At 49.0% G+C, this 249182-nt stretch overlaps 6 protein-coding genes and 1 long non-coding RNA gene across 28 annotated transcripts; 3 read left to right on the forward strand and 4 right to left on the reverse strand.

Moving 5' to 3' along the window:
- Positions 1–6210: 6210 nt before the first annotated feature.
- Positions 6211–54968, forward strand: Pik3cd (phosphatidylinositol-4,5-bisphosphate 3-kinase catalytic subunit delta). Of its 16 annotated transcripts, XM_087906852.1 has the most exons (25): positions 10152–10275; positions 12269–12465; positions 30594–30712; positions 40928–41100; positions 43955–44183; positions 44265–44494; positions 45070–45249; positions 45539–45688; positions 45954–46043; positions 46991–47212; positions 47730–47826; positions 47918–48048; positions 48634–48684; positions 48760–48927; positions 49006–49136; positions 49278–49421; positions 49595–49694; positions 49812–49990; positions 50076–50191; positions 50327–50405; positions 50714–50881; positions 51465–51588; positions 51760–51905; positions 52160–52292; positions 53219–54968. In XM_087906852.1, the coding sequence occupies exons 4-25, from the start codon at positions 40960–40962 to the stop codon at positions 53354–53356; spliced, it is 3147 nt and encodes a 1048-aa protein (XP_087762978.1). In that variant the 5' UTR covers positions 10152–10275; positions 12269–12465; positions 30594–30712; positions 40928–40959; the 3' UTR covers positions 53357–54968. The 16 variants fall into 16 exon arrangements, with proteins under 16 accessions (XP_087762982.1, XP_087762980.1, XP_087762977.1 ...); XM_087906856.1 differs by lacking the exons at positions 10152–10275; positions 12269–12465 and adding an exon at positions 6211–6393; XM_087906854.1 differs by lacking the exons at positions 10152–10275; positions 12269–12465 and adding an exon at positions 7264–7415.
- Positions 54969–55283: 315 nt separating this feature from the next.
- On the reverse strand, positions 55284–120402 carry Clstn1 (calsyntenin 1). Of its 4 annotated transcripts, XM_085690259.2 has the most exons (19): positions 120130–120402; positions 89639–89761; positions 75576–75605; positions 74333–74528; positions 71994–72202; positions 69413–69562; positions 69116–69301; positions 66680–66928; positions 66254–66375; positions 65007–65169; positions 62383–62439; positions 60902–61059; positions 60391–60539; positions 59878–60104; positions 59260–59430; positions 58776–58921; positions 57813–57948; positions 57308–57492; positions 55284–56874 (listed from the first exon to the last, which is right to left on the reverse strand). In XM_085690259.2, exons 1-19 carry the CDS (start codon positions 120218–120220, stop codon positions 56677–56679), a joined length of 2946 nt encoding a protein of 981 aa, XP_085546385.2. In that variant the 5' UTR covers positions 120221–120402; the 3' UTR covers positions 55284–56676. The 4 variants fall into 4 exon arrangements, with proteins under 4 accessions (XP_085546385.2, XP_087762993.1, XP_085546386.2 ...); XM_087906867.1 differs by lacking the exon at positions 62383–62439; XM_085690260.2 differs by lacking the exon at positions 75576–75605 and having other exon boundaries at positions 120130–120401.
- Positions 120403–120597: 195 nt separating this feature from the next.
- Positions 120598–123749, forward strand: LOC146894076 (uncharacterized). Its single transcript, XR_015002147.2, has 2 exons — positions 120598–120897; positions 121800–123749. It is a non-coding gene; the product is annotated as an uncharacterized LOC146894076 (long non-coding RNA).
- A 21952-nt stretch (positions 123750–145701) lies between these two features.
- Ctnnbip1 (catenin beta interacting protein 1) lies at positions 145702–193254 on the reverse strand. Of its 3 annotated transcripts, none has more exons than XM_085690261.2 (5): positions 193115–193254; positions 170942–171026; positions 165350–165470; positions 164687–164777; positions 145702–146318 (listed from the first exon to the last, which is right to left on the reverse strand). In XM_085690261.2, exons 3-5 carry the CDS (start codon positions 165443–165445, stop codon positions 146260–146262), a joined length of 246 nt encoding a protein of 81 aa, XP_085546387.1. In that variant the 5' UTR covers positions 165446–165470; positions 170942–171026; positions 193115–193254; the 3' UTR covers positions 145702–146259. The 3 variants fall into 3 exon arrangements, with proteins under 3 accessions (XP_085546387.1, XP_085546388.1, XP_085546389.1); XM_085690262.2 differs by lacking the exon at positions 193115–193254 and adding an exon at positions 184996–185017; XM_085690263.2 differs by lacking the exon at positions 170942–171026 and having other exon boundaries at positions 193115–193253.
- Positions 193255–213425: 20171 nt separating this feature from the next.
- On the reverse strand, positions 213426–223376 carry Lzic (leucine zipper and CTNNBIP1 domain containing). Its single transcript, XM_048415140.3, has 7 exons — positions 223246–223376; positions 222049–222157; positions 220783–220918; positions 220108–220206; positions 216116–216211; positions 215617–215698; positions 213426–213698 (listed from the first exon to the last, which is right to left on the reverse strand). Exons 2-7 carry the CDS (start codon positions 222147–222149, stop codon positions 213640–213642), a joined length of 573 nt encoding a protein of 190 aa, XP_048271097.1. The 5' UTR covers positions 222150–222157; positions 223246–223376; the 3' UTR covers positions 213426–213639.
- A 190-nt stretch (positions 223377–223566) lies between these two features.
- On the forward strand, positions 223567–247344 carry Nmnat1 (nicotinamide nucleotide adenylyltransferase 1). Of its 2 annotated transcripts, none has more exons than XM_048415126.3 (5): positions 223567–223714; positions 239428–239596; positions 241563–241746; positions 245135–245277; positions 245708–247344. In XM_048415126.3, exons 1-5 carry the CDS (start codon positions 223619–223621, stop codon positions 246121–246123), a joined length of 1008 nt encoding a protein of 335 aa, XP_048271083.2. In that variant the 5' UTR covers positions 223567–223618; the 3' UTR covers positions 246124–247344. The 2 variants fall into 2 exon arrangements, with proteins under 2 accessions (XP_048271083.2, XP_048271076.2); XM_048415119.3 differs by lacking the exon at positions 223567–223714 and adding an exon at positions 233108–233257.
- On the reverse strand, positions 227911–236449 carry LOC146894077 (uncharacterized). Its single transcript, XM_085690264.2, has 6 exons — positions 236248–236449; positions 234524–234586; positions 233160–233239; positions 232030–232160; positions 229895–229961; positions 227911–228477 (listed from the first exon to the last, which is right to left on the reverse strand). Exons 1-6 carry the CDS (start codon positions 236316–236318, stop codon positions 228401–228403), a joined length of 489 nt encoding a protein of 162 aa, XP_085546390.2. The 5' UTR covers positions 236319–236449; the 3' UTR covers positions 227911–228400.
- Positions 247345–249182: the final 1838 nt, after the last annotated feature.

Raw genomic sequence — 249182 nt, forward strand, 5'->3', positions numbered from 1 at the left:
AGCAATCTGCAGCCTGGCACTGGGGCTTTGGCAGAGAAATGTCCCTGAGGGTGGGATGTCACAGCTTCCATTGCCAGATGTGGCTTCTCAGATCTTCACCCATCAGAAAACTCTAGTGGATTTTCTCAAATTTCTTTGGTACTTTTTTTCTTTTTGTTATGTATATAGGGCGATAGCCAAGTATGGTGAAGCCCTTTAATTCCAGCATTCAGGAGACAGAGGAAGATGGATCTCTGAGTTCGAGGCCAGCCTGGCCTACAGAGTGAGTTCTGTGCTGTACAGTGAGTACCGTCCTGGCTACTGAGGTCAGAACCATCTCTCCAGCCCTGTTTCTGCAGTTTTTATTTGGAGCCCTGCCAGTTGTCTGTACCAATGCCTTGAAATCCTGTCCAGTTTAACCTTTAGCCTTACCGTGGGCTGGGCCCTGGGGTGTGGGCTTCCTAGCAGGGGAGTACGCGTTAAGGCCTCTTGCAGCTCAAGGGTAGGATGAGGAAATCATGTTCTGGATGGGGGTGGAAGGGTTTTTTTCTTTCATTTCTTGGAAAACGCCTTCCCCACCCATTGCCTGCCTGCCTGCAGTTGCCAGAAGGCGTCAGGCCCAGTTACAGGGACCAGTGGTCAATCATTCAGCCCTATGGCTCTCACTATTCTCCTAAGGAAAATAAATCTGCTCCCTTGCCAGGTGCAGTGTACCGACTTACACACAGGGTGTGGCTTCTGCCATGGAGCAAACATGTAGGTATTTGACACCCTTGGTAGTCTCTGACTGTAGAGAAAAAATAACTCTCCTTTACAAGATTAAAAATATGGCGCTGGGGATATAGCCCAGGCTAGCTTAAAACTCTTCCCTAAAATTTATTTTTATTACATCCATTTGTATGTTTTGTATGCTAGAACACCTGTTTGCTATGAGACATGTATACCGTCTGCTGAGCCATCTGACTGGCCCTAGTCTGGAACTCTTTATCCTCCTGCCTCAGTGTCTCTCCCAAGTATTGGGTAGGGTGGCACCACACTTGCTTGACTTTTTAAAATTTGTTTAATCATTGGGGTACAAGAGATGAGAGCCAGGGCAATCACTGAACCACAGAGCTGCATCCCAGGGTCTTGGGCACGCTGGGTAATCTCTGGACCACAGAGCTGCGTCCCAGTCCTCTTTTTGCTTTTCCTGAACAGACAGTATGAAACTGAAGCTTGTCTTACAGCACCTGGGAAGGCTAGTGGATGTTAAATCAGAGCCTGCATATCTTGCTATGAAGTTGTTTAATGGTTGTCCCAACCTGTAAGTCCCAAGAGGCCAGTGAACCTAGCCGAGCTGATCTATTACCATGTAGCATGAATAGCCAGCCTCCAAGCCAAGAACAGAATTCTCCACTGCCCCTTGCCTGGTCTCAAGTCAACTAATTTCATATTTTTCTCTGACAAACTGTTCCTGTTAACACCCCACTTCTGACACTAATATTCATAGCAATTGAGATCGTTGGTTCCGGACAGTAGTAATCAAGGCAGAGCTGCTTCTGGGCTGAACTATATGCCGTTCAGATGGACGCTCTACTCCAGCCCCTGGCATCCATATGCCCACAGCAGGGAATGTTCGGGTGGCCCCTCCCACCTGCAGCTCCACCCCAGAGGGTATTAAAAGGCCCCACCCCATGGATTCCCCTGCTGGTTCTCTCATTTTTTCCTGGGGCCACCCAGGGATGCTTTGCTTGGGATAAACCTGAATTTATTGATTCAGTTAATCAATTTAATTTATTAATTAAATTATAAGTTATAAAGGAAAACATTTAATTGGGGCTGACTTACAGTTCAGAGACTTAGTCCTTTATGTCATGGTGGGAAGCACAGTGGCAATGCAGGCAGACATGATGCTGAAGAAGGAGCTGAGAATTCTACATCTGGGGCGCCAGGCAGCAGGAAGTGAATGCCACACTGGGAGTGGCTTGAGCACCTGAGACCTTAAAGCCTGACCCTAGTGGTGCACTTCCCCTGCAAAGCCACACCTACTCTAACCAAGTGGCACCTCCTACAAATTTCACTCCCTAAGGGCCTCTGGGAGCCATTTTTATTCAAACCAGTACAGTAGGTGATCTGATTGGTTGTGATGGATTAGGGGGAGGGGTTTTATAAAGTTCTGGCAAGGACTTTGGAAGAATGCAGTAGGTCTTCAAACACAGTGAGCTTGTGCTGAAAGCTGACTTGGAGCCTTCTGTCTTCCCTGCCCCAATCCTCTCTGATCCCTGTTCCGTTCCTCTCTGAGCGCCTGCTTTTTTATCTCCTGCAGTCTCTCTGCATATCAGCTTCTCTGACTTTTTTAGCCCTCTCTTTCATGGTCAAATGAAGCCCTGTGGCTCCCAGCTCCTCACTGCTGCACCTCAGCTCTGCATCCTTGAAGAGCTTCATTCTACTTACTCCCTTGGATATAAGAGCGTTCCCAGGGAAATGACTGGTTGACCACCATGGGCTGGGTGACTATCCAGCCTGTGTCAACTTAGGCAGGCGATCATGGGTAAGGTGAGTGAACGCGTTGGAGCTGGGACTGTGACACAGCCATGCCAGTGCAGCGGAGGGGTGCCATGGCCATGCCCACACACTGGCATCCTGTGTGCATGGTTTTCCTGTGACAGATAAGGAGGCACACGAATGAGCACCTGGTGGCAGCCCGATGCCACTGGAGCCCAGATTGTTATAGTCATGGCTTTTCCTGGTGGAACAGTGTCAAGACAATTTGCTGATCTGGGGAGAAGAAGGCTTAACCGTTCTTCCTCCCTCCTTCTCTTCCCCCTTCTGTCTTTAAAACGTTTTTATTTGTTTGTTTGCTCACTTATTTATTTTTCAAGACAAGGTTTCTCTGTGTAGCCCTGGCTGTCCTGGAAATCACTCTGTAGACCAGGCCTCAAACTCACAGTGATCCGCCTGCTTCTGCCTCCTGAGTGCTGGGATTAAAGGCACTTGCTGCCGCCACCACCCGGCTTCCTTTTAACTACTACTAATAATTATTTATTTTTGCTTTATGTGTATGAGTGTTTTGCTTGCATGTAAGTGCAATGTGTGTGTACACCTGGTACCCACAGAGGGCAGAAAAGGGTGCCCGATCCCTTTACAGAAGGATGCGGGCCTCCATGTGGGTGCTGGGAACTTAACCCAGGCCTTCTGTAAGAGCACAAATGCTCTTAACCCTGAGCCATCTCTCCACTGCCTCCCACCTTCTTTCTTTTAAAAACAAGGACTCACATAGTCCAGGCTGGTCTCTGATGCAATGTGTAGCTAGTCCAGGCTGGCCTCTGATGTGGTACTTAGCCGAGGATGGCCTTGAACTCCTGGCCTCTGGAGTGTTGCTGGGATTAGGAGGCATGCACCATCATGCCTGGCCAAGGTTTCCATTTCTGTGTTCTTTCCTTTATTTTCCTTCCTTCCTTCCTCCCTGTTGTCTCTGTCTCTGTCTCTCTCTCTCTCTCTCTCTCTCTCCAAGACAGAGTTTCTCTGTGTAGCTCTGGCTGTCCTGGAACTCGCACTCGCTCTGTACATCAGGCTGGCCTCGAACTCACAGAGATCCACCTGCCTCGGCCTCCTGAGTGCTGTGATGAAAGGCCTGTGCCACCACCGCCCAGCTTAGATGTTCTTTTTCTGCTCTGACTTACAAATAACGTACTTTATTTATTGTACGACTCAAGTTGTTCTAGCTTTGGCCACTGGAAGGTTCTCTATTCTGTCTCCTCTCCATCCTTGATGCTGTTTCCAGCCTACTCACAGCCCCCCTGCAGCCTCCACACTCCAGCTTGGTGCCCTGGGGGCCCTCTCAGAGCCTGGGCTGCTGTAGACTTAAACACCCTCATGACCCCCTCCTTACTGAGGCTGTGGTTTTGCTCAAAGGTTTCTGACCTCTGAGCTGGCCTGAGGGTTCAGCAGGTAAAGACCCCTCCCACCAGGCTTGATGACCGCAGTTTGATCTTCAGGCCCCACGTGGTGGAGGGAGAGAATTGGCTCTGGTAAAGTTGTCCTTTAGCCTTCACACACACACCATGGTGCCGTGGCGCTGATAAGCATATAAATCCAATAAAATAGATAGCCACACATCTTTAAGTCCAGCTCTTGTTCTGTGTGTGGTGGTGGTGGGGGAAGATACAGGCAAATATGTTAGTTCAAAGCCAGCCTGAGCTACACAGAGAGAATTTTTTTTTTAAGTTTTAAAGGTGTTTTTGCTGCTGTTGTTTCTTTTGTTTTTTAAAGCCCTGACCTCAGAGGACCCTCCTGGTCTCCTTGGCTTGCAGTCAGACACTGTATCTTTTTAGTCTGCACCCCAGTGCTGGACACATTTTGGTGCAAAGAGTTGGTGTTACACATCCAGAGTCAACCCTAGGGTATGAGGGTAGGAGCCTCCTGATTCTGGAACCCCGCATCAGCCTCTTACCCCACCCCACAGATCCCCCAACTCCTGAACTAGGAAAACTGTTTTCATCTTTTGAAACTAACTATTGTTGCCTGGCTTCAGTACCAGGAGCTGGGCCATGGACTTAGCCTGCACTTGCCGATCCTAGTACGGCTCACGTTGTTCTAGCTTTGGCCACTGGAAGGTTCTCTATTCTGTCTCCTCTCCATCCTTGATGCTCCGCCAGCGAGAGACGGGGAAACTAAGGCTGACGTGCCTTCCCCAAGGTCTCAGAGTGGTGGCTGGGATTTGAACCTGGTGACCTGGGATGTCGGAGCGTGTGTAGGTGTTTTGTTTTGTTTGTGTTGTGTTTTTTTTGTTTATTATGTATACAGTATTCTGTCTGCAGGCCAGAAGAGGACACCAGGCTTCATTACAGATGGTTGTGAGCCACAATGTGGTTGCTGGGAATTGAACTCAGGACCTTTGGAAGAGTAGGCAATGCTCTTAACCTCTGAGCCATCTCTCCAGCCCCCGTGTTGTGTTGTTTTCACCATAGTGAGGACTGATCTGGTGTGGGGATGGGCTGAGCATGTCAGGGCGAACGCTTTGCCACTAGGCTGTGTCCCCAGTGCTCACCCTTTCTTAGTTTATATTTCAAGACATTGTCTGCCAAAATCGCCCAAACTGGCCCTGAGCTCATTCTGTAGCCCAAACTGGCTTTGAACTTGTAATCCTTCTGCAAGGAGCCAGTATGGTAGACCCGCACCATGGGGCTTGTTTGGAACTTGCTGACCAGATCTGCAGATGTATCAACCACCTGATGTTGCCACCATTAAAAAGAACCGAATTCTAGAGTGGAACTACCCAATCCTGCAAGGTCCAAAGATAGTTCTAGAATGGCTAAGATGATGATAATTACTCAAAAACACATTCTGGGGATGTTACCACATCTTTTGAAACTGTTTCAAATGCTTCACAAATAGAAGCATGTTTGTACATGCTTGTGTATGTTGGGGGCACACGCATGCCATGGCACACGTGTGTGGAGGTCAGACAGCAACCTCTGATGTCTGTCACCATCTTTCATCTCATTTTGAGACAGTCTCTTGTTCACTGCTGCGTACTCCATCCAAGCCAGCCCATCAGCTTCTGGGATTCTCCTCTCTTTGCCGCCTGTCTCACCTCGTGAGCATGGAGATTCTAGATGTGCCCTTTGCTGTCTGGCTTGTGTGTGGATTGTGGGGATTTGAACTCAGAGTCTCATACCTGCACAGCAAGTTCTTTATCACTGAGCCCTCTCCCGAGCCTGCATTATAAATAGTCTATATGTCTTGAAATTTAATTCTACGGAGCGTTCCAAAAGCGGAACCCTGTTACTAGCATTGCCAAATAACAGGAAGAAAAAGGAAGGCACAGGGAGGTCGAGTCATTTGCCTGAAGTTACACAGAGCCTCAGCTGCAGCCCAGGCCGGTCGGCTGCAAGAAGAGTCTTGCTCTTAACTGAAACTCAGCTTTGCTTGCTGTGCTTTTCTTGCTCAGAGGGCCAGTCATGATCTGGGTAGTTTCTGCCCTGCCTGGCAGGATGGGATCTGCAGCAAGGTGGGCATCCTGACAGGCTGTGCAGGGAAGGGCTTCTTATTCTTGCCCCACCTCTGTGCCCAGGGCTCAAACGAGCTGCCCTGAGATAACCCTGCCTGCGGCTATGTGTGGGTGTCCATGATGAAGCCACTGGAGGTTGAGCAGAGCAAAGCTGCTTGCTTTCTGCTACATCCGGGAGAGCTGCGGAAGCTGGTTGGCTTCAGAGGGGAAATTCTGCAGGAGAAGGTTCTGGGAACCCAAGGGTACAGTTTGAAGACCTGTGCTAGCCGGCTCTCCACAGAGCAGCCCCACTCTTCAGGCTGGAACTTCCTTTTCCTCCCATCAAGTGGGGCCAGAGTGCTTCCAGAGAAAAGGATCCACGTGAGACGCCAGCAGTGGCTTTCCCGTGGCAAGAGTACCGCCTTCTTTTGGATTGCTGTAAGGTATCCACCATAACCAATTCATTGTATTTACAGTTGAGATAGCTTCCTCTAACACACACGACAGCAGTTAAAAATAGAGCAAGAGAGAGATCAGAAACCAGAGAGGGGAAGAAGGCAGGAGGCCACGCTATCAGGAACTTGAGGAATGAGGATGAGTCTACTCAAATGTCAAGTTTAGTTTGAATTTTCTGGCACCCCGAGAAAAAAGGAGGGACACCCTCAGTTTCCTGTGGTTAGGCTTTCAATAAAGAAGGGCGTTGTTGGGCTTTGAGGAAGGTGGCATTTTCTTAGGCAGAGAGACTCACAATGACAACAAAACAAGTTAGGGGCGTGAGGGTCTGGGCCACGCTGGACGGTTACTGACTGTGGCCTCCTATAGAGACAGAGTGGCCTTGTTAGTGGTGAGACTAATTGTCCTGGGCTGCCGTGGAGACCAAAGAGAAGAATGGAAACACACTTATTGGTCCATGGCAGCATCTTGCATAAGAAAGGCATAATCTGAACTCTTGTCCCCCATACGGACCCGTTTGAGACTTTTTCTATGTTTGTTTGCGCATGTGCGTGTGGGAGAGAGATGGTGATGAGGGCGTAAGCGTGACGTTCGGAGGAAGCTTTTGGGAGTCCTCTCTTCGCACCACGGGAAGGTGTTCTGATTTTAAGTCAGCTCGACACAGGCTAAAGTCATCAAACAGTCTCAGTTGAGAAAATGCCTCCATAAGATCTGTCTGTAAGCAAGCCTCGGGGCAGGGCATTTTCTTAATTAGTGATTGATGGAGGAGGACCCAGCCCATTGTGGGTGGCGCCATTCCTGGACCCGTGGTCCTGGCTTCTATAAGAAAGCAGGCTGAGCAAGCCATGTGAGCAGCAACCCTCCACAGCCTCTGCGTCAATTCCTCCAGGTTCCTGTCCTGACTTCCTACGGTGCTGAACAGTACCATGGAAGGGTAAAACCAAACAAACCCTTTCGTCCCCAAATTGTTCCAGTCATGGAATCTCGTCACAGCAATTGTAACCTAAGAAAGGTTGGTACCAGTCGTAGGGTGTTGCTGTGACAGACCTGACTCTGTTTTGGGGAGGATCGTGGAAGAACTTCGTAACTCAGGGCTGGAAGAGCCATGGAGTGTGGAGGGCCCAGCGGGCTGCGCTGTAGGAGACGGGAAGCTAAGAGCGTGGAGAGCGGTGCAGAAGGTGCAGGCCTGGCTTGTGAGGCGTCAGAGGGAAGTTTAAAGAGCATCAGGGCTGTTTGCTATTTTGAGTTAGGATTCTGTTGTTCCGGTCAGCTGGTCAGCCATGATTAACGAGAGACCGGCACCACTGGAGTGAAGCCTTGGCATTACTGGGACAGTTGATGCTGGTCAGCTGGAACTAAGAAATTAGCAGTGATTAAAGAGACCAACATCGCTGAGAAATCTGGGAAGTGTTTCCTGAGAGTTGGCCCACAGACCTGTGGTTCAGAGGCAGCCAGGGTTATATCTTGCACTTGGTAGTGTAAGAGCTACCCAGTTGACATGGATTTTGAAGGCATGAAGGGTCATGGAGAGCTGCTGAGTTGGTGCTGTGAGAGGCCAGGTGTCTTTGGTGAAGGTGCAGCCTCAGTAGCCGTTGAAGGCCAGGACTGAAAGGGTCGTGCAGAAACACTAAGGCTTGGCACCGTGAGGAGGGCCCAGGAGAGGCTACTGGTGTAGTGCAGCCCAGTTACAGCTGGAGACTGCAGCGTGTTTGTGAATTTGTCAGGCCGCGGGCCTTTTTTTAGGGTTTTAAAATATTTTACATTGCGATGTCTTCATTAAAGTTCAATCTTGGGGATAAACAAGAAAGGAAAGGTTGTGGATTAACAGTGATACATTTGTGTGCCAGACTGAGAAAGGGTCCACTGTCTTGGCCAGTTTTATGTCAACTTGACACAAGCTGGAGTCATCAGACAGGAGGGAGCCTCAACTGAGAAGGCTCCATAAGATCTGGCTGTAGGCAAACCTCGGGGCCATTTTCTTAATTAGTGATTGATGGGGGAGGGCCCAGTCCATTGTGGGTGTGGCTTACCCTGGTCTGCCGGTCCTGGCTTCTATAAAAAAGCAAATTGAGCAAGCCAGTAAGCAGCAGCCTTCCATGGTCTCTGCATCAGCTCCTGCCTCCAGGTTCCTATCCTGTTTGAGTTCCTGGTCCTGACTTCCTTTGGTGATGACCAGTGATATGGAGATGTAAGCCAATTAAAAACCCTTTCCTCTCCGACTTGCTTTGGTCATGGTGTCTCGTCACAGCAATAGTAACCCTAAGATACAAGGTGTCATGCAGCCCAGGCTGGCCTTGAACTTGCTATAGAGCTGATGATGACTTTTTACTGATCCTCCTGCATGCCGGGATATACCACCATGTTTGGTTTATCTGGTGCAAGGGATTGCATCCAGGACTTCGTGTATTGGAGGCGAGCACTTCACCATACGGGTAACTCGCACCAAATCCTCTTTCCTCTAGACAGAAATTAGACAGTGTCTAATGATCCAGACTGGTGCTGGTCCTGACTCTTCAGTCTCAAGAGAGGCTAGGAGCAAGGACAATCCATCCTCCAACCCCACCGTCCTGGATCGGAGGAGCTTCTGCATCAGCACGTGACCAGCCCAGTCCCAAATACCTTTCTGAGACTTGGGGCATCTGTCTTATTTGTTCATAGGAACAATACTAGCTACTTCATGGGAGCAGGGCTTGCTTCATGGTAGAACTGGGTCTTAGCACATTGAAGGCCCCAGGTTCCACCCTCAGCACCAACATGATTAATGATAAGAATAAGAGCTTCCTCTGGGCATGGTGGCACGGGCCTTCAGACCCATCATTCAAAAGCCAGACACAGGTGGATCTCTGAGTTTGAGGCTAGCCTGTTCTACATAGTGAGTTCCAGACCAACCAGACTCTGTCTTCTTTCATAATTACCATGACTTCCTACCTCTCTGGGATCCTGTGCAGGAGGGTGAGCCTGCCTAATGCAACTAATGCACTTGATCCTTTTCAACTCAGATTGGGAAGTAAAGTGCCTTTTTTTTTTTTTTTTTTTTTTTTTTTTTTTTTACATTTTTGAGACAAGGTTTCTCTGTGTAGAGAAACTGCGTGGAGAGATCTGCTTGCCTCTCCGTCTCCCTAGTGCTGGGATTAAAGACATGCTCAACCATGCCCAGCTACCTAATGTTCTGTTCTTTTTTTGTTTTTATTTTTTGTTGTTGTTGTTGTTGTTTGTTTGTTTTTAGAAACAGGGCTTCTTTGTGTGACCCCTACCATCCTGGAACTTTCTTTGTAGATCGGACTGGCCTAGAACTCAGAGATCTGCCTGCCTCTGCCTCCCAAGTGCTGGGATTAAAGGTATGTGCCACCAACCGCCTGGCTACCTAATGCTCTTAAAGGACCTTTGAGATTTCCAGGCTGTCTCTCTCATTCTTCTGGTTCCTTCTTGCGTGATTGTCTGCACTAACTTCTTGGGTGCCTAGGACAGCAGTCATTCATCCTCTAGAGATCCGGGTCTGTCAGGATTTTCTTTTTTTGTTTTGTTGTTTTCTGAGTGACCGTGGTGGTGGTTCTGGCGGTGTGCCTCTGCATCAAGAGAAGCCTTCAGTTTTAAACAGCACAAGCTGCTGCCTGATTTAGAGGCACCTGCTACGCAGCCCCTGCAGGGCCCGCTGGACTGTGGGCGGGGCTGGAGAGACAGCGCGGGAGGGGGTTAGGGGTAGGGGACCCGTTGTTTTTCCTGTTATCTGTAGAAAGGAAACAAAGTGGGAAGTGGGGTGTGCGGGTGTTCAGTGGGCGGGCTGTTCAGCCACGCGCCCCGCCTCCGGCTCACTCGCTCCCAACCTCTGGGCTGCCAGCTCCGAGGGGCTCAGCTGCTCCGCTGCGGGACCGGTAAGTGTTCTCCATGGGACACGTTACAGAAGAGGGAGAAAGACCAGGTGTGTGTGTGTGGGGGGGGGGGGGGTCAGGCAGTGCGGGCCGGCTCTCCCACGTGTCCCAGCACGCACAGCCTGTGCGCCCTGACTTTGGGCGCCTCCTGGCGCCTGGCAAGCGGACGGTGGATCCCTTCCGAGCTTGTCTACTGGGACCTGGGCCCGAGCTGTCCTCGAGGCTCCGGACGTCCCCTGGGACAGCATCTTCCCTGGGACAGCATCTCCCCTTCGCCTGTTCCTGAGCGCCCCAATCAAGGGACCAAGGGTTTCCCGGCCCGGTGGTGGTGTGCATGTTGCATTCTAAGTGTCGGGATAGTCCAGGCTCCCTGGTCTTGGTAGCAGAGAGGCTGAGCCCGAGCAGGGTCACTCGGGTATGGCCAGCCCAAGTGCGAGGACTGGGCACGTCAAGATCATCTGCACCCAGGCCTTGCGATCCTCCCAGCCTCTTCACGGCGGGTCAGGGCTGCCTAGGGGCAGACACTGAAGTTTCAGGACCCTCCTTCCCTTCTTCTTCCCTCTGCTGGTGCCACCCTGCTGAGTTTTGGACCCAGCCGAGGGCGAGATCACTCTCCAGATCTGCGGCTGAGCAGGGGTTACGGCAGCAAAACCGCCTCCAGTTTTGCATTTCCGGACTTTTTTTTTGAAATACTCTTGCCGGTAAATCAGCCTGAATGGGGCTCTTTTTTTTTTTTTTAATTCAGTTTCCTGTTCTTATTTAGGCTTTCTCCTCGGCACCCCATCCTTAAGAGATAGTGGGGAATGGGATGGCCTTTCTTGGTTCCCGGCTAGAGGCGCTCGCTGCTCAGATAGCTATGTACTTCCCTAGCAGAGAGATGGAGACCCTAGGCAAGGAGAGACCCTGCAAGGGACTAATGGCTGGCAAGGACATGCACGCTCTAGGGTGGAAGCCGAGGCTGGGGATGGAGTTTCCAATGTCAGTGTGTGAAGTGCCCACACACTGGGGCCTCACCTAGCTCCCTTAAAACTTAATCAGTTTGCATATAGAATCCGAGGTTCTCTGAACCGTTTCCATTGGGTTCAGACTCTGCCCGGAGCAGGGACCTGTCAGTTTGCAACCCTGCCAAGCTGTCCGTGGAGCTTCTGAACCAGGACTCAAAAAAGCTCATGCCTAAATGATCCCTGAGACTTGGGGCACAGTCTTGCATGTATGTGGGATGAGTGTGTCTTTGCACAGTGCGTGGGGGCAGAGGGGAGGGAGGGGGGAGTGGAGGAGTGGGCAGGAATGTTTCCTGGTCAGGGAGTGGCTCACTACTTGCTCCAAAGGGACTTCAAAGTAAGGATCTAATCCCCGGGTTCTCATCCCTGACACCACGGGTTCCTGTCAGTGCCCCTGGGTTCTTGGCAGTTTAATTCAACTATCGGGGCTTTCCCCTACAAACTCAGCCGTTTTACATACAAGAGCATGCCTGAGCAATCTACTGTGGGCTTCATCCGTTCCCTGGCTGAGCTGTATTGTATGGATGCTCACGGAGATCAGTCAGGACTGGGGACTGTGCCAAGGCAGGTAGGGAAAGCACTGGCTTCTGGGGATGGGTCTGGGAGGGACCCCTGGTCCACAAGGAGAGAAGCCAAAGTGGTTGTGGATGGTGTGGGGTTGCTTCCTGCTCGTTCTTTTCTTCATCTGCACAGTAGGAGAGGGAAGTGAATGTACAATGTATGAAGCAATTCCCCTTTGGCTGCTTTTTTTTTTTTTTAAATTTGTTTAGAGGGCAGTTCCCCAGCTCGTCTCTGTGGGTCCAGAGCCCCAGCAAAAGTTTCATTAAGATGAGACCTTAGGAAACCTTCCGCCACTCCCCAGGGAACCCGCGTGCTTCTCAAGAGGTCTGATGTTAGGGCAGGTCCCAAAGACAAGTGCCCCTGGAGAATGGGCAAGGAGAGCCCTGTAGCAGGGCACGTGTTGCAGTGATGAATGACTAGCCGCCCTCCTGCAGGACACCAGGAGCCAGGCTTGTTTTGGCACTGAGGAAAGCACCAGCTTTGTTCTGGAAACAGTGCCTCTGAAGCAACGAAACGGCACGCAGATTGCAGATCTCTGCGTGGTCCTGCATTCAGCCCTCAAACTGAACGGTCATTGAAGTGGCCGGTGGAAATCCCCAGCCATCGTATCAGAAATGCTGCCAGTTTCAAGGTGAAAAAAAAAAATCAACCCTGGGAACCTCCCTGCTCTTTCTTTGCAGCCAAACACTGTGTGTGACTTTCTGTATGGGGTACATCAAAATATGGCTCACTCTGTGCCCCCCCCCTTCCAGCGCTCAGCGATGTCCTTGGAGCCTAAGAAAGTTCCCCTTCCGGTTGAGTGTGCAAGCAAGCCTTCAAAACTTTGGGGATGGGTGAGGGTCAGGCTGCTGCTGGAGAGGGGTGCCTGAGAGGGGCTCCGGCTTCCTGTGCTGGGTGTGATCTGTGGTTGGTTGATAGATGTGGCAGCTCCCACCAGGAGCTCCAAGCGGTACTCCAGGTGGGGAAATTGCTTCCATTACAGAAAACGTGAGGGGGTAGGTAGAGAGCAATAGGAGTAGAGAAGAGAGGAGAGGTCCAGAAGCGAGGAGGGAGGGAGGGAGGAGGGAGCTGGGTGGGGGGAACCTGCTTGGGAATTTAAGTCCTGTAGGAATGTTGTATTGTTTCAAGGGGCTGCTGTAATCAAGGAACAAAAGTGTTGTGCTTTCTACTGAACTGATTTCTGTCTGGAACCAGAAGTTTGGAGTCAAGGTGCCAGCAGGTCCTGTCACTCTGTCCATATGTGTCCATCTGTGTTGTCCCCCAAACCCCAGGGGAGACCTTGCTGCATCTGGCAGCCAATGGTTCCAAGTGGCCCTCAGCTATGACTCCCGATTATTTCTGTCTCTGCCTCTGTCCTTCCTATGGCCATCTCCTCCTGTCTATGTGGCTATTTCTGTCTCTTGTAAGACTTGTCCCTGCCTAGGGCCACTCAGGTAATTCAGGAAGAAGTCATTTTTAGTCCTTAACTTATATATGCAAAGATCCTTTCTCAGTGGCTGGGGAGACAGTTCAGCAGGGCGCACTTTACGCGAATTGGAGCCAAATAACCAGACCCATGCTTAGAACAAACTAGGCTGTGGTGGCACATGCTTTTAATTCCAACACTGAGGAGGCAGAGACAGGTGGATCTCTGTGAGTTTGAGGTCAGCCTGGTCTATAGAGTGAGTTCCAGGACAGCCAGGGTTGCACAGAGAAACCCTGTCTCAAAAACCAAACCAAACAAACAAACAAAAAATAAACTTAGTGTGTATGGCAGTCCAAACATTGGGAAGCCAAAGATAGGCGGCAGATCCTAGGGGTTTACTTATGAGCAAGCCGAACCAAGCTGGTGAGTCCTACCAAGGAAAAAGGCTCTCCTGAGCTGGCGAGCTGACTCAGCAGGTAAAGGTCTTGCTGCCCAAAAATGCCAGTGTGATGATGTGGAGCCACATATGGGTAGAAGGAGAAAGCTGTGTCTGCGAAGTTGTATGCTGATCTCCATGTGTGTGCTGTAGCTCCCCACCATACACATATAAAATAATCAAAATTAATTGGGTGCTGGAGAGGTGAACCAGTGATGAAGCACACTTGCTAATTTCCAGAGGGCCGGGGTTTGGTTCCCAGCACCCACCATGGACAGCGCACGCACGCACAGTAGCCTGTAAGTCCAGCTCCAGAGGATCCACGGTTCCTTCTACCTCCACCGCACCTGTACACATAGCATATACTCACATACACATACATTTTTAAAAATAAATAAATTTTGTTTTGTTTTTCAAGGGGGGAATCTCTCTGGGTAGCCCTGACTGTCCTAGAACTCACTCTGTAGACCAGCCTGGCCTTGAACTCGGAGATCTGCTGTCTCTGCCTCCCAGGTGCTGAGATTAAAGGTGTGCGCCACCACCACCTGGCAAAAAATTAAAAATCTTAATAATTTTCTGTCTTAAAACAGGGAGGCCAGTGCTGCTGAGGGACGGCACGAGGTCATGAGCTGGCTTCCCCCACACGCATGCCCATACTTGTGTGCTTCCAAACAATCAGTAGCGAGGTTCTAGGGTAAAGGCGCCCATGGTGTCTTCTTCCTACTCCGCCTTGCCTCTTACAAGGGTGACCTTCGACCGTATTTCAGTTTCCAGTGATCTCTGCTGAACGCCACAGCAAGCCTCCCTCCTGCTCCCCTTCCTCTGGCTCTGTGACCCACAGCAGCCTTCTTGTCAGTTCTGCCGAGAGGGGACGTCTAGGACCCCGGGAGGAGTGGGTGCCCTTGTACACACTTCCCTCCTCTCTCTCCTGCATCACCTTCTCCATACCCGCTGGCTGGAACCTTCTTTACAGTCTGAGGTGATGACAGGCAGGGTTTGGTTTTTTGTTTTTGTTTTTTTCATTTTGTTTTGCTTTTGTTTGTTGCTTTTTTTCCCTGTCACTTGAGTCCCCATGTCCTTCTTGGGGACTGTAATTTGCCTGAAGGGACTTGGGAGCCCCCATTACTGAAGCCTGCAGGAAGCAAGAGGGAGCATGATGGGTCATGGGCTCCTAAGGGACCTTGACAGTGCTGGACCACTCTGCTGCCTCAGGTCTAGATGGGACATTGCTTTTCCTTGTTGTGGAAGCTGGGGCGGTGTTCTCCCTGGGAAGGGAGAGCAGAAACATGTTGAAACATTGGGAAGGGAAGGGGGTGAAGATGGGTCCAGTGGGCAGGGCAGGATTACCACACAATGACAAAAGTGTTGTCTTCAGGGTCACAGCTGGCTTTTTTGTTTCAGTGTAGAACCCAGGGTCTTCTGTGAGACAAGCTTCCTCAGGGAGCAGCCCTACCCAGAAATGGGTTTTAGCCTCAGCTACTTAAAAAAAAAAAATCCAGAAACGATTTATTTTGTACGCACCTTGGTTTCAGCCCTCTGAGGTCAAGGCCAGCCTAGTCTACATAGCATTTTCAGGACAGCCAGGGCTACAGAGACCATGTGTCAAAAATTATTTTTATTTTTAAATGATTTGCATGTGGATTCATGGGTAGTGCTGTCATTGTATCTCCTCAGAGCTGGAGTTAAGGTAGTGTGAGCCACCCTGCGTGGGTGCTGAACCCAAGGGGTTCCCTCCAAGAGCAGTATGTGCTCTTAGCCCCTGAGCCATCTTTCCAGTCCCCTTTTCCCCCTGCTGAGTGACCTTGAGTTAACTGCTCAACCCCTCTGAGCCTCAGAGGCAGTTGCTGTGACTGTGGTATAGCAATACTTATCAGATCTTAGAATGCCATGGATGGGTGGAGGGGGTAGACACTGAGACAGAATGAGATCTGAAAAGTAGCTGAGAGAGGTCTCTTATCCCAAGTACGAAACACCCCCAATTCTAGCCACTAGCAACTGCTCTCTTGTTTTTATAAACGTAACACAACTCTAGGTACCATATGTAACACAAGAATATAGAATCATACAGCCCCACCTTTTAGACATGGTCTCAGGTCGCCCAGGTTGGCCTCTCACTCACTGTATAGCTGAGGAAGATCTTGAACTCCTGGTCTCCTTGCCTGTGTCTCCCTGGGGGATGACAGGCTGTTCCCACCATGCCTTGCTAGGCATGTGCTTTTGTGTTTGGCTGTGTGTGTGTGTGTGTGTGTGTACACCCATGTGAACACATCTAGAGGCCAGAAGAGGACACAGGCTGTCTTCTATCACTTTCTCTTCCTTATTCTCTTAAAACAGGGTCTCCAAAGCCAGACCATGGTGGACCTTTAATTCCTATTCTCGAATCCTAGCATTCGAGAGTAGAGGCTGGCAGATCTCTGAGTTCAAGGCTGGCCTAAGGGAGACTGATTTATGCAGAGGCATCAGCTGCCAAAGGGTCGATGATCTTGGAGGGAGAGCCAGCAAAGCCTTTCTGTCCAAATGGACCATCCTTTTGATTGGCTGTCTGGCTGGTTCTAGATGGTGGTTGCTCTGAGGCACGTGAGTTACCTGCGCTGTGGCAAGGTGTGCCTCACAGAGCAGGCAGAGGGTTTCGATGGACTTTGTTTCTCTGGGAACCTGGGTCTCCTGCGGTCTTGCTGCTCTGTGGTATGGAAAGTAGAAGTAAAGATTATGAATGGCTCTCGTCAAGAGCAGATTTCATCTTGGGAGCTGTTCCGCTGTTTGCATGCACATGCTCCATTGTGCTGTTTGAGAAGCTCAGGTCAGAAACCTCAGACAGCAGAACCTGGGGCTCGGGCACCAGCCTGGCTTTTTGCCCATGGTGCTAATTACTGAAGCCTTCCCCAACACCTATTTTTTTCATTGCTAGGGACAGATCTCAGGGCTTTGTATATTCTAGGCAACAGAACCACACCCCCACTTTTTAATTGTGTTGGGGAGGGGTAATATACCCTCAAAGGCCAGAGGCATCAGATCGGGGCTGGAGGTCCAGGACAGCTGTGAGCTGCCTGGCAGGGTTTCTGGGCACTGAACTCTGGTCCTCTGCAAAAGCAGTCTGTGCTCCTAACTGCTGAAACATCTCTCCAGCCCCAGAAGTCCCCTAGAATCAAGTGTCTCCTGTTTTCAACTCCAGTGGCCCAGGGCAGCCTCAAGTGGGGAGACAAAACCAGGTGAGCGGGGTGTGTGAGCAAGCTTGCCTGGGTGTTCCTCTTCCAGGCAGACCGGCTGCTGGTAAGGAAGTCCACACAACCAGAATGTTGGTCTCAGATAATCTGCTTCATGAAACATTTCTTCTTGGTGGGGGGGAACCTCCAAAGTCCCCCACTTTCTCCCTTATTTGTTCGTCTAAAAACAATTCCAAAAATCAATCAATCAATATCCTTCACTTTCAGCGTCAACAAAAGAATAGTCCAGGCCTCCTGCTTCTGAGAGCTCTTAAGTCAGGGGTGGGTGACTCACCGGCCCCTCTGGGCTTTTCTCCTATTGTGTGCTGAGACAAATATTTGAACAAGGTACCCTACCTGTCCTTTGGAAAGCGGTGAGGTGTAGGCTGTTTTTCTAGCAGGTGGCCATTGCCTGAGCCATTTCAGGGGTTGAGTGGGCTGGAGCTTGGAGAAAATGTACGTAAAACAGCTTCATGCTAGTGTTGCAAGCAGGAGCCTTGGGGTCACACAGATGAAAGCCAGTGGTTAAGCTCAGGGGTAGAGCACCGGCCTCACAGGGCTAAGGCGCGGGGCTTGATCCCCAGCACTGAAGAAGGAAGGGAGGGAGGGAAGAAGTCAGTGGGTAAGGATGTTGCCTGAGCTTGTTCCCTGGAAATCCACAGAGGAAAGTTCCCCAAAGTCCTCTGACCTCTGTCCTGTTCTGTGGCATTCTCGTGCCCATACACACGCACATATAAGTAAAAGTGATTTATGAATTTAAAAATGACAGGCTGGAGAGATGGTTCAGCAGTTAAGAGCACTGGCTACTCTTCCAGAGGACCTTAGTTTAATTCCCAGCAACCACATGGTGGCTCACAACCATCTATGATGAGATCTGGCCTGCAGACACACACGCAGGCAGAACACTATATACATGATAAATAAATAAATCTAAATACAAAGAATTGGACCAATGGGCTGGGCATAGTGGCATACACCTGCAACTCGAGATACTGGGGCAAGAGGATTGGGGGTTCGATGCTGCACTAGGCTACTTAGCAAGGAACTGTGGTTCGTGTATTGTGGGACTTCACATGTATGTGATGAGTGCTTCAGCCAACAAGCTTTTGTCTGAAAGCCTGGGGTCGACAGTGTCTCACTAATTTGTGCTGATAATCAGAAGTAATTGAATCCTGTGGCAGGTTATAGCTCCATGAGAAGCTTCAAGTTTCTGCCATTTGAAGTCTGAATCTTAGAGGCCCACACCCTGGGAAGGGATGACTTTTGAGTGACAGGTGTCTATGCTACCAGTTATGGCTGAAGCTTGCACGGTGTGGTGTGAATATCAAGTTTTTACACCTGTGATAAAGTTTCTGGGATGATCAACTGAACCCTGTCTCTGTAGCTGTGACATAAGTCAGTGCCTCTGGGTGGGCAGATGGCTCCAAACCGGCCACCCAGAATCCCTGTGCACTAGGTTCGTGGGGAATTGACTGGGGAATGGCCGGGCAGCGGCAGCAGTAACCTTGACCCACATGGACCATTCTCCTCCAACATTCCCACCCACTGCTCTGGCCAGAGAAGATGTGATGTATAACCCAGCCCGCAGCATCCCACCCCGACTGTGACCTTGCTTTGAAGCTTCAAGCCCTATTTTTAACACTGACATCAATTTTAAATTCTCTTCCATGATCCGTGCATGTTTATTTTACTATAAAGAATATTTCTCCCTCCTTTTTGGTCAAATTGCTGCTCTAGAAAGATGTTTATGTTTTCTTCAGTGACTTCCTCTACTCCCGGCCGTGACTCCAGCCTTAATTTGAAAACATGAGGATTATGGAAAAAAATTGTATGAATGATACAGAATTTTGACAAGAAATCTATAGTTTTTTCCCCTCTCGTGCATGTGTGTGGTGTGTGTGCGTGCATAGATACACAAGTTCTCATGTACGGGGATGGGGAGGCGTGTGCCTGTAGAGACCCGAGGTTCACGTTAGCTGTCTTCCGTCTCCACCTTACTCCGTGAAGCAGGTTCTCTCAGTGGACCCCAGAGCTCGTCCACCAGGCAGTCTAGTCAGCCAGCTTGCTCTGGGGAGCCCCAGAATTCACCTTTTGGCCGCTAGAACTACACGGTAGCCTGCCATGCCAACCCACTGTTTACAGGGGTTCTAGGAACCCCAGCTCTGCTCTTCACACGCAGCACTTTACCTGTTGAGCCATCTCCTCAGCGCGAGAAAGGTGCATCTTTTAAAAATTATTATGATGATGATGATGATGATGTTTGTTTTCGAGACCAGGTTTCTCTGCATAGTCCTGACTGTACTAGAACTCAATCTATAAACCAGGCTGGCCTCGAACTCATAGCGAGCTGCCTGCCTCTGCCTCCCAAGTGCTGAGATTAAAGGTGTGTACCTTATTTATTTTTATTTATGTGTGTCCACGTGAGTTTGTCTGCATGATGCATATGCTGGGCACCTGAGGAGGACAGAGGGCGCTGTAGCCCCTGGAACCACACGTGGCTGAGAGCAGCTTGATGTATCAGGCCCTGGGATGAGGTGGCCACGGCCCAAGGCCACGCCTAGTACTTGGGAAGGAGCAAGAGACCGAACTGACTTTTACAAGTTCTAGGGCAGAAATGGCTTCAAGACATGTTCAGGGGAAGGACGAACACACGTAATTCTTGACAGGGAGACACAGGCATACATGATAAATGATGGAATGGAGTGTGCAGAGTTGTGTCCCCAAGACTTTTCTTCCTTTGTCTCAGTGGGTGCAGAGTTGTGTGAGACATGGGGCCTCAGGAGACTAAGGAAGGGGGGTTGGAGTGTGGAGAGCGAGCCTCAAGGTTCACTCTAAGTGTGAAAGGAACCATTGAGTAACCAAGTCCCCTGAGAGCGGGACCTATGTCCAACACACACACACACAAACATGTACACACAATACCCCCCCAAACACACACACCACCTCATACATACACACATACAATCCCCCCACACCCCATACATGTCCCATATGTACCCCTAACACATACATACACAAACACATACACACCATATCCCCACACACAAACACACAAACACATACATACCATATGCCCCACCACATCGTATACACCTCCCACAATCCCCCCACACTCCATACATGCCCCATACACACCTCTAACACATATCATACACTCATACACACCATATCCCCACACGCAAACACACACACACAAACACATACACACCATATGCCCCCCACACCACACCGTATACACCTTCCCACAATCCCCCCACACTCCATACACACCCCATACACGCCTCTAACACATATCATACATACATACACATACACACCATATCTCCACACACAAACACACACTACACCCCCCCACACACACCTCACTGTGTACACCCCCCACAATCCCCTCATACCCCATACACACCCCATACACACCCCTAACACATATCATACACACACACACCACACAAACACACACACCATACCCACACACACAAACATGTACACACCATACCCCCCACACCACACTGCATACACCTACACCACACACACATAATTCCCCCCACACCCCATACAGACACACCACACCACATACATGCCCCATATACACCCCTAACACATATCATACACACATACACACACACAGATACAGAGAGAGAGAGAAATTGAGAATTTAGGGGGTGTTGGGGGGAGATTGAGAAAAGGTTTCATTATGTAGCCTCAGCTGGAGTGGAACTTTCCCTGTGGATCAGTTTAATCTCAAACTCACAACACCAAGCCTGCCTTGAGAATTTGCCATTTTAAAAAATACTAAATACTGCAGGGATGTAGAAGTTGAAGTAGCCACATTGTTTAAGAGTTACAGACTAAAATCTTCTATATTGGACATTTAGATCCTATGTATGTAATATTTATACATTTATAATTATGAAGTCATCGGTGACATTGGTACATTGTGGTATATATTTTTATTATACAGATTTTAATGCAAGTTACTTCTAAAAACGTGGAAAAGTACAAATGTAGATGGAAGTTTACAAAATAAAAATAAATGTAGGCTAGGCGGTAGTGGTGCAAGCCTTTAATCCCCGCACTTGGGAGGCAGAGTCAGGCAGATCTCTGAGTTCGAGTCCAGCCTGGTCTACAGAGCGAGTTCCAGTACAGTTTCCAAAACTACAGAGAAACCCTGTCTCACCCTCTGCCCCCCAAAAACATAGGCTTGATTCCCAGGTGGGAACTATATAAAGTGTGATTCTCACACAGAGAATGGCCCATGAGATGCCCCTGGCAATACCCGACTTGCTCTGGAAGGGGCTACCATGCTACCTGTGCACCCACTGGGGACCAGCTTGGCGCTCTGTCTCCCCTTCTGTCTTGAAACCTGGGTGACAGGTCCCTGTCAGGGAGGTGAGGATGTGGGCACCTCCTCCTGCCAGCATTGTCTTTACAGGAGTCGCATATGTCTCCAGATGTCTGTGGATTTTATTTGCACTTCTAAGCAAAAGAGCCAATTTGGGCATTGCTTTTCATTTTGATTATCAGTGATAATGTTGTTTAGAACAGGCATGGAAGTTGGTAGTTCCTCCTGCAGCCCTGGGTTGCTATGATATTGTGAAGTGTGTATTTGATCTCCCCCCCTCCTTATATATTGTCACACAACTTCTAAAAAAAAATCCTGGGAAACCTGCTAATTAATAATGTCTTTTTACATCTAATGAGTTGATGGATAGCTACTCCCTCAGTAGGTTCAGGAGTGAGGCTAGTCACTGGAAAATCTAAGTGGAACCAGAGTTTTTGCAAAGCCTGGGCTGTGGCTGCCTCAGCAAACTAGGAGAAGCCACTCAGTCCCATTACACAGATTAAAGAGGAATGAGGAGATGAGTTCAATGTGGCTACCCTGGGGACAGGAATAGACAGGGGTTCCAGGACCCCAAGTTTCTCTTTAAGGCACTGACGTACACTGTTTAAATGGGAAGGGTTGCCTGAAGAGACAGGTGTGCATCGTAAGAAGTTGTGGCCTGTGTGTGGCTCCGTTGCCTCAGCTCCTGTCCTGCAAGACGGTCCGAAAAGTCTTTATTGCTTGAGGGGACAGGATAGCTCTCAGATGATGACTGCCCTCATTAGGGGGAGTAGGGAAGGTATGAGGGGATCTGTCTGTGCGCTTTTGCTCCTCTTGGAATCTGAGGTGGCTACAGCTTTAGATTTAGCTCTGTCTTCAGCCAGAGTAAAAGAGGCACACAGGTAGGAAATGAGGCAGGCTTGCCAGGCTTGTCCTCCTGTCCTCTTTTAAACAAAAGCAGTTTCAAAATGCAAGTTCCAGGCTAACTGATGGTAGATAGTAAGACCCTATGTTGAAAACCCAAAAGAATATAAACAAAAAAGTAAAATCCTAGAATTCAGTGTTTGCTTCAAACAGCTGCAGATGGACAGAGTCCTGGAGGGTGGCACCCAGTCAGGTATGACGTTCCATGTCCCTCTCACCTCTGTCCTTGCTGCAGCAAGCACTCCTTGGAGACCTCACCAGTGTCGCCAGCCATACACTGAGGAGCACAGGCTGTCATTTCCCCGAGCGCTGAAGCTACTCTAGGAGGGCTTCAAGTGAGGAAGGGTCGTGGAAACCCCTCTTTACGGCATGAGTAAAGCAAGCCGGGGCATTGCAATTGTTCCTGGAAGTGGAGCAGCAGTCTCGTGTGTCCTCTCCAGCTAGGCGCTGGCGTAGTTGAACTAGACAGTGATCATCAGCTGCTTGGTGTGGGGGTGAACTCGTCACACCTCCCAAGTCGGCGTGGTGTAGAGTGGGTGAGACGGTCTGTTCGCCCCTTCAGACTCAGTCCACCTTGAAGTGGGTCGCTCCATCCAACAGAGGTTGAGAGCCATCGGCTTCTCTTGCGTGATCCGTAAGACTGTCTGGAGGGGAGGCTAACATCTCGATAAAGTGGACATATATCATGCTTTCAGACTAGCACCTTGGACCTTGCTGAAACTTTGGCAGTTGAGTTTTATGTTATTTGATTATTTAGTATAGTTTTGATTTATTTATTTTATGTGCATGTGTGTATACCTGAGTATATGTCTGTGCACCACATGTCTGCAGATGCCTGAAGAGGCCAGAAGAGGGCATTAGATCTCCTGAAACTAGAGTTACAGGCAGTTATGAGCCACTATGTGCGAGGGGGAGGAGGGAGGAAAGAGAAGGTATTTAGATTATACCACCAGGCTAGTGACCCAGCTTTTTACCCCAGGGCCAGATTCATGCCTCTGTGTCTGTTATCTCGCTTTTAACACAGGCCACTTACTGCCATTACTTTGTGGCTTGGGAAAATTGCCTGCTCTCTAAGGAAATTTTTGTGACTGTGTTTAGCAAATGCTGCCAGGTTCGTTGTCTTAAAATTGTCTTCTCGCTTGGCTCCCAGCAATTGCCACAACACATCTATAAGGTAATTCTAGAAAATCAGGGCCAGAAACCTACCCCGACCCCTATATCTTTCATGAGAAACTCAGCATCCTATCTGGACCATTATTCTAACTTCTCCCTCAGGAAGTATTCACAGTGGGTCTTTTCCACAAACAGAGCACTTCTTCCCATTCATGGACAACACAAAGGACTCGGGTTTATAGGCCCACGCTGGGAACCCGAGACTCCCAGGAACTGTGACAGATACACCTCTGTGAGGACTTCTAGATGCTGCCAGTGTGTGCTATCTGTCTGACTGATCCTTGTCCTAGACCAGGCGGTAGGTTGTTAGCAGGCCTCTCCAAAGCCAAGAATGTTCCAGAACTTTGTTCTTGGAAACACTCATGCATTTTTGGTAGACACATGAGTGAACACCACCAAATCAAGCATCGTTTTCTTCGGCCTACCCACCCCTTCCCATGCCCTAAGTCACAAACTCTGGGAGCTTCTGCTAAGCTAGACACGTAGTCGGAGCTTAGGGAATTGACCACAGAGGAGATGGAAGCTTCAGGTCCTAATTAACTTGGCTTTTTAACTACAGTTGAGTGACTTTTTTCATTAACTGGAGGGTGAGAATTGAAAGATTAATGAAAACATGTAAAGACGGCAGGAGAGAGAGGGCTCTTGTAATTAGGCTCCCCAGAAAAGTATCAAAAGAACAGACCAGCACAGGGGTGGGCATGTATCTCTCTGGTCCCAGCTAATTAGGGAGCTGCTGCCGCAGGATCGCGGGCACTCGGAAGTTAGAAGCCAGCCTGGACAGTGCAGCAAAGGCCCCGTTTCTAAACAAAACAGAACAGTACCTCAAGGGAACAAAGCAATAGTGGATTATGTAAATAAATATGGAATCGTATCCCTTTCGGGGGATAATCCTGCATTGCCCACCTATTTTCCAATTAGAATTTACCATCCACATTTATCGTGTTTTATTGTTAGTTGTATCTGACTCCCCCACCCCCAACAACTTTAGTCTCCATTTTACTTCTCATTCTGTGGCTGTGAGAAACACCATGACCCATGTGGTGGTTTGAATAAGAATGGCCCCATAGGCTCATGGATGTGGATGCTTGCTCACCAGGGAGGAGGTATGTTAGTCATGGTTCTTTAGATTAACAGAATTTATAGAATAAATCTCTCTATACATAAAGGGAAATTATGAAAATGACTTACAGGTAGTAGCCCAGGTAACCCAGCAATGGCTGGCTGTGAACGGAAAGTCCAAGCATCCGGTAGTTGCTCCATCCACAGGGCTTCAGTACAAGCCAGAATCCCGACTCTAATGCCAGTGAAGGCATGGATGCGCTAGCAAGGTGAGGGCAACAGGCAAAGAGCAACCGCTTCCTTCTTCTGTGTCCTTATATAGGCTGCCAGCAGCCCGTGTGGCCCAGGTTATAGTTGTCTCTTCCCACCTCGAGAGCTGGATTAAAGGCGTGTCTTCCTAACTCAGGGATCCAGATTGGAAGTGACTCTTCCTACTTCAAATAAGAGAAATAAATCCCTCACAGGTTTGCATTCCATCTTGGGGCTTTGGGTCCATGTGTAGTCAAGTTGACAACCAAGGATATCCATCGTGTAGCTTATCAATGGGAGAAGTCAAGGCAGAAACTTAAGGGAACCATGGGAAATGCTGCTTGCTGGTTTTTCCTCTCCAGTCTGCTTATGGACAGGCTTGTGCTTAGCTGGTGTTCTTATGTAGCCCAGGGCCACATGCCCAGGGAATGGTGCCACCCATAGTGGGCTGGGGATCTAGACAATCCACCATACACATACCTATTCCCCTCTCGGATGACCCTGGGCTGTACCAGGCTGGCAAAGCTAGGAATGCTGGTGCCACTTGGAGAAGGAAACCACGGGCAGGGTTCCCAAAGGGAAGGCAGCAGGGTAGGCAGGCAGCTGAAAGAGGTGGGATTGCATCACAGTGGGGTGACCTGGAAGTGCCAGGACAGGAGGGACGAGTAATGGCAGCAAATAAACGTCTCGAGTGGAACAAGGGCTGCCCTGAGTGGGAGCCTTTGGTCTCCTGTTCTTAGGCTAGAGTACTTACAGAGACTGGGCTCCTTTTGGCAGCTGCAAACGGGGACGGAAATCTAATTCCTCTATTTACTCTTGAGTTTTGACAGTAGTGAAACTCCTAAGTGTGTATCTGTGTGTGTGTGTGGGGGGGGGGTGCGTGTGGAGGTCAGAGGTCAACAATGGGTGTCTTTTCTCGTCTTTCAAGTTTTACAGGCATGCACCTCCAAGCCTGGTTTCTCTCCAAATACTCTTTAAAACTTTCTAGTGTTATTACTGTTGTGGGTGGGACACATGCCATTATGCATGTGTGGAGGACGGGGAACCACTTTGTGGAGTTCACTTTTTCTCCTGCTTTTACAAGGGTCCTGGGGCAAGCCAGGATGTCAGGCCTGCATGGCTAAAATCTCTACCCATTGGGCCATTTCTCTGGACTTTCCAATGTTTCAATGATTTTTATCTTTCCCATATTTGCCAGTACAGTTCTGGCATATTTTTATGATACAGACATGTCACCATTTTGTGGATTTTGCCATTTCAAAGAAATCCTGTTTCTTCTCCCCTGGACTCCAAGAGAAACTAGTACCTGACTGTTCACTTTGCACCCCAAGCTGGGCACTGGGGTTCATTGTTAATGGGGATCTTGTCTTTGAGTCTGGAATTCACTCAAGCCTATGTTGTCAGAAAAAAGTGAAATTGGGGAGAAGGGTAGCACCATGTATGGCTCCTCTGGGGTGAGGGGAGCCCCCACACATGGAGAAGTGGGTAGAGGACCTTGGAGTTTTTCTGCTTTGGAAAATCTCGTTGGTGACTGACACTCATTAACTGTGGGACTCATTAACCCGTGAGAGTTCTCTCTCCTCTGCACCCAGGCGGCTGTCTGAATTCCTCCCCTCTCCGTCTCCTCCTTCAAGATAGAGCCGTGGCTTTTTTTGGACTCTGGGGTCTGCGTAGCCTAGGAGACCCAGGCTTCACTGAGCCTTGGAACACTTAGGTGGAATCAGGATCTCTAGGTTGCTCACCGAGGATGGCTCTACTCCCAGACTCACAGACATAGAGGGCTCCAAGGGGCAGGACCCTGGGGCGGTCCCCATACTATCATCAGGCTAACCACCCAGCGGCCCCAGTTCCAGCCGCTGCAGAGATCAGCCTGTGAGCAACGCAGGCAGAGGTTTGAGTCTGTGGGGCAAACACAGCCTGTGTGTTTACAGTAATAGTACCCGGGGAGATATCTTGCTTTTATCTTGTTGCTTTGAGACAGGGTCTCATTCTGTAGCCCTGACTGACCTGGAACTCCCTTTATAGACCAGGCTGGTCTTGAACTCTCAGAGATCTGCCTGCCTCTGCCTCCTGAGTGCTGCTGGGATTAAAGCACAGCCATGCCCAGCTTGTAGTGTTGTCTTTAAGACGTGGAAGCGAAGATGTATGGGACATCCAGGCATGGTACAGGGAATGAATTATATCCTGCTGTCTCTAGCTCTCCTCCTAGGGTGCTCCTGCACCAAGGCCTAGGCAGGGATGCTGGGGCCGTGGGAAGCTCCTGGCCTGGGCTTTTTAAGTCTTGCCTGGGGACCTCCCACATCCTGGCCATCTCAGCAGCCTAGTCCTCCCATGCTGGGCTTAGCAGTCCCTGGGAACTTCTGGCCCAGCTTTTGACTTTTCATTCTTCACTAACTCAGGGACCTTTCTAGGACTCTGTTTGTTTGTTTGTTTGAAACAGGGTTTTCCTAGGTAGCCTTGGCTGTCTTGGAACTCACTCTGTAGACCAGGTTGGCCTTGAACTCACAGAGATCCGCCTTCCTCCACCTCCAGAGCGTTGGGACTAAAGGTGTGCGCCACCACTGCCCAGCCATTCCTAGCACTCACAGCAGTGAGAACCAGTGATGAGACTGGCTTCATCTGGGGCTGCTGTAGGCCTGGAACCCCTTTCTCCTCTGAGCTCCACTTTCCACAAAGGATGAATTCCCAGAACGTAAGAGGACAGGGTAAAACAAGGGTCCAGTGCAAAACCAAGCAGGGTCCATGCTAGTTCTGCTGTGTGAATTGGGCCTGTAGCTGCTGAGGAAACTGAGGCTGGAGAGTTCAAGCCAGCCTGGGCAACTTAGCGAGTCTGTCTCAAGACTTGGGAGGCAGTGGCAAGCAGATTTCTGTGAGTTCGCGGTTAGCCTAATCTACCTAAGAGCAGCCAGGGCTACACAGTGAGACCTCGTGGGGCTATAAGGCAATAAGAGTGCTGACTCAGCACACTCAAGGCTCTAAGTGCAAATGCCCTGCACTAAAATGAAGCACAACATAAAGGCTGTGAGGATTGCGTGTGCACGGGAGGGTACCCTGGGTTTCCTCCTTTACTGTCCCAGGGAGAACAGTAGACCTACCATATAGGTTCCCAAATGGAACCCTGGCCCTAGGACGGGGTAGCTGTTGTAGGGAACTCAGATGTGGAGTGAAAGTCTTGAATAAGTCACTTTTTTTCTAATTCCATGTGGTGTAAGGATTTCCCACCGACAGACACAACCAGAGTCCAGACTCACAGAATCCTGGGGGGCCAGCAACTCCAGGGCTGATATAGGTCTGAATGTTCTATCCTTCCCAAGGATGCCCTGGGGACCAAGGGGGGCAGACTCCTGGTAGTTGGGGGTTTTTGTGGTGGTTGTTTTATTTTGTTCTGTCAACTTGACACAACCCAAAGTTATCAGGGCAGAGGGACATCAATTGAGAAAACACCTCCCACAAACTGCCTGTAGGTAAGTGGGGGAGGGGTATTTTCTTGACTAATAGTTGATGGGGCCCAGCTCACTAGGGGCAGTGCCACACTTGGGTAAGTGGTTCCCAGCGGTCCTCAGAAATCTGGTTGAGCAAGATGTGGGGGAGTAAGCCTGTAAGTAGCATTCCCCCATGGCTTCTGCTTCAGTTCCTGCCTCGGTTTCCCTCAATAGACTGTGACCAGGGATATGTAAGCCAAATAAACCCTTTCCTCCCCAAGTTGCTTTTCGTCATGATGTTTTATCACAGCAATAGAAAACAAACTAAGACAGACAGAGGCTGGGTGGATCTCACTTTATAAACAGCGCCGTCTATCCGCTAATTGTAAAAGACTCTAGCTGGGATTGCCTATGCTTGCCATCCCGGATAATTCTGCTGTTCTGGGACTCTGTGATGGGGAGATGGGGAAAATCCTGAAGACCCCTGCTTTAGCCCCTCCTGCAAGAGCAGCTAAGGAGTCTCCACTTCAAAGCGCCCCGTGACTATTCCTCCTCCCCAGACCTGGGGTATTAATGCTTGCTGACTGCTCAGTGGTACAACGGGCTCTGGTCCCGCCCCATCTCCGGGATGTTCCGCCTCCGACCGCGCCCCGCCCCGCCCGGTCGCCCTCTCCAGCTCGTTGTTCAGCCCCGCCCCGGGCCGCGCCCCTCCGCTGATGCCCAGCTCGCTTGCTCACCGCCACCCCTGCGGGCTGCACACGGGCCAGGAGGCTGGCGCCCTCCGGTCACTCCGGGACCGACCCTCCCGCCGTATCCCCTGGGCAACTGTCTCCAGGGAGACGGAGCCCGCCCCTGCCACCGACACCGGGTACGAAACCCACCTAAGCGGGCGTCTATGGGGTCCCTGTACCTCCCCCAACCACCACTGGCCAGATGCTCTGCCCCGCCCAGCACTGGGCTTTGTTGGCCTGGGTTTGGGTGGGCAGGGTAAGAGGTCATCAGAAGTCCAGGGTGGAGGGGCTTAGGAGAGGTAGGCGCATGGAAGCAACAGCACCCCACTGGAGAGGCCGACCCATACACAGGGTCGCGCCTGCCTAGGATTCCCTGGTCTGTGTGTGTGTGATGGTGGGGAGAGTGCTGAGTTGCGTCTTTTTGTGACTCTCTGAGGATGGAATCCTGGGTGTGTCTTCAGCCGCCCTTGACGGGATGAGCTGGACCCTCAGCAGCTCCGGGCTCCCAGGACAAGGACGCGCTTGCTTAGGGCGAACTGAGCTGTTTACTTCTCAGGAACCAAAGCAGTTCAGTGCACGCTCCCCCGTCCCCCCTCCCCCTGTCCCCGATTCCCAGCCCAGCAGTCGGCAAGCTCGGTCCCTCCCTAGCTTTGCCCTTGAAACAAGAGGGGCTGACGGAAGTCGTACCCAGACCTGGAGGTTCTGTCCTCCTTCCACCGCGGGACTTAACTCATTCCTGTAAACCCCCAGTGCATTTTTTTCCTGGCTCCTTATCTCTCGTCCTGAATTCCTGAGGATGCAATCCTCTGAGCTCCATCATGTTTTCTGCTTTGTCTTTCCCGTTTTTCAAAGCGCCTTCTTTCCGCATTTACTTCAGGTTTCCTTGGTCTATCTTACAACTGTTTGCTATTTTCGCTGGTCAGCATGTAAGCTCTTTCTTCTTTTAGTCTTTGGCTAAAGCCTTGGGTGGCTCTGCTCAGAGTTTCTTGGAAAGCCCAAGTGGTCCTCCCTGGATGCTGAACTGGGGTATTCACACCCACCTGCCCAGGCTCCTGCAGCAGCATTGCTGAGCACGGGTCTGTGTTGGCACGCTAGAGGACTTCGGCTTGGACCCTGGAAAATATGTGTCTATAGAACACACTGTTTCTAGTGGACTCCTGAGGGCTTTGCTTTTGTCTTATGGAGAAGCAAGTAGTTTCTGAGTTTGTTTTGTGCCCTTCCCACTATACCTAATGGGATGGAGGCTTAAGTAGTCGCTCAGGACCAGGGTGTCAGTTATCCCCCTCTTAGGAACCAGGTTCTTAGTAGGAGTGCACCCCTCTTCTCACAGCCCCCCTTTTTAGCCTCTAGCCCAACAGGGATGACTTTTCCTTTAGGCCTGACTTTGAAAACAGATCCTTATGGGAAGTCAAGGTCCAAAGTTCAGAAACCTACTTTTTTTTTCCAGCCGTGAGATGAAATTCAAACTCAAATATGGCTCAGATCTATTAACCTTGCTTTCAAAAACCGAAAACAAACCAACAAACAGCTCTAAAAGAACATCTGAGTCACCTGTATGCCCTCCTGCTTCAGGTCTGGAAACGCTTCTGTGCCACCAAAGGGAGCTGGGGTGGCATTGACCCAGGTAGCAAGAAAGAAAGACCCAGCCAAGAGAGATTTGCTTACAAGAAGGGAAACTGAGATGGAATGGCTCCCTGCAGTGCTGGGGACTTTTGCATGTTAGGCAAACACTCCGGCTGAGCCGTGTCCACTGCCCTGAGATATATCCCGTACCAGAACGTACTGGTTTCGGAAATTCTGTGTTTTAAATGTTCCTCCTCCTCTCATTCTTTTCAGACATATGAGAAGCTGAGCAGCCAGCAGAAGTGGGATGAAGTTCACTGATGGCAAAGCATCTTTAATCTCCCAGGCAGAAAGGCCTTGGCTGGTCGTCTTTACTGGCCTGTCCTGGAAAGGTGGGTTGGGGGAAGGAGGTGGTTTATAGAGTACAGAAGAGATACTGTTACAGATAAGAATGTTGAAGAAAACTTGACCCTCTCTGACTTGTCCCTGAGACAAGCATTCTCAAAGGAGGTGGGGATGAACGAACAGACTGGGAGTGTGGCTGGGTAACACGATCAAGTAGGGGCCTCTGTGTCTACAGAGTCTTGGATGGTCACAAGATCAAGGTAGGATTCTCTTTCGAGTTGACTTGGAAGAAGAATGTTGCATGTTTGAATGCTTGGTCCCCAGTTTGTGGAACGGTTGGGGAAGGATTAGGAGATGTGGCCTCGCTGGAGGAATGTGTCACTGGGAGCAGGGGTTGAAGTTTCAGACCATTCCCAGTGTCTCTACCTCATAGTTGTGCTCGAAGATGTGTGCCCCCCACTTCTCCAGCAGTGTGCCTGCTGACCTGCTGCCGTGCTCCCCACCATCATGGCCATGGACCCTCTGAAACCGTCAGCTCCAAATAAGCTCTCCTGTAACTCGCCTTGGTTATGGTCTTGCCACATCACCAGAAGAGTAACTAAGACACCCCCATCCGGTCACTAGGCAGCTGGGTATGGGTACTGAGCTCTGTGATGGGGAAGTCTGGGGATTCCTTGTCTCTTTGGGTATGTGATTAGTCTTTGTGCACAGAGAACATTCTGGCTGATTCACTGCTGTCCTTTAGATCAGGCGTGGCTGGTGTCAGTGAAGCTTCCCCCAGCCTCTACCTCCTCATCTCTAGGTCTTTTCGTGTTGTTTGTGAAACCTCTTTGTTGGTTGTGAAGCTCTTTCAAAATTAAAATATTAAGCAAAATTTTAAAGTTGGAAGTAAGCAGAAACAAAACTTAGTTTCCAAAATGCCTTGGTGGTGTGTCTACAGAGGTCAGAGGGCAATTTTTGCAGTTTTTCATTTTATTATGTATAGAGTATTCTACCGGCATGTGTGCCTGCAAGCCAGAAGAGGGCACCAGATCTCATTCTAGATGGTTGTGAGCCACACCATGTGGTTGCTGGGAATTGAACTCAGGACCTCTGGAAGACCAGCCAGTGCTCTTAACCACTGAGCCATCTCTCCTGTCCCCTTTATTTTATCTTTTTGTGGGTTGAGAGGAGTGAACTCAGGTGACTACCCTTGTACAGCAAACACCTTTACCCTTCATCTCCATCTTAGGAAATACCTTTGGTAATATTAGTGGTGTACGCCTTTAGCCTTTAATAGCAGTACTTGGGAGGCAGAGGCAGGTGGATCTCTGTGAGTTTGAGGCCAGCCTGGTCTACAGAGTGAGTTCCAGGACAGCGATGGCTACACAGAGAAACCCTGTCTCAAAAAACAAACAAAAACAAAAAATATTTATTTTTACTTTATGTGTATGACTGTTTGCCTGCGTGTATATATGTGCGCCGTGTGCTTGCAGTGGACATGGGGTCCAGAAGAGGGCACTGGATTTCCTGAACCTGGAGTTATTCATCTTCTGGGAACCATACGGCCATTATAGTATGAACTCTCACAGTGGTTGTGGTTACCCACAGGAGTGAGGCTGTCTAGTCAGGCGTGGCTGGAGGAGAGGCTTAGGGGCTCTACCTGTCACCGTGAACTATTTGCTGGTAGATCCAGGGGAAGGGGGAGTCATTGCCTCCAGTTGTGTGTTCACTAGAGACTACCAGGTTCCAATGAGTAGTATTGTCCTGGTTAAATTAAATGGAGCAAAAAAAAACAAAAAACAAAAAACAAAAAACTAAAGGTCATGAGTCAGGGAAAAGGGCTGGCAGGGGAAGGGAGTTGGTAGAAATTTTGGAGGGAGGTTAGGAAAAAAAAGTTGGGGCTGGATAAATGATTCAGTGGTTAAGAGCACTGACTGTTCTTCCAGAGGTCCTGAGTTCAATTCCCAGCAACCACATGGTGGCTCACAATCATCTATAATGAGATCTGATTCCCTCCGCTGGTGTGCATGAAGACAGGTCACTCAAATACATAAATAAATATATTTTAAAAAGTTGAAAGACCCAGACACTTGACACAGGATGGTGGAAACATAGCGGTGTGGCTTTTACCGAGTCACCAGGCAGGGTCTCGCAAATCCTCTCTCTGGTCTCGCAAGGCTGTGACCATCACATCCTGACACTGATCACTGGCTCGTGAAGCCCTTTGCACAGGGAACCCTACCAGTGTTCAAGTGGGTTAGTGGCTTGCGGTGGTGTGGCTCTGAGAAGTCACACTCAGCATCATGTTTCAGTTGTGTGTCCCTCACTGGTGGCCCCCTTCCGGGATACTGTGGATGCTTTCAGAAGTAAGGCATGGCTAGCAGAAACAGGTCACTAGGAGTGAGAGTAGGACCTGCCCCCAGGTTTTGCTGTGCTGTTTGTTTCTTGGTCTGCCATGATGTAGACAACCTCTGCCACAGGCTCCTGCAGTCATGAACTAGTGACTCCACCATACCTACCGAGCAGTGATGGAATGAGGCCCCCTGGAACTGTGAGCCAACATAAGTCTTCCTTCCTAAGTTGTGTCTGCAAGGTATTAGTAGCTGGCACAGAGCTCTTACATGTAACCTGGCAGCCCTGGATGGTCCTACGCAGCTAAGTCCTTAGCAGGGACCGCCCAGACAGACAGAAAAAGGAAACCAGATGGTACCACACAGTTGTTTTAAAAGGAGAGGCAAAAGGAGATTGAGGATTAAACTAAGGTAGCTGGGCTGCTGTGATGTAGCTCAGTTGACAGAGTATCTGACCAGGATGGGATGCAAGAAAACCTCCTTTAGTCCACAGACAGCATAAACGAGATGTGGTGGGCATGTTTGTCAGCCCAGCACTTGGGAGGCAGGGGGGCCAGAAGTTCAAGGTCATTCTTGGCTACAGAGTGAGTTCCAGGCTACCTTGTGAGTCTGTCTCAAACAAACTGACAAACAAACCCTTATGACATCAGAAATGTTTTTTTTTAAAAAGATTATTACTTTTATCTTATTTTGAGATGAGGCTCTCTATGTAGTCTAAACTGGCCTCAAACGTAAGAGATTCACCTGCCATTGTCTCCCAAGTGATGGGATTAAAGGTGTGAGCCACTGCACCCAGCTTTATTATTACTGTTAGACTCTGTGTGTGTGTGTGTGTGTGTGTGTGTGTGTGTGTGTGTGTGGTGTGTGCATATGAGTGTAATGCCCTTGGATCCAGGTCAGAGACTTCAGGTCACCCGTAGTTGGAGTTACAGGTGGTTGTGAGCCCCCCAATGTGAGTTCTGGGAACCAAACTCTGGTCCTCTGGAAGAGCAGCAAGTACACTTATCCACTGAGACATGAGTTGGGTTTTTTTTTTTTCTTCAAAGAGTTTCTCACTGTACAGCTTTGGCTGGTTTATGTATACCAACTGGCCACAAACTTAGGACAGTCCTCCTGCCTCTGTTTTTTGAGCGCTATAATTACAGTCATGCATCTCTGTGCCTAGGTTTTGTTCATTTTAGAGATAGGGGCTCACTAAATAGCCCAGACTGGCCTTGAACTCATGACCCTCCTACTTCTGCCTCTTTGGTGCTAGGACTAAAGGTGTATGCCATTGTGTCTGGTTCACTTAAGACAGTTTTTAAATGTAACTTTTCAAAAAAGGTCTTTTTTTATGTCTTTTTGAGGAATTGATGGAAGAAAGTCTGCCACTAATGTAAGAAAAAACCAAAGACTGTGAGTCAGGTAGCTTATCTGTATTTCAGTACTTGGGAGGCTGAGACTAGAGGTCAGCCTGGGCTACAAAGCAAGACAAAACTCTGAAAGCACATGGCAACATTGTGCAACTGTGTCTATTTCTCATTTGGCTTGGCTGCCCAGTGGCTGCCAGTGTTTCCAATGCTGTCTTTGAGTCTTGGGAATGCCTGGAAAAGCAGTTCTTCTGTTGAGTTTTGTTTTCAGTTACTATAACTAAATACCCGTGGCGGATACTTACAAAGAAAATATGTTTGTTCAGTCTATAGTCCTGGGGGCTGACGGGGCAAGGTCCAGTCCCTCAGTTGTTGGTTCAGCCTCCAAACCTCGTGCTGAAGACTTTGCAGCAGGAACAAGATGGGAAGGGAGAGATCCGAGCACCACTCTGGATGCCAGAGCGAGGGGCAGGACTAAGCTCTCCTCTCCTGGCCATTTCCCTGAGGATCCAGGACTGTCCCCTGCTTGTTCCTACCATGCCCCTAACGCCTCGCCCCTGTTTTACCCATCATACTGGCTCCCTCACACACTGGAGCCCTCCCTTTAATGTGGCCTCCCGCAAGGATAATTCCACCCCACCCCACCCCTCCACCTCCCTCCAAGTCCCTTTTTGTTCCAGTCCAGCTCTTTGGCTCTGGGAAATCATTTTGTTCATCCCATTTCCTTTTGATTTACTGTCTCCTCCTTCCATTAGGCTAAAATTTCCCTAAGAGCCTCGGTGATGCCTGTCAGCTGCCTGCTGGACACGTGAAAGTGAACTCAGTGTAAATGAGCCAAAGAGGGCGATTCTTCACAGTGCCTTCCTGAGGGTCTCCAAGGAAGCATGTTTTGGGGAATCTTTGGGCTTTCCTTGGCATCTACGGCAGGATAACTGTCTCAGGAATGTTCCTTCTTAGAGAGTGTCCTTGAAGACTTGCTGTGAAGCGACCCTTTTGGTGAAAGAGTCCACACTTTTGGGCTCTGCCCTGATATGCCCACCTGTGCTGGTTTTCCTATAGGTTGATTGTGGCTGAGAAATGGGCACCGTGATTGAAGGGCTCCCTGAGGTTGAGGGGCTCCTGCAAATGGGCCCCTTGCCAGCGCTGCTGGGTCCAGCATCCACCACAGGTCCCCTACCACACAAGTGTCTTTGCTTGGTGCCTTCTCTATGCATGGTTGAGGTGGATGCCAGTGTTGATACTTAGCTTATGCATAGTCACATTCTAGAAGATTCTGTGGCTCAGATTCTTAGACTAATTAAATTGTCGTTTTGACTCTGAAATCCAGGCTTTGGACAGATGGCTTATCTGTGGGCTCAGAAGATGAGTGTTCTGTCTCTCCCCAGACATGTAAGGACGGCTCCCAGGGGAGCCTTTACACTCTTGTTCTGGGGTGACTCTGAATTCCCTTTGCAACAGCCCTGAAAGAGCATGACACTGCTTTCCCAGGGTCCCTGCCTCCGGGAGAAAGATGGTTATCACACAGAGAAGCAGGAGCAAGTTCCCTTCTTTGCCTTGTTGCTGTCCCCAGTGTGGCCTGCCATAATGACTCATGTGTTCCTGTAGGAAGCCATTCCCCAGGACTCATGACTACAGGACCCCAAAGATTGTCTTTATGTTCGACAAAACTGGGGAAAATCAGCCATATTTGCCATGAGCCTTGGTAAGATGTGGAGTTTACTAGTCTAGAGATTCTGACTACTGAGAGTCCCGGGAGAGGTTCAGAAAAACTGCAGACAGCTGAGTTCCAGAACAGTCAAGGCTGTTATGCAGAAAAACCCTATCTTGACTCTCCCCCCCCCAAAAAGCAAAGAACTCCCCAAGAGCCCAAAGTTTGGACCAAGACTCCAGCAGGCAGGGCTCCCAGCCCAGGGCATTCCCTGCTCACAGGCCTCCCTGATGTGTCCTAGGGCCCCTGAAGCATTACTGGGTGCTGATAGTAGCCCAGGTATATTTGTTAAAGTCATTCCCCCCTACATCTATACATGTGTCCACACGCATGTACATATATACACATGTACACAGATGTGTGTGGAAGTCAGAGAACAATTTTGGGTGTTGTTCCCTAGGAAGGCCTCCACCAACAGCTTCACCACGTAGACTTCACCAACTGACCAGTGAGTTCCAGATTCACTGTCTCCTCCTCCCGTCCCATGTAGCCAGGTCTGGTATGACAAGTTTTTGCTGGGTCCAGCTTTTTTTGTAGGGTCCTGAGGAGGCCTCAGCTTCTCAGGTTCGCAAGGCAAGTGCATTACTGACTGAGCCTCTCTGCAGACCCCATCTCTGTTGGACCATGAGGACTCAGAGGCCAGCCTATATGTCCATCTCTCGGGCTAGAGAAAACGGATTGGGGACACCAAGAAAAGTTGGTGGGAGACTCGAACATTTACCACAGTGTTGTCCCACAACTGGTTCTGTGGCTCATGTGGTACGAGTTGGAGAGGTTGAAGGAACTGAGCCAGGCCCTGTGAAGCTTTCCCGGACACTTCTTGAATGACTTAGGTGTGGCCTGGACGAATGCCTGGGTTTGGGTGTTGCTTGTGCGCAATGGCACTCCCCCCGTGACTGGTGATGATCCTGACCCCCACTGACCCTTTGCCTAAGCTGTTTCGCCTGCCCTCATGGCTCATCACCGGATGGTAGCACAGGGGCCAGAAATTCTCTGTCAGAGACAGCCGGCGTGCAAGGCAGGAGCTTTCTAAACAGGAAGGAGTGAAAGGGGAAGGTATCACTGCACTCGTGGGAAAAGACACTTTCTGGGGGAGGCACCAGAGAAACCGCCTCGGGGTGGTCCAGTGAGTAAGAATGAGAGCGCTGTGTGAGCCGACAGCTTGAGTCCGACAACTTGAGTCGGGGTCTCTGGAAGCCACGTGAAAAACTGCATGCAGCCGGGCGGTGGTGGAGCACACTTAATCCCAGCACTCCGGAGGCAGAGGCAAAGGGATCTCGGTGAGTTTGAGACCAGCCTGGTCTACAGAGCGAGTTCCAAGACAGCCAGGACTATTACACAGAGAAACCTTGTCTCGAAACAAAACAAAACAAGTCACATGCAGGGGAAACTGGATAGATGAGAAAGAAAAACAGAACGGGCTGCGAGCTCCGTGGCCCGATAAGCGTGGAGTAACGCAGCGCAACAGAAACAAGAGGCCAAATAAATAAAGAAGCAAATGCCATTCACTGTTTTAAAGACAGACTTTCCCTGTGTCTACCTGGCTGGCCTAGAACTCGCTATGTAGACCAGGCTGGCTTTGACTGCTCCTTAGAGATGCCTTCTGGATAATTAAAAATTTAAAAAAAAAATCAAATCCAATTCAAATGCTGTAAATTAAAATAAAGCCCATAAAAGATATAGAACTGGCTGCTTGTGTGGCTGAATCCAGGGGCTCAAAGGTATCCTGGGATGAGGTGGGACTTGGTGCTTGGGGGGTGGGGGCAGAGAGCTGACTCAGCGGTTAAGAATAAGTACTGTATCACAGCAGGCCAGGTTCAGTTTCCAGCACCCATGTCAGATGGTTCACAGCCGCCTGTAGCTCCTGGTCTAGGGAATCTGGTAACTCTGCCCTCCAAGGGCATTGGCATTTATATGTTCATACCCACCACAGCCATGCACACATACTTTAATATTGAGAGAGAGAGAGAGAGAGAGAGAGTCAGTTTCCTCCCCGTCGTTCCAGAAACAGGGAATGATGGTGCATGCCTCCAGACCCTGGACTCCGGAGATGGAGATGGAGGACAGAACTCCATGGGAGGACAAGCCTGGGTCATGAGAATGTCTCTTCTTTTGAGACCGTGTCACATGTGTCCTAGACTGGCCTTGAACACATGTGTATTTGTTTTCATTCCCAGCATCTATTGCTCAGCTTTCTGTCCTTGAGATTCACGCGTTGCATCTGGAGGTTCTTCATTCATCCTCATTGTCACCTTGTCAACTGGGAGGCGACAGCTTGCATATCTATATCTGATATGTGTCCTGAGACTGTGCAATGATGCTTTAGACTCTCTTATGTGTGCCTTTGGTAATGTCTGTACTCGAGCTCTGTTGGGTGTGTGCCTGGACATAGGCTGTGATCGGCTTGGTCCCCAGGCACAGGCGCATCCCGCTTGAGTAGGGCCTGATAGTTTGCCTCAATGACTGTACTAGTGTGCATTCTTGGGGTAGCTCTAAAGTCCCTGTTACTGCTTCTCTTTTCTGTCACATCCTACTGGAAAGGGAAGGTTCCAGACTCCCAACGAATCTCATGGGCAAAAAGCTGAGCAATCTCTATCTACCGAGTCCTGGGTGTAGAGGCATGCCCCATCCTTCCCCTTTCTCCTATCTCAGTGATGAGCCACGCACAGCATGGGGTTTTCCCCATGGTCAAATGAGGTTGTTTATAGCTTAATTCTCTGCCACCGGCTGGGTCAATGCATCTGACAAGAAAACAAAGTTGTTTGCTTTCCTCAGACCCAGACCTTTAGATAGGGTCCTCAGAAATGCAGTCCGCTGTGTTCATGTACACACACCAAAAGCACCCTGATTTCCCAAGCTTGGAAAGAATGCTTAGCATTATAGATGGAACCCGCCCTCCAGATTCCTAACTTCATCCCCTCCCCCGTTTTAAATAAAAAAGGAAGACTTTGGCCTCAGAAAGAGGAACCCCAAGTAGGACATGGTGGTTTCACACTCAGAGGAAGTGGCTACCAGCGGCAGCGGGGGTGGCACAGGAGGCAGTCTGAGGCTGGAAGTTGCTATCTGCTGTCCAGTGAGTTAGGCCCAGCCTAGTTGGTGCCAACATCTAAAGGAGAGCTCTCATAAGCCAAACATAGCATTAACCCCAGAAGAATGTGATCTTCTAGTAGGCACAGAAATGTTCAGGTTTTTTTGTTTTGTTTTGTTTTGTTTTGGCTGCGTTCATGGCCTCAAGCATGCTAAGCATGTATTCTTTCCTTGAGCCACATGTGACCCCCAACTCAGAAGTCTTTGTTTGTTTTGAGGTAGAGTCTCCTGTAGTCCAGGCTGGCCTTGAACTTGCAATGTATTGAACTCCTGCTCTTCCTGCCTCTGTCTGCCAAGCACTAGGATTATAGCAATGCACAACCAAACCCAGGTTGCCCATGTGCTGCTGGGAATTGAATGCAGGGCTTTGTGGATGCTAGGCAGGTACTCTACCAGCTGAACCTGAACTACACCCTCAGCCTAGAATCTTTTTTTTTAAAAAAAGAATAAAAATTGGAGCCAGGTGGTGGTGGCACACACCTTTAATCCCAGCACTTGGGAGGCAGAGGCAGGCAGATCTCTGTGAGTTTGAGGCCAGCCCAGTCTATACAATGAGACCCCGTCTCAAAAACAAAACAAAACAATAAATATAAAGAACATAAAATATTGAGCAAAATTGATTGTATAAACACGAGTCCTTCTGCTTACCGCTCAGCCGGAAACTGGAGATCGATCACATCCTCCACCCCAACCCAGGCTGTGTGGTGGGGGGAGCAGAAAGAGCGTGAAAACCCGAGGGTGGCGAGGAGTTGCTGTGAGACACTGTTTTCTTGATCTGACGTGGCTGTTGCATCCATGAACTCACAGAGGCAGCAGGTTACTTGAGTAAGACCTACACAAGACTGGGCTGCCGGCATCCCATGGTGCTGGGCGGCCAGAGGCCAGGCCGTGAGTCTCACTAGCCTGGAAGTTTAAAGCCCACAGTTTAAACTCCTAGGAAGTGTTTGTGGATACGCTTTTGGAACAAGTGTATAGGTTGTGGTGACCTAGAACCGGGGAAAGCTGGTGGCGGTGGGGTGGGATTTGGTGACTTGGAGTGTGGGTGGCACGCACATACCCTTTGTCCTGTGATCTGTAACGTTTTGTTATTACTGTGGTACTGTGGCGGGGGGCAGGGGATGATGGAGGGAGGGGTTGACGTGACAGATATTGTAAGTTCTTAGATAAAGTCATTTATTCCCTCCCTCCCTGCCTCCCTCCCTTCCTCCCTCCTTCTCTCTCTCTCTCTCTCTCTCTCTCTCTCTCTCTCTCTCTCGTGTGTGTGTGTGTGTGTGTGTGTGTGTGTGTGTGTGTGCACGTGCATGCATACACATGCACGGGAGATCTCATGGACCCCAGGCTGGCCTTGACCTCCTCCTGATCAGCTGCCTTTCAGCCCAAGTGTTGGAACTGTGAGCGAGTGCCTCTGTGCCTGGCGAGTCAAAGCTGTTTTCAAGCTGACTGGTTTCTGGCTGGATGATTCTAAGAACCGCAGGCTTTAGCCTTCATTTCTTAGCTGTCAGTCCATTCTTCCTGTCTCCCTCTGGGTCATCTCTTGGTCATAGTGTGGGCTTTTGGCCTGTGGTGAGTTCACCTGCAACAAGAGGTACCAGGGCCCAGAGGGTGACCTAAGGTGGTGGTACAAAACCACCTAGGCAGGATCGGACCTCGTGTGTGTGTGTGTGTGTGTGTGTGTGTGTGGCGGGGGGCAGGCTTTGTGTATCCCCCTGTGGCCCAGATCTGGCCAATCCTATTTTTCCTTGTCCACCGCAAGGCCAGCTCATTGTGTTTCTGCCTTTCCCTCAGGAGAACGGGCCTCAGAGCAGTAAAGCATCAGAATGCCCCCTGGGGTGGACTGCCCCATGGAGTTCTGGACCAAAGAGGAGAGTCAGAACGTGGCTGTTGACTTCCTGCTGCCCACAGGTGTCTACCTGAACTTTGCGGTGCCCCGAAATGCCAACCTCAGCTCCATCAAGCAGGTACAGGCCAGTTCTCACAGCCTGATACTCAGACATAGAATCCCTGGGTATGAACTGTGCACATGTGTGTCAGCCAGAGGATATAGCCTGGGCTCTCATTTCTCAGGGCCTATACACCTTATTTTTGTTTCCTTTTGGTTTTTTCTTATTGGAGTAGGCTAGGCCAGCAGGCCAGCAAGTCAAAAGGATCCACTTTTCTCAGTCTCTTGAGCGTTGGGATTATAGAAGATGCAGTCATACCCAGCTGTCTGTTTTATTCTGCTTTAAGATTTACTTATTCTGCTGGGTTGGTAGTGTTGCATGTCTTTAATCCCAGCCCTCAGGAGGCAGAGTCAGGTGGATCTCTGTGATTTCGAGGCCAGTCTGGTCTACAGAACAAGTTTCAGGACAGCCAGGGCTGTTACACATAGAAACCCTGTCTTAAAAAAACAAAACAAAGCAAGATTTAATTATTCTTATTTCATGTGTATGGGTATCCATCGTGTGTGTGCCTGGTGCCCATGAGGAGCCAGAATAAGACTTTGGATCCCCTGAAACTGGAGTTACAGATGTTTGTGAGCCACCATGTGGATACTGGGACTTGAACTCTGGGAGAGCAGCCAGTGCTCCTAACTGCTGAGTCATCTCTCTAGCAAGCCCCGCCCCCTTTGCTTGTGGGTTCTGAGGGATTGGCTCAGGTAAAGGGCTAGGCCAGCACATTGCCAACAAGCTCTCGCCCTCAGCCCTTAGATGTGAGTCTTACCAGATAGAATTTCTAAGAATTGTTTAAAAACCTGTGGTTAAACTCCACTTATCATTCCAAAGTCAGCTTCCCCTTTGAGAGCATGCGTTTCCTTTCTCTAGATTACTAGATGGCGAGCTGATTTCGAGGCCGGCTCTGGCTGGGCCTGCATGCCACACATGACTGTGTGGTCATTTTTGGAACGACTCTCTCTACCATGCTTAGAGCTGTCGGCACGACAGTAAACACTGTTGTTAGAAAGGGGCTTGGGTTTTGCTGGATCCTTTTCAGGCTGATTTACTTACATCTAGATGGCATTTGGTAGTTGCTGTCTGTGACTTTGAAACGGCTCCTGTGACCCACCCACTAAGTGTGGCATTTACTGGGCTAGGTTTTGAGCTACCAGAGGTTGCTAACCCACCTGTTTTGGTTTTTAGATAGAGTTTCTCCGTGTAACAGCCCTGGATGTCCTTGAGCTTGCTCTATAGATCAGCCTGGTCTCGAACTCACAGAGATCCGACTGCCTCTGCCTCCTGATTGCTGGGATTAAAGAAGTGTGCCACCACCGCCCAGACCTTACCTGAGAATTTTAAGTCATGAATGGAAAGTAGGAAAGCCAGCTGTAGAAGTAGGAATCGTCCCTGTGGTCCCATTTTCCTGAGAGATTTGCTTTAATGTTGACTTTTTTCATCCCACTATGAAAACACTAGAGACATATTAAAATTTAGGAAAATAAGACAAAGGATATCAGGGATGTAGCTCAGTCAGTTACAGGGCTTGCCTAAAATGCACGTTGCCCTGGGTTCAATTCCCATCACACCATAAACCAGGTGCATTCATACACGCCTGTAATCCCAGCACTGGGAGGCTGGCAGTTCAGAAGTCGTGGGTTATCCTCAGCCACACAGTGAGTTCAAGGACACTCTGGCCTCCTGTCTCAAAACAGAAAAGGCAGGCAGGCAGGCAGGCAGGCTGGTGAGATAGGGCTCAGCAGGTAAGGGTGCTGGCTTCTCAACCTGACTACCGCAGTTAGATCCCCAGAACCCACATGGTGGAAGGAGAGAAACAGCTCCTCTGACCTCCACGTTGGCACCCGTAGACGTGTCCTCCCTCTAGCACAATAAATAACAAAGATATTTAAAAATAGAGAAAGAAGCAAAAAATAGAGGAAAAAACTACCTGTGATTGAGCCAATGAGACAATTACCATCCACTGGACTAGTTCCTGGTTTTGTTTTTTAACTAAAATTTTTACACTTTTATTTGTTTGTGTCTCTATCTTGCATGCATGTGTGTGGATGTATGTCTGCCGTGCATGGGAGGATCAGAGAACAGCTTGCAGGACTCTGCCATGTCCTTCGTTTATTGCGTGTGTTCTGGGGACCAAGCTTGTGTTGTCAGGCTTGGTGACAAAGTGCATCTACCTGCTTTGCTGTCTTGCCAGCCCCCAACTCATTTTGTCTAAGTCTTGGAACAATTCTGATGATAAACTTTTGTATCTTTCTCTTTTTTAAAAAGGGTTTTGAATATATATGATATTTTTTTTTGCATGCAAATACATATCTGTACCATGTGTGTGCTTGGTGCCCGCACAGGCCAGCACAGGGTTGTTGGGTTTCCCGGAACTGGAGTTACAGGGGGTTGTGGGCCGCCATGTGAGTGCTGGGAACTGAACCCAGGTCCTCTACAGGAGCAGCAAGTGCTCTTAACCTTGGCGCCATCCCTCCAGCCCCTCATAGCTTTTTTTTTTTTTCCCTGAATGGACATTGTGACACCTTGGTGTTGACTACAGACTTTATATAAATGCACTCCAGTTGGGCAGTTCATGCCTGTGGCCCCAGCACTTGGGAAGCAGAGGCAGAGGAATGAGTTTGATGAGTAGCCAGGTCTACAAAGTGAGTGATCATAGTGATGTCTGTAGCAATAATTCAAAAGTCACACCTGGTTGTCCCTCTGGGCGGTCAGAGGTCATCCCTGAGCCCCAGCCCCCAGCCTCAGCAAACCCCGACAGAGACAGGAAGCTTATTAGCATGGGGCCAGTCCGCAGGGGTGTGAACTTTTGTCGTCTTGAGGTCTCCCTCTGCCCTCTGTGGGTGTCTTGTAGGGGCTGACTATGACCCCCCCTCTCTCCCAGGTGCTGTGGCGAAATGCGCAGTATGAGCCGTTCTTCCACATGCTCAGTGACCCCGAGGCTTACGTGTTCACCTGCGTGAACCAGACAGCCGAGCAGCAGGAGCTGGAAGATGAGCAGCGCAGGCTGTGTGACATCCAGCCCTTCCTGCCGGTGCTGCGCCTCGTGGCGCGAGAGGGCGACCGTGTAAAGAAGCTCATTAACTCCCAGATCAGCCTCCTCATCGGCAAAGGTATACTTGCTGGGGGTAGGAGCTGCCTAGGCTGAGCCCACGTGACCTGGCGTTGTGCTGACCTCCTCCCGCACCGCAAAGGTCTCCATGAGTTTGATTCCCTGCGGGACCCGGAAGTGAACGACTTCCGCACTAAGATGCGCCAATTCTGCGAAGAGGTCGCTGCTCGCCGCCAACAGCTGGGCTGGGAGGACTGGCTGCAGTATAGCTTTCCCCTGCAACTGGAGCCCTCCGCAAGGAGCTGGCGGGCTGGCATACTCCGCGTCACCAGCAGAGCCCTGCTGGTCAATGTGAAGTTTGAGGGCAGTGAGGTGAGCTGTGGCTTCAAAACCCCAGGGATGCAGGCCTGAGCTCTTCATCCAGCCTGCGTGCCCATGAGGGACTTCTCTGCTGTGAAATTCCCCAGCATTTCTTCCCGTTCCTTTTCCCAGTAGCGTGAGATGGCATTCGCCAGATTCCCCATGCCTGCCAAAGGGCTTAGCTGGTTGTCTCACCAGGCAAATGTGGGGTTATTTTATTTTACTTTATTTTATGGGTATGAATGTTTGTCTCATGTTTGTAAGAGCATGCATGTCTAGTGACTGCAGAGGTCAGAAGACAACGTCGGAGTCCCTGGAGCTGGAGTTAGAGATGGTTGTGAGCCGCCATTCCCAGCTGGGAATGCTGGGAACCAAACCCAGGTCCTCTGCAAGAGCAACAGATACTCATCAAGAACTGTCCCATACCAAGCAGATGTGACAATGCCAAGTGACCCACCCCACCCCCGCCGGTGTTTCCTGGGATGCCTTGATCAGTGAACGCCTAGGCTTTCTGACAGGCAGCCCCGCCTCTGCCCCAGAAGCCCCCGGGCCTGCAGAGCAGAAGGCTGACATCCTTCTCCCCACAGGAGAGCTTCACCTTCCAGGTGTCCACCAAGGACATGCCCCTGGCACTGATGGCCTGTGCCCTGCGGAAGAAGGCCACGGTGTTCCGGCAGCTTCTGGTGGAGCAGCCTGAAGACTATACCCTTCAGGTGAACGGGAGGCATGAGTACCTCTATGGCAGCTACCCACTCTGCCAGTTTCAGGTGAGCCCTCCCTGCCACCCGCGTGTGGCCCTGGGAGCATCAAGGGACCCGGATTTAGCCTCTCTTGAGCCTGATGAGGCAGGCCTTTTTGGTTACCATGAGAGCATCCCCTTGCTGAACTGGTCCTCTGTAAGCACGAGGAGGGGCCCCATCTTTAGGGGAACCAACACAAGGCCCCTCCTGAAGTTTGGGATAGGCAGTATCAGCTTGGCGAGTTCCTGGTAGCCAGTTGTCCAGGAAATGAGTGGGGGACCACCCATCATCACCTCACCCTGCACCTCCATCCCAGTACATCTGCAGCTGCCTGCACAGCGGACTGACTCCCCACCTGACCATGGTCCACAAATCCTCCATCCTCGCCATGCGGGATGAGCAGAGCAACCCTGCCCCCCAAGTCCAGAAACCACGCACCAAACCTCCCCCAATCCCTGCTAAGAAGGTGAGACAATGTACTTCCTTTCCAGTGTCCCCAGTCAGCTGGGAGGCACACCAGGAGGGCCTGGGTTCAGGGGCCCTTGGTGGGTGATCCATGTCCGGTTGGAATCTGTGTGAACCACAGGGCCACCCTCCATTACCCTCTTGTGGATCTTCGGGGTATTGGGGGCCCTGGTGCATTTGCACAACAGGCTTTCTGGTAAAAGACAGACAGCATTGGGGACAGGTATCTGGGCCTTGCCACCAACCCTGCCTCCCTACTTCCCCAGCCCTCCTCTGTGTCCTTGTGGTCCCTGGAGCAGCCTTTCTGCATTGAGTTGATCGAGGGAAGCAAAGTGAATGCGGATGAGCGGATGAAGGTAGGGGCTCCTGGGCCAGGTGAGGGAGCCACTGTTTGCTCTACAAACAAGGTGGCTGTGGCCGGGACGGGTGGCAGCGGAAGAGGAGTGGGAAGATGTCACACGAAAGCCACCTGACCACATTACCCAGCGTCCCTGACTGGAGTGGTTGTGAGCCGCTTCAAAACAGGAAGAGGGGAGTGGGGTGAGCCAGCCAGCCAGAGACTGATTCGTGGAAACCGGGCAGGGCCCATTTCTGTGTATTTGACTTCGGTGGAGGTTGTGGGGATGAAAGCGGTGTCTGGGGAGGTGTGAGGGGCAAGGAAGAGTGGCTGCATGTGGTCAGGGTACGCCAGCAGCATGGACGGGTAGCTGCCTCATCCCCTGGGGTCTGAGCTCCCTTTGGGCTGTGAAGATAGCATAGAGGCTCTGTGCTCTTTGGTTTTTAAAAAGCATGTCCACAACCCTTACATCCTCTTTCCTTGCCACTGCCTTCCAGGTGGAGGGATTATTGTTCCATCTGTGGAATGGGAAGGTTTCCTTCCCAGGACCGTAGTTTTACAAGCTTGGAGGGCTGGGTGCCTGTGTCTGGGATGATCAGCTGGTGGCACTCCTGGATAGGAGCCCATATGGTTCAAAAAGGCAGCAGCCTGAGGTTGTTAGAGCCAGCGAGTCCTGGAATTACCATCTCCTGTTGAAGAAGCTGAGGCCTGAAGTGAAGGGACATGCCTTGAGTATCAGTGCATAGTCTATGTGGCCTCACATGCCCCATGGCTTCTTGTCCTACTTGGCCAGTGGCTTTCTCTCAGAGGGACAACCCCCCCCCACCGTGAGGAAGTAAATTCAGACCTACTTAGGAGTGAGGAGGACATTTGAGGAGGACATTGGTGGGAGAAGCTGGCGAGGGAAGGGATGGCCCAGGGTCTCCCATTCACTTACTCTGTTTCTGGTACCCACCCTACCCCCAGCTGGTTGTCCAGGCCGGGCTCTTCCATGGCAATGAGATGCTCTGCAAGACAGTGTCCAGCTCAGAGGTGAACGTGTGCTCAGAGCCCGTGTGGAAGCAGCGGTTGGAGTTCGACATCAACATCTGTGACCTGCCGCGCATGGCTCGGCTCTGCTTCGCGCTCTATGCCGTCGTGGAGAAGGCAAAAAAGGCGCGCTCCACAAAGAAGAAGTCCAAGAAGGCGGTGGGTAGTGCAGGCTGGGAGGAACCTAAACCTCCCTGCAGTGGGCCTCAGGCAGGCAGGTTAAGGACAGGGGTCCTGGGGGGCCCGGAACCCTAAGCCTCTACACCATCATAGTCTGGATTCCTATCACAAGGGATAGCTTGTGGACGGCCTCCTTGGGATTATCTACTATGAACCTGTAGTCCAGGGGGTTTTTGTAGGCAGCTTCCTGGGTAAAAAGTGTCCTTGGTGGATCTAAAAGGCCTGGGGTAGCCGTTGCCTTGAGTGGCTGGGCCCCTGTCACACTTCTAGCATGTTAGCCCTTGTCCTGCTGGGGTGCCCTGGGGCTGAGCCAAGTGCTGGGACAGGCTCAGGGATACAGGCCTTGCTGGTTTGTCACTAGGACAAAGCAGTTGGTCCTCCCTTGAGTCTTCCTGGAGTCCTTCCTTCTCCCACTGGGCTTTCAGGGTTGTCCTGATCAGCAAAGGGGGCTGGGGGGCTTTGTGACTGGCCCTAACCTACTGGCGTCCCTCCCTAGGACTGCCCCATTGCCTGGGCCAACCTTATGCTGTTCGACTACAAAGACCAGCTCAAGACTGGGGAACGCCGTCTCTACATGTGGCCTTCTGTCCCAGGTGGGCCCAGCCCCAGGGGAGCAGCTAGCAGGGGTGGAAATCCCAAAGCAAGTGACTTTACAAATATAACTCCATCTGTCCCCGTGTTCAGATGAGAAAGGAGAGCTGTTGAACCCGGCGGGTACAGTGCGTAGTAACCCCAACACGGAGAGCGCCGCGGCCCTGGTCATCTGCCTGCCTGAGGTGGCCCCCTATCCTGTGTACTTCCCTGCTCTGGAGAAGGTCAGTGAGGACCCTGTCCTGCTAGACCAGTACTTCTCAGCCTTCCTAACACTGCAGTGTTTTCATAGAATTCCTCTGTTGTGGTGGCCCACCCACAACCATACATTATTTTCTTTGCTTCTTCATAACTGTAATTTTACTACTGTTATGAATTGTAGCACAAATATCTGTGTTTTCTGATGGTCTTAGATGACCCCTGTGAAAGGGTCATTCGACTCCCAAAGAGGTTGCAACCCATGGGTAGAAAACGATTGTTCTAGACCTTCCTTACTCCGGTTCTACAGTTTTTCAAAGAGAAGACCCTGGCCACCCTGGGATTTGCCCATTGCTAGGCAGTATGTCATTAGGCCAATTCAGGGGTTTCCAAGAGCCATCTGGGCCGCCACTGGGTCACATCCGTGTGGGAAAGATGCTCCTGGATGTCAGAGGTACGAGCTCGAATGCTAGCAAAAGCTGTGCAGGGCATAGGATGGTTTCCACAAGTGGGAAGGACACATGCTAGGTCTGAGGTGTAGATGTCCTGCTTTGGGGCTCAGCAGGGGCTGCCCCAAGCCCAGGGTGTTGAGAGCTGGACGCTTGTTGCAGATCCTGGAGCTGGGGCGTCACGGCGAGCGTGGGCGCATCACAGAGGAGGAGGTGAGCTCAGATCCTGGAAGCGGGGAGCTGGGATCAGGTATGGAGCTGAGGCCTCACCCTGTCTGTGTCCTTCAGCAGCTGCAGTTGCGGGAGATCCTGGAGCGGCGGGGGTCTGGGGAGCTGTACGAACATGAGAAGGACCTGGTGTGGAAGATGCGGCATGAAGTCCAGGAGCACTTCCCAGAGGCCCTGGCCCGCCTGCTGCTGGTCACCAAGTGGAATAAACACGAGGATGTGGCCCAGGTGAGTGGAGAGGGGATTCTGGGGAAGGAGCCCAGGGCAGATGGACAGCTGCCGCCCACCCCTCACCTGACCACCAAGCTGTCCCAGATGGTCTATTTGCTGTGCTCCTGGCCGGAGCTTCCTGTGCTGAGCGCCCTGGAACTGCTAGACTTCAGCTTCCCTGACTGCTACGTGGGCTCCTTTGCCATCAAGTCCCTGAGGAAGCTGACGTGAGTTCCTGCTGGGTGCTACCTCTGGGGGCACAGACTCCCTTCTTTTCCAGAAGGGTCCTGGGTTGGGATGAATGTGGCCTCTGCCTCCTACTCTGCCACTGACCAGCTGTATAGACCGTCAGCCCTGTTTCTCCGCAGGGATGATGAGCTTTTCCAGTACCTTCTGCAGCTTGTGCAGGTGCTCAAATACGAGTCCTACCTGGACTGCGAGTTGACCAAATTCTTGCTGGACCGAGCCCTGGCGAACCGCAAGATCGGCCACTTCCTCTTCTGGCACCTCCGGTAGCTGAATGCACCCCAGCCTGAGGGCCACAGGGAAGGGAGACCTCAGACTTGCTGACCTTAGGTTTCTAGCAGGCCCCGATGTTCTGGGTGCCCTGGGCTCTACCCAGGCTGAAGGGGAGATGTGTGGTAAAGGTCCTAGGCAAGACTCAGTACCATTTTTTTTTTTCCAGCTCGGAGATGCATGTACCATCAGTGGCATTGCGTTTTGGCCTCATCATGGAGGCCTACTGCAGAGGCAGCACCCACCACATGAAGGTGCTGATGAAGCAGGTAAGTCTTGGCCGGACTTTCCTTCCGGCTATGTGCCTTTTCCCCCAATCCCCACAACCACACCGTCCTCCCTCCTGAGGCTGGCACCCACTGCTGCCTTTCCGCCGTCACCACCAGGGGGAAGCACTGAGCAAGCTAAAGGCGCTGAATGATTTCGTGAAGGCGAGCTCGCAGAAGACCACCAAGCCCCAAACCAAGGAGATGATGCACATGTGCATGCGTCAGGAGACCTACATGGAGGCCCTGTCCCACCTGCAGTCTCCGCTCGATCCCAGCACCCTGCTGGAGGAAGTCTGGTGAGCCCCACGTCCGGCCCCACAGGGGCTCCTCCCACCCCTCGGGTCTGTGGAGGAGCACCTGTGGACCCCACTCTCTGGCCAGCAGTGTGGAGCAGTGCACCTTCATGGACTCCAAGATGAAGCCACTGTGGATCATGTACAGCAGCGAGGAGGCGGGCAGTGCTGGCACCGTGGGCATCATCTTTAAGAACGGGGATGGTGAGCAGGCGCTGGGGAACCCGTCTCTGGGCTATCCCGACGGGTGGTCCTGGAGACATGAATTGGAAGCCTTATCCTGGGACCTGAGGGAATGCAGAGCTTAGTGGACACTGTGGTCTCCTTCCCACGCTGCAGACCTCCGCCAGGACATGCTGACTTTGCAGATGATCCAGCTCATGGATGTCCTGTGGAAGCAGGAAGGCCTGGACCTGAGGTAGGGGCCCATCCCAAAGGGCATCAAAACCATCGTTACCGTGACAGCTGGGAAAGGGATGCTCTCAGTACAGGGAAGACAATAGAAAGCTAGCAGAGGCCAGGGAAAGCCGTCCACACATCCACCTTGCTCCCTCTGCACTTCCTGGTCTTCTGCCCGCCTTAGAAAGCAACAACCTTTTCCCAAGCTCTCATCATATTGCTGAAGCCTCCCGAGTCCTCCCCGTCCTCAGCAACCTGAGTGTTGCCTCCCCTGTGGTTACCCGGGGGACAGCCTTTGGTCTTGACAGTCTTCTCCCCTTCACACAGGATGACCCCCTATGGCTGCCTCCCCACTGGAGACCGCACAGGCCTCATTGAAGTGGTCCTCCACTCGGACACGATCGCCAACATCCAACTGAACAAGAGCAACATGGCAGCCACAGCTGCCTTCAACAAGGACGCCCTGCTTAACTGGCTCAAGTCCAAGAACCCCGGGTAGGTTTCAGGCCTTCTTCCTGGGAGGCGTGATGTGGGAAGGGTCGGCCTATCAGAGACAAGGTGAGAGGAAGGGCTGTGACCTTCTCTGACTGTGGCGCAGCTGTGGGGCCAGCCTGAGTCAGCAGGGCTGTTCTCACGTGCCGACTGCCGATGGCTGTGTGATGCCACTCAAGGCTCACGGCTTCGGGACATCCGCCATTCTGAGTGGGCTCGAGTGGTCTCACCTGGGATATTCTACAAATATTGCTTGGGGCAACTCAAACCATCTGGGGCTTTTGCCAAGCCTGGAGGGTCTAAGCAGGATTCCACTGGATGCCTGGAGCCTTGGTACCACCTGTGAGCTCTAGCCCTCCTCCTGGCCTCTGCTCAGCCCCTGCTTCTCCCCATGGTGTTCACAGGCAGTGGGGGACAGGTTCAGGATCAGGGAGGCAGCCTAGGCTGTGGAACAGTGCATTCCACATTCTGTTGAGTAAAGCAAGCTGAAAGGCTAGACTCTAGAGGGAGAGAAGCACCCAGTAGAAACTCCAGTAGAAGTTGCTGCCGTACAGTGTGGCCATGACTTTCGATCTTCCCCACTCAGGGAGGCCCTGGATCGAGCTATTGAGGAATTCACCCTCTCCTGTGCTGGCTACTGTGTGGCCACGTATGTGCTGGGCATTGGTGACCGACACAGCGACAACATCATGATCCGAGAGAGTGGACAGGTAGGGAGAGGTGGTGGGCGGCCCAACCTCCAGTCTCGGTCTATTGCCCCCCTCTCCCCCCGGGGTCCCTGAGGTTCAAATCCAGCTCACACCAGCCCAGGGCTACTCCTGAGCCACACACCCTGTCTCTCTTTTCTGATTTCTCATTCTGTACCTTTCCCTCCCTGTCAGCTGTTCCACATCGATTTTGGCCACTTTCTGGGGAACTTCAAGACCAAGTTTGGAATCAACCGTGAGCGAGTTCCCTTCATTCTCACCTATGACTTTGTCCACGTGATCCAACAGGGGAAAACTAATAACAGTGAGAAATTTGAAAGGTGAGGGCATTGCCACTGATCCTGGACCACAGGGACCCCGGGTGAAGGGCCACGGATGGAGACACTGTCTCCAGGTCCCTCCTGTTGGGGGTAGTCTGTAGGAAACAGGGTGAGGAGGTCAGCCTGAGGAACCTAGGGGCTTTGGTACAGTCATCACCGGAGCAGCGGCTCAGGGAAAAGTGCAGACACTGGCCTTGACCCCGGAGTGATGGTGAGAACCCAGGACTCAGCTGCTGTGCCTTCCTCACCCGCAGGTTCCGCAGCTACTGTGAACGCGCCTACACCATCCTGCGGCGCCATGGGGTACTCTTCCTCCATCTCTTCGCCCTGATGCGTGCTGCAGGCCTGCCCGAGCTGAGCTGCTCCAAAGATATCCAGTATCTCAAGGTAAGTACCCACATGGGATTCCCGTGGCTGTGATAAAGACCGTGACCGCAAGCAACGTGGGGAGGAAAGGGGTTCACTTCGGCTTCCAGCTGTCGTTCATGCCGAGTGGGCCCTGGAGCAGAAGCCGTGAGTCTCTCCCCACGGCTTGCTCAGCCTGCCTTACACAACCCAGGACTGCATGCCCAGAGGCGGTGCCCTTCACAGTGGCCTGGGCCCTCCACAGCAGTCACTCCCAGGGCGACCTACAGGCAGTTCCTCAGTTGAAGTCTCTTGTCCCAGATGTCTCTAGTTTGTCAGGTGGACAAAAAACTAAGCAGCCACTCAAGCCAAGGCTGAGTCAGGACCTGCTCCAGGGCTGCTTCCCAAGGCTGGCCTGGGCAGGCTGAGTCCTAGAAGAGCCCCATTGGTAGACTTCTTGAGAGCAGTGATGCCCGTGGCGGGGGAGGGTTTATACCATCCCTGACCTAGCAGTGGGGTCTGCTGGGAAGTGGCCAGAGTGCTCTAGTGTACTGGGCTTCGTCATGCTGGGATGAGATGTGGTGACCTTCCTTAATCAATCCCCGTCTCTCACCGGTGTCTCACACAGCACACACACACACTCGCGTGTGAGCTGTGTGAGCTAAGATCTCTTCTACATCTTATAAACTGCTCCCGTCCCACACGCTCAGTTTGTGGTCAGTGGAGCAGAGTGAGGTGGTGACAGGTCACAGGGCTGGCCAGGGCATTCCCTGAAGGCCACCTAGCACTCCAAGGCTTCTGTCTCAGGACACTTGAGCAGTGGGTGGGCTGAGTGGGCCATCGGGGCTTGCAGGTCTGAGTAAAGAGCTTTCCCTTTCAGAAGGAATTTAACATTCCTTAGGCTTCAGTACAGATAGTATAACAGAGAACAGGACCCCTCAGTGTCTCCCTGCTTCGTGTTTGTCTAGGACTCTTTGGCACTAGGGAAGACAGAGGAAGAGGCACTCAAGCACTTCCGGGTGAAGTTCAACGAAGCCCTACGGGAGAGCTGGAAAACCAAAGTCAACTGGCTGGCGCACAATGTGTCCAAGGATAACAGGCAATAAGGGGCTCTCCCCTGGTTGCCACACAGTGGCTCCCTCCTGGCTGTCAGCCCTAGGGTAAACTGTCGGACCTGGGGACTAGGCATGCTCAGTGGTCATCAAAGAGGCCACGACACCTGAACTGTTCCTCAGGGGGAGGAACCACACAATTGCCTCTTGTTTACACTGTTTATTTATTTATGACTCAAAATGTTTAGGGAACAAAACAGCCATAAATGGAACTGTTTTTGTGGAGGGGGGTGTGATGTCCTCGTGGGACACCCCTCATCCCACCCCCGTCAGCACTGTAAGCAACGCCTTGAGGATCGCACCACAAGTCTTCCAACCTGTGGATCTTGGCCCAGCAAAGAGTTCTTCTTGGGGTCTTCTTCCCAGGCTCCCCGCTAGGCTGCCTGGGACAAGCCTGGCAGTGACCTGGTGCCTCCCATCCAGACAGACACCTCAATCCTCAGCTCACCTCCACCACCTTTGTGTGGCCCACCTTTGGCGACCTCCACCAACCAAGCCTCTGGCAGCTTCCGAGGAAGCCAAGGCACCCTCTAGACTCAGGCACATTTGCTCGGCCCTGCTGAATGACCTCTTGGATATGGGGACACCCTCACCTTTTATTTTCGGGTAAGAAAATGATAGCCAAACTATGTACAGAACTCTACGGCTGGGAGAAGGACCTGGCCCCCCACTATGAATAGTATGTGCCAGTCTCAAAACACTCAAAACTGGCGATTGGTTCAGGACAGTGTGGTCACAAATCAAGACAAACAAGTAAGAACAGAGTCCACTGTGCAATGGGTGTGAGCCACACCCAAAGGCAGCTTTAGGGACAGGCAGGATCCCTCCCAGAGCTATCCCCTGATAGGCAGCTGGAGAGCCAGGTTCTGAATGGAGAGCAAGAGTGAGGGCAAAATTCAAAGCAGCCTGAGCTTTCATCCTTGGAAAGGAAAAGATCAGAACGACTAGAAATGCAGGTCTGAGCCTCCTCCCGGGCTTCCCAAAGCCACTCTAGCGATGGAGCTAGGTACCTGGGCTTTTAGAAGCTCAGTGATCTGGGGACACAACTCAATGGTACAGTATGCGTCACGAGCACATTGCTACGTATTGGCTGCCACCTCAGGACCTGGATCTCTCAGGATCATTCTGAGACCTGCAGACCCTTCATGGCTGTGTCGCCAGCAGCCCAGGACAAGGAGGCCAGGTGCCAGTGGCCCCCTGTTGATGAGTTTAGGGTCCAGCAGCAGTTTGTACCTCCATGAAGAACCTGCTTAGTCCACAGTAGCTGCTGAAACTGTCTGCCCGCCACCAATGCTGAGATAGGAAATGCGCTCGTGTGTGTGTGTGTGTGAGCGTGAGTGTGCATGTGTGCGTGCCTGCCACATTATTTATTGAAACGAGTCTGGGTGCTCCCTGGTATATGGTGCAGACTGCACATGCTCAGCCTTTGAGTTTATGTATGGTCTGTGCACCTGGCTGTAAGAATATTTTCTATTTTTTTTAAGTCATTTCATGTTTGTGTGGGGAAAGTGGACTTCCTTCCACTGATGGAAGAGACATCTGTGCCACCTTAACATGACAGGTAAAGACAGGTGGAAAGAAATAAAAGGCTTTCTATGTTCTTACATTCTCGGCTCCAAAAGAAGCAGGGGGCGGGCTGGGGACCCGGTGCAGGGGTGGAATGTGTGCCTGGAACGTGTGAGGCCCCGATGCCTTCCTCCATACCCTTAACAACCGAAACAAATCCTGGCATGGGTGTGGTGGGCACCTGCAATCCCAGCACTGCACAGGCAGAGGCAGGAGGACCGCTGTAAGTTTGCGAGTAGCCCTGGTCTAGAGACAGAAGTTCCAGGTCAGCCTGCTAGGGCTCCATAGCAGATCTTGTCTCAACTACCCCACCCCCCAAAAAAAGGAAGTGACAGAACAGACCCCACACTCAGGCTAGAGTTAGAACCAGAACTTTATTATAATGCATACACTTCCTGACCTAGCATCAATATACACATATTAAAAGGGACAGATGCTGCAGCTACCGACACATGAATGTCCCTCTCCCCATCAGCATCTGTCCATCGTCTAATAAGACAGCTACAGGGACTGGACATGGGAGGGTGGCCACAGACATCACAGCCATCAGCATCCTTAAAACTAGCAGTGAGGGCCAGAGACCCCCAGCTGGAGAAGTCTGTGATTGTACATGGCGAGCTGAGTGCTGTGTGGGCTTAGATGCTGTCTCCTACCTCGCCACCAAGCAATGAGACTCCTAGCTATGGGGGCTTGGGCCTTATCCCACACCCTGACAGCAAGGGGGCATCCCATGGGGCCTCTAGGGAGCAGAGAAAACAGACTGTTTTGGAACATTCTAGCACTTTGTCTTTGGGCCTCAGGATCTCCTTTTGGATGTTGCAGTGTAGACTTACTCAGGCCTGTTGTCTTCAGATCAAGGAGCCCGAGTGTCTTGCAGAATTTGCTGTCAGTTCTCATGAGCTACACATTTTCACCAACAGGGAGACATATTTAATAAGCAGAAACCACAAGGCTGCACAGCGAGGTGGCTGCCGGTCACAGGAGTGTACGAGAGGCCAGGGGCCTTGGTAACTACCTGGCTGTTGCAGCATCTAATGTGATTGGGGTGCTAGGGTCTGGTCTTCCAAGCAGCATTGGAAGCCTGTGACCCCTGCCACGTGACTGTAGAGACCCCAGCAAGGGCCACAGTGACCTGGACCTCTCTAACCTGGTCTCTTGTGAGGAAGAGGGGAGGAGAGTTCCTCCTGGGCCTGTGTCTGACCTCATTTTACACGCCTGTGCTGGGTACACTAGCACAGGAGAACACAAAGAATCCCAGTTTATTTACAAAATATTAAAAAGTCAGTTGGTCATCTACATATTAACCCCCATTCTCCCACTTTATACATGCACTAGTTTGAAAAAAAATAAAAATTTTTAAAAATAAAGAAAAATGATGACTGGGTGGGAGCAGTGTTTTTACCCTTTTTCAGCGAGTCCAATCACTGCAGTGTCTCTGGAGGTGTGAGGTGCTGAGGCCCTCTCCCGGACCAATGGGACTTCAGCCACATTTGGGGTCCGAGGAGCTGTGGGGCCACTGCACCCAGACGTGGCCGGGGAAGTGCCAGCTCCTAGCAAAACTGCAAGTGTGATGGGCAGGGAGGGTGGAGGGCGGGGCCTAGGGCCCCACACACTGTGCACAGGCGGATGTTTAGCGATGGGGGAGGGGTCTGCAGACCTGCTGGCCGAAATGATTTTGTACATCGTGGACCCGTGGGGCTGGGAGATGGCAGGAGAGAGTTCTGGAGATCAGGTGTCGAGGCATGTGTTTAGTAGCTGAGCGTGGAGTCATCCCATTCCAGCTGCTGCTGTCGTGTGGCGTTCTGGCCATCCCCGGGGCCACCCTCCTCCTCCTCACTGCTCTCTGACTCGGCACTGGTGATCTCCTCCTCCTCCTCCCCATCTTCGCTCTCCTCTTCTTCCTCCTCCTCCTCTTCCTCCTCACTGCTGTGCTGGTCCTCATACGTCTGGGAAAGAGAGGATGGTGTAAGGCTAGCTGGTGGCTCCACCACCCAATGTCCACCTGCTAGAAGCCACAGAGGACGAAACCAACCCTACAGGGGCTGAGCAGCACTGGTGCAAAGTGCATGGGGCAGCGAAGCATGCATCAGCAACTCGGCATCCATGCCCTAGGGAGGGGTGCTCGATGCTGAGGGATGGAGATTCGTCCTGTTACACCAGAAACATCTTGGGGTAAAGAAGCAGAGAGCACCGACTGCCTGCCTATGCTAATTAGTGTGACCTTCAGCAAGGTCTCTGAGCCCGGATTTCCTCAACTGAAGACCCCCTTCTAATCTCACAGACCTGATGTGCTGAGTACATGACACATACAAGGACACAAGGGGCCATGGTTGCACGGGTCTCTGGTGCTCGGCAGTCTGGGGGCACCTCTGCGCCTACCTCCATGGGGTTCACAGTGATAGTCAAGGCCGAGTCGTCCCAGTCCATCTCGTTCTCCTTCCCGGTGTCCTGGTCCCTCATGGTTCGCTGATGGGCAGCTCGGATCCGAAACACCCCCAGGATAATCATGAAAACCAGGAAGCTGACACATACCACAATTACAACAGTCGCCGTGCTGGGGACAACTGCCAGGAGATTTGAAGACCGGATTCAGCTTCTGTGATACTGCTTACCCGGACAGCGTCCCACCCTTGGCTTCCTAAACTAGCTGAGGTCAGAACGAATGTGTCACAGCGTTTCACCTGATCCTCCAAGACCAGGGGGAAATACTAAGGCAGCCGGGTCCCGCTCACCTTCCACTCTGCAGCTGTGGTAAGCTGCCTTCTGCATGTGACAGTATGTGGGTGTATGTGACAGTATGTGGGGAGCTGTGCTTATAGCCAGTCTTAGTGGGGGGACCTATCTGAACCCTACTGGGATGCCATGGACTTCCCAGGACTCCTACCTGCAAATGGGTGAGGATTGGCCAGATTGTGACCAGACAGGTCAACAAAGGAGCGATGTTCAGGGTGGACGAACTGTGGCTGGGCAGCCATGTGATTGGCGTGTTCCACAGGGTTAGCTGTGTGGATCACATTCACCTGCAGAGGACAAAGATCACTGAGGCTGGTGTCCCACGTGTACCTGACCGGCGACTGTGGAGTCAATCAGGCGACAAGGCCTCCAGGCTGCAAACAAACAGGGCTGCTCCAGTGACCAGAAAAGTGATCAAAAGGAGACCCTGTCAACCACAGACAGTGCTTGTCTAACAATTATTTATAGTGTAGCTTAGAAAAGAAAACATTTGCATCAGCGAAGAAAACAAGCCCAGATCACCTGGGACCTGCTCGGCACAGACCACTTTCCCGCTAACCCGGCTGAAGGAGAGGCAGACCAATCGCTATTTGTCGCTTTTCAAACCAGCTACCCTTTGGCTCAGAACGCGTGCCAGCATTCTAAATTGAGCCTTGGCACACCACTTAGGTCGTGACGGAGACAGCGGACTGCTCAGAACAACTGAGTCCATTTCTCCAGACCACAGAGGCCCTGCTCGATAAAGTCGGCTGCAGCAGAGAGAAAATGTCTGCCAGCTGCTGTGACCTCAGAGTAATCACGGCCTAGTGTCGGCACACCCAGCCAGTGGTGATCCAGCAGATCCAACACAGCTGCCAAGACCATTTGCTTCTCCAGGGTTTTTCCCATGTGGACCCCAAGGAGCAACCTTGCCCCTCCTAAAGACAAGCACTCACTCTTTATCTCTAGCCAAGGTCTCCAAGCCACTGCAAGCCTGCGTGTCTACCCTGCTGGCAGACCACAGTGTGAACAAAGCCACCGTGAGCGTCTGAAACCTTGGGACCAAGAGTTAGGATACTTGAGTACCTTCTACTGCTGGCCCTTGGGGGCGGGGATGGGGTGGGCCTGGACTCACCTCCACCTTGAATTCATTGCTGAGGTAGCGACCATTTAGTTCTGAGCAAATGAGCTTGAACTTCCGATCAAGCAGGGACCTGGTGTGCCAATTCCGGTAGCGCAGGAGGTGCAAGACCTCCTCATAGCTTGCCATGGTGTCCACACCTGGGGGATGTCAAAGGCCAGTGGCTTTTAAGTCTGGAGCTTGGGTGGGCCCAGGTACCTGAAGTCACGCACTTGGGTCAGTTGAGCCAATGGCCACACCCTTGTGGCTTTCTGAGGCCACAAGGAGCCTTTCTCCATCCAGGGGCTGTGCCATTATGTGCCCAGCTCACCCTGCCTACAGCACTGCCTATGTCTCACTCTCTACCCTCCAAGTCCCCCCATCCCCCCCCACCGTGTGCAGAAGGGCAGAGGTGTGAAGTGAATGTGTCAGTCCACCTCTGCAGGCAGCAAGAGCCTCCCCTTCCCATGTCACCCTCTGCTCAGCTCCAGCCCCTCACCTGTAAAGACCACGCCCAGGTCGGAGTGGCTCACTTCGATGCCCTTCTGCTGGAGACGGGCTGCATCCACCTCCAGACTTTCCTGCTCTGGGTTCAGCTCCTCCCCTTCTACTGTGACCTCGCAGGTGTCCAGGTCATGCACAATTTCCTCTGACACCAGGGACTCTTGAACTGCAGAAATGGCCAACCAGAAATTGCAGAGGCTATGGGGTGGGCAATGCCAGTCAACCCCAATTCCCGGCCACATCTCAGGCTCACAGCCAGAGTCTAGGGACTGAGAATGAAGCAAGGAGTCATTGTCAAGACGTGGAGCACTGGGGTTGTAGGCAGTGGTGGAGCATATGGCTAGCATGTTGAAGGCCCGGGTCCCAGGCCCAGAAACAGCTCAGGTGATAAATAGAACTTAGTGAGTCCCCAGTAAGAATGGTGGGGACATTGTCTTCCTGTGGGCTGACCCTCAAGCTACATCTTAAAATCTGATGTCTGACCAGAAAGCGATGTAAAGACTCTACCCGCAGCCAGGTTTCAGAAGCAGACTCAAGTACAAAGACATTAAGCCCCAGAACCGCACAGAAAAAGGGCCCATGAGGGGCTGGCAGGCCCAGGTACAGCTGTTACCTGTGGGGTCCTCAGCCCCGTCCCCCTCAGGCTCCACTTCTCTGGTGATGGTGCTGATGATTCGGAGCTCGGGGAAGAGGGAAACGCCCTCTGGGCTCTCAAACTCAGAAGCTGCCCGGGCAAAGTGGTGGACCCCACTCAGGCTGATCTTGGGCTCCTCTGGCTGCAAAACCATCACGTAGCCTTCAACTGGGGGCACCTCGATGCACGCCGCCTCATTAAAACACCTGTCAGGGAAGTGGGGAGCGGGAGAAGGAAGACTGAAGGCTTTGAGAGCTGTGAGGCTGGCACCCATCAAAGGTTTGTGTGAGGCTCGGGGGGGACAGGGTGGCCGTTCCAGGAACGCACTTCCCATTGTGGTCGGGAAAAATTTAATTCCTCTCTCAGGCTTTGCAAAGATGAAGTAATGACTCACCCTCCCTTAGAGGGGAAGGCAAGTCTAAGGGCACACACACACTCTGCCCACAGGTCAGTGAAGTGGAAACACACTCCCTGCTTCCGGTCAGGACTTACTTGACCGTGCTGGTGATTCTGAGTCTGCGGATGCCGGGCGTGGGGAACTGCCTTGAGTTCAGATAGGAAACGTGCTGCAAGGCCTTATCCAGCTCAGCAACATCATCTCCCTCCAAGGTCAACACCGCCTGACTGGAGCTTGCGTGGATCTGAAATCATTACACTAGCGTTGGGAACAAGGTTGCAGCAGAGAGGAGCCGAAGCCGTGAGAGACGGTGGAGCGATCAGCCCGACTGAATCGCTGAGCTCTCTAGTCCCCAGGAATAAGACTCTACATAGAGTAAAATCCCTCCACCCCCAGCCAGATGAAGGCACCCAGGAGGCAGAGGCAGGTGATCTCTGAGGCCAGTCTGGTCTACAGTATGAGTTCCAGGCAGCCAGGGATACACAGAGAAACCCTGCCTCGAATAACAAAACCAAAACCAAAAAAGTCCCTTCACCCACCTCTGCCTTACCCTGGCGGCCCCACTCCTAGCGGGCTAGGCTAAGGGTGAGTTGGGGTGACGCTTACCTGCATGCCTCTGCTGCCATCCTCAGGGACCTGCAAGTCCAGCCCTTCCTTGCAGGTATACAGACAGTCAATCACTTTCTTATCCGCCAGCTTCCCAGAACGGATTGTGAGGCCGGCCAGGTTACCTCGGAAAAACTGTGTCATGTGCAGGTCACCACCTGGGGGACAGGAGGAGGCGGGACGTTAGGCTTGAAGCTAGCAGCTCTTGGTTATGGCTCAGGCTGTTACCAGTGCTGGCAGCTTGATGGATGGACATGCAAGTTAGTTCAGACCAAACCCTGTTAGCCTTGCAATCTACATGGAAGCGCAATGAAAAAATTAAATTGTTTATGATCATGCACATGGCCTGGAGAAGAGAGAAGCTTGGGGTGGGGGTTCCCTCATCCAGAGCCTAGATGCCCAGGGGCCCCTTCTTCTCTATCTGGCTACTCTCTAATGATGGTGACCAACCCAGTACTATGACCAACTAGCTGTTCATCTACTAACACCTACTTGGCTGAGCACCCTGCGGGATGCTTTCCCTGACTCTGAAGACACGAGACTTGGGTGGGGGGGTGAAGGCAGGAACTCTGGGATGCTCAGAGTCCATACGGAAAAGCATTTAAGGCCTTCTAGGGAGATTTGTGTGTACATGCGCAAGTATACAGCATTCACATGCATATGCATACTGTGTGTACATGCATACATGTACAGCATGCATGCTCATATGTATTTGGGTACATGTGTGTGCATGTGTGGGGAGAGAGCTGAGGCTGACGCTGGCAATCTTCCTTCGCTGCTCTCTACCTTCTCCTTGAGGCAGGCCTCTTGGTGAGCCCAGAGCTCGCCTACAGAGCTAGTCTAACTAGCTGGCTTGCTCAGGCAATCCCTTCTAATCAACAGAATTACAAGCTGGTGCCAGGCTCACATGGCATCTACACAGGTGCTAGGGCTCTGAACTCTCGTCTCCACGCTTGCATAGCAAGGGCTTCGCACACGGAGCCATCTTTGCCCTCAGGAAGCTCTCTTGTTGAGCTCTGTCTCTGAGGATGACAGGGAAGACTAAAGAAGAAAACCAAACCCCAGAGGAGAGACCTTGGCAGCCCACAACAAAGCGCCACAAACTACCGCTGGCATTTACCCTAACGAAGAACAGGGCCCTGGCCTGGCAAGTCATCCCTAGGGACTGCTATTTCTGTTTAGAATTCAGTATCAATCGTGACAGACAACGGAAAAACTCTTTTCCTGTTCTGTGGCAGTGGGGAACTGGAGGCACTAACATCCCCCGAAGTGCAGCCATGGGGGGTGCAGGGTCGACAGGGGCAGATAAGGAAGTCCCAGGAGCAATGAGGAAGCTCGATGTGGGCAAGCAGCTGAAATGGTGTCCAGGATCAAAATGCAATTTGCTCGTCTCATGCGACAGGTGAAATGAATCAATGTCCCATCTTTAAAGGAAACACTATAGTGAAAGGGGGTGGGGTGGGGTAGGGGTGTCCAGCAACCTGCGGAGGCCATAGTCACAGGCTCAGTCTCATTGCCGCTCTCAACTCCTGCATACTCTGCAAAGGCAAGACAGAGACAGCAGACAAGACCGAGAGGTTAGGCCTTCACCTCAAGCGCCAGCAGCCAAACATGAGTCCCAGAAAACAAAGTCCCTCTTGACATCAGGGACGAGTTTCACCTGGATGACATTTCCCCAGAAGTGACCCCTCCAACGCTTCATGTGAGGGCTTTTCTTTTATGCACCATCACCTCTTCTCCTTGCCAGAACACAAACCAGATTCAAGTTAAGGCAAAAAAAGCAGGCACACCAAATTCATTATCTGCTTAGCAGAACAAACAACACGTTCCCAGGAGGTCTGGCCGGCAGTGGCGCTGGCTCCTGGACCATTAGCTTCTTCCCTCCAAACAGGGAAGCAGAACACACGGACAAAACGGGAGGGCCCGCACCAGGGTCCAGAGCGTAGCACATACAAACACGTGTGTCTTACTTTCTGGACTTTAGATGACAGAGAAAGAGGACACTCAGAGAGGCTAAGGGTCTCACTCAGATAAACGACCTGCAGCAGGCCTGGGCACTCAGCAGCCACAGCCTCTACAGCTGCAGATCAGGGCACAAAATCTGAAGCTCTGCTGGTGGACACACACCCATGGCTGGGCACAGAACCCACACACTCTTTAAAGATTTGGTTTTTTATTATGAATACAGTGATCTGCCTGCACGCCAGAAGAGGGTGCCAGATCTCATTACAGATGGTTGTGAACAACCATGTGGTTGCTGGGAACTGAACTTGGGACCTCTGGAAGAACAGCCAGTGCTCTTAACCACTGAACCATCTCTCCAGCCTCCACAATGGCCACTACAGTCTGCCTAGGTATCCCCCTAGGCACCAAGTGTGGAGATGCGTCTTGGGGTGATGCCAGACCTGTGAAGCCATTTTGCACCTCCATGGCCACCCACTGTGATCTGTCTATGACAGTTAGAGCTGCTGCTGCCTAGGGCCCACCCTTCCCACTGTGCATTGGCAGTGAGTGGCCTTCTGTCACTAAAAGACAGAAGGCACCTTCCTGTGTGTGCACTGAATTTTAAACAACTCGTGTTGGTAGGGGCTAGAGTACAGTTCAGTGGTTAAGGGCACTAGCTGCTCTTCCAGAGGTCCTAAGTTCAATTCCCAGAACCCCTGGGGTGGCCTACAACCATCTACTGCACTGATTCCAGGGGACCTGGACCTCTTCTGGCTTCCATAGGCACTAGGTACGTGCCTGGTGCACAGGCATACGTACAGGTCAAAACATCTACAACACATAAAATGTTAAAAAGTAGAAGAAAGAAAAAAGAATGTGTGTTGGTCTGGTATAGAAATGGCTGTCAGGTTGAAAAGGCTACAACAGTTGAAGTCAAAAGAGAGAAAAGATGAAATCACTTGCTACTTCACAGCAGCACCACCGTGACCAGAGAAGGCCCGACAATGCAGGGCGGCCCATTTAACCAAAACAATGAAACGCCAGAATAGAAAGTTCAGTTCCGGCTGGGCTTGTGTTTTGATTCTTACACCACATTTGAACTTAAACTGTCTGTGTGCCTTTGGCTTCACATCCCATTTTCTCACAGGCACGTGTGTAAAGCAGCAGTAACCCTGGGAGCTACTGAAGAGGGTCACCTCAACATGCTAGAATATTCCTCTGTGTCTGAAAGAATTCAGAGAGAAACTATGAAATTCAAGTTCTCCTAAAATAAATTTGGGAATTAGATTCATTTATACTTTTCTAACCAAAGTCAAGGTTCTATCTTCCCACGGAGAGAAAAATCTATCTTAGGTCTGGTCATCTAGCACCCAGTGATGGTGCAGCACCCTGAAATGATGCGGGGTCCAAGGGTCACAGGAGGGCACACTGACGCTCCATGAACTTGGACAGCTAATGTTCATTCCCACTAACTTATTCCCTTTGGCTATAAATATAGGCTACAACCACAGCAGTGGGCGGTGACTGTGACCTGTCACCAGCAGAATCATGGGTCTTTTCTCATCTCTGCACACAGAGCAGGGAGCCGCACACTGTCCCCAACGCCCTTTCAAATTCTGGTCTTTTCTGGCTCTGCCGTTAAAGCTTTGTCTCGCCCATTAACAGGGCATCATGGGTATCACTGCACAAGTTCCAAGTCTTCAGTGTGCTGGCCACTGTTTCAACTTACCTGGCTGCCTGAGATTCTGCAAATATATATTGTTCAAGGCAGTGGTTTGCAACCTGGTCTCTCCAAATTCTCCCCCACTCAACCAGGTTCCTGCTGAGCTACCAAGGGCTAAGTACTATAGAGGCCTACAGCCCAGACTCTTCTGTATCCTCCAAATTTCTGTCGCTTCACAGACATCAATAATTAATAATCAGATTGATTGATATGCTAGTTTCCTAATCATGCTTTCCCTGTATGTCACTGTTCTCGGGTTCAAGAAAGGTGACATCAACCACCGATGACATTAGTCGTGTCCTCTAAAAGGCTGCACACAGACACAAGGACACGTGGGTAAAGAAAAGAGCTACTAAGAATCTGACCCCGACATAGTCAAAACGCAGCAAGGAGGTGTTAGTTCCCAGGGCCGGGGGATGGGAGGCCAGCAACTGTTACCTTGCCAGCAAGCTCCGACCACGAGCTGAGTCTCTATCCCGGTTGGATGAAGTGGGTAATCCTCTGTCACAGAGAAAGGCTCATGAGACACACCATCCACATAGAGAGTCACACTTGGGAATTCCACGTTAAGGACAAAGTGGTGCCAGTCCTCGTCGCAGACCTAGTCAAGGCAAAGAAAGCGTGACGTGTCAACCAGCTGTGCAGCCGAAGACGCAACCCTGAGCAACAGCAGGATGTGGGAAATGAGTCATGTGTCAGGAATGACTTCCTGAAAAGAAAAGGATTTTAAAAAATCTAGCAAGAAAGTATTTAGCAAACACATCCCACCAGAAAGGGGCAGGTCAATTTCATCATCGCTGGGGCATTTCAAATCGCCACAAACCAGGGATGCTACAAGGGCTGAGCAATTCTCTACCCTTAGTGGCATCCACAAGTCTCCCTAGCAGCAAGCTGGACATTTACCTCCTAAAAACTGGGTCAGGCTATCAATTAGCTATTCCCTCCCCTAACCCCCTTTTTGTGGCAGGGTTTCACTATGTAGCCCAGACTGTTCTCAAACTAGACTGGGGCTCAATGGCATCTGCCTCTGCTCCCGAGTGCCAGCCATTCGCTTCTGAGACAGGATAATAATCATCGGTCTCAGAAAAGGGCGCACGACAGTGAGTGCATGTTCTTTGTCAACTGCTCATCCACACAGACAGGCAGGCTGAGGGAAGGGCCACACACAGGGCCCTGGCAGCAATCCCCAAAACCACATACAACCACACGGTGGTGCCTGCTCAGTGACCAGGAAGTTAAACAGGAGGGTTTCAGTGCCATTTCCACACTCAATACAACACAACTGTATTTTCAGCTTAAATCACATATTCTTTTTCACATTTAACTTTGGAAATGAGTATGTGCATGTACACATGTGCCATGACGTGTGCACATCAGAAGGTAACTTGTGGGAGGCAGTCCTCCCCCTCCATCATGTGCATGTGTTCTGGGGACCAAAATCAGGTTGTCAGGCCTGGTGGCAAGTCCCTTTACCTGGTGAGTCATCTTTCTGGTCCACAAAGAAGATAATATTTACACTATTATTTTGCCATAAAATGAACACACGGGAAAAGGTGGGCTTTGGCAGGAAGGAGTTAAGTGGGTCTGATTTGCTGTCTTGTGACCCACAGATACACAAACCATGATGTCCTGCAGACAGTCACATCCCGAGAGGTTGACACCTGGCAAGGTTTCTATTTACTCACCTGGTTCAACTTCCAGTGGAACTCTGCAGGCCTGTATTTCTTCTCCTCTGACGGGTCCTGACGGAGGAGGAAAATCAGTCTGCACCCATGGACATACAGCGAGTAATGGTGTCGGTTCATGTCTGCAAAGACAGTGTCTATGGGTGAACTGCCGCCTCCAGGCCCCAGCGGGGGGAAAGGGCAGTTTCTTGAGTAGATTTAAAGACATGTTTTATCTGCATAAATGAACCTCTAGCTGAGCCAAGACAGGGGCTAGGAACAAACACACATGGGTTTTACTGAGAACTCAGGATAAATCCCCCAGGCTGGTGCTGTCTCTCTAAGGACAAAGTGTCCCCAGTATAAAATAGAGAGCATTATCTATGGAGGAACTGTCCCTGTGAGAGGACACGGAAGAATAGCAGCCGGCGCAGGGATGCGACCAACCTGTTTTGTCTGAACTGCAGAGAATTGTCTCCTTCTTCCGGCCAAAAGGCCCATGCCGCATCCACACAGAAATCGTAAAGGGCTCTTTGGGGTCGAGGGACACAACGCCATCCGGGATTCTCACTGCCTGAGTGCCATTGAACTCAAAGACCTGGTCGCTGTCATGGCCGTTGTCGGTGGGGAGGCCAGCAGTCCAGTTCAGGGAGCTGCTCGGGGAAGGGAGCAGCTCTGAGGTGCCAGCTGCAGCCCCTGAAACCACAGAGACATGAGAGTCAGTTCCATGGAGAATGGAATGCTTGCAAGTGGCTCGGGGCCACGCTAAGGGTGTCTCTCAGCTTAAACTTAGAATGCTTCCTGGTTTGATTTCGCTTTTCCTAAAAAACAAGGAATTTTTTTTTAGATTTATTTATTTATTTATTTATTATGTATACAGTGTTCTGCCTGCACACCAGAAGAGGGGACCAGATCTCGCTACAGATGGCTGTGAGCCACCATGTGGTTGCTGGGAATTGAACTCAGGACCTCTGGAAGAGCAGGTAATGCTCTTAACCACTGAGCCATCTCTCCAGTCCAAGAAATTTTTTTTCTTAAAAAAAAATGTAATATACACATCGGTAATCCCAGCACTGGGGAGGCAGAGGCAGGAAGATTGCCAAATCAAAGCTTGCCTGGGCTACAGAATAAGACAAAACAAAAGCAACACAGATACAAATACAGACTGTGGTTTTTTGTTTGAAGGATGAAGGATGAAGGATGAAGAAGATAAAACACAGTTAGGCATGGTGCACACGCCTTTAATCCCAGCACCAGCAAAGGCAAACCTTTGTGAGTTCAAAGTTAGTCTATTCCGTTACTGAGTTCCAGGCTAGCCAGAGCTATGCAGTAGGCCCTGCCTCAAAACAAACACAATAACAACGTAACTTTTATGTTCCCACCCAAATAGACACCATTTTTGTGTATAAACACTTCTAGTCCTTTTTAAACGAACATATAAAGTTTCTTCTTCATTTACATATGTTAGTGGTATGTTATATATATATATGTTATATATATGTTATATATGTTATATATATGTTATGTGTACATGCATGTTTGCATGTGTTTGGGCAAACATGTGTACGGGTGTGGACACATGTGAAGGAATCCTCCTCAGTTACCTTTACCTTATTCAGTGAGGCAGGTCACTCAATCAAACCCAGAGCTACCAATATGACTAGGTGGGCCACTCCACCCATTTGGCACTGAGTGGGTTCTGGGGATCTAAACCCTGATCCTCACACTGTACAGCAAGTGCCTTACCCACTGAGCTATCTCTCTAGCCCAGAGGGTTGTTTATTTATTTTGATTTTATGTGCACAAGTGTTTTTTCTGCATGTATGTCTGTGCACCTCTTGGACATTGCATGGCTTATGTCCAAGGAGGTCAAAAGAGGGCGCCAAAGCTCCTGTAACTGGAGTTACAAACCTAGTGAGCTACCACACCCGGAACAGCCAGTGTTCTCAACCACTGAGTCCTCACCCGCTCACAGAGCGTTTTTTACTTAGCTGGAGGCCTGCTGAGTCTGCACTCGGAGTGGCTGTGTGGCTGTGTGGCGTTTCACTGCGCAGATACACTGGGATTTACTTAGTCCTCCCACTGGTGGACCCTGACTGTTATCCCAAACTCCTTCATTACACACCTGTCCTCAAGGAGCATGTATGTGTGTGATGATTCTGTTCTTAGGATAAACATCTAGAACTGGAATTACTGAGCCAAAGAGCAGGGAGAGGGAGGCAGTAAGACAGCTCAGTACAGGCAAAGGCAACACCAAACCTGGCAACCACGTGGGGAGGAGAAAAGCGACTACCTCACTACCTACCCTCTGACTTTCACAGACCACCGTGGCAACATGCACCCACACGTATAAAATAAATAAAAGTAATTTTTTAAAAAGAGTAGAGAAAAGATTTTGCAGCTGTCAGGGTAAGTTTTTTTGCTCTTTCTTCCTGGCGCTGGGGATCAAACTCAGAGCCTCATGCATTAGGAAAAGCATGGGCCTCTGAAATGGTGTGCCCTCTATTTCCCAGGCTGTACCAGAACTCCTAGGTTCAAATGATGCTCTGCCTCAACCTTCTGAGTAGCTGAACTCCAGAGCATATTCCGAAGCCCGCCTCCTTATTCTTACATCATCTGCACTTGGATGATTCTCAATGGGTTAAATTCTTCAAATTATGAGCTCTTCAGTGCACACACACGCAGCACTCTGGAGAGAGTCTCCAGGGTTTGTGTTTGCCTGGGAGCCTGTCCGGAATGAAAAGCAGCCAGCAAGGCAGCAAAGGCCACCTCAGAACACCGTGTCTGTTCTGCTTATCCTTTGACAGCCCAGACACAGGCAAGGGTCTGACGGGTTCCTGTCTTCCCTGAAGCCTGAGGGCTCCAGACACCAGACCTCCTTACCACAGAGCCGGTGAAGGGACTTCTCAGAGTAGGTGTCTCGGTCGCAGCCTTTCCCGATGTGGCTGGTCTCCAGCTCCACCGTGACCTGTACTGAGGCCACGGGCTCATCACAGGTCTCCAAGTGGATGCTTGGGAAGACAGCCAAAGCCCCCGTGCCAGGCTCATATTCAATCCTGTTGCTCCAGCCTGTGTTGGCCCACGGATGGGTGTGGGGGAGAAAAAAGAAAGCTCACATTTATGCTTTAACGGCACGTACATTTTGAGAATGGGGGCGGAAGCAGAGAGACTGGAGCTCACCCTGCCACCCGGGGCTGCAGGTGGGCTTCACGCTGATCTTCACCAGGACATCTTCCGTGGCTCTTTTCTTCCCACAGTCGTAGGCCGTGACCGTGAGCTTATACTGGTGCTCTTTGCCATAGTTCAGCTTCTCTGTGTTTTTAATGTAGCCTGGCAGAGAGGGAAAGTGGCGATGAGAACCATCTTTACTTGTGTGGTACAAGACTGACACGACCTGAAATAAACTCAGTCCTGCGGTCACACACTCCTCCATCCTCCCTTGGCCGCAGAACTCGCCGAGGCCATGCTCCAGCGTTCGAGCGCAGTGTGAGCGCACACAGCCAGTCCTCCTGTGTAGTGAGTACTCTGACCCCTATCCCTGCAGCTTCTATACTGGTTTTAAAAATTCTTTTTAATTTTTTTTTTTTTGAGACATGGTCTCATGCAATCTTGGTTGTCCTGGGACTCACATGTAGGCCAGGCTAGCCTAGAACTCAGAGAGCTCTGTCTACCTCTGCCTCCCCAATACTGGGATTAAGGGCATGCGCCACCACAGCCAGCTTTTTAGAAACACTTTTATTTGAGTGCATGTGTGGGTACACCACGCCTCCTCACATGTGTGGAGGTCCAAGGACATCTTCCAGGAGCGAGTTCTCTCCTCCCACCATGGCTCTGGGGACAGAAGTCGGGTCATCAGGTTTATGTGACAAGTTTATGCCACCTCACCTGCCCTGATTTTATATCAACATTTACTGCTTTGCATGTAAGAATAAAAAAAGACAAACAGTTTAAATACCTTAAATGCTAACAATGAGGTCAAGCTTCATTAAATATTTATGCTGAAAGATTAATTTTGCCAAAGAAAAAAAAGTTGAGGGCTGGGGACACAATTCTGCTGGCAGAATGAAGTACTAGCTCTGATGCCCAGCACTCCTTACCAAGCTGGGGTACACGCCTATAGCCCGGCACGTGGGAGGTGGAGGCAGGAGGATTAAAAGTTTAGGGTCGTCCTGAGCTACACGCCAAGTGCAAAGCTAGCCTGGGCTGCGAGAAATTCTATCTTCCCTCAACAAACAAATAAACCAATGGGACCCAAGGTTACCACCTGTGAGGTGCGACCTCAGATGCTGCCCTAGGACCAAAAAGGAGGGAGGAAGGGAGGGAGGAAGGGAGGGAGGGAGGAAGGGAGGGAGGAAGGGAGGGAGGGAGGAAGGGAGGGAGGGAAAAGGAGGAAAAGGGGGAGAGGGAAAGAAATTCTCCCCCACTTTGTCCTCTTGCTTAGGAAGAGGCATCCTTTTGTTCAAAAGTGAGTGAAAATGTCTTTTTTTTGTTTTAAAGTTTTTTTATTTTGTGTATATGTGTGAGTACCTGCATGTATGTATGTAAACAAACCACTTGCATGCTTGGTTCCCTTAGATGCCCGAAGAGGGTGTTGGAGTCCTTGGACCTAGAGTTGCAGGCAGTCGTAAGCAGCCTGATGTGAGCGCTGAAACTGAATACAGGTCCTCTGCAGGAGCAGCCAGTGCTGTAACCACACGGCCATCTCTCCAGACCCTACAAAGTTTCACACAACCACAATTCCATCAAAGTGCACACTAATTTATAATGTTATTACCATGGCTGGACAGTGGTGGTGCAAGCCTTTAATCCTAGCACTAGGAAGCCAGGGATAGGGGGAATCTCTGAGTTCGAAGCCAGCCTGGTCTATAGAGTTAGTTCCAGGACAACCAGGGCTACACAGAGAAACCCTGTCTTGCAACACAACAACAAAGCAGCAGCCCCGGTAGAAAGAGGTCGAGCTCTTGCATTGCTCCTGTCGGCTCCTAGGAGAAAGGTTCTGGCGGAAGCAGTGTGATCCTCATCTTAGCTATAATCCCCGCAGTCAGAAGGCCAAGGCAGGAGGACAAGAGGCGTGAGGCCAGCCGAGGCTGCACGGGAAGAGCCTATCTCAGAAGTAAACTAAGGAGGGTGAGAGATGGCTCAGCAGTTAGGAGCACACACCGCTCTTCCAGGGGATCAGAGTTCCACTCCCAGAACCCACAGCAAGGGGCTCACAAGCGCCTGTGACTCCAGCTCCAGGGGATCCAAAACCTCTGGCTCCCGTGTGCACCTGCTCTCACGTGCACACACCCGCACAGAGACACATAACCAAAAATGATTCCTTAAAAGAATTAATCAATCAACGCTCACCTTTAAGATGGGGCAGAAGGGGCAGGAAGTGTAGCCCAGTGGGAGAATATTTGCTTAACATGTACGAAGCCCTGGACTGGATTCCCAGCATTACCAAAATTGAGGAGTGATGGGGAGGGGTAGTAAAAGATTCCAATCAAATGGAGAACATAAAATGAATACCTAAAGGGACCACACACTCAGGTGCACAAGGGTGAAAGCAAGAAGGTTCATGTCAAACGAGGCCGTCACTTGATTTGGAAAGGAGAAAGAGAGTCCCAAAGAGCCCAAACTTCCAGAGTTAAGTCAAGCATGAGTCACAGGCCCTAGGCAGGGCTCCGGGCAGCCTGCAGGCTCACAGATGCTCTGCCAGCACTGGGAAGCCCAGGTCACCATCTGCCGTCACTGACTCACCAGGCTCCCCCGTTCTTACCGTCTTTGTCCACAGTGAACGGCACATCTGGGGTGAGGATCTCATAGCTGCAGATCTGGCTGAACTGTGGGGAGCAGTCTGCGTCCACAGCCTCCACCCTGAGGATGCTGCCCTGCTGCTTTCCCTCCACCACGGCTGCCTTGTAGGACTTCTCCTTGAACACAGGCGCATACTCATTCACGTCGTTCACCTGGATGTGGACGGTTGCTCTAGACAAGGAGGAGAAATCTGGTGTGGGGTTCTGTTCTGTCTTTTACCCAAAAGGCAACAACTCTGCCAATTTCTACATTCCCCTTTCCTGATGCTGCTTCATGAACTTCCTACAGGGAAGCCAAAATGTAACCAAATTCAATTTCTTTTAGTTTGGCATGAAGTAACAGGATGTTAAAATTAGGACTTGGGCTGATTTTTCTGTCCCCTAAAATTGAGGCAATAGAATTAGAAAATCCATGATGCAGCAGAGGAGACTGTACTTTCCTCCAAAGTGGGGGCAGGACATGAGGAAGGGAGAGGAATCCAGATACTACTTAGTCTCTGGTCATAACGTCAAGACGTGTTATCACAGAATTTTAAAGTTTTACAGCCAAAGGGAAGAAGGGTTAGAAATAGAGAAAAGGTCTCACTGTATGAGTTAAAACAAAGTCTGAGGTAGAGAGATGGCTCAGTGGATGAAGCACTTGCCACACGAGTCTAAGTTCTGAGCCGGCACCCACGGAAATGTGAGGCCGGTGTGGTGGTTCCCTGGGAGACTGGACAGGAACGCAGGGCAAGCTGGCTAGCCAGACTCCCTGAGATGGGAGAGACCTGCCTCTGCACATCAAGAGGACTCCAGGCATCCACACGCAGGCATACATGTGTTCCCATACATCTGTGAACACACACGCATGCACATGTCTGTCTGTCTGTCTGTCTGTCTCTCTTTCTCATACACACACACACACACACACACACACACACACACACACAGGTAGAAACAAATTCGTCCAATTGTTACAGAGCAGGATGAGGTCACCGCAAGGACACCATCCAGCCCTGGTTCCACAAATGAAGACACAGAGGAGAGACACTCCTAGCTGCCACTTTCCAAGTGAACCCGTCGGACCCTCGCCCGTGTCTGGACTGTCAAAGGATAAGCAGAACAGACACGGTGTTCTGAGGTGGCCTTTGCTGCCTTGCTGGCTGCTTTTCATTCCGGACAGGTGAACCAGTCTCCAAATAATGACACTTATATAGACTTCAAGGGCTACCTACTGATCAGGATCAGTTTTTGGTCAAAATAAAAACTTTTGGAAATACAGGCCCGTTGCAAAGTTGTGTGTGTGTCATCTGACACACACAAGGCTCAGGCTTTGCCCTCAGCACACACACAATCTTCTCAGATGAATAAAGGGATGTCACATTGTGTAAAAATGAGAAGTAATCCACTAGTTCATCATACCCCGTTTTCAGAGCATCCCGATCCAGGCCCATCCATGTGGTGCCCTCCCTGCGACAGCATGCTGCCCACACATCCCTTTCCTTAGCAATGTACCGAGGAACTAAGGCTGAGCAGCATTCAATTGGCCTGGTGTTGAAGGAGAGCCTAGAATTCTACACCCGTTCTTCTAGAGCCCTCTCTGTTACAGTGACCTCCGGTCATGTGGACTCCACACAATCCCGGAGGCCTCTCAGCTTCCTCCACGAGTTAGCTAGCTTATGCGGTTAGAGTTTACAAGAAAAGATAAGAATAACAAACTCAGCCAGCAGTGACGGTGGCGTACACCTTTAATCCCAGGACTCAGGAGACAGAGGCAGGTGGATCTCTGTGAGTTCCGGGACAGTCAGGGATAGATACACAGAGAACCCTGACTCGAAAAAACCCAAAAAGAATAACAAAATCATTTTCCTCAGGAAAAAGTTCAATATAGGGCTGTGTGAGAGTGTTAGCATGTGTCTGTCCCCGCTCCCAGCCCCCTCCTCCAGAGACAGGGTCTTGCCGTGTTACCCAGGCAGTCCTTGACTTTGTGATCCTAAGACCTCAGCCTTCCGAGTGCCTCAGTAACAGCACATGTCACTGTCCCTGTGGGGCTTTAGTTTCTTTACCAAGAATCCTCGGTGGGGTAAAACCACTCATTCCTTTGTGAAAACCTGTTACCTAGCAGGCCCTTCCTAGAAGCTAGACAAGAAGAGGACACACAAGCTGGAGTCCCGCCCTTAAAGACCCTCCCAACCCCTCTGCAGCCCTATAGAACTCTTCCTGCTCTATCTCACACCACGGACGGAGCACCGGGGACCTCCAGGTCCCCGTGGCCACTCCCCATGCTCGCTCACTACTGGGTGGCCCTCTTTGCTCGACTTACTTGTGAGATTTTTTCACGCCCGTGCCATCAGGTCCCTTTCCGCAGTCGAAGGCCTGGATGGTGAACGTGTAGTCTTTTTGCAGCTCACAGTCCAATTTCTCCTTAGAGCGGATTAGTCCCTCCCCCGTGGACTTATCCACCACCACGGCATCAAAGGGGACATTCTGCCCGTGAATTTTAAAGTCACAAATCTCACCTGGGGAGTAAAGCAGAGCAGGTTAGTGTGCCCTGCCCCATGAACCTTCTGCGCGGTGCCCCCGCCCCCAAAGAAAATAAACAACAACGACTTAGCAGCCAGGGGGGTTGGTAGGGTCCGTGGACAAAGCGGGGGGGCACTGTGCTTTAACACGGGTGAGTTCTGGGACTTTAGTAGAAGCGGATTCTGGCTTTCCAAGCAACTGGTTTACTTTGCATCCATTCATGCAGGGATACAAGAGAGAGAGCATAGACAGGCATTCCACAGGAGCACTTCCGGGGCTCAAGGGTCAAGGACGTCATAAGCAACAGCCAAGGCCTGAGCACACCAGGCTCCCAGGTCTGAGCACTGGGCGGTTCTTTGGGTTTGGACCAGAGAGAGAATAAAATGGACAGCTAAGCGTTGAGAGAAGAAGTGTGATATGTGGGACCAGCATCGGAATTACAGAAATTCTGTCAAGGAAAAAAAATGATCAAGTCTTCCTGTGCAATGAGCCTGGCTAAATCAGGGAATCAAAACAAACTGCTAAAGAAGAGGGGTAGAAATACCAAGGTTTCAGGCATCCATTTCAACGGCTGACATCCACTGTCAGCCACAGGGAGGAATCGCTAGGATTCCCCAGTTCCGGCTTCACCTAAGAGGGACACCAGCCGGCAACGTCACTACGGCTAAACTGTCCGGGTTGGAAAGCTCCGTGTTCCATGCTCGCCCGTGGGAGGACAAGGTTAACGCTCTGACGCAATGTGAAGCTGCAAAGCCATTTCACGTGAAAAGAAGCCTGCACACTTCCACAAGTTCAGTGACTAGAAAACTGTCCCAAGCAAGTCCTGTTCATGTAGTTCAAATGGATGTCTGAGTTCTAGATATTTCTAACCAAGGGTCTGGTTACATACAATTTCCATAAATACACTTAAAAAAATGAAACAAAACTAGGAGAATAAATAAGGGAACGGCATGGCAGTTGCTCTGTTTAATGACTGATTCCCAATTTTATAACAAGTTAGTGGGTTAATATTCATGAGAGGGAGACAAAGAACCCTTCATCACCTTCTTTGGTGACTGTCACCTCAAAACTCTCTAAAGGGAGAAAAGATAAACCCATGTCAGTAATTCAGGAAAGGCTGAAGACGGAACAACAAGGATATTGTCAAAAGTGCAACACATTTCTTACAAGAGCTGGAAACACACTCAGTAGACAGGTGCACACCTGTTACGTCACTAACACATTTGGTAGACAGCTGCACAACTGTTACATCACTAACACACTCAGTAGATAGCTGCACAACTGTTACGTCACTAACACACTCAGTAGATAGCTGCATAACTGTTACGTCACTAACACATTTGGTAGACAGCTGCACAACTGTTACGTCACTAACACATCTGGTAGACAGCTGCACAACTGTTACGTCACTAACACACTCAGTAGATAGATGCACAACTGTTACGTCACTAACACTCAGTAGACAGCTGCACAACTGTTACGTCACTAACACACTCAGTAGACAGCTGCACAACTGTTACGTCATTAACACACTCAGTAGACAGCTACACAACTGTTACGTCACTAACACACTCAGTAGACAGCTGCCAGAGCTGTTAAGGAGGAAACTCCCGGTCCTTGCACCCACGCCACTTTGAACCCTAAGCTATTAGGTAACTGCACCTGAGCTCACTTGAGGTGGAGTGCTGCTAGGGCTTCTCAGCACCCCATGTGTCTTAGGACTTTTCTTCTGATGACAATAAGTAAACCTATGCATTTTCATTTGTTTGGAGACATTGTCTCACTATGTAGCCCAGGCTGGCCTCGAACTCACAGATCCGCCTGCCTTTGCCTCCCGAGTGCTGGGATTAAAGGCATGCGCCACATCTGTCCTGTATTCTTATTTTAAAACCAAGTTCTCCAAATAAGATTCTAGAAACATTCAACTCAACATGAGAATTACAGAACAAAAGTCTGGAGCTGAAGGGTTTAGCCTTTCGCCCCACTGACAAACTGTGTCTAAAGTGCATGACCTAAGCGACAGACGGAAGCGCCTGTTAAGGGAACAGACACTAGGTCACAACCATGCAGGGATGACCACTGTAGTGACTGGCTGTCACCCCGTGCCCACCACAGAAAAGATGCTACTTCTGGGACTGTAGCATTACAGAGAGTCACCTTCTTTTCGTTTTTCGAGACATGGTTTCTCTTTAGCTTTGGAGCCTGTCCTGGAACTAACTCTTGTAGACCAGGCTGGCCTCAAACACAGAGATCCACCTGCCTCTGCCTCCCGAGTGCTGGGATTAAAATGTGCACCACCACCACTGCCTGTCAGACTATGTTTTTTTCGTGCCTTGAATTTCACACAACCTCATGACCTAATGCTCACTTGTCTCCACTGGCGTATGAGACTGTGGCTTATCCATTTTCTTGACTGACAGTGAGAATCCAGCGAGCGGGAACGTGTAAGGAACTTAAAACCCTGCTAGACACAGCAAGCACTCAGCATGCATCTGTGGTTACTAAAGCCACATGGCAACTCCAGGCCATTTCCTTCCAGTGAACGTGCAGCAAGAAGCTGCCCATCCATGTCTCCTCCTCCATCATGAGGGCTGCCCAACATGGTAGAGGCTGGCCACAGAGGAATGTTAAATTTAAATTAAAATCCATTTAAATGAATTAACACTAAATCTTCAGTTTCTTAGTCACATGGGACACCCAGGGCTCACAACACTGCATGGAGAATGCTTCCCAGACCACCACCATAGCAGGGTCTCCTGCATGGCCACTACAAAGCCGGGGTGCTGCGGGGCCGGGGTGCCGTGGGGCTGGGGTACTGTGAGACCAGGGTACTGTGAGGCCAGACTCGGCAGACCATGGAATCAGGGCCAGATTCAGGTTGCCCCTTTTTGAAAGGCCTGTGTACTAAAAGAATGATTTTACCTTTTTGAAAGTACTTCATCAAGCTGAGACAGGAACTTACTATGAGCCCCAGGCTAGCCTGAAACTTACTCTGTAGCCCAGGCCAGCCCATGATCCTCCTGCTTTAGGCTCCTGGGTACCTGGATTACAGCAGCACCCCACCACACCTAGCTGACTGTTACCATTTTATTTTTTTTTTGAAGATTGATTGATTGATTGATTGATTGATTATGTATATTCTGTCTGTGTGTATGTCTACAGGCCAGAAGAGGGCACCAGACCTCATTACAGATGGTTGTGAGCCACCATGTGGTTGCTGGGAATTGAACTCAGGACCTTAGGAAGAGCAGGCAATGCTCTTAACCACTGAGCCATCTCTCCAGCCCTACCATTTTAAATAGTATTTCAGAGCATGAGAAAATTACATTAAAATTCAAACATCCATCTTCATCAGTGATGTTTGCTTGGACCACAGACATGCTCATTCGCGTAGGTCTCGGGTCATTTTTTCACTGTGATGGCTAAGTTCTCTGTCAGTTTACACCATTGCCATGGGCCCTATGGACTACAGAACTTAAAACACTCCCTGTGGAGGTCTTCAAGGAAAACTTTATTGATCCCTATTATAGAGACACACCCTGAGTTAGAACTTAGGTGGCAGTGATGCCAACCAGCATCCTAGGATGGGCTAATAAACTGTAGTATGAATATACTTTGGTTATTAGTATTATTTTATAAAGCTTTATCTTCACTACTTTTACTTATGTGTATAGGCAGACAAGTAATGGGGAGCCAGAGCCATCAGATCCCAGGGGAGCTGGTGTTACCAGTGACTGTGAGTCACCCAAAATAGGTCCTGGTAATTGTGTGTACTCTTAGCCGATGAGCCCTCTCTCCAGCACTAAAAAATATGTTGTGAAATGATCCCAACTGCCGATCTTTGATTCAATGTAAATGCTCCCATTTCTGACTGGAGTTCACTTTTCTACAGAGCACAGGGCAAACGCAGCAGGCAGCTCTGTATCCCGTGAATGCAGACGGGACCCTGGCATGAAATGGTGATTGCTGCCACTGCCGCTGCACATTCAAATAACAGGCTGAAGACCCCTATACTCAAGCAATGGGGAAATTTAAAGCAGGGCTTGGCTCTGCTGCTCAAGCTGGTCTTGAACACCTGGGCTCAAGCTATCTTCTTGCCTCAGCCTCCACAGAAGGCTCGGAAGCACTGCTATGCCAGCCTCTCAGAGTGACGCAAGACTTTCTATCAAGAGAGAAGGAAATGAGCAGCTGCTGGGATGAACTGGTGTTGTCTGAAGTTTCTGTCCTGCCCGGTTTCCGCAGTCTTCATCTGGGTGACGACTACAGACTGAAACTTCCCTCTTCCCAGAATTCTCGTTGTCCTGCCTATACTTCCTGCCTGGCTATTGGCCAATCAGCATTTATTTAAAATACAAGTGACACCACTGTCCCTCAGCAAATGGGACTTCAGGATTGTGAAGGTCTGAAAGGGACCTCCCTCAGCTCTGCTAAAATAAGATTGCCTGGGCAAACATAGTCACCTGGATAGTCCAGCAAGAGAGACTGGGGACCAGACCCAGTGGCAAGAAATGGTCAAGTTCATGTTTGAGAGGCCACTTTTGTTTTGTTGCTTGATCTTTTTATGTACATGCATATTTGCCGCATGAGTTTATGTGCACCACGTATGTGCAGTCCTGTGGAGGCCAGAGTGGGTGCTGGAACCCCAGAACTGGAGTTACAGGAGGTTGTGAGCCATATGGGTGCTAGGAACTTAACCCAGGTCCTCTTCAAGAACAGCCAAGTGTTCTTAACCTGAATCATCTTCTCCAGCCCCTCTGGGGGTATTTTAGATGAGATAAGATATATTCAAGGTGCTACAGTCCTAGATATGGGAGGAACTTTAAAGACAGGGCCAATGGGATCAGAGTATAACTGAGAAACTAAACCTGATGTTGCCTCTTCCTGCCCAGGGAAAGAATACGGAAGGGAGGTCTGTCTGGAAGACTGGGAATTAGTATGTCAGCTTTAAACACGACCATGTTCTGTAGTGTTATGGGCGGTGGGGCTGACAAACACAGAAACATGTATGACTTGTAAGCACATTGTGCTGCCCTCCAAAACGCTGATGTGATGGTTTATAATGAGACCAGCAGATGTGTGTAACTGTCTTTCTCATAGAGCCCCATCGATCGAGTATTGCAGCTGGCTACTGTCGCGGGCTCCACCAAGGGGTTTCAGAAACCCTCTGGGGCTTATTCAAAGCCCCTCTGCTGGGTCCTTTGCCTACAGTGACCTGAAGCCTTAGCAGCTGGCTGGCTGCTACAGCAGGGAAGGGGTTTACCCTTGCACAAGCTGGGTTCCCAGGGGGCTTCAGCAGAGGCAGCCAGCAAACGGCCTCATGTGTTATCTGTTCATCTAGCCCATAGCTGTGATTTTAATGAGGCAGCTGGGTCCAGCTGATGGACACAAGGTGGGACAAGTGGCCAGTAAGAGCTTCTGCAGTACCAGAGTGGGGAGGAAAGATGGCCTAATGAAGGCAGAGTCAGCAGGAAGTGCAGAGGGACATTCAGGGAAAACCAACAGAGAAAAGAAGTGGAGTTAAGTCTGGGGTGAGGACCTTGGCTTTGGCTAATGGGGCTTTCTATGGAACTGTGGCGTGTGTGTGTGTGTGTGTGTGTGTGTGTGTGTGTGTGTGTGTGTCTCTCTCTCTCTCTCGGTGTTATGTATGTGTGTGTGTTGTGTGTGTGTGCTGTGCATGTGTCATTTTTTGTTATATATATGTGGGTGTATGGTATGTCTGTGTGTTTGTTGTATATATGTGTCTCTCTGTGTGATGTGTGCGTGTCTCTTGTGTTTGTATCTGTGGCTGTGTACTGTGTGTGTGTCTCTCTCTGTTCTGTGTATGTGTGTGTGTGTTGTGTATATGTGTCTCTCTCTGTTGTATATATGTGGGTGTATGGTGTGTTTGTGTATATGTTGTGTCTATTTGTGTATTGTGTATATGTGTGTGTCTCTCTGTTGTGTACATGTGTGTATCTGTTGTGTGTGTGTGCCTCTGTGTTTCTGTGGTGTATATGTGTGTGTGCGTGGTTTGGCTAACATCATTTATCCTTACCATCTTTGGGCTTACATAGAGAAGTTTTCAGCAAATCCCAGGCATGACTCAGCTTCTCCCACAACACTTCATATCTGTCCCTGTTTAGCACAGCACGGAGTCCCTCACTGCCAACTGAGTGATGGGGAACCTTCCCACAGAGCTTCCTGATCGTCCCTCCTTAACTTGGGTTATGTCCCTCGCGTCCCACTCTCACGGGAGGTTGCTTGTTTGTCTCAGGGGTTCTCAGACTTCCTAAGGCTGTGATCTCTCATACAGCTCCTCATGTTGTGCTGACCCCAACCATAAAAGCTTTTGGGGTTTTGTTTTGTCTTGTTTTTGATTTTTCAAGACAGGGTTTCTCTGTAAAGCTTTGGTGCCTGTCCTGGAACTCACTCTGTAGACCAGGCTGACCTCAAACTCACAGAGATCCACCTGCCTCTGCCTCCCAAGTGCTGGGATTAAAGGCATATGCCACCACCACCCAGTTTTATAAAATTATTTTGTTGCTACTTTATACTTATAAATATTTGTGTTTTTCAATGGTCCTTTGATCCCTCAAGGGGTGGCGACCCACAGGTTGAGAACCACTGGTTTATTTGCTTATTTATTTATTTGTTTGTCTGGTTGGCACTAACTTCCCTCCCATTCTTCGTCCATTTTATGCACAATTCACAGATGTCACCAGCATCGTACGGAGTCACACTGGCATCTCGACCCTTGGCTGTCCCTGGACCTCACATGCTACAGCGAAGAATCTCTCAGAATTGCCTCCCGTGCCACTTCCTCTCTGACCTGGCCCCTGCTGTTCCGTGCAGACTCCACATCACTGCGCTGCAGCAGGAGGCCTCCTAAAACCCTGTCTTCCTGTGGAGACTCGGAGTCCCAGCCATGCCAGCCAGAACCCAGCCAGGCCTGTGCCCCACCATCACTCACCACCAATCTCTCTCTCTCTCTCTCCTTTTATTCTACCCTCAGATTTTCTAATATTGCCAAGGGAAATTTTCTTCCCTAAAGAATTCTTGAAAGACAAAATATAAAATGAGGGTCACCCCAACAGAGTCTAAAGTTGACTTCCGGTGATCCAAAGTTATGTGGAAATCCAGCTGCAGGCTGGCCTTGCTGTCTTTCTGTGACGCCTCCCTATCCGAAGGGAACACTAGCCCCCTTCTCTCACTGGGCAGCCCCTAAGCCCTGGGGATTCCTGCTCTCACACTCCCCTGTCCCTCAACTCTCCCTGGAGGTTCCTGATCCCAGCTTTGGGCTTCAGGAACTGCAAGCAACAGAAGTCATTCTAGCTTATTCAAGAGGGTCTGTTGAAATGCCACGGGGAACACAGTGATTTGACTGTAGGCTAGAGAAGGAGGCTTGAGAACAGCCGGAGAACCACGGCAACTCAGAGACAGGACAAGGGCCACCCAGTCAGGTGGGAAAGGAACACAAATTCTATCTTCTTTGTCACTCTGTTCATCTCTCCGCCTAGCTCACACTAGATGGGGGTGGTGGGTGACTGGCTGGGGAAATCACTGCTTTGTGGGAGGCCGGGGGACATGAAGTAAAAAGACTTTAAAATGGACCTGGGGTAAGGTGTCTGGACACGTTTGTCTTCTCCCTCAGCAAGGCCTTCTGGTCCACACAGCTTGCCTCTCACCTGGCTATGAGGCCTGCATTGGCAGCCTGACAGCCCACCGTCAGTCACATGTCACCCGCTCAACTTTGAAGCACCCTGACTACCCACAGGAGATCTAAATTGCCCGAGGTCTGGTTGTACCAGCCCTAGGATCAACTGACTCTCCTCACAGCTCCACGGGACTCTGGCTCCGTTCTGTCCTTTTCCTACAATTGTCTCCATCACCGCAGACTAGGAATTCTTCTGCATGGGGTCTTATAAGCAGCAATCTGGAACCCACCCCCACCTCCCTTTATTTGGGATTGAACTCGGGGTCTGGTGTTTTGCCACTGAGTTAAATCCCCAGCTGTAGCTCAGGCAACTGAGAGTGACCTAGGGTGCTGAACCCCCAACAGGGCCTTCCTCTCCCTGCTTGGTCACCAGCACTCAGATCCATTCAGCTCCAGCAAAGGAGGAGGTGTTCCCCATTTTCATTCTTCTCTCATCAATCACGACTTCTGAATTCCTGAAACTTGACCATAAGCTACTGTGAAGCAAAACATGTTTAATCAAACAGATTCAAGATGGCTGGAGATGACTCAGTGGTTAAGAGCACTGGCTGCTCCTGCAGAGGACCCAGGTTTGGTGGCTCACAAGTGTCTGTGAGTTCCAGGGGATCTGATGCCCGCTTCTGACATCTGCAGGCACCAGGCATTAAGCGGTGCAGATACACACACATAGGCAAAACACTCACACTTGACTGTAGACCAGAGAAAGAGACTTGAGAATAGCCAGAAGCAAACATAAAAACAATAAGCCTTTAAAGAATAAGACTGGCAAAGAGAGGGAGCCATCACTGTCGTCATCTAAGAAGACAGGCGCCCATAGCAGGGGTCCTCAGCAAACTGGTGCATTTCCTTCCTTCGAACCAATTTAGTTCAACCCAAGGAAACAACCTGGACCTGGCCGTGTGTGCTCACGTGTCTGATACTGACAACATATACCAGAGGTGTCAGGAATAAAATGCTCCGTATCATACATGTGTCTGCTTGAGAGCGCTGTCAAGTGAGCTCAGTGCTTACCTACACACCCCCTAAGGGGCTGGGAACGCAAACCAGAACGTTCTCAGCTTTGAGCTATAACATCTCGGAGAGCCAGCAGAGCAAATCCAGGCTGTCTGGTAACTCTAATATGAGTGGTGTGTGGCTTAAACTCATTTGTCCCTTCCCTACACGCATGGGGTGCCGATGTGTCCCAAGCATTGATCTAGCTAGGGTGCTAAGGACAGAAGTGGACAAGGTCATCATCTCTGCTGTCGTGAGTGACAGACACACCTTGAGTCAGTTTCCCCACCTGGACTTCCCCACTGACTTCCGGAAGCAGTAAGGACAAGTGGCCCACGAAGAGCCCCATGGCAAGCTGGGAACTGTCAGTTCACTGACAATGAGCTCACAGCCATCTTCAGTCACGTTAAGACAGCAAAGTCATTGCCAAAAACGATCCCAGAATAAGCCTCATGTCTGGCCTTGCTCCAACACAAAAATAATCTGAAGGAACTGTGAGGGAATCGGACACCGAAGACTTATATAAAAAGACAGAAACCTATTTCCCACATAATATTAAATTGAAGAATATACATTAACATCTTTAAAAATTGCATTTACTGCTAGGTGTGGTGGCACACGGTTTTAATTCCAGCACTCAGGAGGCAGAGGCAGGCAGATCTCTGCAACTTTGAGGCCAGTCTGCTCTACAGAGTGAGTTCAGAACAGTCAAGGTTAAGAAGTAAGACCAAAACAAGACAAAACAAAATTATATTTATCTACTTCGGTGTGTGTGAGAGTGTGTGCACGCGTGCGTGTGCATGTGTGTGTGCACGTCAGAGGACAGCATAGGAGTCCATTTCTTCCTTCCACCACAGACAAGGGACCCAGACTGGTGGTAAGTGCCTTTACTTACTAAACCATTTTGCTGGCTCATGAAAACGTATTTTTTTGAATGTTAAATATAATTCCACTGTTAACACTGAAGCAGCAGACGTCCCGTCTCACACTCTGGACCAAGCAAGGCTTCACTGCTTTAGATGGGTTTTGTTCTATTGTTATCTCTGGTGTGGGGGGAGGGGTCAGGGCTGACCTACACCACGCTACACAAGTGCTCTATCCTGAGCTACTGCCCTGTTTATAGCTGCAAATTTAAGCTCTCTGACACATGTACACAAACTAATATTCCCCAAGCTGAAGGGTGTTAAAATTTTGGGGGTTTTCCCTGTTATTTTGAGACAAGGTTAGCCCCTCCCTAGGTGTTAAACTGCCATACGTTCACAGAGGATGAAACTGTGGGGTAAGTAAGTGGCTTGAAGGCCACGTGGCCAGGGTTCAAGCGCTACCCGCTGGCTCTAAAGCCTGTTCCTCATGAGCCTGTCTGCTCAGCCTCACCAGGGCGACAGTCTGGGATATGATGGCCAGGCATCACAGGTGCTCCCTTCCACACCCCATATACCTGTTCAGGCCCCAGGCAAAAGGTCAAGACCCCTGCTGCCGTCAAGAGTACACATCCACATAACAGCCGAAGTGGAAAAATACAAACATCTACCTATGGATGAGGGAAAACCACACAAGGGACTGTTACCCAGAAATTAAAAGGGACAAGGTCTGGCGGATGTGCCCATATGAATGAACCCTGAAATCAACACAGTTACTAAACACCAGAGGTAACCTTATGGGAAAGCAGCCAGAACAGGCAAACCAACGGCAGTTGCCACGGGCTCAGAGAACTCTGTAGAAGGCCGTGAACCGGGACTGTGGAGGGCTGTGAACCAGGACACTGTGGAGGGCTCTGAACCAGGACACTGTGGAGGGCTGTGAACCGGGACACTGTGGAGGGCTGTGAACTGGGGCAGGGGTTGCTTCCTGGAGTGCTGAAATGCTTTAAAGGAGAGGGCTCAGTGGGTAAACAGTCTTGTGAACATGGCATTTTAAAATTCAGTGGATTACAAAGGCTGACTTTTCTGGTTCATGAATTGCATATTTTTAAAAAGAAAAAGAAATAAGATCAGGTGTAGAATACACACCTTCAATTCCAGCACTCAAGAGGCAGAAGCAGGCAGATCTCTGTGAGTTGGAGGCCAGCCTGGTCTACATAAAGTGAGTTCCAGGACCAATGTGTGATTCCCCTCTGTATGTTGTGAATGTTTTATTACCATTGGTTAATAAAGAAACTGCTTTGGCCTATGGCAGGGCAGAATAAAGCCAGGTGGGAAATCTGAACAGGATTTATAGAGAGAGTAGGCGGAGTCAGAGAGATGCCATGTAGCTGCCGAAGGAGGACACTGGAACTTTACTGGTAAGCCACAGTCTCATGGCGATACATGGATTAATAGAAATGGATTAATTTAATTTAAGATGTAAAAGCTAGCTAGAAATATGCATGAGCCACTGGCGAACAGTGTTGTAATTAATATAGGGGCTGGGAAATGAACATTCAGTCTCCATTTACACAGGACAACCAGAGCTGCACAGTGAGACCCTCTCACCTTCTCAAAACAAAAATGAATATATGAGTAGTTGTGTGTCCCAAAGATCTTCAGGAGAGACAGGGTGATTCTTGTGTCCACTGCAGAAGGTCAGCCCAATTACACCATGGTTTGGCTCTACACTGCGTATCTGAATAGTTTATCTCAATTTATATGTCAACACGAAAAGAACTGAGGACTCCTAAAACTATAAAATATTATAGGTATTGTTTCATTCCAAATACATTTGATAAATGAAAATAAAATTAAATTTTTTTTTCAGGACAGGGTTTTTTTGTACAGCTCTGGCTGTCCTAGAACTCACTCTGTAGACCTGCCTCTGCACCACCACCACCACTTGGCAGCAAAATTAAATCTTGCTAGGCATGATGGCACACACTTAGAATCCCAGCTGAGGCAGGAAGATCTCTGTGAGTTCACAGCCAGCCTCGTCTACATTGAGAGTTCCAGGACATCCAGGGCTATGCAGAGAAAAACAAATAAAAATCAAACAAACAAAACCTCACCCAAATAATAATAATAATAAATGAAAGAAGACTTCTTACATCATTGGGGACAGAAAAGTAAACTCAATCTCATGAGAAAGAGGGAAAGTGCTCCCTCCATGGCTGTTAGTATGTGAGGTCCAGTCTGTCCCCTTCCCTTCCTGACTTCCTACAGCTATAAACAGCACCGTGACAGAGTGTCCCCTGTCCAGCCTGAGCTGGAATCTCACTTCTAAGGCCAAGTGGACAACTCAACAGCTCTGGGTCTCAACTCCCCTCTTCTCTCTTTAAAAACACTTCTATATTTTTATCTTTTGTGTGTGAGTGTTGTCTTGCATAGATGTCTATGCACCACGCGTGTACCTGGTACCCACAGAGAGCACCAGATCTCCGGGAACTGGAGTTACAGACAGTGGTCATGAGCTACCACGTGGGTGCTGGGAACAAACCTGGGTCCTCTGGAAGAGCGGCCTGTGCTCTTAGCTACTGGGTCAGCTCTCCAGCCCCTGAGCTTTTTCTCTCTTTAAAATGAGGCTGGCAGAAAACATTCTTACTTCAAGTGGCAGAGAATTAAATACAAATTTTTATTTATAAAGCACTTGGAGTAGTGCCTGGAATCTATTCTTGATGCTTAGGCGCAAATGTATTCTTAGCTGTGTAGTAGGACTGAGCCCCACAAACAGGCCACACACAGCTGGCTTGGTAAATCAAGGCCAGAGGCAACAAACGCAGACCCAGCCAGGGCTTCGGTCATTTCTTTGCTATGTTTTGAGAAAGGGTCTCATGTAGCTTAGGCTGGCCTTCCTCAAACTTACTATGTATAGAGGATGACCCTGACAGTGTAATCCTCCTGCCTCCACCTCATGAATGATGAGGGGATTCAAAGCATGCACCACCACAACATGTCACATGGTTCTGGGCTCTGAATTCGAGGTCTGTGTTGCTAAGCAAGTTCATTCCCAGCCCGAGTTACTACCCTCTTTCTCTCTTTTTTAAATTTATTTTTATTTTTTTAAAACGTTTTTTGTTTTACATATATTATGTTTGCCTCATGTGTCAGTGCACCTGGTGCCCTCAGAGGCCAGAAGAGGGGTTGTACTCCCTGGACCTGCAGTTCCAGCTGGGAGCCCCTATGTGGGTGCTGGGAATTGAACCACTCAGTCACCTCCCTGGGTTTCTAAATCACTTAAAATGCAGGAACGTATATAAATCCACTCAAAACACATTCCAGGTAACCACACTAGGACTGTGATATAGCTCTAAATGTCACACACAGAAGGAGCAACTGTGATTACTTAAAAAACACAGTGGAGTTGGGTACCTAGAACTCTAGCTTCAAAATCCAACACTTTCTCCTGGCCTCTGCAGGAACCTGCACTTATGAGCGAAAGGTTGTTTGGGGCTGGGGGGTGGCTCAGAGGGTGAAGAGTCTGACGAAGCCTGACAACACGAAAGGTTGGACACAGGGCTAGAGAAGATGGCTCCGTGGTTAAGAGCTCTTGCAGAGGACTCAGTTCTGATTCCTAGAATCCACATGGTGGGTTCTAACTACAGTACCAGGGGATCTGACATCCTCTTCCGGCCTAACATACCTGCACACACATGCAGACAAAACACTCATATATATATTTTTATATGTGTGTGTGTGTGTGTGTGTGTGTATGTGTGTGTGGTTTAAAAAAACTGAAAAGAGGGCTGGAGAGATGACTCTGTGGTTATGAGCACTTGCTGTTCTTCCAGAGGTCCTGAGTTCAATTCCCAGCAATGAAAAGGTGGCTCACAAGCATCTATAACAAAATCTGATGCTCTCTTCTGGCTGCAGGCATACATACAGACAGAATACTACATACATAACAAACACATAAGCAAACACCCTCTTCTCCTTGCTAATGTATCAAAAAGAAAGAAAGAAAGAAAGAAAGAAAGAAAAAAACTTTAAAACCTGACACAGCCACACACGCATGTGTAATCCCAGCATTTATCTGACTCTGAGACTGAGAAAGGACAGGCCTCCACCAGTCAAGGCTGACACGATGCAAGAATAGACCTGACTGGAAAACACCAGTAAAGGTCAGCAATGTAGGAAAATTACCACACGACCAAAACCTCTGATGTTATCATACAGATTTTTCTCTGTGAAGACACAGGATACAGTCTTATACCTCAAATTAAACATTTAGTAACTTTAGTAAGTGGGGTGTTATGCCTGCCACCTCAGCCCTCAGAAAGTTGAGGCAGGAGGACAAGTTTGATGCCAGCTTGCATTAATATATAGCAAAACCTGTCTCAAAATGAAACAAAAACAAACAAGCCAGAAAGTGGGGCTGGAGAGATGGCTCTTCCAGAGGACCTGGGTTTGGGTCCCAGCACCCACATGGCAGCTTACAGCCATCTCTAACTCCAGTTCCAGGGGCTCTGATGCCCTCTTTTGGTCTCCTTGGGTACTGCATGCAGGCAAAACATCCACACACACAAAAGTAAAGTAAAAAAGAAAAAAAACTCATTAAGCTGGGCATGGCAGTACATGCCTGTAAAAAATAAATACTGGGGCATGGTGGCACACACCTTTAATCCCAGAGGCAGGAGGATCTCTGTGAGTTTGAAGCCAGCCTGGTCTACAGAGCGAGTTCCAGGATAGCGACGTCTATTATAAGAAACCCTGTCTTGAAAACAACAAGAGCAAAAAGAAGCAAATGGAGAATGTGTTCAGAATGCAATGTATGTTCCTTAAATAACACAACACCACCCGCGACTTTAAAGCACAGAGAGGGGCTGGCCTCGGTGGCTAAGGAAACTGCTGCATCTGTAGAAGACCTGGGTTTGATTCCCAGCATGCACAGCTCCAGTCCCAGTGGCTGTGATGCCCTCTTCTGATCACTGTGAGCACCAGGCATTCACACAGTACACACACACACATGCAGGCAAAACATTCAAACACATAAATAAATCTATAGGAAAACCTTTAAATAAAACTTAAAGATTGAAAAAAGAAAGTAATCTAGGCTAAAAGAATTTCCCCACAAAGACGGTTCAAAGTTCCTTAAGTCTATGTAGACAAATGGAACAAGACTGCGTGCCATGAAGCGGCACTGGCATTTGAGCACCTAGATGCAGGCGAAAGCCAGAGTCGCATCCAGGTTCCTGGGCCCCCACATCGACGCTCTACCGAGCAGTGCTCACGTGGTCTGTGTGTGCTCCGTCTGACTGCGCTTGTCTAGACAGTATCTGCCTATCTGCACAAAGCAGAGCACGTAATGATGCAATTAAGCTAAGTATTTCCCCCTTCAACCGGCAGAACAGCTTTGCTCAGCTACCCGACTATTAGAAAGAGAACATGTGGTGCCTGGAGCCACAAGCAGCTCTCAGCTACCGAAACACTTCCTGAAAGGTCCAGTCATCCAGGCAGATGGAAGCTGCTTCCTACCCAGGCCAAGCTTGCCACAGAGAACAGCTGGCCACCGTACCTGCAAAACGCAGCGGTGAATCTTTATCCAGGGCGATGAGGGGAGGGTCCAGCAGCACCGTGTTGTCGTTCTCGGTGACTATTCCATGGTAGGTGGGCTCGAGCCACGGCTTGTGCTTATTAACTGCATCGGGAGAAAAGGAGAAATGCGATAAGATTAGGGCCGCAGCTCTAACACTCAGCCCAGCCACCTTTGAGGACAAACGCCGGCTGGCTACACACGTGTGGGTGCACACACGAGGAAAGGCCACCAGCACACAAATCAACGAGGTCAAAAGAGATGGATCCTCTGGAAAAAAGAGGATGTCATTATGGAAGAGGCCACATGAAATCTAGCCCAGATCACAGAGATAAAAATGGACTCCTTCACGCCACAGGCCACTCCTGGGGCAGGAGCTCTGAGGACGAGGATGATTCAGACAGGTCAGCAGAGCCACCCTCCTCCCCCGTGGCAGCAGCATGATGGGATGGCTGCTGGCGTTGACAGAATCAGGAAAAGCTCAAAAGCAGCACGGGTCAACCTTCTATCACAGGGTTCATCAAACAGAGGGCAACTCTGCTGCGCAATGAGCTGGGCAGTTCACCCACTGGTGAGACCTGAGTCTCTTCCCAGAAGCTTCTCATATAAACCGCACTGGGAAGGAAGCTGGGACACACCGGGGGAAGGTAAACGGCACCGAAAACCACTCACAAACTTCGACACTCCGTTGCGTCTCAACACCCTCTAATGTGTCCCCCACTCCCCCAGGGCCATGGTATGTAGCCCAGGCTGGCCTCAAATTCAGTCCTCCTACTTCTGCCTCCCAAATTGTTGGGCTCACAGTGGGGTTTCACCACCACTGAATCACACGCCAATCTTTCATTCTACAATGCAGTTAGCTTGGCTTACAGTCAATAGTGACATTTGATACAAACATGTATTAATACTCTGTTTTACTAATAAAATTACAGGCATAATAAAATAAAATTGAATTTTATTTCAGTATGAGTCCATAAGACTCTTAGCTTAAAGTGAGGATATCACCTTGGTTTTTTCCAACACAACAGGAACGTAAAATTATTAAGCAAAGCACAAGGTGCCTGTCACGTCCCAGCGGAGTGGATGGGCTTCCACCTTAATGGACAGGCTGCAGCTGAAAATGGTTAACAAGTTTCAGAGCAGAAAATAACTTCGTGGAGATTAATCCACCACCACCCCAGCATTCTAGCTCGATAATTCAAACTTCCCAATTGCTCCTTTAAGCTGGCAGAATAATGAGGGACGGCCATTTCTAGAGACTGAACTTTTCAATAATTAATGAATGATATTTTTAATATTTCATCACATTCAATTTGCATTATGAAACATTTATAGAAACAAGTGACTGATGTTTCTGTAATCATCCTCTCTCCAAAACCACCAGAAGATTATGGGCTGTAAGTCCAGGAACATGTCAGCCATGACAGTCCTACACCTCACTCCACTGCACTCCAGAACAAACCCAGCACCATCTCAAACAGCAAAACTGGCAATCAAAGCTGTAGGTGAGTGGAGGGGTTTTCTGGAGTTACTCTCAGATGAAAATGATTTGTGACTTCTGATTTTAACCATTAGGAACTTAATTTAAGTCACTATGAGGGGGCTGGAGAGATGGTTGAGCAGTTAAGAGCACTGGCTGCTCTTCCAGAGGATCTGGGTTCAATTCTCAGCACCCACATGGCAGCTAGCAACTGTCTATAACTCCAAGATTTGAAACTCTCACACAGACAGACATGCAGGCAAAACACCAATCCACATAAAATAAAAATAAATCAATAAACAATGAACCTCTGGGTCAACTTCAAATATGAAAGTTTTGTCCCAGGCACATCCCAACTCTGCAGGCTAAAGAAGGCTGTTCTCCTGCCTCAGTCACAGAAGCAAGAGACGCTGGCGGGTTGGTTTCAGATTCACAGTGCGCTCACTACAGGGCTCCTGCCGTCAACCACACACTGCACGGCTTTCTCTTCTACTTTCTATCCTTTATAGGTAGAAACCGTTGTTTGCAGCTAAGACTCTGATGTATGCTTCCTACTTCCAAATACCTAGGCTGGTCACACTGTACACTTGAAGACTCTGTAATGAAGCACCAACTACAAACTGAACCTTTAAAATCCAAGATAAACTGAATTCCGTTCCATCAAAAGACGCCGCAACCCTGGGATACTGCCACCAGGTGGCAGCAGGTGCTTGGGTGTCTACGCTTCAAATTATGCTCAATTTAAAAAATAACCTTTACATGATGTGAAAGCCACGAAGAATAGCTAAAAAATGAAAAATAAATGCCCTCTAGCCCATCCCCTGGTCACTAAAGGAGAATCAGCAGCCCCCATGAAGATGACAGGGCTGGCAAGTGCAGCAAGTCCCTAATAGCTAGTGGCACAGGCCCACTTCTGCAAACTCAGGAGGCACAGGCAGAGGACCACAAGTTCAAGGTCAGTCAGCCTTGACTACATCGTGAGTTCCAGGCTAGCAAGGGCTACATAGTGAGATTTGTCAAAAATAAATAAGTAAATATTCATAATAAACAATGAAGTAAATTCTCTGATTCTCCTTCTCTCAAAAACACTGGGATGGGAGAGGCTGGAGAAACCACTCAGTGGTTAGAAGAATTTCTCACTCTTGCAGAGGACCTGGGTTTGGTTCTCAGCACCACATGGTGGCTCACAGCCATCCATAACTCCAGTTCCAGGGGACCGGACACCCTTTTCTGTCCTCCGCGTGGGCACCAGGCACACACATGTGCAGAATACATGCAAGCAACCCTCATGCACAGAGAGTAAAATATAATTCAGAACAGTGAACAGGTTGGTACAGTTTAGATGGTGAGTGTTCCCAAAGGCCCAGATGCTCTAACTTGCTCGCCAGCCTGAGGTGCTATTGGGAGGTGGTGGAACCTTTAGGAGATGGGACCAGATGGAAGTTAGGTCATTTGGGGGTGTGGCCAGGATAGTAGGAGACTCCTTTTCTCTCTCCTGCTCACTATTTTATCCCATCCACTAAGTGAGCAGACTCCACTACACACTCCATGCAGTGGTATACAGGTCTCCACAGGCCCAGAATGAAGAGCCAACTGACCACAGGCTGCAGGCTGACCACAGGCTGCAACCAACACACCCTTCTTCATATAAGGTGATTTTTCTCACGCATTTTTCACAGCAACAGAAAGCTGACAGGAGGGTATTTGCACAGCTGCAAACTGGAAATGCGGAAGACGCATTCTCGGGGCTGGAGACTCACAATAACTCACCATTAAGAGCAGGAACTGCTCTTGCAGACCTGAGCTTGGCTCCCAACACTTTGTCAGGCAGCTTACAACAGACGGAATTCCAGGTCCAGGGTGATCCTCTGCCAGGGGTACCTGTGCTCATATGTGCATAGACACACACAAATACACACACACACACAATTTAAAATAATAAAAATAAGCTGGTGGTGGTGGTACACACATTTTCCCAGCACTCAGGAGACAGAGGCAGGTGGATCTCTGAGTTCGAGGCCAGCTTGGTCTACAAATTGAGTTCCAAGACAGCCAGAGCTACACAGAAAAACCCTGTCTCAAGAAAAAAAAAAAAAAAAAGAAAGGAAGGAAGAAAAGAAAGAATGAATTTGGCAGTAAGTTATTCTCCGGTTGGCAGGCACACTGTGGTGCACACATGCACAAACACATATACGCCAATAATATTAATAATAAAATATAAAAACAAGACACTCTCAGACTGAGTCTTGTCTCCAACCATAAATTCTGCTCAGCTCAGACCATCTGTGGTCCTTCTAACCAGCTAAATGTCACGGGTCTTTAGCTTCTCAGAGCTATGTGTTCCCAGTAATCTCTTGCCTCTGTGCAGAAGGCAGGCTGCAGGGTACTGGGCTCTCGGGACATTTGGGCAGGGCACAAACATGGAAATGCATCTGCCTTCCAAAACTCTTCAGCCCTGCTGACAGTGCCCTTGCAGAGCGCTGGTGAGCCAGCGCTGAGTGAGGGCAGCTTCACAATGAGGACCACATGCCAAAGCAGATGCTGACGCCCACTCCTTCGCCAAAGGTCAAGTGAGAGCAAGCAAGATCTTCCCCTCCCGAGATACACAAGCCATTGCTTCTCAGACTATGGGCCAGAACCAGTCAAGAGTCCATCAAAAGCCTGAGGAACTATAATTCCATCATGTAAGCTAGACATGCAGACATGGAGATGCACGCCTTTAATCCCAGCACTTGGGAGGCAGAGGCAGATGGATCTCTGTGGGTTTGAGGCCAGCCTGGTCTACAGAGGGAGTTCCTGGCCAGCCAGAACTGCACAGTGAACACTGGGATTAAAGGCACATGCCCCATGCCTGGCCTGTAGTTTAGAAAGAAAAGGAGGGCAGAAAAGTCGGGAGGCCTGCAACAGGAATCAATGAGGTTACTGTGCAAATTCTGCTCTGCCTGGCAGAACTGCATGGGGTGGGGCGAGGGGGCAAAGGGGACTTTCTTTCTTTTTGCAGAGGTGGTTTGGTATCCAGGGCCTCACACATTCTAGGCAAGTGCTGGCAGGGGATGAATGGACCACCTCACTTAGGGAACCGCCACAAACCTCTGAAGGCTGTAAGCATGATCAACGTCTCAGAAGTAGCTGTGAAGGCAGAACCAAACTTCTTAGGCCTCCTCCCAGGCTGGGGGACAAGCCCAGGACCGTCCCCCCTCAACTAGCAATTCCTTAAATTCCCATTAGCACAACTCATGCTAAAGAGAATCCCTAGATGCAAACCTTTACCACAGCGGTTCTCAACCTGTGGGTCGCGACCCCACAGCAGTCTGGGATTAGGTGTTTATATTATGATTTGTAACAGTAGCAAAGCTACATACGGTTACCAGGTGGAAAGGAAATAACTTTATGGGGGGGGTCCCCACAACACGAAGAGCTGCATTAAGGAAGGTTGGGAGCCACGGCTCTAGATTTATTCTTTCTACTCAACAAAGGAAGAGTCCGTCCCATAGTGCCGGTGCTAAGGGTAAAGCTGACAAACCTGCTCCTCCTCAGTCTACCCCCAGCTACGGGCTCAGTGGATGCAGCTGCTCTCTCCGATTTTGTGAAATGCTTTCAAGTGATTCAATAACTCCCCTGACTAAAACTAAACACTGGGGCCGGGGGAGCAGCTCGGTGCTTCCCACTTTTGGCCTCTGTGGACGCCGCACACACCTGGTGCACTTACACACACACAGGCAAAACATCCATAAAGTGAAAATAAACAAATATGAAAGAGAAACAAGCTAGCTAATTAAATGCGCAGAGCTGGCCCTCCAGAATCTTCCCTGGTTAAGTCAGCCAGGGTTTGTCTCCAGTCAAAAGTCCTCTAGGGCAAATCCCAGTCCTCTTCCCTAGAGAGGCGACTTGGATCCACCTCATTAAGAAGAGCAACATTTTCCACATTAAAACCACTTGCATACTCTAAAACATCCAACTGTGTCATTTATGTGTGTGGAGCCGGTGTGAATTATAAAAACACACAGTACACCATGAATTCTGAAATCACACACATCGACACTTGGTTTTCTTAGCAAATAAATAGCACAGAGGAGGGGCTGGGAGGCGACTCCGTGGACAAAGCACTTGTCACACAAGCATGAGGGATGGAGTTCAGGTCCCCAGCACCCAGATAAAAAGCAGGACAACCCACCTGCAACCCCAGCCCTAGGAGGTCCAAGGGATCCCTGAGACGGCCGATCAGCGAGCTCCAGGTTTAGTGAGAGAGGCTCGCTGCCTCGATATACAGAGAGAAGTGATTAGAGTGGGCAGCTGCGTCAACCTCCGGTGCATGTGTGCTTGTGCATACACACTCACATGCGCGCACGCGCACACACACACAGACGCTCCTACCACAGAAGTACCTGGAGTTGGAGGTGGAAGGATCAAGAATTCAAGGTCATTTCCAGCCCCTTGAAGCGTTCAAGGGGAGGAGCGAGAAACACAGTTGTAATTTCTCAGTCTGTCGGTGAAAAGCACTAGCTTGTGACCGGGGTCGGAAGAGGCTGGATTCTCTACAAGGTGATAGCGGGTTTAAACACAGCACGGTCAGATCCGGCCCTGCAGGGGCTCACGGGCTTGCAAGCTGTTAACAGAGGTAGGATGACTCTATGACAGACTGGCTCATGGGAAAGGACACGGCAAGGGAGAGTGGGGAGCCTGGAGAGCAAGTTAGGCTAGCGGGAGAGGAGGCCCCAGGGCTTCTCCCACACAAACTGCAAAGGAGGGTGACAAGGGGAGAAGCAGGAAGCTCCCTGCCTGGCCCTGCAGGCGAGGGAAGGCAATCCGCCAGGGCTAAGGGACAGGAGACCAGAAACAGAGACACCGAAGATGAGACACAGGAACTGACTTAAGCTGTGATGTCAACACCTCAGCTTCGGCAACAAACAGCAGTGAGGGGCTGGGGAGATGGCCTTACAAGAGTGCAGACCCAAGTCCACTATGTAGACTAGGCTAGCCTAGAACACACAGAGTTTTGCCTGTCTCTACCTTCCAAATGCTGGGGTTAAAATCTTGTGCTACCACATTCGGCTTAACAAGTTTTCTTTTAATGCTTACAGTGTGGTGAGGACGTGGCTTTGGGCAAAGCATGAATCTATCCCAGGCAGCAGCAGCAGCAGCAGCAGCAGCCCATTAGCTCAATTTTCTATCACTGGGCCCTCCATAAAAGGTTATGTTTCATTTTCTAGTGCCTTCCTATGACATTTACACTGTTCTAGAACAAAAGCCATTGCAGTGACATTAACTGAAGATGTTATGTTTCCAATCTAACTATTTTTCTCAATACTAGATTCGTCCTAAAGCAGGGCAGGCAGCTGCCCAAACCATCTGACTGATGGTCTGTGTGGCTGTCTCCTGAGCGTCCTACAATGCTCGCAGTGTCCAGAGGGCTCGTCAGTCTCATCAATGTGCTCCAGCAGGTGAGCCAGCACCTGGAGGCCAGCTGCAGCAGGTAGGGCATCTCTTCTGCTGCTCCAGCAGCAGCTGGACCCAAGCACTGCAAACAAGACAAAGGTCCGTGCACTCCTCTCTAGAAGCTACCAAAGGTGACAGGAAGGAGTGCAGGGAAGGCCGGCCTTAAGTGCTGAGGAAATCAGAAATCTCCCTCTGGATCTGGCTGTAGGCTGGGAATGTCCAGGTAAAGGCGCCCCTAGGGTCACAGAAGTCCATGTGTCCTGGACTGGGGACAGACTCAGCAGGGATGCAGGAGCCACATCCTAAGCTTCAGCATCTCTAGGAACAGAACAGAACCTGAGTACGGAATACCCAGAAAGGGTACATAAGTTGGTGCCTAATGTTTGCAGCTCACCTCCCTGTTGCCTGACTCAGGTGGGTGGGGCCAGTGTCCTCTGCGATTCCACCGAGCTCTCCTGCCTGCCTCCGGCAGTGACTGCTGACTGTGCTGAGAACTGGTTTGGGGGGACAGAGTGCAAGGGTAGGAAAAGGGGTCAAAGGGGTTGGGGTTGAGGCAAAAGCACCTCTCTCTCAGGTGTTGCCTCTGGAGCCAGCAAAGGAGGGAAACTGGGAAACTTCCTGAAGCTGAGGATAGAAGAGACCAAACCTCGGAGAGCAAAGAGCCACACTGCTGTGAACACCAGAGTGGCAGGAAAGGAAGCCAGCTCCTGACTGCAGTTTTGGCCTGACACTGGAGGAGGCTGAGGCTCTCAGACTGACCCAGCTTTGGGGTTGGCTGGGCCCTTCTCCCTAACAGAGAACCAATCACAATTGGTATCAGAGGAAGCTCAGGATCGGAGGTCACCTAGGGGAAAGGTTCCTCAGCCTGAGTGGGTGGGTGGTTGTGCCTAGAAGCGCCCTCTGAGCACCACCACCTTGGCAGAACCAACTGCGGCTTCTCCTTCATCGCTGGCAGCAGTAGGGGCCATCAGCTCCCTGCGTTGCTTTTGCCCCGTCCTTTCTCCCAAAAGCTTCTCAGGGATGACTGCTAATTCTGAGATACGACCCAGAATCTCCCGCAGGCAGAGCCATGCGGGGCTGCGACCGTCATCGCGCTGCATCTTTCTGTGCTTGCTGCTCCTGTGTGCTCTCCAGTGCAAACTGTGCAACCGGCCAGTGCTGCCAAATCTCCCCACTGCTTCCTCAGAACAAACTTATCTGTCCCACCTTTCCATCTCCTCCCCACCCCATGCACAGGCAGCCGGTCTCACACTAATTTGACCGGGATGCTAAGGATGCTGATGAATTAAGGGATCTATCTGCAGAGAGCTTCAACAAGTTCATACGAAAACACAAACCACAGCAAGGAAGGTGTACACCACAACTTGGGGAGGAACCGGGCCCTTCGAAAACCAGTTCATCTTGTGTCTGGCCACTTTCATCAGACAGCCACACATACGAATTATTCAGACCATATGCATCTATGCAGCTTTCTGTTGGGGACTGCAGACCACCAGACACTGAAGTTCATGTAAACAACTTGTTTTCCTCTGCTCTGAGCACGAGACCCTGGTGGCAGGGGAGTGGGCTCTGGTGGGTCTGCAGCTGAAAGATCCTGAGAGCTGGGGCGTGGCCAGAGCCCTATATAAACTGCCCCTGAGCACAATAAAGGGGCAGTCTTGGGGAATTCAAGGATGACCCATGACTCTGTCTCTCTCTGTATTTGTGTTTCAATATCGAGCCCCTTGCCCATAGTGCAGGCGGTATGCTACAGGCGCAGTACCATAGTACATGTAGTACAGGCGCTACAGGACCATAGTACACGTAGTAGCATGGATGGTAGTTTTCTTTTCTTTTTTTCTTTTTGAGGACAGGATCTCACTATGTAGCCTAGTCTGGCTGGAACTTACTCTGTAGATCACGCTGGCTTCAAACTCAGAGATCCTCCTGTCTCTGCTTCCCAAATGCTGGGATCAATGGTGTGTGTCACTATGAGCAACTTGCTTTCTTTTTAAGACTTTTTTTGTGTATGAGTGTTTTACCTGCATGTATGTATGTATACCATGGGATGCCTGGTGCCCGCGGAGGTCAGAAAAGAACATCAGAACCCCTGGAACTGGGGTTCTAGAAGACGTCTGAGCCACCTTGTGGGTACTGGAAACCCAACCCAGGTCCTCTGCAACAGCAGCTCGGAAGTACTGAGCCGTCTCTCTAGCACCTACAGACGATGTCCTACAGAACTGAATGCAGAACGCACAAGGAGCAGACCCCCGACCGTGACCATCCAGAGCAGCTCGGTGTGCAAGGCTCTCATCAGCGACCACTCACTGTGCCGACTACAAACCCAGTCATTTCAAACCTGGAGCACCGGCAAGGAGCTCCTCCAATTTCCTCTTTTTAAGGCTATCAGAAAGTACAGACCAGGCCTGCCCTTTCCCACCTCTTTTATCACTGCCACATTTGTCTTGGATTTAAATAGTGCAGGGCCCTATCTTGAGTCAGTAACTCACAGTCCAGCAGCATTTCCAGGTCCTGTGTGTTTTGAGCCTCCTGACCTTCATGCACAATGGGAAACTTTATCACACACGGTTCCAAAAAGGCCATGCAGTATTGAAAACCTGCTGACATTCATTATCAATGCAAAATCCTTCCCAGCTGCTTCCTTAAGTACTGTCAAAGGCTGTTACAATCACCTCTAAATCCATAAATCCTGGCCATAACACCAGGGTTCTGTCCTGGCTCCTGGTTTCTTCTCCTTTGCTATTTACGTTCCTATGCTGCAAATGACAGCGAGACTGGTGCCCTGGCAATCCTGTGTGATTTACAAAACAAATGTAACGCTCTGAAGATAAACAGAAAAAGAAGCTGCCCACACATTCAGACACGGGGTCTCCCAGGAAGCTTGTTTATTTTTACCCGAAAGAACAGAACATAACGATGAGACGATTTGACTCCCAGGTAGGGGACCATGAAGAAGAAAAGAACTGAAGAAGAAAAGAACTCGTTTTGCCTGAGTTGTTCTGGCTGTCCTAAAATCCCAGGACACCAAGCTATGCCATCGCTCTCTTGAAGGGAACTACAGTTCTCACAAAGATGGATTTTTACGAGACGGAGATGGGCCCACTTGGTAGGCATTGCTGCGGAGGAACCATATCCTAGGTTGGTTTCTGTGCCTTTAGAAGAGACAAGGAAACTGTAGGAGCCAGTGACATGATTCATATGCACAGGCTCTCTGGATGCTTCTCTTCTGAGGTTCTCAGGAAGCTACAACGGGCTTAGGGCCAGCACGCCCGAGCTCGGACCTGAGCCCCTGAACAAGTAAGCGATGAGGCTGTCCCTTATATGCCAGCACTGAGAACAGGTTGGGAGCTGGGGACTGGCCAAAGGGAGGCCAGGAGGCTTACCACGAGTCAGTAGCCTCCTCGAAAGGGCACAGAATCAGGAGAATCGGGAACCCACAGGAACCCAGACCACCCTCCAGCCACCTTTCCAAGGCTCTGTCCTCACTGGCTCTCTAACCTATTTTTCAAATGGGAGCCAGAATGAATGGATGGAATGTGCGGTGTTTAATCAGCCAATCAGAGGGAGGGTCACAGGCAGCAAGATGAATGGAATGGAGAAAGGACAAAGGCTTGCACCAGAACAAAGCATCACGCTGAGAAGCTGAGCCAGGCAAGGGCTAGCAGGCCACACTGACACTGTCCTTGTGTAGGGACAGCCACTGAACCCTCAGCCTGAAAGGCGACATCCACACCATTGGAGGCAGCCAGAGAGAAAGAAACCAGGCTAGCTAATGGAAACCTGAGAATCAAAGTCACATGAAGAACAGCTGAGAGAACAGAGGATGCTTGGCTTGGAGATGTCAAAAGCTGACCTGCCTGGGGAAGTGAAGGGCAAGGGTTCCCTTTGCGGGCATTCTGCCAGAACTGGAGATGGCTCAGGTGTACCTGTTGCTCTTGCAGAGGACCTGAGTTCGGTATCCAGTAGCCACATAAGGCTACTTCAGGACCAGTGCCCTCTTCTGGACTCTTCCAGCACCCTAATGCACATGGTATACACACACACACACACACACACACACACACACACGCACGCACGCACGCACGCGCACGCGCGTATACATTAATAAAGACTAAAAAATAAGGGTTGGAGAGATGGTTCAGTGATTAAGGGCACTGACTGCTCTTCCACAGGTCTTGAGTTCAAATCCCAGCAACCACATGGTGGCTCACAACCACCTATAATGAGATCTGGTGCTCTCTTCTGGCTGCAGGAAGACATGCAGGTAGAACGCTGCGTACATAACAAATAAATAAATAAATCTTAAAAAAAAAAAACAAAGAAAAATGTTTCTGTCACTGTTGGGACTTTCTCAGTAAGCTAACAGCACCATTCCTACTGCCAAAGAACTGGAAAAGAATGGAATCAAATAAACATGAATACTCACAGCAGCACCGTTCAAAACATCAGCAGACAAATGGCCGAGACGGGACATACTGTTTGCTATTTTTGAATGTCCCCCTTCCTGTCATCTGTAGGAGCCAGCCGGCAAGCAGGACCCAAGATTGGGTCCTGTCATCAGTGCTTGTGAAGGGGGAAATGTAGGAGTCAGCCATGATACGCTAAATATAAACAGATCACCCAAAGGAAGTTCCTTACTTCCAACCATTATCACCTGCCAGCGTAGACTCAGCCATCGATAAATTTCATAGAGGCCTGAGTCTCAGTAGTTTACCTGGTTGCAGGAGGAACCACAAACTGAGATTACCTGAGCACCACCCAAAAACAGACCATCCAAAAGAAATGCCTAACATTCCAACCACTGCAGACAGGATCACCTGCCAGCACACACTCACCAGATGGAAAAAAAGAGATCAGCCATCTCAACCCTATGTAGATACAGGAACTGTATTAAAGGGTCACAGCATTAGTTACAGACAGGATCCAATGCCCTCACACAAACATACATGCAGGCAGAACAGCAATGCACATAAAATAATTTTTTAAAAAGAATAAAGGATACAAACAAGTCTATGCACACAATTTGGTAAACTAAATGAAACAGATCAATTTCTTGAAGGGCAAAGTCTGCCAAAACACACAGAAGGAATACACAAGCCAAACAGATGACAAAGGAGAAAAAGCCAGATGGCTCTGTACATGGCAACAAGGTATTAAAACTCCAATTCTGCTTTACAACAAGCCACAGGCCAGCAGAGCACATCTGTGAAGGATGTGCTTCACCCAAGAGTCTCAGTGAAGAGCCAAGTGCAGTCGGCCACAATGCACACCTTCAATCCCAGCACTAGGGAGGTAGAGGCAGGAGGATATCTGTGAGTTCGAGGCAAGCCTGGTCTACAGCGCTAGTTCCAGGACAGCTAGAGCTACTTAGTGAGACGTTGTGTTTAGATGAATGGATGAATGGATGGATGGCTAGATAGATGGACGGACGGACAGACAGATGCACCTGTCGCCAGAGCCCCTCGAGAGACTGAGGAAAGAGGATCAAGCTCGTAAGAGACCAGCCTGGGTGACAAAATAAAGGCCTCGCCTCAAAGGGAAATACAGGCGAGAGAGAACATGAGGGTGAGAGGCAGCTCCACGAGAAAATGAACAATCTTACCACAGGCTAAAGACCTGACCCACCAGAATCTTCCACAGACGGCAAGGCAAGTGAGTGTGTGAACGGATGCCCACACGCTGTCTTCAGGAAACTGCCCGTCTGAATGACAGTGAGACTCCGCTAAACACACCAGCGATTAGAACAGTCAACACGCAGCACACTGAAAGCATCGAATGCCGGGACAGACACAAGCATGCAGTCACCCAGAAAGACACCAGCAGCTTGAAACAAGAGAGGCCGGCTATCTACTGCTCTGGTACTTGCCCGTGTGAACTAAAAATGTAGGCCCACATAAACATCTGGGCTGGCTGGTAAGCACACTTGCCACCTAACCCGAAGATCTCGGTCCAATCCCCAGAGACCCACACAATGGGAAGAGGGAACCACCTCCTCAAGCTGCCTTCTGACCTCTGCATTTATGTCACATGTGAGCACACACACACGTAGCAGTGGATTTAAATTTTTTTAATTTTATTTTTCAATTGTGCATATTTTGACATGTAATTTCATCACAATTTTAAAGAGGTACGGGGGATTTACAGGGAATTAATAAAGCAACACACACTTACCCGGTTGGTCAGAACATACCACGTCATTGGTCCACCCACCAACAACCCCAGCTATTACCATCTCATTTCACAGACAGAAAATCCGGGTCACATGGAAAACAACCGTGCTAGAGCTCACAGAAAGGGATAACCACACCCAAGTCCACCCTGTGGGGACTGAGGCAGAACAGCCAAGGAAGGCTGCCTTCCTGCAGCAGAGCCAGAATCAGCCTTCTAAGGCAAAGCTAGCTCCCTGGTGAGCAGGGCTCCTCCAGAGACGGGCGAGCATGGAAGACAGCACCCAGAGCAGCATTTTGTCAAGCCACAGCCAATCCTTTCTAAGGTGCCTGCCTGAGGCGAGCACAGTGCAAGCTTCTGAGGTGTTTACACATGTAAATGTCACACAAGGTACAAGCCTGGTGTGGTGGTGCATGCCTTTAATCCCAGCACTAGGGAGGTGGAGGCAGGCAGATCTCTGTGAGTTCGAGGCCAGCTTGGTCTATGGAGTGAGTCTACACAGGGAAACCCTGTCTTAAAAAATATACATAATACATAACAATAAATACAATGTAGTAATTATTAAAAATATTTTGGGATTGTGCTGGAGTTTGCAGCGTATCACGCCCATCTGCGCTCTACGCACTGCCATACAGTTCGTGAACCCGGCAAGGGGCTGGAGATTGAAACACACAAAGACACACAGACAGAGACACGGGTCATTCTTGAAACCAGAATGCCCCTTTATTGTGTACCAGAGCTGCTTATACAGAGATTCTTAACTGACTGCCACGCCCCAGCCAAACCCACCAGAAACCATTCTCCTGCCATCAGAAACTTCTGAGGGTCTCATGCTCAGAGCAGCTGAAGGCTGTCTCAGAGCAGAGGAAAACAAGTTGTTTACTAGATATTCAGGATCTGGGAGTTCACAGTTCCCAACAGGGTTGAACCCAGGGCTTTGCATTTGAAAGCACATGCTCTAACATGGAGCTACTACACTCCCAATTGCACCAGGACTTTTTGTTTATTTTTAAGTTTTTTTTCTATTTACATGTATGAGTGTGTGTATACCATATACATGCAGGAGTCAGTGGAGACCAGAAGGTGTCAGATTTCCTGAAATTGGAGTTACATGTAGATGGAAATTTCTGTCCCACCTGGTCCTACAGCTGTTCAATCCCAAAGAAACACAGAGGCGTATATTAATTATAAACTGTTTGACCTGTTAGCTCAGGTTTATTATTAACTAGCTCTTTCAACTTAACTCATAATCCTTATCTATGTTTAGCCACGTGACTTGGTACCTTTTCTCAGTAAGGCATTCTCACCTTGCTTCCTCTGTGTCTGGCTAGCGAATGCATCTCTGCCTTTTCTCTTCTCAGAATTCTCTTAGTCTGTTTGTCCCGCCTATACTTCCTGCCTGACTACTGGCCAATCAGCATTTTATTAAACTATTATGAGTGATAAATCTTTACAGTATACAAGAGCATTATCCCACAGCAGTTACAGACGGTTGTGAGCCACTGGGTGGGTGTGGGAAACTGAACCCCAGATCTACAGCAAGAGCAGTAAGTGCTCTTAACCTTTGAGCCATCCCTCCAGCCACCTCCATCTTCATTCTTAAATCTGCTGGTCCTGAGCTACAAAAACCACTGCTAAGAGGTTACTTCTGCTTTGGTAAAATGTGTAAGCAACAAGATTTCTGAAGTTCCTTTTACTTCTAGAATTCCAGCAACCGTGAGTCAGAAGCTGGGGGGGGGGGGGGGTGGATTTTGTTATTTAGATAACAGTAATTCTTTTAAAATTTAAGGGTTTTAAGTCCCTAATGTCTTAATGCAATACCATCCAAGGTACCAGAGCCTGTTTAAGTGGGCAGACAAGTATCAGCTTTACAAGCCAAAGGCTGTCACACACAAAGGGCAGAAAGGACTGGAGCAGAGCACTTGTGAGGCGAAGCCAGATGCAGCGGATGTTGCCGAAGCAAAAACAAGGCTTTGGTCTTGTCGAGGGCAACACCAAAACAAAATGCCCAGAGCTACCAGTTCACAGCCTTTCCCATGAGCACCCAGGCAGGCTTCTGAGGGTGGATCTGTCCCTGGGGAAAGCCAGATGCTGAGAAATCCCGGCGGATTTCTCAAAAAATAAAGCCAAGAACAAACACAGACTCCATTCATCATGAAGCGCTTTACAATGAAAGCATCCACTTAAAGGTTTCCAGGGGCTGCTGAGGCCGGATAAACAAAGGTGATAATCTGTTATTGTTGACTGAGCCAATTCAGTGGTCCTTGCCCCACTGCCACCCCTCCCAAGAGAAAAGGAAGTGCATTGGGGAGCAGCCTGCAGTGATCAAGAACGCTGGCTGCTTTTGCAGAGGACCCAGGTTTGGTTCTCAGCACCCACATGGTGGTCACAACCTTCTGTAACTCCATTTCCAAAGGGCCCTCCAATGTCCTCTTCTGGCTTTCATAGGCACTGCATGTATGTGCTGCACATATATACATACAAACATACATGCAAAACACCTACACATATAAAATAAAAATTAATGAACCTTTAAAAGAAATACCAGGCATGGTAGTGAACATCAGTAATCGCAGTACTTGGGTGGTCGTGAGTTCAAGGTCATCCTTGAACTCATAATTTAGCTTGAGGTCAGCACTGGCTACATGAGATCTATAATACAGCTCACAAGCACATACCATTCCAACACCAAGGGGAGGACTTTCTATTTGTGAGGACTCACTGGGGCATGGTGGCATGCATGGGGCCACAAGCAATGCCAGGCCTGAGGGCCAGAACGCCACTCTCTTTTGCACTCCAGGGGGCCCCTCGTGGTTAATGAGGAGCACAGTAAGAAGAAGCAAGCAAACCCCTCTGTGCCGCAGAGAGGCCTCTGCAGACTGCAGACTGCGCTCTGCACTGTCACCCAGCATTCAGAGGCAAACTACAGATGACTTACCCGAGAGGGGCAGTGGCTAGAGTACACTCTGGGCGGTATGCTCCGGTCTCTTGGGGGGGGGGGGTCTTTTCGAGAGGTCTACACCTTTGCTTAGGTGGCTCCCGTCTCTTGAGGGGGCTCTTTTCAGGAGGTCTACACCTTTGCCTCACTGTGAGGCTGAACTTTCCTCAGCTATTTCAAACAGAACAGACTGGATAGAGAATTTACCTCACTTCATAATCAGAGACTAGAAAACAAATCAGGGCCACTCTTCTGACTAAATGTTTACTATTTTGTTTTTGGGGTGCTGGGCATCAAACCCAAAGACGCCTGCATGTTAACAAGTGTTTTTTGTTTGTTTGTTTGTTTGTTTTTTCTACAACTGAGTCACATTCCAGCTCTCTAAACTCTTTTTGTTTTAGGAAAAAGAAATGAATGTGTTAAATGACCATGTGGTGGCATTATTATTACTGACTTTGACTATTAATTTGCTCAACTGGTCTTACTTTTGATTCCTTTTATTTTGTTTGTTTTTTGGCTTTTTAGTCCTGGCTGTCCTGGAATTCACTCTGTTTACCAGGTTGGCTTGGAACTCAGAGATCCTCCTTCCTCTGCCTCCAGAGTGCTGGGACTAAAGGCGTGAGCCACCACCAGCCTTCTAACATAGTAAATACAGTAAATATGCACAGAAACAAAACCAAGTTAAGTTCCTTAAAATCCTTAATTAAGTCCGAGAATGGCCTAGAGTGTAATCCTAGTACTAGGAAGGTGGAGGATCAGGATAGTGGTCACTGTAGGTTACACTTGAGACCAACTTGTCTCAAAACGGGCACACCAAGTTCTGAGTGAAGGGGGCTATGAGATCACAATACAGGAACCCGAAAAATTGGTAGCACGGGCTCTGCTTCTCCCCCAAGTGATTATTACACATGTGGCTTGGTCTGGTCTCAAACTCCCGGGCTAAAATGATCCTCCTGCCTCAGTCTCTGGAGTGCCAGAACTACAGGCATGTGCCACCATACCTAACTCTGGTACAAACAGCAAATGAGCCACCTGCCTCTGCCTCCCAAGTGCTGAATTAAAGAGTGAGCCACCATGTCCGGCACCGCAGCGTGTTTTCAGTGAGTGGCTTCCAGTAAAGATAGCAAAGAACATGTATGCCCCATTAAGATATCTCAGCCAGGTGGTGGTGGTGCAGGCCTTGAATCCCAGCACTTGGGAGGCAGAGGCAGGCGGATCTCTGTAAGTCCAAGGTCTACAAATCGAGTTCCAGGATATTCAGAGCTGTGTATCAGCTCTGTAAAACCTTGTGCCAAAATCTAGATTATTTTTATTTTATGTGCATTGGTGTTTTGCCTGCATGTATATCTATGTGAGGGTGAGAGATCCTCTGAAAATGGAGTTACAGACAGCTATAAGTTGCTATGTGTGTGGGTGCTGGGAATTGAACCTGCGTCCTCTGGAAGAGCAGTCAGTGCTCTTAACCCCTGAGCCATCTCTCCAGATCACACTTTAAATGTCTTTTGCATTTATTTATTTTTATTTACTATACACGTGACTTGTCCGCATGGATCTCTGTGCGCATGGGAATGCACCGCTGCAGAGGGTTTGGATCCCGAGTCTGGAGTTACACAGTTTTTAGCCACAGTGTGGGTGCTGGGAACTGAGCTCAGGCCCTTCTGCAAGAGCATCGCTCCAGCCCCCTTCTGAGAGTTATTATCAGGTGAGTGTGCACGTGTGCACGAGGTGTTGCATCTGAGCGTGGGCACGCGAATGTCACAGCCCATGTGTGGAGCTGGGGCTGGCTTTCCCTTTCCACTGTCATGAGGAAGGGTCAGGGTCGCCCAAGCCACGGACTCTGGTCAACAGGCTTCCGCACCGAGTGTTTTTACCTGCTGAGCTATCTGGTGATAACACACTTTTTATCTTTACGCTGGTGAAATACTTTGACAAGAGCAAATCTGACTCTTATAGATTAAATAATTTGGAAAACCCAAGAGACCGTTTCAAACAGCCACTCTTAAGTTGAATTCTTTAGTACAAACGATTAGGCACGTTTGATCAGTCACTACTTTATATAATGCACGTTAATAAACAGCTCCTGAAAGACATGTGAAGTGGCCCATGCCTATGGTCCCAGCACTGGGGAGGTAGAGACAGCCTGGGCTATATACAGCAAGACCAAGGGTCAGCAAGGATCAGACAGTCCCCATGGTGGACACAATATCTGCCCTAATCAGGAGCTGCAGCAGGAGGCTCATGCACTATCTCTCGTCTTTGCCTCCATTCCTCCCCTTTACCACACTAGCAGGCTGCTGTCCACCCTTGACCCATCCTGAGCGTTCACTCGGAACTCCTCAGTAACCGGGACTCTCCCTCCCATCTCATCAGCACACGTGACTCGGGAGTTTCCGGCTACGATTGCCCATGTAGTGCTGCTGTGTGTGACTGAGCGTTTTTCTACAAATCTACTCCACTCACACCCACTACAGGCTGAGGAAATTTCAGTGGTCAGTTGGCAAACCTCAAGGGTTTCAAAACGTTAGAAGTAAAATATAAAGAAATAAAATGAAATGTGAGTTCCAAGTTGCTGTCCTCACGGATCAACAAACGACTGAACGAGTGACCTTCTGGTCATCTCAGAATCACCCATAACTGTGGCCCCAGGAAGCACTGTCAGAACAAAGCTGGCTGCCAGTGCTGCACAGTTCCAGAAGGTAGCAGAGGGCATGAAGGGCCGGCTTACAGCAGCAGAACCGGAATACAGAGGAATAAAATACGTTCTGGGTGTCAGGAGGAAAGATTCCAATCAGGGCAGACTAGCCGTGGCTTAATTTTGTCAATATTTGGCTATTTGGGCCAAGGTTCCATCACCCACTTCTGAGTATAGGCCTCAGTTCACCAGCCTATACTCAGATTTCTGAAGGATAAGAAAATTAGTCAGCTTCTAGTTACTCAAGAGGCTGAGGCAGGACTGTTTGGGCCTAAAAGTTCAAGTCCAGCCTCAAGGAACACCATCTTAAAATTAAGACTTACTGGAACCGGGTGGTGGTGGTGCACTGCTTTAATCCCAGCACTCGGGAGGCAGAGGCAAGCAGATCTCTGTGAGTTCGAGGCCAACCTGGACTACAAGAGGTAGTTCTAGGACAGGCTCCAAAGCTACAGAGAAATCCTGTTTCGAAAAACAAAACAAAACAAAACAAAAAGACTATTCGGCTGAGTGCAGTGGAATGTGCCTTTAATTCCAGCACTCCAGAGGCAGAGGCAGGTGGATCTCTATGAGTTCAAAGACAGCCTGGTCTATAAAGTGAGTTTACTCCATGTCCTTAGCTGCTGCCCAATTGCCTTGAGTTTCAGTGTGAGACAGACACTCAGTCTGTCCTTCTGAGCCGCTGCTCAAGCCTGCTCCATCATGCCTGGCCCCAGAGGCCATGCTTGCCTTCACTTTGCCCCAGCTCTGCTCCACCTACCAGGGCAGCCACTCATTCAAGATGACGGGCAGAGGTGTTTCAAGCTCTGCCTTTACTCTATGACAGACTCAGACCTTTGACCCCATACGGTGACTGTTTCTCTCTGCATATTTCCTGGCCTCCTACCAGAGAGGGCACAGGACAGGACTCATGGCCATAAGGGACACGCACCACTACAGCTCTGAGCTGACATCAGAGCAACTGAGCTCACCCACGCTCTGCGTTCTCCAGAGTCGGAACCAGCCCTGGACGAGCCACCTCCGCTCTATAGCCTAGTTGCTGCCAGCTCTGCATTGGGCATCCCAAAAAAAGACTCCTGAAGAATGTGATCACCAGCCAGGTGGTGGCGCACACCTTTAATTCCAGCACTCAGGAGGCAGAAGCAGGCTGATCTCTGAGAGGCCAGTCTAGTCTACAAATCAAGTTCCAGGACAGATAGGGCTGTTACACAGAGAAACCCTGTCTTGAAAAAACAAACAAACAAAAATAGTCAGGATAGTGTTTTTTTGTTTTTTTTTTTTAAAGAGTCAATAAACTCAACTAGTTAAACAAGCAACTAAGTATCAGTGGCAATGAGTGACCTCTAAAACATTTCACAGAAACAAAGACCTGATACTGTGGCCTTTGTTATTAAAGTCCCAGAAGGGGAGCAGTGTGACATCCTGCAGGACAAGACAGGCAAGCTCAATGGTAGTGCTTGCCTGTCACACACAAAGCCAAGTTTAATCCCCAATAAAGGAGGGGGTGGAAGGGAAAGGGGGGAGCAGAAAAGGAGTGAGGGTGGGGGTTCAGAAGGGAGGGCAAGAAGAAAAGGAGCGGAGGAGGTGGAAAAGGGAAAAAGAAAGAAAATCCATCCTAATAATACCTAAATGATAGTTTAAAAGAGGATTATTTGGGAGGGGGTGGAATCTGAGACAGGGTTTCTCTGTGTAGCCCTGGCTGTCCTGGAACTCGCTCTGTAGACCAGGCTGGTCTCAAACTCAGAGATCTAGGATTAGGCATGTGCTAGGATTAAAGGTATGTGCCACCACACGGCTTAAAAAGGGTTTAAATATATCTAATTCATCTAGAAAAAGCATTCAAGTTTTTTTCCCCTAATATGTGTGTGTGCACAGAAGTTTGGGGGCATCCACCTCAGCAAGATGTGGGGGTCAGGGAACAACTTTCAGAACTCGGTTCTCTCCTTCCACCATGTTTCTTTTTTCTTTTTTTGATTTCAAATAAACATTTAGTGTAAAAACAATGTTTCTTTTTAAACTGAACTTTTTTTTACATCTATTGTTCCATTCAAATGTTTTATCATCTTACATGATATCTTCAAAATCTGTTGTCAAGGATACATATAGAAAAGCTTTTTTAAATAAATAGAAACAAAGGTATTTTTCAGTTTTTATTATAAGATGACATAAAAAGTTTACTCAACAGAAGTAATTTTATTACTATTCTGGGGAGGGAAGTCACCAAATGTTTTGTGCAGACAATGCTAGCCTTCTTTTAAGCATTAAGCGCATAACTGCTTAAGAAATGAATAAGCAATAATTCTACAACTACATATTCCTTAAAATAATCTATTTTTCATTTTTTTTAACATATGTGCACAGCTTTAGCAAATTAAAGCCCAAGAGAAATGCTCAGAACCCACACCCAGCAGCCAACCCAGAGCTCAGTGAAGTCAGGAGAGCTTCCCAGCCAGGGCTCCAGCAGCCAACACTGCAGTTCCCTCTTCCCTATATTCTAAACACAAAAACCAGAAACTAAGAACTTAATACACAAATCACAGCCACACTATTTAAACAGCCTCACAGTAAACACACCATAAAGACCATGAGAATCCAGCTCGGCGCTCCAGGCTTGTGGGGCAGGCGCCTTTACCTGCTGAGCAGTCCTGCTCGCCCAACAGTTAAGGTTTTTCTAGCCGCATTCTACTTTAATATTACTTATTTTACATGTATGAGTGTTTCGCCTGTATGAATGTATGCACACCATGTACATGTAGTGCCCCCATAGATTCCCCTGGAACTGGAATTATGGATGGTCATGAACTGCCATGTGAGCACTGGGAACTGAACCTGGGTCCTCTGCAAGAACCTCAAGCCAGTGCCATCTCTCCAGCCCCCGAATTGTTCTGCTTTTGCAATACTGAGGATCAAATCCAGGACCTTACACACACAGCGTGTGCTCTAGCAAAAAGTCACACTTGAGCCATAATATTTATCTTATTTTTATTTATGTGTATGTCACATGTGTGCCTGTGGTGAGGGAGGTCGGGAGAGGGCATCGGATCCCTGATATGTGTATGTATATGTCACACATGTGCCTGTGCGTGAGGGAGGTCTGGAGAGGGTATCCGATCCCTGATATGTGTATGTATATGTCACACGTGTGCGTGTGCGTGACGGAGGTCAGGAGAGGGCATCGGATCCCCGGAAGCTGGAGGGACAGGCAGTTGTGAGCTGCCTGGTTAAGGTAGCTGGGAACCGAACTCAGCAGTTTCTCTGGACTGGCAGCAGCAAGGCCTCTTCACTGCTGTGCCACACTGCAGCCCGGGATGTTTATTTTCTGTCTGAGACTTTGAAGTAGGAGTTACTCCTGGGCTAACCAAACACAGGCACTCACACACCTGGGCACAGCCTTTTTAAACCCTTGCCAAGCTTTGCTTGGGAATCACACACAGGTGTCGACAGCTATTTAGAGAATCTCAGATCAGCCCTCACCAACGCAGGGCTTATAATCCACCCCGAGGATCTGTGAGATACCCTGCCATTAACGCAGCGCTGTACCTGGGGACTCGGGCACAAAGCCGCCAATCCCCACTGCCAGTTCCCGCCCCACTGTTCTTCCACACACTTTACCCAGAGGAGGCCAGAAAAAAATTAGAGACACGTCAGCACACACTGTTCTATTTCTTTGATAAAGGTTTGAAATGCATGGCAGGGAAAAAAAGATGAGGGATTAGCTGGGAATTTTAATTACTGTCATTCTAGGTACTAATCCCGTATGCAATTTGAAACTGGCAGGAATTAGCCAACATACTTAAAGGTAAACACAATCTGTTTGACCCAGGGTTTTAATCCCCCCAAATCATGCATCAAACCCACCTGCTCTCAATGTCTCTGGTGAACTTAGAATAACATGGCTCTGACAAGGTGCTGTGCACACAAAGAAGGGGCAGCCTGCATCCTGAGGCTACTAAAGAATAAAAGGCCAGAGTCTCCCCATGAGGCAGGAGGCGGGCATCAACTGGAAGGATCAGCTGGGAGACTGTGCCCTGGCTGGTCCATCTGAAAGGCTGAGGCAGGAGGACTGCTAAAAGCTAAAGGCCAGCCTGGGTGATAGTGTAAATTCTAAGACAGTCTGGGATACATAGTAAGACTGTGTCAAAAAAAAAAAAAAAAGTGTGCAGTATACACACACGAGTGCGGTTTGAGCTGTAGAGTACTTGCCTAGTAAGCACAAAGTCACACTCAAGTGTGAGGTGTGTGTGTCTGCAATCCCCAACACCCATAAACTGGGCATAATTAACTAGCACATGCCTGGTCCCAGCACATGGAGGCACAGGCAGAAGGATCAGAAGTTCAAGGGTCATTCTCAGTTAAGTTATGTCTCAAAAAACTTTTAAGTATTGGGAAGAACTTAGAATATTTTTGTTTCTTTCATTTTAAAGAGGTATTAAAGATGGCATTTATTCTTACTAAGTTTCAAAGTACATTTGATTCTAAAAGCATGTCTCTAAATGTTTGTACTAGGATTAAGATTGGGTAAATAAGGAACATTAATTAAAGAATAAAATCAAAGGACCAGACAAAACAATTTTCTTTTTAAACCCCAGTCTTCGATTAGCATAACAAAAATATAACAAATGAGCAATTGTCATTGTCTAAGCTACTTGTAGCCTAGGAATTCATGTGGCATTTCCGACCCCTTCATGAAGCTTGGCCCTACTCAGAAGACTAGCCTCACAGTCTGCATGTGTCCCCAGTATGAGCTGGCTCCATCTCAGATCACCAAACATGAGAACCTGGGAGATACTGGGCCACAAAATGGTGTGGGTCAGAGTGAAAAGTGACAAAGAGTCTCAGGCTGAGATGACGCCAAGATAGGAAAGATAGGACTTGGTCCAAAGGAAAGCAGAGCATGAGAGAGGCTTTGTATCCCGAGTCCCATAGGTGCACACAGCCTGTCTGTCCAAGGGGGTGGGGGACCGGCTGTGCTAGCAGAAGACAATGCCTTCAAAGTTCCTTCCAGCTCAGTTCAAAACCTGGGGCACAGACGTGAAGGAAGGAACTGGTTAGGTGAAATGTTTCTTTGCCCCATTAAGAAAAAACCAGCAACCTCCAACTTAAGAACAGACAACTGGAAATGTCTGAGCAGAAAACTGCTCCCTTGAGTGACTATGGAGGTCACAGGGCGCCGCAGCCTCTGAGAAACAGTCTGAGGTTAAACAGTTAAACATAAGGAGATTACGCATGAGGTTAAGGCTGGGAGGTGGTGGGGCACACCTATAATCCCAGCACTGGGGGGTGGCAAGTGACAGCAGGATCACAACTGCAAGGTCACACACACAGTGAGTCAGAGGCCAGCTCAGGAGACTGTGTATCACAGCCGGGCAGCTCAGCATGCAATTAGCAAGTTCAGACCGCCAGCCCCACGGCAGAGCTAGGTGTGCTCAAGAAGGTCTATGACCCCACCCCTGGGGAGGAGAAATGGAGACACTTGGATTCGCTCGCCAGCCAGTCTAGCCGACTGGTAAGCTCTGGCTCAGTGAGAACCCCTGGATGGAAGTATAAGCTGGAGGTCAACGGAGGAGGACACCTGATGTCAACCTCTGACACATACATAGAAACACACACGCAGAGTTTATGGCACATGCATCTCCACAGCACTGTTTCAAAGGGAGTGCTGGGATGTAGCTCAGCAGCACAGCCTAGTAGGCACAAGGTTCCATCTGCAGTCTAATTACTTAGCACTTAATTAATTTTTAAATGGTTATAGGAAACAGAGGTCTTTCGACCTCAACTCTGCTCGGAGACTGAGTGGTGACCTAGCATGCATGAGCCTGGGTTCAGTTCCCAGACCAAAGGCAAAAGATGAAGAAAAGGAAAGAGTTAAACAGGGAATCTGAGCACAGACTCAATGGGAGTTCTTTGGACAGGGAAGCAACCTGATCTGAAACAGGAGAAAGAGACAATGTCCACCCCGACCAAAGAGGCTCAGAGACAAGCACGGGCCTTCTTTTGGTATGCTGCCTGCCACCAGCTTCCTGCTGGGGTTCGGCATGGAAGGAAGTTGACCTTCAATGCATTTTTATAGGCTTTTAAGACACTTCATATCCAGTTACTTTGAAATAACTGAATCTTTGCAGAGAACCAAAAAAAAAAAAAAAAAAAAAAAGCACCCAGCAAGACGTCCTGTGAAAATGCCCAGTCTAATAATATCATCCAAAAGCTAAATGATCAAATGAGCGGAACCATACCTAAAACGCTGCAGGCAACGGGCGGATGAACTCTGACACAGTGGTGGTCGCTCTTCAGGTAACCTGTCCAGGACGGGGCTGTCACAGCATGAGGCACGGGGACATTTGAGGAGCCTCTGCTTGTGTCTAAGGACCCCGTGGAGTCTGGGTTTTTTAACAATGAAAGACATGACTCTGCAGAAATCATCTCCGCCAGACAAGAGAGCACATTCCTCACCTTCTGTGGAAGCTGTATTTTTATTTTAAATTTCCATTTGTAAACATGGATTTTCTTTGAGAAACTCTGCTTCTTCCAAATCAAGACCACAAGAAAAGCAAGGCAGAATGTTCTGAAGCCTCAACTAGAATAGCCTGGAATTCACTACATGGTCCAGGCTTGCTTCAAACTCATGGCAATCCTCCTGCTTCACCCTCCTGAACTTTATGATGACAGGTATAAGTCATCATGCCTGTTCTTTTTTCCATTTTTAAAAAGGATTTATTTACCTTTTTTTTTTATGTGTGTTTTGCAAGCATGTATGTCTGTGCCCCCACGTGTGTGCAGTGCCCTTGGAGACCAGATGAGGGCACCAGATCCACCAGAACTGGAAGTTGTGAACCACCAAGTGGTTGTCAGGAACCAGACTTAGGTCTCTGCAAGAGCAATAACTCCTCCTAACCACTGAGCCATCTCTCCAGTCCTGCTTCTATTTTTAGTGGGTTTTTTAATATTGTATTTCTTTATTTTGGTGGGAGAGCTTGTACGGGTATGGCGTGTCATGACACACATGTGGTGATCAGAGGACTACTTGCAGGAGTTGGTTCTCTCCTACCATGTGAGTCCCAGAAACTGAACTTACAACCAGTCTTAATGAAAAGTGCCTTTACCCACTAAGCCATCTCACCAGTTCTGTTTCAATTCTTTCACATAAAATAAAATTCTATCAAAAAAAAATCACATATTTCTGTCTTACAAAGCAATAATAAAAATAATGCAATTAGTTTATCATTTGCAATAGGGTCTCATATGGCCCAAGCTAGCCTCTAACTTTCTATGCGCCCAAGAATGACCTCAAAGTACTGACTCTCCTGCCTCTACCTCCAAGTGCTAGGATTATAGGTGCACATCATGGCACCTGAGTTTCAATAACTCAGTGCTGCGAAACTTCACTGATCTCAGGTTTATCATTTTAAACATTCAGACTTGTTTTAAATTAGTTTACCCCATTACTGAAACATGTTACAATTATAGCATTTTCTGATTTTGATATAAAAATGCTATATTTCACAATAATGTCATTTTAGGCCATATTCTTCATATCTAAAATATGAGGGCTTTTTTTGAGACAGGATTTCTCTGTATAGCTCTGGCCATCTTGAAACTCACTCTGTAGACCAGGCTGACCTCGAACTCACAGAGATCGGCCTGCCTCTGTCTCCCGAGTGTGGGGATTAAAGGCGTGCACCACCATGCCCAGCCTCGAAATGAACTTGTAATCATCCTACAGAAAAGCAATTTCTATGAAACTGTTGGGTTTTATTCTCTCTCTTGAAGTATATGGTCAAAGTATGAATTACTCCCTAATCAAGTACTTCAATTAATCAAGCAGCGACACACCAAGAATTAGTAATATTTTATTAATTCTTCTACATCTACAGATCCAAATAAATAAATAAAAGTGTTAGATTAAGAACAATAATTCTATATTGAAATGGTTCCCTGATTCAAAGTTATTTCTAAAAACCTATTTAACAAGAGCTAGCAAGATGGCTAAAAGGTATGCCTCCTCCCCAAATAATAAACAAATAATGTAAAAAAAATTAATGAGGTAAATGCTATACAAAACTGAATAAGTGAAGTAGAGAAAGGAAGACTCAGGGATACAGAGAGAGAGGGAATGTATCTCAAGGGAAAATTCAGCTGTCAAATGGGACAGTGAAGAAGGGTTAGGCGTGCCTATCACATGCTTTACTGTTGGTATTTGATTTTGAAACAAAAACAAAAAACAACAATAACAACTAATGCTTCAGTTTCAGGCTGTCAGAAGTCTGTGTGACAATTCTGCCGGGCCGTGGTGGCGCATGCCTTTAACCCCAACCCTCCAGAGACAGAGAGGCAGGCGGATCTCTGAGACTGAGGCCAGCCTGATACACAAAGCTATTTCTAGGACAGCCAGGGCCGCAGAGAGAAACCCTGCCTCAAAAGTAAAGCAAAGAGACAGAGAGAGAGAGAGAGAGAGAGGGAGAGAAATTTGAAAAAATAACAATGGCAATGAATACAACATCATGTAGCTTTTTTTTCTCTACTTCAGTTCCTATTTTCTGATCATAGTTCAAGATCTCCGTGGCCAGACGATAAGCTGCAGCAGACACAACTAACTAAGGCAGAGGCGACCTCTAGTACTCTGAGTTACTTGTTTTGCTTTCGGAGACAGGGTTTCTCTGTGCAGCTTTGGAGCCTGTGCTAGAACTCACTCTGTAGACCAGGCTGGCCTCAAACTCACAGAGATCCGCCTGCCTCTGCCTCCCGAGTGCTGGGATTGAAGGTGTGCGCCGTTGCCACCCGGCTACTTGATCTTTTTTTAATTAAAGTGAAATTCTATAGTACTCTAAAACAAAACAACTAATTAGCTAGACAGGAGGTACATGCCTGTAACCTCAGCAGTAGGAAAGAGCCAAGGGGGAAGCCCCACACTGAGTTCAAGGCCATCCTGGTCTACACAGCAAGCTCCAGGCTACAAAGTGAGACTATCTCAAAGATGGAAAAAGGGAAAAAAAAAATAAGAGTTTCAAGATAATTAATAATGCAATGCAATTTATATTAGGATAGCTATCATTTTCCCTCTAAGTTTGCATGTGAGCTCTAGCCCATTAATAATTATTCAAGGCATATGGAATATGAATAGTAGCTTATGCCATTCTGTCTGGCAACATGAAATGAACTGGATACTGAACTGGAAATGAACTGGAAGTGTGGCCCAGTAAGTAGCAGGGTACCTGCCCAGTCTGGGCAAGGCCCCGGGCTCTGTCTCCAGCACCAACATTGCTGGGAGGACTCAGATGGTAACTGAAATAATGAGTCTACAGAAAACACTGCCACAACTTGGCTATTTACATATAAAACTCATTTGTAACATTTCGAACTGAAATTGTTTTATTAGCATGTCATGGAATATTCATGAATGTGCATACTGATAAAGTAAGAAACAACAAATGCAAAAGAAAAACTGATGTTCAAATGTTTTTATTTTGAAGACTAAGGACCCCAGTGGACCATAACTGCACCAGGGAAAAGCTAGAGAAATAAGATTACAAATGACTCACTCAGCCCAGTGGAAGTTTCCCCTTCCTCTCTGACGGTCTGCCGTAAGGGGGACAATCAGCTGAGACGATACCACAGTTCAACCAAAGTAATTAAATGATGGGCAGTGGACGTAGGTATAGGAACCAACTTAAAAATCGCAGGCTCAAAACGGCAGGGTTACTATCAACTAAACCAAATATGACTTGAACTGTTTCTAAAATACCCAACCCAAGCACTTTTTTTTTTTTTATGTATGGGGTTTTTCCCAAAACTGACGTTTTCCCCCTCTTGGATATATATATCAGGCTTCAAACCTCATTTCAAACTTGGCTTGATATAACTTTAAAAAAATTCAACGCAGCCTAATTAGATACTTAGTGTCGAGGGGGAGCCGACTTTGACAAGAATGGACAGAATGTTCTAAATGAAATAAAAGCAGTTTTCACAGTTTATCGCCCTCCGGGTGGCACACTGGAACAAAGGACGCCTTGGCCTCTTCTGTCCTTTAATTTGTGAACAAGACTTTCCTAAGTCAGGCTAAGGAGAAAAAACAATCTTTTTTTAAAGCTTGCAAAGTTATAATGTGATCATCTCATCCAGATTTCTATTAATCCACCTCTCCCAAAGTTCTTTTCATTATCAAAACACACACTCGAAGAAAACAGATTCAACCATCCTATAGACGATTTACCAAGAATACTTTAAGACCAGGGCCAGTGTTTACAATCTCAAGTTCCACTCAAAAGCCTTTATCTGCAATGCGTAAGCTTCTTGGTGGCAAGCTCAGTCAGTATCAGAAGGCAGGTAAAATGTTTAGCTAAGTGGATGAACAATCACAACAATCAGTTAACAAAGAAATACTATTTGCCACCTACAATCCTAAGGAATTAACTAACGGTGCTTCTAGTTTCTGTGGTAGTCATACAAGCCTTGCACATCACCGTGAGTAAAGCTGCAGGCATGAACACTTGGCTCACACCCGGTGGGTGTGAAGTGGTCACAAACACCTTCTCGATTTCGCCTTTGGGTAAAAGGGTGGGAAGGAAGCGGAGTTTTCGCCTCTGCTACTTCGAAAATCACGTTTAAAGGACTTGGAGAGGAGGCGGAGAGGGGCGAAGTCGTGGTGTCCACCTAGCCGCAGCAGAGAACCGGGATCTTGGGAAAGGGGTGCGGAGGAGTGGATTCTTATGTAAGCACACACCAAAATCCGTGCGTGCATCCCCAGGCTGATGCACTTCTGAGCACCCAACACACGTACACTGCATCCCACCCAGGGGCGCATCCCCCCCCCCAGGCTGAGTTCGCTACCAGAAAGTGGGCTGACCCCCCTCCATGCGTCCCCTGATTTCTCAGATCGACACCTCCACCACCCTGGGGCTACAACTGGGACGGTCAAGGCCCAGGTGCCCCGCCTGGGCATAAAACTGGCTTCCCCAGGCAACTGCAGCGCGCGCCTACGTTCTCCGGAGCTCAATGGCCGGCTCTGCAAGCCTGAACCTGACCCTCCGTAACGAGCCGGCTCCGTGCTCTGCACTCAGCCCGGAGTCCAGCGCCCAAGCAATCAGTCCCACACTCGGGCCAGAACCCTGCGCCCCAATAACACCACGTCGCTCGGCACCGATCCCTGGGCGCTGACACCATTCCCGCAGTGGGTCCTGCACCTGTGCACCTGATAACGATCTCCGCGCTGGGCCCCGAACCTTGCCGGATACGACTTGCGCATTCGGATCCGTACATCGCCCAATACGATGCTTGCACTCGGACCTGGCACCCGAACCTGGACCCTGGCACCATTCCCATACTCGGACCCAAACCCTGCAGCCCTACACGACTCCTGCACTCTGTCCCCACCTTGAACCCGGTTGCTACTCCCGAACTCGGACCCAAACCCTGCTCAATACGATTCGCACACTCGGATCCGAACCCTGGGCCTTGGCAGTATTCCTATACACTCGGACCCGAACCTTGCCTGATACAATGCGCGCACTAGGACCCGAACCCCGGGCTCTGGCACGATTCCCGCACTCGGCCCGGAACCCCGAGGCCCTGCACGACTCCAGCGCTGTACCCACCTTGCCCACAATCCAGCTGCCCCGCATGACTCCCACCCTCGGTCCCCCACCTTGAACCGGGGGTACGGTTCCCGCACCCGGCCCCCGACCCAAACCCACATGACTCCCGCGCTCCGCCCAACCTTGCACCCGGCTATGGTACCCGCACCCGGCTCACCGCGCCCCGCCGCTTACCTCGCGCGGCCCAGACCCCGCCGCCGCACAGCAGCCCGGCCAGCAGCAGCCGGACGGCCGGGGCCAGCGCGGACGCAGGGCGGCGCAGCATCGCTCGGGCTCGGGGCGCCGCGGCCGGCCCGACGCGGAAGCGGCAGAGAGGCGCGCGGGACGGTAAGAGGGGCACAGGCAGCCGGGGGCCCCGCGGCTGGGCGGCGCGGCGAGCACCGGGATGGGAGCAGCAGCCGCCGTGTTGCTGGGCCGCGCGCGCCCTCCCCTAGTCGGCAGCGCTGCGCTGGAGGCGGCGGCTAAGATGGCGGCGGCGCTCTCTCTCGGGTCCGGCGAGGGTACCCGGCCGGGGGCGGGGTGGCGGCGGGCGGGCGGGCGGGGCGGGGAGGGAGGGAGGGAGGGCGCGCGCGCACGCTCCCCGCTCCGCGGGAGCGCGAGCCTACAGGCTGAGCCCGCGGTGCGCGCCTGCGGGGACGCGCCGAGGAGGATGGGCCCGGGAGCAGCCCAGAGTCACCCGCGGGGACACGCGGGACGCGCCCCCTGCCCGCGGCCGCCCCAGAGCATCCACTCCTCCTCCTTCCCGCAGCGCCTCTGGATGCTACACCTGGAAGCCCCCCCAAGGCTTCTGGCGACCCGTGCCTCGGTTCTCGAACCCAAGGACTTGCCGTTCCACCCGCTGGGATTGCAGATCTCAGGACCTCGGAACTCCAGCACCCGGTCACTTGGGCCGAGCGGTGTCTCCTCCAAGCACCTCGCGGTGACCTCCTCTGCCAAGCGGAGGTGATGAGCGGAGCTTGTGCGGTCGGGAAAAGGTTTCAGGAACACAGCTTCCCCCCCCCCCACACACACACACCAGTGCATTTGGTAAACAGCCTAGGGTGGCTGCTGGACTTGTTCTCGGCTCCAGTCTGGGGGTTTGGAAAGGGGCTGTCTCCAGGGAGTCCTGATTTACCGAAGGAACCTTTTGTGGCTTATGAGCTTGTAGCGCACTGAGTATGGTGTGAAGGAGCCTTTAGGAATATATTGGTCCAAAAGAAGGGCCCCTTCTGTGTGCCTCTACGGGGTTCTCTGGGGTCCACCCCCTGTCCTTGTGCCCTTATCTGCCTCCTGTAATCTGGCCACACACGCACACAAACTGTCCCCCACTAGAGGACAGGGCTGGCGGAGTCATAGTGGGCTTCAGTAAGCACAATGCTTTGGGAGACTTAATTGGTGCCATTTTACTGACAGGAAAGTGAGATGCCTGCTCTGGCTGAGACAGCTAAGAAGGGTAGAAGAGTCGGCCCTCGAGGGCAGGGTGGCCTCCTTAGAGAAACACCTACAACACAAAGCCCAATAGCAGCCAGTTAGTTATTCAACCCAAGCTGGAAGAGTCACCAGTAATATCAAGGGCCGGGTTTGGGAGAGGATGGGTACTGGTGAGCTGTGCAGGCCAGCTTGGGGGGGGGGCGGGGGTAGTGATGAGGCCGGGAGGAGTGGGTGGCCTGTGGAGAGAGAGGGCTGTTCGGGACAGTTTGGGCGAGAAGCCCATTAGGGTAGACTGAGGTGCCTGGACATGGCAGGATGGGAGATGCTACAGGAAGACCTTCAACCGCTGTGGAGAGGTGCACCATGACCCGAGAGAGTGTCAAAGCAAACTATAATGGAAATTCTCCTCTCTCTCCTTTGTTTCCCCTGCAAAGCCTGAAGATTCCAGACTGGTAACGTCTGACAGGTTCCTGCGGCTGGATCCCTCCCAAGGTTCCTGCTGCCCGTCCCCACCTCTAGACCACACCCAGCGCTCCTTTCTGCCAAAGATGTCATCCTCTGACCACGGCTGTGACTGCCAGCATTGTTGTTGACTCTGGGAGACTTCCTAGTTGAGATTGCCACCTCAGCTGCTCTAGGACGTTCTGGGAAGGCTTCCCACATCTCGGCCGCAGCTGGACACAGCTATGACTGTCTGTCTGTCTTCACTCAAACACAGGGTCAGCATCCCGACACAGCCTCTCCCAGTCCTGCCCAGGATGTGTCTGAGCTGCCTCCCTCAGGAAATCCACCTAGCAGTCCCTGCCTCACCTGCTGTGGCCATGAAGTCTCAATCATGATGACGGCTGCCGCCAGCTCATCAGTCACTAATTCAACTGAGTCCTTTACCCACCCACCTCTGCCCCCAGCCCGTAACCTAGTGGGAAGGACCAAAACAGACAGTTCCAGCAGACAGGACTGGGATTCAGCTCTCACTCTGCAAGTGGTTGTGAGCAAATCATGAAGCTTTCCAAATCTTTTCCCTCACCTGTGAAATGCAATAGCAATACCCACATCTTTAGAGTCAGGAGATTTATGCCGGATGGTGCAATTAAAGTGTCTCGCACGCACGGGACTGAGGGTGTAGCTCAGTCAGCAGGGTGCTTGCCTCGCATTCTTGAGACCCTGGGTTCCCTCTCTAGCACTCTCTAAACTGGCTGGATGCCACATACTTGTACTTCCAATACCCACGAAGCCAGGAGATCAGAAATTTAGATCATCCTCTGCTACGTAGGGAATTTGAGGCCAGCCTGGGCTACATGTGATCCTGTCTTAAACAAACCACGGCTGGAGAGACGGCTCAGTAGACAAAGGCTGGAAAGCCTCTTGCACCAGGCCTGATGGGTCCCCAGGCCCCATGTGCTAGAAGGAGAGAACCAGCTCCTGCAATATGTCTTCTGATCTCCGGATGTGTGTTGTGTCACACACACACACACACACACTAGTAAAATTTAAGTTAAATTTTTGGGTTTGGGGTTTGTTTGTTTGTTTTTTGCCACTGTTGTTGTTTTGGTTTGGGGTTTTTTGTTGTTGAGGGTTTTTTGTTTGTTTGTTTGTTTTGGTTTTTTTTCAAGACAAGGTTTCTCTGTAGTTTTAGAGCCTGGCCTGGAGCTAGCTCTTGTAGACCAGGCTGGCCTCGAACTCACAGAGATCCACCTGCCTCTGCCTCCTGCACACTGGGATTAAAGGCATGTGCCACCACTACCCAGCTTGTTGTTGAGTTTTGTTTTGTTTTGTTTTGTTTGTGAGGCAGCGTTTTTCTGTGTAACCCTGTCTGCCTTGGAACTCACTTTGTAGACCAGGCTGACCTCAAACTCAAGAGTCCAACCACTTCTGCCTCCCAAGTGCTGGGATTAAAGGTGTGCACCACCGCTGCCTGGCTTCTTCTTAAACTCTTTTATTAATGGACATGGGTGTTCGCCTGCACGCATTTTTGTGCACCATGAGGAGGGGCCCAGGGAGGCCAGGAGAAGGCATTGGATCGCCTGGAACTGGAATTACAGAGGGTTGTAAACAGTCATGTGGACACTGGGAATCGAATCCAGGTCCCCTGCAAGAGCAGCCACTGCTCTTAACCATCGATCTAGTCCCTAAAAAGATTAACATGCATCATAGAGCCCAGCATACATGCATGTAAATAGATGATAGCATGCATTTTCCCTTGGGAGTAGGTGGCTTCTGAGCTCCTGGCACACTGCTGAGCACATAGTAGGTACTCAGTCAATAGCCCAGAGGTGAATTGAACCAAATTTCTGTGTCCGTTTTGTTATTAATAGTATTAATATGAAACCCGTCATTCAGGTTTTTGTTTTGTTTTTAAAGAAATAAAAGTACTTTGTAGGTTTCTCGGGGACCTTTGAGATTTTCAGAACATAAAATCAAGGTCTCATCTCAGAACTGGTTGGTGTCAACAGACTGGTGCCACAAGGGACATTTCAGGGTATTCAGGTCTATGAAAACCAGAACAAAGCTCTTCCCTGTCTGGAATCCTGAGCCTCTTATCGCTCATCCTCACTGTCCCTTAGAGAAACAAAGAGGTGGATGGAAAAGGCTGGCACCAGGTGGTATACGCTGGTGAGCTTGGGCAACCTTCCCATGCTGAGACTCTGCCCATGGAAGAGTCTGTCCAGATACAAAGGTCAATTTGAGAATCTTGGGAGCCAGTAAACTTGATTTCTAGTCTGCCTGACCAGAGTCTCAGCCACAAAGGCTCTTTCCAAAGAGACTGTTAGCTGTCCAAACAGCTCAGGAGCCGGGCTCAGTATGGATTAGGATAGCAGAGAGAGTCTGTCAACAGTCTGGGTTTCTGGGAGGAACTGAGGAACAGTGGGAGTGAGCCGGTTCACAGACCTGCCTTCTGGGTTGAGAATACGTAGGTGCTTTGTTAGTTGGTCAAGGAAAACTGGAACTCCATATGTGAGGCAGGGAGGAGTGAGGACAGGGTTCTGGAGTCACTGAGTCCTGGGAAAATGTTCTTGATAACAAGAGCCTCTGTTCCAAGCTCTCACCTGCCAATGACACTTACATCATGTCTCCAGCAACCCTTTCCAGAAGGCACTCTTGTTGTTCCTGTTTCACAGAGGAGGAAAATGTCAAATTTCCTTAAAGGTATATTGCTACAGAGTAAGACTACTGGGAATCAATTTTATGAGTGAACCTGAAACAGTAGCCTATATATGAACTACACATACAGACACACACACACACACACACACACACACACACCCAGGATCCCACAGTTGCCTCCATCACCTCAGAAGGTAGCACAACAGAGATGGCGTGGTGGCACACACCTTTAATCCCAACATTTGGGAAGCAGAGGCAGGTGAATCTCTGGGTTTAGGCCAGCCTGGTCTACAGAGTGAGTTCCAGGACAGCCTGGGCTACACATAAAAGGAAGACAGCACTTTCGAGCCAGAGGCAAGCAGATCTTTGTGAGTTCAAGGCTAACCAGGTCTACAAGATCAAATTCCAGATCTGACATAGTTACATGGTAACATCCTGACTCAAAAAATAAGAAAGAAAAGGAAGGAAGGAAGGAAGGAAGGAAGGAAGGAAAGAAGGAAGGAAGGAAGGAAGGAAGGGAAGCCCCTGGCTGTGGAGTCCCACCCTTTGTCTGTAGAAGGCACTGAAGGGCAGATATCTCAAAGAGCTTGGGCTTCCTGGCAGGGCGAGAGCCTAAGTCCAGAATTGCAGCGAGGATGAAATGAGGTCGTCTGCAAGAAGGCCCTCGGCCAGCAATACAGAGCCGCTCACAGGTCGGCACGTGATTACTAGTTTGCACAGACCGTGCTTGGCTAGTGTCTGCAGAAGGGAGTCAAGGGCAGTTATTATGGGCACTCACCTAACGATATGCCAGGGAAACAACCACTCGGGCTGCAACCAGAGGTTAGAAGAGTCTCCATGCTGACTCTAACCGCCAAGAAACCACCAGAACCCCTTAGGATCTCATGTACATAGTCTAGCCTGACCAGGTCACTCTCCTGCTGTTAAAAGACATCCTCCCACACTTAACATAAGGTCTCTATGTGTTTCTCATGCTGGCCTTAAACTTTCTTTCTACCAGCTACATTGTGTGTGTGTATGAGCGTGCACACACACACACACACACACACACACACACACGCACGCATGCGCCTGTGTGCACACGTGTGCATGAGAAGGCCAGAAGAGGGTGATGGATCCCCTGTAACTGAAGTTACAAGTGGTTGCATGCCACATGGCGTGGGTGCTGGGAACTGAACCCAAGTCCTTTGGAAGAGCAGGAGGCAAACCGTCTCTCCAGCTCCTGGCTTCCAAGTATTGCCCCTCCTGTCTTACCCTCCCATGTATTAGTACTTCGGGTGTATGTCAGCAAGCCCTGATGATAAATCTTTTGATGTTGTTTGAACCTTTTTTCCTCCTATTTATTTGTTTGTTGGCAGTGCCAGGAATAGAACTCACGGCCTTGCACCCTTGGCAAGCATTCTATCTCTGAGCTACAGACCCAGATACCACGTAGAATGAAGGTTTCTGGCGGGGCACACTGGGGTTGAACACACTCCTACTCACTTCTACTTCCTGTAAAAGTTCAGATCAATTGTTCTATAGTTATACTAAATATCTGCCTGGCTCTAAAGTAATACCTAGAAAGCAATTGGGGGGCGCTTTTTAAGACAGGGTTTCTCTGTGTCGGTTTGGCTGTCCTGAAACTCTCTCTGTAGACCAGGCTGGCCTCGAGCTCAGCGATCCTCCCATCTCTGCCTCCCAAGTGTGGGGATTAAAGGTGTGCACCACCACCGCCTGGCTCACTATTGCTCCTTTCCACTCCCTCCCTCCTGTCCTTTATCGACATTTATCATTTGTCTACTTTTGGTTATCTTTCTACTTTGGGGATATTTGGAAGTTTTGTCTGTCTTTTATTGTCCAAGATAGAGGTTCCTGTAGCTCCACCTGACCTTAAACTTGCTCCACATCAGAGAGTGACCTTGAACTCCCCATCCTCCTCCATCTCCTCAGCGCTGGGATTCCACCCCCACGCCCAGCCTGGTTTCTATTTTGATTTTTGCTATTTCTCTCCTCGTTCTGAGATGAAAGGCAGCAGATCGCACCTGCTGTGCTGCATTTTGCTTTTTTTTTTTCCACTTAAGAAAATATCCCAGGGCGGGATGTAGCTCAGGGAGGATCAGTTGCATAGTGTGTATAAGACCCCGAGAAAGGAGAGAGACAGACACACTCATTCCTTTTCACGGCTGTGTAGTACTCACTTGGGTGACCACGTGAGCAGCAGGAACTTACCAGACGTCCTTAGTGAATGCTTCCCCCGTTAGAAGATCACGTCCAGTCTTCTGTGTTTGTGAAGGGCGCTTTGGGGCCCCTCCTCTGAGACCTGTGACCTTGGGTGAGGGCCTTAGCTAGCGCCCTCACTGGGTGGCTGTCCTGTTGCTATGAAGAACAGCTGACCCAGCCGCAGGACAGACAGCACAGCGTCCAATGGTGTCACCTGCAGCTACAAGCGTGAGATGGTGATCATTGGTACTGTTACCATTAGTTATTGTGTTCATGGCTTTGACTTTTGTTTTGCTTTTGAGATCAACCTGTCTCTGCCTCCTGAGTGCTGAGTGACAGGAGTGTGGCACCACTGGCTTTTTTTTTTTTCCTGCGACAAGGTCTCAAGTTTTCTAGGCTGGCCTGCAGCTCAAAACAAAAGATGAACTTGAATTTCTTCTTCTTCTTCTTCTTTTTTTTTTTTTTTTTGGTTTATCAAGACAGGGTTTCTCTGTAGTTTTGGAGCTTACCCCGGAACAAGCTCTTGTAGACCAGGCTGTCCTCAAACTCACAGAGAGCTGCCTGCCTCTGCCTCCCGAGTGCTGGGATTAAAGGCTTGTGCCACCACCACCCAGCGAACTTGAACTCCTAATCTTGTCTCTGCCTCCAGAGTTCTGTTGCACCTGTCCTGAGGAATTGAACACAAGAGGCCTCATGCACACTAGGCAAGCACTCTACCGCCTGCTCATGCACACTAGACAAGCGCTCTACCGCCTGCTCATGCATGCTAGACAAGCACTCTACCGCCTGCTCATGCACACTAGACAAGCACTGTACCGCCTGCTCATGCACACTAGACAAGCGCTCTACCACCTGATCTACACTTTTTTCTTTTCTCCCCATCCCCCATAGTCGCAGGTAGCTCAGCTCAGGCTGGCCTTGAATTTGGTGTGCAGGGGTAGAGGATGACCTTGAGTCCCCGACCCTGGTAGTTTCACCTCAGCACTAGAATTACTGGCCTGTGCCACCACATCTTGCTTTTTGTTTCTGACTCTTTCTAGGACTTTCTATGACTCTGCATCTGCATGGGATAAGAAAATCCCCAGTACGGAAGAGCAGCTATCACTTCAGGGATTAAGAGTGCCAGAAAGGAAAACCTCACGTTCTTATGGTCCCTTCTCTGCTTTGCTTTCTCCCTCTCAAGACAAACCACAGGCCGTGGGCAGCAGAGCCCCCTCCCGACCTTGGATGGACAGCTGGGGGAGGCACAGACACATTTCCTACTGGTATAAAAGCCTTCAGATCTGGATCTGGACTCAAGTTGTCAGCTTGCTCATCAAGTGCATTTACCCACTGAGCTAAGTCCCCGGCTCCTCTTTGGTCTTTTTGTCCCTGTAGTGATTCTTTTTCCTTGGCCTTGAAGCTCAACCATCAATTTCCAGGCACTGGAGGGGGAGGGGGAAGAAAAGCCAAACCCCAGCCTTTCTAAGCCTCCTGCTCACTCTATTGCTTGGGGGCTACCTCCTCCCTCCTTCCACCTCTGTGTAGCGGGGAATTAATCACCCCTGTAGAGACCTAAGCAGCTCAGCTCCCACGTTGTTTGTGATGGGCCAGCCTTCCACAAAGGCTGCTGCATAGCATACCTTGTCTGAGTCCATGCTGGCAGTAATCCCACACAATTAATATAATTATAATCCCTCTCATACAGAGGAGGACACTGGCATTCAAATCACACAGTGGAGCCTGACAGCGTGCCCCTGAGGCCACAGAGTGTCAAAGCAAGTGCTGAGAGGGCCAGAGACCGGAAGGACCAGAATTTGATCTATGCCTCAGACGGGGGCTTGTAGTAATACCGTGTTATGCTCTTAGGACTCTTCTGAGGGGCCCGCCACCCAGCTCCCAAGTAAACACACATGGAGCCATCTTCTTATTTATAAACGCCCAGCCTCAGCTTGGCTTGTTTCTTGCCCGCTTTTCTTATATTATCCCATCCACCCTTTGACCTCTGGACTTTTCACGTTCCCTTAGTTCTTCGTGGATTGCTGTGTAGCTGGGTGGCTGGCCCCTGATGTCCTCCTCCTTCCGGGGCTACTACTCTGAACCCCATCTAAATATTGTCTCTGCCTGCCAGTCCCGCCTATCTTTTCTCCTGCCTCACTATTGGCCATTCAGATCTTTATTAGATCATCAGGCAACACGCAAGGTATTACAGCCTCACAGAGTTAAACAAACGCAACATAAACAAAAGTAACACACCTTAAAATAATATTCCCAACAGGGGCTTGCCACCTCTCTTCACCAGTCAGTCACCTGTCCCTAGATGCCAACCCTAGGGCCAACACTGCTACCCCATCACGACGACTGTAGCACTGGAAGCCTGCAAGGCCATGAAGTTCTATCTGCCTCCTACGGTCCAGCTCAGCTGCTTCCCACGCCAGCTCTGAGAGCTCGTGTTACGGTGTCAGGGTGGCACCAAGTGCTGGGCACGAGCAGTAGGAGAGGTCTCCCTGTACCCTTCCAGGTCTCACCCTCCCAGACTGCAGACAGTCTCCTAGTTGGCACAGGGTACCTGACTAGTGTCCAAACACTTCCTGGGTCCCCTCGTGTAACCCTGGCTCTCCCACGCCCTCCAGTCCTGGGCTGTCCACATCCCGTTTTCTCGTCTACACAAGGAGGATGACAACGATGTGCGCCTTTCGAGGGATGGCGTGGAAGTGTGGCCCTTGCGAGTGCTCCATAAAGGATGCTCGTCATCCAGGCAGGGATACCTACACCCCCACCCTCTGGCTGACTTGATTACTGGTTCTTTTGTTTATTGTTTGGGATAGAGCCTTGCTATGTAGCCCAGGCTGGCCTAAACTCATGATTTCCCCTGTCTTAGTCTCCTGAAGGCAGGCATCACAGACACATTTGACCATACCTGCATCTGCTGGTTTCTGAAGAATCCCTTAAGTTCTAAGCATGGTGATACCTGGCTTTAATCTCAGCACTTAAGGTGCAGAGGGGGCTGGAGAGATGGCTCAGTGGTTAAGAGCACTGACTGCTCTTCCAGAGGACCCAGGTTCAAGTCCTAGCACCCACATGGCAGCTCACAACTGTCTGAAGATCCAGTTCCAGGGGAATCTGACACCTTCACATCAATGCACATAAAAAATAAAAAGTTAAATAAACCATAAAAAAATAAAAAATAAAGATGCAGAGGCAGAGCCTGGCAGTGATGGCACACACCTTTAATCCTAGCACTTAGGAGGCAGAGACAGGTAGATCTCTGTTAGTTTGAGGCCAACCTGGTCTACAGAAGGAATTCCAGGACAGCCAGGGTGACACACCCATGCTCGTGTGAGCACACACACACACACACACACACACAAACATGCAGTGGCAGATCTCTGTGAGCTCAAGACTAGCCTGGTTTACGTAGTAATTTCAGGCCAATCAAGACTAAATATATAGTGAGACCCAGTCTGAAAAAAAAAATCCACAAAATGGGTGGAGTCTAAGTCAAGTGCCTTTCTCTCCCACAGTACTGACATCTTTGGGTACCTTGTCCTAGGGCCCAGCACTCCTGCTTCCTGTAAAACTAAAGCCAAGGAAAGGGAGCACCTGTGGTGGCGGGAAGGATGGACAGACGGGACTTCTCTACCCCTGCTCCTTTGTGCTCATACCCCGGAAGGAGGGCTGCTCCTGTTCCTCTCCCCTGTCCTGCCACCCATGTTCCCTTGGGGGCCTCATTCACCTCAGTACTGTGCCGCAGATCCCTGATTGAGACGATGCAAAGGAGCCAGCTGCCTGTCTGGGGGTGACAGTCTCCTCCAAGAGCCAGCTACAGAGCTCAGGGAATCTTCAATGAGTCCTGATGAGCAGGAGCCAGGAGAAGGCCAGAGAGACCTGAGAACGGGGAAGAACAGCTAGCAAAACAGACCCTTGCCGCCTTTAAGGCTGAAGATGGAGAAAGACAAACTAGGGCCCCTGAGGAGTCAGTGATGACGGATGCCTCCTGACAGCCAGCCAGCAGAGGCCCAGCTAGGAGCTGGGATGGGTGGGAGCGTAAAGACTAAACCATAGCTGGTGGCACAGTTCTTCCCTGGCGTGTTTTGGTGAGGCCAGGGAGTTAGAGGAAGAGGCAGATGGGAGGCCAGAGCAAAGAGTTCCAGCTATGTTAAGGGAGAGGCGTGAGGCCCTGACAGGCCTCGGCACTGTGAAGCTGGTACCTCTTGTCAAGGCTGACAAGCCTTCCAGCCTCTAGGCCTGAAGAGGGCTCCTGGGGGGTGGGGGGGTGGAGGTGAGCAAGGCTGTGTGTGCTGAGATGGGAAGAGGAGGAAGAAACAGGAGTCCTGAGCTGTGTCTGAGGGGGGGCTAGCACCCCCTTTACCAGTCAGCCACCTGCCTCTGGACTTGACCTCTACTCCAGAAATGACCTCTACTCAGAGGCTGCAGCCCTGAGCTTCAGATTTCCCAATGCCACTCAGACCTGCCTCAGGGCCCTAGCTGCCCTCACCTGTGCGTGAATTCCCCCACTATAACAGAGACTAAAGCACACTTTAACAACCACCTGACTCTCCAGCCCTCAGTGCCAGCAGGATATGCCAATGCCCCTGTTGCGGTTTGTGATGGCATCAGGGCTCCTGGAGGGGTCTGGATACACCCTCTGCATCAGCATGCTGAGCAATATACAGACAGCCTCACCTTGCCCACTGACGCTAGGCTGGGCCTAGGTGCCTGGCTCTGCGTAGGATCAGCCAGCTCTACCCCATACCCCTGTAGCACCCCCACAGCAGGGGGAAGGGGAAATAGACGTTAATTTGTTCATCTTTGCTAATTCGGAAAGGAGTGTAAACAGCGGAGCTCAGCAGCACAGCTCGGCCGAGGGTGTCGCTGAGGTCCAATTATGCACCATTAGTGCATTTGCTCTTTGTTCTAAAGGCATATTAATTGCAGATGTGGCTTTGCAGCAATTAACACGATTATGGGCTTGCTTTCTCTTCCAGCAGGCCACAAACCATGAACTTTTGGCTAAGGTGTTGTGCACTCTCGAGGTAGAGAGCTGGGATGCCCATTGCAGAGAACGCCCACTATTGCGGGCTGAACATACCCAAAGGTGTATGTTGAATTTCTAATCTCCAGGTTGTCAGAATGTGACCTTAACTAGGTCTGTACTAAGGTCACCAAGTTAAAATGAGGTCATCAGGGTGAGACCTTACCTAATTCAGTTATGTCCAAAGTCTAAAGAGTATATGAGAATTCAAGGCCTGACCAAATGACACAGTGAGTTCAAAGCCTGCCTAAGCATCTTAGTAAGATTCTGTTCTGTTCTGTCTCTAAACTAAAAGGCTCTAAAAAAAAAAAAAAAGGCAGCCAGCAGGTAATGATGGCACACACCTTTAATCCCAGCCCTCAGGAAGCAGAGGCAGGCAGATCTCTGTGTGTTCTGAGACCAGCCTGGTCTACAAGAGCTAGTTCCAGGACAGGCTCCAAAGCTATACAGAGAAATCCTGTCTTGATAAAAAACATAAACAGATAGATAGATAGATAGATAGATAGATAGATAGATAGATAGATGGATTGATAGATAGATCAATGAATAAGTAAATAAAAGGCAAAGGAGGGGTAGTGGCTGGGTTCCAGCCATAAGTGGTAGTGCACCCCTTTAATCACAGGTAAGACAATGACAGGAGGATCAGGTGTCCAAGGCCAGCAGCAGCTACAGAGTGAGTTTGAGGCCATCCTGGGCTACACGCAAATAAACATGATGTGGGAATCCCCTCTGTATGCTGTGAATGTTTTATTACCATTGATTAATAAAGAAGCTGCTTTGACCTATGACAGGGCAGAATAGAGAGAGCTAGGCAGGAAAACTAAACTGAACACTGGGAAAAAGAAGACAGGGTCAGGCAGACACGATGTAACTGCCCAAGGAGGAAAACGCCAGAATCTTACGGGTAAACCACAGCCTCATGGCAATATACAGATGAATAGAAATGGATTGATGTAAGATGTAAGAGCTAGCTAGAAATATGCCTGAGCTGTTGGCCAAACAGTGTTGTAATTAATATAGTTTTGTGTGATTATTCAGGTCTGGGCAGGTAGGAAACGAAAGTGCAGTCTCTTTTTACATAAACAAATAAGCAAATCCATGTTAAATAAAACAAAATAAAACAAAAAACAAGAATTCTGTGGCCAGGTAGGCAGGAAAGGCTGTCTTTACAGTTGTCTGGCTTTTGTGTCTATTTTAGATGTCTTTGCTGTGGGTTTCTCAAGGCCCTTACAATACAGTATGTCTGCATCACAATCCATAGTCATTTACTTACTAGGTGCCCAGCACGGCAAACAAGGCCACATGGGACTACAGTACCACTCTGAGGGCACAAGCAGATCTACATGTAAAAGATGGCATCTTTTTTTATTTGTTGACAATTTCTTCCATGTCTGTAATGTATCCACCTCATTCCTAACTCCCATTCCCCCAGAACAAGCCCCACCACGGATCATCTTTTTTATTTTATTTTATTTTTTCATCTTTTTGAGACAGGGTTTCTCTGTGTAGTCCTGGCTGTCCTGGAAGCCAGCCTCTGCCTTCCGAGTGCCGAGATTATAGGCGTGTGTGCCACCAAAGCCGGCTTTCTCCAGTCAGTCCTCAGTCAGTCAGTGCCGCCAGCTGGAAAGCTGTCTGAGCCGGCTTGATCTTGTTCAGGTCCTCGTGCAGGTAACCAGGGCCGCAGTAAGTTCAGGACGACGACGAGAGCACGTCATGTCCAGAAGACAGCGTTTCACAGCCCACTCCCCCCCCCCATCCTCTGCCTCATCCATTCTTTCCTCTCCTTCTCCCACGATGCTTCCTGAGCTTTGGAGGTGATAGTGTAGAGATCCTATTAGAGCGGAGCACTCGATAATTACCGATTCTCTGCACTTCGATGGTCAGGAGTCTCTGCGCTGACTGCTGCCCGCTGCAGAAGAAGCCTCTCGGGGCAAGGCTGAGAGCAGCACAACCCGTAGGGAGAAGCAGAAACACTCAGAAGACAGTTCGGAAGCATGAAGGACTTTCCAGTGGTCCTCATCCCTGTGGCAGGCTGATTAAGCCATGTGGGTTGGTGTTACAGCAGAATTTCTCAGCCTGGGGCTTCAGCCAGCATCAGAAATCTGTAGCAGACATCCTATTCTAAGCACTCAGCATCCTTCTTAGGAACCATCATGGTCTCTGTGAGCCTTTCGTGGCAAGACGTCCCTTTCAATAGGATGCTACATCTGCTTCACGTAGTCAGCGGCATTATAACTAAGCCACCTTAATGAAGATCTCCAGTCATCGCGAGTGGCCCAGCACGTGGCTCACCTTGGGGTTCCTTTAGGACCTGGAGGAAACAGCTTCCTTTCCACCAGCATCGCTGGGAGTTGGCAGGGAGAGAGGTCCAATCTGTGTGAGAGCTGATGAGAACAAAAGTTGAGGTCCACAGAAGCAAGAAGCAGAGAGTCCCAAAGGAGCAGAGAGTCCTAAAGGCGCATTCAGGAGGCAGCACTGGAGGCTCCAGGCCCAGGCCCAAGGCTGGGGTTCCTACAGCCGTCTTAGCCCTCTGAGCTGTGCGTTGAAAAGAAAGGCCCTGACCATGCTCCATCCTCTACCACTGCAGCAGACCCAAACTGACTCATCAACAAGACAGACTCAATGGGACAGGAGGGCCTGGAGAGCCACTGGGGGCCAAGGCCAGCACACCTAGATGTCCCACACGGTAGTAATGGATCCAAGTCCCTTCTCCAGGCAGCTGCCCTTTCAATATGGAAGGAATAAACAACAACAAAAAAAACTCCACAAATTTAAAAAGTCAAAGGCGTCAGTATTTGTATACAGAAAAATCAGACAATCAGGAAACCCTAATGTGGGGGTTGGGGGGATCACTCAAGGCAGGTTTCTCTGGCTGTCCTAGAACTAGCTCTTGTAGACCAGGCTGGCCTTGAATTTACAAAGATTCACCTGCCTCTGCCTCCCAAATGCTGGGATTAAAGACTACATCATCACAGCTAGAAATTTCTTTTGAGACAGTCTCATGTAGCTCAGGCTAGCCTCAAACTTGCTATGTAGTTAAGGATGACCTTGAATTTCTGATCCTCCTGCTTTCACCCCCCCACCCAGTCCTGGGATTATGGAATGCACCACCATGCAGTTTATGCGGTTCTGGGGATCAAATCCGGGGCCTCCTGCCTGCTATTCAAGCATTCTGCCATTAGAGCTCCATCCCGAGCTTTAACAACAGAGAATGGAGACTCATTTAGCTGTGTGGGGAGATGATGATGATGATGATGATGATGATGGTGATATGATGATGATGATGACGATGATGATGATGATGATGATTTTGAGACAGGGTTTCTCTGTAGCTCTGGCTGTCTGGCTGTCCTGGAACTCACTCTGTAGACTACTACTACGCTGGCTTTGAACTCGGAGATCCACCTCCCTCTGTTGAGATCAAAGGTGTGTGTCACCACTGTCCAGCTTAGGGGAGAGCATTCTTCTTTTAAAAGAAAAGGGGGGGGAGAGGGAGGGAGGGAGGAAGGGAGGGAGGGAAGGAGAGAGAATGAAAGCAAGCTCTAAAATCAGAGCTGTTGGGGAAGACTCTTTTCAGGTGTGTGACTTTGTTTCCGCTGCATTTGTTTAACTCTGTGAAGCTGTTACTGTGCCTGTCTAAAACACCTGATGGTCTAATAAAGAGATGAATGGCCAGTAGCGAGGCAGGAGCAAGGATAGGTGGGACTGGCCGGCAGAGAGAATAAGCAGAAAGAGACATCAGGGCGGAGTGGAGAACAAGAGAACAAGGAGAGGGGGAAGCTAGGGGCCAACCACCCAGCAAGCCACAGAGTATGAAGGAAAATAAGCCATCCAGAAGTGAGAAAGATAAAAGCCCAGAGGCAAAAGGTAGTGGGGATAATTTAAGATAAGAAAAGCTGGCCAGAAACAAGCCACCTTATGGCCAGACATTTATTACTAAGAGTAAGCCTTCATGCGTGATTTACTTGGGAGCTGGGTGGTGGGCCCCCAAAAAAGGCAAAAGAGTAAAACATCATACAACAAAGAGCAAGCTCAGAGTGTCCGAAGAACAGAGGATAAAACCCCAGTGGCTGGAGGGAGCAAGTAGAGGTGATGGGAAGAGGGTCAGAGGGCCAAAGGAGCTGATCACCAAGGGCGCGGGACAGGAAGGGAACGCTGACTTCTAATGGCTTACAGGATGGCTCTGCACTGCCTTCCTGTGCTACCACAAGCACTAGAGAAAGCAAACGGCTGTCATGCAGCCTGGGAAAGTCTTAGGATTCAGGGAATAGATTACTTTTGGGTATATCAAGAGTAGGCCTAGATTTCAGTGGCTTAAGAGATGAGGCTACGCAACCAAATGGCCAGGACCATTCGTGTTGTGCCTCAGAACCAGACAAGGCCAAGACTCCCCAAGCCTGAAGCACCATGGTTTCTTCCTCATACATGGAGAAGAAGGGGACCCTTCCAGGACCCAGGCTGAGGGGGCAGTCACCTCTGCAATGCTGCAGAGTGGTTTCAAGCGGCCACCCAGAATGACCCTTCACTGTACCGCATCCATTTCATTAACCAAGGCAAGTTAGGGCCACACTTACAGGGAGCAAAGGAATAGCAATCTGTGCATCTGGAAGGTACTTAAATGGGCATGCTTAGGAATCCGTGCCCAGTAGTGGTGGTGCATGTTTTTAATCCCAGCACTTGGGAGGCAAAGGCAGCTGGGACTCAGTGAGTTCAAGATCAGCCTGGTCTACAAAGTGAGTTCCAGGACAGCCAGGGCTACACAGAGAAACCCTGTCTCAAAAAAGGGAAAAAAATGAATCAACAGTGAAACCCACAGGCTCCCAGAGGCTCAGACACATGGAACAGAGTTACCTAGGGGTGAGGGCAGGCAAACCCAGCCCTGACTGCAGGTCAGTCTATTGCTCTCCTTGGTGCCCTACCCTTCCCCATGTGGCCCCCTGGTGACCTCCAGACAGTAAATCCCCTAAGCCTCTCTGCCTCCTCAAGTCTCAGCTCCTGGAAGGTAGCTGGGTAAATCCTCTGTGCCAGCAGGACAGCTGGGTGGGACAGCCCTTCTCCTCCTCCTCCTCCCTAGATGCCCCAGAGGAGGCAATACAGCTTAGAGTGGGGTGGATAAATCCAGTCAGAACTGGTGCTGGCTGCCTCTCTCCAACATATTGGGGAACCCCCACCCAGGACTGGGGTGCTGACAGATCAGAGCTGGCTCTCTTACAAAGCTTCCGGGCTAGTCCAGACAAATCAGCCCTGGGTTTTCCACACCTGAAGCTTTCTGGATTAGGGACCGGCAGACCCACAGGCCTCCGTACCTTCCCTGACTTTCCCAATCAGCTACACGACAAAGCAGAAAGTCCCCGTGGGCCTGTATAGGAGTTCCAAAGGGACAGTCTTCCTCCCTGCTGGCCAGCCTGGGTCTGCCTGTTGTGACTTGTCCTCCTCTGGGTGATGAGAATTTTTCCAAGTCTGTCTCCAGCAACCTCAGCAACTCAAGGGCAGGGCTGGGTGCCGCATCTCTGCCTGCCCGGCCTAGTCCAGTCCGTCCTGACTAGTTGGGATCTAGCAGGAGCGCTGTTGGCTCAGGGTGGGATGGTGGATTGGGCTAACTCTCCAGGAGCCTGGAGGAGTCTTGGGGCTCACCTTGGTAGGCAGCTTTGGGCCATCTCTGAAAGAGCTAGAGAAAGGTTCGAGACAGAACCTTTAAGTCAGACTCCAGGTTGCCCCTACCACGTGGCTGCCTCTCAGCAGATAGCTTCAGTACTCCGATGGGCAGGTGGCTCAGCATGAGGAGAGTTCAAGGACCACTATGGCCAGAGCCTCCTAGGATGATGCAATGTCCCTGGGAACAAACTCCTAAAGAGGTAGCTGGTCAAGCAGCCTAGCTAAGAAGGGAAAAAATAAAAAGCAGCCAGGCCTCACTGGGCCCCACGGACTCCAGGTCCGCTGGGATGGGGAGCAAGGCCTTTCTAGGAGGCCAGCAATAACCACACAAAAGGACCTGGCTATCAAGATAACCTGGGAGGTTACGTGGGATCCTATCCCACAGGGGTGGATGCCCCCCACTCCTGTCCAGCCAGGACCTTCTGCACTGGAGGCTGAACTCCTCCATCATGGTTCATCCTGCGTCTTGTTGTGGTTTCTGTTTCATGCAAGGACACACAAGGATGTGTGCTACGTAAACAAAGGGCTATTTTTACCACCTCATTGTTTTCTCATTCGGCTTCCTAGATCCTCAGCCAAGGTACACCCGTGGAGCACACCATATATATATTCACGGATCTTCTGGCACCACAGACTCTGCCCTGCCAGGTTAGTGATACCAGCCATCGCCGTCAGGCGCTGTCTCGGGGTCGACTGTGGTCCACAATGAGAGGGTGAGGTCTCTGCCTAATGCCAGTTCTGAGGCTGGGCGGGGAAGGCAAAGAGGTACCTGGCCTTGGGGCATTGCCCACCAAGGCGGGAAATTTCACCCAGTTGTCCTTAGCCCAAGTCCACCTAGATCCTTGGAGGAGTGCTGCGTGAACAGAGCCAGCAGCCAGGGTTGGCTTGCTAAAGGGGAGAAGGGGAGACAAAGGTTGGGGATGGATGGCTCAGGCTGAGAGACAGAGCAGCCCCTGCATGGAGAGGGGGCAGGGCGGAGGTGTAGGGGATGGGAATAGGGGAGAAAGAAGAAGCAGGCCTTCACTTGGTCTTACCATTCTGAAGTTCTCTCCAGTCAGCATAGGCCCTTGTCTGAGCCCCAGGGAGGCTGTTCCACACACCACACGATCCCACCCTTGGCACACCACGGCTGGTGAAGGCGGGCAATAAGTGCCATTGTTGTTCTTACATTCCAGATGAAGAAACATGGACTCAGAGACCCCTGTGGCCCTCACAATACACGGCTAGTAACTGACAGTCTGAATTTGAACCCTGACCTACAGTGCTGGACACCCCTCCCCCCTCCAAGCCCAAGACCTGTCTTCTTGGATAAAGTGTTGGATGTCCCCTGGGGCAGCTACCCTTATTGTGAGTTCCCAGCCCCAGTAAGGCCAGGGCAGCCCATCTAGGAACAGGGTGGCAGCCTAGGCACTGGGTCCCCATGGGTGTTGGGCACACAGGGTGCCTCTCTCCTCTTCCTCTTCCTCCTCCTGCCTGCTGAGAACAGAGCTGGCACAGTGGGAGGGAGCCTCTGGCTGCAATGGCTTATTTTAACCACTTGATCATGATGGAGGATTTAATTTTATCCCCTTCCCTGCCTGGCTGGAATTGCGTTTGGAGTTTGAGCACAAGGCGAGCAGGAGGGCCCCCCTCCCCGGAAGGCAGAGATGCTGTGCCCAGGCTCTGCTTGCTTTGCCTTCTGGGGGACCCCTCTCAGCTGCACCAGCTGGAGAAGGCCAGGGGACACCACTCCAGCTAATACCCTTCCCCCTTCCCCCATGGGCAGCGCGGTGATGGGAAAGAAACCTTGGCCTTGGCTTCTACTCGGGGATCATCCCGGCTTGTCTAGCCTCATCAGAAAGCAATTAATAGGCACCTAATTGGACCTGGGGCTGGGCTTCTCCCCAAGTACTGTAGATAAGTCTGTGTTCTGTATGACTTATGAACAGGTGGGGGCAAAGGGACACCCGCCAGGGTGACTTCATGGTGACCATATGTCCTGACCACCCACGGAGCACGGGTCACACTGCTGAGTGTGTCCTACCTGCTGTCATTGTTCCTCTGCAGCAGCCTCGTGGGATGGGTGCTCCGCAGTCACACAGCTTTCAGGCCTGTTGGCCTCCAGAGCTCTTGCTCTAAACCATCTTTCCCCAGACCCTGGCCATGTGGACATTGTTAGGTCTCAAACCCTGGGACAAATGGAAGTGCATATTTAACATAGTGAAGCGGATGCTGGCTGCTAGCCAGCTTCTCCAGCATCCCTCAGTCCCTACCTGTTACAGGCACACCCGCCCTCTACCCTGGACTCTCCCAGATGTCTCTGCCTCTGGCTATGCTCGCCCTTTAATCCACAGCAAACTGTCTTCCACCATACCTAGAGCAGTGATGCTCTTCCTTTTTGCATTTATTTTTTTTTCCATCCAGACATGAAGATGTATTCCATGGGAGCAAACAATGTTCTAAGTCCAAGAGTGGAAGAGAAGTTTCTAGAAAAGCCAGCTTACCTTAGCAGTGAATTGCCATGTCTGCATGGTATAGTAGGTAAGAAGGCAGAGTGAAGATGGCAGACCAGGGGCAGACCAGGAATACGATGACGTCACCCACTCCTGGGGCTGGTGTATGCAGAGCGCTACACACCGACTACTAAGACTATTAACATCTAATAGTTATCAGCTGTGCTATCGAGACTGGGACGTGGGAGATGGCCCGATGTCTTGACTATTTTCTGTTGCTGCATCAAAATACCTGAGACTAGGCAAGCTGTAAAGAAGCTTATTTGGCTCGCGGCTTTGGAGGCTGTGAAGTACAAAGGCATGGCGTGGGCATCTAGTGGAGGCTTTTGTGCTGCACTGCGACACGGGGGACCGCAGTGCTTGGGAATGCAGAGGAAGCCCGCACGGGTCTCTTCCTCCAGTAAAGGCACCAGTGTCACCACAGGGTCCCACCCTGTGACATCATCCGATCTCAATGACTTCTACCCAGATACCATGGAAATATGAATTTAGAGATTAAGTTTCCAACACATGAACTTCAGGGGCCACACTTAAATTACAGCATGTGTACAAAGGAATGAACAATATTTGTAAATGTTCACCTTCTCCCACTGGACGCAGGGCCAGGAAGTGGAAACTCTAGAAGGCCCTGGGTGTGATGTTACCTCCTAGGGCTGTGCAGGGTGGGTGGGGCTGGTGGGGCTCCCACAGGTGTATAAACAGAAGTTTCTTCCCCAGAGCCTTAGGAAGAGGCCCAGAGGCAGGAAAGATGAAGCTGGCTTTCTGGAAAGTATCCAGGTTGTCCATGTGGAGACAAGACCCTAGCTGATATTAAAGACACTTGCGAAGGCTGAGAATGTAGTTTAATTGGCAGAGTGCTCGCTTAGCATGCATGACACTGGTTTTATATCCAGCACTGCATAAACCTGGCCCACACTTGTAATCCCAATACTCAGGAAGTTGAGGCAGAAAGATCAGAAATTCAAGGCCATATTGTGAGGCTAGCCTGAGATATATGAGACCCTATTTTGTTTTTTTTTTTCTTGACAAGTTTTCTCTGTGTAGCTCTGGCTGTCCTAGAACTCATTTGTAGACCAGGCTGACCTCTAACTCAGAGATCCACCTGCCTCTGCATCCCAAGTGCTTGGATTACAGGCATGTGCCACTACTGCCCAGTTTTCTTGTCTTTCTTTCTTTCTTTCTTTCTTTCTTTCTTTCTTTCTTCCTTTTCTTTTTTGAGATAGAGTTTCTCTGTGTAACAGGCTGTCCTGGAACTCATTTTGTAGACCAGGCTGGTTCAAGCCTGGCCTCGAACTCACAGAGATCCACCTGTCTCTGCCTCCCCAGTGCTGGGATTAAAGGTGTGTGCCACCACTGCCCAGTGACTTTTTTTTTTCTTTTTCTTTTTGGTTTTTCGAGACAGGATTTTCTTATGTCCAGGCTGTCCTGGAACTAGCTCTTGTAGACCAGGCTAGCCTCAAACTCACAGGGATTTCCCTGCCTCTACGACTTTTTTAAAGGACATTTATTTCACTGGCTTTACTTCCTAACCACCCAGCTGTCTCCCAGAATATCACATTATTTCAAAGGACCTCAGAGAGGGTAAATGCTTTCTAAATGGGGCTCCCCTGGCTAGTCTGAGCCTAGTTCATCTTATGGGAAAGGTGTAGGGTGGTGCTGAGGTCCCTTGGGGTCCAGACCTGCCCCATCCAGGAAGTTGGCTGCTGCTTCCATCAGCTGGACCAGGTGCCACAGAAGGGAAGGATTTCTCTTAGACAAAGGATCCTGTTTAAAGGCTGAGAGCAGCCTGGATGCTACAGCTGCTTACTCACCTAAGGGAACAGAGAAACACTTCATTCTCTACTGTCTCCTACCCTGGGAATGGGAAACACTTGCCCTCCAGCTCCCTAGTCCCCCCACCCACCCCAGGCTGTATGCACACCCCACTGCATCTTTATCCCAGTCCTGGCCTCCAAACTCATTATCAGCTGCAAGCATTTGTGACCAGGAAGGCAGATCCATGAGGGTCCTGCTGTGTGCGGCCAGGGGCCCTGGGGACCCTTTCTCTTCATCTGCTCAGCTTCCATCATTTTAAGTGACCTACTTCCTTCTACAGACTCAGTGCATTCAGACAGCTCAAGGTGAATGACTCCCAGCTCCACCCAAGCTCTGCTAAGAGGCTGGACCAGAGCCAGCCCCTCCCTCTGAGCAATTAACTAGATAAACTACAAGGTTTGCCCTGGGGCTTAGAACCGCAGGGAGAGGGTAGATTCTACACACATCTTTCTTTCTTTTGCCTGACCCTTTGAATAGGCGTTTCATGTTAAGTTTGGCTAACTCAGTGTGCCATACAGATAAGGAATAGTGTACAGACAAGGAATCATAGAGAAGAACAGACCAAGCCTACGTGAACATAACCACAAGTCACTTCCAGAGGGAAGGGGCTCACTTGTGGGGAGGTAAGCCCCAAATCCAGCAGGTAATCAATCTAATACTGGATGAATGTTTCCCTGAGATGAGCCTGGCCACAACATAGACTGCGGACTTCAAAACTGGCCTTTCAACACAAAGGTGGGTTTTGTTTTGAGGTAGCTGTTATTTTGTCTTAAACCCCTGGGCTTAAGTGATTTTCCCATTTCAGCTTCCTCAGTGGCTGGGAATACACACTCTCAGCTCAATACCAAGATTCAATGTTGTCTAAAACCCCCAAAGCACTGGGTGTGATGGTACACACCATTCATTAATCCCAGCACTTGGGAGCAGAGGCAAGGGGATCTCTGTTTGAGGCCAGTGTAGTCTACAGAGGGAGTTCAGGTCAGCCAGAGCTACAGTGAGACCCTGTCTAAAAATAAAACAAAACAAAACAAACCCCCAAAACGTCACAGCATCGAGTCCAGAGAAATTTGTTTAAAAATATATTTATTTTACATTATGTGTGTGTGGATATATGCATGTGAGGTCCAAATCCCCTGGACCTGGAGCTCCAGGCAGTAGAGTTTGATGGCGGATGCTGGGAACTGTCCAGGTCCTCTGGAGGAGCAAATGTCAACCACTATGCCATCTCTCCAGCCCTTCAAGCAAAGGATTTGAAAAGGAATGGAAGCAATGAGCTTTGTAAATAGTGTGGTGGTGGTGGTGGTGGGAAGGACCTAAGGGGAGTATGGAGATGGACATTTCCAGGAAGTGTTTCCAAGGCAAAACCTCTTAAAGCAGAAATGATTTCTGCTCCCAAAACTGGGAAGATGGCTAAATAGTACATTTCCCTAAATATGGTGGCATACATGTGAAATCCTACCTAGCATTTGGAAAGTAAAGCAGAAGGTCAGGAATTCAGGGTCCTCCCCAGCTACACAGTGAGTTCGAGGCCAGCATGGACCACACAGGATTCTTCCTTCCGTCTCTCACACACTTCTGCTGGGATGATGGGAGGACGTTCTGTCCAGTTGTCACAACAGATGTGGAGCAGGGTCACCACACTCTGATGGACTACCCAGAGTGAGCATGAAACAGGGAGGTCCCTGAAGCTCACTGACCTTAGTGGGACGACGATTCAGGAGCATATGGGGAATCCACGGTCAGATGGGCTCCCTTCCTGAGGACCACGAGTTAGATAGAGGTGAAAACCCTCTGAAACACTGAGCGCTGATCTGTTGTTTGGGCCAGAGACTCATGCTGCCCAGGTTGGCCTCCAACTTCCTACTCAGTCCTCCTGGTTCTCTCCCATTCGAGGCCCAAGTGCTGGGATTATGCATACGCCCCCACACCTGCCTTATATGGTGTCAGGTGGGGATCAAACCCAGGGGTTCTATGCTGTGCTACACAGACACAGTATCAGTCGAGCTACATGCCCAGCACTCTTCTCCCACTCCCCGTTTAGAGACCGGGTTTCACTGTGTGCTTTGGCTGGCTTGAAACTGTCTCTGTAGAGCAGTCTGGCCTCAGAGACCTACCACCTGTCTCCCGAGTGCTGGGATTAAATGTGCATGAGAACCACACCTCCCCTCCATCTGAGGCGAGGTCTCCTGCAGTCCAGACTGCCCAGAACTAACTACACAGCCACAGCTGACTGTTAACTCCTAGCTCTCCTACTCCCTCCTCACTAGAGCTGAGAATGAGAGATGTGGGAATATGCCCAGCTTGGGTTTTTTCCCTTTTATTGAGACAGAGCAGCATTGTAGTCCAGGCTGAACTGGAACCCACCTCAATCCTCCTGCCTCAGCCTCATAATTTCTGGAATTACAGGTCTGTGATACTACAACCGGTCTGTATGATGCTAAGGATCAACCCAGGGCTTCACACAATCAGCTGTTGACTGAGTTACATCCCCATTCCAGGCTATAAACATACGAAAACTTCGCACTGCCCTCCCTCCTCCCCACGCTCCTGGGAAGGGCCCCAGCAGAGGCAGCTCATCTCACCCATCGAGCTATGAAAATCTTTATTGTTCTGTTTTTCTCCATTAGACAGACTTTTCGTTGGAGTAAGAAGCCACAGGACACTGGCACTTCCTCAGTAGGGGAGTCTGATCAGTGCTGGAAGAGTGAGCTGAGGACCACTGCCAGGATAGAGCACATGCCACCGCCAGGGCTCGGCTCCGAGGGAGTTGAAAGAGCCAACTGAAGGTGGTGGCACCCTACTTTAAACACTCTCCCGAGTGAGCAGGACTGAAGAACCCCATCTCTGCCCAGGGGCTCAGCTGCATCTCCAGGCCGGCTAAACTGGCAGAGTGCTAGTGTCTGCCTGTGCGTGAACTCTCACTGTGCCTGCGCACACACGGCTCCTCTTCAGGAACGGTACCCTCAGACCTTGCTGGTCAGGCTGGTATCAGCGTAGCTGATTCTCCACTGGCCTTGGCATGTTACTGTCAGTGACAGGGACCATGTGCTGGAGGGTACGGGTCTTAGCTATGACACTTGAATTCTCCTCCTGGAACAAGGCTGGTCAGTGCAAACTATCCACCAACAATGAGGTGCCCCAGGGCTTTGGTCTCAAGACGTGTTGGTACTGGCTCCTGTACACTCCCTGGCACCAAGATGATCCAGTCACTTACCATTCCTCTACTTCCCAGAAAAGGCGGGGTAAGGGTGGGTGGGACCCAGACCCTCCCCAGGAGCTGCTGTAAAATGTGTCTCAGAGGGCTAGCCTGTGGGGCCCACTTATTGACGGTCTAGCTGGCATCTCATAAACAAGCCATGTTCCGATCCCTTTGAGGCTGGCATGGACAGGTACTGTGCAGTGGGGGCTTGGGCTAGCCAGACCTACCCTCCACCCCCGCAAGGGACGCTGGGAAGCCTAGTTAGGTTGGTGCTTGGAGTGAAGGTCTCTGGGGTCTGAGAGTGAAACTGGGGTATCTGCTCAGGTAAAGACCCCTCTTAGAATCTTCAGGATCTGGCGATGCTAAGTCCCAGGGAAGTGAGACACAGGAGGCAACAAAGAGGATGGCGCTGCCAGTCAGTGTTAACGTGCTTGGTTAGCGTGGGCTGGCTGGGGAAAGGGCTGCATGATTCACTCTCTCCCCCACCCCCAGGAAATTGGCTGCCTGCCAGCTCTTAGAACTGAGTACATAAATCCTGCCTCCTGGTCAGCCCTGCGCTCTGGGCTGCGGGCTCAGGACAACACACTGCTCCTTCCAGCTGTGAACCCGGCTCATGGTCCCTGGAGTCCTTTGGCTAGGGGAGGCAGGTGCGGCCAATAAAGCACACACAATCTCCAGGTGTACCCTCAGGCCTCAAATAATCAGCAGAGTGGAAGTAAACCTATGGCAACTGGAGTCAGGGGTGAGCCAATGAGAAACCAAATCCACATATTGACTGCCAATCAAATTCAAACACGAACCCAATACGTGAAGGCAGCAGCAAGACCTTTGTGTAATAAATATTGCGAAGCTCATTTGGTTTCTTTCTTTTCTTTTTTCAAGTCAAATATAACAATATCCCCAAACCCTGTTTTCTGCATTCAGAAGAGAGGAAGTTGGTAATATGAGCAGAACACCTGCAGCCAATCAAAGAAAAGACCATTTCCCACAAGACAGCCAATCACAATCTTTTTCCAGTTTAAGCAGCCAATTGGGCCTCTTCACAATCCTAAAAAAATGACCTAAATAAAGCACCAGAGCTCGGAGAGCTTCCGGGGAAGCCAGATACCGAGGCGCAAATTTTTAAAAAAATAAAGAGTCAGAAATAAAAATAAAAGGTTTCCGTTGGTCAAGATTTAAAAATAAAAAGGTTTCTTCCTGCAGCCAATCACAGTCCATCCCTTCAAGCCAATCACAAACCACCGCTGGCATCTCCCTGATGCCAGCCCTGCCGTGGAGAGGGTGGGGGGTAGGGTGGGGAGGGGAGCAGAGGGATTGTAGCAGAAGGTGGTTTGCTACCACTCAACTGGGAGAGGAGCCCCACAGATCTTGTGGCCCTCGGTGGCTTTCAGGGTGTCCCAAGGGGCTTTCAGCTACTGCCTCCGGTCTTCCGTCTCTGACCTGGAAAACGCCATCACCACATCCTCCGCACCTGCAAACCAAGAACAAGAGTTGCCCATCTATGACTTCTGGTGTCAGGACAGGGCAGAAGGCTGTGCTCACCGTGGAGCAACCCTCCTCTACCTTCCCACCCCGGCAAAACAGTGCAGAACGCCGCAAAGGGATCTTGTTTCAGCGGCAGGGAGCTTGTCTTGTATACAAAGTCCCCGAGTTTAGTACCCAGCACCACATGAACTGGGTGATGTTATTGATCCCAGTACTCAGGAGGTGAAGGCAAGGGCATCAGAAGTTCATGGTCCTTCTCGGCTACACAGTTCAGGGCCAGCCTGGGGTACAAAACAACCTAAATAAGAGAGGGAAGGAGAGGAGAAGTGCTTCTAATGAAGTCCATCCCTCTCCTGTCTCCTGTAGCCAAGCTGGGGACCTGGCAGTGATCCCACCCTGCTGTGAGGCTATGGGTGTGGTTCAAAGGCTGTTCAAGGCCACACGCTAAGTCAAGAGACAGGTCGTTGGCCCTGGACCATTAGGGTGGGAGGTAAGATTTTCATGGGAAACTTTTCTACCTTTCAAGTTTAGATCTTGGAGCTGGAGAGATAGCTCTGAGGTTGAGAGCACTTGTTGCTCTTGCAGAGGACCCAGGATCAGTGCACACTGGCTCACAACCATCTGTAACTCCAGTTCAAAGGGATCTAACACTCTCTTCTGACCTCCATGAGCACCACACACATATACACAGGCAAAATGCTCTTAGACATAAAACAAAATGCACACACACACACACACACACACACACACACACATTGGTTTTCTGAGACAAGGCTTTTCTGTATAACAGTCCTGGCTGTCCTAGAATTCACTCTGTACACCAGACTGGCCTTGAACTCACAAAGATCCACCAGCCTCCGCCTCCTGAGTGCTGGGATTAAAGCCATGTACCACCACTGCCTTTGTCTTGTTTTCCCTAAGACAGGCTCTGACACTTGGCCAAAAGAGGCAAGGGGAGGAAGGAAGGAGCTGAAAAACTGACCTGCAATCTGCCCGTGCCTCTCTGTCCTTGCATCCCACACTACCTGTCCGCCTTTTCTAACTGGTGGTCCAGCATGTTGCTCTAAACTGCGACAGTCAGGCCGCCTGTGGCCTTTCTGGCACACTTCCCTACTGCTATGTTGGAGGCAATCTCCCTGGAAGAGGCAGATGGGAACAGCAGGGACAGGAAAGGCCTCCAAGGATTGGGTTGGATGGGGGTAGGGAGCAATAGGGCCTCTGTCACTTGGACTAAAGTCAACACAGAGATGGCTCTCCTTGTCCACACCACCGGGGAGTGCTGCCTGCACACCCTGCTGCTGAGAGGAGCCAGGAGGCACCTCAGGTGCTGCTGCAGAAGGGCATGCACATGACATCTGGAAGGCCTGCCTTCACATCAGCAACGAGGTGCTAAAGCAACTTAATCTGTCATCCACCCACCATTTCTGCCTCTGAGAGTCTGTACTTAGCAGCATTCCTGAGAAGACAAGCTCCCGGAAAGGAGCAGATATCTGGCTTCTTGGGAAGAGACACCTTTGCTTGAGATGCCCTAGGAATCCTTTCTGTTCTCACTCCAGTCCTGGGACCACGCACTGTCACTGCAGGCAGGATTGTCCTAGCAACCACAGACTCTGGGATTACATCATACTCCACATGGCAGTTGGGCTGGGCACCTACAGATGCTGGTTTTTCCGAGGGCTGCCTCCAGCTTGCAGGGCATGAGGGGGTCCGAGCAAGACTGCCAGTGTCGGCAGAAGACGCATCTGTAGCAGTGAATGGTGACAGCCCATTCTCTTTCTCATCTGCCTCGTAGGCTTTCTTGAAGGGTACAAAACCAGCACTGGATCCCCAGGAGGCAATGGTGGGTGTGCAGAGGGAGTGGACCACCAGCTCCTCAGAGAAGCTCAAATCCTGCTCACCGAGCTCTGCAGACTACTCGCTGGGTACACGTCCTGTGCTATGAAGACAGTAACTGTACTGGCTGGTTTATGTCAACCTCACACAAGCTAAAGTCATTGGAGACGAAGGAACCTCAATTGAGAAAATATCTCCATAGGATACAGCTGCAAGACATTTCCTTAAAGTGATTGATGGAGAGGACATAGCCCATGTGGGCAGGGCCATCCCTCGGCTGGTGGTCCTGGGTTCTATAAGAAAGCAGGCTGAGCAAGCCACGGGGACCAAGTTAGTGAGCAGCTCCCATCCATGGCCTCTGCATCAGCTCTGCCTCCAGGTCCCTGCCCTCACTGCCTGGCAATGGTGAACAGTGACATGGAACTGTGAGTGAAACAGCCGCTTTCCTCTCCCAGTTGCTTTGGTTATGGTGTTTCAATGACAACAGCAGAAACTCTAGCTAGGGCAATGACCTTCTGAAGGTCACAGGTCACTCTGGCAAGCATGTAAGAAGACACCTAGAGCAAGCTTTGTCAGTTTTACCCTCCCACACGCCAGCTGGCCATGTCCTCCCTGCCTGAGAATCCACAGGCCTCATTCCGAGTCTCTGCCCATCCTACACCATCTCCTGTCTCTGAAGCACTGGCTGACCACCAGGACCTCCTTTCTCTGGAGCCAAAGAGAGGGCGGCAGAAGTTCTTCTGGAGCATCCTTCAGCCTCTCTGTCACAGTGGATCATTCAGTTAGAGCGGCTCAGTCTGTCATCATGGCTTGAGGCTTAAAACTCAGTTCCTGAGCCAGAGGAGGAACGCAGCCCTCAGGTGCCCTCTTGGCTGTCCCGCCAGTGCCGTCCTCTACCCCAGGCCAGCAACCTATTCCACTGCTATAAAAATCTTTCCGTCTTTCCCATAATACCCAAAGTCAGACTTGGGCTCAGAGCTTCTATTCATTGCTTCCCACCAGATACAGGTAAGACCAGGCAGGGGGAGCTACACTCCCGAATGTCTTCTCTAATAAATTAAACAGTAAGAATACCAAGACTGGACAATACATCACACAATCACACACACACACACACACACACACACACACACACACACGAACCACAGATGTGGACCTCCTATGAATATGGAAAAACTGCTTAACAAACACTAGCAAAATGTGTAGAACAACACATATAAAGGAATCATATATCCAGACCAAATTATTCTAGGAAAGCAGGGCTGGTTTAACATCTGAAACTCACGTGATGTAACATGGTCTACACGAGACTAAAGGGCACAACCCACACCATCACCTTTTTTTTTTTTTTTTTTTTTTGATTTTTCTTTTTTTTTTTTTAATTTATTTATTTATTATGTATACAATATTCTGTCTATGTACATGCCTGAAGAGGGCACCAGACCCCATTACAGATGATTGTGAGCCACCATGTGGTTGCTGGGAATTGAACTCAGGACCTTTGGAAGAGCAGGCAATGCTCTTAACCACTGAGCCATCTCTCCAGCCCCCACACCATCACCTTTACACAGAAAATGAACCTAACAGAATCCAGCATCCTTCCATGATGAAAATGCAGGGAACAGGAAACATGGGACTTCTCTACCCAGATAAAGGGCACCCACAAGAACCACAACTGTCACCATGCTGCATGGCTAAAACTCACCCCAGCAAGATGGGAAGAAGAAAAAGCTGTCTGTTCTCAAAAATTTTACTCAAATTGATTTTTGTTTGTTTTGGATATTTGAGACCAGGTCTCACGTAGCCAAGACTTGCTGCTGACTGACAAGTCTCTTGCTTCAGCCTCCCCAGTGCTGATGTTTCAGGCATTTGCCACCACACCTGGCTTCTCTAGGTAGTTCTGAAGGTTCATTCCTGGGCAGTTAGGCAAAAACAAATAACTAAATAAACAGCATATACATTAGAAAAAGGGAGGAAACTTTCTATTTGTGGATATCATAATTGATAAGTAGAAAATGTTCTGCAATTTCTACTTACTGAAAACCTACAAACTAGCAGGTTGGAGCACACACCTTTAATCCCAGCACTCGGGAGGCAGAGGCAGGAGGGTCTCTGTGAGTTCGAGGCCAGGCTGAGGTACAGAGCGAGTTCCAGGACAGCCAGAGCTACATACAAAAACCCGGTCTCAAGATCAAACAAACAGCTAAATTCTATTTGCATACACTAGCAACGAATAATCTGAAAATGAAACTAAAAAATAATTCTGGGGGCTGGAGAGGTGGCTCAGTGGTTAAGAGCACTGACTACTCTTGCAGAGGACCCAGGTTTAATTCCCACATGGCAGCTCACAACTGTCTGCAACCCCAGTTACAGGGAACCCAGTACCCTCACACATATCTACATGCAAGCAAAACAACAATGCATATAAAATAAAAAATAAATAAAATTATTAAAAAAGAAAATAATTCACTGATAGTATCATTCATCAACAATACTACAACACTTAGGGACAATTTTTACTACATGTCCTCATTTTCTGTGGGTGAGGATATGTGTGTGCACACGGAGGTCAGAGGACACCGCAGGAGTCCGTTCTCTCCTTCCACCATGTGGGGCCTGGGAACAGAGCTCGGGCCTTACACTCTAACTACTCAAACTTTTAAAAAGTTGAAGTCACCTGACAGTGGTGGCGCAAGTCTTTAACCCCAGCACTGGAGGCAGAGGTAGGCGGATCTCTGTCAGTTCCAGGCCAGAATAGTCTACAGAGAGAATTCCAGGACAGCCAGGGCTACACAGAGAAAGCCACACAGAGAAAGCCTGTCTTGGTAAAAACAAAACAACAAGAAGTTGAAATCTATTACTCACATCACTCACCCTGCCCCTTTTCAGAGATGGATTAAGCAAATCCAGGGCACAAGAAGCAGGGGGCTCGATCACCACCGAGCTACATCTCCAGTTGAACTCAGCGTCTTCTAGGAGACAGGGCCTCACTAGGTAGCTAGCCCAGGCTGGCCTCAAACTCACACTCGTATCCCTTCTGTCTCTGTTTCCTGAGTGTTGGGGTTACTGGCATGGCCAGAAAGCTCTTGAGAGCAGCTCTGCACCACTCTGGAAACACACGTCACAGTTCCCAGGAGGTGCTGCCCCACACATGTGGACAGGACAGGCAGGATGAGAGACAGACACTACCAAGTGGTAAGAAAGCAGAGGCCTCGGAGTCCCCTGCACAACCTCACACCCTTGCTGACGGCCATTCTGAAACAGTGCCCAGGGTCTTGTTGCCCAGGCAGCCGTGGTCATCTTCAGCATTCTCAGCACCATAGCAGTGTGTGTGTGTGAGAGAGAGATGAAACATGTTCTCATGAAGCCCAGGATAACCTTGAATTTACTGTGTAGGCAAGGATGACGTTCACCTTCTGACCCCCCTACTAGTTCCCAAGTGCTGAGATGACAGGTGATATCTCACATTCAGCTTTGTGAGGTGCAGGGATCAAGATAAGGCCTCAGGAATGCTAGGCAAGCAGTCTACATCTGGGTTATGCCTCCAGTGCCATTAATCTGTTCCCCATGGTGTACACGCTGTCATTTCTCTAGGAGAAGCGAAACAACTGTCTCTAGTTGTCCAGAGCACTGAGGAATGCCAAGCCTCAGACAAAGCCTGGACCAATCTGTCTGTGTTACTAAAAGAACCAAGACCCGGGATTAGAAAACACCACCAACAAAGCCTTAGGGGAACTCAACATGGAACTCAAGTGTCAACCGTCCTCTCTGCCTCTACTCCTATGGTTCATCCATCTAGAAAGCAGGACTGAGGCTCAGCTCTCCGCACAGGGTGGGGCAGGCACCGCTGGTCCTTCCATCCCACATCCAGTGCCAGCTCTGGCCTTTTAATGGAGCTAGTCAAGTGACTGGGGAAGGAAAAATGGCAAGTATGCAGAAGCACAGAAACAGGGAAGCTGGCCCTAGTCCGGGGGCGGGGCCAGACAATGGGGTCACTGCTGTTTGTGAGCTGGGAACGAATTCTCAGCAGCCGTGTTGAAAGCAAGGCTCTGTCTCAAGCCAGCACTCACACCCAAAACAGATGACCGCAGGGACAGTTTGGTTTGGGGAGAAGGGCTCCTGAAGGTGGACAAGCATCATCCTTGCTGTCTTTCTGTTGTAATTTAAGATCGGTTCTTGATATGTAGCCCAGGCTGACCTTGAACCTGTAAGTTTCCTGCAAGCCCCAAGGATGGGCACAGCTCCATGTGGACGGCACTGGGAAAGGGGGACTCATATGAGCAACACCAGCCACAGCTGGATACCGTATGACCTAGTTTTGAGCTCCTCAAAGCCCAACATCATGACAGCATGAGCCCTGGGGATAGGGGCCTTGGCTCTGCCATCCTTAAGGTCACTGAAACTACAGCGCCCTTACTGGCATAGGTGTCCCAGGACTGTCACAGCTTCGGGTACTCATTACCTCCTGTGTTTCTATGGAACCCTACACCTACCTAGCCAAAGTATAGATTAGAGACCTGGGGGCTGAGGGAGGCGATGGTTCAACTGTGTACATGTATACTCTTTGTATGTATATGTACATGTGTATATACATATCCATAGTCTATGCGTGTCTGAAACCTTCATGCTAGGTTATACAGAGACATGAGGATCCTTGGAGCTCACTAACCAGCAGGTCTAGCCAATTGGTAAACTCAGAGACTCTGACAAAAAAAAAAAAAAGATGGAAGTTGACTACATGCCAACTTAAATTAAGTCCCTATAGTCTTGTGAAGGCTCAGAATGTACGCTTCTGTAATCCCAGCATGCCTATGTGAGATGAGAGGCAGAGCCAGGAAAACTGCCCAGAAGCTTGGGGACCAGGCTGCCTAGAGTATGAAGCACAGCAGAAACAACTAGAGAACCCCTGCCTAGACAGTGTGGAGCAGAACAACCCTGAAAGCTCTCCTCTGACCTACACGCATGCATGCACACAGCCTGTTGGGGCTGGAGAGATGGCTCAGTGGTTAACACTCGCTGCCCTTGCAGAGGACCCAGGTTTGATTCCCAGCATTTGGTAGGTCACAGCTGTTTGTAATTCTAGTTCCAGGAGATCCAATGCCCTCTTCTGACTTCTGTAGATACCATGTATCCATATGGTACACAGATATAGATGCAGGCAAAACATTAATACATATAAAATAAATCATTTTTTTAAATCAGCTGTTTGAAAAGCTAAAAAATTACAATCCTATGGCTGCAGAGACTCCAAATTCCCAAAGCTGATAGAGGGAACCCCCTTTGTGAGTCATCATCAATGTAGGGCACTTTGATGAGTGCCTCTAAATCCCCAAGGAGCACCCCTGCTGAGCCTTGTGAGCTCCAGGCTCGGTGAGACATCTTCAGCACACACAGCACCCATCCATGATGGAGCAAGCGACCCCAGGAACACGGTGTGACTTCCACTCTGAATTCTTAGCCCCTTCCCTGACTGCCTGGGTTGGGTGCAGCACCTCCTCAGGCCATGAGTTCATTATCTTGAATGTCAGCAAGCACCCAAGACTGCAAGGCCTCAGCTACTAGTTCTGGGGAATTGCTATCTGGAAAAACTGGTCCCAAAGGGCTACCAAAGGGAAGAAGTTCTGAGTGGAACAAGGCTGGTGCTCCTCCTGCACGGGGCTTCCTCCCACATAAACCAACACCCACTGGGCAGCATGTGCTGTTTTTAGCATCCCAAGGCTATGAGCCAGGTGTTCTATACACCTCCGCTTTGATAGCCCAAAGCTCCCAGGGGAGGCTTTTTACCCAAGGTAGTGCCACACTTGGGTTGCTATGGGAACAGTGGGTTCTGATTCACCAATGGCTTAGCAGCAGGAGCAGCACTAGGCTCTGTGGTGCCTACTGGGTTCCAAAGCCAGAGATGTCATGGGTGGCTTCCTAGAACAGGCCAATAAGAGTACAGGAGACAACTACAAGGCCCTTCCCAGGCTTCTGCTGTTTCCTGGGACCTGGGCCCGACCTTAACTCTGACTACCTGTGGATGTCAGGGAGGTCCCTGTGCAGTCAAGCTCAGTTCATTCATCTGTGAAGTAAGGTAAATGGCACCTGCATCCTCACTAACACACCGGAAATAACGTCCAGGGACATCGGTGGTGACAAATTCCAGCTGCATCCCCTGGGGCCCTGCACCCACAACTACCCTCTCACCCACTGAGCCTGCAAAACACACACACACACACACACACACACACACACACGACCTTTAGAGTTTCCCAGACAAGGTATTTCTTCTCCCCATATAAATTTTTCCAGTATCTCCCCCAAATGTAGGTTCTTCCAGACCAGAGAATGTGATTATGTCCCAGAGGTGCCCTAGTTGGCTTCAAGGGTCAACCCAGAAGGGAGTCTCAAACAAGGATTTCGCAGATCAGAGTAGCCTGTAGGCAGGCCTCTGGGAGACTTTTATTGTTAACTCATCTAGGAGAGCCCAGCCCACTGTGTGAGGCATCATTCCCTAGGCAGGTGGCCCTGAACTGTAGAAGGAAGTCAGCTGAACACAAGCAGGCTTGGGAGCGAGTCAACAAGCGTGGCGTCTGCTGTGCCTCAGTGGCTGTGAGGGAGGTCCTTGGTTAGAAGAAACGCTGTGTGCCTTGAGTTCCTGCTTGACATCCCTCAACAGCGGCCTGGTCTGTAAGATGAAATAAATCCTTTCCTCTCCTAGGATGCTTTCTGTCAGAGTGTCCACAGCAACAGAATGAAAGGACACATGGGCCTGTGTCCCCAGGGCTCAGGGATGACCAGGTTCTCACTAAAGACCTTGCATATTCTCAGATTAGACCCTGCGCAGCAAAGCGTCAGAATCACCTTGGAGCCGGTTCCTTGCTGCTGCTTGCAAGTTTTGATATTTTGCCCCAGGCTATTCTGGAATTCTTGAGTTCAGGTGATCCTACTGCCTCAGCTTCCATAGTAGCCAGGCAATAGCCCAACTTCATCATATCTAGCTGTGTTTAAAATGCAGCATCCAGTCGGGCGGTGGTGGCACACGCCTTTAATCCCAGCACTTGGGAGGCAGAGGCAGGTGGATCTCTGTAAGTTCGAGGCCAGCCTGGTCTACAGAGCTAGTTCCAGGATAGGCTCTAAAGCTAGGCACATATAGCTGTCATACGATTCCCTGAATCTGGGGAAGGGCATAGTTTCCTTCTCTGGAGCACAGGCTCGCATCAACTCTGGAGTGCTAGGATTGCAGATATGCAACACCATGCCACACTTTGCTTAAAATGCAGATTACCAGGCTCTTCTGGCAAAGTACTGTGATTGACTGGGGCTGAGCCTGCGTTCTAGCTTCCTGGGTGGGCTTCTGTACACTCAAAGCTCTTAGGCATTTGTACACGTACCCTATTGTTCCTTATGGAGGACAGCTGTCATCTGACACTGTGCTGAGCTTATAGTAAAGAAAGGCTAATGTGACTGGAACTGTCCAAATGCTGGACAGGGTGGCCCCCATGCCCCACCCAGGTCAGGACCCACCTCTTAGCAGGGTGTTGGGAAGTCATGCCAGGGGTTTTAAGGCCTTTCAAGCATTTGTTCTTGGCTTTGCTAAAGGGGCCGCCTGTCCGCATCTCAGCACATTCTCCACTCCCCTCTGGGGCTCCTTTTCTCTCTCAATACCGGTGTTACAAACCAGATCCCAGTGGATTTCTGTACAATGCATGTGACTTCTGCCTCAACCCTGTTACTGGGTTACAGGTAATTCTCACACAAGTGTTAATTAAAGTCAAGAGGCTGAGCTTCCTGTCCCAGATGAACCTTCCCTGGGCTGACTCTAATTTCAGCACTGACAGTTTTCACCTGGGGCTTCTAGAAGGCGCCTGGAAGGAGCTGGCCTGGGAAGGGAGATCCAGAAAGCACAGTAGAGGGTCAGCACAGCAGGGTTGGTACAGAGAAGCTGCTGCCCACAGGGAGGAGCCACTCAGAGCTGCTCAGCCTCCATGGGGCTTGGTCTGTGCAGGACTCCAACAAGCTCTAGGTCTGAATGTGCTGGGGACAAAGCACAGACCCTTCTCTCCACAGACTCCTGCTACCGGGGAACAACAGACTCAGAAAGCAAAGACTGGCATGGGGCTGTGGGAGCCAGAGCCGGGTACCAGCTGGGCATGGGAGGGCTGTGAGAGGGCACATGAAGGAAGAGAGAAGACAGAGGCTGAATGGTGAGGGGTGGGGGGATCCCAGAGAAAATTCCAGAGAAAAATGGAGATGCTCAAGCTGGCCTCGGGGCACTTGAAGGGTCCAGTGCAGAGACTGCAGAACTGGGCCACTCCCAAAGTGCCTAATTCCTGCTGTTTTCCCCATAACATTGCTATCATAAGCTCTCAGTTTAACCATGAGACCAAGAAACTATTTTAGGCTCTCTGGTAGCACCCTGAACCAGGTGCCTCTGTTTCTGCAGGGGAAAGCCAGCAGGCCTGAAAAAGCCCACAGCCCTTTCCTGGAAATCCCTAGGAGAAAGTAGACTCAGACAGAAGCTATGACAGGCCCAGGGAGCCAATGTGACAAACAGTAGCTCTCAAAGGCAGACCAGGAGTGTCCCCCGGAATTCCCTTGGCAGAGAAAGAACAAGGAGGTTCCTTGTCAAAATGAGTCATGTCAGCCCTGGGACACCCAAGGCACAGCACAAGAGTCACAATTCTGCCAGGTATGGTGGCACTCAGTGGTAATCCCAGTGTGAGGCTAAGGCACACCGTGAGTTCAAGGCCAACATATTAAAAAACCAAACCAAGTCATATAAAAAACATCCCTAGGGGGCTGGAGAGATGACTCAGTGGTTAGGCTGCTCTTCTATAGGGTCTGGGTTCAAGTCCCAGCACCAGCTTAATTGTCTGTAACTCTTCTTGCCTCTGAAGAAATGGGGCACACATGTGGTATACAAACATACATGCAGGCAAAACACCCACACACAATAAATAATAACAAAAAAAAATCACAACTCTGGTTGGGGGCTGGAGAGACGGCTTAGCAGTTAAGAGCACCCAGGTGGCCAAGGTCAAGTTCAGTTCCCAGCACCCATGTTGGATGACTCCAGCTCCAGGAATTCTAACATCCCCTCAGGATTCTGCAGGCACTTCACTCATGTCCACATACCTTCCACACATCACAGAGATACATGTAACAAAAATACCATAAATCTTCAACAAAACTTAAGAGCCAGCAAGATGGCTCAGTGGGTAAAGCCACACACAGTCAAGCCTGACAACTGGTGTCCCATTGCCGGGACATACATCGTGAAGAGAACCAACTCCCACAAACTGTTCTCTGACCCCTACACACACTCTAGACACGCTCATGTGCATGTGTGTGCATGCACGTGCACACACACATCACACACAAAAACTAAAATGTAAAAAAAAAACAATTAAAAACCAAACACCAAACAACTATGCTATGTAGGCAATTTGGCTACAGCGTGGCCTTTGCAAACCAGAGACCTGGATCACGTGGTACTCACTAGGTGCCCTGTACTCTGTGTAGCAGTAGGGCATAAAGAGCCCAGAGTGGGCACAGTCAGAGCTACCTGCAGGTAAATGACGACAAAAGCCATCCCTAAATCAGCCTTCACGTAAATAACGAAGATGCACAAATGCTGCTGCTCAGCATCTGTCCTACCTGATGACACTGGCTGAATCACACTGGCTGGACCCGCACTGGCTGAACCTGCACTGGCTGGACCCTCACTGGCTGGACCCGCACTGGCTGAACCTGCACTGGCTGGACCCGCACTGGCTGGACCCGCACTGGCTGAACCTGCACTGGCTGGACCCGCACTGGCTGAACCACACTGACTGAATCTGCACTGGCTGGACCTGCACTGGCTGAACCACACTGACTGAATCTGCACTGGCTGGACCTGCACTGGCTGAACCACACTGACTGAATCTGCACTGACTGGACACACTGGCTGGACCCGCACTGGCTGGGCCCACACTGGCTGAACCACACTGGCTGAACCCGCCCTGGCTGAATCCACCCTGGCTGGACCCGCACTGGCTGAACCCACACTGGCTGAACCATACTGTCTGGACCCGCCCTGGCTGAATCCACCCTGGCTGGACCCGCACTGGCTGAACCCACACTGGCTGAACCATACTGGCTGGACCCGCACTGGCTGAACCCACACTGGCTGAACCATACTGGCTGGACCCGCACTGGCTGACTCTATGGTCTTGAGCTACTTCTCTCAGCCAGAGAGAACCCGTGTGACAGGGTTCTAACGACACTCACTGGGAGAACCCTTGTGTATTTCTTTGCAAGGAACTTGGCACAGAAAAGCAGCCTAATGAATGCTTGCCATCATGATGATTAATAATGATGATTAATAGCAGAAATGAGATCCAACAGGAAGAGACTGGTCAATAACTTATGATAGACAGATGCTGCATATTATGCAACGACCAAAACGTTTTCTTGGAAATTGTTGAAGAGCTCAATGAAATTGCCTGAAGTTAAAAAAGAAATCTTACAAATATACATATATGTATGTAAGAATGCTTAGATGAGTATCAGAACAGTATGCTGGGAAGCCAACGCTGACAGAAGTGACGGCCTGGCTTGTAAAAGGCTATGAACACGAAGAAAAGGAAACAGTCTATGCAGTCCTTTAAGCTCATCTGCGTCTCCTCTCTCGTTTCCACAGTGATCATGCATCACTTCAGAGCCAGGAGAGACAATCGATGCACACTGTGTGGGCTAGCACCAATGAGACAGGGTAGCTTGGCATTCTGTGGCCTGCTTCAAGAAGCGGCAGCTCCAACCCCACATCCCCCACCCTCTACCATGTCTGCAGCTGGACCTTTGCAGAGGGACCAACTGCCTAGTGAAGCATTGATTTCCTTTGGTTCAAAGCAGAGTCATGCCTGGCTGTCATGTCTGCTAGGCCATCCTTGGGGACCAGGAGACAGTACTCACAAAATTCACTGCCTCTCTGACTCCTAGAACCTGCTCGATCACAGTGCTCAACCTTAGTTACCAAGAGCCTGGTGAGGTCGACACAGCCACACAGATGCACACTTAGAAGGAAGCCTCAGTCCTGAGCTCAAGGAACTCAGCATCTGGTCATCAGAGGGTCTGGGCCAAGCCGCAGGTGGCAGGGGTTGAGGGCTGAGTTCCTGGGTGTGCCAGTGCAGAGGCAGAGAGGTGAGCACAGCGGTCTAGGATGCCAGTCAATCACTGTGACTGTAAGGTGTGGGTGAGGGTACCGTGCAAGTGTAAGACTATAGCTCCTTCAGTACTGTTCCTTCTAAGCCTTCAAAAGTCACTCTGGCCATAGGAATGGAGAGTGGACCAGGGGACTAAGATCAATCAAGATGCCAGTTAGGAGTCAGGCAGTGGTGGTGCATGCCTTTAATCCCAGTACTCGGGAGACAGAGGCAGGCGGATCTCTATGAATTTGAGGCCAGCCTGATCTACAAAGTGGGTTCCAGGATAGTCAGGGCTAGTACAAAAGAAACCCTGTCTTGAAAACCCAAAAAGATGCCACTGAGGACCTCTCTAAAAGCTCAGTTGGAAAGGGACTGGAGAGATGGCTCAGTGGCTATCATTTGTCATTTTCTTTTAAAGATTTATTTATTTATTATGTATGTAGCATTCTGCCTCTATGTATGCCTGCCGGCCAGAAGAGGATATCAGATTTCATGAGATGGCTCTGAGCCACCGTGTGGTTGCTGGGAATTGAACTCAGGACCTCTGAAAGAGCAACCAGTGCTCTTAACCTCTGAGCCATCTCTCCAGCCCTCATTTGTCATTCTTGTAGAAGATGCCTGGATTTGATTCTCAACACCCTCATGGCAACTTACAACTATCCATAACTCCAGTTCCATATGATCTTAGGATCTGGTGCCTACATCTAGCATCTGCAGGCACCAAGCACACATATACAGACAAAGAAAACATACACACAAAAGTAAATTAAGCTGGGGCTGCAAAGTTGGCTCATAGGTTAAGAGCATTAACTGTTCTTCCTGAATTCAATTCCCAGCAACCATATGGTAGCTCACAACCATCTATAATGAGATCTGGTACCCTCTTCTGGTCTCCAGGCATACATGCAGGCAGAACACTGTAAATGTAATAGATAAATAAATCTTTAAATAAAATAAAATAAGCTGTTGCTTAATTTAAAAAAAATAATTGAGCATAGGGATAGGGAATGGCTCGATTGGTAGGGTATTTGCCTGGCATGCATAAATCTCTGGGTTTGGTCCTCAACACGGCATGCCAATAATCCTAGCACTAAAAATGATCAGAAGTTCAAGACAGGGTGGGCATAAGGTTGATCAGAGAAAGGCACCTGCTGTTAAGCTTAATAACCTGAGTTCAACCTCTAGATCCCACATAATAGGAGAAAACTGAAACCTGAAAATTGTTTTCTGATCTCCACTGTGCATCATGTCACACACTTAAATAAACGAAAAATATTTTTAAAAGTTTAAGATCATTCTCAGCAACAAAGCAAGTTCAACACCAGCCTATTCCATACAAGACCCTGTCTGGAAACACACAAAAAGCCTGAGACAATTGGGGCTGGAGAGATGGCTCAGAGATTAAGAGCACGGGCTGCTCCTACAGAAGACCTGCATTCAGTTCCCAGCATACATGGCAGCTCACAATCATCTATAACTCCAGTTCGGGGTATCCAGTGCCCTCTTCTGGTTTCCATGGGTACTGCAGGCATATGGTGTATACCCACACATAAAAATAAAAATAAAACAAAACAACAGCAACAGCAACAAAAACCTAAGACAAGAAGTCAAACAGGAAGGAAAGGCTGAGACAGATCTGGGAAACATTAAGGCAGGAGAATCAAAGCCGTTAGGAACAACCACAGTGCTAGAAATAAGCCAAGCCATCCTGCTCCCGTACCTGGTGACAACACAGGTGAGAAGTGGGCTGGAAAGGAGGGCCCAGTTGGACCTGCTGAGCATGCAGGGCAGGGGCTGTGTAAGGACAGTCAGATGACGCTCTGGGGATTTGGAGAGGGGACTGGGCTAAGGGTATATTTGGAAGGTATTGACCTGAGGTCTGTGGAAGTCATGGGAAATAGGGTAGAGAGGGAAAGGGTAAAGGAAAAAGACTGAATCTAAGGACACTAATGCACTGGAGAGGACAGGAAGTGGGGAGCATTGAGGATGAAGGAGAGGAAGCAGGCAGTTATAGTAATCTTTGCTTAATAGGGATTAGTCAGGCTGAGAACTGGGGGAGGTGGGGGACACTGTTTAGTACTGGGAGGCCACTGCTGAAACCATCTGATCAGCCCTGAGGTGCAGTCTTCTGCCCATTCTCTATAAACACAGCTAGACTAGTAGCTGTACCACTCGGGTACTAACCCCACCCAGCACCCCAGTAGGTAAGAGTGTATGAGCCTAGATGGCAGCTGGGTTCCCAGGGGTGAGGCTGAGTGCTGTCCTTTGGGTGGGTCTGCCTCAGGACCTCTGTGTGGAGGGACAGTCCAAACAAAGTTGCTGGAAGGTTCTCAAGCTCAGGGAACTCTAGGGTGGAGCCCTGCCATCTGCTGAGAAACAGAGCCACCTAGTGGACAAAAAGTGCCAGACTCCTCCTAGTCCCAGGTCCAGGCTTTGGCCACCTAGGCAGAGATAGCAGGATACCTTGGTGCATGAGTTGAGGTTGGCTCTGACAACGGAGAAGGAGAAGGAGGTAGGTTAGAACTTTACTGTAAACCTGCTCAGCCTCACAGGACTGACAAACACAAGCTCCTGACCTAGACTATAGACTAGATTGAGTTCTATTAATAGGTGTTTGTATGCAGTTTATTTATAACAGAGAAAACAAAAGAAGGCTTGAGACTTCCATGTTTGGGTTCCTCCTGATCCCCTGAGATTCCTAGAGCCTCCTGGAGTAGCATTTGTTCCCGGTGGGGTGACTTCCAGAGGTAAGGGGCAGTTTACAGCGGCATCAGCAGCACAAAGGATCCTCTACATCCTTTGTCTGATACGATTTTCCCTCAATCCGAAACCCATACCATGACAAAGAAAGGATCTACGTTGCCACACACCCAAGAGGCCTCAGATTCCAGAGTGTCTATGGATGGTCACACCCACCTGCCTGGTGCTTATGGCTGAGTCAGCAGCTTTGCACGGAGGGCAACAGTGAGGAGTGAGCTCACTGTGACCCAAGGCCAACCTCAAACTCACTGTGTGGTCAACAATAACTTTTAACTGATTCTTCTGCTTTTACCTCCCAAGTGCTGGATTCAAAGGGGGTGCCACTCATTTACTTGATGCTGGGCACTGAACCTAAGGCTTCATGGATGCTAGGCAAGCACTCTACCATTGAGCTAAGTCCTCAACCTTAACTGTGACCTCCTTAAACAACACAGCAGGCTGCACTGTATTCCCAACTGTTGGTTCAGCAAAGTGAGCTTTCATATATACATATATATATATACACATATACATATGGTTTATTAAAATAGTCTCATATATCCCAGGCTGACCTTGAACTCTGGCTAGTATTAAAGTATACAACATGTCAGGCTAAATAATGTAACTTTAAAAAATATTTGTCTTATTATTTTTAATTATGTGTATGTGTGGGTCTGTGCATGTGAGTGCAGGTGCCTATGGAGGCCAGAGACATTAGATTACACTGGAGTTACAGGCAGTTGTGAGTTATCTGATATGGGTGCTGAGAATTGAACTCAGGTCCTCTGCAAGAGAGGTACTTGTTATAACTGCTGAGCCATCTCTCTGGGCCAGTGTATAACTTCTTAAGAGCAAGTAGCTAGAACTCAATAGTTTAGTGCCTATTCAGCATGTGCAAGGCCCTAGGTTTGATCCCTGGTACCACAAAATATATCCTTCACTTCTTATTACACAAGGATTCATGCACAACATACAAAAAATATTTTACAAAACTTGCTAACTTGGAAAGTGAAAATCCGTTATGAAAACCTATATCCAGTCAGTATGTTCTATCAAGTGGGTGCAGGTCAGGGGTATGGTACAGTTTAGCATGCGTGAGGCCCCAGGGCTGATCCTCAATACCACATAAACCATTTTTTCCTACTAACAGCTCAGGATGTATCCCAACATCTTTTCTATATGCATACGTGATTAAATGTATGTGGCAGGGTACATGTGCTGCCTATTCTGACACGGTCCCACGGCTTCTTTACTTTTTCAAGCCTCCACCTCTTGTCACCCCACCCTGTCTCACTGTCCTAGTTTTCTGAGCGTCTTGTTGGAGCATCTGCTTACTGTCTCTTCCCCACTAGGGACATCTGTACAGAGACTCAGAGACTCAGTGACTCAGGATGATATGGGAGGAAAGGAAGACCCTGGGAACTCAGACGTCTGAGGTTTTCTGGGGGACCTGGCTTTGGAGCTAGGAGAGGAAAGCACAGACCAGCGGTGGCAAAAAAAGGACTCATCCAAGAGACAGTGGAAAGGTAGGACAGACTACGTACACACTTGGTCTTGGTGCTGGTGAGCACGCAGCACACTTGAGCAGGCAGGTACGCCTGGGCAGGCTGAGTAGGAGACACACATAGTCTCATACCGCTCGAGTTAGCAGAGGTCTCCTGGAGATTTCTGGCGAGCTGACTGGGCTACATCCAGCACCAGCGCTAGGGAGGCAGACCCTGTATCAGGGCTGAGCCCACAACATGTAGGATAGCCAGGCAGCCCAATGTGCTCCTCAACACAGCAAGCACACTCTGCTCTGGTGGCTGCCCCTGCCTGAACTTGCCAGGGGTCACTCAGGTATCCTGTAGCCAAAATCCCAACAAAGTGTGAGAACGACAGAGAAGGAGTGCGAGGAGATGCTGCTCAGAACGCTGTGCGACAGTGCCAGGCTGAGTTCTCAGACAGAGAGAGCCTCCATAAGCAGCCAAGGGACAGGGAGCTGCCCAGCAGCCTCGTCAGCGAGGAGCAGGTTTGACTCCTAGGCACTTCTGTGTGGTCAAGGGCAATGAGTTCTGCTTCCAAACCACTGCCTGCCAAATGGAAGTCACACACGCAACAGCTGGCAACTGTCAAATGACGTGTACCGGTCCCTGGGCACAGCCCCTGCTGCTCAATAAACACTTGTGGGACTTTGGACCATGAGGATCCTCAAAACTCCCTTGGTTATATGAAGACATCAGGCCCCTTGAGCTGTCCCTTCCTGCTAGCGCCAGGCTGGCCAGTCACTGCACAGTTGTGCCCCACAGGGACAATGCTGTCAAGAACACACAGAGCGGCTCACTGCCCCTGAACGAGGAGAGGACAGGGCTCAGACTGAAGAGATGCAATAATCAGACCCTCTGAGGTTACACAGGCCCCCAGACATGACTACCTCCTTCCTCCAGGCTTGGGAAGGGATCTACCATGATTCCCACCTGAGGGGATGGGACAGAGGGGAGGCTGTCTGTGGATGAGGGGGAACAACGGCCTCGTTTCTCTTGCCTAGACTCCCAGTCACCCATTCAGCTCTGTGAAGAACCACTGCTGAGTGCACTGGGAGGGCTTGGCTGGCGCCTGGCCCTTGACTCACCCTGGTCGATGGAGTGCTGTGGCAGCCGGCTGAGTTGGCTGCTCACTACCCCCGCGTAGGTGCGCAGGAATTCTTCCTCGCTGGCGGTCAGCTGCAGGGTGAGAGTGCTGAGGTGAGGGGAGCACGGACCTGGTCCCCAAAAGGCACCCTACCTCATCCCACTAGTACCTCCCTTCGTGCTCCTTGCCCTCTATTCCTGGGGTGGCCGCTAGTCTCCCAGCAATCCCTCCCTGCTTCCACCCTGAACCAGGTCCCTGAAGTTCACATATCCTGTCACTTTGAATCTAGACCTCTGTCTCTTCTGGTATAGAGCAGGTATGAAAGCCAGGGCCTGGCCAGACACCAGCAGCCAATCAGCCATTCCAAATCCCTCCATTTCTTTTCCAAAGATGTCCCTGCGCTTGTTTGCCTACTGCCCTCCTCCGTGGCCACCCTGCCCAGAAGATTCTCTGAGGTCACTGAGGGTCAGAAAGGAAGTTTAAAATCCCCATAGTCCCTGGCTGAAAATCAACAATAAAGTAGAAAGATTCTCTCTTAGCAATACCCCCCCCAACACTGGACATGCAGGGCTCCGTGTAGGGGGAGCCTGAACTGGCCCCTGCTGCCTCGTCCCTCCTTCGGGGCGGCAGGTACCCAGATGCTTGACACCCTACAGGCACTCACATTTGACCCCATCTTCCTCAGCATGAGCAGTACGCGGACCTTCTGTTGAATGTACATCTCCTCCGGGCTCTTACCGGGTGCTCCCTCGCGGTTCATCCCCCTGGCCCAGCTCTGGGGACTCCTGCAAGGAGAGGGGCAGCGTTACGGAGAAAACGTCAGGATGAGATCACTCTAATACTGACACCTTTCTTCAGTAGTCACTCCCCAGTAGGGGCCCCATCCTGACAGCACAGAAGTCAGAAGAGGTGGGGGGTCCAGACTACCTCCTGACCGAGGCCCAGGCAGCACGGCTGAGGAGCACTCATTCTAGAGAACAGGCTGCAGGGGACGGCCACGGTTTCTGTTATGAGCCACAGGGGAAATGAGGCACGAAGTCCCAAGACTTGTAGGTTTTCAGCACAGACAACATGAGTGAGAGATAAAAGGAACTGGTCAGAGGTGGCAGCCGGGGCCTTTGGCACAGCCAACTGTGAGATCAGCACCCATGGCAGCGACGGCACCCTGTGCCAAAGCCCCTACCAAACTCAAGAGGCCAACTCCTGGGCAAGGCACCAAGGACTCCCTCTCTGAGGGTGGCTGGTCCAGGGCTATGGAGTAGAGGCACTGGTAGGGCTGCTACTGCCACCCCCACAAACCCACCCACCTGTTAGAGGGTAGCTCCTGAAGACAGCTGTGAAGGCCAGCGGCTGTGTCCAGGTGTCTCTGGCCTGAACTACAGCCAGCCCCAGAAAGAGAAGCCTGGAGCCTCCTCCTGCAGAAGGAGCTGGGGGAGAGGAGACAGGATCTAGGGGTTTGGGTTACACACTTGAACTCCTGGACAAGTCAGAAATAACGCAGCAGCTGGTGGGGTGGAGCCTCAGCAGCCCTGCTACCAAGGAGCTGCACTCGGGGAACAGGGAACCCGGCTGGCAGGATAAGGACACTGCTTACACCATCTACTCCCAGTGGCCCATGAATCCTAGACAGGGACATGCTGGACAAGTCAATACTCCATGCCAAGGGCGCACCCCGGAATGTGCCGGAGCCTGGGCAACAGCTCCTGAGTATCTACTTGTCAGCTGCTCAAAAGCCTAATGGGGCCCTCGCCCTGCAAGCCCACACAACAGGTTAAAAACCTGGCCAGCTGGGGCTGACGTTATGTCTGCATATCTGACACAGCACAGGCTCCTTCCAGAGTCTTCGTATCCACCCTTGGAGCCCTAGAACCCAGACTCCTTACTCCTGTGGTCTGCTCCCTTCCAACTCACCCTGGGCTCAGAAAAGGGTCAAATAACAAGTAGGGACTGGGAAGAGGCACAGTGGCTTTAAGCACAGTCTCCAGGGCACACACCATCCTGTGGATGGCCCTCACTTCTGGCAGAGCCCAGCAGGAAGCAAGGATCTGGGGTAGCTCTCCTTCATTAGCTCACGCACCAGCACTGGAGATGGACCGCACAGGGCTGATCCATGCCTGGACCTTGAGTATCGATGTTGTGGCTACATTTCCTTCCTGGTGCTTCCATCTGGGCTACTATGGCCTTGGCCTCAGAGCCCACTCACATCCTCCATTGTCCTTTCCCCTACAGAGTTGCTAGAAAAAGTCTATATAGGTCAAGAGAGATCCCACTCCCTACCCTGCCTAGCTCTACCTGAAAGTACTTTTCCTAGTCCTGGACGGTTGCCTGCGAGGCCAAGTGTGATCTTTCTCTCCCTGTAGCCCAGTTCTCCCTGCTCCTCTGCTGGTCAGCCTCTGCACTGAGTATCCATCCCCTGGACCCAGAACTGTCCTCATGTTGGCTTCAAGGTAACTCTCCAGGGGTCAGTTCTGTGCCTCCACCACTTGTCACACAGCCCTGTCTCACTGTCCTAGTTTTCTGAGCATCTTGTTGGACCATCTGCTTATGGTCTCTTCCCTTCCCTGCTGTCTGCTCTGCCTGCCTGTCCTCCTAGAACCTGGATCCCGGTAGGCTCTTAGAAAGTACTGCCCATCTGGCTGAATGGAACAAGGGAGCAGTCTTTACCCCCTTTCGACTGTATATATACCAATTTGGAACTAATGTCATTGTATTAAGAGACTTAAGTACTAACCCAGAGTCCTGCAACCAAATTTTACTTTCCCAAAGGACTCCCCCATCCCAAAGTATATAATATGGCCTGAGCCACTATGACCTCCAGCAAATATCAGTAGTCCATGGAGCCTTCACACTGGGAGTCAGAGCTCTCATGCCCAAGGGCTGGTTTTCAGATGGCCAGTCCCTTTGAAGGATGCATGGCATGCAAGGAACCAGCCACAAGGTGCCGCCATACACAAAGGTTTCTGGGCGTCCTGGCAACACGGGAATTCCTGACAGTCACTCCGGTGGGAAGCGCTCACACACCACACTCTAACCACGGTGGGCTCCACTCAGAGGGCTGCTCCTACAGGGTAGGGTCTGGCTAGTGCTGCCACGGCAGTGCTCACTGGAGGACCGCCATTGTGCAGTCATTTCACACAGCGTCTGCCTTGTAGACTCTGTCCCACAGCTTTACCCGTCCACACCCAGAGATGGGCAGATCCCATCCTCCTTGCTGCTGCGGTCCTGCTGTGAGCTCCTAGGGTCTGCAGCAGCAGGGCTCAACGGGGTCTTTGGAGTCAGGCCATTCTTATTTTAACACACTTGCCTGGAACAAGTGGAGAATCCTGACATAGCATTTTGAAAAAATTTTGCAATCTAGTATTCTGCGTACACCTATTTATTGATTGATTTGCATGTTTGTATGCTCACCAGGGTGCACATGTGAAGGGCAGAGGGGGTGACTCTCAGGACTCAGTTCTCTCCTAGGGATTGAACTCTGGCGCAAGGATTGGGTGGCAAGGACTTCTACCCACTGGTGCTGCTAAAGCTCTGCTTTGCTGACCCTGTCTTGTTGCCTGCTGGGAAGGAACGCCCAGGGCTGGCTCTGGGATAGAAAGTGGAGCACAGGTCCCTGCCCTTCACATTCCAGGCCAAATGCTCCAGAAAGCGTCCTAACTGATGTAATTCTGTCCTAATTCTCTATACGGGTGTCGATGTGAGGAAGATTAATAATTGAAGAGAATAAGTCATAATCATCTCAGACAAATGGCCGCTGGTGTGCCGTAAGCGTATTACAGTGTACTTGGATTTGCTGCCTATCCAGGCGAATATGTTATTAAATTTTCATCACAATTCTGTCAAGTACTACATTAATGTCACTGGAGGATTCCTATTTTCCCCTGTAGGGATCAAGAACTGGTCTCCATTAAAATGTGCTTAAATTACATAAGCTCAAACTGCAATTAATTTAGATACTAATTATTTATCCAAGCTCAGACCTAAGAATCAAAAATAACGATGCATCGTAGGAGTGGTTTCAGCTATTCCTACACACATCCCATCCCTAAAAATAGGGCAGTGCTTCCCTTCCACTAAGAAGATTTCTCAGGAGTCAGAGAACTGAAAAGGAAAATGAAAAGAAACAACAGGCAGATGTCAATCATGCAAATGAGCAGGAGGGGAGAGGTGGTTTTGTATTATGTGGTGATAAACCACATGCCGTGTATGAAGTGGTCCCATGTCAGAAAATCCCCTGTGACGGAATAAACACAGACACTAAGGGTCACCACGCACAGGCAGACACCGCACGCCTGAGACTGCCCCCTGCTGCAGGAAGCATGGCTGGTTCCCAACCACTGTGCAAGGCCCACACGGGGAGAGAACTGTGAGGTCACAAGCTGAGATGGGCACTGAGGTGTGAGAGACATCAAGGACAGTGATGTCACATTCCCACCAGACCTCTGCAGACTTTCATGGACAACTGAAGGCACTTCAGAAGCGGGAGAGGCCAAGAATGTGACCTGCAGCTGGGAGGCTAGTGCTGCCCACGTGGGTCTCTATCAGAGCTGATAAGGAGCCTGACAGCCGGCTCCCCTTTGCCCTGCTTGAGTGGCCCTGAGCACATTTTTATTTATAAACCTGAAGCTAATGCTGTTTGCACACTCGCACTTAGAACAATGGGGGTCTTGCATCTGCTTAGAAAACTCAAACAAACTCAAGCTGTGCCAGACCACAGGACGGGCTGGGTCTCAAGCGTTGCTGCCCTGTGGACTGCAGTATTTGCCTTTCATTCTGTCCATGTTAAAATATCCTAGGAAAGTCAGGTGTGGTGCCTCACCCATAATCTCAGCATGGGAAGCAAGAGGATGTCACAGCCTGGTCTACACACTGAGTCCCAGGACGCACACACACGCCACGAGAGCTGGGCATGGACATTCAACTGGAATCCTACTCAGGAGGCTGAGGCATGGAGCTTGCCCTTGAACTTGGAGCTACTTTGGGCTATACAGTGACTTTCAAGTCAGCCTGGGCTATAAAATGAGAACACATGTCAAAAATTTTTTTGTTTTGTTTTGTTTTGTTTTTTGAGACAGAGTCTCTTTCTCTACATAGCTCTGACTATCCCGGAACTCACTATATAAACCAGGCTGGCCTTGATCTCCCAGAAATCTGCCTGCCTCTGCCTTCCAAGTGCTGAAATTAAAAGCCTATGCCTGCCACCATGCCTGGGTTAAGTTTTTTGTTTTTTGTTTTGTTTGTTTTGTTTTTCAAGACAGAGTTTCTCTGTACAAAGCCTGTCCTAGAACTAGCTCTGTAGACCAGGTTGGTTTTGAACTTAGAGAGATCCGCCTGTCTCTTTCTCCTGAGAGCTGGGATTAAAGGTGTATGTCATTACTGTCCAGCCTGGGTCAAAAATTTTAAAGCACAGGAACAATTTTTTTTTTTAAAAGGAGCTATGCATAGTGGCACACGCCTGCGATCCCGTTGCTGAGGATGCAGAAGGTGAGGGATCAGGACTTCCAAAGTCATCCTCAGCTACACAGTGAGTATGAAGTCAGCCTGGGCTACAGCAAACCCTGTTTCCAAAACACAAACAGGCAACATAGCCAGACAGACAGATAGGGAAGTTGGGATGTGGCTCAGTGGTAGTAGCATGCACAAGGCCTGAGTACCATCCACAATGCACCACAGTAAGGAAACAGCTCTGCAACTTTGAAATGCATCCATGTTTTCATAGGGTTTATATCAGATAAAAAACACAGCATGTAGTTTATAGAGTTTACAGAAAATATTAACCCAGGGCAATCAAGATAGCTCAGCAGGTAAAGACGCTTGCTACACAAGTTTATTCCTAGAACTCATGCATAGGTGAACAGAGAACCAACCTCACGTGGGCACTGTCATTGCACTCCCCTTTTGACCCCCCATATGGAACACAATAATAAAACATTTAAATACAGAGTCTGCTCAATCTTAGCCTGAAAAATCAGCAGCATGGTGACACCGGCTGTAAGAATCCACACATCAAGTAGGGCATCTCAGCAGTACAGCATGGTTACTATACACAAGGCCAGGGCTCAAAGCCCAGCAGTGCAAGGAAAAAAAAAAAAAACCAGGAAAGAAAAAGAACCCTCATATTGGAAGAAACAAGCATCATATGGGACCATGGAGGAAGGCAGAGAGGTGGGTGAATCTGGTATGTCAAGGCTTCCACCACCTCCTTCACAGCAGCACTGCCCCATGGCCACACAACAGAGCCTTCTCCCCAGGTCCTTACCTGCTTCTGGAAATGAACTTCAGGCAAACCGATGCTCAACTCTAAGGGGAGGGCTGCGACTGAGAAGAAATAAGAAGGTGCCGCCCTGTGGAAACATAGAACATGGTCATGGGAGGAGCCAGAAGGGCCCAGAGGCTGCTGTAGCAGAACCTGGTGCACACCCCCACGCGGAGGGAACAGAAGTGCTGGCACGAAGCCAGTGGCCATGGGCTCTGTCATAGTCCAGAAATACCTGTGTGTCAGGCAAGCCCGGGGAGCCTGCTCCAACACCTAAGACAGGGTGCTGAGTGTGCACCAGGCCTGTCATTTCCGGCTCAGACCGGTCTGCCCGCTAACACAACACACACCTCCTTCTCTGGGCCAGTCACCCTGTCTAGAGACATGGGACCAGAGTGACTCACTGTGACAGTGATGGGCAAGTCCTTGCATCTGCATGAGATGACCTCCCACCCACCAAACACCTCAGACAACAAGGCCAGGTCCTCATCTTCTGCCTCCTGTGTGTTCCAGCTGTGTCCACCTGTGTGTAGCTGATATCTGCAGCTGTGCACTGGTACAGATGCATGTCACATATACAGAAGGCTTATACTCCGACTGGCCTGGCTGCAAGTCTATGCCCCAGGAACATCTCTTCCAAGAACCAAAGAACATAGCTTCTCTGGCCTTTCCCCACCAATCTCATCACCTGGCTAATATGTGCTAACTAACCTGGTGGCGGTGTGGCCTACTGAAGGGATCCATGACAATCACTTCAGGGCACTGAGAGCTTGTGAGTCTCCGTATCACACCAAGCCTTGAGCAGCCTCCAAGTCTCAACCCTGCTCAGCCCTGCCAAGCCTGAGGGCAATGGCTTCTGAGGCAGATGCAGGAGGGACCAAGGGAGCCTGGGAATATCTCCTTATCCCCTTTTCTGTAGTCAACGCTGCCGAGAGGCTAAGGGTGGCAAGCTTCTACAAGGGGATCTTCGCAAACACAGTGTGAGTGCATGTGTGTGTGTGTGTGTGTGTGTGTGTGTGTGTGTGTGTATACACACCTCTGAACATGCATATGGAGGTGACAGGAAGATGCAGCGTGTTTCCCCCTCTTACTCTTGGCCTCACTCCTCTGAGACAGGGACTCAAACTTAACCTGAAGCTTACCATGTGGCTGGCTGGCTAGGTGGCAATTTTTTAAGATTTGCCTATCTCTGTTCACCCCTAACCTCAATGGGTTACAAGCACATGGTCATTTTTTTAGTATGGTGCTGGGAATTCAAACTCAGGTCCTCAAGTCTATAGTGCAACTATTTTTAGCCACTGAGCCATCTCCCCAGCCCCACACAGTGGAACTGCAAGACTGCTCAGAGTCTCTGAGTCTGCTGTGTGGGTCCCTCCATCTAGAGGACGGTTGGGATGAAGTGCCAGCATTCTACCCGACACCCCCACCCACCATCCGAGCAGCCCTATAGGAACAGGCCATTTATAGCAATTAATTGCTCTCTTCTTCCTCCAGATATCAAAGCTCTGAAATACCAAGGAACCCTGGGGAACTTTCCACCCAAGCCCTCACATTCCTTCAGAACGAGATGAAAGGAGAAGAACCTCCTCCTACTTCTGAGGGGCTTTCATTTCTTCAACTGCCGAGACCACTAATTATCCCTCCTGTCCATGGGGCGCAGGACCTTCCGAGGAGGGAAGGGCAACTGTGTGGCTTTAAGTGAAGGCATCAGAGGGCAGGGCTACCCAGGCCTCCCAGCCAGCTAGCCTGTCTGTCAGGCCAATGGTCCCAGACTACAAAGAGAGAAACGAAGGCTCATGGTGCCATGGCCCTGTGCAGCACCAGACGCCTAGCGAGCTCCAGGATCTGGCTCCTTTCCAGCCAGCTGTCGCTGACCAGCAGTGTAACCCAAGGCTGCTCACCACCCATGTAGTTCATTTCACAGTACGTCTTCACAGTACGTCAGAAGGGCTTGAGCTGTGTGCCTCACAGGGGAGCCATGGATGCCGGCTGCTTCCTGCACTGGGGCTGCAGGGTGGCTAGGCGTTACCACTCTGCTGCCACTGCTTTGGAATTCTGTCATTTTCTTTCTTCCTTCCTGTTTTTCCGTTTTATCTTTTCAATGCTGGGGATTGAACCCATGCTTTATACATGCTAGGCAAGCACTCTAAAAAGCTACATACTCCTTTTTCTCCTTTCTTTTTTCTCCAGACAATATTTCTCTGTGTAGCCTTGGCCTTCTCTGTATAGCTGTTCTGAAACTTGCTCTGTAGACCAGGCTGGCCTCGAACTCACAGATCTACCTGCCTCTGCCTCCCAAGAGCTGGGATTAAAGGCGTACACTACCATGCCCAGCTTTCTCTTTCTTACAGATAGGTTCTCATATAGTCCAGGCTGGCTTACTTGATCTTACTGCCTAAAGTACTAGGAATACAGACATATATCACCAACATACTTTCACATGTTTGGGAGCTCTTTATGATTTTCTTTATGATTTTCTGTGAGTTATCTAATGATTGACTGATTGATTGATTGTGCTGGGATCAAACCTAGGGCTCCATGCATACTAAGCCAACACTCTATCACTGAGTTATACACCTCCAGACCCATTTTGAAATTTGTAATAATGTATTTTATGTGCATTTGTGTTTTGCCTGCATGCATATCTATGTGAGGATGCCAGATCCCCTGGAACTGGAGTCACAGACAGTTGTGAGGTGTCATGTGGGTGCTGGGAATTGAACCTGGGTCCTCTAGAAGAGTAGTCAGTGCTCTTAACCACAGAGTCATCTCTCCAGTCTCTGTAATATTTATTTTAAATAAAGAGTCCATCGTTGGGCCTCATAAATTATATGGCTGGTCCAAAATGAAAGAGGTGTCCCAACACGCCAAGGGCCCTGTAGTCTTACACAGACCACGACCTGGACTCGAGAATTATCAAGCTGTTCTAGGCACACCGTGCTCTGTTCTGGGCTCAGGCTGTGGGGGATCCAGAAAGGGGGCACTAACACAGGGGTCTCTTTGCCAGAGATAGCCAAATGGCTGAGGAAATCATATTACACACAGCCAATAGCACAAATAAGATACTGTGATGAGCCACAAAGATAGGTTAAAACACAGACATTACAGATTGTGCCATACTCCAGGAGTATTGCTTCCCATACTCCAGGAGCTCAGAGGCAGGAAAAGGAAAGACCCAGAGCCTTGATTCAAAGCAGTGAGTAGCAGAGCAAGTGTGTGTGTGTGTGTGTGTGTGTGTGTGTGTGTGTGTGTAAGCACAAGAACTAGTTCTGGGAGAAGTCACTGGACCTGGGTCTTGACAAATGAATAGGAGTTAGCTGAAAGAGAATGAGGAAGGTGCAGACACAGGCACTAACACCAATTACTGGCATCTATCTTTTCGACAGCAGGCACTGAGAATACATAGGAATAGCGATGAGGGGAGAAAGACACCATGCAAGTCATACTCAGGACAATATGTAAACAGAGACTGTTCGTTTGTTTCCTGGCTGCCCAGACCTGAAATAATCACACAGAAACTATATTAATTAAAACACTACTCGACACTTCTTATTAACTAACTCTTAAATCTTAAATTAGCCCATTGCTATTATTTTGTATTTTACCACGAGGCTCATAATTTACCGGTAAAGTTCCGTCTGTCCCGCTTCAGGAGCAGGGCAAAGACTGTCCTGTTTGTCCTTGCACCTGTACGGGCCCACTCCTGCTAGGTGGCCACCCACTTCTCTGTACTGTTTGCTGGAGACTGGCCTGGGTCTTGTCTGGAACTACTCTTAATCTTACTTTTGCCTCTTGAAGGTGGGGCCAGCCAACAGTGTGTTTGGGGGTGATTCTCAAGCCACATCCACATAGTCCAAAAGAAATAAGGGAGTCAGGCTTGGTGTACAAGTCTGGAAGCCCAGGACTTGGGAAATGGAGGCAAGAGTCCAAAGTCATCCTCAGTTATTTAGGGATCTGAGACCAGACCAATCCAGGCTACTTGAGAACTTGTCTAAAAAAAACCAAACAAATATGTAAACGAACTGACTAAATCAAGCAAGGGAAGAAGAGAGCGGTCTACACATGTAAAAGGGTACAAAGATCACAGCACAGAGACAGAGAAGAGCAGAAGAAAACAGAGCACAGAAACCTGGGGAGGAGGCACAGACAGGAAAAGGAGGACCCCCTACAGACATCAATCCTTGTGCTAAGCCTGCACAGATCCCACCTGCGAACACACACACACACACACACAGAGAGAGAGAGAGAGAGAGAGAGAGAGAGAGAGCGCACACGAGAGAGTGTTGCTGGGGCTGTGGGCTAGGGTGACTCCAGTGTCAGGGAGGACTTTCTAAGTGAACACAAAGGTCATTGTTTCTGGGAATTGTCCCAGGCAAAGCCTGAAACAGGAAGGCAGAGGTCAGCCTCCCAAGCTCGGGTTTTCTCCCAAGCAGATGCAGCCTTGGGGCTGGGGACTAGAGGAAAAGGAAATGACCACTTCGGAGTCTGCAGAATGGATACCCAGCCCCTGACTGCTACAGTATCAGCTCCCTCTGCCTCCACCACAGGTCGGAGACAGACTGGCTGTACAAAGCTCCTCTCCCTCCACACAACCTCCAGTCAAAGGTGTATGAGAGGACAAGATCACTGGTTATCTAGCCAAGATCACCGGTCATCAGTTCAGAGTCTGCTGCCAGAGGACCCCAGCCCTTGTCCTACAGGTGAAAAGGAACTGAGTCACAGTAGCATCCTCTGGCCTCTACCCTCTAACTATGTGATACATGGGAGCAGGAAACAGAGCAATGCTGAGGCAAAGAGGCACCCCAAATATTACCTAACCAACACCAGTGAGCCCAAACAAGCAGGGAAGGGTCCAGCAAAGTGGGAACAAGAAAACTTTGTGTCAAGCCAGTGTAGGGCTTTGTGACTGACTGCCAGGCACCAGGGCCGCACCTGGTCCCTGACAACAGCGAGTGGCGTTGGGGAAATGTGTGCATTTACTCTATCAATACGTGCACAGGGTGAAGGCAGAGGTGCTGTAAGAGTCTTAGAGAAGGATGGTGCAGGGAAGACCCCAGGCTGGGGACCCACTGTGCTGACAGACCTCAGGACCCACATTCTGTGGGGGAAGCGTGAGGGTGCACAGTGGGGCTCTCACAGGGACAGCCTTCTTGGACTCCTGACCTGCGGCATGAGGATGACAGCAGCAAACAGGAAGGCAGTGTCACACCACTGCAGGCCTGTAGGCCTTGGGAGGCTGAGGCAGAGGACTGTAATTTCAAGGCCTGATCAGGCTACAGAGTGAGTCAAGGCCAGACTTAGTGAGACTGTTCTAAGATAAAAAGTTCTCTTTAAAGAGGCAGAGGAGCGGGGCCACCACAGCAGAACTCGCCTATAGCGTCATACATTAAATAAATATTTAAATATATTTTAAAATAAAAATTAAATAGAATTATATAATTTCAAAATATATAATAAAACATAAATATAAACTAAATACAGGTTAAATAAGTAAAATTATATATATTATATATACATATATATAAAACTTATATTTGTGGGAGAGAACTCTACAGGCTGTCCTCTGCTTCCACACACAATACACACAAATACACATAAAAATTTAAAAATCTACATTCTTAAAATCTCCAAGCTTCTTTCTCTCCATTTCCCTTCTGAATCTGACCACCAGGCCCCAGCTGGTTCATAGGAGTGGAAGGGGTGAAGATCTAGAGAGGGCTCCCTCCTACCACCTATGCCCCAATCACTGGGGATGTTTCACAGTCTCTGGGCATCACCCCGAGGACAGTTAACAGGCTGGGTTCTTGTTGCAGGCTGCCCTGTGTGCTGTAAGATGACCACCAGCATCCTCTACCTACCAGATGCTGGTACCTCCTCTGAAGGCGTGATGATCAAAACCATGTCCGCTGGGAAGCAAAACCATGGCCATTTGAGAACGTTATATTAAACAGGGTGCAGGCAAAGCACTTCCCCTGGCTCTGTAAATAAGCCACACCATCTCTATCACCACCAACCCTGTAAACCGCACCATGATGATTTGCACGGGACTGCCCAGCTTTTTGAGCCTGAATCAGAATTTGAACCCAGGTCATGTGGGCTCCTCTCTCACCCTCATGTAAATCAGTAAAAATGTGTTCCAGGTCAGGGAGAGGAAGGAGGACTGAATTATGGCTTCTGCTGGAATCCCACACAGGGCAGCACCTCAGGTCCTCTAGGGACGTAATAAACATGGGCGCCACAGAAAAATTCCACCTGCTCCATTCTTAGCAATTAACCTGCAACAACTTGGCTCCTGATGACGGCTCAGGCAAGTTACGCAGTTTGCAGGGCGCAGTGCCATTCTTGGGAAATGAGTTTGGGATTAGGAATTTGTCCCAAGGATGTCAACCCAAATTCAAACCTGCCTCCAGTTCCTTCCTGCTGTATGAAGCCAGGCTATGCTGCAGAACAATGATAATTACGATTGCTGCTGTGGCATTTTTCAAGTGCCAGGAATGGAATCAGTCATGTTCTATACATTGTCTTATTTAAATTTAGTCTTCACAAGCCTGCAAGGTAGAAATTATTTCCATTTTATGGGTGAGGCAACTAAGGATCGGGAGAAGCTAAGCAATCTGCCCAAGGCCACAAAGGACTCCAAAGCAGAGCCTGGATTTGAGTCCCTGCTTTGAGCTGCATCCTACAAGCAGAGGGCAGGGCAACAAAGGATATTATTGGGCAACTGGAGATCATGTAACACATGAGAATACTGTGTCAGGGCTATTCATGTTTAGTGTAATGATTATACTGTGGTTACATCGGGAAATACCCATGGTGTTGCCTGGGTGTTTATCTCTTTATTTTTATGTGTATGGATGTTTCCCCTGGATTTACGACTGTGTACCAAGAGCATACAGTACTCTCAGAGGCCAGGACCCCTGGAACTAGAGTCACAGACAGTTGTGAGCCACCACGTGGGTTCTGGGAACCAAACCTGGGTCCTCTGAAAGAGCAGTCTGTGCTCTTAAGCTCTGGGCCATCTCTCCAGACCCATTCGTCTGGTTCCTAAGAAGCACAAGCTCCGTGGCATCAATTAACCTTGATTGTTTCTGGGCAAGGGGGAGGACGCACTGGCTCTCCAAAGGCCCTGGCTTCAGTCACATCCAGGATGGCCCACCTTAGTCCCAGTGCATGGTCCTTCATCAAGTAGGAAACAGCTGTGAGGCCATGCAGGGGTGACACAGTCTCTCTGGCCACAGGTGTCTGGGACAGCAGTGACTCTAACAACATGTTTACCCTCCCTAGCCAAGCTGCCACCTGTCCCAGTCCCAGCAGCACCACTCACTGGGCTTCACAGCCCTCAGGACGGTCCTTCAGTGAGGGCTCTGACTGTGCTGAAATCTAACTAGTACTCCGAACCTGTCACAGGAGAAATGCACAGCACAGCAGGATGGGGAGGCCAGAAAGTCCATGAGAGCCCTGGAGATGTGTGTGACTCTTCCCTTCGGTGTAGTGAGCCTGGCTCAGTAAAGGTTCCAAAGGCTACCATCACATAAACCAAAAGGGCTCCAGGTCCCACCTGGAGACAGATTTCCCAACAGCAATGGGCTACAAAAGAAGCCAAAAGGGTCCCTTTTATCCTGTCCATAGCAGGGGCGGGGACAGTTCCAGGCTCACCATTATTCCTTCTACATTGTGGCTCTCACGGGAGCAATTTCACTTCCAGAAGACATTTGGTACCGTATAAAGATAATTTTTCTTGTCCTGGAACACAGATTCACACATGCACACATTCACACCTCTGAGCTATGTTCTCCAACCCTACAAGACTTTCATTGTTTATATATTTATTTGTTGCTTGTTTGTTTAAAGATAGGATTTCACTACATAGTCCTGGCTGACTGGTCTGGAATTCACTCTGTAGACCAGGCTAGTTTCAAACTAACAGAGATGCACCTGCCTCTGCCTCCTGAGTGCTGGGATTAAAGGCATGTACCACTGTTTCCAGCTAGGAACATTTTGCTTTTCAAAATTTTTCATTTTAGTTTAATTGTGGGTGCTATATATGGGTATGTGCATATGAGTGCAGTGACCGAGGACGCTAAGGCTTCAGGTTCCCTGAGCTGGAGTTTCACAAATCTGTGAGTTACATCACATGGGTGCTGGGAACTCAACTTAGGTCTTCCGCAAAAGCAGTATACTCTTAAGCACTGAGCCATCTTTCTAGCCCCAACATTAAAAAAAAAAAGATTTATTTTTATTGATGTGTCTATGCATCTGTGTGTAGGTACAAGTGCACACATGCAGATGCCTGTGGAGACCAGAAGAAGGCATCAGATGCCCTGGAGCTGGAGTTAGAGGTGGTTGAGAGCCACCTGGCTTGAATAATCAGAACCAAATTTGGGTCCTCTACAACAATACCAATCATTCTAAATTTCTGAGCTAGCCCATGAAAGATTTTGTTTGTTTTTTGAGACATGGTTTCTCTGTGTAACAGCTTTGGCTGTCCTGGAACTCACTTAGTAGATCAGGCCAGTCTCAAACTCAGAAATCTATCTGCCTCTGCCTCCTGACTGCTGGGATTAAAGGCATGCATCACCACTGCCCAGTTTATATAAGGTTTTTTTGAGACAAGGTCTCTGTATAGACCATATATACAGTCTATATAGACCAGGTTGAACTCAAATTCACAGAGATCAGCCTGCCTCTTTCTCTCAAGTGCTAGAATGTGAGACTATGCTTAGCAAATAAATAAATAAATCAGAAAAATAAAGAATCCTGGAGGGCATGGGGTGAGGCTCAGTTCAGAGTGCTTACCTAGCCTATGGAAGACCTGAGCTGGATCCCCAACATCATACAAAATCATACAAAACTGAGTGTGGTGTACACACTTATTATTATTAATTTTCTTTCTTTCTTTCTTTCTTTCTTTCTTCCTTCCTTCCTTCCTTCCTTCCTTTTTTGGTTTTCAATACAGGGTTTTTCTGTGTAGCTTTGGACCTGTCCTAAAATTTACTCTGTAGATCAGGTTGGCCTCAAACTCATAGAGATTCACCTGCCTCTGCCTCCCGAGTGCTGGGCTTAAAGGCATGCGCCACCGCTGCCCAGCTGTGCACACATTTATAATCCCAGAATTTAGGAGGTGAAGCCAGGAAGATCAGAAATTCAAGATCATCCTAGGGTACTAATGGAGTCTGAAGCCACTCTGAGCTATAAGTTTACTGGAAGATGTGCACGAGTGGTGTGAAACACATCATTTATACAAGGAAGCTGAGCATCTGCAGAATTTAGTGTGCGCAGGTGGCTCTAAGGACACAAGGCACAACTGTACTATATCAGAGTCAGGAATCAAGGCCAAGAAATACCGTCTGATGGCCACATACAGTTGCCAATCACACCCTGCTCTACTTACTCCGGGCCTTTGCATCTATTTCCTCAGCCTCAAACATTCTTCCTTCCCGCCCTGATCCATGACACCAATTCACGACAGTTCTCTGCCCATATCACAATGCGTGTCTACACTTCTGCCTGCATCTCTGTCTACTCAGGTCACTGCACCCAGAGTGTGGCTGAGGGCAAGCAGGGGGTGGTTTAAGGCTGTCCCAGGGCCTTGTTCTCAGAAATGCATTACAGTGGACTCACACCTCCCATTAGATAGAACTCACAGAAAATCCGTAACAGAAAACCTTTACTGGCCAAGGCTTTCTCTCTCTCTTAAATGATTTTTATGTGGGGCTGGAGAGGTGGCTCAGTGCTTAAGAGCACTGACTGCTCTTCCAGAGGATCCGGGTTCAATTCCCAGCACCCACACGGCAGCTCACAACTGTCTGAAGATCCAGTTGCAGGGGATCTGACACCTTCACACCAATGCACATTAAATAAAGTTAAATAAACCATAAAAATATTTTTAAAAAAAAGATTTTTACGTGAATGGGTGTTTGGCCTACATGTATATCTGCACACGTGTGCACGTATGGCACCAGACGAGACCAGAAGAGGACATCAGATCCCCTATAACTGGAGTTACAAACATTTGTGAGCTGCTACGTAGGTGCTGGAAATTGACCAGGTCCTCTGGAAGAGTAGCCAGTGCTCTCAACCTGAGGAGCCACTTCTCCAGCCATCTCTTTATTCTTTTTTTTTTTTTCAAAGATAAGGTTTTCCTGTGAAGTTCTTCCTGGCCTGAACTCTCTATGTAGACCAGGCTGTTCATAAAATCAGAGATTCAACTGTCTCTGCTTCACAGATTTTTGTTTTATAGACTCGATTTCACGTAGCCCAGGCTGGTCTTGAACTGACGACACAGCTGACAGCTGAGACTGTTGGCACCCAGTAAAAGGCTAGTCTAGAACAACACCTCCTGTAAGTTTCAGCTTTTTAAGATTTAAAAAACTTAACTAATGAATTTATTTTTAACGTGTGACGTATGAATACAACAAAAATGTGTGGAGTTCAGAGGACAACTCTGGGGAACTGGTTTTCTCCTTCTACCTTTCTGTGGGTTCCACAGGACATCTCACTGCTCCCTGTATTTCTCAGTTAAGCAGGCAGGATCTTACTAGGTAGCCCACCCTGGTCTCAAAGTCGTGATCCTTCTGCCTTCCAAGTGATGGGATGAAAAGTGCCAACCACCATGCAGGACCAATTCTATTTTAATTCATTGTTCTTACTTATGTGGAGGTCAGGGTCTTGCTATGTCATCAGGTTGGCCTTGAACCTAAACTCAAATGATTCTCCTGCCTTAGCCTTCTGAACAGCTGGGACTAGAGACACAGAGCATCACAATGGCTCCTTCTTCTATTTGACACTTCAGATATCCTCAAACATCAAAAGCTGATGGGAGCTTGTACGCAAGCATGCATATATATATTGTATGTATATATATGTATATATATAATATATATATTCCTATAATTGAATATTAAGCATTAGCTTAGTTTTGATTTAATTCATTAACTTTTGTAATTCTGGCCCAGCTGGACTGAAAATGTCCCCTTGAGCATGCTGTCCTTTCCAGCCCTTAAGAGACTGTAAGCCACTGTCCACAGCAAGGCATCAGGCCCTGGTATGTCAGCAGAGAACAAAGCACACAGGAAGAGGATGTTGAGCTAAGGAAGCATCTCAACTGCTCCAGTCTCTGAGCTCTGTCCCTAGGCTCCAGAGTTCTGACCGAGAACCAGAGAGGTCTCTTTTCTGCATGGGAGGAGACAGAGATGAAGGGAAGAAGTGCACAGTTCTTTTTTCCCTCCCTAGAGGACAGCTGGCACACTGAAACCCGGCCAAGTCATGGTCTGAGACCCTAAGTCAGGAACCAGCTCGCCTACAGGATCCGGCTCGGATCTTCCTCTCATCTAACCTGTCCCAGGACCATCAGCCTGTCAAGCCCAGAGGGGTGGGTGACATGGAGTCTGGGGCCCTGGCCTATTTATAAGCAAGTCCCTCAGCTCCCCAGAGTGTACAACACCTCTTGCACTGCCAGAGAACCCCAACCCAGAAGGTCTTCTACCAGAATTGGGTCCTGGCAGGAAGTATGCTAAGCAAGGACAACAGAAGAAATCCTCTGCCCCGAAAACGGATAGCAGAGGAGGCCTTTCTTCTGCTGAGAAACACAAGTGTTTTAGAGGGGAAGGAGGAAACTAGGATGGTGTTGTGATTTACACGGAAAGGCCATTCCAGTTTCTTTGTAAACTGCATATAGTCTCCTCGCTGAGCCATAGACCTACTCAGTGGCCTTCACCATCATGGGCCAAGCCCACCTCAAAAGCAGGCCTGGGTAGCCAGTCCAAGCCTCACAGGACCACAGGGTCTCTCTCCCCAGACACACCGAGAGCAGCCCACTGCTTCAAGAATCACTTCCCTGGCTCAGTGTTTAAAATTATTGACTGTTCTCCCAAAGGATCTGGGTTCAACTCCCAGAATGCACAGGCAGCTCACTTCCATCTCTAACTCCAACCGAAAGGAGCTGATGCCCTCTTCTGGCCTCTGTGGGCACCAGGCATGCACACGGTGCACAGACATACACTTATATACATGAAATAATCAATCAAACAAATAGAAACATCTTTCCACAGGTCTTCTGCCTTGATCTCCCAAGCCACCTCCGATGGCCCAGAATGCCCCAAGCCTTCTACCACTGGGGCTAGAACATTAAATCAATAGGCTGGCTTGTGGCATGAGGGCTCATTACCATTACTTGTGTCCCCAGAGACAGCAGGCTCTTTGCCCATTTCTTTGCCCAGCTTTGGGAATGACAATTCTGCATTCTCAGGTCCAACTTATAACCTCAGGGTGACCTCCTGGGCTGGCTCCTAGTGACCACCCTAAGTTGTAGGGTCCCTGCCTCTTTCTAATGAACAGAATCTTAGCATACAGGAACGTGGGAATTTGTGCTAAGACACAGGTACCTACTTCAGTTCTCACATTCCTAATAACGCAGTTGAAGGCCTCCGGGGAACACTTCTGCTGAGCCACAGCCAGCAAGCTTCCCTTTCCTCCGTCCCCAGCTACCTCGGAACAGGACATAATCCAAGGAAGGAGGAGCCCTCCCCTTCATTAGCTGCTGAGGACTTAGTTTCCTTCCTCCCCAGCTGCTGACAGGCTGTTTCCAACACAGATGCCCTCGGGATCTCCCAGGTGTTTCTTCAATAACTGGGACATGGCACCAAGATCATTGAAGAGGGGTCACAAAGCCTTGTCCATCCTGAAGGCATGGGCAGTGCGGGCCGTGGCTCTGGTGAGGAGCGACCAGGCAGTGCATGCTCCAAGGAGCTAGCTCTGTGACAGCAAAACGGAGGTAGGACGGGGCTGACAGCAGGGCTTCCAAGGGAAAGCAAGCTCAGAAAAGTGATCAGAAACACGACTGGAAGCCGCAGGGACTGGCAGGAGGCTTCCAAGGAACTGTCCCTACTGCCAATAGGTTTGTGGATCTACTCAGAACTGGACATGCACCCTGGTAATCCAGCTCAGGAGCTAAAGCCATACCACCCACATGTAGTGACATCCCTCATTCCCCAAACCACCAAGCCTCAAAAAGGGAGCAGAAGTCCCTGGCAAAACTGGCAAACATTTCTGGTTTTAAATTAAAGTCACTCGCCAAAGATTGTCACATTTCCCAACAAAAGCCTTAAATCATTAGAAGCCTGTGTGTATAGAATGCCAGAGGACCTGTCCTCCTCCTGTGAGATGGCTCGGCAGATAAGAGCACTGATTAGAGGTCTCAGCCTCCAAATGACAGCTAAAAATCATCTGTAACTCCAGTTTCAGAGGATCCAACGCCCTGCTCTGCCTTCTTGGGTACCAGGTACACACATGGTGTACATGCATACACAGGGGAAAAACACTCATACACACAGAATTTAAAAAAACAGATCTTTAAAAAAAGAAAGAGGAACGACCAAGGGTCCAATGACCAAGACAAATGAGCACACTGCATCTGAGTGGGCCCGCAGGTCCCGGGCAGTGTCTGGTATCACCCATTGTACCGAGAGGCCTCAGAAGTCCTTGCTCTGCAGAGATCAAGGAGTGAATGTAACTGGTCACTACCCAAAGTGCAACGAGAATAGACAGCCTGAGGCCTCTCAGGTGACAGTGGCAGGAGGAGGTAATCCCAGCTCAGCATTAGCTGTCTGCACCCCACTGAGTTCTGTGGGGTTATGCTGAGAAAGAGGAAATGGGAAGGAGGGATGCCTCACAGCCAGCTGTTTGCCTGAAAGCCCCACCACATCCTTCTGAAAACCACCTGCACCCCATCTTCTCCAGTCCCAGTGACTGGCCAGAGGAAGGCCAAGTTCCTAAGCCTGCACACACTGTCATCAACATTGACAGACAGGATGAGAGACCCCTCTTCCTCAGTCTAGAAATCAAGAAAAGCATAGTGAGGGAAGGATTCACACAGCTTAGCCACGACTGACCTTTGCAGTTCCCACCTTTTGTGGCCTTCATAAAGAAAACGCCACCAATCAGAGAACAGATTTACTAGGTTTTATACTAGCAATAGTCATACCTTTGTGTGTTTACATCAGTAGCCCCCACTTACACACACGAGACATATAACAAGCAAAAGGGCATTAAATACTTGCCATCTGACAGAAACTAGAAGTGGGTCTTATTTTTCCAGTCCTGCAATGCGGGCAGAGACGGAGATGGCTGGGATGGGTCTCTGGGAAGCTGGGCTGCCTAGGGCAGCATGCTGAGACTTAGGTATGGGCAGGGCTAACCATCTCCTTGGAAACTGGTTCACGATTGGCCTCATGATTTAGCAGGAAGAACAGGGGTGGGACCACACAGTGAGAGGTGTTTGATCCATGAAGGACCCTGATCTCCACAGGAAACCCCACTGGTGGAGTCCAAGGTTGCAGAATAACAGGCGGTAAGCTCATTTGCTTGCTCAGTTTAGGGACAAGGACCACAGGACCCAGCAGCAGGAAACATGTGGTTAGACACTTAGGTGACACGCAGGCCCGAGAAAGGCTTAATTGGAGCCTGTCTCAAAGCCTACGGCCCAGCTCCCTACACAGAAGAGGCAGCAGAAGTGGGTCACATTCTTCTGACTGCCACAGCATCACCACAGGCTCTAACCTCACTTGAAGAAGTGCAGGGGCACTGAGTGACCTGGTGTCCTTTCTGGGCCCATCTTCTAATCAGACAGATTCTGCCCCAGTCAAAGTCTGGGGGCGGGGTAGCCCATTAGCCCAGGAGGGCTGTACTATGACCTTCTACCTTCCTCTCTCCCTCCAAATGTGGGAAGTTACCTCTCCAGTCCTTTGCTCCCTCGACCTGGCCAAACTGGAGGGGGAAGGAACACTGTGTGCCTTCATATAACCTAGTGGATCTCCCTTACCTTGACCTCTGAGGAGATGGGCAGATTTGAGGAAGAAGAATCTTGCCCCCACCCCATTTCGCGCATATTGACCTGAAACAGGGGCAATAAACGCATGGGTTTCCACATGCGCAAGCTCCATGGTGAACTCTGTGGGCGCAGCAGTGGGCCCCACAGCCCACCCACCACCATGTGCCTGTGTCTGAAGTTGGCAGCAGAGGAACCTGACTGGTAGGAAGAGAATCCTGCAGAGTCAAGGAAAGGCAATGGCTACTGAAACACAACAGGTGGCCTGGCGTGGCAATACACACAATAGTCTCACACAGAAAGGCAGAGGCAGGTGGATCTCCTGTGAGTTCAGATTGGTCTACACAGCGAGTTTCAGGCCACCACTCCCTTCTTCTTTTTGAGACAGGATTTCTCTATGTAACAGACTTGGCTATCCTAGAACTCTCTTCATAGACTAGACTGGCCTCAAACTCAGAGATCTGTCTGCCTCTGCCTCCAAGGTCAAAGTAACCCTTTAAGGGGGAAGCAACTCCCTTCCTTCCTGACAGCACCTGACAGCCACTCAGACTGATCTCTTACTAGCTATGCAGCCAAGACTGTTCTTACCCTCTTTTACCTTCTGCCTCAGGCTCCTAAGTGCTGGGATCACAGGAACGCACCAGCATGCCCACCATGGAAGCAAGGTCTGGCTAACCCTGGCCTCCAAGGTGTTCTTGTGGCTATCCGTTAGATACTAAATGTCACATCTGTCACCAGACACAAAGGCGCTGGGCTGTTAACTCTTCCCTTGTTCTTCTTCCCATGTGGCACCAGGTCTGTGCACCTCTAAAACCTCTACCCCTGGTCTGTTCCCGAGAATTCGAAACACCCTCGTGTTTTTGACCCACATGACTCCAATAGACAGCCTTTCGGTGATACTTTTGCTATCTACCACAGTAGTCCCAGCACTTACGAGCCAGGCAAGCATTGTACTGGCTGACCTATGTTCCCAGTCCCCAACTAGGCATTAACTGAAGTAACAGCTCATTAGAAGAAAGATGGACAAGTAGGAGACAGCTACTTCTCGATCTCTGGTCTTGGCTTGAATGACAAATGGCATCAGAACAAGATTAGGGATCAGCTTTTTCCGCTCCACATAAGACCCTGACATCAGCGGCCTTCCATCATGTATGACACACAGTTTACACACTTCTTACAGAAGCTTACACAGAACACAACTATAAAAAATAGACTCACTGGTGACCCTCAGTCATTCAGAAACTTCCGAAGGAGGAGAACAATGTTTTAGTGCAGTTATTCCAAGCACAGGAAGGCTTTGTGGAGGACCAGAGGGTAACAGGCCTTTAATAACTGAGCAAATCCACAGCTGGAGCCCAGTCCTCTCTCATACACCAAGTTCAAGCCTAAGTATCACTATTCCCATTTACCATCAGGGAAAGTGAGTACAGGAAGGTTAATTAGCCCCCTCAAGAGAAAAGGGCTTAGGATTCAAACCTTTACCACAGCCAGAGAGCCAGCTCTCTGTCCAGGATGAGCTGAACCACAAAGAAGCTTGCTAACCTTTCCAGGCCTCCACTTCCGGTTATATAAGTAGTAATAACTACGCATTTCCAAAACCATAGAGAAGCTCAAATGAGACAATGGACAGAAACGTCACTGCCGCTCACTTTCTCATCTTCTAAATAAGCACACGTCATTCTTACTCTCATAAGAAGCCCTGCGACACGAGTTGGAGGTTGCACCTACACAGACAATATGTGACTAATCGGGCTTCAGACTGTCAATGAAATGCCTCAGGACCCCGAGTGTGACTTACAAAACAGGAGACTGGTTTGATCCCTGCTAACGCCTTTGGCCTCTCAAGGTTGGCAGGCATGCGGCATCATGCTCATAATGGACAATGGCATGCCTGAGGGAGGTTGGGAGCTGGCCGCTGCATCAGGCCAGATGCCAGCTCAGTTCCCAGTGAGCTGTGCCTCTGCCCGCTTCTCTCTGACTGCAATAAGTTTCCAATTCTGCTCCATTCACAGCAAAGAAGGCCAGTGCTTTCTAGACATCACTGTGTTCTCATCAGGTGACCAGACAGCAGGCGCTCAGAGGCGACAGCGTGCCTGACTCCGCAGCAGGCCTGCTGATACTTGGCATGAGTGTAGAAGCAAAGAGGAGTCAGGAAAGCTACCTATTCAATCATGATCTATCAGAAGCTTGGGGCTGGGAGAGCGGCTTGAGGGTAGCACTTGCTTAATATGTGCAACACCCTGGGTTAGATTTAAGCACTGCAAAATAATAAATAATAATAATAATAACAAAGAGGAGGAGGAGGAACATGGGCAGAGAAAAGAGGGAGGGAGGACTAATTTACATAGCTTAAACCAGAGCCCATGAGACATCCTCTGCTGGAGGGCAAGGAGCTAAGGGCGGGCCATGCTCACCCAGTGCCTTAGCACTAGGCAATGCTTGCCGATTTGCAGATTCCAGGAGGAAAGAAAGCTCAGTTGAGTCTCTAGGGCTTGGTCAGCCTAGTCTGTGACTCCTAGATTACCTGAGTGTTATTCAATCAGACCCTGCAGGCCAAAACAAGAGGCTCCTACCCCAATTGTTCTTGCTAGCATCCTGCTTCTTCTCCAAGGATGCATTCAGACATCTGAGAGCTCCAGGAAAAGGTCCCGTGCAGCAAGTTCTTACTGTACAGAATCCAAGAGAACCCCAAATTCCTACCACAGCCACCATCCAGCCCTGACTGCTCACCACACTCCAGCCCCCCATTACTTTGCTGTCTACAAAGCTGTCCCTTTGGTTCACCAAGTCATCATTCCAAAGTCACTCCTCAGAACTAGCTAGACCCTCACACTCATCCTGTCTCAACTATAACCACGTTTATTTCCTCAACATTCTATGTTCTTTGTTTGGGACAAAGTCTCATACATGAAGCTGCGGACAGCCTTGAGCTCCTGATCTCCCTGGGATGACATCACGCCCCAGCTCAACATCCTACAGTCTTTTGCTCACTTATTTATTTTTTGTTTTATTCTTCGTTGCTAAACATAGAACCCTGGGCTTCAGGCATACTAAGTGTGTGCGCTACCACTGAGCTACAAAACTGACCGACTAGGAGACAGGCTCAGTAGAAGAAGCACCAAATGGGGCTGGGCAGCAGTTGAGTAGGGGCGTCCCCACCTTGCATATCTGAGGCCTGAAGTTTAGCTTTCAGCAAAACTAAAGAAATAAGAAACTAGATCTTAAAAATTAAACTCCATTAGACCATGAATCTTGGCTACATCTGCAACACAGAGTAGTGACTGGTGTCTGGTGTCAGTTATTTTAACTTTTTTTTGAAAGAGGACCTCGACTATGTGGTCCTCCCTAGTTGGCCTCAGACTCAAACTCACAAAGATCCTCCTGCCTCTTCCTCCTGCATGTTGGGATTAAAAGTGTGTGCCATCATGCCCAGCTTCAACTAAACAATGATTTACCGAACATCTGCTGAACTGGACCATAATAAGCAAAGACAAACTCTGTTCTAGAAGAGCTTAAATTCTCACAGGAAGTAAGAAATAGATGAAAGAAAAATGGAATAACAGGGCTGATGGAGGCTCGGCATGTGAAAGCACTTGCCTGAAGCCCAGTGACCTGAGTTCAACCCCAGACCCCACATAAAAGAGGGAGAACCAACTCCCGAGTGTTGTGGGTGCACGCACACACACCTCACACCACACTAATTAACTAACTTTCTTTTTCTAGTTTCATGTATGTGGTGTGCACGTACATGCATGCTTTGCATGTGTGGAGGTTTCTGTGTGTGTGCATATGCATGAGGTAACCCAAAGTTAATGCCTGGGATTATCTTTGATTGCTCATTCATTGGGGCAGGGTCTCTCAATCAAGGCCAAAGCCTCCTACAGCTAGTCTGGCTAGCAGGCTTACTCTGGGGAGTTACAACAGGCCACCACACCCACCCAGCATTGGTGTGGGTTCTGGGTATCCAAACTCCAGTCCTTACTCTTGTACAGCAAACACTTTACCATCTGTGCCATTTCCCCAGCCCTAATCCTTTAAAAAGTGAAACAATAGCTAACAGTTCAATGAAGCAAACATTAAATACAAGGTGCCATCCTGGGCACTGAATAGGTCTCGCTAATTTAACCCTTTCAACAACTCGACAAGGGAAGAAGCACTACTTTACAGACGGGGCAAGCTCAGACATGGAGAGGTTAATAATGTTCTGAAGCTCTCACAGAGTCAAAGACGGCAGAACCGAGATCCAAGCCCAGAGTCTCAGTATAAAGTTCGCGCTCTAATTAAGAGCTACATCTCATATTTGTGGAGTGTTAAGTAACTCCGTGGTCAGCACCCTCGGCAGCTGTTCTCTGGGGGGCAGGGCTGGACAGAGAACAGCCCCATCTAGGAAGAGCTGCTCTCTCCAGTGAGCACAGTCAACGGCTGCCTACTTGGTTTCCCCCAGATCGCTCTGAGAAAGCAGTCTGATGAGAAAAGACACGGGCATGGGCAGCACTGCTGGCCGTCCACCTTTACACTCTGTGCAGGGTCACCGACCTCGAACACTGTGAAAGACACAGATGAATCCAGCGGAGACCGTGGCCTCAGACAGCTCCAAGACACGCTAATGTATACATGAAGCTGAAACAGAGGACGTGACAGGTACCAAAGGAAAGGCACAGCCTGCTACGGGATTTCCAAGGAGTGCAGCCCCTAGGTCCCCACTGCCCACATGTGTGACCTCCGAAGGCCTCTGTGATGTATAGAATTACAGCAGCATAGAACAAGTTTAATTCTGTTAAATAGCTCAAGTTCATGCCACTCAGGTGTCCCCTTGCTGTAATGAAACCATCCTAACTTATTACTTTCCCTCTTCTTTCTCCTCTCACAATTTTAATCTTTTGATTTTTTTTTTTTAAACTTCAGAGTCTCTCGATAGCTCCTGGCTGTCCTGGAACTCACTCTGTATATCAGGCTGGCCTTAAACTCACAGAAATTTGCTTGTCTTTGCCTCCCAAGGGCTGGGATTAAAGGTCACTGACCTCAAACACTGAAAGACAATCCCAATGGAGACCCTGGCCTCAGACAGCTCAGAGACAAATTTCTTAATCTGGGGGTACTGGGCACCAAACCCAGAGCCTCACACATTTCCTCTAACTGAGCTGCATTCTTAGCCCCTTCAGTGTCTTTGTCCAGCACGTCACAACAGAGGCAGGGCACTATGCCTGCATTTAAATGCTGCAGCCGGAGATGGGAAGGAAGCCCAATGCGTTCTCTCTCCTCCACCTCTAATTTATAAGCCCACAAGCTCTCTTCCATCACAGGGGTAGCCTATCCCATGAGCACACTGCTGCACTATGGTGACCGCTCTCTGAGCTAAGTCATGAGTCCACCAGACTGCAAAAGACAGGAGCCGCATCACACCTGAGTGCATCTAACACAGTGCCTGACCCACAGTGGAGCCTCAACGAGATCTGCTGAGCTCAACTTGAGCGAAGTCAGATCGGGAGATGTTCTCTATGCTGCATGGAGCTTGTAGTTCTGTTTTTCAGAGTTTGCTTCCCGGCTCCCTGCACCCAGCAGTGTGGGGCAGAGGCACACACAGACGGGGCTGGCTCTAGTTCCTTCCTTCTACTACCATCACCCAGATACAAAATCACTACCATCTCTAGCTGGGCAATCTCAACAACCAACTCGTGCCTTTTCCTCCACCTCCACGCCCCACAATTCCGTCTCTTTATGGCGGCCAGAGCAATCCTTTAAAACTTAGATCATATCTTAATACCTTTATGTTTAACAGACTCTAATGGCTTCTAACTCTTCGGATAATATACTATAACCTACAAAATGTATTCTTTAAACCTACAGATTCTTTCTTTCTCTCCCAACACCCTCCCTCTCTCTGCAAGGGTCTCGCGAACATCAGGTTGACCTTGAGCTCTGATCTCCTTGCCGCCACCTCCCAAATGCTGCGTGATCACATCCAGGCTGTCGTTGATTCTTAATGCCCGGCCCCTTCACAGCACTTCACACTGAAATGACTTTTAGCCACGTACTTATTTACTCGCTATTATCTGTCCTCTTTCCTTCTTGGAATGTCATCTCCCAGAAGACAAGGATTGTGTAAGCCTCAGAGCATGGAGTTCATGAATGAATTTCCATCTCACAGCAGGGACTTCTGTCCACACGGACCACACTGACTCTACCAGGAAGCCATGAATGACACACTGGCACTTAACAGTTGGCACCTTTATTTGTGATTCAAAGTCCTGCTTTGAATCCAAGGAAGTTCTGGCATCTCCGAACACTCTTAATGGCAGAAGAGATCAGTTATCACAGGGTTCCAGCCAGGAACAAGAGCCCAGTGGTTGCAGCAGGGAGCCAGAAGCCAACGCACTTGAGAAGTAAATCTCAAGAAAAACTGACTTGCCTCCAGCTCCCATACCAAGAGACTATGTGCCTCAATTTATCCAGCAGTTATCTAGGCACACTTCCTTGAGATCTGCAACAGGAGACAAAATAATTAACAGCTAGGGGCATAGTTAGATCCTCAGATAGGAAGTGCTGCAAGCCACACGTCTCACTAGTTATAAAACTGTTGATTTGTGCCCAACACAATGCCCCTGGGCCTTCCCATAAGCTAACCCGACAGAGATACTGCTCAGACAAGTTCCATACACAGGAGCAAGCAAGGGCTGCAGGGCCTCAAGAGGCAGGGTGTCCAGAGCTCCAGGCTCAAGAGAAAGGGAAGTGCATCGTTAATGGGGTGGCAAAGAGGAGGGGTTAAGGGCAGTTTGGAGGTCCAAGTGGTTAACCTGCAGGTTCATGTTCACAAGTACCCTGCGAACATGAGCCATGTGTCTCTCACATATACCTTCTAAAAACCCCACGGAGAGGTGGTACTGGGGGAGCGGACAGTGCATTCAAACTACAGAGGGAGGAAAGGAGGCTGGGCAACCAGAGAGACCTTGGCAGCATTTAGTAGGGGAAACAAGGAGAGTCAGGATGCTGGGAGAGGGGTGTACGTGAGGTAAAGAGGAGACAGGGCAATGGGACCAGGAGGGTGGACAGGCGATGTCAAGCACACGGGCCCAGAGGGTGAGCAACTGGGACACCTGTGGAGGAGGAGAACCCCAAGGGAAAGGGAAGAAGGTAGCAGAGGGGTCTGAGGCGGGAGGTAGCAGCGCCGGCCGTGGTGGGGACGGCGGGTTCAGGCCCAGGGCGTCGCACCAACGGGGCCGGTCCGGTGGGTCCCGGTGGGGTCGAAGGTGCCTTCCGCGGCCCCTCCCCAGGAGACAAAGGGCCGGCGGCTCCCCCGTGTCCCGGCGCCGCGCCGACCCCGTGCTGCGGTCGCGGCTCGGCCTCGCGCTTACCTGGGCCGCCCGAGAGCGCGGCGCCGGGGGCTGTGGATCCGGAGCGCGGCGGCCTGTTCCGGGGCGCGCTCAGCCGGAGCAGCAGCCGCGGCGGCGGCAGCAGCAGCAGCAGGAGCGGCCGCCTCAGCCTCCGCCTCTCCGTGAGTCACCGCGGCGGGGAAGGAGGGAGGCGCCAGGCCGCCGGAGGAGGGACCGGCGGAGGGGGCGGCATTGGGCTCCGCGCGCTCGGCGGAGGCGCGGCGGAGGCCACGCCCCTGGGGCGGTGCCGGAGAGGGGCGGGACCTGAAGGGGTGGAGTCCGATGGGGGAGGGAGCCCGGTATTGGTTAACGCTTCCTGCGGGGCTGGCTGGAGGGCGGAGTCCGGAGCCTCACTGCGAGGAAGGCAGCTCATTGGGCATCTTGGCTCGGAGGCGGGGTCTCCCGGTGGGCGGGTAGTAGCTGACTCCGTAAGGAGAACCCAGGGGAGGAGCAGGCGTTGTGGGCTCCGAGGGAGTTATATAGGGTAGACTCTTCGCTGAGGCTAGTTGACCCAGAACCCCGAAAGAATCTGAAATGGAAGAGGTTGCAGACTATTTAGAGGCGTGTACCTTGAAACTACTTAGGTTCTCAGATTTGTGGCCTAGCCTGGGATCTGTGTAGCCTGGAGTGCCCAGGGCCTGTGATAAAATATGTTGCTGTATCTGGAGAGGGTAGAAAGGGGTAATAGACGTTTTAAGCAAAACACTAATTGCTTTTGGTATCCGAAATCCTTTTAAAGGGACGTGAATGTTTAAGTGTGGTCTCATTTCTAGTATTTATTTTTTGAAAGATTTATGTGTGCATCTACATTCCTGTTTGTGTAACGCATGTATATCTAACCATTGGGTCCCCTGAAACTGGAGTTACAGATGGTTGTGAGCAGCCATGTGAGTTTGGACACTGAACTCTGGTCCTCTACAAAAGCAGCAAGTGCTCTCAACAGCTGAGCCATCCATCTCTTCAGCCCCTGGTTTAAAATGTTTTAACTCACCGTTTACAAAGGGTGCTGTCAGTTCAGAGGCTCTCCTTTAACCGCTTCTCCACCTTCCAGTGTCTTTTGTTCTTTATTCCACCCTCTTCTGTACATTTCCCCCTTCCCCTTGGGAGGGGCTGGAGAGATGACTCAGTGACTAGGAGGACATATTGCTCTTGCAGAAGACCCAAGTTTGATTCCTAGTGTCCATGACAAATGGCTCACAAGCCACCTTAACTCCAGCTCCAGGGAACCTCTGTGAGCACTGCATGTACAAAACCACACTCTGATATACATATATCACATATACATATAGTTGAAAAAGATAAAAATTAGCTGTGGAAAAACTTGGTGGTTAAGAGCACTAGCTGATCTTGCAGAGGACCTGGGTTTGGTTCCAAGCACCCACATCAGGTAGCCCACCTATGACTGAAATTTGAGTTCTAGGGGATTCAACACTCTCTTCTAGTGTCCAAGGGCACTACACATGATACACATAAAATAGGCATACACCTGTATAAATTACTAATTAAAAGTTGTATACTAGGGGGCTGGAGAGATGGCTCAGTGATTAAGAGCACTGCCTGCTCTTCCAAAGGTCCTGAGTTCAATTTCCAGCAACCGCATGGTGGCTCACAACCATCTGTAATGAGATCTGGTGCCCTCTTCTGGCCTGCAGGCATACATGCAGACAGAATCCCGAGAATACTGTATACATAATAAATAAAAAAATAAAAGTTGTATACTAAAATTGAAATGATATAGGAATTATGGCCCCGACCCAAAGAAGACATACAAATTTATGAAGCATTTCCTATTTAAAAATAAAGCTAAAAAAGACAAAAATTAAAATGCAATAAACTTTTGTGTATTGTTGTGGTATGGCACTATTCCTGGGGAGACTTGAGCAAGCACCTACCCCTCTCAGACAGGGGGCTAACCACAGGCCAAACATCTACCCAAATTCAACTTGGTAAAACCAAATGAATCTTACTGGTGTATCACGCCACCCTGAGTATCAGCTCACAAAAGCTGGAAACCTGGGACACACTGCACAATCTGGAGGCAGTTGAGCAGGCTGGAGAATGGTCTTTCCCTGCAGCTCAGCGGCCCATGCCTCTTCTAGGCAGCTCTTACTGCCTATGTATGCTTGGGAAGGGAGGAGCCTAGTGAATCTGATCAACTTCAGGAACTTCCTGAAGCCAGTGAATTATTTACCTCCTGAGCTTAATGAGTTCAGCTGTGGAATGGAACATTTCATCTTCCCTTGAAACATACAGTTGCTTCAACTCCACTTTAACATCCTGTGTCTTGTTTTTTTTTTTTGTTTTTTCGAGACAGGTTTTCTCTGTATAGCCTTAGAAGTCCTGGAACTAGCTCCATAGAATAAACTCACAGAGATCCACCCGCCTCTGCCTCCCAAATGCTGGGATTAAAGGTGTGAGCCACCACCACCTGGCCTGTATCTTTTTTTGTTTGGCTCGGTTGGTTGGTTTTGTTTTTTTTCAAGACAGGGTTTCTCTATGTAGCTCTAGCTGTCCTGGAATTTACTCTGTAGATCAGGCTGGCCTTGAACTCACAGAGATCCACCTGCCTCAGTCTCCTGAGTGCTGGGATTAAAGGGATATGCCCAGCACTGCCCCAGCTTAACATCCTGTATCTTAAGGAGCTCTCTACAAAGACAGGTTATAATCTTGGAGGAAACTGCTATACAACAGTTATATGTGCACATATTGTTTGTGTGTGCACATGTGTGTGGATGTCAAAAATCAAAGTCTCGTATCTCCCACTATTATTTTCCACCTGCTTCTATTATGGTCTTTGTTTTGTTTTGAGTCAGTCAGCGTCTCTCACAGAATTTGGAGCTGAGGAACACTTGATGAGGTTTCCGTGATTTTTTTTAATGACTTATTTATTTTTATTTCGTGTGCATTGGAGTTTTGCCTGCATGTATGTCTGTATGAGGCTATTGGATCCCCTAGAACTGTTGTTACAGGAAGTTGTAAGCTGCCATGTGGGTGCTGGGAATTGAACTCAGGTCCTCTGGAGGAGCAGCCCATGCTCTTAACCACTGAGCCACTGCTCTAGCCTCTTGAGTGTTCCTACCCAGCAGCCTGCACAGCACCTCATGAGGCTTCGTTGTCCAGGAGCGAGGAAGCTGCTGGCTCAGTTCCAGTTTGATTTGGCGGTGTGATGCATTTCAGTGTGCGGTGGTGTCTTCGGCAATATTGTGGGTGGCTGATCAGGAGCAATCCAATGCAATAGGCCTCCACTGTTTCTGGAGCCTCTGTGGCTCCCTGGCCAGCAGCTCACAGGGAGAGACTCCATGCCTGACCCTGGGATTACTGCTTAGAGACCTATGGCTTCTGGGAGTAGCATTATCCATCCATACAGAGCACTTTCATTCAAGCTTGTTTAAAAAATTTTTTAAATTAATTAAGTCGCCGGGCAGTCGTGGTGCCTTTAATCCCAGCACTCAGGAGGCAGAGGCAGGTGGATCTCTGTGAGTTCGAAGCCAACCTGGTCTACAAGAGCTAGTTCCAGGACAGGCTCCAAAGCTACAAAGAAACTCTGTCTTGAAAAACAAAACAAAAAAAAAAAAATTTAATTAAGTCTAGATTGACTAGACTGACAAGCCCCAGGGTGCTGCAAACTCAGCAAGTTGATTACGAGCTTTTACGTGAGTGCTGGAAATTTAGTGACCAAGCTCCCGCCTCTCAGAGTAAACATTTTAAAAACACTCTTCTTATATTCTGAAATGCCCACATCACTCTTTACTCTTGATTCTACAGACTGTACTGTAGTCCTGACTGAGGGACATAGAGTTATGAGATTATGAATCCTCCACAGCCAGAAATATGTCTTATTCATGACTAGATCTCCAAAGAATCTTGTGCCTGGTGCAAAATTTCAACAAATTTTTACCAACACAGCTTACCAATGGGTCCTCCAAGACTCCTGGTGAACACAGGATGGATTATATTTTTTTAAATTTATTTGTTTATTATGTATACAGTATTCTGTCTGCAGGCCAGAAGAGGACACCAAGCCTCTTCACAGATGGTTGTGAGCCACGATGTGGTTGCTGGGAATTGAACTCAGGACCTTTGGAAGAGCAGGCAATGCTCATAACCGCTGAGCCATCTCTCCAGCCCCTAGATTATATTTTTTTAGGATATGTTTAAGGACCAGGTGGGAAAGGAATGCAGAAGATTAAGATGCGCTAGTGTGAAATGATGGATACTTTTCTTATTCTTCCCAAATTTTTCATATGTAATTTTTCAAGATTTGTTTTGTTTTATGTGTTTTATGATTACTGTATGCATGCAGTGCCCTCAGAGTCCACAAGAGGGCACTGGATCCCCTGAAACTGGAGGACAGATGTGTGTGAACAGCCTTGTGGGTGCTGGGAACCTAACTCTGGTCTTCCGCAAGAGCAACCAGTTCTCCTGACCACTGAGCCATCTCTCTAGCCCCTGTATTATTTTTATAGTTTAAAATTACAGGAAATTCATCAATACAGTCAGTCTCTCAACTACCCCACAGGCTCAGAGTTGGGCAATCTGCACTTCTAGGCACCACTGTGACTTTAGATTCGCTCTGCCTTCACCCTCTGCCTAGGAAATAGGAGCATTTGTCAGTGCTGACAGCCCCTCCACTATCTCCCCTCCCAGGGGAAGTTAGCCTCAACCCCCTGGCGCATTCGTGAGGCTGTCACTTACAGTATTTATCTCTCCCCCAAGTAGGAGAGATGTGTGACACAATGTGGACCAATTGAAATCTTTCCTTTAAACTTTCATAATTAGTAATTTATGGAAGGCATCATGACTCAGTGGGTAAAGGGCGCTCGCGGGTGAGCCCAATCACCTGAGTCCCGCCTACTCCCCCTGCCCCAGAACTCACACAGAGGTGGAAGGAGAGAGCAGACCCCAAAAAGTGGCCTTCTGACTTGTGCACTCATGCTGCATGGCATGCCAGCTCCCCCTCCACTATGTGCAAACACACACACACACACACACACACACACTAGCAAAAATAAAGCTTAGAAGAGAATGGTGGCAACCATCTTTCTCTGTGAGTTTAAGGCCAACTTGGTCTTCCTGGCAAGTTAAAGGGCAACCAGGGTTATGAAAGAAGAAGGAGGAGAAGGAGGAGGCAGAGGAGGAGAAGGAGGAGGAGGAGGAGGAGGAGGAGGAGGAGGAGGAGGAGGAAATAAAGCAGCTAGAATCTAGAGTTGGGCAGTTGTCAAGCAAAAGCAGGAAGAACATAAGCTCAGTGCCAGGATGGGCACCAGTTACACAGCTCAGAACAGACTCAGAAACAGAACAAAAACATTAGATATAAATATAACCAATTCATACAATCAACAGTGATGTTTATATTGATTGTCAATGTGACAGGGTCTCAGATCACCCTGGAGACAGGTCTGTGGGCACATCTGCAAGGTATCATCTGGACTAGGTGAATTAAATGTGGGCAGCACCATCCCATGGGCTGCACTCCCAGACTCATAAAAAGGAGAGCTGGGCACCAGCATCAGTTGTTGCTTCCTGACTGTGACCTGAGCTCCCATGCCCACTGCCTCCCTGTCATGACGGACGGTCAAATGTCCAGTGAAATAACCTTCCATAAGCTGATTTTGTCGGGTATTTTTCATTATGGCAACAATGAATATATAGGTTGATGATGTACCTCTGTGGTGACATGCTTGCCTCGCATGAATAAGGCACTGAATTTTTTTTAAAAAAATATATTTATTTATTTATAATGTATACAATATTCTGTCTACATGTATGCCTGCAGGCCAGAAGAGAGCACCAGACCTCATTACAGATGGTTGTGAGCCACCATGCGGTTGCTGGGAATTAAACTCAGGACCTTTGGAAGAGCAGGCTATGCTCTTAACCGCTGAGCCATTTCTCCAGCCCTAAGGCACTGAATTTGATTGACCGGCACTACAAAAGGAGAGGATGAACCAATTTTCAAAAAAATCTAAATGTAACAACAATTATTATACAAATAATATAGTAGACCAAGCCACGCACGGTAGCTCACACCTGTAACCTCAGGAAACTGAGACAGGGGGATTGCTGTGAGTCTAAGGCAAGAATAGACCTCACAGTTACATACTGAGCTAAAGGCTAGCCTGGGCTATGGAAGTGAGATTCTGTCTCAGAAATACTAACAAAGGGTCACTGATGTGTCACAGTGGGTAAAAGAACTTGCCACACAAGCCTGATCACCTAGGTTTGGTATCCCGGACCCGTGTAAACATGGAAAGAGAGAATCAGCTCCACAAAGTTCTAGTACACACACACACACACACACACACACACACACACACACACGTTTGCACGCACACACAAGGGCTGGACAGGTAACTCACTGGGTAAAGCAATCACTATACAAGCATTATCTGATCCCCTGAACTCATACAAGGCCAGACATGTTAGTGTATGTTTAATCCTAGAGCCCTGGTAGGGAGGCAGAGACACGAGAATCCCTGGAAGGTCACAGCCGGCTGGTCTGGTGTACATATAGCTGAATAAAGACCCTGCCTTGAACAAACTAGAAGCTGAAGACTGATGCTCAACAATTCTCCTTGACGTTAATATGTGCATCAAGGAATATGTACACACACACACACACACACACACACACACACACGGGATTGTGTTTTTTACATGAGACAATTACCTTTCCTTCTCATCCCTATGCCTGTGATCTGCTTATATTTGGTGTGGCTCTCAACTTTTCAGAGGACAGATAGTTGGAGGCCAAATGCACAAGGGACAAAGTCTGGCAGTCATGGTCCAGTCTCCTCGGTTGTGCCTTGGCAAAAATTCGACCAATTTTCCCTTGCAGATAATAAGGAATTATTAAAAGTAATGATGAAAGCATTTTGTAGATGAGTGGATAGACATATTTCGTATTCTGAGTACGGTAGGTGCAGCTGTGACCATCTGGCTAGCTGCCAGCCTGCTCCCAGAGCGTTCGTTGGTCTCCACAGCATCTAATAAGTATGTTCCCCCACCACAACACAAAGCCCTGATATACGTGTTAGGGATCAGAGTAAAGAAATCACGCCTCATTCCTGAGCCGGGTAGTTCAGTAGACCTGCATGTTTGTGAGAACGCACTGTATTGGACTGCCGGCGCAGCTTCAGACATATTAATCACGGTAAAGACAGAGCAACTAAGATCTCACCTTGGATCCATACACTCAGCCTGTTGCCTGGAAATGCAGTCTATCTACTGCCGTTTGACCACTGGTTACTGTCCAGTTAAGGGCTGAAGAAAAAGATAATCCCTAAGGGCAAATGGCCTCTAGTCTCTGTGAGTGCCAACGCAGCCATGACTCCCTCCTAGAACACAGCTGAGTTACAGACCTGTAGATGCTGCGGGACCGTCAGAATATCCAGAGAGGCCGAAGGGACCACGGCTGATAAGCAACTCCTTCCTGGCCACAGTGAGGGATAGACCGTTCAGCAGAGTGTGAGAAACAAGCCCAGAGCCTGTTGGTACTATCTGTAGCTTTGCTCTGCATGTCCCCCTCACAAGATGGTAAGAGTTGTCAGCCTCCTCGAGACAACACCCTCCTGTGCCACAGGCTCCTTCTGCTAGAGTCCTCTGTGATTTATACCACTGAGGTCTAACTTTGCCCTCTCACCTCGCACACTGAGACAGCCAGATTTTATTCTGTCCAGCGGAGACTGTTCAATCTAAACGAACTTTGTAATTTGTTTCTCCACAGCCCGGTCTCTTTGTTTCTTCATTACAATTTCCATGGGAAATTACTTCCCATCGGCAGTACTGCCTCCCAGCTGGTTAACCAGAGGCCGCTTTTTTCAAGTTAATAAATGGTAACGGCTGAGGGTGCACATCTATGCCCCGACGCCTGCTAATGAAGAGCCTCACACAAATGCTTATGCAGAAGGGACAGGCATGGTGCAGATATGCGGGGATCTGAGATTACTCACTCTGCTCCCACGTGCTACATGACAGGCAGTAATGACTATTAATTATTTAAGCAATGAACATTAGAGCCAACACAGGCCACTTTTTTATGGAAGCTACACTCTTGGATCTTTTGTTTAAATCATTTTAATTAACAGAAGCTATAGAGCCCAGAGAAATATATCATGATACCAGCTAAAGAATATTTTGTTTTTTTTTTCTGTTGCTTTTTCCCTTTAAAACATGACAAAGTTTTAGGTTATGTTTGGAAACATCGTGGACAAAGTAGAATTTAAAAGCAAAATTGCTTCAGCAGGCTTCCTTTTATGACAGCAAAGAAAGGGCATGAAATGTTGGTGAGATTTGTCTATGCATGTGTTGTATGTATGTATGGAGTGCGCACACTTATGTGTAGGGGTGCACATCCACATGTGCCCATGTACAGGCCAAAGGAGGACATTGGGTGGGTGTCCCACGCAATCTCCACTCTGTTTCCTTGAGGCAGGGTCTCTCACTGAATCTAGAGCTCCACATTTTTCTCACGGCCTGGCAGTTAGCAAACCCCAGGGATCATCAAGTGTCTGCTCTGCAGAGCACTGGGGCTATAGGCTCATGTAGGCGCACCCACTTTTTGTGTGGGTGCTGTGGATTTGTGTGGTGAGATTTTGTTTCACCAAAATAAACAAATAAAGCTTGCCTGAAGATCAGAGTGCAGAGCTAAGCCACTAGAGGCCAGGCAGTGGTGGCACACACCTTTAATTACAAATAAATAGCCCTTAAATAACAAATAAAGCTTGCCTGAAGATCAGAGTGCAGAGCTAAGCCACTAGAGGCCAGGCAGTGGTGGCACACACCTTTAATCCCAGGATTTGGGAGACAGAGGCAGACGGATCTCTGTTAGTTCAAGGCCACCCCGGCTACGTTGAGACTGAATCTATCTAATAGAAGTAGAGCTCACACAAAGGTGGTCCCAGCACTTGGGATCACATGCCTTTAATCCCAGCACGAGGGAGGAGGAGACAGCAGTGATATGACTGAGTGGAGAAAGGAATATAAGGCAGGAGGAGACAGGAGCTCAGTGCAGGCTGAAGCAGTCGTCTGAGCGGCAGTGAGTCTGAGGATGCAGTCTGAGGATGCAGTGAGTCAGAGGATGCAGTCTGAAGATGCAGTCTGAGGATGCAGTCTGAGGACGGGATCTCCCCGTCAGCCTGAGCACTGGTAGAGGAAAAGGGTCTCTCTAGTGGCTGGCTGCTCTGCTTTTCTGATCTCTCAGCTTCCACCCCTAACACCTGACTCTGGGATTTTATTATTCAGACCAATTAGAATTCTCACTACAGATTTGAACTCTGGTCCTCATGCTTGCGCAGTAAAGCACTCCAAGCTCCTCGAGAGCCTTGAGCTCGTGAGATAGCCCTGATCTCACGATCCTCCTACATCAGCCTGCCTATTCCTGGCTTTGTGAGATGCCCTTGAACTCCTGATCTTCCTGCTCTCACCTCCTGGTGCCAGGATTCCAGGTGCGCACCACCACGCTCTGCGAGAATTTCAGCTCAACAATCAAATCCTATAAGGCTCTACTTGCTGTCTGTACATCCCGTGGTACTTAGAATAGCGTCTTTCAAAAGCTTTCACACTATTTTTAAAGGTGAGAACCAAAAAGGGGGCACGGTTTTGATGCTATTTTCATATTCTAGGGCTGCTGTCACTTGTCTGAAACTCACAGGCAAATCAATTATGGTCTAACCTTCCCAGGCTGCCAGCCTCCTTGCTGTTAGTGATGTTCCTCTTACCATATTACCATAGTGTCCACTTCTAACTCAGTACCACTCAGACACCTCTCATTATTACTGTAACTAACCAGCCTCTGAGGCCAATAAGACTGTCTCCTTTACAGGTGTCTTTGGCTAAGTCTGTTTTTTGTTTGCTTGTTTTTTTGTTTTTTGTTTTTTGTTTTCTGTTTTTTTGAGACAGAGTTTTTCTGTAATTTTAGAGCCTATCCTGAAACTCACTCTTGTAGATCAGGCTGGCCTTGAATTCAGAGATCCACCTGCCTCTGCCTCCCAAGTGCTGGGGTTAAAGGCGAGCGTCACCACCGCCCGGCCCCAAGTCTCTTTTTTTGATATTCATCAAAAAAATACTCAGTTCCTATGTGACCTTTTAATCACGGATTCACATGTTGCCAACGCCACAGGCAGCCTTTACTTCAAATAAAGCACAAACTCCTTTAAAGAATGACTTTATTATTATTTAATTTTCATTAATTTATTTTTATTTTATGTATGAATACTATGCATGTACACCTCCATGCCAGAAGACAGCATTAGATCCTATTATAGATGGTAGGACACCATGTGGTTGCTGGGAATTGAACTCAGGACCTCTGGAAGAGCAGTCAGCCTTCTTAACCGCGGAGGGATCTCTCTAGCCCCCATATTTTATTATCTTTCATTATGTGTATGGGTATGTATTGCTGGCACTCAGAGGCCAGAAGCCTCAGATTCCCCTGGAGCTGAAGTTAGTTGTGTTTGTGAGCCACCTGAGGTAGATACTGGGAACTGAACTTGGGTCCTCTGCAAGAGCTATACATTTTTAAACACTGAGCCAGCTCGCTAGGGTCCAGACTCAAACTCGTCTATCAGTCACTCAAGGGCAGTCACTGAGTGCTTCCCAGGTGCACGGTACCCTAGGAGGCAGGGGTTATGGCAGCAAATCACTTAATTTCCTTTGCCCTCCTAGTGGGTAAGACACATGTGAAGAGAAGAACAAAGAGCGACTCCTTGTAACTGTAGCTAAGTGCTGGAGGCTGAACTATGGCTAGGAAGACAACCTTGTATCAGGGTCAAGGCTCTATCAGGATCCTTCACCCTTAGGAAAGTAACATTTAACGTTACACATGAATTGGATGTGGTAGCACTACAGAGACTGAGGCAGGAGGATGCAATTCAAGTCACCCTCTTCACTATACAGCAAGTTTACAGGCAGCCTGGCTATGAGCCCCTGCCACAAAGCAAACCAAAGCAAAGGGGAAAACATCCCCAAATAAAAACTAATGGAAGTTTAAATCTTTCTCGTTTGTTTGTTTCGAGACAGGGTTTTCACAATGCAGCTCTTCCTGTCCTGGAACTCGCTCTATAGACCAAGCTAGCCTGGAACTCAGAGATCCTCCTGCCTCTGCCTCCTCAGTGCTAGGATTAAAGGTGTCCGCCACCACTGCCCAGCTTGGCCACGATGTTTTGACACAGGAATAGAAAAGTAACTAGTACAACAGTCACCTGACATGACATTTGCTGGTTATGGGCTCTTCCTCTTTTTTTTTTTTTTTCCCTCAAGAGCTAAATTGTCAGGCTTCAGGCTGTGGGCTGGCAAGTTACTCTGCCTGGTTTGGCTGGATCAGGAGGGTTCAGAAGCAGTCTGGACTAGGATTGCTCCATGTGTCTCCACATCTCTTGAGCCCAGGGACTAGTCAGTCATTTCTTCCAAGGATGGACGGCAGAAAAGTAGGAGCATTAGTGGAAGCTCACTGAAGCTCCCTCCAGGAGTCAGAACCACAAACATTCCAGCGGCCAATTGTCTGGTGGCCAAGCCCAAACAAGCGACCAGGCAAGGAAGCATACTCCACCCAAGGGAGGAGGTGTGAAAAAATAATTCTCTGCCTAATACTGCAGTTTCTCAAAGCAGCTATAGTCAAGGAACTTCCTGTTCTTTCTGTTGTTTTCTAAGACAGAGGAGGGAGCACGGGCAGGGCATGGAGCAATAGGTAACTCAGTGATTAAAGGTACACGCCACCAAGTCTGATATCTAGTTCAATATTAGGATCCACACAGTGGACAGAGAGAACCTAACCCTGAGTTATCCTCTGACCTCCCAAGCAGATGTGGCTCAAGCTCACATCCCATCTAACACACCAACATTTAAGACCTGGTCTTATATATCCGAGGTTGCTTTTGAACTCAGTATGCGACCAAGGATGGCCTTGAGCTCCTTCTTCTGTGTAGCCAAGGACCAACGCTCCCCTGCATCCCCCTAGAGGAAAAAAAAAAAAAAACACTTCTGGGGCTGGAGTGATGGTCCAGAGTTTAAGAGCTCTTCCAGAAGTCCTGAGTTCAATTCCCAGCAACCACATGGTAGCTCACAACCATCTATACTGAGATCTAGTGCCCTCTTCTGACCTGCAGAGCACTGTGTACATAATAAATAAATCTGGAAAAAAAAAAAAAAAGAAACAGGATTTCTCTGTGTAATTGCCCTAGTTATCCTGGAACTTGTTTTGTAGACCAGGCTGGTCTTGAACTCAGAGATCTATCTGCCTCCTGAATGCTGGTTTTAAAGGTGTAAGCCACCACCACCCAGCTTCAAAAGCTGGGATTGAATAGTTATGTGTGCCACCACACCTGGTTTGGGTGGCGATATAATTTATTGTTTGCTGGTAAAATAAAATCTCAGCCTTTTTCAAGATTTATCTACTTTTAGTTTATGTGTTTTGCCTGCATGGTTGGTATGCACTCTGTGCATGCTTGGTGCCTGCAGAGGCCAAACGAGGGCCTTAGATCCCCTGGGACTGGATTAAAGAAGGTTGTGAGCAGCCAGGTGGGTGCTGGGAACTGAACCTGGGTCCCCTGCAAGAGCAAGTGCTGTTGACTGTTGGTTGTTTGGGGATGAGGTCTTACATACAGTCCGTGCTGGCCTGAACTCACGATGGATCTGCCTCTTCCTTCGGAGTTAAGGGAGTGTAGGTAGGTATCTGACACCATGTCTGCACAGCTTGGGTTCTTAATAAGCAGCTAGTCTTGTTGGCTATCAATATTTCTGTTGGGGGCTGAGGCGCCCTTGAGCCGTGAAAGTGAGCTATTTTTAACCGAATTCAAGTAGAGGTGATTCATGTAAAGAATCTAAAGGTTTCAGTAATATCTTAAATTGACTTTAATGAGTGGTTAGATTGAAATAGCTCCAGGCTCTAGGGAGGAGCCCAGATCTATGAGGCCCTTTCCTGAGAGATAAAAGTGCTTGAAAAGGAGCCACACCGGCAAAGCCTTGTTGGCTTCTCCATGCCCCCGGCACAGTGCACAGCAGGGGAGCGTTTCTGCTCGTTTGACTAATTGGTCGCTAAATACGCACAGGACAGAAAGGGACGCTTATTTCACTAACTAGCAGAAAAGCTGTAGTAGGAATGTGGCTCACAGGGAAGGAGGCAGGGAGTCTCTGAGCATGCAGACAGGTGACACAAACTCCTAAAAACAACTTGGAGCTGCCCATTCCGCTCCTTTGCCTTTCAGAAGCAGCAAGCTAGAAGGGTTGCAGGGGCTGGAAGAGATAAAGGAACTAGTTTTAATTTGCCCTCCGTTTCTGCTGCCAATGGCGCCCTGCTGAGACAACTCCAGCATTAACACTCGCGTTCCCACAAGCCCATTCATACTCTTTCCTCAGGCCTCTTACAGCTCATTTGCATCGTTAAGAGGAAAAGTAACAGAAAGTCCTTCTTCACCTCACCTTGGGGAGAGGGAACCACAGCAGGGGCAGAGCTGTGGGCCACACTGGGTGTTCCAGTGACACCTAAGGCCTTCCCATCCCTCCAGACACCTAGACTCTCAACACACACGCCCCTAGTTAGCCAGACAGTGCCATAGTTTTACCAAGCATTCTTTAATACTTTTACTGTTCTTTGTGTCTGTATACAGTGGGGGTGGAGTACGCCATGGCACGTGCGTGCTCAGGGATTGATTCTCTTCCCCGTGGGAGCCAGGGGTCAGGTTTTCTCTCAGCAAGCACTCTTGCCCTGAGTCATCTCACCAGCCTCCATTTTAAAGCCAGTATTTTTCTTTCTTAAATTTTTATTTATCTTTTGAGACAGGGTCTCAGTGTAACCCTGGCTGTGACGGAACTCACTGTGTAAGCCAAGCTGTCCCCAAACTCACAGCAATCCTCTTGCCACTGCTACCACACTGATTTATTTTGCTTTTACAGTTTGATGTATGTACGTGTGTGAGGGTGGACACCCATGTGGGGGTCAGCAGAGGATGTCAGGTGTCTTGTTCTAACACTCTTGAGATCGCAGTGAACATGGAGTTAGGCTGGTGACCGGCAAGCCCCAGGGACCCTTCTGTCTCTGCTCCCAACAGCGCTGGGGTTACAGGCTTGCACAGCCATACCCATTTGTTTTTAGGGTGTGCTGGGATCCACACCTAGGTCCTCATGTGTGCACAGCAAACACACTTTTCCACTGAGCCGTCTCCCTAGCCCGCACACAATGCACACACTGCAGTTTCAAAGCAGCCTTTCGCAAAACACCTGTGAGCACACAGAGGCCTTTAAGAAGTCAGAGAAGAATTGAGGGTAAACCTGTGACCCCAGCACCCAGGAGGCTGAAGCAAGCACTGAGGTTAGCCTGAAATTCTACACAGAAATTCTGAGGTCAGTCAGGTCCTGAGAGACGGCTCAGCAGTGGTGTTCAACATCGTGGCAGAAAAGAACTGACTCCCGGAGACTGTCCATGGTACATGCACACACATACACACACACACTCTCTCTCTGTTAAAAATAACAACAACAACAACAACAACAAACTAAAGGCAACGAGACCAGGGGCAGATCCCGCAAACTTAAAAGAAGCAGGTACCAAAGAGGGGTGGAACTAGGGTTAGAGGAGAATTGCAGGGCTGGAGGTAGAGCTCAAACATGGAGCACTTGCCTAGCATGTGTGTGTGCGCGCTCTGAGGTTTGGTCTCCAGCACTGTTTAATAAATACACGGGGTGAGATTCCCCAAAGCCAAACAAGTCTGCCACAATGTACCTTCCATTCTGGTACAAGTCACACAGTAGGTGGTCAGGAGTGCCGAGCTGGCACATAGGGTTCTGCTGGCTGGCTGATGTTCTGAAGAGAGGCGTTTATTTTGAAATGCAGAGCAGGGTCCATGTTTTGACTTCCTGAGAGCACTGTCTGTCTGACAGCTTCATGTGGGATCTTGCTCTTGCTATCTACTGGCACAGAACAAGCTGCTCATACTTCCAGAGATGGCCTGAGGGGGGCGCCGTGAGGCCGAGGCCATGGAAAGGGTTGGCTGTATGTGCTCCAAGAGAACAGATGCTCAGAGTAAGCATGAGATGGTATTTCAGTAGGTCTAAACTTCACAAAGTAGACCTAAGGTACGTTTGTCAAGACTCAGGATCAACTAGCTGTGAACTTCAGGTTCTAACAAAAGACCACCGTTTCCAAAGATGAAACAGCAAAGTTCTGGATTTCTAAGGCCATGGCCAAACCACACACACAGCCATGGATGTACACGGCTATGGACTGTACACGGCCATGAATGTACACGGCCATGAGCTACAACCCATTTCTGGCAAACATTTACTCTGACCTAAACTACCCATCTCTTTATCATTGACATTAACTGCCTTCATGTGGGTCCTCAGGACTGAACTTAGGTTGTCGGGCTTAGCAACAGGTGCCTTTACCCACTGAGCCATCTTGCCAGAACCCTAAACAAACTCCTCTTATAGTCTCAAATAATACGGCAATCTGATGGTGATAAATAAGAGCTGACTGCTTGACAGCACACTTTTTACATTTTTTATTACTTTATTTAGCTTTATGTGCACTGGCGTGAAAGTGTCAGATTCCCTGGAACTGGAGTTACAGACAGTTGCGAGCTGCCATGTGGGTGATGGGAGTTGAACCCAGGTCCTCGGGAAGAGCAGTCAGTGCTGTTGAGCGCTGAGCCATCTCTCCAGCCCCTTCCCCTCCTCCCCTCCCCCCCCCGCCATAGCACTCTTATGAGTCAGTGTGGAGCTGCATGCCTGTAGTCCCAGCACGCTACCCAGTGTATTTTAAGATATCCTGGGCTACAGGCTGTCTAAAAAGCCCAAATGAATAAAATTTAAAAAATAACTTACATTCTTTTGTTTGTTGAGACAGTTTCTGTGTAGCCCTGGCTGTCCTGGAACTCTATTGTAGACTGTGTCTGCCTCCCGAGTGCTGGGATTAAAGGCATGCACCACCACTGCCCAACTGAAAATGTACGTTCTTAACTCGTGTTGAAATTATGTCTGGAACATGGTTTCATCAGAGGCACCGGAGAATGTACCAGAAGTTCATAGTAACAGTTGCTAGAAATTGGCGCAGAGGAACCCATGGCTGATACATGATTTCAGAAATAACCTTTTTCAGGATTGCTGTCATCCACACAGTAGGGAGGGAGGGCCAGAGGACGGCATCGATGTCGGATGTGCTCTTTTGATACAGTAATTTTTTTTTTAAAGATCTATTTTAAACATTCTACTTGCATGTGTCCCTGCAGACCAGAAGAGGGCACCAGATCTCATTACAGACGTTTGTGAGTCAACATGTGGTTGCTGGGAATTGAACTCAGAACCTCTGGAAGAACAGCCAGTGCTCTTAACCCCTGAGCCATCTCTCCAGCCCCCAGTAATTTTTTTTTCAAGACAGGGTTTCTCTGTGTAGTCCGGGCTGTCCTAGAACTCAGAGATCTGCCCGCCTCTGCCTCCTAAGTGTTAGTATTAAAGTTGTGCACTACCACCAACCGGCTTGATACAGCAATTTTATGTTCATTAAAAAACAAAACCAACCGACCAAACAAACAAAAAGCTGACTCTCTCTCTCTCCCTCTCCCATGAAGGGTCTGGAGCTCGTACAGTGAGCGCTCTTTCACTGAGATCCATCCCCGGTTCCAGTTATCTGAGCCAGCTGACAGAGGCTGTGAGCAACAAATCCCTATATACAAATGACAAACATTAGGGTGCTTCCAACTCAAACCTCATTAAGTACTAGATCTGTGGGGAAGAGTGTGACCCCTTGTGTTCAAGGCTGCCAGCCACATGGTCTCTATACTGTGAGGTCAATTGAAATAGTGAGAAAAACATCAAAATGGAGGCGAGTTAGGTGTCATAAGTGACAAACATTTGGGGATTATCTCCTGAAAAGCCATACTTTCGGCTGGTTTTTAGAAACTTGAAATATTGAACACTTTTCTCCAGTTTCTAATATTTTTTTTTTGACTCCTAGAGCCAGACAGAATGGAAGCAATTATATGGCCCAATTTGTTCCTGGGAGTCTGTGTGAAATGCTGGCAGCTTTAATTTCCATACTAACACTGGAAAAACATTTTGAGAGGCAAAGTGATAGAAAGGTCTCTGTAACAGAAAAAAATAGCGAGAAAAACCAAACACAACAAATAGCAGACAGGAAGGTGAGTGACCGCTGCAGTGATGGCCGGGATCACTTACTCCACAGTGATTCCAACTGCCCATCATGTCTGCAGGAAGACACCATGACTGCTATTGATCGCAACAGCCTTTCCTAGGCATGCTGCCTTCAGAGAACTCTAACCGTCAAAGTTAACAAGCTGCCCCACCCCCCACCCCCCCACCCCCGCCCAGCATTGGTTTCCTCCTTGAAAACCACCTACCTGCTTTGTCGTTCACAAGATCAAACAAAAAAATCTGTTTTATTGACCTCACCATCGGCTCTTGTAGACACTCACTCATTGGAACTGATTTTTGCTTCAGCCTTAATTCATTGAGAAATGAGGACATTTATTTATCTGTTTTGAGACACGGTCTTGGTATGAAGCCCTGGCTGGCCTGGAGCTCAGAGACCTGCCAACCTCTGCTTCCTCGCTGCTAGGATCAAGGTGTGTGTCACCACACCTGGCTTGAAATGCAGGAATTTCCCCAAAACATGTTGACATAAGAATATTAAGAGGCTATGTGCTGTGTGTGACAGGACCATCCAAGTTACAGAGACTGGAAAAGTATGTAAATGAGAACAGGAGACATGGCTTACAAGCATTTAATAACTGCACTTCACAGCACTTCCTGGCGAACGTGGCACGGGAAGCAGATGTCAACAGCGCTAAACTGAGCGCTGACCGGTGGATTAGCACCAATGCTAATCTGTACTGAGGAAGGGAGAGGCGAAGTAAGGTACAAGGTGGCCCTGCAAAAAGTGAGGCTCCACAGGATGAAGTAACTGAGCCGATGTGGTGGTGCACTGTGAGGTCGAGGCCAGCCTGGTCTACAAAGTGAGTTAGTTCTGTAACAGTTGGGACTGGGACACAGAGAAACCCTGTCTCGAAAAACCAAAAGAGAAAATGATGAAATAACAGGTGAGCACAGATGCCAGCACCTTTAATAGAGGATAGCGTTAAGTGGAGGAGGATCTGATGAGCAGGAAGGGCCTCACTACGCTGATCTGGCCGTCTGATTTGCTTTTTGACTTGAGATAGGTTTCACCAGGAAGCCCTGGTTGGTCTCAACTTCATCCCCCAGTCTCCGCCTCCCAGTATTGGGGTTACAGGTATGGCCACCATACCTAGTCTCCTGGTGCTGTTCTTTAACAATGTTTAAGGGTCACCAAGATTAAGGGTTCCAGACTGACATGAATCTCTTTCAGATGGAAATTCTCTTAGATTCCTTGGTTTACTGGGGGATCATGCATAGGATCACCTTGTTACAGCTTAAAACTAACATCACAATTCTGTGATGAGGTACTGACCCAAAGGAAACTGAAAAACTAGGCATTCAACAAGTGCCTGTGTAGACATTTCACAGTGGCACCGTTCACAGAGCTGAGGGTGTGACAAGAACGCAGATGTGCATCAGACACACGGCTAAACAAGATGCAGTATTTATACAGAGAAATATTATTCAGTCATTAAAAAGAAATGAAGGACTGAAGTGGGTTACACTGGGTTAGCCCTAAAATACTGTATGAAGTGAAGAAGCCAGATACATATCAAGGCCACAAAGTGCACAATCACATATCCATTCATGTGAACTATCCAGAGAGATAAGGCCATGGGGACAGGAGAGCAGACCAGCAGATGCTGGAAGGCCGGGAAGAAGGCATTTTGGAGTGATTGCTTACTAAATTACTAGGTTGCTTACAAGATTCTCCTGCGGGGGGTGATGGGAATAACGGGATGACTTGGCACTAGGCTGGGAACTGCACAGCACTGTGGACGTACTGCTACTGAGTCTACTTTGTGACACAGTGACCTCTGTGTTAACACGAGCTTCATCGCTATGAAATGGTGGTGCCCTACACACAAGCCGCAGGTCACAGCGGGTGCTCGGCCTTTCTGGGTGTGCTGCCCTTCAGTGACTGACGTCAGCAGACAGCACACGGAGACAGCCTGTTGGTTGAGGCACAGCAGTGCTCATCCGCAGAACCGGCTTCTTGGGAGGCTGAGGCCAGAGAAGAGTCTGAGCCTAGGACTCCAACCCAGAGAGAACCCTTTACAATTTTTCTTGTATTTATTGAGTGTCTATGTGGGTATGTGTGTGTATGCGTGCACACATATGGGCCATGGCACATATGTGGAGGTCAGAAGAACTTGTAAAAGTCAGCTCTCTTCCTTTACCAGGTGGATCTGGAGATTAATCTTGGGCCACCAGGTTTGGCAGCAGGCACCTGTACCTACTGGGCCATCTGGTTGGCCCAGAGACCCACCCCTCTCAAAAAAAATGCCAAAGACATTACAAGTTCCAAGTAAGGCGTCTACATAGCTGAGGTTCCCTAGTTTGTCCAGGTAGCAAAGCACCTAGTGGAGTTAAGCTTATAAGAATCCGTAAAAATGTTTGCATTTGTAGAAAGTGCAACAAAACAAAACAAAACAAAAACAAAAACAAAAAACTATTGAGACACACAGAAAGGACTCCTGGGAAGGTACATGTAAGGACATGGCTGTGCGGCTGCCCACGCAGAGTCACTGCTCTCAGGGAGAAACTAGGTTTGTGTTTCTCCCCAAACTGCACAGTTTACAGTACCTTACTGTTACCACCCTCCGAGTTGGCAAGAGGTCACACTCAGAGAGCCTGGGGCTGCCATTTCCTATTGCTTCCCCACCGAGGCAAGGCAGGAGGTTAAGTTACTTCAGGAGGCTCTCAACAGGGCCTCCCATTGTTGCTTGTTAGAAATTCAGAGATACAATGGGCCCCATTCATGCTGCCCACTTACAGGCTGGGAACAGCCCCTCCTGTCCATTCAACTCTGGGTTAGGACATGGAATTTTCATAGACGCCAACTTGCACAAATACAAGTTAATTATTAAAACAAAAAACTAAAACAGTACAGAATAAAAAAAAAAAATCCAGGGGTCAAGACACCAGAGCCAGAGCCATAGCTCTGTCCCTAATGTGACTTCAGACAGATCACATGTTCCTTCTAAGTCTTGGTTTCCTTGTGGGAAAATGAAAAGGTTTCTAAAAGTCTACAGACACAGGAGGGCTAGTGACATCACGTACCGTCCCCTCAAGGCGTGCAGACAAGAATCAAGACAATCACTAGCTCACAGCTTTCACTATCAGCACTAAAGCACAAGGCGTCTTAACAGATGGAGCCATCAGAGAGAGTCCAGCGGGTCCTGCCTGTCAACAAGCCCAGGGGCACTGAAGGGGCCCCATACAGAGAAGGATGAGGACCTAACAGAAGCCACAGTTTCCATGTCACCTGTTCTTGGGCATTGTGAGAATCTCTACTTCTTTGCAATGCCTCCAAGTCCTCAGGACGAAAGCACCATGTGCAGCTACGATGGGGCTGGTGGCGCCAAACCGCTGCAATGTCATTTCTTGGCTTTTTCAACCTCAAAACCTGCCAGAGCAAGGACCTTATCTCCAGAGCCTAAGGAAAAGACACAAAATAAAAAGGTTATTTCAAGGCATTTACAGTCCCAGGTAAGGAGCGGGCCATACTACACAGACACAGAACAGAAATCAGACGCGTTAACCCCGACAAAGCCAGCTGCCAACTGGATCTCCTTCCCCCTCCATAAACACTCTGGCCACACGAGTGGCTTCCTGGTGACGAATCCTAACTCAATTCTAGGTTTGAAGACAAATATGTAAAACTCTCATTTACAGTTATAATTACATGTTGCTGAAAGGTATTTGAACACAGTCAGCTGCAAAGCTGGGGATACTGGGGCTAAGAAGCTAGTGCTCGGGGGTTAAGAACACTTGCTAGAGGGCCTACGTCTGGTTCCCAGTGTACACATCAGTTCACAACCGTAACTCCAGTTGCAGGGGACCCAACACACTCTAATGGACTGCCAAGGCATCATATACATGTAAGCAAAACACTCATGCATGTAAATTTTTAAAATAAATAATTCTTTAAAAAAAGGAAAAACAGCTGGGAATGTTGGTATGTGCCTACAGTCCTAGCTACATGACAGCTAAGGCAGGAGGAATACTTTAGCTGAGATGTGAAGGCCAGCCTAGACAACACAGTAAGGAGCATCTCAAGAAAAGGGGGGGGGGCTGGAGAGATGGCTCAGAGGTTAAGAGCATTGCCTGCTCTTCCAAAGGTCCTGAGTTCAATTCCCAGCAACCACATGGTGGCTCACAACCATCTGTAATGGGGTCTGGTGCCCTCTTCTGGCCTGCAGGCATACACACAGACAGAATATTGTGTACGTAATAAATAAATATTTAAAAAAAAAAAAAAAAAGAAAAGGGAAGGGGAAGCCGGGTGGTGGTGGAGCATGCCTTCAACCCAAGTACTTGGGAGGCAAAGGCAGGAGGATCTCTGTGAGTTTGAGGCCAGCCTGGTCTATAGAGTGAGTTTCAGGACAGCCGGGACTTAACAATATAACCTATAGAGAAACCCTGTCTCGAAAAACAAAAACAAACGTTTTATTTCATGTGGATGTGCACCATGTACATGCCTGGTGCCTATAGCCAGAAGAGGACCCTGGAACCGGAGCTACAGACAGTTGTGAGCTATCATGTGGGTGCTGGGCATTCAAACCAGGCCCCCTGGAAGACAGGCAGTACTCTAAACCATCTTTCCAGCACCATGGCATGTAATTTTTTGAAAACTCATCTGTCTTTATTTTTTATTTTTTTAGAGTACTGGGGCTAAGTGTGTGGTACATGCTCACGGTTCCGGCACTTGGGAGGTTAAGGCAGAGAGATGCTGAGTTCAAGGCCAGATGAGGGTGTCCCTGGTAAGAGCCTGCATAGAAAAGGGACGAAAGGAAAGGCTAGGAAGTGAGGTCTGTGGTTGAGAATGACTAGTGTGCTATCTGAGGAGCTGAACTGGACCCTGGCACCCACATCAGAGGCTCACAAACATCCTTAACTCTAGGTTCCAGGATCTAAGGCTCTGTTCTGTGGGTATCCGCACGACCGTGTGTATATACACCACACACGCATACATAAAAAAGAAATCTCTTTTTAGAACTGTAAAATATAACTAAAGGATTCTGAAGAAAATAGTTCTGGACTGGAAAGATAGCTCAATGGTTAGGAGTGCTGGCTGCTCTTCCAGAAGATCCTGGTTCAGTTCCCAGTACCCACATGGGTAGCTCACAACCACCTGCTCACTCAAGGTCCAGGGGACCCACGGCTACACACACACACACACACACACACACACACACACACACAGACCCTTCTACTCCTGGGAGTTCTTTTCCTTTCCTTACTAAATCTATGTTTACTTAAAAATGAAAGACAGAAAGATGGACAGAATAGAAGAAGTCAAGCAAGAGGAGCAGAGGAGAGGGGAGCGGGGAAGGAAGAGGGAGCACACTTACCTAGGTCTGTGGAGACTTTCTCAAACTGGCTGAGCGCAGCACCTGCATTGGCTGACAGGAAGGCCTCGTCATCGTCGGTCAGCTGCACAGGTGAGACAAAGTGCACCGGGTGAATGCAAGGCTTAGAGCAAGTCCTAGGGGCCATGGTGGTGAGGAAGGCTTAGGGGCTAGGGCCTGGGGGCTGGGGCGGGCCGGGCAGTTAAAAGCACTCACTGCTCCTGCACTGGAGCCTGGTTCATTCCCAGCAGCCATATGCAGGCTCACAACCAACCAAAACTCCAATTCCAGGGGATCTAATACTGTCTTCTGACATCCTTGGACACCAGACACACATGCACATAGCGTACACACATACAAGCAGACAAAACATTCACACACAAAATAAACCTAAAATCATTTTTTTAAAATTTCTTAGGTCTCCAGACCACACCGCAGGGCAGCACATTCTGTAACAAGCACAACACAAATGTTCTACAGCCGATCACACTATGTGCAGGACCTTTTCTCCAAGCTTCCTGAGAGCGGTGAGAATCTCCACCTTCTGCTGCGTGTACAGGTCTCTTTCCAGCTTCCCCACCATCAGATCTCTGTCCATCTAAAAGGACAAAGGCAAGGCGTGTGCACATGAGCAAAAGGCAGTCTGTGTAGAAAATTCAGCTTTTCAGTGCTGCTTCTTGGTTTTTTTGTTTTGCTTTTGGTTTGTCGAGACAGGGTTTCTCTAATAGCCCTGGCTGTCCTGAACTCACTCTGTAGACCAGGCTGGCCTCGAACTCACAGAGATCTGCCTGCCTCTGCCTCCCAAGTGCTGGGATTAAAGGCGTGCGCCACCACCACCCAGCCAGTCCTACTTCTTAAAACAAAAACAAACTACTTGGTTAATATAAAAAAACTACAGAAATAATCTGAAACGTCATGACAGAAGTGCCATCAGGTAAGTTTTTGAAATTTAAAAAAAAATTACCTTCATTGTTTATCTGTGTGTGTGCATATGTGTGCATGTGCATGCCTGGTCCTTTGTGTGAAGTCAGAGGACAAGTTGTGGCAGGTGATTCTCTCCTTCTACCATGTGGGTCTGGAGATGGAAATCAAATCAGGTCAGGCTGTCAGGCTTGGTGGCAAGTGCCCTTACCCACTGAGCCATCTCGCTGGCCTAGAACAGTTTTTACTCTCCATTTTGCTTTTTGACTCACTCTGTAGTTCAGGCTGACTTCAAAACATGTGAGTAACCCTCCTGTGTCAGACTCCTAAATGCTAAGGCCATAGGCATAAGCTACCACATCAGACCAGTTTTAATACATTTTAAGATTATTACTACTGAGTGTGAGCGCATGTGGGTAGGGGTGTGTGCTTCCCATGTGCACATGTGGAGCTCAGAGGACAGCTGTGGGTCTGTTCCTGCCTTCTACTTTGATATGGGCGCCAAGGATCCACCACACACTAAGTCGTCTTGCTGGCTCTGAATTTGAATCCACAGCATAAACATTGCTTAGCTGTGAACGCTACTGAGACTCACAGCTTCCACTGTTTCCTAAACACTTTTATTTTTACGAGACAGGAATTTTTTTCTTTACCTTTTCTTTTTAAATTTTGTTAGTGTGTGTGTTGTATGCATGTGAGCAGGCATACCACACCATGCATGTAGAGGTCAGAGGACATGGAATTGATTCTCTTATTCTACATTCACATAGGTTCCAGGGATTGAACTCAGGTCTTCAGGTTGGCAGGGCAAGTACCTTTACCCACTCAGCTATTTCACCAGCATGAGGATTTTTAAAATTTATCTATTTATCTACCTTCCTGTCTGTCTGTCTGTCTGTCTGTCTGTCTACCCTGGTTATTTGAGAGACTGGCCTTGAACTTAAAGCAATCTCCTTGTCTCAGCCTCTCAAGTGTTGGGATTACAGGTGTGAGTACCTTGTCCAGAAAAAAATCTTAAAATGTATTTCATTTTTACTCTGCTGGAGATTTAATCCATCCAGTGCCTTGATTGGCTGGGCAAGTACTCTATCTACTACTGAGCTATCTGCTTAGCCTACACTTTCCCCGTTCTTATTTATTTATTTATTTAAATTACATTTACTTATTTACTTTGTGTTTACAGTGCATGTACAGAGCTCTAAGGACAATTTTCAGGAGTCAGTTCCCCTCCACCACGTGGGCCCAAGCAAACTCAGGTCATCAGGCGTGGTGGCAAGTACCTTTACCGGACTGGCCCTTCTTATTCTTTTTTTTTTTTAAAAAGATTTATTTATTTATTATGTTTACAACATTCTGCCTCCATGTATGCCCACACACTAGAAGAGGGTGCCAGATATCATTACAGATGGTTGTGAACCACCATGTGGTTGCTGGGAATTGAACTCAGGACCTCAGGAAGAACAGTCAGTGCTCTTAACCTCTGAGCCATCTCTCCAGCCCTGGCCCTTCTTATTCTTGAGACAGGGTCCAATGTGTTATCTTGGCCTGCCCTGCCTCAAATGATCCTCCCTCTGACTCCCAAGGAGCTGGGACTGCAGCCAGCTTCTAAGTGTCATCAAACCCACATGACAACCACAAGTAGAAACTGTCATAGTCACCTTACAGATAAGAAAACGAAGGTATAAGGTACAAGGGTGACTGCAACAACTCGCCAAAGGCCGCCTGCCCTGCCCAGGATGCACAGCAGGAACTCAGACCCAACTCACCTCATCTTTTATATATGTATAATTTCCTTGTTCTTATTTTATGTACATTGGTGTTTTGCTTGCATGTATGTCTATATGAGGGTGTTGGGTACCTTGGGATAGAGTTAGTGAGGGTTGTGAGCTGCCATGTGAGTGCTGGGAATTGAACACTTGTCCTCTGAAAGAGCAGTTAGTGCTCTTAACTGCTGAACCATTGCTCCAGTCCCCAATAATCTCATCTTAATCTATGATATTCCCCCGTGTGTTTATGTGCTCCTATGTGTATACAAGCATGTCTGAGTGATGCTAGAGGTCAATTTTAGGGTCTCTCACTGGCAAGAGCCCCAGGGACCCTCTGGTCTCTGTCTCCCCAGTGCCAGGACCACTGTGTCTGCTGCTCACTTGGCACACTTCACCAAGTGGGTCATCTCTTCATTTCCTAAAGTTATGCTCTTACTATTCTACTGAATTACTTGTAGATGGAAATTACCGGGGGATGGAGAGATGGCTCAGTGGTTAAGAGCATTGCCCGCTCTTCCAAAGGTCCTGAGTTCAATTCCCAGCAACCACATAGTGGCTCACAACCATCTGTAATGGGGTCTGGTGCCCTCTTCTGGCCTGCAGGCATACATACAGAAAAAACATGGCATCCATAATAAATAAATAAATAAATAAATAGAATGGTATGAGCCATTCCTTTCTCTCTCTTTTTCTCTCATTCTCTCCTTTCCTTTCTTTCCTCCCTTCCCTACCTCCTTTCCTTCCTATATTTCCTTCTTTAAAAAAGAAAGAAAGAAAGAAAAAGAAATTACCTATTAGTCCATAATTATATTCAAGTCCATAGACAGATTTCTGGAAGTAAGAGTTTATAAATAAAAATAAAATAAAAAATAAAAAGAAAGAAAAGAAAGAGGCAGTGGAGGCACACACTTTTAATATTAACACTCAAGAGGTAGAGGCAGGCAGATTTCTGAGTTTAGGCCAACATGACCTACAGAGTGAGTTCCAGGACAGTCAGGGCTATAGAGCTCCTCTATGCAGCACAGAGACAAAGAAACCCTGTCTCAAAGAAAAAGAAACAAACAAACAAAAAGATACTGGACAAACAGAAGAAATGGCTCAGTGATTAGAAACTGTGTGCTGCTCTTGAGAGGACTCAAGTTCAATTCCCAGCATCCACTTCAGGCTGCTCACAACCTCCTGTAGCTCCAGGGCATTTGATGCTTCTGGCCTCTGAGGGCATCTGCACAAATGCGCACATGTGCACTCACATACATCCGCAAATATCACTCAAGACAGCAGAAATAAGCTGGGTGGTGGTGGTGGCGCACGCCTTTAATCCCAGCACTTGGGAGGCAGAGGCAGGCGGATCTCTGTGATTTTGAGGCCAGCCTGGTCTACAAGAGCTAGTTCAAGGACAGGCTCCAAAGCTACAAAGAAACCCTGTCTTGAAAAACCAAAAGCAAATTAGAAAGAAATCTGAAGAGAAAAAAAAAAAAGATTAACAGTGCATATCCAGAAACAACACTGATATAATTCCAAATAGGATCTCGAGTTAGGGCCCCAGATATAAAGGACAAAATATTAAAGATGGAGGCCAAGAGAAGGGGCTGGAGGTGATTTAAATAGCCTCATGCTGTTAAATTTATTATGAACTATAATCTATTATGAACTATAATTGTCCAAGGTACAAACTGTCAAAGACTTGGGGGCTGTGGCTCTAATACCAACTGAGCAAATTGTAAACAGTAAGCTACTACAATCAGCACAGTCACGGGTTCAGAAGACAAACACACACAGCAACGGGATCAACGTGAAGAAACTTTACCTCTGCTAACCTTGTCCGAAGTTGACCTGGTTGTTTCTTTGCAAACAATCTGATGACTTCTGGTGTTTTAAAGGCCTGGCTGATAGCTGCCTGAATAGCCTGGAAACACAGGAATGCAAAAACTAATCAAAACATTCTACCCAATTACATCTACGATATTGGACTGATGAGTTTTAATTAATAGGTTTTAGTGCTTGAAATCAGTTTCAATTTGCAATTTCTGAGCACATTATTGGAGCCAAGCAGACACAAAATCCAGAAGCAATCTCAGAAACACAGCACTTTTTCTTTCTTCCTTCACTTATTTATGTTTAATTTTGAGATGCTGGGAAATAATCTAGGATCTTGTACTTGCTAGGCATGTACAGTACCACAGAGCTAGATCCTTGTCCTTTATACTTGCTAGGCATGTACAGTACCACAGAGCTAGATCCCTGGCCTTTGTACCTGCTAGGCACGTATGGTACCATGGAGCTAGATCCCTGGCCTTTGTACTTGCTAGGCACATACAGTACCATGGAGCTAGATCCTTGACCTTTGTACTTGCTAGGAATATACGGTACCACGGAGCTAGATCCCTGGCCTTCGAAGTGTACATTTTCTATCTGAAATACACTCACAAAGAAACACACAACAAGCCATGCATAGAGGACTCCATCGGTCAATTCCTCTTACCAGCTGCATGCCGCTGAGCTCATCTACCAAGGTCATATTTCCCGACATAATCTTCTTTAGGGAATCACTGAATTCACGCAGCTGCTCCAAAGTTTCCCTTTTAGTTTCTTCATATTCATCGGTGTCGAGCTCCTCTCTGAAGCACAGTTTACATTAGAGTGCAGAAAACACACACGTCTAAGTCTGAAAACCTTGGTACTTGATCTAGAGCAAGGCTGAAGGGGAGTACCAGCTGGAGTGGCGCATGTCCACAGAGTTGAGCTACTGGCATCTTCATTGTCTTTCACTGCGGCTGAACCCAGGGCTGAGAGCATGTTATCTCCCCTTACCCCAGGAGGTACACTTAGGCACACAGTACCTTCTCCTTAAGAGACCAGTTGTATAACCTCGGGGAAGGCATGAACAGGGATAAACCTCAGTTTGTCTACACAACTTCAGATCATTATAGTGCCTTTTCCTAAGTGTTCATTACGAAGGAAATGCCTGGCGTCTATAGTAACGGTAAACAGTTGCTGTTAGCATCAGTCTCATCAATGGCGGGAAGCACCTCGTGCGCCCACTGGCAAGCAGAGCAGCACACCTGTCAGCTGAGTAAAAGGCTATTTTTATTCACCAAACAAACTGCTTATTAAATATTTACTACAAGTAACAACAGCTCTACACGCTGAGCTACCATTTACGGGGCACTTACTCTAGGCCAAGCACTACATTGTCTCTTTCATTTTCATATTTACAACATCCTTGTGAGGCTATTAAAAACTACAATTAATAGCTTGTTTTCTTCTGCTTTATTGAAATGGGGTCTCATATGGTCGGGTTGGCCTGAAACTCACAATGTCGCCAAAAAGGACCTTGAGCCTCTGATTCTCCTGCATCCACCTCACATGCGCTGGGATTATAGGAGTATACAACCTCCCTCTCTTCCTCCCTTCTTTGATGGTGGGGATTGAGTCCAAGCCTCTGGCATATTAGGCACCCACTCATCCGCAGAGGAACGCCCGCCCACAGCCCAATCATGGTATTTTGAGCAATTAGCCAGGAGTTCATTCTAGACAGAGTTGTTTTAAACACTAAAGACAAAGTAAGCTTTGTTATTTCCAGGAGTATTTTAAGTCTTCCACATCCCAGGCTTTATGAGAAGTTTACTTCTCCCACAGGCAGAGTGCTGTAGAACACTACAGCGGAGACCAATATCACACTTGAGCCTGCATCCGTGGAGCCTCTCTCCATCAGAAACAGAGTAATGGCATATAATTATACTATTACCTGCATTCCTCCAGATCTTGTAATTGCTGCATCAGTCTATCCAACTGTTCTTCTAAATTCTGCTTTAATTTGCTTGTCTCTGTCTTTCCTCTGGAAGCCATTCTAATTGCTATAAGAATGATAAACCCACATGGAATATATTGGATTTGGTTACTTAAGAAGACTGAACATATCAGTATAATCCAAAATTAAGAAAATATAAAATGCTGGGTGGTGGCAGTGGTGGCACACACCTTTAATCCTAGCACTTGGGGAAGCAGAGGCAGTGGAACTCTGAGTTCCAAGGCAGCCAGAGCCACACCAAAACCCAAACCAAACCAAAAAACAAACTGAAGAGACTATATTATGTCTAGGATTACAAGTATATGCCAACAGGCCCAGTCTTTTTCTTTTATTTTTTTGCAGGAGATTGAACCCAGGGCCTCATTCATGCCTAAGCAAGCACTCTACCATTAAGAAAATCCCCTGCCCAGTAAGTTTTTACTGTTTAATAGAAAAATCTGTCTCTCTCCTTTTGGGGGAAATGGGAAGGAAGAACCAGCATACTAGATGTGTCCTCTATTGCCAGGCCACATCCCCAAGCCTCAATTCAGTCTCAAGAAGCAAAGTTATTTTGAATAAATTTCAGGGAATACAGAGGCTTTTTAAAAAAGCTTTAACCACATGCTACAGATTTATGACAGGAAGATTTAACTCACTGGCACCACCTAGTAATAAAGATAAGAGGTGCATATTCTTCAAATCTGCAGAAATGGCCCTCCAGTACTGTCACTAGAAAGGAAGGGGACATTCATTCATGCTGATAGGGCTTCTCAGATTGTACAAGCCGCCAACTTTGGAAGCTCTGAGTGTCATCAATTTGAGGAAAGCGTAATTGTTCATAGGGTTTACAAGGAGGCTAAAACGTCAAACCTCCAAGGGTGGAGTTGGCTAGACCAAGTGAAACTATAAAGTAGTTTTATTTGCTATGTATGAACTTGGCCTACAGACGTCCAGATAACTTCCCCTTAAGCATAAGTAGCCTGTAATTGAAATACACTTTCCACTCCTAGGAAGGCGCAACCGAGGGCATTTAACTCCTGGACTGCCTCCTGTAGCTTTTCTGAGGTTTCCTCTGAAGAGGCCACAGCGCCCAGGAAACGCCTTGAGGAAAACTGTCCAACTCAGAAGCACGAAAGGCAAGGGCAGAAAGCACACCTTCTCGGGGCCGGAAGTGAGCAGCGCTCAACCCAGGACCACCGGGAACAGGACCACCGGGAACGGGAAAGCGGCACTCTCGGCCGCCAACCTCCTCCTCGCGGACGAACTCGCAGCTCCGGTCCGCAGGTCCGGCCAAAGCTGGGCTCTCGCCGGGGCGCGGTGCTCAGCTGCTGTGGCGTGGGGTTCGACGCCTGCGAAACGCTAGGCGTGTGATCGGGAACTGGACAACCTCCTTCTACCCAGGCGTTGCCCGCCCGCCTCCGGTCAGCGGATCCCAGGCTTTGGATCCAAGCGCCCCGCCCCTGACGGCCCGGGCCTGGCGGACCACGCCGGAGGAGCACTTCCGCTGGACGCGCGCACTTCCGGCTGCATGGAACCAATGAAAGCGCGGCGCGGTGTTCCCTTCGCTAGCTTCCGGGCCGAGGTTGTCGCTGGAGGACCGGGGCCGTTTGGCCTGCGGGGCCTGGTAAGCACCCAGCACGCGGTCCTAGGATACCCGCCTTTGGGGACGTTGTGCCAAGCAAAGGGGAAAGCGCAGTGGCTGGGCCTTTAGAGTCCTTTGTAACGGTCACTGGAGCCAGGTCTTCAGAGTCAACTCTTGCCCGTTAGTTCCCTCTCGGAACCAAAAAGTTGGTAAAATGTACTGTGACCTTGGTGCGGGTCAGTTCACACTTTGGGGTGTCATGGGGGTTTCCTTCTCTAGAGGTGTCTTGAGAGCAGTCGCCCATGCGCTTAGAAGAACGTGGGTGAGAGGTAGTGGGGGAAAACCGGCGTTGTGAGGTGCTTACCCTTCCCAACTAAATTCTTTCCAAATATGGGAAAGATCAGATCCACTTTCCTGACAGCCGTTTGTCAAACCCTTTAAGAACTAGGAAAATATCAGCCGGATGGACTTTAAACCTTACCCGGGAATTGAGTGCAGAAACTTTGGGGGTGATTTCACCTTCCTGAACAGGCAATATAGTGATCCACAGGGCATTAGGTTTTGTGGTAAACTTCATTCAAAGACAGTATTAAAATTTGTATTTCATTCTGTCAGTACGAACTTCAGACTTGAATTATCATCGCACTCTCTGGGGTGTATTGCAGCCCCTTTGCCTCGGCTGTTTGTCATTGTTGTTTGTTGCAATGTGGAAACGGTCTTTCTAGCCAGCTATTTCAGCCTGTTTGCAAAAATGCTTCCAAGTCAAGCGTGTGCCTGTTGTGTTGATGCAGCTGTCTTTGATTTTCCATATGAGAATGTGTGTCAGCTTCTTAGGCGAAATGCACCAAAGAGTGTAAGGGAACTTCGTTCTGGTGGTACTAGACTTGAAGCCTGGATTGTGGGAACTTTTCAGTCAGAAGCTCACATTGGGAGGAGAAAGAGAAGAGGAAGAGGGCAACAGTGAGTGAGATTCGTGGGGCTGGAGAGAAAACTCAGTTGTAACTCTGCTGCATAAAGCCCTGGGTTTGGTCGCCAGCACCAGGCAAACTGGGAGTGGTGCTACACTCTGAGGTAGAGGCTGGAGGCACCAAAGCGAATTCTAGAACAGCCTAGGAACATGAAATCGTGTCTTTTTGAAGGTGGGGATGCAGAGAACGACAGGGTCTCTCCATGTAGCAGTCCCGGCTGTCCTGGAACTCACTTTATAGACTAGGGTGGCTTCAAATTCATAGAACTCTGCCTGTCTTTGCCTCTCAAATGCTGGGATTAAAGGCACCACTGTCAGCTGAAATTTTGTCTTAAACAAAATTTAACCAAACAACAGCAATTAAAAATAAGTACAATAGTCCACACCTCTAAATTTAGTGTTTGGGATGCTAAGGCCAGATGACCAGGAGTTTCAGGCTTGCCTAGGCTATATGAGACCTTATCATTTAAAAAAAAAAGAAAGAAAAAGAAAAGAAAGAAGAAAAGAGACAGATTCAGAGCCAGGCGTTGTGGTATATTCCTTTAATCCCAGTGGTCAGGAGGCAGAGACAAGCAAATCTCTGTGAGTTCAAGGCCAACCTTGTCTACAGAGTGAATTCTAGGACAGCTAGGGCTGCATAGTGAGGCCCAGACGGGGTGTGTGTGTGTGTGTGTGTGTGTGTGTGCCACCATATGCTTCATCCTGGGTACTGTTCCCAGAACTATGGAGTGACGGGTGGAGAGAAACGGTCTTTTTGAATGTTACTCATGTAGTTTGGATTTTTAAAATTTTTCTAGTAATATGAATAACAATTCTCAGAAATTTTTTCTAATGTAAACACAGGAAAGTGGCCTGTTCGGCTTGAGGTCACCACTATGCATCTGGGAGTTTTGCCCTTGCAAGAAAACAGGATAAGGGGGGCTGGAGAGATGACTCAGAGGTTAAGAGCATTGCCTGCTCTTCCAAAGGTCCTGAGTTCAATTCCCAGCACCCACATGGTGACTCACAACCATCTGTAATGGGGTCTGGTGCCCTCTTCTGCCCTGCAGGCATACACACAGACAGAATATTGTATACATAATAAATAAATACTTAAAAAAAGAAAACAGGATAAGGAAAAAAGCCCATTCCAGACAGTTCTACCAGGAAATAGAAGAGAGAGGTTTTTGGGTTTTTCGAGACGGCTTCTCTGTAGCTTTGGGGCCTGTCCTGGAACTACCTCTTGTAGACCAGGCTGGCCTCGAACTCACAGAGATCCTCTTGCCTCTGCCTCCAAGTGCTGGGATTAAAGGTGTGCGATTTACCAGATTAAACCACCACCTGGCTGCTTCCTTAGTCTCGATGATGATCCTTTCAGGCACTGTGGCTGGCTTTAGTGTGTGCAGTCTTGGGTGTGCAGGGAAGGTCCTGCCTTCTATGTGTTGCTTCTTGGTCAGTGACAGTCTTACTGGGCAGTTCTATGTTAAGTCTTCTTCCATGCCTTTGGGGTCTTGTGTTGGGTTAATGACCTTGAGGCAGGAGACTGTGAGGAAATCAGGAAGGAGGAATGATATGTTAGGAAAGTCACTGTGGAAGACAGAACTAAAGAAAGCTACTTCTGCAGTGTGAATCCTAATAGAGAAGCTAAATAAACGTGGGCTTGGCAGGAGTTTAGGGAACTTCAGTCTGGACTTAGTGTGAGAGAACCAAGTAGGGACATGCTGGGGCAGATGGAACCTGAGTGGTGGGAAGGACCACAATCCAAAGGTTTTCTGGACACTTGGGCCACCATTATTATTTACTTATGTGATGTTGGGGATTGAACCAAAGCCTAATGTTCTAAACCTGATGCTTGTGTTGGGCTTAATTATTTCATTAATATCTGAGGCAGAGTTTTCATGCAGCTCTACTTGACTTTGAGCTAGAGATGTAATGACATTGAACTCCTGATTCTCCTGCTTCCACCTGCCAAAGTCACTACCCGTCCTATTTATGCAGTGCTGGGGGTTGAGCCCAGAGCCTTCTGCATACAAGGCAAGTCCTGTAGGTCCCTAGTCCTGGGCCTCTTCTGTGTCCACTGACAGATAGTTTTGCACTGATAGATAAGAGCTTCTGTTTTAGAATTAGCAGTGCTTCTCCAGTGGTCAGGTCCTAGGCAAGTTAATCAACCTCTCTAAGCCCAGTGTCTCCATGTGTGAAGATTGTGGCTTTGGGTTTAGTCCCACCTCATTGTATTGTCAGGTTCCTTGAGGGCATAGGAGATGCTTGCCTTCCTCTGCTTTCTGAGTACTGGGATTAAAGGTGTGCACCACCATGCCTGGCTCTGTGTGATGCTTTCTATTAAGAATCTGTGGTTGCTGGTCAGCTGGGCCCAAACAGCCACAGTTAAATAAGAGATCAATGCCATTGATGTGAAATTTATGCTTCATTGGGACAAAGTGCTCAGGTAAAGTACATGGAGTTGTCATCCAGAGGGGTCCAAGACTACTCAAGCTAGCAGCTGAACTTGGCAATGTCTGAGAGTCTTCTGTGAGGTCTTGTTTTTTTTTTTTTTTAGGCATAAAAAGCTATAGGATTGAGCCAGGCAGTGGTAGCACACTAGTCCCAGAACTGGGGAGGCAGAGGCAGGTGGATCTCTGTGAGTTCGAGGCTAGCCTGTTCTAGGACAGCCAGAGCTATACACTAAAATCTTGTCTCAAAAACCAAAAAAGACTTGAACTTTTAAAGAGACTTAGAATTTTAAAAGTATTGAAGATTTTAAAGACTGAGAATTGTGAAAGTTGTCTGATGGTTGTATTGTAATATTAACATGAGACTTTGGGGCCACATCAAAAGGTCATGGTTTAATGTGTGTTCGCATATCAAGTAGAAAAGGGGTAAAGGTTCATGGTCACCTGTAACTGTTAACTGCCATGGCCTAGAGCCATCTGAAAGGAGCAACTTGATTGAAGAATTGCCTAGACTGGATTGGCCCGTGGGTGTGTCTGTGGGGGACTGTCCTGTACCTTGATAGAGGAGGGCCCAGCCCCCTAAGCAGCACCGTTCCCTGTCAGGTTGTCCTGTGTGTATAGGAAAGCCAGCTTGGCTTGAGCCACGATTGAGCCAAGCAAGCAGCATTCCTCGGTAATTTCTGCTTCAGGCTCCTACTTGAGTTCATGCCCCAACTTCCTTCAATGGTGTACTGACCTGGAAATAGGAGGCAAATAAACTTCCTCCCCGAGCTGCTTTTGGTTAGAGTGTTTGTAACAGCGCGAGAATGAAACTCAGCCACAGCTACACAATAATTGGCTGTAATGATGTGAAGGATTGTTGTAATTCACAGTCTCTTTACCCAAAATTTCCCACAATGTAAAGAGTCAATAAATTGATGCTGTTGAAATGAATGGTTCGAGTCACTGTGTCCTTGTGAAGCCGTTTCTGAGGAAAGGGACTTCCCCTTTATGTCCATGCTACTTTCTGCTCAGATCCTAACTTCCCTGGACAAGAAATGGGTTTCTCAGAAGCCAGTGCCACAATCTCCTTTGGGTGAATTTGTTGGTGGTGATGGCCATCCTGTGATGTCACTTGACCAATTTATTTCCCACTTCCTTAGCGCTCATTCATGTTTAAAAGCAACTTTCTTCCACAATGGCTGGTCTTGGCGTGCTTCTGTTGTGGCCATGGTTTGCAGCTGACATTCATGTAGATAGTCTTGTGAGATGCGTGACAGCAGTGCTGCTGGGACAGCTCAGTTGGCCCAGGCGTGACTGAGTCAGGAGACCAGCAGGACCCTCAGACCAGCTTTAGATTGTTGGCTTTGCGTCTGGCTTTGGACAGGTCAGTTTAGACAGCCAGATGAGCCCCATGCCAGAGAAAAGCACTGTGGGACAAAGCACAGGGTTTATCAAGGTGGAGCAGAACTTGGGAAGAGGATGCGTTAAAAAAAAAAAAAAACCCGATGCTTTCTCAAGGAAGCTTCTTTTGCACTGATAGCACTGATTGCAGACTTAGACTTGAGAAGAGGCACAGAGGGCTTCGTTGACAACCTTCTCCCCCCACCCTCCCATCTCACTCCCACCCCTGAAAAAGAAGAAGCCTAGGCAGGAAGCCATAGAGAACGCTTCAAAGTTGTGAGAGGGTGCTGAAGTGTTGCTCCCACAGCTGCTGGCTTCTGGCAGGGGTGGGGGTGGGGAAGGACTCGGATCTCTCTAAGGGACTGGCCACCGGGAGTTTGATCATGCCCAGTGAGTATAAGGGAAATGCAAATTAGACTTGGTATTTTTTTCTTCTTCTTCTTTTTTTTTTTTTTTTTTTTTTTTTTTTGAGGGGGGTCATAAGGATGAAGGAGCAGACCTGGGAGGACTGGGAAGTGAGGAAGTGAGTGTGATGGGGTACATTATGTTAAATTCACAAATATTCAATAAAAATATTACGTTGGAAAGATTTCTTCAAAAGTTCATACACATGGGGCCACATATATAAAATGCTTGTTGGCATATGCGCAACAGTATCCTCTTGACCCCTCCCCTTCCATCAAAACCCTCTCCAGCAAGTCCCCTCGCTCTCCTTTTGTTCTCTGTGGCCCAGGTCTGTGGCCCAGGGGCTTTAATTAAGGTGCATGCCAGAGAGAGAGAGAGAGAGAGAGAGAACACAAGAGCAACTTACCAGTGGGTACACCAATTAGAATTCTGACTTTCTCTCCACCAGCAACCATTAACTGCCTCTAGCTCTTTGGGGAGGGTGGAGCCTTATGGGCCCCTCCTCTGACCATAATGATGGAATGTTGAGAGGCCCAATCCTGCACAGCTAATGATTGCTGCTGTGAAAAGCTCTACCTTAGACAGGGTTTCTCTGTTATGGAGTTCCTGGAACTCACTATGTAGAGCAGGTTAGCCTCAGACTCACAGAGATCCACCTGCCTCTGCTTCCTGAGTACAGGGTATCGTGCACCTTAGGTTGGCCAGGAACTGGTTGAACTGCTGACCTCCCTGCTGCACCTCTGGTGTGTCTGGGATTACCAGCTTATGTGCCACCCCCTGGGCATAAGTGGTACTAGTTACTCAGCCCAGGACCTGTGCTGTGCTGGGCCAGCACTTTCCCCACTGAGATACATCCCCAAGATGCTTTGTATCCCATCCGAAGCCCCCCATTCCTGTGTAGCTCTGTGGTCTCTGAGGGTCTGCAGTCAGTGGAGCCAGGGCTCCTTACAGTGCAGTGTTCCTAGTTAAGTGGTGGCTTCTCTTGAGGGTCTGTAAGTGTCTAACCTGGATGGGGACTTGGAAAGTGCTTTGACTTACCCATAGATACCAGGCTTCCCACTGACAACAGCACAGACAAATAGTACAGTTCAGGGGTGGTTTTCTCCTGTATGAAATGCAAAAAGCACCATCAGAAACACCTTTGTTGTTTAGCCAGTGGTGATTGGTTTCGGTTTTGTTTGACTTTTTGTTGTTTGTATTTTTGAGACAGGATCTCACTATGTAGCGCTGACTGTCCTGAAACTCGCTCTGTACACCAGGCTAGACAAAACTCGCAGAGATCTGCCTTTCTCTGCCTCCCGAGTGCTGGGATGAAAGGTGTGTGACTCTTCCACCGCCCGGCTTTCTTTGGGTTTTGGTTTAGTGTATCTGTGTAAGCGGTCTACCCAGAGCATGCCGTCCTGCTGTTCTGCCTCCCAAGTTCTGCAGTCACAGGCACGTGCTCTACAGGAGTCTTGTCACATTTATTGTTTTTAGAGCCAGGAGGAGGGCTTAATGGGTATGGCAGTTTGAATGTAATTGGTCCCCATAATCTCATAGGGAGTGGCCCTATTAGGAAGTGTGTCTTTGTTGGAGTGGGCATGGCCTTGTTGGAGGAAGTGTGTCACTGAGGGGGTGAGCTTTGAGGTTTCCTATGCTCAGGACACCACCAGTGTCTCAGTTGACTTCCTGTTGCTTGTGAAATGTAGGACTTCAGCTACTGCTCCATCACCATGTCTGCCCATGTGCTGCCGCACTCCCAACCATGATTATAGTGGACTGAACCTCTACAACTGTAAGTGAGCCACCCCAATTAGATGTTTTCTTTATAAAAGTTGCCATGGTCATGGTGTCTCTTCCCAGACATAGAAACCCTAACTAAGACAATGGTAAAGGTGATTGCTGCCAGACTTGGTGACCTGAGTTCAATTCTGCATGGTGGAAGGGGACACCTACTTCTCAGAGTTAGCTTTGACCTCCACTTGCTTGCCACATGGCTTTGTGTTTCCAAGTACACATCACAAACACACACAACAGTAGTGATATAGCTTTAAATCTTTTAAAAGATAAAATTCTACTAAAGTAGAAATCACCCACAATAAGAAAAATCTCGGGCCAAGTGTGGTGATGCAAATCTTTGATCCCAGCACTCTGGAGGTAAAGGTAGGTAGATCTCTGAGTTCTAGTCCAGCCAAGGCTACAAATAGAGACTCTGTTTCAAAGCAACAAGCAACAACAAATAAAACAACAACAAGACCACCATCACCACCAAAAACAACCAAAATGTCATTTGGGGATGCTTTTAGGAACATGCTGGCATGGACCACGGGTCTCACACATGCTACACGTTCTCCACCAATGAGCTACAACCCATATTCTTTTAAAAAATAGTTTCTTTCTTATGCATGTGTGTGCATATTCATATGTATGTGAGGGTGTAATGTTTGTTCAGTGCAAACCTGCATGTAGAAGCAGGAGGATAGCCTTAGGTATCATCCTCAGGAATGCTGTTTGCCTCGTGCCGTTAGCCTAGACTGGCAACCCTTGATCCCCGGGATCCGCCTGTCTCCGCCTCCCCAACACTGAAATTACAACGTGCACCAGCACACCCAGCATTTCCATGTGTCTTCTGAGGATCAAATCCAGGCCTTGCCTGTGAGACAAACACTTCATCAGCTGAGCTCTCCCTCTGGCCCCTAGGATGTTTTTGTCTTTCCTAAAGAAGCTGCGCTGTGCATAGATGAGGAATTCCATGTCTGCATATTTCTATTTTCTGCATAAATAGATAGTAAATATTGAAAAGTCATGATTGTTTGTAACCAAGCTTTCAGAGTATGATGAGCCTTTTAAATTCTTAAAGCCGGGCGATAGTGGTGCATGCTTTTAATCCCAGGACTGGTGAAGCAGAGATCTGTCTGAACAACCGGGGCTACACAGAGAAACCCTGACTCAAAAAACCTTAAAAACAAAACAAAACCAAAAAACAAACCAGGACCAGACCAGAGAGATGGTTCTCTGAGTGAGTGAGTACTGCTGAGCCTGACAGCCCAAATATGACCCCTAGAGCCCATGTAAAAGATGGAAGACGAGACCTGGCACCTGTAAATTGTGCTCTGGCCCCCTTCAAATATTGTGATGTTGTAGCATGCAATCACACAATAGATAAATTAATGTTAAAAAAGAAAAAAGCATACACAATCTGATGCCAAGACTGTTAATAGCACAGTGCACGCTCCTTCACCAAAGGACCCAACAGCAAACACAGAGAATGTTGTCCTCAGAGCCTGTGGGGCCGGCTCCGTCTGAGTAAGTAGTATGATGAGGCCTGGAAGGATGGGACAGTGTGCTCATTAGGTTTCCCTGGCTCAGAGACATGCTCTTTTTCCTTGTTTTGTTTTTGTATTTTGTAATACACTCTTACTATTGTAGCCCAGGCTAGACTCAAGCTCAGTCTTCTTGCCTCCATCTCCTGAGTGCTGAGATTATAGGTGTGCACCACTCCGCCCAACTCAGAAACAACATCTCTTGTTCAACATGACTTATTTTTATATTTATTAGGAAGAGAGAGATGGATCAAAATCGAGATCTGTGTGTGGGCACAAGGACCACTGGCTGTATGTGGCAGGAGATCAGGAGACAGCGTTGTGAAGTCTGTTGTCTCCTTTTTACTTGGGATCCTGGAATAGAACTCCAGTTGCCAGGCCTGCCCAGCAAGCAACCTTTACCTGCTAAGCCAGTGTGCTGCCCCAACACTATTACTGAATAAGTAGCTACATCCGTAACTTTATTATAACTGTATAGACTATTGCAGGTCAGGCATGGCGGCACATGCGTGTAACCCCAGCATTGAAGGCCTGGGGGCAGGAAGATTACTGTGAGTTTGAGGCTTAGTTGGAATACACAGTGAATTCAAGACCATCCATCTCAAGAAACTAACACCCCACCTACCCCCCAAAAATGAGGAGGGGAAAGAAAGGAGAAAAATGTGAGAATCCAGTGAAATACTAGATTCAGCCTCACTTTCACATTCTAATTGTAGGATAACTGTAAGGGCTGCTATCCAAGGAATTTAAGAGTCTCTTCATTCAAGGTTTTGTTTTATTTTTAGTGATGGTGCCAATCAAACCCAAGGCATCACACATACCAGGCAAACATTCTACCATAGACCTACAACCCAGCCAACCACCAGAGTTTCCAGTGTCCTTTTCTTGGGTGCCAGCCTGTGAACATCCCCAGAGCAGAAACCTCTTGGCTGCTTCTGTCCCCACAGCGGGTACCAGATAATAGACACCTGCTGAGCACCCACAGGCCGCTGCACACCTACCCAGAGTGAAGAAGGTGAAGACGATATTGCCAACCAGGTTGGCCAGGAGAGGCTGACTGCAGTGCCGGGAGGATCTGGGCCTGCAAAACAAATCACAGGTTGGCACCCTTCACCCACCACTCGTTACAGAGCCCTCCGTGTCTGAGGCACATCAGGAGCTCCCTCCCTGCCCGAAATCTACTCTGACAGTCATCGTGGCTCCTTGGCTTGATAATGAGTATCCTTCGTCAAAGCTGGGAAGTAATGCTTAGGTTTGCTAATCCTTATTTGATGGTTTGGTAAAAAGCCCTTTGTGGAAATTGACCTTTGGGAGTAAAGAACTTTCTGTACCGTGTGCAGACGTGCTGTGGTGGGCCTGTGCTGAGTGATTCCCACCAGCTCAGCCTTCACTTTGTATCTCCAGTGAATTCAGCTTTTTGTACAATTTCCACATTTTTTTTATTTTTATTTTTCATGTGGTTGCTGGGAATTGAACTCAGGACCTTTGGAAGAGCAGGCAATGCTCTTAACCTCTGAACCATCTCTCCAGCCCCCAATTTCCACATTTTTAAGATTGTGACTCTTTGTTAGAGCAAGTAGATTGTGTTTGCTTTGTTTCCTCCAGTAACAGTTGTTAGTGGACGGTCTCTACCCACTACCATTGTTAGTGGACGGTGTCTGTCCTCCACAGTTGTTAGTGGAGGGTCTTTGGCCTCCACAGTTGTTACTGGGAATCTCTGTCCTCCACCATGGTTAGTGAACAGTTTCTGTCCTCCACCATGGTTAGTGAACAGTTTCTGTCCTCCACCATGGTTAGTGAACAGTTTCTGGCCTCCACCATGGTTAGTGGACGGTCTCTGGCCTCCACAGTTGTTAGTGGATGGTCTCTGGCTTCCATGACTAAGCTCTAGCACTGATTTGAATTGCACATCAGTTCAGAATCCAGTTGATTGATTGTGCCTGCCTTGCCCTTGGCCCTGTAGACATTAGCTAACGCTTAGGCCCTTGGGACTGGCCTCCAGGGAATCCATGAATAGAGACATTGGTGCCCTCATAGTCTCTTATACGGGAAGTAAATGTGTGTTAAAAGTTAAACTTGATCTGTCCAAATCTCTGCAACCTTCACCCTACTGAGATTTTCAAGAATGCAAAGAGGTGGACTTGACTGCCACCAATAACAGGAGCAGAGACAATGGAACAGGCAGCACTCAGGCGTGCGACAGGAATCCCAAGGAACACCCGCACCACCCCCGCAGGTAAGGCCTGCCTGGGCTGACTCACCTTAGCAGTGGACACCACCCCGCAGGTAAGGCCTGCCTGGGCTGAGACTCACCTTAGCAGCGGGCACCACCCCGCAGGTAAGGCCTGCCTGGGCTGAGACTCACCTTAGCAGCACGTAGAACTGGAGCGTCAGGGTGCCGATCCCAAACAGGAACACCACCACCTGGCTGCACGGCAAGGGGACAGGAGGTAAACCTTTATGATTTCAAGGAATCAAATTCAAGTTCTGTTTCACACTGATTAAACCATAGGGAGGGTTTTAAACCAGGCAAAAGTGAATTGCCATGCACTGCAGTCTCCAGAGAAACGTACCTGTTAATACCTAAGCAAAAGGATCCTAGCTGCCATTTTTTTAAAAAATATTTATTTATTATGTATACAATATTCTGTCTGTGTGTATGTCTACAGGGTATAAGTGGACACCAGACCTCTTACAGATGGTTGTGAGGCACCATGTGGTTGCTGGGAATTGAACTCAAGACCTTTGGAAGAGCAGGCAATGCTCTTAACCTCTGAGCCATCTCTCCAGCCCCCCCTAGCTGCATTATTGAGCTTGCTGGGAAATCTGGGGGACCTTGATTCCGTTACCGTGGTTAAGTTAATGTCAGAAAGCAGCACACAAGTAGTAAGAAGTATTCATTCAAAGTAAGCATAAATAGAAAAACAAAACTACAAAAGTTAATATTTGAATTGGATAAATATATTGAATATCTTATATGTGCTATCTTATGCAATATTCACAAAGTCCTGTAAGGTGAGGACTGTGGCCACTCCCCCTTGCCCTTCTCTTTTTCCTTTTTCTTTTTTTACTATAGGGCTCACTATGTATCCTTGACTGGCCAGAAACTCCCTATACGGTTGGCCTTGAACTCACAGAGGTCTGCCTGCTTCTGCCTTCTGGGTGCAAGGATTAAAGACAAGCATCACCACATGAGCATGTGCACACATACACACTTTTTTTTTTTTTAAAAAAAAAGACTGAGTCTTACTATGTTCCCCAGGTTTTCCTTGAACTCATAGACTAAAACAATCCTCCTGCTTCAGCTTGCCAAGTACTGGAACTAGAAGTACATGTCACCAGGACTTGGGTCCCCATTTTAAAAATGCAGAAGCCAGGATCCAGAAAAAATGAGTTTTTAAGGACAAACAGCAGCAGTAAGAGAACTAACTAGGATCTGAGCCGGCACCCGGACAGCCTTGCCTCCAGCCAGGTGAGCCACACCTGGGTGACTGACAGACCCAGGGAGCCTGCTTACCACAACCTGCAGACCAGATGGGAATCAGGGCTAGCTGCTGCAAATGCTGGTTCTTACGTAGTAGTCCAGCCCTCCCGCACTAGCCTTTTCCACTGTAGCTGTTTCTTTCATTAGTGGGGTTTACAGCTGAATGACTTTCGGATATTCACAGAAAACAATCATTGCACCTTCCAGTGAAGATGCTCAGTAGATACTTTCAAAATCTACACTAGTTAAAACAGCCACAGCAGTGTCGGAACGAGACATGGGATCATGCTTCAGGTTACTAGTTTGAAAGAAATAACATCCTGTTAGAGGGTGGTGTGGCTGGGCAGGTCCTTTCACAGTGGGCCAACATGGCTTCAGACTGAGCATCCGGAAGTGGGAGGAGAGTCCAGCCAAGTCACCGTGCTCTTTGAAACAGCAGTAGTTGTGAGTTAATGTTTTCCAAGGTGTTACACTAACATTTCCACCATGGTGTCTTTAAAATTCATTAGATGGGTGGTTTAGAAGTAAGCTTTAGTTAAACTTGAAGACGACCCCAGGGAGCAGTGAGCCTGTGGCGCGGCGTGCTGGGGAGGAGCACTTACAGCCTGAGCCGGTGAGACCTCGGCAGCCAGCAGTGCAGGTGGTAGGCCGTGTGCACCAAGCAGAAGTGAATCATGACGACACTGGTCCGGTGGTGTTCAGAACAGTTCCGTCTGAGATTCCGTACCCATCCGTCACCTCCATGTTGGGACAGGCCACAATCTAGGCGCTGTGACTTAACCCTTCTGTGGCTTGGAGGGTTGAGAGAATCGCTGAGATGACTGAATTGGTGAGGCCAGGGTGGACATCTGAGACAGGTCACCAGCGTAACAAAGAACAAAGACTGCCTCCTGTATGTTTGAGAGATCAGCTTCCACCAGCCTCCTCATTCCCCAAGGGGAAGGAAACCTGAGCTCATCCCCAAAGCAGAGTGGGACTGGGAGCGTTTTGTTTCATCTCTGTTTCAGGACCCCAGCTGGCTCCTAGACTCCCCCCACACCGTGCTCTTAGCCTTGCCTTCCTTCTACTCTGCCACCCTGGGGTGTAATGTCTAGAGCCTGACTTGAATGTGCCCAGGGCTGGCAGACACCCCAGTTCCCTAGGACACAGTTTTATAGAGATGCTGCCTTTTTTTTGAGACAGGATCTCCTATAGCCCCAGTTGACTTTAAGCTTCTGGTCCTTCTGTTTCTTCCAGCTCTCCAACAGGTACTTCGTATAGGAAGTGGATAGAGCTAATACTAGAAGGGGCAGGGCTTGGGAACCCTGGTTTTGTGATGATGAGTGAGAAGTGGGACTTTGAAATCCTAGCTGTTTTAACTCATTCTTTTCCTGTTTTGGAAGGTGGAGGGGAGAACTCCTGGGAATTGTACCCAGGGCATCCTGTGCCTGCATATGGGGCAAGCACTGGATTGCTGAGCTACTGTCCCAGCCCTTAACTCATTTAACAACATACAAAACATCAATGACTCTTCTTAATTTTCTGTCCATGCTTCACAGTTTCCCTGTGCCTTTTGTAGGTTGGTTGGTATGTGTGTGTGTGTGAAGGTGCACATGTATGTTTGTGTGCATGTGGGAGCCCGGGTCAGTATCTGATGTCATCTTCAATAGCAGTCCACCTTAACTTTTGAAATAGGGTCACACAGAAGTTAAAGCCCGTTGGTTGAACTAGACTAGCTGAATCTGCTTCCCTAGGGCTGGGATAGATGTGCACTGCCAACCTAATGCCCACCTACATGCAAGTGAGCGAGTGAGCAAGCGATGGTGTATATGCATGCATGTAGAAGTCAGAGGTCAGTGTCAGCTTCTTAATCCCGCTTCTCTTTCTTCTAAGTCAGGGTCTGTCAGTGAACCTGGAATTTACCGGTTCGGAGAGACTGGCTAGCCAGAGATCCCTTGACACCCTCCTGTCTGTGCCTGTCTTATTTATATGATTCCAGAGATCAAATTGAAAGACTCCCGTGGGCGTCTTCCCTTGGGAGAGACCCCATGCCCAAAGATCAGTCGAAAACACGCAGCCGGATGCAAACTGCAAGAGGTTTATTGGATACGCAGGTACCTGGGGCGACCAAGTCTCTCGGAGGACTTGCGCGCCTGCAGGTTGGGGGTGAGGGGTTTTTATAGGAGAGCAAAAAGCGAGGTTTACAGAAGCAAGATGCAGGGTGGTAAATTCTTAACCTAAATAACAATGAGGGGACTACTCAGCGGTTTACTGTTCCTCTTATCCTGCCCCTCCTTCCTGGCTGGCGACCAGATGTCTGATTGCACAGCCTCTGACTCGTGACGAGCCCCGCTTTATACGTGACTCAGGCCTCGCAATCCTCTCTTTCTTTGTTTCTATGACCAGTTCATAAATCTCCTGTCTCGCAGCCAGATAAGGCTGTCCTCAGGTATCTTTGCTCAGCATTCCGGAGGCACTGAATTCCGGAGGCCTTTAATTAAGCCTGTTATTTGCTCAGCATTCCGGAGGTCCTGAACTGGGCTTGTTATCTGTGAACCTTTGCAAAACAGTATAACTATGGTTAAAACTGGTTGGGGTCCTTCAAAATTCAGGTCATCAGTTTGCGTGACTGACCAGCACTTTACTTACTGAGCCATCTCCCAGCCCCTGAGTTGTGGTGTTGTTTTGCTTGTTAGTTTGTTTTTGAACAGGGTGGGAGGGATTGAAAAGTTTTGTTTTTTTTTTTGAGATGAGGTCTTGGTCTCTTGTTCAGGTTCCTCTCAGACCCCTGCCTCACCCCCCCACCCAAGCAGCTGGAGCCCAGGGGCTGTTTGGTTTGAGGGCCTCAGGCATGCTCATCTCTGTTCCCACCAACTACATTGTTGTTTCTCTTGTTTCTTCAAGAGCTATATAAATTACATTGTTGTTGTTTTGGTTTTTTGGCTTTTTTGAGACAGGGTTTCTCTGTGTAACAGTCCTAACTGTTCTGGAACTAGCTCTTGTAGACCAGGCTGGCCTTGAACTCACAGAGATCCCACCTGCCTCTGCCTCCGAGTATTGGGATTAAAGATGTGTGCTACCACTGCTCAGCTATAAATTACCTTTTTTGTTTGCTTGCTATGCAGGGAATTGGACACCTCCCATATGCTAGGCAAGTGTTCTGTCACTTAGCTGTATCCCCAGCCCTGTGAATTACTTTAAGAAGATTCTCTCCATTATAAAGCCTGTGTGACATCATCCATCAGTAAATATTCATCTCTTGTGACTCAGGACCACCTGTGGGTTTACTGATCACATGCTTCTGGTGTCACCTGGGCTTGCTGTGGGAATGGTCATCTTGACTGTGGCTTGGCTGCAGTCACATGAAGGCAAGAGGATCAGGAGTTCAAAGTTATCCTCCACTACATAGCCAGTTTTAAGCCAGCCTGGGCTATGAGACTTTGTCTCTGTCTCCTCCTGTGACCCTCTCCCACATTCTCAAATTAGGGACATGCTATCTTCTAGCATGTTATTATGTGTTGCTGTAACAGCAGAAAACTCTGTGATATAATGACCTCAGTGCTAGGCTCAGAATTAACATGCCCTCTTTTCTGCTGTATTCTTTTGGGCAAAGTGAATCATAAGGAATGGAGTTAATTCCACTTGGTAGGAACTGCATGCTTACATAGACTAAGGGCAGAAAGTGAAGCCAGTTCTGCATTTCATCTCCATCAGTGAGGTCAAGTATTTTGCCCACCTGTTTGCAGGGAGAACATGGCGGATGTCAAGAGATCTATAAACGAGCTTATTTCCTTTCTCCTTTGTAGATGACAGCAATGATGTCAGAGTGCCATTTAGATCAACAGCTCCAGCTTGTCACCGCGGACACGTCCGAGAAGACGGATGTGGTTCTTCTGGCCTGTGGCTCTTTCAATCCCATTACCAACATGCACCTCAGGCTGTTTGAGCTGGGCAAGGACTACATGAATGCAACAGGTAGATAACGACTAGAGACAGGACTGGAGCAATGCTCAGAGGTTAAGAGCACTGCCTGCTCTTGCAGAGGTCCTGAGTTCAGTTTCCAGCACCCACATGGTGGCTGACAACCATCTGTAATGAGATCTGAGGCCCTCTTCTGGCCTGCAGACATACATGCAGGTAGAACACTGTATACATAATAAATAAACAAGTCTTTAAAATAAAATAAAATGTGAAAAAAAAAGAATTTTCAAATAAAAAAGACTATAGATGAAGTTGGGTGGTAGTGGTGCTCGCCTTTAATCCCAGAACTTGGGAGGCAGAGGCAGGTAGATCTCTGTGAGTTTGCAGCCAATCTGGTCTACAGAGTGAGTTTCAGGACAGCCAAGACTACACAGAGAAATTGTTTCTTAAAAAATAAATAAATTGAAAAAAAAAAAAGGACTGGCAACGCACTTAACTATTTCAGTGTGATACCTGACCCTGGACGCAAGTGTGTTGCTCTATTTCCTGGCATAGAGAATTAACCAAAAAAAGTTAATGGGACTGTTATGCTCAAATTTCTGGTTCCCAAATGAATTCACAGAGCCAGATTTCCAATGCAAATTACATGAGGGTTCTTAATAATATTCATATTCATACTTGAGTGTGTACTCCACCACGCCAATGCTGTGGGTGAGGGAAGTGCAGCCCCAAACCCGGGGAAGAGGAAACACCACAATCCAGGGAGTTCGAGTCCTATCGTCTTGGGAATGGATGAGGAGTACAAAGGATAAGGTAGTTTCTGACCCCATTGGTCAGTTTTTGGGCATGAAAACCTAACAAAGGGCCATAAATTACTGACAAGGTATGTTCAAGGATAGGATGCCTCCTAGGAACATCTGGGCCTCATTAAATTTTATGGCCCTGCTCCCTATCTTCTTAATTGGCCATTTTTAGGGCATCTGTTCAGATTTCTACTATCACAGTGCATTTCTGGAGCTGAGGTCTGCTCTCCCCCCTCCCCCCCCCCCAGCTCATTATGTGGCTTAAGATGAAGCCCCTTCTTTAAAATGGAGTTTGCAAGGTCAGGTCCTCACAGGGCCAGCAGAGGTGGCTCAGCAGGAAAAGCACTTGTTGTAAAGTATGTATGTGAATAAGGCCAGGCGTGGTGGAGCATGTCTTTAACCCCAGCTCTCAGCACTTGGAAGTCCGAGGCAGGTGAATTGCTGTGAGTTCCAAATCAGCCTGGTCTATATATATATATATATATATATATATCAAGTTCCAGAACAGCCATGACTGTACAGTGAGACCTTGAAGAGGGGGGGGCATGGCTAGCTTAAGAAGGGGCAGGGCTGGGCAGACACTGTCTAGAAAGTTTTTGCTAGATGTGGTCCAGCACCTAGGTGAGGAGAGACAGATCCCTGCCTCTGTTCTAGGTGAACAATGCAAATTGAGTCAAGCTTTTTAACAAGGCAATTCAGCAATTCTGATTGGAATTCTGACCAACAAGAACTCTAAGTATAAGTCATATCAGCAAACCCAGAGTGCGTGTATAAGGGGTGTAGGGCTTTAGTTGGAGAAGGTGAAGGTTGTGTACAGTGTGCATGTATGTGCTCAACATTACAGAATTGTATACTTAAAATACTGTAAATGATAACTTTTGTAATGTTATTACAGTTTCTTTTCTAATTTAAGAATGTGTTTCTTTGCATCTGTGGGTGTTGTGTGAGACATGCTACCCAGGAGGTCAGATGGAGACGTCTGTTCTCTCCTCTCACCATGAGTGTCCTGGGATTGAACTCAGACCATCAGTCTTGACAGCATACCCCTTGACCAGTTGAGCCATCTTGCCAGACCCTTACCACAGTTTCAGTTAACTACTAATTTGACTCTTTGTTTTAAAAAGGGGGGGATTATAACTATCAAATAATATCAGTCATGCTTCCTGTTCATTAAATCTGATTTGTTATCCCTAATATCAAGCCAACTCTTTATCCAGGAAAATACAGAGTTATCAAAGGTATAATTTCACCTGTTGGCGATGCGTACAGGAAGAAAGGCCTCATCCCTGCCCACCACCGAGTTATTATGGCAGAACTTGCCACCAAGAATTCCCACTGGGTGGAAGTGGACACGTGGGAAAGCCTTCAGAAGGAGTGGGTGGAGACTGTGAAGGTGCTCAGGTAACCATGCTACAGTCCGTGTCACTGGTTCTCGGGAAGGGAGAGGGGACTGGACGCTCCTGTTGCTGTGTTTGCAGTTCTGCCTGCTTCTGGTTGTCAGGTCTGTGAGGTGTCACCAAGCGGCGTAGTCAGTGTTCTGTTGCTGTGAAGAGACACCATGACCAAGGCTGTGCTTGTCAGAGAAAGCTTTTAATTGGGGGCTGGCTTACAGTTTCAGAGGCTTGGTCCATTATCGTCCTGGCAGGGAGCACAGCGGCACACGTTGTGCCTGAGCGTAGCTGAGAGCTACATTCTGATCAGCAGGCCAAGAGAGAGACTCGGGCCTCGACATAGGCTTTGGAAGCCTCAAAGCCCACCCACAGTGTAGGCAGAAGAGACTGCTCGGTTTTTTTCCCGGCCGACCAATCCTGAATAATAACCCAGAAACTATATTAATTACAATACCATTTGGCCAATGGCTTGGACATATTCCATGCTAACTCTTATATCTTATCTTGAATTAACCCATTTCTATTATTCTGTGTATTGCCATAGTGCTGCAGCTTACCAGGTAAAGTTCCAGGAGTCTGTCTTTTTCAGCAGCTACATGAAGTCTCTCTTACTCTGCCTACTCTCTCTAAATATATCTTTTCCCGCCTGGCTATATTCTGCCGTGCCATAGGCTGAAACAGCTATATTCATTAACCAATAAAAGCAACACATATACAGAAGGCCATCTCCCATCACCACAGTGACATCCTTCCAACCATTCAAATCCTTTCAAATAGTGCCAGGCCCTAGTGACTAAGCATATACTAGCCTGTGGGGGCCATTCTTTTCACCACACCAAGGCTGCTCCTTCCTACAGCAAGTTACCCCAGGTTGCGGAGCACAGGCAGAGCATGGCACACCCACGTGTCTTTCAGCATGGGTGGGAGATCGACATGTTTGTTCCGCAGAGATATCTCTGTCAGGGAGTAAAGGAAGTCAGTCTGGCCTTCCTGCCTGAAGGGAGAAAGACAGAATTCCTCAAGGATAGTGTAGTCATCTGTCTTCTTAGCTGTGGAAGAGGGAAGGAAACAGCTTAAAGGGGAGGTTAGAGTATGGCCTACCCCTCAAAGACAGCGATTATTTAAAAAGGCCAGGGTCCACAGCCAGAAGACGTGAAGTCAAGACTCCCTCACTGCAGCCGTCTCTGAGGCAGGGTTCATTCAGAAGCCATCCGAAATGTGACTTGACAGTTGTCAACTTACGATCCTGGCTCTTCGTGCTCTTTGTCACCATGTCAAATTAGACCAGATGCAGTGAAACTTCCTGCCAGCCAGCCCCAAACTTAGAAGTGTCTGAGCTTTGCTTTGTTCTTGGGATTTGCTCAGGGACGTGTGCTGGATGTTCTGAAGAGGCTCCTCTGCCCACATCCCTCTCACAGCAGCGCTCTCTCTCTCTCTCTCTCTCTGTTTTTTTGTTTGTTTGCTTTTTGTTTGTTTTGGTTTTTTGAGACAGGGTTTCTCTATATTAACAGCTCTGGTTGTCCTGTAACTCACTCTGTAGACCAAGCTGACCTCAAACTCAGAGATCTGCCTGCCTCTGACTCCTGAGTACAGAAATTAAAGGTTTGCACCACCACAGCACCACAGCCCGGTTTATCATATTTAATAAGGAGGAGTGTCAGGCATTGCTTGCCCAGAATCCAGCCCAACCTTGTGTGGTGCTTCCTGGAGCACACAGGAGGCTCTCCAGACCTCCATGCTCAGACCTTTGAAATGAGCCCAGTGCAGAAAGCGATATTTAACTGTCTCTTTATAGTCTTGAGAGAGAGTTAAGGGGCTTTCTGGAAAACTTTTGTCTACTGCCTGTTCTTAGGATTCTCACTCCTCCAGTCTGGCTGAATAAAGAGTCAGAGAAGGTCACAGAAACCCTTCTGGGCACTTTGGATGCAGTGTCCTTGCTCATTGAGATCCACATGTTAGAGACTGGGGGCTGCAGAGAGGCCCTTGTATGGTCAGAGCAGGACCTGCTGTGGGTCCTGGAGGGTGCTGCGGTGTGACAGTAGTATCGGTCTCATCCACAGAAGCTCAGCCACACGGGAAGTTTCCATGAGGAGCGCAGGCTGGTGTTAGGGTAGGGTGGAGCATTGAGCCAGAAGTGAAAGCTACCTGGATGTATCGGGGCTCCCTTTTTAGTATTGACAGGAAAGCGGTCTCCCTGCTAATGGTAAAACCTCTCCTTGGGGATCGTGCTCTTGTTTCAGCCCCACTCGTCCCTCTCAGGCCCCATGGTAACTGGTGTCTCTTACATGTTCGGTGTGACTGTTAGTCTGGGGCGGGATTAAGAGCGTGGAGGGTTGCCCACTGTTGTCTCTAGAGGTGTGGGCCATACTGCGGGGGTAGCTTTGCACTGATGGAAGGTGGTGAGCCTCTGCTGCCAGCCCCGGCTCCTGCAGTGCTGCTTCCTTTGCCCGCCTCAGGCACTTGCCCCTCCCAGTCCCTGTGCTTGCCCTGTGCTTCTTCACTGCAAGATCGGGCCGTGGTCTTTGGTGGGCAAAGGTGCAGGCTCTAGTCCAGAGCGCTGCATTCAAATCCCAGTTCTGCTGAGCTAAAAGACTGGGCAGTGTAACAGCTCCTCTCTAATGGGGCTGACAGTAGCGCCTGTTCTCAGTCAGTGGACCTGCAGCTCTTTTTTTTTTTTTTTTTGATTTATTTTTATTTTATGTGCATTGGTGTTTTACCTGCCTTCATGTCTGTGTGAGGGTGTCAGATACCCTGGAATTGGAACTAACAGACAGTTGTGAGCCGCCATATGAATGCTGGGATTTGAACTCATGTCCTCTGGAAGAACAGCTAGTGTTCTTAACCACTGAGCCATCTCTGCAGCTCTTTTTGTTGTTGTTGTTTTTGGTTTTTCGAGACAGGGTTTCTCAGTGTAGCTTTGGAGCCTGTCCTAGAACTCCCTCTGTAGACCAGACTGGCCTCGAACTCACAAAGATCCGCCTGTTTCTGTCTCCTGAGTGCTGGGATTAAAGATGTGTGCCACCACTGCCCGGCAAACCTGTATCTCTTCAGTCTTCATCTTCCTCTCCACCACTACAGGAGAAGATGAGGAGATTGGGTCAGAGGTTGTGAAGAGGAATAACCACTAACTCCCCGTCGCAGTGCTCACACAGAGTACTTCAGAGAGCGTGCTGACATCAGGGAACGTTCTTTTTTTAGATTTTATCTTTATTTAATGTACATTGGTGTTTTGTGTACGTGTATGTTTGTATGAGGGTGTCAGATCCCCTGGAACTGGACAGTTGTGAGCCACTATGTGGGTGCTGGGGATGGTCCTCTGGAAGAGCAGCCAGTGCTCTTAACCACTGAGCCATCTCTCCAGCCCCCAAAGAACATTCTTTTGTTTTGTCATTTTGTAGACACCATCAGGAGAAACTGGCAACTGGCAGCTGTGATCACCCACAAAGTTCACCTTCGCTGGACAGGCCTGGGCGGAAGAGGAAGTGGGCTGAACAAAACCAGAATTCTAGTCCAAAGAAGCCCCAAGCATTTAAACCAGCAGGTTCGTGGTGTCTCATCAGGAGCTAGCCGTTGCTCAGACTCCACAGTAGAGACCCCTGGGTAGTTTTATTTCTTACTCCACAGCTGCTGGATTCTGATGGTCGGGAAGGACGGAGTGGTTCTGGGGTAGAAGGCAGCAGATCTGCTTCTCACACGCACAGGCCCGAGCACTTCAGTATGGGTGTTTATTAACCCTGCCAGGTGGTGGCACAACCTTTAACCCCAGTACTCAGGAGGCAGAGGCAGGTAGATCTCTGTGTTGGAAGCCAGTCTTGTCTACAGAGTGAGTTCCAGGACAGCCAGGACTGTTACACAGAGAAACCCTGTCTTGGGGAGAAAGAGAGAGAGAGAGAGAGAGAGAGAGAGAGAGAGAGAGAGAGAGAGAGAGAGAGAGAAGAAACCCTGAAGCTGTGTTTCGTTCTCTCTTCAAGGTGTTCCCAGGGTGAAGTTGCTGTGTGGGGCAGATTTACTGGAATCCTTCAGTGTGCCCAACTTATGGAAGATCGAGGACATCACGCAAATTGTAGCCAACTATGGGCTCATATGTATCACGCGGGCCGGCAGTGATGCTCAGAAATTCATCTACGAGTCTGATGTGCTGTGGAGATATCAAAGCAACATCCACCTGGTGGATGAATGGATCACCAATGACATCTCATCCACCAAGATCCGGAGAGCTCTCAGAAGGGGCCAGAGCATCCGCTACTTGGTGCCAGACCTTGTCCAAGAGTACATAGAAAAACATGACCTGTACAGCTCCGAGAGTGAGGACAGGAATGTCGGGGTCATTCTGGCTCCTCTGCAGAGGAACATTGCAGAGGCTAAGCACAACAGTTCCATGGCATGAAGCTATGCTTGACGTCAGATCTCTTGTGGAGATTCAGAACAACCCAGTATTAGTAACTCAGGGGAGGAATTGCCATCCTGTTTCATAAACTGAAGTTTAAAGTTTGATTAAAAACTATCAGGAAATTCAGATCAGTTTCTAATATCAGTGTTTTAGATAAGGTCACTAAAAAGACCAATAATTCCTCTTTAACATAACAGCTGATTCACTAAAATGAAATCTCAGTCATGTTTACTCTAAATAGGTTTTCGAAGAACGAACACCATAGCTTTACCATGCAAGAGAAGCAGATGTGAAAGCAAATCCATTCAAATCCTCCCTTTAGGGGCTGGAGAGATGGCCCAGAGGTTAAGAGCATGCGGTGCTCTTCCAGGGGACCCAGATTCAGTTACCAGCACCCACATGGCAGCTCCCAACTGACTGTAACTCTAGATTCAAGAGATCTGATGTCCTCTCTGGCCTCCATGGGCTCCAGGCATACGCATGCTGCACAGACATACATGCACGAGAACACCCACATACAGAAGAAGGAAGAAAAGTCTCACTTCAGCCAGGTCAGTGATGCACACCTGAGACCCCAGCTGTTCTAGGGGCTGACATATGAGAATCACTTTGAACCCAGGAGTTGAGATGACTCTAGACAACATAGACCCTTCCTAAGAAACAAAACAAAATCCTAACGTTAGTTATGAAGAGACCTGACATGATGATGTTAGTGCTTGGTGCCAGCCATCTTTATCCAAGATAGACAAAGGAAGGGATTCTGTAAAACATCACCTTGGCTGGGGCTGTAGCTCAGTTGGTAGAGCACTTGCCCAGCAGGCCTGAGGCCCTGGGTTAAATTACCACATAGCTGGGCATGGCAGTACACACCTGTGATTCAGGTACTTGAGGACAAGCAGAAGAAGCAAATGTTCAACATTATCCAGATGGCCTGCAAGTTTGAGACCGTCAAGGGATACTGGAGACCCTGCCTCTATATAAATAAAATAAGTGATCCTACAAAATGAAGGTTGTGAGTACACCCTGAAGAAGTCAGACCATACCACAGTTTTCCTTGCTCCACAGGCGGGATGGTGCAGTGGACAAAGGTACCTGCTGCCAAGTCTTACAACCTGAGTTCAAGACCCAGGACCCACACAGTAGCAAGGGAGAACCCATTCCTAAACGGTAGCTGACCTGCACATGAGATAAATAAAACCAATAGCTGGTGAAGCTTCACCCAGGTGTAGCTGCTTGAAACCCCCCTTTGGAGGCAGGGTGTGGGAACAGGCTCTGCTCTAAATGTCGTCTTAGCAAAGCTTCGTTGCTGACTCATCTTTGTTCTTTTTAACTCTGGAGACAACTTCAAAGATAATGTCTCAGTGCCTTTAAGAAAATCTCAAAGAGCTGGGCAGTGGTGATGCATGCCTTTAATCCCAGCCCTCGGGAGGTTCCGTAGAGAAATCCTGTCTCAAAAACAACAAATAAATGAAGGTGAAGAGCACTCATACTTTTAACCAGCCATTCGCTGTGCTTTCCTTCCTCCCTTCCTCCCTTCCTCCCTTCCTTCCTTCCTTCCTTCCTTCCTTCCTTCCTTCCTTCCTTCCTTTCCCCCCCCAAGACAAGATTTCTCTGTGTAGACCTGGCTGTCCTGGAACTCTGTAGACCAGGCTGGCCTTGAACTCTCAGAGATCTGCCTGCCTCTATCTCATGAGTGCTGGGATTAAAAACATCACCACCACTGTCCTCTTCACCTTTATTTATAATTTTTAAAATGTATTTATATTTTATGTCCATTGTTGTTTTGCCCACATCTGTGTCAGTGTGAAGGTGTTGGGTCCCCTGGAACTGGAATTACAGGCAGTTGTGAGCTGCCGTGTGGGTGCTGGGGATTGAACCTGGGTCCTCTGGAAGAGCAGCAGTACTTTTAACTACTGAACCCTCTCTCCAGCCCCTATCTATAATTTTATAATTAAAAGGTGAATGAAGCTCCTAAGAACGTGAGGAGTGGACTAGGTCAGTCCCAGCAACTCTCCCTGCCTCGACCTTGGAGCCAGTGACTGATGCTCCACCTGAAGCTGCCAGTTTCTGAAGAGCCCTGTGGTCTCTGTGCCAGCCGTGTGAATCTGCATGTCCTGCACCTATGCCAAGGAAGGGTCCGTTGCCTCATCACTTTTCTGGTTTTGTTTCTCTGACCGAGTAACTGAGATCATAGCTCTTTGTTAAAACACAAAAGTTATTACGTGATTTCTTACTGATTGAAATTTTACAGGAATTTGCCACATTTTTTGTCTTTTCAGTTAGGATCTTCTGGAAAAACATAGTCAGTGCCTGGTGCGGTCTTCAGGGTCAGGTTGTCCCTGCATCATGGGTCCAACCGGATGGAGATGATGGGGACCAAGGACTGTGGGCCACAGTGTCTCCTGGGATCCTCATTGTCCAGGTTCAGGGCCTCCATACTCTGCCCTGCAGTTGGCAGAGTTCTGCATGGTAGCCCCCAGAAATCTGCCCCACGGGCTTCTGCCATCGTTAGGGGGTTCTAGAATGAGTCCTGGAGATCTTTCCCCGCATCATTTCAGTGTGAGAATTTAATGGAGAAGCAACCAGTGTGGCAAACACCACATGGTAGAAAAGACTCATCTTGGCTCCTGCTGGTCCCCACTGACTTCACCCGGGGTGTCTCTGACTCGGTGTCTCTGGGAACCTCACTAGGTGTCTGGGACACATGTCCCAGCCACCAGAGGAGGGGGTGGTCTAGCAGCCACCAGAGGAGGGGGTGGTACTGGGTCAGTGTGGACAGGGAGTCCACCAGCAGGACCCTCATTGAGGGTGCCACCACACACTTTTAAAACAAAGATCAGAGGTAGCCTTTTATGGAATATAGACCAGAGACAACATTTTATGATAGTGGTCTTGCAATTAGTACAGGGGTAAAGTTAAACTTCTCAACTGGACATAGTGAGACACACTCATAATCCCAGCACTCACTTGATGGAGACTGGAGAATCAGGGGTTCAAGTTCACCTGAGCTGGGCGGTAGTAATGCACGCCTTTAATCCCAGCACTTGGGAGGCAGA

Source organism: Myodes glareolus, chromosome 6, assembly GCF_982192425.1.
Source record: "Myodes glareolus chromosome 6, mMyoGla1.1, whole genome shotgun sequence".
Lineage (NCBI taxonomy): Eukaryota > Metazoa > Chordata > Mammalia > Rodentia > Cricetidae > Myodes > Myodes glareolus.

Coding starts and splice junctions, on each gene's coding strand:
- LOC146894077 (XM_085690264.2), bottom strand. CDS start 236,318: ATGATTCACTTCTGCTTGGTGCACACGGCCTACCACCTGCACTGCTGG. Junction 232,161..233,159: donor CTTCACCTTCTTCACTCTGG/GTAGGTGTGCAG, acceptor CCATCCTTCCAG/GCCTCATCATACTACTTACT. Junction 229,962..232,029: donor CAGTCTTGGCATCAGATTGT/GTATGCTTTTTT, acceptor CATTTCATACAG/GAGAAAACCACCCCTGAACT.
- Nmnat1 (XM_048415126.3), top strand. CDS start 223,619: ATGGAACCAATGAAAGCGCGGCGCGGTGTTCCCTTCGCTAGCTTCCGG. Junction 223,715..239,427: donor CGTTTGGCCTGCGGGGCCTG/GTAAGCACCCAG, acceptor TCTCCTTTGTAG/ATGACAGCAATGATGTCAGA. Junction 239,597..241,562: donor GGACTACATGAATGCAACAG/GTAGATAACGAC, acceptor CTCTTTATCCAG/GAAAATACAGAGTTATCAAA.
- Lzic (XM_048415140.3), bottom strand. CDS start 222,149: ATGGCTTCCAGAGGAAAGACAGAGACAAGCAAATTAAAGCAGAATTTA. Junction 220,919..222,048: donor CAAGATCTGGAGGAATGCAG/GTAATAGTATAA, acceptor ACTGTGCTTCAG/AGAGGAGCTCGACACCGATG. Junction 215,699..216,115: donor TCAGGAAGCTTGGAGAAAAG/GTCCTGCACATA, acceptor TCACCTGTGCAG/CTGACCGACGATGACGAGGC.
- Ctnnbip1 (XM_085690261.2), bottom strand. CDS start 165,445: ATGAACCGCGAGGGAGCACCCGGTAAGAGCCCGGAGGAGATGTACATT. Junction 164,778..165,349: donor TGAGGAAGATGGGGTCAAAT/GTGAGTGCCTGT, acceptor CTCACCCTGCAG/CTGACCGCCAGCGAGGAAGA. Junction 146,319..164,686: donor ACAGCACTCCATCGACCAGG/GTGAGTCAAGGG, acceptor CTTGGTTTGCAG/GTGCGGAGGATGTGGTGATG.
- Pik3cd (XM_087906856.1), top strand. CDS start 40,960: ATGCCCCCTGGGGTGGACTGCCCCATGGAGTTCTGGACCAAAGAGGAG. Junction 48,049..48,633: donor ACTTCCCTGCTCTGGAGAAG/GTCAGTGAGGAC, acceptor CGCTTGTTGCAG/ATCCTGGAGCTGGGGCGTCA. Junction 51,589..51,759: donor TGATCCGAGAGAGTGGACAG/GTAGGGAGAGGT, acceptor CCTCCCTGTCAG/CTGTTCCACATCGATTTTGG.
- Clstn1 (XM_085690259.2), bottom strand. CDS start 120,220: ATGCTGCGCCGCCCTGCGTCCGCGCTGGCCCCGGCCGTCCGGCTGCTG. Junction 89,762..120,129: donor CGGGGTCTGGGCCGCGCGAG/GTAAGCGGCGGG, acceptor CTCCCGATGCAG/TTAATAAGCACAAGCCGTGG. Junction 65,170..66,253: donor TCCACTGGAAGTTGAACCAG/GTGAGTAAATAG, acceptor TGCCTTGACTAG/GTCTGCGACGAGGACTGGCA.